Here is a 286,411-nt window from a genome sequence, read left to right as displayed (position 1 = left end):
CCTGTGATGGTCATACCTGCCACTTCTGTGCATCTTGCAGGGCTGCCCTGGGTGAGGGTGAGGACAGGAGGTGGCAGGTTCTGTCGTGGCAGAAACCAGAGGGGAGTTCAAGGTCAGGCCCAAATGAAGGGCATGAGGAGAAGCTCTCCTACATGCTGCTGTACCACTGGGAGCCCAGGACATCCCTTTATGATATGTGCAGCACAGAGGAGGAAAGCTCAAGCTCAAATGTGTGGGTGTCACAGACATAGCTCAAGATGCAGGGCCAATGCAAGGGCAAGAGGCCACCAGAGATTCTCCTGTCACACTCAAGGAAGGATCTTCCCTCTTCTTTTTCAAGGAGGACAGTAAGCAGGACTTTTGCCAGGGGCTGCCAGCCTGTGTATGAGAGAACAGAAGCAAAAGCCAAAACGAACTTGCTAGAAGTGACTTCCACTTTGTCATCTCTTAATGTGGCATTTGAATTTGCCTCGTGAAGGCCACAGTGCTTGAATACTACTGAGGAACCAGGTGGAGGGAGACCAAGCCTAGTTTTTGCCAACATGCCAACAGCATTGCATTACCTGTTGCCTCTGGCACAGAGTAGATGCAAATGTTTCTGTCTGTCCTCCACTTAAAGAGAGTGATCTGGAGCATACAGCATATCCCAGCTATACAGCCTCAGCTTGTCACTTCTGAAGAGTAAGACCATGCTCAGGACCAGCAGAACAGCATAGTTCTCTGCAGTGGCAGCACATTGTCTGGATCTGGGTGTTTTGGTAGTAAAACCTTGAAGACCACAAAAGCCCATGACAGCTATCTTCCAGGACTGTGCTGAGTGCTGTTCCCTATACAAGAAGGACACTGAGCTGCTGGAGCATGTCCAGGGAAAGGCAGTGAAGCTGGTGAAGGGTACAGAGAACAGGTCTGGTGAGATGAAGATGAGGGAACTGGAGTTGTTTGCTTTGGAGAAGGGGAGGCTGAAGGGAAACCTCATTGCTCTATACACCTCCTTGAAAGGAGGTTGGAGTGAGGTGGAGGTTGGTCTTCCTAGGATCAGGTGATAGAACATGAGGAAAGGGCCTCAGTTTGCATCAGGATTGGTTTAGGCTGTATATTAGGAAAAAAGTCTTTATGGAAAGAGTGGTCAGGCATTGGAACAGGCTACCCAGGGAGGAACTGGAGTCACCATTCCTGGAAATGTTCAAAGAGCATTGAGACATGGCATTTTGGGACATGGTTTGGTCACCATGATGGTGTTGAATTGACAGGTGGATGATCCCAGAGGTCTTTTCCAACTGAAGCAACTCTGTGATTCTGTTGGCATGGGAGTAGCTTGCAGGTTGCCTCATGTTGTCCCCATAGTGGAGTGTTAGCTGGAACCACATTTGAAAGGTAGGCACATAAGGAAATACATCCATGTGTTCTGGAGAGTGAGAGGTGCTGTGTCTCCAGGACCCTACATGCTTGTGGCAGGGCCCTCTAGGCCTTGCCCACCAAACCTTGTGCACAGCAGGCCTTGGTCATGGCATCCAAAACTTTGTAGACAGCTCACTATGGGTGGAGATCTCCCACCTCACTGCTGGTCTGAATTGCTCACCCTTCAAGGTAAGGTTTCTTTCCCAGCTCCCAGCCTGAACATCTCATAGTTGCAGCTTGCGCCTGTCGCTTTTTCCTGTCATCTGGCACTACCAAGGAGAGGTAGTGCCCCGCCAGCAGCTGTAGGCTGCTCTCAGATCCCCCCTTAGGCCTCCTCTGCACTAGACTAAACAAGACCAACAGGCCCACATGTGCATTGGGAACAACTGCTAATGCAGTTAAATATTTACTTTAGTTGAGGGATTTCCAAAGTGGAAGAGCAAAAAAACATCAAAGGTTATTGGGCTGTGTAAACTCTGTGAAGAGGGAACATAAAACATGTGCGCAGCCAACTCAGCACACCAGAGGAATAGTTCTACAAGGAGAACCTTGAATTGGCTCCTTCCCCCTTCCCAAAGTCTGTTCACAGCACTGCTATGAGCTGGGCAGAAGGATCTCCCAAGGGCAAGCATGGAACCAGCCTCATGCAGAGCCCATATGCCCCTGGTCACAGGGGATTCTCACCAAGCTGTTCCCTCTTGTCATAGATGGGCCAAATGTGTACCTTTCTAAGCCTCAGGAAAGACTGCAGGTAAGAAATGTCCTGAGCATCATCCTGGTCAGATCCTTAGCATGTGCAAATGTGCATGCTATGGGTGTCTGGAACTCTCTCAGCTTGCTAGTAGCTTCTGTAGGACACCTATTCTCTACCTGCTCCTTGTGCACACAGCACCTCCTACCCACTCCCAGGGTAAGGGAGACCCTCTGTCACTTCTGGCCCAGACTTCATCTCATCAAGTCTATCCGAAAGGAGCTTTTAAGTCAACACAACATCAGCCTTCTGCCCAGTGGTCCTTTTCTCCATACCACACCCTCCACCAGTTGATTTTGATTCACCAAAGCAAAAAGGAGACAGATGTGGAAAATTCAGCTTCTCAGAAAGAGGTGATGAGGATGCTCATGTGGAAAGACTGATTCTGAGCATCCTTGTGGACAAAGCAGCTGAGATCTTCTGTGTGGTGATGCTTGTTGAGAGGCTCTTCACTGAAAATTTGTTATCTTGGTATGGATGACCGCTGTCCTTTCTGTGTCCTCCATGCTATATGTGCCACCTTTGGGTATTAAAACTGGGCATCTATGCATACAGCGCCCTTCCATCACACTCAGCCTTATCAAGAAGATAATTTTGCTCTGTCAGTCTCAGGTGCAACTATTCAACTCAGCAAGCTGGAGGTTAAACCAAGGTATTAAACCACCCATGATGATGAGTAGAGCAGCACAGGCAGAAGATGTAGCTGATGCATCCTACTCACACTCAGCTGACTTTCCCCCCCCCAACCCCTCTGCACCACTCAGCAATGAGATGGGTTTTCCACAGCATGCTGGTAGGCCTCCTGTGTGTTTGATGCCCCTCTTGGGGTCTTGCCCAGTGTTGTCAGGCAAGTATCCACCTGGACATGTCTCATAGAATCACAGAATGGCTCGAGTTCACAGGATCACAGGATGTCAGGGGTTGGAAAAGACTCAAAGAGATCACTGAGTCCAACCCCCCTGCCAGAGCAGGACAATAATCTAGCTCAGGTCACAGAAGAACGCATCCAGATGGACCATGAAAGTCTTCAGAGAAGGAGACTCCACATCCTCTGTGGGGAGCCTGCTCCAGTGCTTTGTAACCCTTATAGTAAAGACATTCCCTCTTGTGTTGAGGTGGAACCTCCTGTGCTGCAGCTTACATACATTGCTCCTTGTCCTATCACAGGAAGCAAGGGAGGAGAGCCTGTCCCCACCCATCCTGACACGCAGCCTTCAGATATTTATAAAAATGTATTAAATCCCTTCTCAATCTTCTCTTCTTCAGACTCAACAGCCCCAGGTCCCTCAGCCTCTCCTCATCAGGCAGTGCTCCAGTCCCCTAACGATCTTTGTAGCCCTCTGCTGGACCCTCTCCAGCAGATCACTGCCCCTCTTAAACTAGAGAGCCCAAAACTGAATGCAGGAAGGGTACTCAAAGATCATCTAGTTCCAACCCCCCTGACATGGGCAGGAATACCTCCTACCAGACCAGGTTGCTCAAAGCCTCATCCAGACTGGTCTTCCAGGGATGAGGCATCCGCATCTTCTCTGGGCAACCTGTTCCAGTGTTTCACCACCCTCACAGTAAAGAATTTCTTCCTAAAGTCCAATCTCAATCTACCCTGTTCTGGTTTAAAACCATTGCCTCTTGTCCTATCATCACAGGCCCTTATAAAAAACACAGAATCACAGAACTACAGATCATCCAGACCAACCTCCCTGCCAGAGCAGGATCACCTATACCAGATAACACAGGAATGCCTTCAGGCAGATTTTTCATATCTCCAGATATTAAAACTGCCCAACCTAGACTACAGTGCACAGGGATTATAAAGCAGCCTCCAGTGTCAGCACCTAGAGCTGGCAAGTGGCACTGATGAGACTTATGAGCTGCATGAGAATGCCCAAGTGATCCCTCAGGGAGCACAGTCCAGCTGTTCCCACCAGGGATCAAAAGCTGCTCAAAATGCTGCTTTTCCCAGCACTGCTGAGATAAGCTGGGGCCCTCCTCCATAAAGCCAGCCACGAGCAGAGCACAGTGCACAAGTGCATGCACCTGACGTGGCCATGCCTGCGAAGGAGCTGCCAATGGTGCTGGTGGCTGCACTAGTGACTCTGGTCGCTGCTTGTGGTAAGCTGATGGGCTGGGAACTATGGAGGGACCAGAAATGGGTGGGAGGGTGGAAGGACACAGAAATTGTGGTTTGGAGAGGAGGTAAGGAAGACAAACAAAAAGTGTGGCAGCACGGTGGAGAAGGGCTGGAGCAAGCATGTCATGTCTTACTAGCAGTTTGGGGCAAGGGTTACAGGCTGGACTCCAGAGAGGGATGGGACACTGGACAGCCCACAATGCAAATGGGAACCAGGATCTAGGAGGACAACACATACAGTGGGATGGCAGCTACTTCCTGCCTCCATGAAGACCTACAAGTCCTTGCAAGAGAACTATGTGCTCAATATGGTCAGCTGTTTGTAGGTTCTGGAAAACCTGTGCCACCTGGGTGTACTTAGTGGTGGTCCTGAAGCAGCCTCCCAGGACATTTGTGCACTGTACAGATGAGCTGTGAACTGTGGCTTCTGCTCTGCCTGACTGCAGAAGTGGAACCTACCCAGTGCGGCTCTCATGAGGGTAGCTTTTGTTTGGCTGTGTACCATCATCCAGCCTCTGAAGATACTACAGATGCCCAAGCAGCAATACATGGGTTCACATTTCTGTCTTGGATGCTCTGTGGAGCTTCTGGTTCAGAGAATGGAAGAAAAGGCTGTCAAAAGAGACTGGGAGGTAGGAACAGGTGTTTCCAGCTTTGTCCTAGCTGGCTCAGCTGTGGATGGAAGGCTGTGCTGCTGAGATGTTTGAGAAGGTAGTGTGCTGCAGACTGATCCTCCCTCACAAAACCCACACAGCTGATCCGGGTCCTGAGTGGAACCTGCACAACCCTGCCTTCCTTTTGGTTTGGATATAACCCTCTGTTGATGCCTCATGTTCCTGCCACCGGTGCCACACTCACAAATCTCTGCTCTGTTTTAGGGACAGAGCTGAATGAAAAGAATGGCCTGAGAAGGGTAAGAGGTTCCTGGGTTTCCTTGTTTATGGCCTGAGACAGGATTAAGTGCCTGGCATGCTTGGGACAAAGGCTACTCCCAGTAACCATACTCAGCCTCACCAGTACTGGTGCTCCACCATCAGATCTTCATCAAAGCCTGGGTTGTGAGTGCTACTTAAAGATGTTGTAGTCTCTGTTTCCTGCTTTCCTGCTCTGTGTGCACCACCTGGGAAACAGGTCACCAGAGGCACTTGTTCCTGCCCAGGTGCTGTGTGAGGAAGAGATGGGTGGTGCTGCTGACACTGAAATACGTCCTGCTGTTTCTGTTTTCCAGCCGGTGTGTGGAGACCTGATCCATCTGCAGGCCTGCCCCCTCCTGTACTTGCCTGTCTGTGGGACTGATGGAAACACCTACACCAATGAATGTCAGCTCTGCGTGGAGCAAATGTAAGCTCATGCCCTTGGCAGAGACCTCCAGGGGTCTAATTTGGGGCATCTGAAGCCAAGCACTTGTTATCCATGCTCATGTGTTTCATTCCTGCTAGCAAAGTGGAATAGGAATTTTTATGTCAGCTGAGCCAGATACACGGCTGTGAAGCCTGTGAGTTTCACCTTTCTGTGCTGGCAGTACCCAGGGATAGGTGCAGGCACGCCCCCAAGCACTTGCCTGCATGTTCCCGTCTGGTACTTGACATCATGTCTAGCGGCTGCGGTGCAGCTGCAGGCTGAGGGATTTAGCTCATTGTGTTGTTGAAGGACTAATCCCTCAGAAGAGCTGAATATTCATCTGTTGGATCAGTTTACTAAACCAGACCACCCCGCGGCTGCAGGATCAGCATATCCAAAAGGTGGGGTCAGGAGTCTGTGGCTGGGACACTCTCCAACATTAGTGCCTGCAAGCTGGCAACAAACCAGATGCCTTGTAGAGGATGTTGCCTGGCACTGGAGAGAGGAGATTTGCACTTAGATGAGCATAAAGGTTGATTAGGCATCTAGTCTGGACAGTCAAATAGCACCACTGAGTTCTTCAAAGAGACTTTTGGGAAATGCAGATGCACAATTATTTGCCTCAGTCCTCTTTTGACAGAGTTTTAAACCAAAGGTAGCATCACAAACCTGAAAATTAGGGCAACAAAGACCTCACGAGAAGCACAAGGGTTGCTTTGGGGCAGTGATTTTTATCCAGGCTGGGAAGTGGCTCTCTGAGCAGAGGCTCCTGCTAGAAAGGGACAAAGGGTGAAGATCAGGTTTGGCAGAGGTCAGTGGTGAAATTGCATGGCAACTGACACCACCTGTGCGCTGGGCTGCAGAAGGAATAGTTTGTCAAGGGAAGCTGTGAGGAAGTGCAGAGCTGTTGCACTCAGCTAATCTGGGAAAGAGAAGGCTTGGAGGATCTCGCAACAGTCTATGGTTACAATGAGATGGAGTCACACCCTCCTCAGTGGTGGCAGGTGATGCAACATGGGGCAACAGACAGAAGCAGCAGACACAGAAAGTACAGGCTGCACGCAGGGGAAGCATCGTCCCCAGGAAGGTGGTGCATCATGGATGTAGTGGGGTGTTGCCATCCTTTTTTGAAGGCAAGTGTGGAGTACAGATAGAACACATGTCTCCTGAGCCAACCTTGCTATTGAGGAAGCTGATTTTTTCTTACTTAATTTTATGATTTTATGTTCAGCACTCAAGAAGATTCTGAATTCTGCTAACACAATGCTGTATTTTTTTGTTTGAGTGAAGAACAGAATTTTTTACTCTGAGGCTGCTAGAGCACTGAACCAGGCTGCCCAGAGAGGTTGTAGAGTCTCCTTCTCTGGAGTCAATCAAAACCCATTCTGTGCAACCCACTCTAGGTGGTCCTGTTCTGGCAAGGGGATCGGACTAGGTGATGCCCGAACCCCTAGCATTCTGTGATTCTGTGGCTTACACAGAGCCATGGCCACCATAACCTCCCTCTGGGGACAGCCCTGCTGTGAGCAAGCTAGGCTGGAGACCCACCATCAGTGTTGTGCACCCAGGGAGAGGATATTTGTGGGCCAAAGTGGCCTACAGCCACCTCAGCTTTTTAGACAGGAAAACGAGCAAGCCAATTTTATAATGATCAGCTCTGTTCCATGAGCTGGACAGGAGCCAAAGTATGACTGGGGAGAATGTTTTGACCTTTTTCCCATTTTATTTCCCTGTGTTATTCTAGGAAATCCAAACAAGATATCCAGATTTTGAGAGATGGGGAATGCCAACACATATGAGCTTTCTGATAGCTTCCCTCAGCCTAGAACCAGGTGATTAATTGATCCTGCGTGCTCCATACTGATGGCACATTTAGGTTAGCCATGGTGAACAATAAAATGATGTGCACAGGCTTATTTCAATAGCAGGATTTGTTGTCTTGGGTTTTTGTGTTGTTGTCGTTGGTTTGGTTTGGTTTAATGCAAGGCTGAGGGAAAAGAGGCATGAACCAATTCCCAGAAAGGGCTATTAAAAGCCTGCAGTCAAAACATTCGTCTCAAATCCATCTCACAAACCAGGGCTCTGCACTGTGACTGTTACTTCACCCACATTCCTGTGAGAAAGGCCACATGGGAGCAGCAAGAAACACAAATATCTTGGTGAAGAAGGTACTGAATATGTACTTTTTTTTCCCTATAGGAGGCTATTTAATGAAGGGAAGGTTTTTTTCAGCATGGGAAAAGACAACTTCCTATGCTCCTAGTAGGCACCACTACTTCCAGAGCTGATGTAACCTGGAAATAGTCACATCCACATTTCTCATATGAGATGTTACTCAGCTTTTTATCCAGGTACCTATCCCAATAGTAATCAGCCCATGTAACACATGAAAAGAGTCCAGGTGGAGACCCTGAATGCAAGGACCCTGGATCTCTGCTCCAGAACTTGAAGACAACCTCCAAACAGAACTGATTACCCAGAATTGCTCTCCAGGAACTGCAGGTTACCAGCTGGTTCCCCAGTTTAAGGTGTAGGTTGCTCCTGGTGTCAGGGCCACCTTTGGGATGGTGGCAGGGCAGACTCCAATCAAGGTAACAGTGTGCATCAGCATTCCTTGAGGGTCCCTTGACTCTTTTGTCTCCCACTTCTACCATGTGGGACACGACTCACCTTTCATGAAATACCTCTGAGGCTACACAACCAAAGCATTCAAAGGTCTCAATTTGCTTGCATTGGCTAACCCAGGACTTGCCTCCTGAATTCAGTTCAGTCCTGCACCACGTGTTGCACTTCTACAGAACGACTGATTGAGGTCTCTGATCAGCTTTGGAAAGCACTTTAGTGTGAATGGAAACTCTCCAAGGACAGCTGCTGTGATCATACACAGGGGATCATGCCGCTCTGACTTGCCGCTCTACACGCAGCCCATGTGCAGGCCTCCGGGTAACAGTCTCGGATGCATCACACAGTTAAGTGAGTCTGAAATCAGTGACTACCCTGTGAGCCTGGGAGCTGTGTCAGTGTCACAGCCAGCTGGTCATGTAATCCATCCCCATACACCTCTTCCAGTTCTGCACTTTCCTGGAACCACCAGGTGGGACACCTCAGTACCATAACACACCACAAACCTATTGCTGGTATACTTAATGCTGCATCTGGACACAGTATTGAACAGCATAAACCAGACAAGCTAGGTTAGATGTGAGGTCTAATCTAACCTGGCATCTACCATTTTCTGCTCCAGAGGCAGTTGCTGTTACTGAAAGCCTTTTCCTCACTAAAAGCTCTTCCCCAGGCTATCCTGGAGCATTGCTCAGAATTGTCCAAGGCTTTGATCATCCCTATTGCTCTCCCCTGGACCCTGCCCAGGGGGTTCAGAGGAGAGGGCACAACCTGCTCACCTGATGCTGCTGCTATGACACCATCTATTCATTTCCCACGGGGCTCTGCAAGGCTGTTTGCTCCCTTTCAGTCATAAGACAGAGATGTAAAGATGGTCTGCTGGCACATTGCTCTCTTCATTGATAGTCCTTCTGTGCAAGACATCCAGATGTTGTCTCCCTTGCACTGCAGGGAAGAGCTTTGGTGAGGTTATCACCTCCAAAACACTTCCATGGTGAACTACACAAATGCCTCACTGCAGCCCATCACTGTGTGTCCCCAGAGAGCCGTGTCTATTTATTTGCAGAGGCCAGGAAAAAACAATACAAACAAATTGGAGGCTCTTCTTAAGAAGGAAAGCACATTCCTGCAGCACAACCAGGAGTGTTTATTCAGAAACTTGAAGGACAGACCCACAAGTCAAACTGTAGGCAGCCTCAGGACAATGTCAGCATTGAGTCTACACACAGCAAATTCAGACACCCACCCTTCCACCCTCCCCTCAGGGGCCAAGGTATTTCTCTTTCTTTTTCACATAGCTCAAGTACAAGTGACAGCCCCAAGGAGTGGTTTAACACCACCACACACCTCAGGGGCTAGAGTGGGATGGCTGGACTCAGCTTGGTGCAAAGAACATGACTCTGAAGTCTGGCAGCTCTGTCTCACAAGGTCAGGTGGGACTCAGGAGGCAGTTGGCAGACAATAAGATGCCTGCAGTGCACAGGCAGGTGGCATGCACATGGTTTTGAACTTTCGCATACAATTTTGCCTATTGGATTTGTCTGATTCCCATATTTTCATGCTTCAGCCAAGGCACCACAGCTGGTCACACAGAGGTACTGGTAGTCCTGCTCCTAGAAGAGTGTGTTGCAACTAGGCAAGTTGACCCCAGACATGACTCAAGTCAGGGAGTGAAGGATGAGCCTGAAAATAGCTTCTCTGTCCTTGTCATGCAGTTTAAAACTGGAAGAAGTGCCCTGACACCTTGCTAGAGTGACAGCAGCATATCTGCTTCAGCTGCCCACGCTGATCCCTCAGATAACTTTGCGATCAGGGATGCATTCCTGACTGCAAGAAGGGATAGGCAGGTCTGCGGATATTGCCTTGCCAGACAGGGGTAAACAGAGATATCATGGAGGCTCATAAAGAGCTTTGACTTAGACAGAGATCCCCAGTCTGGTATTGCTGTGTCTGCAGTGACAGCAGTCCCAAAAGCACCAGGAAACAGATCCCAGGTCCCGCTGTCATTTGGACAACACATTCCCAGGGCTTTTGGGCAGTTAAAGCCATCTGGGCCTACTGAGAAGCTCCTCCAGCAGCTCAATAGTCTGTGACACTGGAGCTGCTCAGCTTGCTGGACACCTGGTTGAGTTCCTCCAGATCACAGAATCACAGAAACATGCAGGTTGGAAAAGAACCTCAGGGTCACCAAGGGCAGACAATATCCCTACTCTACAAGGTGCACCCTAAACCATACCCCCAAGCACCACATCCAAAAGACTTTTAAACACATCCAGGGGTGGTGATTAAATGCTCTCCCTGGGCAACCCATCCCAATGCCTGACCGCTCTTGCTGTGAAGAAATGTTTCCTAATGTCCAGTCCAAACCTAACCACTCACAGTGTGAGATGATTCCCTCTTGTAATTGGTAAAAACCAATTACCTGTGAGAAGAGACTAGCACCAACCTCTCCATAATGTCCTTTCAGGTAGCTGCAGACAGCGATGAGGTCTCCCCTCAGACTCCTCTTTTTCAAACTAAACAGCCCCAGCTCCCTCAGTTGCTCCTCACAAGTTTTATTCCCCAGGCCCTTCGCCAGCTTCCTTGCCCTCCTCTGCATTCGCTCCAGCACCTTAACATCTGTCTTGTAATGAGATGTCCAGAACTGGACACAATACTCGAGGTGTGGCCCCACCAGAGCCAAGTACAAGGGGACAATCACCTCCCCACTCCTGCTGGACACAGCATTTCTAATACAAGCCAAGATGCTATTCGCTTTCTTTGCCACCTGGGCATACTGCTTGCTCATATTGAGTTGTTTGTCTATTACCATCCCCAGGTCCCTTTCTGCCGGACAGCTTTCCAGCCACACTACCCCAATCCTGTAGAACTGCTTGGGGTTGTTGTGTCCCAAGATCCTCACCCAGGAAAACGGATGATGGAAGCAGCAGCTGGCACACTCCAAAATGTCCAGTTGCAACAGCTCATGCAACTGAGGCTGCCCAGAAAGCTCAACCTACTTGCAGGAGTTCATCCACAGCTCTTTCTTAACAAATGTATTCATTTCTACCTAGGTCGAAGATGGTTGGGATGAAGAAACATGCACAGTGTGAACTCTGCAGTGTCATATTGCAATGTTTTGCTGAGTCAAGAGCCATTTATCAGACCTCACCAGGCTTTGGAATGACTGAGTAGATGAAGCTGGGTGTGTGTGTGTGTGAGTTTGTCACAGCCTGAGCATGCACCCAGGTTCCATGGAGCACTGAAACACCCAGGGCCTTCAACCCTTTCTCCCTTGTTTGGTATTATAGACTCATAGAGAGCTTTAATCTGGAAGGGACCTTTATAGATTATCTAGTCCAACACCCTCACAGTGAGCAGGGTCAGCTGCAACTAAAGCAGTTTGTTGAGAGCTCCAGACAACTTGACCTGGAATGTTTCCAAGGACGAGGTATCTACCACCTCTCTGGGCAGCCTGGGCCAGTGTTTCACCAAGCTCATCATAAAACATTTCTTCCTTCTGTCCTGAGTCTCCCTCTTTTAGTTTAACCCACCATTCTCCTTTAAACACTGAAAGGCCACCAGAAAATCTCCCTGGAGCCTTCTCCCAACTCTCTCAGCCTGGCCTCCCAGCAGAGCCCTTCCAGCCCTATCAGCATTACTGAGGCCTCCTCTGGCCCCACTCCAACAGGCCCCTGCCTCTGCTCTGCTGAAGACTTCAGAGCTGGCCCCAGCACTGCATAAGGGTCTCAGCAGAGCATAGCAGAGGTGCAGAATCCTCTCCCTGCCCCTGCTGTCCATGCTGCTGGGGATCAGCCCAGGACACAGCTTTGCCCCCACCAGTACTCCCAGCCCTTCTCCACAGGGCTGCTCTCCAGTTCTTCAATCTCCATCCTGGATTGATGTTGAGGACTGTTCTGACACGTGTGCAGGACCTCAGGACCACTTCTTAAACTTGTCCAGGAGTTCCCTCCGCATGACAGCCTGTACCTCAGCTGCGTTAACCACATCACTCAGCTGCAGACTTGCTGAGGTCTCAGTCCTGCTGCTGTGTCATTGATGAAGATACTAAATAGCACTGGTCCCAGTATGGACTCCTGAGGAACACTACATGTCATCAATCTCCATCTGGACATTAAGCCATTGACCACTACCATCCACCAAGCAGTTCACCCATCAAATCCATCTCTCTCCAGTTTAGGGAAAAGGGTGCTGTGGCTGCCTGAAATCAAATCCTTGTCCACCATGTGCCATCAGCACTTCTAGGAGGGTCTGTTCTATGATTTTACAAGGCACAGACATGAGGCTGAGAGGCTGGCTGTTCCCAGGGTGCACCTCTCCACCCTTTCTAAAAACAGGTGCAATGTTTCCACTCTCCCAGTCACTAAGGGCTTCACCTGGCCACCAGGACTTTTCAAATGTCATGCAGAGTGGCTTGGCAACTCCATCGGTCAATTCCCTCAGGACTATGGGGTACATCGGATCAGGTCCCACAGACTTGTGTATGTTCAGGTTCCCCTGGCAGTCACTAACCTTATCTTCTCTTACAGTGCAAAGGACTTTACTCCTCTGGTGTTTGTCTTAGGCCATTAGCTTAGGAGGTGTAATGAGAGAGGTTGGCAGTGAAGAACAAAGCAAATGGTTTGTTCAGTATCTCAGCCTTCTCCTTGGCTGCTGTCACTGTCTCACTATTCCTGCTCATCAATGGGAGTATGTTTTCATTAACCTTCCTTTTCTGGTTGACATACCAGAAGTAGACAGACCAGAACATGCCAAGCTCTTTTTAAGAATGCTTCTAGATGAGATATTTCCCCCATGGCCAGGCATATAGAACCACAGAACAGAACTATCTAGGTTGGAAAAGACCTTAAGATTATCAAGCCCACCCCTAAACCATGGCCTTAACCACAATGTCTACACATCTTTTAACCCCAGTGAAGGGTGACTCAACCACTGACCTGAGCAGCCTGTTCCAGGACTTGACAATTCTTTCAGTGAAAAATTGTTCCTTGTGTCCAACCTAAATCTCCCCTGATGCAACTTGAGGTTGTTTGCTCTTGCGCAATTGCTTGTTGTGTGGGAGAAGAGACCAAAACCCACCTGGCTCCAACCTCCACTCAGGGAGTTGCAGCCAGTGAGAAGGTCTCCCCTCAGCCTCCTTCTTTCTAAGCTAAACAACCACTCTGCCAGTCCTTGTAAGACTTTTTCTCTAGATCCTTCACCAGCTTTGTAAGTCTTCTCTGGACATTCTCCAGCACTTAATGTCTTTCTGATAACAAAGGGCCCAAAAATGAACCCAGTATTCAAGCTGTCTTTGCCTGGTAGAACATCCTGCAAGATACAGTTTTCAAGATGTCTGCATGAGTCAGGGTGACCCCAGGGGTGTGCAGCATCACACATTGCTGGAACATGGACACCTTGCTTTCATTTGTGAGTGAGCTACAAGAAACTCCACTCTAAATGACTTGCAAGCCTCACATATCTTTATGCCATCCATGCTCCTGGCCCACCATCCCATATCAGAGCCTTGCCACATCTGTTGTGCTGCCACCACCCTGATGCTTCTTTTGGGGCTCTTAAACCTGCCCCACCTCTCTGGAGGTACCATGTAATCTGCAGTGGACACTGGGGAGGAACCCTAGAGCAAAGTCTAACTCAAGGGATAAGCAGAAAAGCAGCAGAGATGACCACAGCCCCCACCCCCCCAGGTTACACATCTTAAGAAATCAACATGCATGAAGTTTCAAACTTTGGAGCTTCCAGGAACTTAAAGATAGAACTTGCAAAGAGCAAAAGCTGCACATTAAAAGAATCAACCAAACAAACCCTAACAACTACTGGATGCAGACCAGATCTGCACAACCCTGAGGAGCTGCTCTGCTCCACTTCAAGTTTTGGGACTGCACAAAGAATCAGCCCTGCCATGAAAGGTAGGTAGTTCTCAGAGGGCCTAGGTGTAACCATGTTGTTGGTTCCTTCTATCAACTTCGGAGCTACCTAGAATTCACTGCAGGAGAAAGGGTTTAGGGGCACAAGCACTTCACCAGAGCATAAGCAGTTGAATGTCTCATGATGAAAAGTGATGGTGGAAGCTGAATCCTGAATACTTTGGTGTTGGGCATGTTAGAAACTAGCCAAAGTAAAGTCCTTGGTCCAGCAGAATTGCTCAGCACATGCATAACCTTAAACTTTTCTGTGCTATCCCAGCATGAGAAACCCTGAAGGCAGTTTGCAGAGGAGGCTAGGGCTGTCACCTCACCTCACATCTCATATGCAGTAAACTGAGGCAGGCTGGCCTGAGGGCCTGACATGCAGACCACAGAGCAGCGACCAAGATCTCAGGATTGAAGCCACTGTATCAACCAGAAGCTTCCTCTGCAGCTGTACTGACCCCAAAGACGGTCCTACAGAGGCTGCATAAGCCTGCATGCTACACAGGTGTGCTGAAATAGGCAACAGGAAGCTAGAAGCAGCCACTAAAGGATATCTTGCTGTGTGGTGGTAAAGAACCAGCTAGGTCTTCCCACCAGTTTAATTGAGGCTGTCCACTGACACCCTGCTTCATGAGGGAAGTGCTTTGCTCATAGCCTTGATCCACTGTGCACTGGACCTACAAGGTGGCAGCTTGATCAATAGATGAGCCAGCATATGCCAGGTGGCTAAGAAGCCAACAGCATCCTGGCCTGCATCAGGAATAGTGTGGCCAGCTGGACCAGAGCAGGAATTGCTTCCCAGTACTCAGCACTGTTAAGGCTACACTTTGAATACTGGGTTCAGTTTTGGTGCCCTCATTCCAAAAAGAAGGGAATGGATTGCACCCAGAGAAGGGCAACAAATCTGGTGAAAGGTCTAGAGCACAAGTTTCATGAGGAGCAGCTGAGGGAACAGGAATTGTTTAGCCTGGGGAATACGTGCCTGAGGGGAGACCTTCTCACTCTCTACAACTCATTGAAAGGAGGTTGGAGCCAGGTAGTCTCTTCTCCCAATTAGCAAGTGACAGGATGAGACACAACAGCCTCAAGTTCCACTAGGGAAGGTTCAGGCTGGACATCAGGAACAATTTCCTGCCTGAAAGGACTGTCAAGCCGTGGAACAGGCTGCCCAGGGAAGTGATTGAATCATCACTCCTGGAGGTATTTAAAGGACATGTGGCAGATGATTTAGCATCAGATTGAGTAGTGTTAGGTTAGTGGTTGGACTCACTGATAGGAAAGGTCTTTTCCACACTAAGTGATTCTATGATTCCATTATGTTGAGTCACTGGAAAGCCTCAACATCCAGAGACCTTTAGCTGGAGTCCTGGAATGGGCCAAATTATTCTCTGAATTTCCCAGAAAGGTGGTGCAGCCCTTGCATGAGTCTTATCAATTTGTCAGTCTCTGTCCTCAGGGATGCTAGAACATGACCTCATACACCAGACAGTTCTGCTGTAAGGTGGGCTGGCATGGACATGGAGGTTCTTTCCCACCAGGACTGCTAGGGTTCTGTGCAAACACTTTTCAAACCGCTTACATCCAATTTGAGACCTCATAAGGGGTCCTCAAGGACTAAGAACACCTCCCTGAATCTCTGGAAGCCATCAGCAGGGTACTGCACATCCTGCCACACCATGGCAGCTTCTCTCTACCATAAAGGAGGGCATTTGAGCCACAGTTTGTCAGCAGTTTCTAAGATGTTAGGTACTGTATAAAAGCACTAACATGTTTTTGGAATCCACACAGTAGATCCTGGGCAGAGACTCGCACACCTTTGCACTCTGATAAGAGGAATATTATAACCCTACTAGTGGCCTGGCCAGATAAGAGGGTTTGGGCGGGCAGTCTGGACTTTTTTTTTTTTTTAACCTTTCATTATGATGCACCAGTACCTCCAGATGCTGTTCCCAAGGAACTAGGCTGCTTGCTATTCAAAACTGCACAGAGCAATGGAGAGTTTAGGCAAAGACCATCCTTACTCAGACTCTTCTCTGCCACCGTCTGCAGCTCGCAAAGAGTATGCTGTGCCAGGTAATGATGAGACCACTCCTAAAAAAAGGGGGAGAAGGGGGAGGAGGGGTAATAATTATCCATTTATGCTTGGGAGATGGAGGATGCAAATTTAGCTGCCAATTTAAATGTTGGTTTTTTTTTTTTCCCATGCATGACCTAAAGAGGCTTTTCAAATCAGGAAAAGTCCCCTGGCAGCATCAGTATGCTATCTGTTTGCAGCCTAGCAATAGTGGCTCACTGTCCTTCTACCTTGAAGGATTTTGTCTTATTTAGTTTCATCTCTGTAGCTCTGTGTCCTCTGCTAAATGATTTTTCATCAGGATGCAGATGTCTTGATGTGACCTTTCCTGCCTAGCACTAGCAGGTGACAGCTCTGCAGCAGATGTGGAAGTGGTCTCTTGGACCAGTTAGACATGAATGAAGGGTGTTTGCTACCTGTGCAAAATTACTTGTTTGGGGTGGTTTGGAAAGGAGGTCGACTGCAAGCATCTAAAAATATTTTTATGGCTCACAGGATGTTTTCGAAGAAAGAGAAAGTGACCTTGCTTGCAAAAGGCTGTGCAAGAGGTTACATAGTTCAGAAAACTGAAGCCCTGGGCAGATCTTGCTACTGCAACTTGTACCCTCATTTTCCCAGGAAGCTTTCTGCCTCTTGCTATGTGGATGGCAGAGTCATCTCCTGATGGTTGTGCCCTGATGCTTCTGATACTGCTTCACACTGGGCAACAGCCTACTGTTTGGGGAGCATCTGCTTGACTGGACGTTGGGTCATCCAAGAGCAGTATCTTTTGTTTCAGAGGCTAACTCCATCTCTGGTCATGCTGAGATGCCTCTGCCAAAGCTGAGACTCTGGCACTGCTGTTGTATGTGGCCTTCACATCTGTACCACATCCTGATGTGCCCTTTCTCTTTGGTCTACTTAGATTGGCACTTTAGAATTTTTTTTGTTTTGTTGGGTTTTTTGTTGTTGTTTTGTGTTATTTTTGAGAGCATCTGTCTTCTCCTGTATGACTGCTGCTCTGAGAACAAAGGAGGTAACTGCCATTCAAAAAAATAACGAAAGAACAGAAAAACAGTAACAGAAAGTAGGACTTTTCGCCTTGTGGTTGTGATAGTAGTTGTTGTTGTCATTAGACAGCACTTGGAATACCATGCCCAGGTTTAGACAATTCAGCACAGGTAAGGCAAAGGCACGCTGGGATGAGCCCAGTGCAGGGCCACCAAGACTGCTAAAGTCTGTAGTAGATGACACTTAAGGACAGGAAGAGGAAAACACTGGCTTGTTCAGCTAGGAGAAGGCTGAGAGGGACACCTCATTGCATCCACCCTTGGCTTAAGAGGGATTCCAGAAAAGGGAGAACCATACTCTTTTTTGGAATGCAAAGAGAAAAGCAGGAGGTCTATGCTGCAAACATGACTGAGTAGAAAGGCAAAGAAAAATACAGTGAGCAGTTGTCTTTGAGGTACTCCCAACCTCTCTGGACAAGATCCTGGACAGATTGATGTAATTTTAAAGTTGGCCCTGTTTTGGTGAGACAGGGATCAACAGAAAACCTTTCTGCAAGACTATTATTAATTATTACAAGTGTCTTGTGAAAGAAAACTACTTTGGGTAAAGGCTAGCTCCTGCTGCTGGTTTTGCTTTTCTTCTGTTATGGAATTTTTTTGTCTTGCTTGTCTGTTACTCAACGGACATCTGGGATAGAGAATCTCTAGTTCCAGCTCAGCCTTTGAAGTCCTTCTCACCTTGCCAACTAGCCCAGCTGGATCAGGGAATGACAAAATGACCACCCTTCACTGATTTGACCCTAATACTTTAGTGTGAGCTGAGGCTCTCCATGGAAGCAGCTGGGTCTGGTTACCTCTGGAAAGAGCAGGTCATGGTTTTGCTTTTTTATTATGAGTTTTCTTGAAACTATGAAAATCAGCACTTTTGTGACCTAGTCTGTGTGTGGGAAGAGCATCCTCCCACTCTAAGCCCTGCGGAAGTGGTGTTGCTCCTCTATGATGACCTTTGTCTCAAGGGCATAATCTTGTGCTACTTGATCTAAACCAGGTCTTTATTATCACAGCTTGGAGCACAAGCTAGAAAACTCAGGGCTGGCTGGGTCAGAACCCAAAAGACCTATTGCCACATCATCAGAGATGTCTGTTAGGACAAAGAGATACTGGAAAAAAAATCAGTGCTGGCTTCAGTGAAGTTCAGGCATGCATTCACCTAGGTGTAGATGTCTGAGATGTCTTTGCCTCAGGAGGTGATTTGTAGACCTTTGGAGCCAGTGAAATGGGCATAACTCACCTCTTCCTAAGAAGTCATTGAACAGAACAAACTGCATCTGGGGAGTGCCCTTTTTTCCTGGTGGCTGTAGGTCACCTGCACAATCTTCTCCTCTGGAGACATTCAAAACATGCCTAGATACATTCCTGTGTGGCCTGCCCTAGGTGATTCTGCTTTGACAGACAAAGTGGACTTGGAGGACCTCTGTGGAGGTCCCCTCCAACGTCGAACATTCTGTGATTCTGAGATTCCTCAAATGGTAAAGTCAGAATTGGAGCTTTTTCACAGAAGCCTGTCTCCAGCCCCACCATGATCTTCTTCACAGCTGCAGACCCATCTCCTCAGACCCAGAAGTACTCACTAGCCCTGTTCTGGTCTCTGATTGGGTCACAATGCCCTAGAGGGTCTCAACCTATTGCACATGAGCATTTTTCTACAGAAAATCCTTTGCCCACTTGACCATTCCCTCATCTCCATGAACCTGTTCCTCCATTGTAGGGCTGGTTGCTCTGCAGGGCTGGGCTTTCTCCTTCATAAGCCAGTTAGATGAGCATCTTAATGTCAGTGGTGACCAGCTGCAGCAGTCTGTGGAAAAGGGTAACAACGGTGCAAACATGAATAATTATCTTGCAGCCCCTAATGACTTCTGGCCAAGGTACTTCACCGTATCCTCACAACACGGGGATCTTGCCCCATGCTTCCATCAGGCCCCAGGACCCCACAGTGGTGAGTAGGTTGGACAAGAGTCACTCCAAGGCTGCAGCAACAGGAAGAAAAGTGCAAAGAGAAACTTGGAGTAACTTTCAGTGCAGAAGCCCAGGAGCTTTGAGTGATGTGTTACCACATCCCTACTCACTGAGGATGAGCTGGGAGAACCCAAGTTCTTTCATAATAAGACCTGTCTCACGACAAAAAGATCATGGCCTCTTGCATCAGTTATTTGTCATCAGGCAGGGAGAGAGCAAACTGTCTCTAGGCTAGGTTGTCACACTGACACTCAGTTTGTCCTTGTAGATGTCATCATCACACACCGCTTGAGAGACCGGGAGCTTCTCCGGAAAAGAAAAGTAGAAGCACACGAGAAAGACTCAGTTCAGTGGGATTTGAGGTAAATCTTGCTGCTGCTGTGGAGTCATCTTGGTGCACTTAACCTGAGTCCAGCCCCTCCATATTCACACAAGGACAGAGCCAAGTTAGGTTTCATCAGTCTTCAGTAAGGAAAAGTGACCTGCACTGGGTAGCTGCTGAAGGTCTAGGCACATGTTGTGGGGCAGAGATGGGCAGGTGATAAGATAACATAGGTGGTGTGTAGGGTGGCAAGCAATCCTCAACCACAGCATGGTTGGAGAAATCACCTACCATACACCAAATTCTTCATTCCTGTGAAAACCCCTGGCAGGGAGCAAGAGAAGAACAAACGACAGAGGAGAGGCAGAGGAGCCAGGAGAGGACGGGGCCACCAGATGGTGGTAGAGCCCAACCTGGAGCCAGAACCAGAGCCAGAACCACAGCCCCACCCACAGAAGGAGGCTGAGGCAGCACCACCTGAGCCAGTGCATCAAGAACAGCTGCCCATGTTGACTATCCACGACCTGGACAGTGGGATGCAACCAAGAGTGGTGGAGGAGAAGCTGGCAGCCAGGAACCAGGATCCTGTGGGTGAGCTGCCAGATACCTCCTGGCCCCGTGAGTACTCAAGCCAGCCTGTGGCACCACTAGGGGAAGGGTACCTACCCCATCAAACATAACTTGGGTAGCTGTGAAAAGGTATGGTAGTTGTTTGGGCTGTGAGGGAAAATACCATTCTCCACATCATGGGGAGTGATAAAAAGCTCACTGCTCTCAGGGTTGTTGCCGTGGCTTCTGTGGTTCCTGTCCTAAATAGCCCCTTGTCCTAAGACATCTCTGCAGATCTGCTGAGAGCCAGGATAGGGCAGACCTGCTATGGAGAGGAGATGTAGTCTCTTGAGACCAGAGGTGGCCAGGGAGTGCCAAAGCCCATAGGTGCTCTGTTCACAACCCACCTGGGTTTGGGGTTGACACCAGGGCAGAGAGAAAGGAATACCAGGCACTAGGGCAAGGCATGGATGCCTGCAGTTGACTACTCCTTTGAAACTTGCCAGGACTGGGGCAAAATGGGCACAAAGCTGGTCTGAACGGCAGTCTGGTATCTGGGCTTAGGAAACTCATTTACAGCTAACACAACTTGGGCCAGTAGGCTTGGGAGGAGGACAGCACATTTATTCTAAGTGGGCTGAGCACGCAGGATGCTTCAAAACCAGGAAAACCCAGGACCTACTTCAGAAGATGTGAGCATCCTCTGACCCCAGATAGTGTATTTCCAGAAATGTCTGTGCCAGGGGAGAAGAAGAGGCTTCTTGCTGCAAGGTGTGCAAAGTCCTCATGCCACGGAAAACAACCATCTTGGATTGGAAACTGATGCTGGTTGAGGCACATTTCAGATCTTGAAATGGGAAAGCATCAGGACTGCACTTATTTGCTTCCTGCCTTTAACCACGTGGGCTTAACCTTCTCCCTTTCCCTCCTACAACCTCTTGAGATTGCTATGTCCTTTGGAAAGCAAGCAGGCCACCATCAGCTACTTAACATCACAACAACCTGGCCATGAGGGCTTTAGCACAGCATGAAGGGTTAACACATGAGACTCCACCAGCATGAAATGATCTCTCTCTTACATAGGTGAAGAGGAGGTGCTGAAACCAGCAGAAGCAGAAATACCAGAAGTTTTGAATACTCCTCTGGAATATGACCACCAGGATAATGAATTCCACAAGCACATTCTATTCTAATTTTCTGATTTCACCACCCCCACCTTCTTTTCCTTTTCTGCTTTGACTCCTGCCTGACAAACTCTGATAAGTATTGCAGAGTGCGTTTGGCCAGCTCCTTCCCTGTGAGTAATAAAGCCCACATTTTCCTGGTCTCTTTGGTTTCTGTGCTTCTTTTGTTACTGAATCATATCACACAATGGCAAGGGGCTGGAAGGGACCTTTGGGGATCATCTAGGTCAATCCCCCTGCTGAAGCAGGTTTGCAGTCTCTCCAGAGAAGGAGACTCCACAACCTCTCTGGACAGCCTGCTTTATTGTTCTGCCACCCTCACAGCAAAGATTTTCCTCATGTTCAGGTGGAACCTCTTGTGTTCTAATTTATGCTTGTTGCACCCTGTCCTATCACTGGCCACCACTGGGAAGAGTGTGGCCCCAACCTCTTGAATCACACCATTTAGATATTCATAAGAATTGACAAGATCCTCTCTCAGTCTTCTCTTTTCCAGGCTAAACAGGCCCAGGTCTCTCAGCCTTTCTGTCAGAGAGATGTCCCAGTCTCCTCATCACCTTCATAGCTTCTACTGGACTTTCTCCAGTAGTTCTTTGTCTCTCTAATGATGAGGGAGAACGCAGCCACTTGTGCAGAGGTAGTCCTCTGGGTGTAGCCTGCTGCCTACAGCTCGTAAGCTCCTCTTCCCTCTTTGTTGGCAGGCTGTTTCACCTGGATGGTGGTCCCATGGTGGGCTGTATGGTGCCCCACCATGCTGCAGTTTAAGCATACAGACCAGTACCCATCTGTCTTTCTGAAAGGCATTTCTGATTTGCCAAAATGTGAGTAGCACTGTAAAGCTGAAACACACCATGATTTTCATCTGTCTGAGGCTGCCCAGCTTGACATTTTGCTGCAACTTGTATTCCTATCTTCAGTTTGAAGGCCTTTATCGCACTCCTCCTGGTAAACATCTTGTTTTCCTAAAGCCCAGAAAGAATTTTGTTTTCCGTTCCTGGGCAACTTCACCCTGACCTTGCTGAGCCACTGTGTTAGGAAAAAAAAAAAAAAAAAAAAAGATGGTTGGAAGCAGCCAAGTGTGACTGCCTGAAAACTTTGCTGAACCTCACAGTTTTGATAAGGAGATGTCACGTGGGGCAAAATAGGAGCCACTTGGCATAGCTGCTGTGTCTCTGACTCCCCAGCTGCGCACCAAGAACTTCTTCCAAAGACAGGAATGAATGGAACATCTTCTCTCTCAACACATTTTGGGTCTGCTGGTCTTCCTGTGTTCTTCTCTCCTGTGGGTGGCAGAAGGCTGGCTCTTCTACGTCTCTGTAAGATCCTCACACAGAGAGCCTTTCTCCTCCTGCGGTGGGGTGGAGGTCCTCTCTTGCCATTATCTGACTTACCAAAGGCCTGTATCCCAGGGCTGGCCAGGCCCCAGTGTCATCCTCAATTTGGGTTAACTTTGGAATTTTTGCCAGTGACACCAGTAACATCATCTTTCCAGTGACAGGATGGACATCACTGACTCCTACCTGTACATTGGCCTGAGGCCATCATATGAGGAGCCAGTACCTACCACAACATCCCAAAATCCTGGATGACCTCTGCAATTACAACACTAGAAGCTCTACATACCTGGTGAACATCAAAGCAGAAAGCATTCATCAGCCCCATAACCATGCAAATATAGCACACTCTGCATGGGCAGCTCTTGGAAGGAACAGTCTCCCTATGCAGAGGTCTTCACACTGTTCTGGTCTCTATAGACCATTTCAGCTGACATAATGTTACACTGTCCCCTCAATGACTGCTACTGGTGGGAGCAGAGCAGGATCTCTTCTGCCATAAGCTACCCAAACCTCATTCAGAACCCCAAATGCTTAAGGCATAACCAAAGAGCCTTGTGGAAGCTCTGCAGCATGGAGGGAGCTGTAGCAAGTAAGGATGCTGACCCCAGACGAAGGCAGTGGGTGAAGGCAGCTGAGGCTATGCTGGCCTGAACAGGAGTCAGAAGCAGGAGACCATGTTACAGTGCAAGACCACCACAAAAGATGTGCTGGGGTTCTCTTGCAAGTGTAGTGTTCACACCATGTGGCAAGAAGTCCGGGTTGAAGAACCTGCTGCTGCCAGGCAGGCCAGGAGGCCTCACACATGCTGTGGTGGAGACCAGCAAAAGCTAGTGGTTCTTTCCAGCTCTCCAAACCTCTGCAATGCTGACAGGGAGCAGCAATCAGCCACACCACCCATCTCCATATCTGCAGACATTTTTAGTGTCCAAGAAAGGAAATTTTCACCCCACAGGGTGACAAGTAGGGTCTGGGTCTGACATGAAGAGGAAGGCTGGAGAAGGTCAAGAAACGTTAAACTGATACTGGCCTTCTTGAGGATGGAGAGTTGGTTAGGGGTGCAGGGAGATGGTTTCCAGGTTATTTCTGATCTACCTAACACAAGGAGCTGCATCAGTGCCTGACACATTGTTCCTCTTCTTGCTGGGCTGTACTGGTGAGAAGGCTGCATGAGGCTTATTCAGGATGCTCTGACCTGCTACCATGCAAATAAAGGCAAGCATGTTGTGGTATGTAGTAGGTACGACCACTAGTACGTATAACCACTATGACTGTCTCCTCACTCATGAGATTCACCTTGGTGTTTACTAATGTAATCTGGGTTGAGATGACCATACTGCTGTGAGCTTATCTCTGGGCCACAGAGCAGGGATGATAGCCATGACAGGACAATAAGATGATGGAAACTGACACCTTATCCAGAAGAATCAAGACTCGCCTCTGTTTGCTGTCAGTTACCTTTCAATATCCTTCCAGGAAACACGTTTTCAGCACTGTGGGAGAAAATAGGTTGTTTGGTTTGTGCATTTTTGCTTCTTGCTTCTTAAATGGCTCCTCTGAAACAAGGTCATCTGCATTTCCAGAAAGTGAGGGGTGATTAATGGCAGGCTACAGCCCAGGGGTGACGTTTTCAACCAGGAAGAGTTTTCTGGTCCTTAGCAGAATTGAATACATATCTAAGTCTCAGCAGAGAGAATCTTAGACTCCACCAGAGGTCAATGAAAAGCTATCCCACCCTGCAAGAGCCTGGTTTTGCAGAGGTAATAAAACTTTCTAATGCATTTACAAATATTGACTTTAATCAGTAAATCCTGGTAGCAGCAAATATCCACTCCCTATCTGGCCACTGTTTCCTGCTTTGTTCCTGTTCTCAGAACATGTTAGCTCTGATCCTTCCTGTCCTGTGTTCATCATTTAAACAAATATCTCTCTAACAGGGCTGTCACAAATTGTGGCAGTGTGTCCAGCTGGGCTCAACAGTGCTCCACTATCTGCTCTGGCTGTCCTGCTCCATCAGGAAATCATGCAAATAGAGAAAAAGTTAAGAGGGATGAGATGTCTAGAGAATGTAAATCCAACCCCTGCTCAAAGTACTGAAAACTCTCACCAGACTACTTAGGGCCTTTTTTCAACCAAGGGTTGTCCATCTCCAGGATCACAGAATCAAGTAATTGTCTGGGTTGGAAGGGATATACAAAGGTCCAATCCCCTCTGCAGTCAACAGGCACATCCTCAATTGGACATCCTCAACTATAACAGGCTGCCCAGAGCCCTGTCAAGCCTTACCTTGACTATCTCCAGGGATAGGGCCTCAATTACCTCTCTGGGCAACGTGTTGCAGTGTTCGACCACCCTCATGGTGAAGAACCTGCTCCTAACATCCAATCTAAATCTGCTCTTCTCTAGTTTGAATCCATTAGCCTTCATCCTATCAATTTCTAAAGATCTCCAACTTTCTTGTAGGCCCCCTTCAGGCCTATTAGGTCTCCCTGGAGCCTTCTCTTCTCCAGGCTGAACAAGTCCAGCTCCCTCAGCCTGTTGTCATAGCAGAGGTACTCCAACCCCCTGATCATTTTCATGGCTTTCCTCTAGACCCTCTCCATCAGGTCCATGTTCTTCCTATATTGAGGGCTCCAGACTGGACACACTATTTCAGGTGAGGTCTTACCAGAGGAAAGAGATATCCTGCTCTCTGGTCACCATCCCAAGGCTGCCTCATTTTCAAGAAAAGAAGACATTGGCTTGTGTGCTCCCAGACTTTCACTCATCACAGCTTTTGCTCCTTGTCTCATGCCCCATCGCAGTGCACTTCAGAGAAGACTCAGTTCTACCTTCTCCCTAAATCCCACCAGACTGCAAGTTAGACTCCAGACTCACCTTCTCCAGCTGAACAAACCTGATTTCCTCTGGCTGTCCTATGCTCAACACACTGTCTTGATGGCCTCACCTGGGTTACAGTATAACAGCATCTTTCTTGGTCCGGGCTACCCTAACTGGGTCAAATATTCCAATGTTGTGTGGTCTCACCTACATCAAGGAGGGGTGAACAATCCCTTGCCTCAGCTCTCTGGCTGAAAGTCAGTTCACCTTGATGAGTATGACTATGCCTTTGTCCTCCCGCTTGAGGGACAATACACAGAGGACACAAAGAAACCAAAACATGGCATGAGTGGCAAACACCAGGATTTGAGCTTTACAGCTTTAACAATGACTCTTCCTCTGTAAACACCACTCTACCCAGTCTGCAAAAGCACTTGAGCACAGTACTGGATGCCCCTGGAGATCACTCCTCATTTGTTTAAAGGTTGAAGTGCCATGGTTTTATAGCCAAATATCACATGCTGTGAAAGAAAGAGCCACCCATTTTCAGGTACCCAAATCAGCAGCTTTGCATTTCCAGCGGGAAATTCTTTGAGCAACAAACAACACTGCAGCTCTCAGCAAGCTGGCACTGAGCATGACCCTCTGAGGAAACCTATGTGGCAAAGAAAGCAGCCACCAGTGTCCTGCCACGGGTTCTATGAGGCTTGCAAAGGGCTGTGAACCCTCGGTAGACCCACCTGTGGCATCGGTAGCCTCTCACCGGCAGTCCCCGTCCCACCCAGCAACCTTTGTCCCCTCCCGCAGTCACGGTGCTCTCCCCCCTCGCCTGTTCAAGACCTCGGTCACATCCTACCCGTGGCTCCAGTGGCCAGTCAAGGACCCTGACCTTGCCCGAGACCTCCGTCCCCTCCTGCTCAGGGCCCCGGTCCGTGACCAAGGCCTCCGTCCCACACTGCCCTCAACCCCGGTTCTCTCCTGCTGATCACGTCCGCGCTCCTGCTCCCGACAGCCCCGCTCTCCTCTCACGCGTGGACACAGCCCCCACCCGCAGCTCGGGCCAAGACCCAGTCGCAGGCCCAGTCCCCAACTGTGGCTCCGGGTCCCTGGCTCTGTGCGCAGCCTCGGCGGCTGCCCCAGCACCGCGATACCGCAGTGCTCTCTAGCGGCAGCAGCAGCCGCCGCCTCCCAGGTGTCGGCCGGGCCCGGCGGTGGTCTGCGTCGCTGTGCCAGGGCAGCCTCGTACCCGAGAGCGAGGCCCGGCAGAGGGAGTCGAGTGTGGGGTCGCCATCCCCGGAGAATCCCTCCGCCCTCACCCCCTTGTCCTGCCACAACAGGCCCTGCTCAGAAGTCTGTCCCCAACTTTCTTCTGACCCCCTTTAAACACTGAAAGGCCACCAGAAAGCCTCCCTGCAGCCTTCTCCCAACTCTCTCAGCCTGGCCTCCCAGCAGAGCCCTTCCAGCCCTATCAGCATTACTGTGGCCTCCTCTGGCCCGACTCCAACAGGCCCCTGCCTGTGCTCTGCTGAAGACTTCAGAGCTGGCCCCAGCACTGCATAAGGGTCTCAGCAGAGCACAGCAGAGGTGCAGAATCCTCTCCCTGCCCCTGCTGTCCATGCTGTTGGGGATCAGCCCAGGACAGCACTGGCTCTGGGCTGGCAGCGCTCAGCGCCAGCTGATGTCCAGCTTTGCACCCACCAGTACTCCCAACCCCTTCTCCACAGGGCTGCTCTCCAGCCCACAGATCTCCAGCCTGGACTGATGTTGAGGACTGCTCTGACCTCACATTTTATCTTGGTGTACCTCATGATACTCAAACAGGACCACTTCTTAAACTCGTCCAGGAGTTCTCTCTGCATGACAGCCTGTACCTCAGCTGCATCAACCACATCACTCAGCTGCAGACTCAATCCAGAGGTCTCAATCCTGCTGCTGCATCACTGATGAAGATATTAAATAGCACTGGTCCCAGTATGGACCCCTGAGGAACACTGCTTGTCACCAGACTCCATCTGGACATCAACCCATTGACCACTATCCACTAGATGCAATTACCTAACCAAACCCTTATCCACTGAGTGGTTCAACCAAAAAATACATATTTGAGGATGTTGTGAGGGATGATGTCAAAGGATTTGAGAAGTACATATAGATGACACCCATAGCTCTTCCCTTGCCCACTGATTTAGTCACTCCATCATAAAAGGCCACTAGGTTGGTCAGGCAGGATTTGCCCTTGAAGGCTTGAAACTGTTAAACCTGTTTTCTTGAAGCAGGACTTTATTTTGTCCTTGTTTTGGAAGGAATGGGAGAAAACTCAGTGAAGACAAAATGTGGATGAAGTGTCCCAGAAGGACACAGAAGGAAAGAGAAGGAAAACTGTCCTTTGCAATATGATTTTTATTTTTTACATTAATGTTCCTTGCATAAAGGCCCAAGCCCTGAATTATTCTTTGCTTCCTCTGTGAGTAAAGTTGCAAACATTAGTAGTAATAGTCCAGACACAGCCCCTCACACCACAACGATTCACTAGGTGTCTCTGGCAAACTTGGACATTTCTGCTCTTGCCTGGATAATGGAGCTATGCTGCAAGGTCAGCCTTCATATGAAGCCATATGAGAACATCTGAAGCACCTGGGATTTCAGCCCATTGACCTTTTGTCCAGCCAAACTCCATCCAGGCTACATACAAGACAAAGGGCCAAACCCTGGAGCACTTCTGTTGCATTTTGGTTTGGTTTAGGATAATTATTTCAATCAATCTGAAGTGCATTTGCTAAAAAGCATTTTTTGCTCAGGCATACAGATCAGACTCTCCTGCACTGACTCTGCTCTAGCAAACCATCTTTGCAACAGCTATAGGCCATGTAGAGAGAGAAAAGACCAGGCTACATATTCTGTGATGAGACCTCAGCAACCTTAGGCTTAGGCAGGTCTTTCATGGTAATTTTCTCTCTCCACTCTGCTTCTCCTTCCCAGAGCACTGGCATTTAGGGCTGCCAGCATCCTACACTGATGGCAGCTCTTGTCTACAGGGCTGCATTCAGATTTCTTCGGCCTAATTCTTTGCACCAGTATGGCTTAGGGATTGACTTGCTGGAAAGCAGCTCCTTGGAGAAGAACTTGTGAATCCTGGTGGATAACAAGTTAACTACAAGCCAACAATGTGCTCTTGTGACCAATAAGACCAGTGGTTCATTAAGAGTGTGACCAGCAGATCAAGGAAGGTTATCTTCTTTTCTCTATATATTCTGCCCTATGAGATCATGTCTAGAGTATTGTGTCCAGCTCTGGGCTCACCAGTTCAAATAAGAGAGCAAACTACTGGAGAGAATCCAGTGGAGGGCTATGAAGATGCCGAGTAGGCTGGAGAATCGCTGTGAGGAGGAAAGGCTGAGACACCTGGGGCATTTAGCCTGGAGAAGAGCAGCTTGGAAGGGGATCTCATCAACACTTCCTATGAGATAAAGGGCAGAGATCATGAAGATGGGGCCAGACTTTTTTAAGTGGTGCCCAGTGACAGGACAAGGGGCAATGGCCACAAACTGGAACCCAGGAGGTTCTGAACATGAGGAAAAAACTTTGCTGTGAGGGTGCTAGAGCCTGGAGCAAGCTGCCAGAAAGGTTGGAGTCTCTACCTCTGAAGACTTTCAAAACCTGCCTGGACATGGCCATCCTGTGCAATTTAGCTAGGTGAACCTTCTTTAGCAGGGTGGTTGGACTAGGCGTTACCCAGGTGCCCCTTCCAACCCCATGCATTCTGTCATTCTGTGATTCTCCCATCTATGTTTTCTTTTGTTTGTCAAAGTCACATATCTCTGACCAGCAGAAAATTCACAATGAGAGCAGAAGTGCTAAGATCTCCACTGTGTCTCTATGTTTCCCCTGGCCTCCAGCCCTGGTCCCAGTCTCCACCCTATAGCAGAGACTCTAGGCTGGTGCCAGTGGACACCATCTCAGCAGAGAAAAACCCCTCCCTGGGCTTCGTCTTTCTCATTCACACCCCCATGACCTGCCCACTGGCAAATACAGTTGCCCTGAAACACAGCTGAAAGAAGAAAAAATTTGTGCATCAAGAGAGAGTTCTCTACCCAGCCCAATGCTGTGAGGTCTCTTGGTTGTGACAGTAAATGGAACCTAGTCTTAAACGCAGCTTGCAAATAATGTTGTTATTTAGGGGCCATGCCTTTGTATCGAGGATTGGGACTTGTCTGGGCTTATCTTAACCAGAGATGATTTTAGCTTGCTTGGCTGTGATAGGAGTCAATGATCAAGCAGCTATCACCTAGATTTATTTTAATTTATACTGCTAATGATTATTTATTCTGTGCCTCTCCATGAAGAGAAGGAAACCTTCACGAGGAACATCATGATCTGCCTATTGAAGACATCAGGATGCTGGTAATTTGTTGTAAGACTCCCTCCTCCCAGCCACTCTAACCACCAACCTGAAGACCCAGGAAAGTTTAACACAACATCAAGAAGTATGGATAGATAACTGGCATACTTGTGCCTACATCCAGCTGGCTACTGCTTAAATAATGATCCATCCCACTATAGCACTCAAACAAGGGGAATATATGTGGAGTCAGAAGTTCTTTTCCAGAGTCCAGCACTGGGCTGTCGCTTACACAACCCAGTTTTTGCATGCTTACAGCTAAATTATGTCCCATTTTGCTGCAGCTCTGGAGGTCTTTGACATGCTCAGATGAGATGGCTGGATCTTGACCTGTACTCTTTAATTGGCCAGTTCTAGGGCCAGCATGGGCACTTTCTCCAAGCAGAAGTGCTCAACATGAGATGCAGATAGTCTCCTGGCAAAAGCCAGCTACAAGTATGATTGACTCAGCTTTATGCACCAATCAAGCTGCACCTCACCCATCAGAGCTCTAGTGTTGGCTCAGGACTGTCTCTGAACAGAAAGCTCAGAAGCTGCTTACTAGTCATATTGTCAATTAAAGTCTTTTTTAGGTAGTTCACATCCATTCACATTCTGCAAATTCCTCATGGGCTAGCAAATCTGAACGTCCTGGCATCAGAGAAAGAGAAGGGATAGCAGTGGCCTCAGAGACCTCCTCTGAGCCAACCCACAGCCACCATTCCTGCTTACTTCAAGGCCACTTTCAGCCAGACATTTGGCCCTGAACATACAACAACCTTAGGGACTTCCCATCAGCAGAAGAGGTTAGAATACCTTTTCTTCTTGACATAAGTAGTATGGCCAGGGCACTTCATGCTTGCTGCATTATTGGGACCCTCTATGCCCTAGGGACCACCAACTGCAATCTGTTTTGGAATACTGATGGAGGTGGTGAGAGTTCAGCATCTGTCACCATCTGCCACCTTGACCTCTTGGCCTCAGATAGGGAGAAGATATAAATTCAAACAGGAGGAGTAAATTAAGAAATGAGCTCTGTTGTCTAGATGGTGTCTCCTGGTGTTTTCCAGTCTCACGGTGTCTCCAGGCCTACACCCAGATGAGTGTGCAAAGCTATTCATTGTGCAAACATGGGCAATGCAGCAGGCTCTGTACAGTCAGTTCCCCAAAGAACCTTGCTTTTCCATAATGAGTTCACGTCCAGGTGCTGCAGGACTGGGAGATCCTTTCTGATCACTAATGCTGGCATCACAGTTCTAGATAGCAGATCCGGTTAAAGTGCATCTCCAGCTGCACAGACTGACCTGTAACGACAACTCACAAAGCTCTGCATGCCCTCCAAGGTTCTCTCCTAGCCAAATGGCAGCTGCCTCCCCTGCCTACTCTTTCATATAAATTTGCTGCACTTCTTGGACTCTTCCAAGGGCAGATTAGTCAGACATGGGAGTTCCAAAGATGTTGAAGATCTTCCTACCTGCTCTTTGATAACTTAGCAGATTAAACTGCCTGTTCCCAGCTCAAGGCAGCCCAGGCTGCTGACAGGGTGTCCTGGAGTCCGCTATACCCCAGAATTCCTCTCCCTCTGTGGTTTGAATGGGAGAGGGAAACGCACAAAAAACCTGTTTCTCTCCCTGCCCTGCAGGCATGAAGGGGGGGAGCAAGGGGCCCTTCTGGCATGAGGGGTGCCCCATGCAATGCCCGCGCTGGAATCAGGCTGGGGATTGGCTGTGGTCTTCGCGCCTAGGCAGTGGTAACTCTGCTCTTTGTCTAGGAAGGGTATAAATATTGGGGGGCTTCCCACCTTGGGGGTCCAGCCTTAGAGTTCTCCCCCGCCTGGATAGTTCCTGCAGAAAGAGTCCCCTGGCACTCTGAAGGACAAGCTCCTGAGGGACAGGACCGTCGGTGCTTTGGATGGCTTCCCACCATAAGCACCCCCTTTATGCAGGCTTGATAGGCCTTACAGAGGCTCGGATGGCTTTTGAAAGAGAGCAGGGGACAAGCATCTGGACTGCTCTTTCTCTCAGCCAGCCTGACTCACCTGTGAGTAAACCTTTGGCTCAGCCTGATTAATAGTGGGAAATGCTATGTTTAGTAGCTTAGCCTTTCCCAAATCCCGACTTCCAAAATAGTCAAATTTACCTAGGTATCCTTGTAAGATCTTCTTAATCTAACTGAATCTGCTAATTAAAACTAAATTGATTTCTGTATATAGTTTTGGGGGGCAGGTTTCAGAAAAATAAAATAACTCTATTTTTCTATATATTCCTGACTCGGCCGCATTAATTCCCTGCCTCCACAACACAGGGCACCACCTGAAAAGCCCACTGTCCTGCAAAACCTCCAAGGAAGTCAGTTGCCACCTTCCCAGCACCAGAAGGGGCATTATCTTAACCATATGCAAGGTAGAGCATCACCCAGAGCTGTGGAATTGCCCCTGAAGGCCTACTACAATTCCCTTATTAGCTGTGGTTGTTGCTTGATAAAATGTTCCTATAGATGTTGCTGTTGGACAAGATGAACACTGTTAGCCCACAGGTGCAGGAAATCCATCTTTGCACCCCAGACTCACTGGCCTGGGGTGCAGGAGGCAAGACCAAGCATTTCTGGTACTGCTGCCACAGGACAGGCAGTATAACATTGTCTCCAGCAGTGAAACCTTCTCCAGCTGGCCCAGTTCCACACTGGAGTAGGGTAGTAACAGCAAGCACAATTCCCTTGTTCATACCTCAGCTTGTGTATGTATCATAGGGAGTAACCCTGGCTTCCCTACCTGCTCCTTTCTAGCAGAGGCACCTGACTGGCATAGATCTTCATGCACTGACATCTGGGGCACATTCATGACCTGACAGGAGACCTTGAAAGCAGACCTGTGACTCAATGTATTGTAGAAATTCATTAAACCACCTCTAGCCTGGACTGACTGTCCCCTCCCTCCCTCTGATGTAATCCCAGCAGACCAAAAAATGCCAAAGTAAGGACAGACACCATGGAATTAAATGAGCAGCATATGGTGGGCATCTTGTTCTATATCATCACTCTCCAGGTCTCAGAGTACAGGGAAGACTTGAAAAACTCAAGAGACACACTTCATTACAAACAAGAAAACAGAGATTTATTTCCATTACAAGTGAAGTAGAAGAGTTAAAAAAAAAAATCTCCCATATACAATGAAAAGTTCTCCTAGGATGTAACAATCCACCTCTTTCTCAAAGTTAATGCTGAACTTGACCCTACCAAACACTCAAGCAGAACAGAAACCAAGAGGCTCCACTTTTTGAGGAATGGGCACTTTCAATGCTCTTTTCTCTTCTCATCATTTGGTGTTTCCTACAGGGTTATAACACAAAATCTATTGGACTCTTCTCTCAGAAATCACAAGACTTAGACTAACTTTGTTCAAAGGAAGGCCCTCAGATATTTACAGTAGAGTCTAGAAATCAAAACTTTCATTTTTCTGGATGGTGCTTGAGAATTGCAAAGGAAGTGTCAGACAAAAAAAAAACCAGAACAAAACAAAACCAAAACCAAACAAACAAAAAAACCCAAACAAACAAAAAAACCTGCCCACACAAAAAAACCCCAAAAGCCCAGATTGAGATCCAAATGTTTAGCATATCCCCTTGGCACAAGCAGAGACTGAAAGCCAATTGTCCAACATATCCCCACAGCATATCCCCATATTGTCCCAGAGAGGCCTAGCCCCAGGGCTCCCCAAGGATGCAACAACCACATCTTCCTCTGTCAGTGATCACACAGTTGCAAGAGACATACAGCCACGTGCACAAGCACAGGGTCAGCACAGGTGGGGCCTGGTCGGACCTGCAACATTCAGTGCACCCTTTGTGTCTGAGCCTGCAGGATAGCTCAGAGATGTTGCAGGAGGCACAAAATCATGGCAGTGCTGGTGGGAAGGCATCTCTGGAGTCTTCAGGCCTGCTGCAAACAGGTGGTTGAAGTATTGCCAGAACCAACACAGGACAGGTGTAGCTTTGTCTATTTGTGTCTCGAAAACCCCAAAGAACAGAGATGCCTCACACAGATGTAGAGTTGCCTTGAAGGGTCCATGTAGCTCTCCACAGAGCACAAAGCTCCTGCCCAGTGCTTCCAGCTGCTTGTGGCTGAAGTTTAAGTAGTATGTGGCCATGTGTCTCAAGTCCTTGGTGCAACAGTCTTGTCACTGAACCTGTTGTGAAACGAATTGTCTCGTTTCCCTGGCTTGTTGGTATAAGAGATCTGGAGAGAGCTAAGGACAAGCATATAGACCTGATCTGCAAGCAATACACAACTGAATCTAACAAACTTGTGCCTTCTGAGTTATCAGGAACTGCCATGCATGACCTCCATTCACTGAGTTTTACTCTCTGGAGCTGCTATGGATTATCTCTGAAGTCAGGAGCACCTCACTGAATTTTAGGCTAGCATTTTAGGCTGGGATAAAATCAGTTTGAAGTACTGGTACTTAAGAGGCAGGACAATTCATCTCCTAGCTACCCCCAAACCAGAAAGAGGTCAGGATGACTTGCTAGCAAACGGGTTGCAGTCTGGTCCTTACAGGAGATGAAAGAGAACCAGCAGGTTTATGTAAAAAAAACTAGGAGCTGGTACAGCAAGGGGTACAGCTCCTTTTCCAGTTGGTGAAGGGAGAAGTTGGGAGAGAAGCTAGCACAGCTTCTGAGGAAACCTATCCCAGACTGAGGCAGACAAGCAGCCAGAGTGGGGCCCTGTTTGCTTCAGGATTTGAAACAACTTCTGGAAACATCAGGACCAGAGAGGGCATCAAAAGAGACAATACAGCTCTTCAGGAGGTAAGGCAAGGAAGGTAAGAATCTGATGCACTTCACCACACTAAAGATCTGAATGATGACTGCACTTGCTCCCTGTGCCTCCCACTGGAGGCAATGCAAACAAACACCCCAGAGGGCATCAGTACCAAGCCAGCCCTAGCCTCTCAGCCCCTAACATGCCATGCTGACAGCTCTGAAAGATGGGTGTCTTGAATACAACACTCACCTGCTACCTTGGAGCCTCATGGAAGGCAGACTCACAATTTCCACCTATCACAAAGGCCCTTAGTGTCCTCCACAATACACTGTGCTGTGTGGACTACCAGCCACCTTCCTGCTCCTCTCTGTTTCCTCCCTCTCCTGTCGTGCTCAGACACCTGGACCTTAGCATCCAGAGCAAGCAAGGAACCTGTCTCTGCACCGCTGAGCACCATACCTGAAAAGTCCTCTAGTGACCAGAAGGTGCAGGTGTCTTTATAAGATGAAAGCTTTTTGCAGCAATGTGTAGCAGCAGGATATCTTACTTCATCTCTGATGGAACACAGAAGGTGAAGAGAGATGAGAGATGCTGAAATGACACAAGGAGAAACTTCTCCCCCATGAGAGGAGTCAAGCTGCCCAAAGAGGCCGTGCTGTTTCCATCCTTGGGTGTTGTAGAACTCAAGTAGATAAGGCCAAGCAACCTTGCCTGACTCATAGCTGACTTTGCTTTGAGCACAAGCTTGGAGTAGAAACTTCCCAAGGTCTCCCCCAACCTGAGTTATGCTACAATCTGTATCCTTCTGTGGTGAGAGATCCTGGTGTAAGTGCACCCTCTCTGCTCTTTCAAATATCCTAGCAAGGCTCTAGCTGCTCTTTTAATCTACCTCTCCTCATTCAAGGCCCCATGACACTGCAGGAGCACTCACCAACCTCCTCCTGGCCACACAGAATTCCACCTCCACAAGAAAAAGGAGCTGGATGAGGAGGTCTGGACAACAGCATGACTATACCTGCTCCCTCCCTGCTTACAGCACCAGGCAGAGCCCTGAGCATTCACCACCTCTCCATGCTCCTTCCAGAAGTGGTGGCATCTGTTGGGACAAATTTGTTTGAGTTTCCCCATGGAAATCTTGAAAATAAATTCCCCATGCAATCTATTTTCAAAATCCTCTCACAATCTCTGACAGCTGTTCCAATCAGTTGCTCTCTATATATGTTTTCCTCCAGCATTTTTTCCATCCCAGCAAAGCTTGAAAGAAGAGCAATGGAAGAATAAAAGACATTGTGTCCTGCCTCACTCATTGGTTCAGGCACTAAAGTTTTTCCCCACAGATGCTGACTTCTCTAGGTTACAGACAGAGCCATGCTGACCTTATGATCAATTTAGGATGTAAAGAGCTACATAGATTCTGGACTTCACTCAAAGAAGGTCCAAATTCAATAGTGGATGCAACTCCAAAGACAGATCAGGTCACTCAGGCTCTGTCCAATCAAGATGAGAAGACTTCCAAAGGCAGAGATCCCATAGTCTTACTGTATCCCTCTTTGAGAGGCTGAGCATGCTCGCGGTACATTTTGCACATCCAATCCCACCATTCACCACCCTTGCAACACAGATCATGACCCCAGAGGTATCTGACTTGCTGTGTTTGCTTACAACCCTATCATCCAAACCTTGCCCAGCCTTGACCCTGATGTTGGTTGTGGAGCCTAACACTAACATGACAGTCACATGTCCTGCTGTAACATTTGTAGCTGTGAGAGGCCAGGGAATGTTTCCTCCTGCTTACCTCCTCCCTTGCCACAGCAGACACTTTGCTTTCTAAATAAAATCATCAACAGTGGAGAGATTTTTCAAAGTGTGGTCTCAGCTGGGTGTGCTGGCATGGCTGGGAGCCTGGCAGGAAGCTTTGAGCACCTGCCCCACGCAAGGCAGAGGAAGAGGAAAGGGTTGTTTCCCTCAAGGCACTTGGAGGCCCCTGGAAATTCACTGGTGGGAGAAGATGGGGCTGGGCAGGACCCCCACCCCTAAGGCTGGCAGCAGAGCTGCTCACTGGGAAGCCTGGGCAGGTGACACGATGCAGAGGCACAGCCCAGGGTGTTCCAGTATATTCCTTGATGACTGCGGGTTCAGCAGCGCCAGTCGGTCCCAGCAACCATCCCCTCTCCCGGGCTCCGGTCCGCGCCGTCGGGCTAAAAGGAGTTAAAGCGCCGAGACAAATCTGTCTGGTCCACCGTGGTAGAAGCCGTGCCGCGGTCCCGACTCGGAGGGCCCCAGCTGCCCGCTGGTGCCGTAGGAGTGGGGCAGCGGCGGGTAGGGCGTGGGAGAGCTGCGGCCGTAGAGCCCGGCGGGAACGGGAGGCGATGCGGGAAGCACTATACGCCCCGACGGCGCGTACAGCTGACCGGCGCCGACTGGGGCGTAGGGCCCGGGTCCGGTGGGAAGCGGGGTGTAGGCGTGCGGCAGGGCAGCAGCAGCGCAGCCCTGAGCGGGAAAGGTAGCGGCGGCGAAGGCGCAGGAGGCGGCGGCGGGGGCCGGGGTCAGGTCGGCGTTGGGAGGCGGTGCGGGCAGCGGAAAGAGGCGGCAGGGAGCGGCGGGACGCTCGGCGAGGAAAGCCGGGTAGGTGGAGAGGTCGCTGCGCTTGAAGCGTTTCCTCCGGCGGAGGAATGAACCGCTCTCGAACATATCGCGGGCATGGGGATCCAGCGTCCAGTAGTTACCCTTGCCGGGACGTCCCGGCTCCCGCGGCACCTTGACGAAGCAGTCGTTGAGGGTGAGGTTGTGTCGGATGCTGTTCTGCCACTTGCGGGGACTGTCGCGATAAAAGGGGAAGCGCTCGGTAATGAAGCGGTAGATGCCGCCTAACGTCAGCCGCCGCTCGGGTGCCTGCCCGATGGCCATAGCGATGAGGGCGATGTAGCTGTAAGGAGGTTTGCCTCGCTCCGCCGGACGTTTGCGCCGTCGCCGCCCTCCCCGTGTCCCCGCCGCCGCCGCCACCACCGCAGCCTCCTCCCCCGGCGGTGCCGCGTCCACCTTCAGCGGCGGAGGTGGCAGCGGGGGGCCCGGCGGCAAGCAGCTCTCGGCAGTCATACGGCCGTTAGGGCGCCCCCGAGCCGGGGCCGGGCCAAAGCGAGGAGACACAGAGCCGTTTCTCCACAGCTTTTATGCTCCGGTGTCCAGAGGCACCGCACCCGGTCTGCCGACACTCCCCCTGCAACGCCCCGTAGCCCGGGAGGAGCGGGCAGGGCCGGGCGTGCCGCCGCCGCTGCAGGCAGGGGCAACGACTTGCCCCGGCATCCCCCCACTCCGCCCGCTCCCCCTCCTTCCCGTGGTCCCCGTCTTCTCGCCCGTGATCCCTGTCTACCCCCACCTCGGGGCGCTGGCGGGTAATGGGGCGACATTAGGACAGCTTTCCGGTCCCAGTGCGAGTGTCGTGTTTTGGAACATGATCGCCAACGCTTCCTCCGCACGGATGGGAGTCCTTCGGGGCTGGTGGGACTGCTGCTACTGCAGAGGATGATGCTGGTCTGTGGCAAAGGGCCCCGCATTCCTTCATGGTAGGGAAATGGTAGTAACTAATTACATGTGCAAAAAACCTCCCCAAGTGACAGATCACTGTGGGGAGAGATGGTAAGTGTGTGCTTCAGCAATGCGGTCTTCCTGCCAAGCTGCTATGCAAATGGATTCAGGTTGGTAGTCTCATCTGTGGTCCCCAGCAGAGATGTGACGTGCAGCTAAGCTTCCATGCACTTGATTTACCTGTGATCTGACTTGCTTGTCCTTGATTTTTGTTCTATAGGACCTCCAGGTACATGATCTTTACAACCAAAAGGGACACCAGACTCTCTGCAGGCTGCTTCTGGGACAGAATCACACAGAATCACAGGAATCACTTTGGTTGGAGAAGACCTTTAAGATCATCAGGTCCACCACTTACCTAACTCTATCAAATCTGATGCTGAACCATGTCCCTCAGCACCGCATCTCAGCATCTTCTAAGCTCCAGAGAAGGGGATTCAACCACCTTCCTGCCAGGTTGCTCAAATACTTGGGCCTGACCCCAGGACTGTGGGGCAGAACAAGTGCCACCAGTGTGCCCAGCTGGTGAAGAACTGTGGTGCCCACCTGCAGGGCTGAGAGCAGCACAAGGCTCCTCATTTGCTGGCATAGTGATCAGCAGCAGCCAGAGGATGAAGAGGACAACAGGAGGTCCTAGATGTGGGATGGAAAGTATAAGTGCGTGGAAGTACATGGGTGTGCAAGGAGACTAGTATGGTGTTAAGAATCTGCATGAGAGATTGGGGGGGGGGTGGTGTGACATGCAACTGCATGTGTGAACATGTGCCCATGTGTGTGGCTGGACCTAATGAATGAGCATCCACAGGTATGTAGGGATAGATGTGGGCAGGACTGTGCATGCAGGAGTCAGAGTGCAGAGGTGAATGTGCAGGTGATCCTGCCCGTGTCTTGGCACCTCCTGCCAGTTCTGCCAAAACTCATGTCACCATTGTGCTGCTGAGTGAGACTGTGGTAAAAGCTATTTCAAATCCCTCTTGGCCATTGCACAAATGGTGTTTAGAGGAGCAAAGGAAGGGTAGGAGATGTTTCATCCTAGTGAAACAGGGCTCCCTCAGAGGTTTCTGATAGTTACTTCTCTTCTTGGAGAAAAATCAGTGCATGTGAGGACACGTTTGCATGCAGCAAACAATCTCTAGCCCTAATTTCTAGCTAAATAAAGGGACTTTACAGTTACGGTATCATAGAATGACTTGGGTTAGAAGGAACTTTCAAGGTCATGTAGTCCAACCCTCCTGCAGTGAGCAGGGACAATTTCAGCTAGAGCAGGTTGCTCAGAGCCCTTTCCACCTTGACCTGGAATGTTTCCAGGCATGGGGTTATCCACCACTTCTCTAGGCAACCTGTGACAGTATCTCACCACCCCCAGTGTTAAACATTTTTTCCTTCTATCTTTAGCCACCTGGTTATTTGTGCAGCTTCCTAGCAATCTGGGAGCTAAATCATGGAGCTAACAGAATAAAACATGGAGATAGCAGGATAAGCCAATGAACTAGTAGGATAAACCATGGACCTAGGACAATAAACCAAGGAGCTAGCAGAAAAAAAATTGTAGGGTTAGCAAGATAAGCCATGGACCTAGCAGGAAAAACTATGGAGGTAGCAGAAAAAAAACGTGGAGCTAGCATGGTAAGTAATGAAGGACCAATATGTGCAGCCCCAGGTAGCTGGATGCAAATGTGTGTCAGTATTTCAAAACACACACTTCAGGGTTTGTGCCAAAAGAAAAGCCAGCCTACTCTACTCACACTCATGTTCTTGAAGCACACCAAACCCTGGAATTGACTCCTTCAGTGTGGAAGGAGAGCTGGAAAGCTGGCTCTCCTGCAGTGTTCACTTGCTTGTGGGAGGCTGTGAATGAAATTTCCCGTCAGATTTTCCATCAGACAGTGCAGTAGTTCAGTCACCTCTGGGGTTGTTTCTCTGCGCCATGCCAAGTCCGTGCCTCCAGAGGGCAAAATCAGGTCATACTTCACTTTGCACTTTGTAGATGGGCGTTGAGGCAGAATGGTGCTCAACAGCTGCTCTTACCCTCCCGACTGGTGATGAAAATCCTCTTCCAAGAAAGCATTTCCTTAGCTGAGCCCAGCAGAGTGAAATGGACATTCAAACAGCATGAGCTGGTGCTCATTCCTTCTCCTTCCACCACTGTGCAGGTTAAACTGCAATAGGAGTGTTTGTGAGCAAAGCGGAAGTTGTATATAATGTGGTGGCCTGGACATCATCCCTAGTCTGACATTATCACCAGCCTATTTAAAAATATTTTCAGCTTTCCACTCTTGTAGCAGGAGTAGGTCCCATTTTAAGCATTGCTCCTGTGGGCCAGGAACTAAGGAGAACATGAAACTCAGAGTTATCTCAGATGCTGGTCTCCTGCATCTATCAGTCAAAGTGGTGCCTGCTGATACAGCTGAAGAGTTAGTGCTTTTTGTGTTTGTGGCCATTTCAGGGATTTCTTTTGTTTCTTCTTTTGGAGGAGGGACAAAGGTGAGTCAAATGGAAAATGCCATGCCTTGCCATTTCAAGTTCATGATACAATGGCAAATGTGCACCGTCTGCAAGATTACAAAAAAGCTATAGCTTGGGATTTCCTTTGGTCTCTGGGACAAAGCTTGTCATTGGTCAGACTTGATAATCATACAAGTCTTTTCCAACAGAAACAGTTCTATGACTTGATCTCCAAGTCAGCATTTCTTTCTTTCTCACTTTCCCAGCTCAGACCCTGGCTACACTGAGGTCTGCAGTTTTTAGCTGAGCAAAGTGTTCCTTGATTTTGAGACTTGGCACTGCAGTATACACTGCACAAGGCCACTGTGCCTTTGTCACTCAAAGCTGGAATCACTGCCAGTAGGCGCCAGAGAATGACCCCAGTCAAAATCCCCTCTGCTTGGATCTCCAAGAGAAATTTCCACCCATCCTTTAGTCTTCATTTCCCTATCTGTTGTCCCTATATGAGAAACCAGGCCATTGGGATCCCTCAAGAGTTAACCGCTGGGAAAGCCTGCTCTCTGTTGACTTTGTGGTTTCTCCCACCCCAACCAAACCAGAGGAAAGTGGACATTACACATGTGTGCAGCCTCTCCAGGTCCAGCACATTCGTAGTTGCAGTACCACCAGCAGAATTCCTCTCCTTTTTGAAGGGAGAAAACATACTGCTTTGCCTTTGTGCCCCAGGAAGAGCAGTACTGTATTCAACGTGCTCCAAGTCAAAAGTTCAGCAGAGTCAAAATCAGATCGGCTGAATGCAGATGAGATGAGAACACAAACACCATGGCACAATTTGTACCCCAACAACAGATGCCCTGTGATGGGATAGCAAGTTTGGGTTTTGTTTTTGTTTTGTTATTTCTTCAGTGTTTGATGCAAGAACTTTGCTGCTGAAAGTGAAGAGCATCACAGACAGATGCTTCTTGATACCTTTTGACAGTGGAGTCCTGCAGCTCATGATTGGGATCTGAGAGGGAGCCACCAGCCTGAGTCTCTTGGAACAAGACAGGTAATGGAGACATCCTTCATGCACTTTCAGAGCATGTGTCCACAAGTATCCAAAGTCAAGGAGCTGAAGATATCATTGCCCTATACAACTCATTGCTAACTACAACTACCTAAAAGGAGGTTGCAATGAGGTGAGGGTTGGTCTCTTCTTCCTAGTATTAGGTGATAGAATGAGAGAAAATGGCCTGAAATTTCACCAAGACAGGTTTAAGTTGGAGATCAGGAAAAGTTTCTTCCCTGCAAGAGTGGTCAGGTATTGGAATAGGCTACCCAGGGAGGTGGTGGAGTCACCATCTCTGGAGGTGTTCAAGAAACCTGTGGACATGGCACTTCAGGACATGGTTTGATGTTCATGTTGGTCAACAGATGGACTTGATGACCTTTAAGGTCTTTTCCAACAAAACAAATTATATGATTCTTTGAGTGTATATTTCCACCTGATTTGGCTTAGCAGGATACAAAAACAGAGTGGTCATGGCAGGGGTTTTGGAAATATTTTAAACCCAGGGTGTGGTGTGGGGACGAAGGTGAAACCTCTGAGGGAGAATTGGTGTGCAGCTGAAACAGAAAACCAATTCACATCCCAGATGAGGGTCTGGAGAGAAACAGACTAGTGGAATGTGTCCATAGCACGTTTGCATTAGATATTCACATGCCTTGTCTTGTGCAAGCAAGATTTCACTCCGCATCAGTGGCCTGGTTGTTTATATCTGTCCTGTTTCTCCAAATTCATTCTGCTTATCATCCCCTGATTTAGTTTACTGTGTGAGTTTGGGGCTGCCATCTCCTGGTAATTTTGAAACAGGCCATGTCTCATGGCTGTGGGAGAGAAAATTTGTCTGAGGTGAGAGGGGTGGGGAGCCACAGTCCAGTCTCCATCCAGCATGTTTCTATCTTGGTTGGTCTGGAAGGCAGCAAGTGAGGCCACCCAGTGCACTTGTCTGACAGTCCAGCATCTTCCCTAACTCAACACTAAACTATGTCACTCAGCAGTGCATCTATACCTCCTTTAAATCTCTCTAGGGGTGGGCATGCCACCACTTCTCTGGGCAGCCTGTTCTAGGACTTGACAACCTATTTGGAGCTATCCCTGCTTACTGCAGAGGCGGTGGGCAAGATGACCTTTGAATGTCTCTTCCAGCCCAATACATTCTGTGATTCTATGATCCTGTGACCTCAGCTGGAAGTAACTGGCAGAGCTGGGGCATGAGGCTGAACATGGGTCAGGAGTGATTCTTGCTGTGAATAAGCACACTCCCCACTGGGTTTCATGAGGAGGGGCACAGCTTGTCATGCAAACCTTGGTCTGTGCCAGCACTGCCGGAATAGCAGGTTAAATATCCAAACTTGATGTGCAAAGTGGCAGTGCCAAACTCAGTTAGCCAAGACCTGAAGCCACAAAGCTAAGCAGAAGAAAACACTGCATGTGGTGTAGGCAACAGGGAGCAGACACCTTGATGGAAGTGGATTTGATCCATTCTGAGGTGGACACATTCATTTGTCCCCCACTAAAGTAGTTTTTAGAGCTGATTTGTAAGAAGCCATCCATTCTTGCCTTTGCACCACCAAGAAGTGACTGATAGTGGCAGATCTGTCAGATCCACAGAGGAGCTGACTTATTGTGAGACATGCAAAGCCAGACATCACTTGCTATGCTTTTTTCTTGCAGGTGCTGTGAGGTTTGCATGGCTCTTGCTCCCCTGAAGTCTGTGCATTTCAGCACCTCATGAAAATGTTCCAGATGGGTGTCTCTGAATATCCACCAAGCTCTGTTGGCATGGAAATAAGTTCTTTCTATTTTGCCTAGCAAATATCCTGTTTGGCCAGTCATCCAGCGGTTTCAAGAGCTGTAATGCCTTCTAAAGGCGGTCTAACTGTTTGGCCTTTGGTCTTCATATTCTCTCTAGCAAGATTCACCTTTTCCCTCAGAGTCTTCCCTGCCACCACTTCATATAGTCTCTCTGCCCAGCATGGTGTCAGATTTGGGTAAATTTCCTTTGTTTGTGTTCCAGAGTGGTAGCAGCAGTAAGGTTGTTGTAGAAGGCAGGAGGGAGGGAAACCAAGCAACCAGAAGAATTTTGCCTGTACATGGGGCTATTGTGTTCCTGTAGTTCATGCCACTAAATTAGGTAGAGCACCTCTGTTGCAAGAAGGGGCCAGGCTCTTTTCAGTGATGTCCTGTGATAGCACAAGGGGCAATGGGCACACATTGCAACAGAGGAAGCTCCACCTCAACATAAGGAAACACTTATTTACTCTAAGACAAACAGAACTCTGGAACAGGCTGCCCAAAGAGGCTGAGGAGCCTCCTTCTCTAGAAACTTTCAAGACCCATCTGGATGTGTTCCTGCATGACCTGCCCCATCAAATCCATGGGGTTGGATTTGATGATCTCCGGACATCCCTTCTAACACCTAACGTTCTGCGAATAAACTTGAATAAATTGTCTTGGGTTCTAATCCAAATTCCCAGAGGCTCTAATAAATTTGATAGAACCAATAACAATCTAGAGAGTGCCCTCCCCTCTTCTCCCTCCTTTCCCAAAGATAGGAATTAGATATATATATATAGAGAGAGATAAGCACACCCGAATAAATCAACCTCACTCGATTTGGAAGTTAAAAAGAAAAGTTTAACAATAACTCAGAGGGGTACCTGAGGTAGGGAGGCTTACAAAAGATAGGGAAGGGAAAAAGCAAAATATGCAAAAGGTATAAATACAACCCGAGTTTTGTGATGGTGGCTTTGTCTGCCTCATGTCTGCCATGTGTATGGTGGTATGAAGGGAGAGATGTGCCGAGAGAAAGAGAAAGAGAGAGAGAGAAAGAGAAAGAGAAAGAGAAAGAGAAAGAGAAAGAGAAAGAGAAAGAGAAAGAGAAAGAGAAAGAGAAAGAGAAAGAGAGAGAGGGAGGACAGGAAGTGCCCCTCATTTTATAGGACAGGAAGGCCCTAACCACCCTTGGGGAGGGGTCAAGACCCCTAGGGTCAGGTTCAGGGCTACTCCCCCTGGAGTGTTAACCCTATACAAAACTTTATTTAGAAAACAAGTTATAAGGTGGGGATAGGTTGAGCTTATGGGAACTGGCAGACCAAAATCTGAATTCTTCTATAAAAAGCTCCTTTTTTCCCTCCTCATCCTCATCTTGTTCTCACCACCACTGTCTGACCTTTTAGCAGCTACCATGGCACTTGGCCAAGTAATGCCCTGTGTACAAGTAGCCACAGAAACTTGCTGGAGTTTTGCTTGAACCTATAGCAAAATGTGAGACCCCAGATGAGGAAAATGGTTATTGCTGAAATTCAAAACATTTCTTTCAAAAGGAAAACAGAGGCTGTGAATAGCTAGAGTCCTGCTGAAGTGAAAACAAACCTGTGGGGATTTACACTAGACAAGCATCTGCGCAGCATTTTCCTAAGGCCACACATGCTTCCAGAAGTCTGTGGATCAGGTTAATCCCGATAGAAAGAAGTGCTTGTAAAGTCGCATGTTGCTATTAAAAATATACACTGCACTGTGGCTGTTCCCAGAGACAGCAAAAAAAGTCTCAGTCTCTTCAATTTGAACATTCTGGTACTAATTTATCTGTATCCAGTTGACATTTCACGTGTGAAATCTCTGCCATGGAACAGGTTTCACAAAGGCATGGTGGAGCTCCTGTCTGCTGAGCTTTTGAAAACTTGGCTGCTTGTAACTCTGAGCAGAATGATCTAACTTGATTGAAGGTCAAGAAGGGCAGTTTCAGGCTGGATGTTAGATATTCTTTACAGTGAGGGTGGTGAGACACAGCAACAGTTTGCCTGGGGAGGCTGTGGATGCCCACTCCCTGGAGGCTAGGTTGGATGAGGCCTTGAGCAACCAAGGAAGTGTCCCTGCCCTTGGCAGGGGGATTGAAACTAGATGATCCTTAAGGTCCCTTCTAACCCAAACCATTCTGTGAATCTATAAACTTTGGGCATAACCCTGTTTTGAGCTTTTGCTGGGCAAGAAACCTTATAATCTCTGCAGTTCTCTTTGCTTCTGTGGGATGAATGTTATTTCCAGGAGTTTCTGTTGAATCAGCTCAAGTCTTGTCAATAATGTAGGAAAATGACCCATAGATACAAAGAAAAAAAATTCTCAAAATGCCAGATGCTCAGATCTTATCCAGCTGGCTCTGAGAGTTTTGCTTATGCAGTTTGGGTCTTCACATGCAAATCATAGATTTGCCACTATTCTGGACCATTACCAGGTCTTCCAGGTTCATATTTTGTACAGGGACACAGAAAAGGAAGGAGAATGGCATCTTTATGAGGCCTTTGAGTTTCCTTCCTCTTTATTCTGCTGTGAAACAATAAAATATTGCTATGTGAGAATGTCTTTATTACTGTAAAAAATAATAAAGAGCAAGGGGAAAATAGAAAATTAAATATGAAAAAATATTTCCCCCCCAATAATGTGCTTATTTAGATGTAAACATAAGAAAAGATCTGTAGGACAGTGACAAGTTAATATCTGCTTCTAGCAAGTTGAGTCCCAGAACAGAAGAATTCCTGGCCTGAGCCACATTGCAAAGACAAGAGGCACAGGATTGATCTTGGCAGTCAGCAGGGAGAAGGGGACATCCAAGAGGTCAGCCCAAAGGCAGGAGAGAAGAGAATCACAGATTGTAGAATTGTTCCATTTGGAAACAGCCCCTTGAGACCACTGAGTCCAACCATCAACCTGACACCATCATGGCTGTTAAACCATATCCTGAAGAGTCACATCCACATACTTCTTGAACACCATCCTTCTTAAACACCTACAGGGAAGGTGTTTAAGAAAGGCTCAACCCAGCTCTCTGATGCTCAAACACTGAAAATCAGGGTGGTGCCCCTCATCCTTCCTGAGGTTCCTCAAGGGCAATCTTCAGGATCTCCTGCTCTGGAGTGAGAAGCAAGCCAACATGCCTGCATGGACCACAGCAATGAGGTGGGGATGACTCACAGGAGCCGGGGGGTATTGACACATCCCCGTGGCTGGAACAGCAAAGAGAGGCTGGGTTACCCTGGGTTACCCTAGTGAGATGGAGTGGTCCTTGCTGTCTGAGTGTAAATAGCTGAAGACTGGAGGTAATTTCTTTCAGTCCATTGTTACACAGCTTTACTAAACGGGGAGTGTCATTATTCTTTTTCTCTCCTCAGAACTAGTCTAGGCAACATTGACAGAGGAGTTGAAAAGTAAAAAGCTAATCCTGCAGGCATGACTCATTCTGGCATCAGATTTGCAGAGCAGGATGAGAAGTTCAGGTAAAACAAAGGGAAGTGGAGGCCATAGTAAAACTCTGTGGTTTGGAGCATGACAGTTTAACTGCAACAAAGTCCAAGCTGGAAACCCCCTCCCAACAAATTGCTGTGCTCAGAACCTTGGCAATGTCAAGAGTAAGTCAACATCCCAGCGGAAAACAGAGACTCTTTCCCATGGGAGCTGTAGATTGGATTGTTAGTTACCATAGGACTGGAAAAGTTGTTGTTGTTGTTATTATTATTATTTTAATTAAACATAAATAAAGCAATGGATGTCCCTTTAAAGTTTGGCTTTGAAATATTTTCTGCATTTTCTTTTTTTTTTTTTTAGTAGAGGTTATGTTGGCCAAGTCCAAACAGAAGAGTTTTAAAAAAGGTTTAAGGGTGATTTGTAGCCAGATCTTAGGGATGTCATGGTACTTGAGGTGAAAGCACAAGCCCAGCTTAAATATCTGGGCAGGGGAAAGGGAAGTTGGATTTCTGAAGCTATAGTAGACAGAAGTAATCTTTCTCTTCAGCTTTTGGCAAGTCTTTTAATGACTAGCTTACTTTCTCCACCTGAAGCTTTTGCAGACACATCCAACTAGTTGCAGAGTAAGCTGCTCAAGAAAGCTCCCCTGCAGAGCATAGATTAGAGGTCAGTTTTCCATTATCAATTTAAACAATTTACTTTGTAAGATAAAGTTGTTGGTTTGATAACAGCAAAAAGTAAGCACATCATGGAGGCACACAGAAGAGGACACTTTTCCATCCCAGCTTTCCCCACATCTGTTTGCTAATCAAGTGTGGCACTTGCAGAAAAGTTGTGCTCAAATGAGGTGCCCACTTAAAAAAAATTATATGAGACAAGGCATGAAACACTAAGAGGTTCTAAAAGAAGTTATTTCCAAGGTGTCCAGAACATCAGCAGAACTCCTGCAGCCTGTCAGTAGATGCAGGTCCTGTACTGTGAGCCAGGAGGGTAGAAAAACTCTTGCCCTTTGTGGATGAGCTGAGACATGGTAGATTTCTTGAAGCCTACAGATGGCAGACAGCATGGCAGAGCTTTGGTAGAGACAACTGGTGTCTCACCACTCTTTAAGCTCTTCTGTGGGCAGGCTTGAGGTGCAAAAGCATCTCTGACAGCAACAAATGGGACAAATGGGCTTTTTGGAGGTGTAAGGCTACCCAGGAACCTGGTGAGGGAAGTCCTCAGGTCTCTCAGGCAAGGTAGGGCTGGAGCAATGTCCTTCCTGTGAGGACCATGGCGCCAGAGAAATATTGTTCTGGTGCAACCTGAAACCCATCATCTGCTACAGTCTGAAAACTTGGGTGGGTTGTGGCAGCACCATGACCTCTAAGACTCCTAGGACCCCTAGGATAAAGCTGGGTGCTTTCCAGGTGTCTAGACTCTGAGGGACCTGAAGTAGAGCAGTGGCTGGAATGGAAGGAGCATCTCTCAAGAGTGAGGGACTTGAGGTGAGGCTTGGATTTGTCTCCTGATGCATGCTGCTCATCCAGACTCATGAAGTTGCAGAGCAAGCTGCACAGCTGGTTGTGGGGATGTGCATTTTCATTTCAACACACTGGAGCTTGAGGATCCTCCTACCCCTCTTGCATTGAGCTGCTTCAGCTGTCAATGTAGATGCTGACCTAGCTGCAGAGCCACCAACACCATTATCACTGTGGCCTCAAGAGTTGTGTGCTTCTGCATACCCTTTCCTACAACACCTCTTCGGCAAAGAGGATGTCAGTGTGGTCAGGACAGCAATATTAGCTAAGCTGCTGTTTTAAGGCCAGCCAGCAAGTCCAAAACAAAACTCAGATAAATATCTGAATCTCCTCCCAACTTCTTCCATCAGCCTCTATCCACAGTACTCATTCAGGAGACTGACCACATCTGGTTTTCTGGTCCCAGCCCTTCACCCTTCCCCAAGTGCCATACAGATTGTCTGGCAGCCAGGTGGTGGTGCCTCACCCCTGTGCCAAGTGATGGGCGTTTTAGCAGCCTGTGAGTCTCCGGGGCTGTGGCTGGGCGTGGAGGGAAGCATATCTCATGGGGCTGCTGTGCACAAAGCTGCTTCCCAATGAGCTCATGGTGGGGTCAGTGCCAAAATGAGGGCAAACAGAGCATGAAGAGGGTTTGCGCCCACATGCTGGCCCGATACAACCCATATTTGGTAACTGAGATTTAGCTCCTAATCAAATTCCTGCTGGATTATTGCTCAACCTCCTTGCAGAGACAGCAGCCACATGTGATAGGGGAAGGCATTTGGCCTTGTCCAGCTACCAGGTGATATCTTCGTAGGTAGCAGCTACTTTGGACTTTTCTCCTGCTCCCTAGCAGCTAGACTCCACTGTGATGACCAGGGATCCTCTCCCCTTTCGGGCATTTCAGCAGATTCACTCCTGGCAGCATCCAGCTTGGCTTGTGGCTAACTCAGCAGACAGTTTGTCCTGCTGCATGAAGCAGAGACATAGGAATTACTCCAGCATTACATCTTCTCGAGCTTACTTGACCTTGTACTTCATGAAGCCAGATGAGATATATCAGCTGCTGAGCTCCTGTCTGGGCTTCTAGGCACCTAGACAGAGTCCAAGCTGATAGTTTGGAGACCCTGTGAGATGGAAAGCTGCAAACCTGGCTCATGATCTGACCGAGACTGTCTCCAGAAAGGTACAAAATGCTACTGGGGAGATTCAGACCGGATGCATTCAGACTGGATGCCAGAAAAAAATGATTCACCATTGAAACTATTAGACATTGGACAACTCCCAAGGATGGTGGTGGACTCCCCTATATTAGACAGCTTTAAGACCCAGCTTGACCAGGGTGCTGGGCCATCTCATTTAAACTATATTCTTACCTGGAGAGGTTGGACTAGATGATCCTTGAGGCCCCTTCCAACCTGGTATACTAGGGATCTATGAATCTTTGTTCATTACAAAGACTTCTTTTGCTCTGCCTTCCTTCCTTTACCATCAGGACATGGTTTTGCATCAAAAGCACAGTGCCACCTATCATTTTTCACCTTCCCTTCCATCTCCTCTGAACCAACAAAGCAGCAATGACTATGGGACTGGGACAAACCATCTTCCACCTCCTGCATCTTATGCCCCAGAGAGCCTGAAACCTGTGCATGAAACCCCAGATCCTCTGCCAGTTCCTGGAATTATCCCAGGCACACATTCCCTCTGTTCACCTTCTGCTTCCTTTCTGTGAACCAGGAATAATAGCATTCCATGTCCTTCACCAGCAAGGTCTGGCATGTCTGGCAGGTATTAGGTAGGAAACTACTGAATCCAACCCTCATCAATGACTCATTACCTCTCAGGCCTTTAAGAAGTTCCTGCACTTTTCTCCCAGCACCTTTCCCTGCATTCTAGGCACTGAGCACAGATGTTGCATTACTGGAGCAAGATGCTGTGACTTTCCTAAATGGTGCCTGAGGTTCTTCTCCATGTTGAGGGGTTTCATCACACACCATTTCTTTGATATTGTGTGTTTGTTTGGGTTTTTTTGTTCCAGAAGCCTGGAAAGCTTTCAGAAGAAGTCACTTAGGGAGAGAGGCATTAGAGGCAGACAGTTGTTCCTGGTTTTGTTCTGAGTCAGAGTAGAAGGCTTGGTACAGAGATTTACAAAAAGGACTTGGGATCTAAGTCTGCTGCCTAAACATCTCTCTTAGCCTAGTGATGGAGGCATCTAAGGGTCACAGGCATGTCAATTATCCTGGGCTGAATCTGTACTATCTTGCAGGGCAGCTCGTGGGCAGACAGCGAGCAAGTTACCACTGGTTGCAGAACTGGAGCTGAACTGAGGAAGACCTTCTGCTCCCAGTCCTCAGAGCAAGTTCACTGGAAGAACTTCAAATTTCTGAGACTTCAGGGACAAGGATTGGAAGACATTTGGGCTTCCAGGGTTCCTGGCCCTGTGGGTAGACTGTAGATAGGATGTCTGGCAGGTCCTGTGGTCCCTGGGCTCCGAGTGGACCTAGGTCACAGGGTATGGACCAAATTAGCAGCCAATGCAGGAAATATGCACTGCCATGTCCAAGGATGAGTCTAGAAACACAATAAGCTCTTCACATTGAGCAGGTGTATAGGACAACAGCTAACTCTGCTCTGTGCACTCGCTGAACATGGTGGCACGAGTGAGAGGTGCCAAGTCCCTTAAGGGGCTTGAAGGGTAGAGTGACTCACCTGGATGGGCCAGCATCATCTTCCTGACCAGCGCAAGTTTCCACTTCAGAGGAGTAAGACTTGGGCCATCCCATCACAGGCTGTGCCCTGTGGTGCTCCAGGACTGGAGGAGCTCCAGTTGCCAAAGGAAATAACACAGGACTCTATGAGGTTCACCTGTCGGCTACAGCTGCCCCTCCCAGAAGGGTTGTATTTGCCTGTCCTGCTCCAAGGACTTCTGGAGTGCTGTTACATGAAACAGACAGTGCATAAAATATGTAGACGCTCCTCTGAGCAGAGCACAAGCAGTGCTCACCCTTGGTCCCTCTTTCTGGCCCACTGACCTTTAAACAGCTCAAGCTTAGCAGAAAGGGTTCAGGCACCTCCTCCCCATGCCCTCCCACTCACAGGGCAGTGTGAAGCCCAGAGAAGCAGGAATTGCTCTGTAGAAGGAAGAGGTGTGACCCCTCAGGGTCTCCCTCAGGCAAAGAAGGGGTCAGTACCGGGAGAGAGAGAGTGCTCTGCATTTAGGAAACAGAGGGAAAAAATAGGAGATTCATAGAACGGCTTGTAAGGAAGCTTAAATATAATCTCATTGCAACCTCGCTGCCATAGGTAGGGATTCCTGCTAGACCAAGTTGCTCAAAGCCTCCTCCAGCCTGGCTTTGCACACCTCCTGGAAGCAGGTATCCACGACCTCCCTGGGCAACCTGTTCCAGTGTCTCTGGATTATTTCTTCCTAGTGTTCAATCTAAATACTAACCCAGTCTAAAATGGTCTCAGGAGACTCAGGAGAGGGGGAAACATGGCGTCCCTGCAGCAGGATGCACTTCCAGTGCAGAAGTGCCCCCATTCCTCCCATTCCTCCCCGTTGTTCAGCAGAGGCTGGATCCACACGCGTCTGCTCACAACGAGAAGGGGTCAAAGGTCCAGCATGCAGCTCAAGCACAGCATGACCTAGCAGCTGCACACACACACACACACAGAAAAAAAAAAAAAAAAAAAAAAAAAAAGTCCATTCTGGGGGCTGGGCAGCACTCTGACAGGAGAATGTATTCACAGAGCCTAGGCAACCTCACTGTGTTTGTGCTCCATTACAAGCAGGCTGCTGAGTAACTTCTTGGTAAGGAGAAACTATATTCCCCAAACACAGCCCTGCAGTGATTCATCAGAAAAAGCCTTATCTTTTAAAAGCTTTAGTCATTTCAATGAAGAAACAACTTCCTGCTGGCTGGATGGGCGGTTACCCAACACAAACTGCCGAGACTGAAAGAGAAGAGCCTGTGATCCATTAGCTGGCTAAGAGCTATTCTTCAGGCTCAGAGCCAGGATAATCCTAGGTGGGAATATCCGCAAAAAGGTCAGCTGTTAGAGCCATTTAAGTGCCTTCGCGTTGGTATCTAGAGACCTGCTGGGAAGCTGAACCCTATAGAAGACCCCCAGTGACCTTTTTCTCAAGTCTTGGGGGTAGATTTCTAAATCACTGAGGCACGTCAGAGGGCTTCTCCTTCTGTTTTCTCCATCACTGAGCATTCAAACAATTGCATCCTTGTCACACATTTAGTCAGAGAGAAAGGGGGAAATGAAGAAAGAAATTTCAATAGTCTCAGAGTTTTCTTACAGCTGTGTTAATGCTGAATAGCACACCGAGGTGGAAGGGATATGCTGGACAATGTCTGGTCTCTGGGCAGAATCTGTTTCCCATGACAGTGCCTTTGGGAAGCAGGAATGCCAACACAAAGCAAAACTTGTTAAAGTAGTAAAAGAAGAGGTCTCCACTGTGTCCCATGTGACAGAATAATCCTCCCTGAAGAACAGACTGCTGTCATTCTCTCCCCCATCTGTGAATTCTGGCCTCAGCCAATTTTGTGATTTTTTCACAAAGTATAAAATTCAGGTCCTAACTCTTAAATGCAACCCAGACAGCCTTGCAGGGTCTTCCTGCAGATGTGCCCACAGCTGCAGATGTAGTTTTCCTGTACAGACTCTAAAATGTCTGACTGCATCAAGCTGAAATACAGTTCCCTGTCAGGAGATATTCTTGCCAAAAAGAAATAAACATTGTTCACATCTCCATCTGTTCCTCTGTTCTCCGTTTTCCATGTTTTACTCACAAGTTAGCATCCTCCTGATTCCTCTTTAAAGCTTTTCTCTCTGAAGCACCTGTGAAAACCTGCAGATAGTAGTTTAGAATTATCAGAGGACCCTTGCTGTCTTGCTGCTGTCTCCTTTTCTCCAGCTCCTCACACCCTGTACCTCTCCCACCTTTCTCTTCTGTGTTTGCACCCTGGACAGAGAAATCTCAGCTTGCAGCTCAGCCTCTCAGGTGCTCTATGAATTAATCACAAGTGTCACCTGTAATGTCATCATCTCTACAGAGAAGCTGAACACACCAACTGAAAGTAGAACAAGGCCGAAGTGGGACAAAGGTGCTGACTTGTCATGTCCTTTCCACTTACCTTGGTCTTGTTAGTTCCAGCAATGCTCAGCAGAGACAAATTGTCCCCAGAAGTCCTAGGAGGGCTCACCACAATGAGAGCAACACTTGAAGCTCAGTGTGGACACCATTCAAGTCCTCTCTGTCCTCTAATCCTAGCCCAGAAGTAGACCATGAATGCAGTTTTGGAAGCCATTGGCTGTAGGCTCCTCACATGCTCCAGCAGCAGGTCAGCTGGAGAACGGGATGGCACCAAGCAAAGCTGAATCACAGCTGAAGTGATGTTCAAGCATCCCAGGGATAGGCAGTCCTAGGGTCAAGGCACAGAGAGCTTCAGATATGAAGCTGTCACTGCTATAGCTGAGGGATACCAACACTGCCAAGTGCAATAGTAAACGATGTCCCTCAGCACCACATCTTGCCCATCTTTTATTCCCTACAGGGATGGTTACTCCACCAGCTCCCTGGGCAACCTGTTCCAATGCTTGACTGTTCTTTCAGGAAATGTTTTTTTCCTAATCTCCAACTTAAACCTCCCCTGGCACATTTTCAGGCCATTTCTTCTTGTTCTATCACCTGATACTAGGGACAAGAGACCAACTCCCACTCCACTACAACCTCCCTTCTGATAGCTCTAGAGAGCAGACATGGCGTGAGAGACAGGCCTGGGACCTGGCCAGGCTGTTGCGTGTGATACCTTTCCAGATGGGTCATCTGGTGTCCTCATGTTTCTGTCTTGTGAGATCAAACAGGGCATCTGGAGAGGTAGCTTGGCAGATTTGGAGGGAAGCTGCCATGTTAAACATCAATTCCAGTGCTGGTGGGACCTTTGTTTTCCTGGAAAATGCTCTCCACATTTGGCTCTGGCACTGGAGGCTTAAGTGATTCTTTATAGCCTCTGCAAACAAGCAAAAGAATTCCCCATAACTTTCAGAGCTACACATCCCCAAACCTGATGACAGCTCTGCACTGTTTACTTAGGGTTTTCTTGCATTTTGAGACAGAAGTCTGTCAGTGAGGAATCAGACCATGGATGACTTGGTTACTAGTTCACCAGTAATTTGATTATGCAGCCTCAAATCACAAAATTGTTGTGGCTGGAAGAGGCCACCAACTCCAGCCACTCACCCAGAGCTCAGATTCCCATCACTACAGCTAAGCTACTACTACTAAACCATGTCCCTCAGCACAGTACCTCCAGGGATGTTGATTACACCACCTTCCCTGGATAACCTGTTCCAATGCTTGACAACCCTTTCAGTAAATATTTTTTTCTTAGTATCCAACCTGAACCTCCCTTGGTACAACTTCAGCCTATTTCCTCTTGTCCTGATACTTACTGAGATTCAGCCTGACTCTTTCTGAAAGATCTGCTCACGCTGAAGTGGTTGGGTTTGGTACGTACTGCTGCTGAAATCTGTCCATACATAGTTTCACACACAATGATGCTCCTAACACAAACCTCTTTGCTGCACACAGGAGCAATGTGATGGTGGTTAGATCAGTCAGAACCACAGCTGGAGTCTCCAGACACAAATGCATTCTCTAGTAAAGGTGCTCTTTGATGGCAAACTAAAATACTTGAATTTGACTCCAAATTGACAAGGAGCTTTAATTACAAGGAAGGGAGCAAAAGTGTCTGAAGGTGGAAACAATGCATTTTGACATTTTCCAAATGAACTCCCTTACATCCTTGTTTCACAAGGAGTTTTCAGTGTGAAATTCACCTTGAACTGCCTTTTTCGGGGTTTTGTTTGTTTGTTTGTTTAAATAAAGTAGTGAAAACCTTGCAAATGGAAGAAAGAGGGAGGTTTTTCTCTGGTGCAAGTGAAGTGGAACAAATGCTCTGGCTTGCCTCCTGCCACACACAGTCAGAAACTTGCCCTGCCTGGATGTTTGCATGGGTAGGATGGAGCTCAGGAGAAGCAGGGTGATGGACACATCACCTCGCAGGCAGACTTTTGTAGAAATCATTCTTTAAAAGCCTTTTCATAGAATTATCATAGAATCAACCAGGTTGGAAGAGACCTCCAAGATCATCCTGTCCAACCTATCCCCCAGCCCTATCCAGTCAACTAGACCATGGCACTAAATGCCTCATGCAGTCTAATCTTGAACACCTCCAAGGACAGAGATTCCACCACCTCCCTGGGCAGCCCATTCCAATGCCAACCACTCTCTCTGGGAAGAACTTCCTCCTAACATCCAGCCTAGACCTCCCCTGGCACTACTTGAGACTCTGTCCCCTTGTTCTGTTGCTGGTTGCCTGGCAGAAGAGACAGACCTCCACCTGGCTACAACCTCTCTTCAGGTAGTTGTAGACAGCAATGAGGTCACCCCTGAGCCTCCTCTTCTCCAAGCTAAACAACCCCAGCTCCCTCAGCCTCTCTTCACAGGGCTGTGCTCCAGGCCTCTCACCAGCTTTTGTCACCTTTCTGTGGACACATTCCAGCACCTCAACATCTCTCTTGAATTGAGGGCCCCAGAATTGGACACAGTACTCAATGTGTGGCCTGACCAGTGCTGAGTACAGGGGAAGAATAACCTCCCTTGTCCTACTGGCCACACTGTTCCTGATGCAGGCCAGGATGCCATTGGCTCTCTTGGCCACCTGGGCACACTGCTGGCTCATCTTCAGCCTACTATCCACCAGTACCCCCAGGTCCCTTTCCTCCTGGCTGCTCTCCAGCCACTCAGTCCCCAGCCTGTAGTGCTGCTTGGGGTTGTTGTGGCGAAAGTGCAGAACCCTGCACTTGGCCTTGTTAAATCTCATCCCATTGGCCTCTGCCCACCCATCCAGCCTGTCCAAGTCCCTCTGCAGGGCTCTCCTACCTTCCAACAGATCAACACCTGCTCCTAGCTTGGTGATATCTGCAAACCTACTGATGCTGGACTCAATCCCCTTGTCCAGATCATCAATAAAGATACTGAACAGGATCAGGCCCAATGTGGATCCTTGGGGGACACCACTAGCGGCAGCTGCCAACTCGATGTGGCACCATTCACCACCACTCTATGGACCCAGCCCTCCAGCTAGTTCTTGACCCAGCACAGAGTGAATCTGTCCAAACCATAAGCTGCCAGCTTGGCCAGGAGCTGCTTGTGGCAGATGGTGTCAAAGGCTTTGCTGAAGTTCAGGTAGACTCCACCCACAGCCTTCCCCACATTCAGCAGGTGGGTAACCTGATCATAAAAGGAGATCAGGTTGGTGAGATAGGACCTGCCCTTCCTAAACCCATGCTGGCTGGGCCTGATCCCTTGGCCATCCTGTAGGTGCTTTGTGATGGCACTCAAGACAACCTGTTCCATGGCCTTGTCTGGCACTGAGGTCAAGCTGACAGGTCTGGAATTTCCCAGTTCCTCTCTTTGGCCCTGCTTGTGGATGGGCATCACATTGGCAGCTTACAGTCTCTGGGGACCTCTCCAGTGAGCCAAGACTGTTGATAAATTATGAGAGTGGCTTGGCCAGCTCAGCTGCCCGCTCTCTCAGCAAGCTAGGATCCATGGACTTGTGAGGATGCAAGTGGATCAGCAGGCCCCTTACTTCTTCCTCCTGGATTATAGGAGGACTATACTGTTCCCTGACTCCATCTGCTAGCTCAGGAGGCCAGGTGTCCTGGAGACAACCTGCCCCTCTACTGACACTTGAAGCAAAGAAGGTATTAAGTACCTCTGCCTTTTCCTCATCCTTTGTTACTATATTCCCCTCTCCATCTAATAAAGAGTTGAGGTTGTCCTTGCCCCTTCACTTGGCCATTAATATACTTATAGAAACGTTTTTTATTCTCCTTAACAGCAGTGGCCAGCCTAAGTTCTAAATGGCCTTTTGCCTCTCTATATTTTTTTTTTCCAGCAAGACCTAGCAACATCCTTGAACTTTTCCTGGGATACCTCCCCTTTTTTCCAAAGGTGATACACCCTCTTCTTTTTTTATTCCTTTAGCAGCTCCTTGCCCATCCAGTCTGGCTGTCTCCCTCATCGGCTCATCGTCCGGCACAATGGCACAGCCTGCTGCTGTGCCTTCAGGAGTTCTTTCTTGAAGTAGGTCCAACCTTCCTGGACCCCTTGGTTTTTAAGGGTTGTTTCCCAAGGAACTTTCCAAGTTAGTTCCTTAAGCCTTAAATAAACTTCAGGTTTTAGTTGCTTATTTCTTGTGGTGGGATGCAATTTCTGATTACAAGCCTGCAACCATTGTAATGCTGTTGCAGTTGGGCTGGTCCATCTGGTCTCGAGATAAACCATGGTCCTCTCTCAATTAGAGCTGCACAGAGAGGGCCACCCACTCCCATGGCTATCTGACACATCACTTCAGGTTCTTGATAACAATGGGAGGGGAAAGGAGAAAGGATACACACAGAGAAGGCCTAGATGGTGGGATCCATGCTTTCTGGTGAACAGACTCCTTAAAATACCCTAGACGCTTCTCTCTGTGAGCTGCTCAGGTGGTCTCAATGAGTCTTTCTGTTTAGCAAGACTTTCTTATTAGCAAGTCTTTCTTTCTTAGCAAGACTCTGCTCTCCAAAAATTGCATACTTCATGTGCAGCAGGTGTGGCACAGCACCATATGTTTGCATAGGTACCACTACATTTGTGCCTCCATCACATGTAATCTTCACCAGAAGAAGTATCTTCTCCTAGATCTTCAGTTACTTTGGAGCCATGTGCCAAGAATAGATGCCTGCAGGTTCTATGTTAGGAATAGTCAGAAAGAGAAATTTCCAAGGAGAAGGTTTTTTTTTTAAATTATTGTTGTTGTTGTCAGTTCCTTACTTTTTGATCCATGTTACAAGTACATCACTAATCTTCAAGGGATACTAATTAGACACCTAAAATGAGACTAAATGGAAAATGCTTGCAAAGCCACCTAGCTGCTGTAATTACTGTCCTTCTTCCTGCCATGCCTTTAGCTGGAGTTTAGGCAGGACTAGTGAGACTCCAGGATCACTCATGGACACAAATTAGCATGACTCACATTTCCTTAGTCTCCTACGTGGCTGCTGCAGATTTCAGAATGAAGGCAGGCCGAAAGGGAAGGAAGTTTAGCATTGTATCCTCCAACACAGGATCTCTTACGCAGTCAAGATGTTTCAGCATTTTTAGGGTGGCTCATGTATCACTGGAGTCGTGGAATTCACAAGTGTTCTGCTGGCCACCTTTGCTGCAGTATGAAAGCTGCAGTTTCTTTTCAAAGGATAGGGAGCCCTTAAGCTTCAGAGCAGTATGATGTGGAAATAACTTGTTTGGCTCAGTCTATGTGGGTAAAATGTCATAGAATCATAGAATCATTAAGGTTGGAAAAGACCTCCAAGACCATTGAGTCCAACCATTAACCCAACCTTACCAAGTCCACCATTAAACCACATCCCTCAGGACCACATCAACCCATCTTTTAAACATGTCCAGGGATGGGGACTCTACCACTTCCCCAAGCAGCCTGTTCCAGTCATTGACAACCTTTCAATGAAGATTTTTTTTCCTATTTCCCAGTCAAACCTGATGCAAATTGAGGCCATTTCCTCTTGTCCTGTCACTTGCTACTTGAGAGAAGAGACTAACACCCACCTACAATAATGTCCCTCCAGGGAGTTGAAAAGAGTGAGAAGATCTCTCCACAGCCTCTTTTAGTTCAGGCTAGAGAAACCACTTTCCTCAGATGCTCCTTGCAAGACTGGCTCTAGACTATCCATTAGTTTCATTTCCCATTTCCAGATACACCCCAGCACCTCAGTGTGTCATGAACCATGAGGTAAGAGTCATCAAACACAACTTCATTAATAGAGTTAGCCCACCCTGACAAAGATGTCAGGTAATATGATGGGATAACCAAAGAAAAATGGGGTACTGAGACTTCATTGTAGCTTCCAACTTCCTTTGTGCTAAGACACAGGTCAGTTTAAAAGGAGACTGAGCTCATGGATATAGTCCCCATCCTACCATCCTAAAGGTACCATGTACATGCACAGAAATGGAATATAGTTTTGGAGGCACCTCTTAAAATCAATGGACTTACAACACTTATGAGAGGAGCACAAGGCTGGTGCCAAGTGCCACCTGGGGTTTGTTAGATCTGAATTTAACAGCTAGGTGTAAAAGTCCTCAAAAACTGTCTGGTAGGGTTTGCAACTGGAAAGAAAGGTCTTGCTTTGAAAAACAGAGATGTCTGATGGCCTTTTCAAGACAGCAAGAGTATGTGAGCAAGCAGAAGGGATGACTGCACATGCATGGGTGTGTGTTTGCATAAATTTTCCATTTACATAAGGGCTTTTGGCAAAGACCCTCTGGGTTTTAAAAGAAGAAAGAAGAGAGACCAGAAAACTCACATGACATACGCTGGAGAGAAAAGAGCTGGTGGGCAAGCCTCAAGTACATGCACTGTATTTAGCTTGTCATCAGGGTGTCTGGGACATTTCTGTTACGAGGAGAGAATTCTTGGGAAGCAGAAGACAGTTTGTGCTAACATACAATAGTGAAAGCCAGCAAGATGTACTGAGGTACTTCTAGGTGGATCACCAAATGTTTTTTTTGGGCACAAAACCTCTGAGTTTAAAGAAAAAAAGCTAGCTGCAACAAGGTACTGCCAGATGACACCTCAGTGAAGCTCAGGGACTGCTCACAGACAGTTCTGTGTGGGAGAAATCCTGCATGAGCCATTCCTCCAGCTTGTTGGTGACTCACAGGCACGGAAGACAGGCATATGGAGAAATACGTGGCCACTAACAGCCCTGTTTACCTTCTGACCATCTCCATAAGCCCCCAGAGCCTACCTATGCCATCCCAGACATGCTTGGAGATCTTTCACTTCCTCTTCTATGCTTGTCTGCATCCTTCCAGAGGTGTGTGGCAATGGTATTGATGGTTTGTCTGCTACTCAAGGCATATCTCTTCCACATAGGGTCGCCATGAGACTTTCCAGGAAAGAAGACACCACACGGTTTCCTCTTCAGGAGGTACAGCAACCCTGGCCTCTCTACAGCCCCTTCTCACACCACATAAGCCCATGACAGAGTTTGTGGGCTCAAGACCTTCTCAAACAGTGGAGGAACATGAGCAGACACCTATCACCCTCAGCCAGTCAGCTCAAACAGCAATATCTATCTGTGCTCTCTGCAGTATAGCCAAAATCTGCTCAGGCTTCCTCATGTTTTCCCTTAGTGCAGCATCTCATTGTAAGCTCAGCAGATCCTTCCCAAGGCTATGAACACTTCCAGCTTATCCATGCTCAACAACTTCACTGCTGCCTTTCCTACTCTGTAAACCCCCTGTCTGTCCCTGGTTTCTGTGTATTCTTCAAGCCTCTTAATGCTGCAGAGGATGGATAAAGCACCTGCAGCTGAGGTCTAAGGCTCTTTTGGCCATGACATGGTTGTTCCTCCAAACATCAATGATCTTCACTCTACAGAAATCAAGCACGACTAGCATTCATGACAGTTTCTTCACAGGCACATGCGCTGAAAGATTGAACTTTGTTTTCTGAAGGCTCTGTGCAATCTTCTCCAAGGTGGCAGTATCTGGGAAAGATGATGAAGGAGAGACTTTTCTTTCAAAACAAAGCTTTGGGCACGTTTCTTCTCAGTATGAGGCATGTGCACACTTAAATCCCTGCATCTGCCCATAGGCCAGGCTCTACCCCATGCAATGTATTGCAGTTGAAGCTCTTGGGATTGAGAGAGGTCTCAGAAGGATCACTGCATAGTCTCTTGAAAGCAGAAAGGTTAACATCTGATGGCCTTCAGAACAATTCCTTGCTCAAAGCAAGGCTCACCAAAGCTGTGTTACGTTGTCCAGGCATTTGTCTGGACAATCTCCAAGGACAGAGATCTCACCCCCTCTCTAGTGCCTGTCCCAGACCTGCACCACTCCTGTGGAAGAATTCTTTTCCCATATGTCTAACCAGAATTTTCTTTGTCTCAATCTCCACCCACTGCATTTTGTCTTTCCTCTGCAGACCTGTGAGAAGAGTCTGTCTCTCTGTTTCATCTCTGCAGCTTTGTGAGGCAGTGGATAAGAACAGATAGGTACCCTCCAACTTCTTTGCCCCAGGCTGAGCAAGCCCAGTACCCTCCTTGTCTACCCTTTACTGTTTACTAAGCTGTGCATATTCTCTGTAACATTAAAGTGGTTTTTTTTGTGTTGTGGGTTGATTTTTTTTCTGTGGACGTTGTTGTTGGGTTTGTTGTTTTTACTGGGTGGTGGTGGTGGTAGTATGTTGGTTTGGTTTATTTGTTTTGCGGTATTTTTTTTTGCCACCACCTCCATGTATATCCTTTTCCACCATGGCCTGCCCAAGATCTGGTCATCCATAAAAAACATTTCTTGTCACCTTCAACAAGAAAATGGATCACGCCACAGAAGCAGCCCAGAGAATGAGGCAACACCCCACCCTCAAGATGTGGCCCAGGAAAACACTAATTCCAAGAGAAAGCCCATTGCTCCTTTCATTCTGCCCTTCCCGCACTCCTCCTGCTTAGATCTGACGAGTTGCACAAGTCTCAGGGCATCAGGCTGTTTTACCTCCTCAAGAGCACTTTGTCCCTGGCAGATCCTCTTTCCAGTCTCCATCTGGGTGAGCTACTGAGTGGTTAACTGTGGATTCAAGTCTCCTTGGCATAGCTCTGATAGGCAGGTGTTTCTCTGGTGACATTGTGTTCATCCTGCTGGAGAGGAGAAGGCCCTTGAGATGGTTGCAGCAGTGGAGTGTGCAGACCTCAGGGACCTCTCTTTTCCACTGTGCTTGACTACAAAAAATGTGGCCTTAAGTACACATTACTAACATCTCTGACACCGTAGAATGCTTCCTCTGAACCAGTAAAGTCAATCACAGAGCAATTGTTGTCCACAGCTTGTTTTCCAGGATGAACCATAAAACACTAACAAGTGATGAGATGAGAAGAAGTGTCCACAAGTTGCACCAAGGAAGTTTTAGCTTGGACATTAAAAGAAACTTCTTCACCAAAAGAGTTCTCAAACACAAGAACAGGCTTCCCAGGGTTGAATGGGTAGAATCGCCATCCATGGAGGTATTTAGAAGATGCAAAGTCATGGTGCTGAGGGGCATGGTTTAGCACTAGGCTTGGTAGACTTAGAGAAAGGTTGGACTCAGTGATCTCAGAGATCCTTACTAACCAAAATTATTCTATGATTCTACAAACATAGTTAGTGAATAGTAGGATTTATCTGGATTTGATGCTGGATGGCAACTCCAGCTGCTGCTGAAATCATTGGAACCCCTGCTGCTTCCTGAATCAGGCCTCAAAGCCCAAGGTACTCCCTGCTAAGATGCTGTAACAAGCTGTCCTGATGCACCCTGGCAGTCTGGATACCTGGCCACTAAAGACTGGATGATAGAATGTTCCAGATACTTGGTGGTGTCATGCTCCTGCTCAAAAGCTGCCAGACACAACAGTGGAAAAACCTGAGCGAGACACATTCATGTAAAAACTTAACCTTTCCCATCACTTTGAGACACATTTTGTGCTGTTTGATTGTAGAAGTTAAAAAATAGCACTGAATGTTCAGTGATTTGATTTCATGTGACGAGGGAATTGGGGGAGGATGCTTAAATTGAATTTTAAGGGGTTTAGAAATCACAGGTACATTGAATGGTTTGGGTTGGAAAGGACTTTAAAGATCATCAAATTCCAACTCCCCTGCCATGAGCAGGGAGACCTTTCACTAGACCAGATGTCATCTTCAGGGTCTGCTTGAAGACCTCCAGAGGAGGGAGCATCCACAGTCTTCCTGGGTGACCTGTTCCAGTGTCTCGCCACCCTCACTGACTGTAAAGAATGTCCTGCAGCATGATGCAGATATCTGAGAGAGAGATGCAGCAGGTTTCTTGCATGCGTTGCAGAGAAGGCAACGCAGGACCACAGCTCATTTCAGAACGACACAGCTTTTCTGATTCCCCTGTGTTTTCTACCCTCTGTCCTCTTTTCTGTGCTTTTGGTTGTTTGTTTTTGGGTTTTTTTGTTGTTTTCTTTTGTTTTGGTTGGTTGGTTTTGTTTTTTTATTTCATGGCTGCAGCAAAGAACTTTCTGAAAAACTCCGAAGTAGGGTCCTTTATAAACTTTCCAGTTAAACATTTACTCTCCCAGTCAGAAAATGCTTCATTCATCAATTGTCTAAATGCCCCCACCTGGAAAAGAAGCAGAAAGCTCCAGAGATCCTTCAGCAAACAAATTCCTTCTCATTACTGACTCCATGGGCATGACTGCTTTCAGGAAACTTGAAAGTTGAGCTGCTCAGCAGTGCTGCCCATACATGTTTACTTTGGACTCCAGCTTCCCTCTTCAGACTACATCAGGTGCTTTTTTTGTTTGCCCAAACAAGTAGACCTGAGGAACGGCTGTGGAGCATTCCTGAGGGCTCAAGCTGTGCTAGCCCCAGGTTGCTGGCACACATTCTTAGTGTGTGTGATTCCTGTAAACTCCAGGCTAACCAACAACACTTGGGTGCTTCTCAGGACTGTACTGTACCTTATCAGAAATGCTGGTTTATTTTCTTTCACACACAGCTCGCTGTGCTCTTACACCCTGCTCCAGGCTTGTCCTCTACCATAAAGCAGAGCTAGCATCTGCAAAAAGCTGCTTTTAACCCAAGATCAGAGTATGGGCTGCTCTGTCTTATTGTAAGCAGCAGGTGTTTAAGGCCATCAAACTTAGCCACTGGGTTAAGCTGGAAGTCACAAAGGTGGCTAATGAAATGCAAACCATTTTCCACATAGCCTGGACTGGTCCTATCAGAGCTGCACAGGAAGGATCAAGACTCCATTATGTTCTGCAGGGCTCAGTTCATGATCCCCTGAGCACAACAAATAAGCTGAAAGGTGTAGCCTTATGCAGGAGTAAATAACTTCAGGATGCTGGGTGGAGAACATGGTCACAGTGTGATCAGCTTATTTAATCCATAATATTGGGTGTGAGAGCTGGAATTAGCATGTTGGGTGACAACAACTCATACCCCCAGCTAGTGAACCTGTGAGCAGTGTACTTCATCCCTCAGATATTAAGTAGTATCGGTGCATTTCAGAGCATCACAAGGATAACTTCTCTGTAGCATGGTGTGCTAGTCTGAAGCAGGCTAGGGGGTGATTTCTAAAGTGGGGGGGTTGGGGGGGTTGGGGAACACCCAAACCATCACATATGGATTCATACAGGGGCAACTGCAGAGTCCTGCACCTGAGGAGGAATAACCCCCTGCACCAGGACATGTGAGAGCCTGATCTGCCACAAAGAAGTTCAGTGGAGAAAGACCTGGGAGTGCTGGTAAACAGCAAGCTTACCATGAGACAGCATATGCCCTTATGACCAAGAAGGCCAGTAGTTTCCTGGGGTACATGAAGAAGAGTGTGACCAGTGGGTCAAGGGAAGTTGTCCTCTCTCTCTTCTCTGCTGTGCCCTGGTGAGGCCACATTTGGAGCGCTGTGTTCTGGGCTCTCCAGTTCAGCATGACAGGGAACTACCGAAGAAGCCATAAGAATGGTAAGGGGACTAGAGCATCTCTCATACGTGGAAAAGCCTGGGGAGACCTGGGACTCTTTACCTTGGAAAAGAGAAGCCTGGGAGGGGATCTTATCAATGCTTGTCAGCATCTAAAAAGTGGAGGTCAAGGGGTCTGGGCTCTTCCCAGTAGTGCCCAGTTGGTGGGACAAGGGGCAATAGGTCCAAAGTAGAATACAGAAGTTTTCTCTTGAACTTAAGGAGAAAATTCTTTGCTATGAGGGTACCAGAGAACTGGACCAGGCTGCTCATGTAGGCTGTGGAGTCTGCTCCTCTGGAGATCTTCAAAACACATCTGGACGCATTTCTGCACAATGTGATCTAAGCATAGCTCCATTAGCAGTGGGATTGGACTGGATGATTTTCAGAGGCCTCTACCTACTCCTGCCTTTCTGCGATTACGTGATTCTGGTATGATGACTGCGATGGTGGCACGGCTGGAAGAGATCCAGCACACAGATTCTGCAGCATTGCTCAATAGTCATCATCTGGGGCTTATATCTATACTGGAAAGCCCCAAACAAGAGCAAATAGCTATTCTTCTGGGACAGACAGGTTCTTGTGTAGCTGAGCAGTACCTAGAGCCATAGCACTAGGACCCTAGTTGTCAACACTCATTAAAGACCACTTGGACAGGAAACAAGAAATGGAAAACTCAAACTAATAGAGAGCAGGGTGCATGTAACAGAAATGCAGCTGAAAGCACTGACCATGTTTGTTCAGTACTCAGTATTTTGGCTTTCAGTCAAAGATGGTGCTCAGGTGCCATAATGGAATCCTGCCTCTTAGCTTCTTCTCACTCAGAGTTCATAGGGCCTTCACTATCTGACCACAAGGTCCCATACTGTCTATGCTTCCCGCTGCTTAACGCCTTGCATGGCAAACTGTGCCTCTTTTCCATGTGGGCTCATGTTGTGCCTTCCTTCAATCTCACACAGGATAGGACACAGACTATGATATCACTACAGGGAACAGCTCTGGCCTCTGTTAACAGAATGCTACAGTCATACCAGTATCTGTCTTCTCATGGCATCTACAATTCCTATGCATATGTCAGAAGTGGAGACAAGTATAGAACTGCAGAATAGAATCATGGAATCATCAAGGTTGGAAGACACCTCTAAGGTCATCAAGTAGACCCATCAACCCAACACCACCATGGCTGCCAAAGCAGGTGCATAATTTATTGGCAGACTGGAAAGAGACTAGTGTGAGGCCATGGAGATGGCTGCAGGGGCTGGAGCACCTGATGTATTGACAAGAGATGGAAGGAACCAGGTGTCGTTACCATGGAGAAGAGATACCTTAGGAAAGATCTAATTGCAGATGTTCACTGCTTCACAGGTGGTTACCAACCTCCTCTCAGAAATGCACAGGTATTTAAAATATCTTGGTCTGTCCCTTGTTGTAAAGGACAAAAGGGACACATTGCAGCATGGGAAATACTGGTTGCACATAAGGAGAAACCCCCATTCCCATGAGAGGTGCAGCCATGGGGCAGAGACAAAAAAAGTGGTGAGATCTCCATAGTTGGGCATATTCAAAACTTAGCTGGACAAGGCCCCGACCAACCTGACCCCACTTTGGAGCCACCTGGGGACTGGAGAGGGATTGGTTGGAGCAAAGACCTCCAGATGTGCCTCCTCATCCATTTCAGTGATACTATGTATGAAGTCTGCTGCTCTCATTCATGTGCTAATCATGCCTTAAAAATTAATTTCTGAGTAATACTGGGGATTGTTTATGTGACCCTGGGGCTTATTCACACAAGTACTAAGTGTAGGACTTGCTCCTAAATGAAGACCTAAACTGTAAGTCAGCAGTCCAAAAGAATTATGCAGCTTTGCAACAGTACCTGTCAGATGGGCATGCATGATTTCCACCCAATTCCTTCTTGGATCTTGCTCTGATGGAGCATTTTCTCCAGCATTTTGTGGCTACATAGGAGAATGGTTCAACCAGGCAGACAATCATTCATGTGTTCCTAGTAGGAAGAAAGATCATTTTCTAGACCCAAACTACGCTTTTTTGTGTCTTTCAGATCTGTTTAGACACTGGTCTGTTAGACATTGGAATGGGCACCCCAGGGAGGCGGTGATGTCACTGTCCATAGAGTTGTTTAAGGAAAGATTGAATGTGGCACTCAGTAATGTGGTCTAGTCACTGTGGTGGTATTAGGTCATAGCCTGAACTTGATGATCTCAGAGTCTATTCCAGCCTCAATAATTCTGTGATTCTGTGATTTGCAGAGCACGTTTCAGTTTGGTTTCACTTCTGCCAGGTTAGAAAAGTGATAGAAAGAATTTTTCACATCCCTGACCCCCTGTTGATCTCCATATTACCAAAATGCATTGAGGCAACCACAGGAACCTCTAGCTCACCTTTACCAAGGACTTGGTGCTTTGCAATTTCTTGGGAGTGGGTCTTCTCAGTACTTCTGTAACCATGTGATTTTCCTCAGCTCTCATGAAGCAGGACAGCCACTTCAGTCTTAAGAAAAGTTTGCTTTACTGTAGAAAATGGCTCTTAATCTTCCTACAGATTTCTCCTACCCCTTCAAACCTGTATGTTCACAGGCATGGAGACATGTACCTAAGCAATTTTGGCCACGATCACTCGGGGTGACACAGTGAATAAGGTATCAAGTTCTCACCCAGCCTCCTGGGTCCCTCTTGATGGGCGATGGTGAGCTGTTTTGGTTGTTGTTTTTTTTTCATAGAATGGGTTGGGTTGGAAAGTGCCTTAAAGGTCATCTAGTTCAAATCCCCCATGCCATGGGAAGGGACACCTTCCACTAGACCAGGTTTCTCATCTAGGCCTCATCCAACTTGGCCTGGAACACCCCCCAGGGAGGGGGCATCGACAATGTCCCCTTAGCAGCCTGTTCCAATATCTCATCACTGGAATGACTTTCTCCAGGGTAGGTCTTGTTTACTCTCTACGATCCGGGGGTTACTACAGCATGACAACATTGCCACAGAACTCTGCTCACTTCATCATCCTTTCTTCCTGGATTGGGATTCTTGATGTATCAGAAAGAGGAAAGGCACCAAGTAGAGTCTTGCTGCCATCTTCTTGTTGTCAGGGCGTATGGTCTCCCCTTGGTCAGTCACCACCTCATTTGAATAAAGACCTCCTAGACATACCATAGGAAGCTGCATTCAGTCAAAACAAAATCTCCATCTCAGCATTACTCCTGCTACAACCAGAAATAGAACAAGGGGACACAGTCTCAAGTTGTGCCAGAGGAATTATAGGCTGGATGTTAGGAGGAAGTTCTTCCCAGAGAGAGTGATTGGCATTGGAATGGGCTGCTCAGGGAGGTGGTGGAGTCACTGTCCTTGGAGGTGTTCAAGAAAAGACTGGATGAGGCACTTAGTGCCATGGTCTAGTTGACTGGATAGGGCTGGGGGATAGGTTGGACAGGATGATCTTGGAGGTCTCTTCCAACCTGGTTGATTCTATGATACTACAAGAGTCAAGAGAAATTAAAAGGGCTCAGAAAAATTTAGATTGGAAGGCATCCCTGGAGGGTCCCAGTCCAACCATCTGCTCCAAGCAGAGATCACCATAGAGACATATTAGGTTATTTCCAAGGATGGAGATCCCACCACCTTTCTGGACCGGCTCTCAGGGCTGCACCACACTTGTCAGGAAGTTTTGTCTCTATTTGCTCAAAATTTCTCTTGAACCAAATGTCCCAAAATGGGCTTAATCCTAAGTCCCACCTGAGGAGTATATACAGCAGTGGAGAAGCGCACTCCTCCACAAACTTGCAAGGACCACACAGTTCCTGGTCAGACACTGAGGCCACAGGACTCCTAACTATTTTCTGTGTCCCTTGCTGTCCACCAGAATGTCAGGTCTGCTCTCCAGACCATAGGTCTGAGACCAATACTGGGCTCCTCCCAGCCAAGGGCAGAACACATCAGTATTTGTTCTGGATGGTTCATGGTAGCTCATTTCTGCAGCCTCCCAAGGACCCTCTGAAGGGCTGTGCTCCCCTCCAGCTGCTCCATGACCATGGTACCATCTTCAGTGCCCTCTTGTAGGCTGTTGGTAAAGATATTGAAAAATATTGGCCTGACCCTGATAAACAGCACTTGTCTGCCAGCTACTCTTGACCATTCTTTTTTAACCTAATGGTCATAGAATCACGGAACTATTCATGTTGGAAAAGGCCTTTGAGATCATCAACTCCAACTACTCACCTAGAGCTCACAATCCCACCATAACTGCTAAGCTGCTACCACCAAACCACAGCCCTCAGCACCACATCCATATGTCTTTCAAATACCGCCAGAGAAGGGGACTCTGACACCTCCCCTGAGCAGCCTGTTCCAATCCCTGATAACCCTTTCTGTGAAAAAATATTCCTAATATCCAACCTGAACCTCCCTTGGTACAACTTGAGGCAGTTACCTGTTGCACTTGAAACTTGTTACCTGTTGCACTTGAAACAAGACCCACCCCCACCTTGTTCCAGTATCCTTTGAGGGAAATGAAGAAAGCAATGAGGTCTCCCCCTCAACCTCCTCTTCTCCAGACTGAAAAAATCCCAATTCCCTCAGCCACTTCTATAAGACCTGTGTTCAAGACCCTTCACCAGCTTGACTGCTCTTCTTTGGACATGGTTCAGCACCTCAATCTCCTTCCTGTTGTGAGGGGCTCAAAACTGAGCCCAGTATTCCAGTTGTGGCCTCGCCAGTTCCAACTAGAGGGAGACAATCATATCCCTGGACTTACTGGCCACAGTATTCTTGATACAAATCAGGATGTCATTGGCATTTTTGGCCACCTTTGCACACTACTGCCTCATCTTCAGACTGCCATGAGTCAATATCCCTTGTCCACCCAGTTCTCCATCCAGTTTGCAGTTCATCTGTGACATCCAGAATTTTGTCAGCCATGAAATTAGTCCTTGAAAAACTTGAAAATAAATCAAACAGAAAGATTTCACTTCCAAAACCACCATCATTTGCAGACAGACTTTTCTTCTATATCAGTTTGATGTTTTGGTGTTGCCTCAACTTGGGAACCAGCACTTTGGTGCTGTGCCCACTGTTCTGAAAACCATCTTATTGTAACAAAGAACACACACTGGTAATTTCATACTGGCACCATCAAAAAGGTTTTCCTGTATGTGAAAGCTAGCAAGGAAATCCACCTTTTGTAAACCTCTGCAGTTAGAAAGTTCACATATTGTTGACCAAACAATAAAACAGATAGCATGAAGGAATTGGGCTGACAATGCCTTGTAAAAACAGCTTCACTAATTAGTTACAAAAAGAGAAGAGAAGAGAAGAGAAGAGAAGAGAAGAGAAGAGAAGAGAAGAGAAGAGAAGAGAAGAGAAGAGAAGAGAAGAGAAAAGAAAAGAAAAGAAAAGAAAAGAAAAGAAAAGAAAAGAAAAGAAAAGAAAAGAAAAGAAAAGAAAAGAAAAGAAAAGAAAAGAAAAGAAAAGAAAAGAAAAGAGAAAAGAAAAGATATCATTGGTGAGTTTTATTCTCTTGGGACAAAAAGTGAACTACTGGAATGGGTTACACACAGCTTTATCTGTACTTTGGGTGTGCTTTAATCTGACGTCCTGACAAAGCTGTGAGGTAATACCTGGAGTATGCCTGCCAAAGCTCTGCAGCCAAAGCCCGACTCTGTCTGTCACTCAAAAAAACAACAAAAAAAACCCCAAAACAACAACAAAAAAAGGGCGATTAGCAGGACATTAATCCCTAGGTGTGGTGGTTTAGGCTGTAACCCACCCACACACACACTTTTAGAAATGCCCCAGCTAACTCAGACGGGCTCCGGGAATATAAATGAAGCTATTTATTTACAGCAGCACAATATACAAGCAGCTATTTACAATATATACAGTTATATACAGAAATATACAAAGGATAAACAATACAGAAGCACAACTCCCGTCCCAGAAACCTGAGTCCCCAGGAGCGGTTCTCAAACCACCGCAGCACTTCCCCCTGCCCCTCTCAACCTTACCCCAATCTTGAGAAAGAATAGAGGTGCAGCCAAGAGGTTAAGGAGCAAGGTTAGTGGCAGTGAGGTTAAGGAGATGTGGCTTGGTCTGAAGGCAAAAGCAAAGTGAGAACAAAATGGAGAATGTTATCTAATGTATACTTCTTGTTCCCAGAGCTCTCAGAGAGACTGATGAGGGAAGGAGACACAACCATTGTTTTCCTTTTTCAGCCAATTATCTAGTTCTCTTCACCAAAACATCCTAGCCTGCTTCAAACTAGCACAATAGGGCACACATCGCCTGCAGCATCTGGCTCCTACAGTATGGAGCAGACGATGCTTCCTTTCAGACTGCTACAGGTGTGGAGCTCACACACAGGCAGATAAATGTGTGGTTGCTCTTTGCCTGGAATTAATTGAAGATCTGGTGTGGAAACTAATTCTCAGGCTCTGTGCTGGTTTGAGGCTAATTTTTACTGAGAGAAATTAAACCCTTAGCTATGAGAAGAAAAAAAACAACATGTGCCCTGTATCATCCTTTCTTCTGCTGACAAATGCAACTAATCAAAATATAGATAAGATGGGCATTTCACTCACACACACAGCTCAGCTCTTCACTTCGAGCTGAGGCTTCTTTCTGGTGGTCTGGTCTCTGGCTGATTATGCCTTTGACTTTTTCCTCTAACCTCCTTGTCATCTCTTGTTGACATCTCACCTCAGATCCCCAGAGATATATGTGGGTTGATCTGTTTATTTCTGAAGGGAGGGAAAGAGGGAGGGAGAAGGTTCGTTGGGTCGGGAGCCTTCCTGGGGACTCTGTTTCTGCGAGGGGTACTGTGTTTCTGTGTTACTTTTCATTTGTACATAACTATGTATTTGTATACATATGCTTGTATATTGTGCTAAGCTGTAGATATAGCTTCATTCCTTCATTTCCACCTGCTGAGTCTAGTCTGGGTGATTGTTCTTAAGTGTGGGGGGGTGGGGTGGGTAACACCCACCATATCACAGGGTCCTAGGGCACTTGCAGTTCACTGCCTGCTGTAGGGTTTCAGCACCAAAAAAATGGACTTATCTTTCTCAGGATGACCCTAAAACTCCAAGCATTTTGAGGTTTGATTTGCTATGATGAAGTGTGAGGTGGGAACTTCAGACATTTTTTCCCAGCCTGTTTCTCTAAAATCTTAGGTTTTGGTGCTTTGTTCTTTCCTTACAAAAAGTCATTATATAGACCAATCCATGACAAGTGAATGACCTAAGTTATTAGATCTGCTCCAAGAAATGCCTTTTCCAAATGAAATATATAGGAAAACTTTGGTTTTACTTCACAAAAAGTGCATCCAGAATTGTTCTTTCAGCACAATAAAGGTTAAAGAGGTTACTTCTATACCTGGTGTTCCCTGGCCCCCCACACTTTAGAAATCACCCAGACTAGACTCGTCTGGCTCTGGAGATATGAATGAAGCTTATGTTTACAGCTAGCAAAATATACAAGCAGATATTTACAGTATATACAGTTATGTACAGAAATACACAAGGTAAAAGGTAATACAGAAACACAACTCCCCTCCCAGAAACCTGAGTCCCCAGGAGGGGCTCTCAACCACCCCTTCACCTTCCCCCTACCCCTCTCAACCTTACCCCAGTCCCAAGGAAGAATGGAGGTTTGGCCAGGGGGTTAGGAAACAAAGTGGATTAGAAAAGAAACGGAGGGTGAGATTGAAGATGCAGCTCAGCAAGTTCCCCAGCAGAAGTGAGAAGAGACTCCCTTATCTAAATTTGGATTTTTATTTTTATACATCTCAGCAAGCCTATGAACGAAGTAGACATCACCACTGTTTTCTTTCCACAGCCTGTAATCTAGTTCTTCTTACCAAAACAATCTAGCTTGCTTCAAAGTAGCACACCTGGTTCTTTCTGCAGGTCACCATCAGGTTCACACCACTGCTCACTGGGCAGATAACCATCTCAAGATGCATTTTAGAGAACCCTTCACAGAAGATCCTGAGATGACCCAGCATCACCTTCCTCCTGCAAAGGTCTTTCAGATGGGGTTTCTCTATCAGTTTCTCAGTTTTGTCACCTTCATTTCCTTAAACATTAAGGAAATCAAGGGCTAAGTGGTTGTTAGCACCATGTGGTCTACATGACTAGCTAGAAATCTCTGCTAATAGCTAAAGGCTGTGGATTTCACCTATATTAAAAGACAAACACATTTAATCATACCTAGAATGACTGCACTGCAAACTAAACAAGAGATATAAGCTCTTGCCCGTGGGAACTTTATGAGTTATGTCACCATGCAGTATTGCTGTTGTACCATTCTCACAGCTGAGAAAAGCAGCACACTTTGATTATCAAAAAGTGTTCCCAGACTGATAAGACTGAAGGATTGGCTCAGCCAGTGCTTGGGTACAACAGATTTCAAATCAACTAGGTGGTGACAGCTGCTGGGAGTTCTCCTGCAATTAGAATTGTTTTCCCAGGAAAACAGTAGTTTTAGTGAGGAGTAGACTTTGGATCTCTGCTTTTTCCATGGCCTGGAATAGCATGACCTGGATTTGTCTGGATCATTTGTTTAGTGTCAGAAGGATAAAGTTGCATTTTGGGAAAGCTCAGGCTCATATTTTAAACTGAGACATGTTCACTACCAAATTAATTATCACCACATGCTACCACAGGGTAAAACATCTCAGGAAGCCTCCCTGACTTGCTGTCCTCCCTGGCCTACCACATATCTCAGGCGTATGACAACTTTGTATCATGCATTTGGGATCACAGGTTTCAGCTGTGCTGGTTGACAGCCCAGAGGTGTGAGATGTGTAAAGTTAAAGGTCAGCTGCAGGACATGGACCTTGAGCAGCGTACCCCCTCCTAAACCAAAAGACGTCTCTGTTGAATAGGTACTTAGCAGACCTGAGACAGCAAGTTACAAAAGCTTTTCTGGTCAGAAGGCACATTTCAAACTCCACCCTGAAACCAGAAGCACGCTATGGTGTCATTTGTATGCAGAAAAATACTCAGCTTAATAAGGAGCTGCCATATCCTGCCCTAACTTCAACTTGATTTAAGGTGGAGCTCATGTGGAGTGAATATGATGTTGAATCTCCAGGTGATAACTGCGCTGAAAAGGAGCGTCAGCATCTCAGAGCTGGGTCTGAAGTCTGCTGGCCAGTAGGAAGGAGAAGAAACTCCCACCAGACTCCCTGCTACTCCAGCAATAACAAGTCCTCCAGCTCCATCACCTGGAGAGCGCTGCAGCTGTAGACATCTCTCAGCTACAAAGCAGATGTGTTTTATCCTCATTCTAGGAGCCAGCCAAGGTCCCTTGTATCTCAGATGGATTAATTTTGGACTTGTTTCTCTCTTTGAGGCCTCAGGCTCACCCCTGTACAGGGCAGAGCACTGAACTGCCCTGCCTCTGTTTGGAAGCCATGGTAGCTTGGCACTGCTGGTAGGACAGCATGTGCCATGCACAGAGAGAATTGAACAAGGGGGCAGAAGAGGTAGCAGCACTGCCTGTGCTAGCAAACTCCCTCTAACAGACATCCCATCAGTTCCTCTGCCCAAGAAGAAAGGTGACAAGTCTCTCAATTATTAGTCTCTTGAAGACTGGTGGGTTGCACACCCTGCTGGTTTCACCTAAACTGTAGGCTGTCCCATATATGTGGTGATCAGGAACAAGGAATCCCATCTTGGGCATTCAAAAGCAGATGACATAAAAGCAGAGTTTGCTTGCCTTAGTCAATCCATGTGTGAGAGCTGCTATGAGGGAAATGTTTTGTGTGAAAGTGGACAGACAGCAGAGGAGTCTAGATCCCATCCAGATCCTGCATTTAGGCTGTGACAACTTGTTGGGGGAATAAAGAATAAAGATACGATATGCAAGAAGTTTAATTGTCATAGTGGAAATACCTCTTATTTTGAAGAATTCCTCTTCCCCCCAACCCTGCATTTTGAAGGCTTGGGTTCCGAGTTCACATTTATCAGAAGAAAAAGCACTAGGACGTGCCTTGTCATGTCCTGGACACTGTAAACCAAAGAAACGAGGGAGCTGCACCCTCTTTCCCTCATCCAGATTCTGTCTCTTATAGACACTTAAAATGTGCAGATAAAGTTTTATCACACCCAAGCCTTTTCCAAATAAATGAGCAGTCACATTAACTATTATAATTTTGCTACTCCCTCTGACAGTCTTTTGTGTTTATGATACTATATATGTCTCACAAACAAAACATCAATCAAACTATCAGCACAGACAGGATTACTTAGGCAGGCACTTAAAAAATTTGCTCTGCACTACTGGCAAGCCCAGGACAGCAGACAGTCCATCTTACACTGTAACAAGCTCCACAAAGATGGAAGAACTGTTAGTATCTCTGCTGTACCTGTAACTTACCTAAATTAAGCTAGAGATGCACAAAACAACAGATATTTAAGTTCATAGAATCATATAATGCTTCAGGTTGGAAGGGACTTCAGTTCCAACCCTCCACCATAGGCAGGGACACCTCCCACTAGAACAGGTCCCTCAAGGTCTTGTCCAGCCTGGCCTTGAACAACTCCAGGGAGGGAGCAGCCACAACCTCCCTGGGCAACCTGTGACAGTGTTTCACCACCCTCTCTGTAAAGAACCCTTTCCTAACATCTAGTTTAAATCTCCCCTCTTCCATTTTAAACCCATTCCTCTACATCCTGTCATTACAAGACCTCGTAAATAGTCCCTCCCCAGCCCCAGCTTTTGTAACCTGTCCTCATAGCAGAGGTGTTCCAGCCCTCTGACCATCTTTGTGGCCCTTCCCTGGACTCACTCCAACAGTTCGATATTATTCTTGTGTTGGGGGCTCCAGAACTGCACACAGTACTCCAGGTGGGCTCTGACAAGAGCAGAGTAAAGGGGGAGAATAACCTCCCTTGCCCTGCTGGCCACACTTCTCTTGCTGCAGCCCAGGACACAACTGCTGTCTGGGCTGCAGGTACACACCACCGGCTCACATTGAGCTTTTCATCAACCCAGACCCCCAGGTACTTTTCCTCAGGGCTGCTCTCAGCAATTTGCCACTCAGCCTGGATTTGTGCCTTTATTGGAGCTGACTTACTAACTGATTGTCCCTTACCCTGATCTCTCGGAACTCTTGGAATCTGTACTCCAATCCTAGGGGCAGATCCCACCTGTCCATGCTCAGGCACTTCTGTAGCTATCACCTATCTCATGTCATCACTACCATGTGATGTTTTCCTGTTGGCAGCAACTACCTGAAGGGGATCTGGCTCATGTCTGCAAGATTTTGACTGCGTTATTTTGACCCCAGCACGCTTCTGGGCAGCAGGTTGACAGCACTTACTAGTCCCCCATTGCTCCCACACTGATGTGTCCTCCCACACCTTGCCACACAGAAGCCTGATGACTTTATCCCCCTCTCCCTTCACATCCCATTTAAAGCCCTCTCAACTAGCCCTTCAATCTCCTTCACACAGACCCTCTCCCCCATTCGAGAGAAGTGTCTCCTGTTTGGTGTCAACAGCCCTGGTGCTGTATAGATCATACCATTGTCAAAGAACCCAAATTTATGGTGGTGACACCATGCATGGAGGCCATGTATTAAAAGACTGTATGCGGCTGCTTAATCCAGTGTCTCTGCCATTGGTTTGAAAAATAGAAGACAAAGTTATTGGTGCCTCACCCCAAGGCCCTGGAGTATTTTTTTATTGTTCTGGGACTAGCAGTCATTACTTCTTCTGGTCCTACATAGAAGATCTGTAATGGGTGTTAGCCTGCAGAGCACCCCAGGCTAGGAATTTTCCTAGCAACATCCCTAACCCAGGCTTCAGGTAGGCAGCACACCTCCCTATGAGAGAGGTCTGCATGACATGTTGGTCCCTCTGTTCCTCTCAGATGTGAATCCCCTACAACTATCACTCTCCTTTTCCGCTTTGTTGCACCAGTCCTAATTCTTGGTGCTGGCTGACATGCACTAGGCAAACTAAGCAAGTAGACTTTCCCCTCCATCCTCCTCTGCCTCTGCCCTATACTCAGTTTCTAGTGTCCCATATCTGTTGTGCAAGGGCAGTGGTAAGGCTGAGAAGACTGGGAGGGGGCTCTCCTGCCCAGGGGTGGGGGAAACCTGTCTCCACTGCCCCTCATCTCCTGAGTCTCCTCCTTTACCCATTTTGTCTGGGTAGCAAGAGGAAATGGAATCCTCTATTGTGCAGCCCTCATCTGCTGCCCCTCCCTTGGGGACGGTAAAGCCTGGCTCCACCAGTCCATCTTCCTTTCACAATCCCACAGACTTGTCTCTCAACTTCCTCCTTTAGCCCAGTCACCATATTGAGCAGATCACCCATCAGCTCACACCTCACACAGGTTTCAAAACCACAACCTTCTGTATCAAATGCTAGGCTCAGGCATTCTCCGCAGCTGTGGGTCTGGACACTCACGTATCTGCATGAGGCACCAGTACGGGTGCTCAGAGTTTTCTTAGCCACAGCATTTTCCCGGGTTACAACCACGGCTAATACTTTGGTGTTTGGGGATTTCTGCTTTGTTTTTCTTGGGTTTTTTGTTTGTTTATGAGTCTTTCTGTTAGTTTGCTTTTAATTCTCTGGGCGCGCTGCTCGGCTGAACGGGGGGGAGCAGCTGCAGCCTCCGACCGGAGCTCGGAGCGAAGCGCAGGGCCCCCCGCGGCGGCCCCGCCCGCCTCGCTAGCGCGCGCGCGTAACCACGGCAACGCCGCCTGCGTCAGCCCTTCGCGCAGGCGCGTGAGGGGCGCGCCCCTGTCGCTCTTCGTCCTTCCCCGGGCGCGGTTGGGTCGGGAGGGCTCCTGCTCGCCTGAGGTAGTGCCGGTGCGCGCCGGATCTGGCCCGGTGCGCGCCGGATCTGGCCTGGTGCCGCTGTCGCTGCCGCTCCGAATGGCGCCCAGACTTAGAGAAGTGCTTTAAGAAAACCACTCTGGGTTAACTGAACTCATTCTAAACTTAAACGCCGCAGTTCAAGCTGAAATGGTGTTTCCCCTTAAGCAGTCTTCAAGGCAGTTTGCTAATACGGTTTGTGAGCCCACAAGTTTTACTCCTCCATGTTTTTTTCTGCCAGAGAAGTGTTTTGGTTTGGTGTACTGTGGAGCATTCCGTAAAATGAACAACAGATTTAGCCCTTTTGGAAGGGCTGTTTTGGGTGGGCGTAGGCTGAAGATCTCAAGCAGCAGGGGATTTTGCAACCACAGTGTCAAAACAGCCAGGTGACCAACTCCAGAAGCTAAATGGTTGCCTGTGTATCTTCTCATGCACGTAGATATGAACAATGTCACGACAAAATTAAGCTGAGGCAAAAAAAACCCACAAAGATCTAGTGATAATTGAGTACTTACAGACACAAGCCAAGCACTACCACCTTCTCTGTCTCAAGACGAGCAAATACAAAAGTCACGGTGAATATTCTCTTAACTATGCCTGTAATGTTCATACCCCAAGCTTCATATCCCAGGGATGCAGGCAAAAGCATGTTCTTGGATTGAGAAATCATCTTCAGGTTCTGAAGAGCTCACAAGACTCTAGTGAGGCCCTTTTCCTATTATCATCACCAGACCACTATGGCAGAAAGACACAAGAAAAGGCATTTCTTGACCTGGTAGCAAACATGATGATCTGCATAAAGCATCATGTGGTTTTGGTGGTGTACTGGGAAGTCCAACCTAAACAGCAGCCAAATTTAGCTGAATATGCAGAGTCCAGCTCAGGAGTAAGTGTCAAAGAATAGTTCATTACTTCTTTCTTCCTTTCACCTTTGTCCTTCTCAGTAAGAGATTGTGGTTGCAAGTCAGCCCCTTTCCTGCTGTACACCTGGGAACTTTGTGGGTCACCAGCAGTGTGTTTGCAGTCTCTTCCCAAGTGGAATTCTGCACCTGGGGCAGGACAGGTGCAAGAGGGATCTTAATGTAACCACTGCCTCACTGCAGGTAGGATCACTTGCAAATTACATATTCTCATATTTTCTCCTTGTGCACTGATGCACCTCCCCTGAGCTGAGTGACTCTCAGTGGGGCTCAGCTCACTTTAGCACTAAACACCACAGTGTGCTGCAGTGTTGTGGCAGCCAGCACATAGTGGGTGTCCTGACACAAGCTCTTGCTGGATTTCTCAGTCTTGCCTTGCTCCACACTTTTATTAAAAGAGTCCTGCTTCCATACGCTGAAGGATTATGTGAGGATCTCTGCTTTCAGCTAGAACAATAGCAGCAACGGTGGTAGGAAAGATGTGTGACACCTGAACCGAAAGACTGGGAGAAAAAGGAATTTAACTTTCATTATTCATTAAAAATTCACTATTATCATGCAACACCTTGCCTTTCATTTGTGGAGTGCTTCATAGAAGGCAATGCTGGGCATGATGCCACCATCAGAAATGGCTGAGCATGTGTTAAATTGCAAAGCAGAGGCACACATATCCCATTCAACTACAAGCAATTACATTATGTATAAATGGACACTCGGCTGAGAAGATGCATAGATCTGAGTTCACTCTGGATGCTTCTGCTGCTTATTTCTGAAGCTACCTAGAAATGAACTACTGCAAACCCACAAGCACAGCTTGACATGACAGTCTTCTGGGCATCTGATCTTCTAGCACTTTTAAAGCCTCTCAGAGATATAGTGAACTGTCAGAGCACAGGGAAGAATTGACTCGTTATCCATTCTTAATACATGAACTCCTGGGACTTCAGGCATTCCTGAAATCTGTTTGGTAAGAACACATGAGTAATCTGCTATTCTGACTAAAAAAGAAAAAAGGCTTTAAAACTACCTAGAAGTCATTAATTTCAACAGGTGAAATAAAGCTGTTCACAATCTTTGTACAATCCTGGGGGGAGGGGAAGCAAAACCCTTGGATGCCAAGAAATGCACATTAGCTTTAATACAGGATTGCTCAGCAAGATAACTTCCAGTCACCTCTGGAGAAATGCAAACTTGCTTTTGCAGTGTACAGATTTTAGTCAGCAAGGAGCAGTTTCTGGGTTTAGAGGACAGCAAGTGATGAGTCAAAGCTCTCAGCTATTTCAGCTGGAAAATAAATGATTTTCTGTGTTTAAAAAAAGAAGTCTTTCTGGTAGGTGGAGGGGAGCATAAAGGCTGTACAAGAGACTTGATCCTCTTTTGTTATTTTATGTTTCTGCTCATGGTAACAATACCTCACTTCTCAGAAGCAGGTGAATCTTCTGGAACCTTGTATCTTCCTTGCCGTGTACTGCTACAGAAGCAGGAGCAAACATGCAGAAAGCTGTAAGAGAAGGCAAAACCGTTCAAAGGCTGTGTTAACCTCTTCCAACAACCTATTTGTCACAGCTATTGAGGCAGGAAAACCATCTCTCTTAGGCACAGGTTAAAGAGGCAGTTGAGGCTGTGTGAAACACATTCCACAAGCAAAACCTCTGATGCTGGTGAGGAATCCATTGCTTTCTTAGAATCACAAACCAGTTTGGGTTGGACTGTACCTTTCAAGGTCATGTAGTCCAACCTCCCTGCACTCTGCAACTAGAACAGGTTGCTCAGAGCCCCAAATAACCTGACCTGGAGTAGTTTCAGGGAAGGGGCATCTACCACCTCTCTGGGCAACTTGAATCAGTGTTTCACCATTCTCAGTATAAAAAATTTCTTCTTTAGATCTAGTATAAATCTCCCTTTTAGTTTAAAACCATCACCCCTGTCCTGTCCTGTCCAACAGGACTAGCTTGAGAGCCACTGCTTCCTGCAGCTCCTTACTGTAACAGAGAGTGGAGTACATAACTGCCTGAGGGGGCTCCACAGCTTCAGGTTGTATTCACAGAATCACAGAATGATGTGGGGTGGAGGTGATCTAGATGACCTGGAGATCATCTAGTCCAATCCTCCACACCTCCAGGCAGAGCAGGTTCACCTAGAGGAGGTTGGACAGGACATCCCCAACTAGATCGGGTTGCTCAGAGTCCCATTAAACCTGACTTTGAATGCTTCCAGGGATGGGATCTTCACCACCCTCAACACAGAGCAGTTTTCCTTCATGTTTATTCCTCCAAGGAAGACCAACCCAGTTTCAATGTTCTGTATCATTGTGCCTGATAGGAGTTGGTCAAACTTGGCTGTGTGGACTAACAAAGCATATCCCACATGAGAGAGAGGCTAAACCCAGCATGAAATGGAAAAATGCAGCTATTTCTCTCCCACAACCTTTCCTAATGAAGTCTGCAAATGTCTTCAAGGCAAGCCCTACCCCATCTTTCTGAAACCAGGCCCTACATGTGCTTGTCAAAAGTACTCCTCGTACTCTGCTCTGCGAATAAAGGCCAGCTAGAAACTGCAGGAACATGGAGTGAAACCATGTAAATACCAAAAAATGCATAGCCTTTATGGAGTGTTTGCAAACGTGGGGACAGTGGAAGTATGTCAGGCATTTGCTACCACCCCAGATGATTTCTAAGAAGACTATTAGTTCATGCATAAGTCTGTAGGATGGCACATGTAACTTGGGCAACACAGGCCTGCACAGGTGGAGGTTTGGTCAGGACTCTCAAAATGCATACCCCACATAGTCACAGAATCACAAAATGCCAATTAGGAAGAGACCCTGAGAATTGTGTGGTCCAGCCTTTCTAGGTGATAGCATAGCTGAAATCAGATGGCCCAGCACCCTGACAAACTGAATCTTACAACTATATAATGCAGGGGAATCCATCACTTCCCTTGGGAAATGATTGTGATGTTCTCATGGTGAAAAATATTCCTTCAGGAGTCCAATAGGTATCTCCCCAGCAGTGACTTGTGCCCATTGCCCCTTTACGGGACCACAGGATGTTAGGGTTTGGAAGGGAGCTCTGAAGATCATTGAGTCCAACCCCCTGCCACATCAGGACCCTAATCTAGTGCAGGTTGCACACTAACACATCCAGAAAGGGCTTGAAAGTCTCCAGAGAAGGAGCTGCCATAACCTGTCGGGGGGGCCTATTCCAGTTCTCCGTAACCCTTACAGTAAAGAAGCCCAAAACTGAACACAAAACTGTTTTCTCCAAGTGACTCTTTGTGAAAAGGAATTCTCCATCCTCCTAGTAGCCATCTTTTATGTACTGGAACATGGTAGTAAGGTCTCCCCCCCACCTCCTCTTCTCAAGACTGAGATGAGAGCTCTGAAACAGTCCTGTTACTGTTTATGAGCATACTTCACTGTCACAAAGTCATCAAGACAATTTGCAGCAGCAGAAAGTAGATGCTATGGAGATCATAGAAACATAGAATGTTAGAGATTGGAAGGGATCTCTGGAGATCATCTAGTCCAATATCCCTGCCAATGCAGGATCACCTAGGGCAGGCCACACAGAAAAACATCCAGTGAGTTTTGAAATTCTCCAGAGAAGGAGACTCCACAATCTCTCTGGGGAGCCTGTTCCAGTGCTCTGTGACCCTTACAGTAAAGAAGTTCTTCCTCATATTGAGGTGGAACTTCCTGTGCTATAGTTTACATCCATTGCTCCCAGTGCACAAGTGAGTAGAGGTTGTCCCTGTTCCTTCCTTCCTGACTGTCAGCCCTCAGATATTAGATCCCTTCTCAATCCTCTCCTCTCCAGACTAAATAGCCCCAGCACTCTCAGCCTTTCCTCTTCAGGTAGTGCTCCAATCCCTTAATCACCCTTTTTGCCTTCCATTGGACTCTGCAGTAGTTCCTTGTCCTTCCTGAACTGAGGAGCCCAGAACTCGACGCAGTATCCCAGGTGGGGCCTCACTAGGGCAGAGTAGAGGGGGAGGAGCATCTCCCTCAATCTGCTGGATACACTCCTCTTAATGCACTCTAGGACCCCAGTGGCCTTCTTGGCCACAAGGGCACATTGCTGTCCCATGGCTAATTTGTTATCCACCAGGACTTCCAGGTCCTTCTCTATGTGGCTGTTCTCTAGCAGATCACCTCCCAGCCTGTTCTTGTGCGAGATGAAGCTGGGCTTTTCTCAGTGCTTACCACTGATAGGACAAGAGGCAGTGGGAACAAACAGGAACCTAGGAAGTTTCACTTGAGCATAAAGAGAAACTCCTTTGCTTGATGGAGCACCAGTCCAGGTAGCTTAGAGAGGTTGTGGGGTCTCCTTCACGAGAGAATTTCAAACCCCACTTGGATATGTTCCTATGCAACCTGATCTCTGTGTACCTATGTATTAGGTGATCTTCAGAGGTCCCTTTCAAACCTCACCATGCTGTGAGTCTGCAGTTCTATGACTCTTCTCTGAGGTGCATAAGGAAATAGGAAGACACACCAGGAATGGGTTGAAACAGGAAAAAAAATATTTGATATAAAAAAAATCCTTCTTGTGAATAATACAGGCAATGTCCTGATGGTGGTGGGACCTCTGCCCTGGGAAATACTTCAGATGTGACAGAACAAAGGAAATCCTACCTGGCTTTGGATAGCCCTGCTTTGATCAATTCATGTATTCGTCTACTGATCTGTATTTTCCCATGTTTTCTATGACCCTTGGGTGTGGATTTACAGTTGTTCAATTTGGGGATGTAGTGAGGCTTTCAGCACATCTGAGCTTCACAGCCTTTGGAGCAGGGAAATAGGGTTTGGTTTACATGTCTGTGAACTCAGCTGAGGTTAGAGCACCCTTGCAAGCCACCTCTCATTCAGCCACCAGGGGCGTTTGCCAGGAGGCTTTCAGAGCCAGGACTTGAAGGACAATTCTGGACATGAGGAGCAAGTTTAAAAGAACTCAGCTCACTCTTTCCACTAGCAGCCCTAAAAACAAACAAACAAACAAAACAAAAAAAAACCCCACCAACCCACAAACAAAGAAAACACAAACTGTTAATACTTTTTTTTTTTTTCAGCTCCAGTCTCCACCTTCTGCAGAGTCCCTCCACATCTCAGTCTGACACTACAGCCTGCCCTGGGCCACCCTGGCAGCAGGCTCAGACGTGACTGGGACACCAACTTTTATGCTGCCTCTCACCCCAGTGCCCCCCCATCCCAGTTGCTCAATGATAGGGCAGGATGGATATGCACCTTTCCAAAGCCCATCTTTGGCCTCCATGTTGTGGGGTGGCCACAAAGAAACTTGGGCTGCTGAGCTGCTTTGGGCTGTCTAGGCAACAGCAGTGTTCAGGAGAGGGGAGATGCTGCTAGAGAAATCACATTTCTCTTGGTCTCCATGGTCCACAGACATAGAATTTTCATAGACTAGCTTAGGTTGGAAGAGACCTTAAAGATCATCTACTCCAACCTCTCCACCATGGGCAAGGACATCTCTCACCTAGACTCAGCTGCTCAAGGCCTCATCCAACCTGGCCTTGAACAACCCAGGGGGGTTCAACCCTGCTTATGCATTTCCATGTTCTGTGCCACAGGCACCCCCCCCATCACTGCTTTCCGGGAAACCAAAGTGACAACCCATCCTTCCCATCTGCAGTACCAATAATGCCCTGATGGTGGTGAGACCTCCATCCTGGGAGATATTTCAGACTTCACAGGACAGGGGTAATCTGCCCTAGCCTTGGAACCACTGAAAGGGGACAGGAAATGAAGGAAAATACCTCCTCCACTCAATAACTGAAATTCTTTCAGCTAAAACATCACACACATGCTGGTATCACTCTGCCTTGTTGAATAAAAAGCAAAGAGGTGGAAGAAGCCATTCCGATGCACTGCAGGAGACTGGGGGGCACAGACACTGAACAGAAGAGTTTGGTTTCGTAGGTGTGTTTCTTAGAATTGAAATATTATTATTATTCCAGATGGGTTGGCAAAGCAAACAAGCACAACTCCTCAGGAGGCCATTGGTAGGGATGCTGAAAGCAGAGTCCCTTTGCCTGTCCCTTCCCTAGCCAGCCAGTGCCTTCCCATAGCATTCCTAGCATGCAGCTCATCCGAAACCTTGTTTTGTGTGAAGAGTTCAGCCAAATGCACCATGAAGCAATGAGACAGGCAGAAATGAAGCAAGTACAAACCATGCCCACAGCAGCAATCAGACAGGTTGAGAACTGTCTGCTTCTCCTTCATGGACGCTATGATGAAGACCCAGCTGCACCAGCATGGCAAGGGGACTCTCATGAATGTTTTTCTCACCAGGAGCAAAGAGTAGAATATCAAATAAATAAATATTCTCCTTGGCCTTTCTCCCTTGCTAGTCCAAGATTCCTCTCTTTGTTTTCCAGCTCCATTTTTTTTCTGGACACAGGTGAAGAGCATCTCTGCCTGACTGAGCAGCCAGCCAGCATCTGCCTTGGGCCAGTGATGAACAGTGACCTTCCTGCCATTCAAACAGGCCTCACAGCAAGACTAGCAAGACAGACAAACCTGATCTCACTCTTGTTACCTTATCCTCAAGTTTCCTGCATATTCCAGAGAGCTGGAGCATGTGGCAGAATAGCTAAAACTGTCTGGGAGATGAATCATTTGCATCATCATCATTTCTACATCTACAGAAAGCACCAAAACTAGAGTGCAGAGAACAGGTCTTATATAATGAGTGGCTGAGGAAACTGCAGTTGTTTAATGTGGAGAAAAGGAAACTAAGGGGAGACCTCATTGCTCTATATAACTCCCTTAAAGGAGGTTGGAGTGAGGTGAGTGCTGGTCTCTTTTCCCATGTAGCAAGTGACAGGACAATAGGAAATGGCTTCAAGTTGTACCAGGTGACATTCAGGCTGGATATTAGGAAAATCTCTTTCCTGAAAGAGTGGTCAGGCCTTGGAACAGGCTGGCCAGGGAGGCGGTGGAGTCACCATCCCTGGAGGTATTCAAGAAACCTGTGGATATGTCACTTTAGGACATGGTTTAGTGGGCATGGTGGTGTTGGATTGATGGTTGAACTTGATGAGGTCCATTAGATTGGAAGAGATCTCATCCAATCTTAGTGATTCTCTGATAAAGCTGCCCTTACCTGGACAAAGGTATGGAGGCTCAGGACTCCCTTTGGTGGTTGCACCTTCTGTGATACACAACAGATTGGGAGGTAGCTAGGATAGAGGCACTCAGCCACCTCCATGGGTTACACCCAGGGGATGCACCACAATAGGCCATGGTGTAGATTCCCAGAGCCCTGTCAGTGGGAATGAGTCCTAACTCCTGCACGATACTGATTGCAGGGCACTGTCCCAGGTGACACATCACCTAAATAGACAGCTTTGTACCGTTTTTGCTGATGTTGCTACTGAGGAGTTTGGGGATGGCTTCAGTCTGTGAGGTTAAGGGTAAAGGAAAAACAATGCCCAAGGGCAGGTAATTTTGTGGGACTTCTGTGCAGTTGTGACCTTAGGTGTTGCTTGAACTTGTCTGTCCAGACTTTGAAGAGAAGCAGGTGAGGATGGTTACAGAAAGTTTTCCGAAGGATCCAGGACCATTTTATATCTTGGAGGCCAACTGGCAGAGCTTTATCCATGTCTGCAAAGTCACTCGCGTTTTCCTTCTACTACACCAGATGGAAACATCAAGGCTGCAGATGAGGAGTGCTTCCAAGTCTGAGCATTACTTGGGAGTGTCTCAGTGGCAAGAACAGGGAGGAACACTGAACAGTGGCAGTGGTGGCAGTATGGTCTTATTTCACTGACAAGTACAGACAAACCTTGATCTGGGCATAGCTGGTGCATCCTCCTGTCCATCTTCTTCAGCAGCACTGAGTGTAAAACATTCATACCCTGAAGAGTGGAGCTTCTTCTCTCATCACAGAAGAATCATAGAATTGTTTCAGTTGGAAAAGACCTTTAAGATCGTCAGGCCAAACCATTCTTCCACCACACAATCTCCAAAGATGGAAAATAGACCTGGCAGAACTGCCACACATAGTCAAAGAGATACCACCACAGATGCTGAGGTTGTATGAATGGTATCTCGCTGCACCAGCAAGCTCTTATCCACCTCTGAGAGTCTGGATGCCCCCTACCCCAGTGTTTCCACTCATGGTGTGTGTTCCCATTCCTGCCAGGAGAAGCAGCTTTATCCTGCCAGAATTTTGGAAGGAGGTTCATCTCCAATGACTCTTTGAACAAGAAAATAACCTGATTCCCCAGGTGTCTGTGCATTTGATCCAAGGAATAACAGAGGAGCACAAAACCTCTATCCATCTTCTGTGTTTGTTAGAACCTGTTCTTGAGTATCCAGCAGATGAGGAAGCTCTTGTACAAAGCTTGCAGGATTTGATGAAGGTTAAAGGAATGCACAGAGATGTTATTTAGCTGAAGATCTGTGTCACAGAGCAGAACTGAGGAATGTGGAAGGACAGATGCCATGGGATTTAAGGTCAAAGCAGTATACATACCATGTCTTACAACAGGTGATGCAGATCTGATGGCATTAGAGAGCTGCCCATTGTGGCATCTGTATGTAAAACATCAACATAACTATTCTGCCTTGAACCATCGGCACAGCTCATGGTCGAGAAGCCCAGGGATGGTGGTCTGAAAGAACTCTTAGCAAAAGTCTTTACTGCTCTCTGGGGTTCTCTTAAAGCAGCATTTTTGCTTTTGAGGAGAAAATATTCCAACAGCAAGAGGGGATAACTTTTCAAAAAGGGCATTCACTATCATTCCTAGCAGAAAATTGCAGACAAAAGCTTCATCTGTTCTTCTGCCCCCCTGACTGGCTGTGGATTACTTTAGGACAACCACATCTGGTCGAAGAGCAGCTGCCACCATCCCTGCACAATAAGCTTCTAAGTTCTGGGCTGTGCCAGCAACACCTAGGATATGGCTCCTAGGCCAGTTCCAGACCCATGTATTCATAAGTATTCAACAAATGCTGAAAGCAGACAGAAAATTCTGCCAGTCTTCCTCTGTCCACAACCCTGAGTGCTTGTCAGCCTAGGCTGAGCTTTAACAAAACTCCCTTGCCCAAACACACCTCCTCCTCCCATAGTTATTTTCTCTGCAGAAGACAACTCCGAAAACAAAACAGCTCCATTTCTTCCAGGCATGTCTGAGGAGCTGTTTTCCAATGGTAAACTAAACAGGTTCAGCTGCCTTAATAACTGCAGTACTAGCTTGACCTGAATTGCTTTCAGGGCTCGCGGGTTCTGCTGTGACCCTCACACACAGACCTACTTGAAGAGAGAATGACTCCAGTGTTAACCTGCTGTGGGGCCTCCAGGGTCCGTTGCAAGTCACTGCAAGAACTCTCTTCTCCTGACAGATGTTTCTCCAGCAGCCTCACTTCATGGGTCACATAATCTCTGAAGAGCCTCTTCTACTTTCCAGTCTACTTAGTCCTGTTGTAAAGTAACCTTGGCAACTGCCTTTGCCTTAGAGGCCATCACTGAAATGCCCTTCCTTGTCTCAACACCTCGACTTGACAAAGCCACTTCCACTTACAGGACTGGCCTGGATTCTGAAACCAGCCTCAAAGCAACGGCTTTGGAAAACATCTCCAGGTTACATCTGTGGGGCAGCCGTGGTACAGTCTGTGTTAACTTCCCAGCGGTAAATGAGTGAGAGTGTTTTCAGGTGTCACCCTGAAACAGTGCATTTTGACCACTTTTGCCCACCACAACAGGAAAGAAACTGCTGAGAGGAATCTTAGTTACAGTCTTCCACTGCCTAAAAGACATTATGGAAAAGTCAGAGACAGACTTGTTCTCAAAGGTGTTCAGGTGACAGGACAGTAGGCTCTGGAGCACAAGTTGCAAGAGGGGTTGGATGTGAGCAGGAAGCTCTCCCCATGAAACCTCTGCAGCCTTGGAACAAGCATCAGAGAGGTTGTGGGATCTTTGTCCTTGAAAATACTAAGCACTCAGACAGATGAGGGTGTAAGCTACCTCACCTAACGTGGTGAGCCCTGCTGGGCACACAGGGCTGGAAACTTCTAGAGATGCATTTTGACATTACTCTCTGCCAGACTTTGGGAACCATATTCCACCCAGTGTGACCAGCCCTTCAAGCCAGGATTAGTGATCCACTTTTAAGCAAACAGAGAAGAGTTTCTGACAGAGGAACAACATCTTCCATACACGACTGAGATGCCAACCCACAGACTTCTTGGGTGGTTTGGTGCTGAGCCCTCAGCTCTCTGACTCAACACAGCACCTCTACACTGCTGCTTAGCCTGCAGTACTGGAAGGGATTTGTGTGAGGGAGGAGCTGTGCCTGGCACACATGCTGAAGCACCTTCAGTTACTTTTCTGTCTGTCTTATTGAAGGATTAACTATAATAGCAATTCTCACAAATCTCACAGATGGCTCCTTGTCCATGCTAAGAGGAAGAAGCTGTCAAGAGTTATCCTTAGGATCCTGCAGCCTTTATGTGGTGCCCTCTGGGGAATATTTGAAGGTTTCAGAGAAAACAGAAGCCATCTCTTTTGTTTCTAATTACTCTTTACACAAAAGTATCACCTACCAGCTCTATCCAAACTCAGTGCCTTGTCGAGGCAGGTACAGGCTCCAAAGCCCAGACTATCCCATGGACCTCAGCTAACTTCATGGGCAGTTTAAAGGGACAGGTTAGGTAAGAAGCCTGAATTTTGCATGTCTGAAAGAGGTGAACAAAGTCGTCATCACTGAGGAAGACACTTGTTGGAGCAGATAAAAGAGATGTGGTATGCACAGGGGACCTCAGATTGCCCCAATGAGACGTTATAGCAGCCTTCTAGTACCTGAAGAGAGCCTGCAAGAAAGCCATGAATGGACTTGTAACAAGGATTTGTAGTGATAGAACATAGGGGAATGGACTGAAGCTTGAGGGGGGCAGATTTAGACTGGAGATTAGGAAGAAATTGAGGATGGTTAGACACTGGAACAGGCTGCCCAGGGTGGTTATGAATGCCCCCTTCCTGGAGGTGTTCAAGGCCAGGATGGATGAGGCCTTGAGTAACCTGGGCTAGAGGAAGGTGTCCCTGCCCATGGAAGGGGGTTGCAAGTGGATGATTTTTAAGGTTCTCTCCCACTCAAACCATTCTATGAATCTATGAATGAAAATCCCCTCTACCATCTCGGTGATAACAACAATATTATTTTTCTCTTTCTCTCCCCCTTCTTGTCTGTAATTTGCTTTTCCTGGTGGAAAGGGAAGGTAGCATAAATTCTGCAGCACTGACAAGACCTGAATAGCATCTTCTGTCATTAGTACCAAACCGTAGGAAGCAGAACACATATCTGACAGCTTTCCAGAATCTGGAAACACTATCCATATGTTTGATAAATGACTGGAATGATCACCATGAAAGCAATTCATAGCATTTTTCTTATTTCTCTCATTTCTGGGACAACTCAGGTGTTTACTAAGCATACTCAAAACTTTTTAGCCATGAATATACTGAGATAGGCCAGACCTTCCTACTCAGGCAGGCAAACTCTAATGCACAATTGCCTTATCCCTTTTGCAACCAAGGAACTCAAATTGCTTGTTCTTTCTGAACAGCTGGAGGGCCCAGAAGGAATAGAAGCTGATAGAGCAGTACACAGACAGCAGTCTTACAGTGGTGGTCAGATGTTGTGGTCTTGTGAAAGAATCTTTTACACATTGTGGCTGAAGCCAAAATGCCTCAAGCAGACATCTGACATGTTGTTTTCTTTCATCCCAAATCAGACTCCCCTATGGGATAGTGACATAATGATCACTTAACACTTTGGTAAAAAGTTCCCACGTTTCCACCAGGTGATGTGTCAAGGTACATGTGTTGCACAGCAGCCCCATAGAGAGCACTAACATGGGCACACAGAGGGTGCTTTTATGAATATGCTTAGGACACCCAGGGTTGGTTGAGCACAAGCAGGTTGATCACAGAAATCATGGATCAAGGTTCTGAAGCTCACAGGTTGTTTTCTATTCACTGGCTGTAAACAGAGAAAATGGGTCTGGATGTGTGTTGTGGTTGCCATTCAGAATGCCTGGATGTCCATCATGCATTTGAAGATACTTATTGCTGCCTTTCTCTATTAATAGTCAACCAGAAACTCAAAAATATTTCAAAAACAGACCAGCTCCTGGGGAATTTCTTGGCCCTGATGAATTTTCTGTAGGTGAAAAAGAAGACTTGCTCAGGAATCTTGAGCTACTCCCCAGATGCTGAGGTCTCTAACATTTAAGAAAGGGTTCAAGCTCATTTTAAGTGTTTTTCCTCTTCTCCTCTGGTAGACTACACACTGCTAATTGACAGAGCTAGCATATGAAGAGAAAAAAAATATGCATGACAACCCACCAGGGTGCCACTCTTTATAGAAGATGATCTAAATATAAGGATTCCAAGTGCTAAGAGATCCTGTGAGCCATCAGGAGGGTACCTGGAAGAGGCTCTGTTAAATTCATTGGTACCTTGCTTCTGCTGTGGTCAGCAGAAGTAGGGCAGTGATAGTCCCCCTCTATTTAGCACTGGTGAAGTTATGCCTCAAATACTGGGTTCAGTTTTGAGAGGCTGAAGTATGTCCAAAGAGGGACAACTGGTGAGAGGTCTGGAGAACATATCTGGTAAGGAGCAGCTGGAGGAACTGGGATTGGTTAGCCTGGAGAAAAAGAGTCTAAGGGGAGACTTTCTAGCTCTCTACAACTCCCTTAAAGGAGCCAGATGGATATTGGCCACTTAACCCAGGTAATAAGCAATGGGATAAGAGGAAATGACCTCAAGTGTCGGGAAGTTCAGATTGGACATTAGGAAGTTGTTCTTCACTGAAAGTGTGGTTAGGTATTGCAACAGGCTGCCCAGGGAAGTGTTGGAGTCACTATCCCTGAAGATGTTTTAAAAACATACAGATGTGGTGCTTAGGAACATGGTTTAGTGGTGGACTTGAAAGTATTGGCTTAACAGTTGGACTTGATGTTCTTGGAGGTCTTTTCCAACCTTAATGATTCTGTGATTCTGTGACAATAGAGGGCTCACTGAAGAGGTATCACTGGGGCCTTAAAGACCTGTATTTTAAATGATTGTTAAGAGCATCTAGGAAATATGCTTCAGTAAACTAGATCTGAAATGGACAAAAAAGTACTGATTTCAGTGAATGGATATTTTGGAGTAGTGTCAGGTCAGTAGGGCCATGTCTAACATGGCAGATCACAGGCATAGCTGCTCCCAGAAGAGACTGAAGGCCACCTTGTAAGGATGGGACAGAGCCTTTGCTGCGCTGCCATGATGGGTGGTAATCTCAGCATGCAGACAAGCCTTGGACTTCTGACTTCAGAGTGACATAGTTGTGGTTTAGTTTAATTCATAGAATCACAGAATCATAGAGGGACATTTAAAGATCATCTAGTCCAACCCCCATGTAGTCAGCAGGGACATCCCCAACTAGGTCAGATTTCTCAGAACCCCATGTCACCTGACCTAGGATGTCTCCAGGGGTGAGGCCTCTGCTATCCCCTAGGCAGCTTGTCTCAGTGCTCCACCACCCTCATAGTAAAGAACTTTTTCCCAATGTTTGAACTAAATCTGCCCTGCTCCAGTTTCAAACTGCTGTCACTTACCCTACTGCTACATGCTCTTGGAAACAGTCCCTTCCCAGCTTTCAGTTCATCAGTACAGCAGCAGTTACTTGTGCCTCTGGGCACTGCCTCCTTTGAGTTTCAGAGGAGAAAGAAGAATCAGACAGAAGTTGCCTGCTCCATTCAAAACTGTACAGTGTGACTTACAGCAGGAGTAAATCCCACCAGCTTCAGCTTCTACAGAGGGAAAATTACCTCCTCCAAGGACTTGATGCTCTTTTGTCAGCAACAAAATCATACAGAAAACTGCATGTTGCTACCATTGTTTGCATCTATTGTTGTACAAAGAACAGACTCAGAGGAACAGGATTTTTAAAAAATAATTATTAAATAAGGAGGAAACAAGTTAAAGGCCTGTTAATTGTGTAAAAAGCATTCCTGCACTGCAGGGTGGGTGGTCCTCTTTGGAAATTGTTCTGGTGTCAGCACAAACCACCCGAGAAAGATTAGTGATGTGTATGCAGACTCACCAGCCTGGTGATGGCCTGTGAAACCAGACTAGCCAAGTGGCTTTACCTGTGTGTTGAACCTCGTTTAACACATTCCTCACCAGCTGGCAGTCAGGTGGGATGTGGGACATGCTAGATGCAACTCTCTGTTAGGAATGTAAAGCGGCATTTTAAAGCCAAAATGCATAGGCTTTCATTTTGCACACAGGGAAACAGACACCTAAAGCTCAGGGGGAAAAAGGAAAAAAAAATAGTATAAATTCAGGGATGTGGGAAATTAAGTGACTTTGGGAAAGAGAAAAAAAAACAGTACGTAATTTGTCCATCTTCATTAACAACATGTAAAGCAAAAGCCAAGTTCTTTTGCAGTAGATCAAAAAAACTTAACTGCATTATTTGCAGTAACAAATACTGACATTCTTGTCTTTTGTCTCTTGTATCAAATACAAAACATTTCAATATCTTCTTTTTAACTGTGATACTTGCAACCGAAGTAATGAAATTTCTTGCTGTTTTACAGCTACATGACTTTAAAAAAAAGAGTACTAAAACAACACCACTGAATGCATTAAAGGTGAAGCTACAAAATTACTGAAGATACTGCTGCCTCTCTTAGCTTAAAGTTAGGAGTATTTAAGTGGGAATTATATAACCAAGCATTAAGCTGATTGCAAATAACTTAGCCAGAGCCCACTAATTAAGAGTTTGCTTAAATTGGCATAACCTTAAAGTTAGTTGCTCTATTCGCGCTGAGGCGGTCGCAGAGCAGTAGCAGGAGCACACTCTAGTGGTTATTAGTGGTTATTAGCAGGGATAATTAAACCTAATGCAAGCCCTTTAATGAAATATTTAAGCATTTTCTGTAGAACCATACAACTGCTTTGGTTGGAAAAGATTTTATCTCCACTAGCTACTTTAGAAGTGACCCAAAATGGTAGTACAAGCTGTGTTACTCTGCATGTCATCAGAATGTGTGGACACAGAAAGGATTTTAGGCTCAAGAATCAAGACTGGCTCAAATGTCATCTAGTTTGTGCTGTGCAAGTGTTGGCATCTCACATATTACCATTACTGTTTTCAATTTCATCAAGATCCAGCTGAAATAACATAATTACCTAATTCTATCAAGCCTGGGGCTAAACCATGTCCCTCAGCACCACATCTTTACATCTTTCTTATCCAAGGGATGGAAACTGAACCACCTCCTATTCCAGTGTTTGAGAACCCTTTCAGTGAAGAATTCTCTTCTAATACCCAACCTAAACCTCACCTGGCTCAAACTTGAGGCCATTTCCTCTTGTCCTGTCACTTGTTAGGGAGATAAGACCAACACTCACCCAATATTAATTCCCTTGGTAATGTGAAACTTGCTATCTTGCAACCTCTTGCCTTTCACAAAGTTACTTCTCAGAATTACACACTGCAGTAAACTTCTTTGCAACATAAAATCATCTTAATTTACACAGAACCCTGGCTGCAAAGTTCCTCAAGCTGAACATCACTTTTCTTTGTAAACATGGCAAATCCCAGAGGACCCCCACCATGACCAGTAGTACACTTTCATAGTAGCAGGTGACAAGAAATTGACTTACTAATTCAGTCATGCTATGTAATAGTTAAATGAAGACCAGTGTGATGTGAATATGACATGGCAAAGTCTTGTGCTGTGGTGTACATCTAGAAGGTGTATTTGGAAATTAAATGCAGGCAGAGCATGCTTGCTGCTCTTCTTAATATTTTGCTCCTGGAAGGACTCAAGCCATCTGTCCCTTACCTTTGGCAGTTTCTGGTGCTGTAGCTCCTGCTTAATATAACTAAAGGTAATTAAAGGTAACTTGACTGAAGCTGCCATAAGTCATTCCTACATAAAGCTAGTGGTGAGTGAACTTAAATGCAGCTGACAGTTGGTCACCTGTAGTGTTGTCCAGGGCTCAGTATTTGGGCCAGTTCTCTTTAACATCTTTATCAATGATCTGGATGAGGGCATGGAGGGCACCCTCAGTAAGCTTGTAGATGACACTAAACTGAGTGGGAGTGACAATCTGTTTGAGGGTAGAAAGGCTCTGTAAAGGGATCTAGACAGGCTGGATGGACAGGTTGAGGTCAATTGTGTGAAGCTTAACAAAGTTATGTACTGGGCCCTGCACTTGGCTCACAGCAACCCCATGGAATGCTCAAGGCATGCATCAGAGTGGCTGCAAAGCTGCCCAGCAGAAAAGGACCTTGGGACGCTGGTTGACAGCTGACTGATGATGACACAGCAGCGTGCCCAGGTGGCCAAGAAGGCCAACAGCATCCTGGCATGGATCAGCAATCGTGTGGCCAGCAGGAGCAGGGAAATGGTCTTTCTTCTCCAAATTAAACAATTCTTTAATTCTGTGGTTCTAACCTAGTACTTACATTCTGTGTCCTGTTTAATGTCTAATGACCATCAGATGCTAATTTCTGTGCTCTCCTATAGTAAACACCTAGGTGTATTTAAAAAGTTATGATTAAATGGGATGTTTGCATACTCTATGACTGCTTCAAAGAGCTGCAACAGATCTGCCAAGATCTGTTAATTATTACTCCCTTTTAGAGTGGCCAAATTGCCTTCTCCTTGAGAAGCGACCTCTAATGTGTAGCTGCATATTTATTCCATTCTCTATCATAGTGTCTACTAAGTTTTCTGGTATGGAGCTCTGCCATTTCTTTGTGTCCTTCCTGAGGGTTTCCCTCACAGTTTTGAAACTTGAAAATAAAGGCATTTTATTGAGATAATTGTTGTACTGCATCAAGTCCAGAGAAGGGCAGTGCAGCTGGTGAAGGCTGTGGAGACAGGTCTGGTGAGAAGTGGCTGAGGGAACTGTGGGTGTTTAGTCTGGAGACAACGAGGCTGAGGGGAGAGCTCATGGCTTTCTACAACTACCTGAAAGGAGGCTGGAGCTAGCTGTGGTTTGGTCTCTTCTCTCAGGTAATAAGCAGTAGAATGAGAGGAAACAACCTAAAGTTGTGTCAGGGGAGGTCTAGGCTGGACTCCTTGAAGATATTCTTCACTGAAAGAGTGGTTAAGTATTGAAGCAGGCTGCCCAGGGGAGTGGTGAGTCTCATCTCTCTGGCAACAAGGGATAGGACAAGAGGAAATGGCCTCAAGTTTCCCCAAGGAAGGTTTAGGTTGAACATCAGAAGAAACTTCTTCACTGAAAGGGTTCTCAAACACTGGAACAGATTTCCCAGGGAGGTGGTTGAATCCTCATCCATGGAAGTGTTTAGAAGAAGCAGAGATGTGGTGCTGAGGCACATGGGTCAGCACCAGCTTGGTAGAGAAGGGTAATGGGTGGACTCAATGAACTTAAAGGTCTTTTCCAAGTCAGACTATTACATTCTATTACTCTGTTCTATCCTATCCTATCTTGCTCTATTCTATTCCATCCTGCTCTCTCATATTCTAATGAAATGAAATTATGAAAGGAAAAAGGAAAGTATATAAATTATCAGGGTATTAGGACAGAAACTGAGGTTGCACATCACAGCACTAAAATGCTCCTGGAGACAACAGGGGGGGATAGAGAGACAGACTCAGAAAACAAAGAAGTTGGGATATAGCAGTCCAGTGCTTTGATTCTATCTTAGAGTCATAGAATGGTTTGGGTTGGAAGGGACCCCCACAAGTCATTTAGTCCAAACCCCGTGCAGTCAACAGTGGAATCCCCCACTAGATCAGGCTGTCCAGAGCCCTGTCAAGCCTTACCTTGAGTATGTCCAGAGATGAGACCTCAAACGCCTCCCTGGGCAACCTGTTCCAATATTCCACCACCGACACAGTAAAGAAGTTCCTCCTAATGTCCAATATAACATCTCCTCTTCTGTAATTTCAAACGACTACCACTCATCCTATCACTGCAGGCCGTTGCAAACCTCTGCAGCCTTTTTGTAGACCCCCTTCAGGTACTGGAAGGCTTGCTATTAGGTGTCTCCTGAGCCTCCTCTTCAGGCTGTCCTCAGCAGAGATGTTCCAGCCCCTTGAATATCTTCATGGCCCTCCTTTGGACCCGCTCCATCAGGTTCATGTCCTTCTTGTAAGAAAGTACATTGCTCAGAGAAGAGATGGAGTGGCTAGTGGAGATGAACAGTCTGAGTCTCTGGATATTTGAGGTCATTTTTAGAACACTTTCAGAGTTGGACAGATATCAAGGTAAAAGTTAAAGAATCCATGAGATACTGTGGAGACTTCACCAACTGTGATTGGGAGAGGAGAGGCAAGGAAAGGCAAGGCAAGGCAAGGCAATGAAAGGCAAGGCAAAGCAAGGCAAGGAAAGGAAAGGCCCCCCAACAAAAACAAACAACCAACCAAAAACCAACCAACAAAAGAGCTGAAATGTTGAAATTGAAAAAAAAACAACTTCAATCATAACCTAGGAAAATGTGCTCTGGCACAATGGCTAGTGCCATTTGGGGTGTATTAGAAGGGCTGTAGTTAGTAGGTTGAGAGAGGTTCTCCTCGCCCTCTACTCTGTCCAGGTGAGGCCACATCTGGAATACTGTGTCTAGTTCTGGACCCCTCCATTCAAAAAAGGTCCTCAGGGAATTGCTTGAGAGAGTCCAGTGCAGAACTACAAAAATGATTAAGGGAATGGAACACCTCTCTTATGAGGAGACACTGAGGAAGCTGGGACTCTTTAGCTTGGAGAAGAAGAGACTGAGAGGTGACTTCATCAATGTGTATAAATATGTAACGGGTGAATGCCAGGGAAATGGAGCCAGGAACGGGACAAGGGGCAATGGGTGGAAGTTGAGGCATAGGAAGCTCCATGGAAATATGAGGGGAATATTTTCACTGAAGGTGGCAAACACTGGAACAGGCTTCTCAGGGGGCTTCTGAAGTCTGCCTTTCTGCAGATACTCAAGACCTGCCTGGATGCATTCCTGTATATGTGATCCTGCGCTGGCAGGGAGGTTGGATTGGATGAGCTTTCAGGACCCTTTCCAGCCCCTAACATTCTGTGATTATGTGTGATCCTGTTAAAATCCAAGCTGATGGAGTTTATCACTAAAGCTCCTGACATACCCCAGAGAGAGAGAGCACATTCAGACTGATGAAGAATTAACATATCCCTCCCACCATGGCAACTCACTCACTAGATCCCGAATTCAGTCAGGAAAAGAAAAAGCTCTTTCCACACACACAAATTGCTTCCTAAGATCTGGGCAATAGCCACATCATGCTGTCAAAGGTTAAGGCTGGGCTGGCCACTAAACCCTTTTCCTTCCTAAAAGGTAAAGAAAGGGAATGAGGGAGAGAAATGGAGGGGTTGGGAATGAAAACTGAAGCTACATTAATGAACATGATAAATAAAATTAAATATATAGAGATATGTACAAAATCAATATGGAACCCAACTCCCTGATGGCAGTTACATGGTTACATCACAGAGACCACTGGGTGACTGGCACTGGGAAAATCACAGACTGGACTCAGCAGCAAATCGGAGCCAGATTCAGAAGCCAGATTCTGGAATCAGATTCAGGAAAGCATCGATGAGGACCAAAGGCAGAAAGGAAAGGGTCCTCCTTGGACACTAGCCATTGAAGAAGAGGCTTATGATAGAATCATAGAATCAACCAGGTTGGAAGAGAACTCCAAGATCATCCAGTCCAACCTAGCACCCAGCCCTAGCCAGTCAACTAGACCATGGCACTAAGTGCCTCATTCAGTCTTTTCTTGAACACCTCCAGGGATGGTGCCTCCACCACCTCCCTGGGCAGCCCATTCCAATGCCAATCACTCTCTCTGGGAAGAACTTCCTCCTAACATCCAGCCTAGACCTACCCCGGCACAACTTGAGACTGTGTCCCCTTGTTCTATTGCTGGTTGCCTGGGAGAAGAGGCCACCCCCCACCTGGCTACAACCTCCCTTCCGGTAGTTGCAGACAGCAATGAGGTGACCTCTGAGCCTCCTCTTCTCCAAGCTAAACAACCCCAGCTCCTTCAGCCTCTCCTCATAGGGTTTGTGTTCTAGGCCCCTCACCAGCTTTGTCGCCCTTCTCTGGACACATTCCAGCACCTCAACATCTCTCTTGAATTGAGGAGCCAGAACTGGCCACAGTACTCAAGGTGTGGCCTGACCAGTGTTGAGCACAGGGGAAGAATAACCTCCCTTGTCCTACTGGCCACACTGTTCCTGATGCAGGCCAGGATGCCATTGGCTCTCTTGGCCACCTGGGCACACTGCTGGCTCATCTTCAGCCTACTATCTACCAGTACCCCCAGGTCCCTTTCCTCCTGGCTGCTCTCCAGCCACTGTGTCCCCAGCCTGTAGTGCTGCTTGGGGTTGTTGTGGCGAAAGTGTAGAACCCTGCACTTGGCCTTGTTAAATCTCACCCCATTGGCCTCTGCACACCCATCCAGCCTGTCTAGATCCCTCTGCAGGCCTCTCCTACCCTCCAACAGGTCAACACCTGCTCCTAGCTTGGTGATATCTGCAAATTTACTGATGCTGGACTCAATCCCTTCATCCAGATCATCAGTAAAGACATTGAACAGGACTGGGCCCAGCACTGATTCTTGGGGAACACCACTAGTGCCTGGCTGCCAACTGGACTCCAGGTAGACTACACCCACAGCCTTCCCCACATTCACCAGGTGGGTAACCTGATCATAAAAGGAGATCAGGTTGGTCAGGCAGGACTTGCCCTTCCTAAACACATGCTGGTTGGACCTGATCCCTTGGCCATCCTGTAGGTGCTTTGTGATGGCACTCAAGACAACCTGTTCCATGGCCTTGCCTGGCACTGAGGTCAGGCTGACAGGTCTGTAGTTTTCTGGTTCCTCCTTCCAGCCCTTCTTGTGGATGGGCATCACATTGGCAGCTTCCAGTCTTTGGGGACCTCTCCAGTGAGCCAGGACTGTTGATAAATGATGGAGAGTGGCTTCTCCTCATCTGCCAGCTCTCTCAGCACCCTAGGGTGGACTTCATCTGGTCCCATGGACTTGTGAGGATCCAAGTGGCTCAGCAGGTCCCTTACTTCTTCTTCCTGGATTACAGAGGGACTATGCTGGTCCCTGACTCCATCTGCCAGCTCAGGAGGCCAGGTGTCCTGGAGACAACCTGTACCTCTACTGACAGTTGAGGCAAAGAAGGTGTTAAGCACTTCTGCCTTTTCCTCATCCTTTGTTACTATATTCCACTCTCCATCTACTAAGCACTGGAGGTTGTCCTTGCGCCTTCTTTTGCCATTAGTATACTTATAGAAACATTTTATATTTTCCTTAACAGCAGTGGCCAGCCTAAGTTCTAAATGGGTTTTACCTCTCTAATTTTTTTCTTATAAGACTTGGCAACATCCTTGAACTCTTCCTGGGATACCTCCCCTTTTTTCCACAGGCCTCTTTTTATCTTTAATTCCTTTAGCAGCTCCTTGCCCATCCAGTTTGGCTACCTCCCTCAGCTCATCTTCCAGTACAATGGCACAGCTGCTCCTGTGCCTTCAGGAGTTCTTTCTTGAAGTAGGTCCAACCTTCCTGGACCCCTGTGTTTTTAAGGGCTCTTTGAAACTGGTGAACTCAAAGCTTTATCCAGAAGATGCTGTCCATAGGATGGAACCCCTTGTTGGTTAGTTTAGGTTCACTGGTCTTATCTGCTTCTCCCCACAGGTCCCACCTCTGACTTCCTGCAGCCCAATGTTAGGGACAAAATTTAGCAGTGACCATGAGCTCTACAGAAGCAAACCTAAGCCTTTCTGCATCCCACTCTGTCACTCTGTGTTATCACTGCTAGAAGCAGCCACCAGCTGTAGAAACATGCCCTGAACTTCAGAAAGTGCCTTCATTGAGCTGAGACGTTGAATCATTTAGATTTATTTAACTCTAGGTAATGACAAAATTAGTTCTGTTCTAACTAAGCTACAAAGAAAACCAATTCTGAAAGAGAGCAAACCCATCTCAAAAATAAATTAGAAGATCTGGCTTTCCTTTGCTGCAGCTATCCAAAGGTCTAATTTGAACAGAGTAAACAGGGAAGTTTGGATGAAGGAGAAATAATGCAGGACTATAGTATATGTCTCAAATATGTAATGAAGGAGTTAGGGGCATCAGGAATTCTTTCAATGGACAGTTTCAACTAAATCAGGAATGTTTGTAACTGTTTTTTACCTGATACAAGAGAGAAACAGATTAATACTGCATGTGAACTGGATTAAAAACTTGTTGGCTGGGCCCATAGAGTGGTGGTGAATGGAGTTAAGACTGGCCATCACCCAGTCACTAATAGTGTCCTCCAGGGATCAGTACTGGGGCCTATCCTCTTTAGTATCTTTATCAATGATCTGGATGAGGGGATTGAGTGCACCCTCAGTAAGTCTGCAGATGACACTGAGCTGGGTGGCTGTGTCATAGAATCATAGAATTAACTAGTTTGGAAGAGACCTCCAACCTATCACCCAGCCCTATCCAATCAACTAGAACTTTTGAATACTTCCAGGGATAGCAACTCCACCACCTCCCTGAGCAGCCAATTCCAATGGCAAATATCTCTGTGAAGAACTTCCTCCTAATATCAAGCCTGTACCTCCACCAGCACAACTTCAGACTGTGTCCTTTGTCAACCTGCTAGAGGGCAGGAAGGCTTTACAGCAGGATCTGGACAGGTTAGAACAATGGGTGAGACAAAGCTAATTGTATGAAGTTCAGCAAGGCCAAGTGTCAGGTCCTTGCACATGGGTCACAGCAACCCCATGGCAAGCTGCAGACCTAGGGATGTGTGGTCACAAAGCTGCAAGTTAGAGAGGGATGTGTGGGTATTGAGTGGTAGTCAACTGACCACGAGTCAGCAGTGCCCAGGTGGCCAAGAAAGCAAATGGCAGCACTGGCAAGGACACATCTGAGTGCTGTGTTCAGTTCTGGGCCACTCACTACAGGAAGGACATTGAGGGGCATGTCCAGATAAGTGCAGGGGGACTGGAGAACGGCTTGGAGCACCTGGGCTACAAGGAGCATCTGAGGGAGCTGGGGGTGTTCAGTCTGGAGAAGAGAAGGCCAAGGGGAGACCTCATGGCTCTTTACAGCTACCTGAAGGGAGGCTGGAGTGAGGAGATAGCAGCCTCTGCTCCTAAGTGACAGGACCAGAGGAAATGGTTTCAAGCTGTGCCAGGGGAGGTTCAGGCTGGATATTAGGAAATACTTCTTCACCAAAGGAGTTCTCAAACACTGAAATGGTCTGCCCAGAGCAGTGCTGGAGTCACCTTCCCTGGAGGTGTTCAAGCAGTGTGCGGACCTAGCACTTAGGAAAGTGCTGACCCTTCAATGCTGGGTTGAAGGTTGGACTGAATGATCTTCGAGGTGTCTGCCAACTGGATGTTTTCTGTGATGCTGTAATTTCTGTGAAATTGCTATGGTCACTGCTTTACGGACAGGCAAAGATAAGTTCTCTCCTAGGGAAAAAAAATACGCAACACAAAACTAAGATAACAAAATCAACTAACTGAATGGATCTAGGTAACAAGTGAAGACCATGATTAGAAACTGTTTTCTAGTCATGCTGAGAGGATGCTTTCAGATCACGTTCAAGACTCAAATGCTGTGGAGGGCACAGTGCTTCAGACTGGGCCTGCATTCTGAGGTGGATTAAGCCTTATGTTGGCTTCATATTTATATCACAGGCAGGAACTGAAGATGCATGGTCCAGTGTTTTAGATCAATTCCACATCCTCCCCATGTGCTTCAACACACCAAACTAGCAGCAGGCTCCTGGTGGACAGAGGCCTAGAGGTGCAAGTGGCCAGCACTGTGAAACAAATGTCCCATCACACATTTGTGGCTAAGATAAGGAAAACAAATTCTGGAGAAAGATCTGAGCAAACCCTTCCAGCCCAAACCATTCTATGGTTCTACAAAAGCTGTGGACAAAAACACCAAAGTATTTTGCTGAAGAAATGCCTATCTTGCTTAAATACTAGCAACTAGGGTGTGATTTTTCTTGCCATGGCAGACTTTGTCAGCTATTCTATTGGGCTTTTTGTCCCAGCTATTCTGCACATGCAAACAAGTCAGGCTGACTGGGAAGTAATCACAAAAAGAGTCTCTTTATGGTATGGCCTAAATATAAACAAACAAAAGTAGTAATACATTGAATTACATAAACCAGAAATCTGATACATTTCTTTTTAAATACTGATGTTCCCTATCTTTTAAAACACTTCAGGAACAATTTCACATCTCTAGTCTTTAGAGTGCTCAGCCTTTCATCATCATCACAACCAGATGTCAAATCTCAGAGCCTAGGATGATTGTCTCTGTTCAGGCAGTTCTTCTGCCACTCAGTGACACCCCACGTACTCCTTACTCACAGGAAGCAGAATCCAGGAAAGGAAAGGAGATCCATGGGTTGAAATGGAAGCACAGTTAAATAAGAAGAAGAAGGAAAAGGAAGAAAGAGAAAGAAAGAGGGTGAAAGAGGAAGAACTACTACTACATTAATACCAATACTAACAGAAAGTAAAGAAGGTTATACTCAGCCCAGGTAGTGGTTGTGAGCTGCACACTCCCAGCAGTGAACGCCAGATGTCAGAGATTGTGAGCACCACAGCTCCAGTGAAAGCACGGTGTTCACTGCCTTGGGAGCAGAACCATGGATTAGACCATCCAGGGAAGATGGCCTTCAGGAGAAGGGAATCAATCCCCAGCAAGCTTTCCAATTTACATGTGATGTCTGTCAGCTTAGAGCAGCTGCCCTGGCTTTCACTTCTCTTTGCTTCAGCACTTGGCTAATTCAAAACTGCTCAAGACCCTGCTCACTTTGGAGACCCACACACCACAGCTGACCAGAAGAAAACCCAAAGTGTTTTATCAGCCTTGTCTCACTGAATCAGGTGCTGCAGTCTTCATGAACATGCAGCTTTCCTGATGAAAAAAATTATTCTATGATTCTATCTCAGTGAAAACAGCACAACAATGTATGGATTTTCTGTCTCAGAAATACCCACAGTCCTGTTAAGAGGAAGAAAAAATGACTAAAGTATTAGGCAAAGTTTCTTTTGTTTCTAAGTTGCCACAAGAAAGATGTTCACATGGACTGAATGCCTGTCCAGGTAGGGTTACTGAGAGGGGAGAAAAATCTACCAATACACACATCCTTTTTATGTGAACATCCTACAGCCTTACACATTCAGATTATTTTTAGGCCCCAAAACCTGAAGAGTTCACTTTCAGAATAGTTGAGATGGGTCTTCAAACCCTTTCTTTAACAACTTCCCTACCAGACATCAGCAGGGCAGGAAAAACCTCTCAATACCTCAGTTCTGGGGAAAAAAAAAAAAAACAAAAACAAAAAAAAAAAAAAAACACACAGAATTAAAGAAACATAGAATGGTCTGGGTTGGAAGGGTCCTCCAAAGGTCATCTAGTCCAAACCTCTCTGCAGTCAGCAGGGACATACTCAACTAAATCAAGTTCCCCAGAGCTCTGTCCAGTCTCATTCTGAATATCTCCAGGGATGGAGCCCCAGACACCTCCTTGGGTAAACTGTTCCAGTGTTCCATCACCCTCGTGATAAAGAACCTGTTCCTAACATCCAGTCTAAATCTGCACTTCTCTAGTTTGAAGCCATTGTCCAGCATCCTGACATTGCAGGCCATTGTAAACAGTCTCTCTCTATCTTTCTTATAGCACACCCCTCAGGTACTGGAAGGCTGCTGTTAGGTCTCCTACAGTGTTTTCACTTTTTGTATTGAAGATTTCAAACAATCTGAGGCTGCCATGCCTGAGTTAGAGAACATGGTTGGTATTTCACCACAGTTTCCCACTCTTCATGATTGTGGAAGAGAAGGATAATGTCCATGCTAAAACAGTGAAAGAAGATCTCACTTTCTGGAGTGTAAATCAACAGCAGAAGTATGCAGTCAGCTTTGTGGTGAACTCTGAAACAGTAAAAAGCATCATTTTTGTATCATGTCTTGACATTTTCGTGTTCACAGGTGTGAAACCTGTGTCTTTGATACAAAAAGCAAACATATCAAAGTCCCATTTAGCACAAGAAATAAAATAGGAAAGTTAAGTACAATGCTAGCGCGTAAAAGATACTAGCATTGTCATTTCAGATTCTGTCATCTCCTGTAATGAGAAAATAATAACAAACTTGCATTAAAATCTCCTGTCAGGGAAGAATGACAAATTTTGTCTTTAAACATTTGCACTTCATTTCTTGCCTACGTGTTCTTTTCAGATCTGTTGCTCAAGCATTCAACACTTTACGTGCTTACTCCATCATCTATCTGTTCAACCCTGATTATATACATCAAATGGGAGATGATAAATGGAGCATGAAGACAGGTCACATTACTATGAAAATTCCTTCCTACAGGTAGTCAGCAAATGAGAAAGTCTCACTGAGAGATGAGAAACTTGATTTCCTCTGCATGTCCCATTCTGTCCAACAAGATGATTCATGGTGTATCTCTGAGCCACAAGGTATGGCATAGGTGAGTTCAGAGAACATGCAAATCCGAAAAGCTCCTCTCATTTTTGATAGATCACATGCTACATGCTGGTTTTTTTTTCACCAAGAAGACAGAAATACTTAGCTATTTATTCATTTATTTATTTATTGGAAGGTGGCCAGGTTTGAGCAAAGACAGAAACAATTATTTGATCAGTGATTTTAAATTTTTAGTTATATCTCTTCTAAATAACTAAACTTTTTGAAGTTAATATCATAGTTTTGCAGACAATGATATTTAGAGTTACTGCCAAGGGCTGCATTGCAGAAAGGCTCTTGCTTTTACCTGCTCCTGTGAAGACCAAGGTCATTGCTAAATCATTCTATCTACCACAGTAAGTGAAAGTCAGGCTGGGCCTGTGACATAAGGGAACATAGAAATGGGTCTATCAAACAAAAAATCTGATAAAAATATAACTGTAAAAGGCATGGAGGTTTTTTCAGTTCATTGGTGGGTTTTGGGTTTTGGATTTTGTTTTGCTTTATTTTGTTTCACTTTGTTCTTTACATCCATAAGAATGTGACTGAACTGTTCTCTTCCATAAACACGGGTGAAATAATTGGATAAAATCCAAATATTTTAGTCATGTTAAGCGGCAGCAGCAAATAGCCTGTGTGTATTAGCTGGTTAGACGCTAAGGGTAAGGGGGGAGAAGGAGGGGGAAGGGGAGAGGGAGAAGGAGAAGGAGAAGGAGAAGGAGAAGGAGAAGGAGAAGGAGAAGGAGAAGGAGAAGGAGAAGGAGAAGGAGAAGGAGAAGGAGAAGGAGAAGGAGAAGGAGAAGGAGAAGGAGAAGGAGAAGGAGAAGGAGAAGGAGATCTGTTAGGGGACGCATCTCTCTTATGCTGAGAAAGCTGGGGCTCCTGAGGCTGGGAAAGAGGATACTAATTTGGGATCTTAAAAATTCATATAAAAATCTAAAAGGTGGAGGTCTTAAAGGTGGGGCTGAGATTTTTCAGTGTGGCCAGTGATAGGACAAGAGGCAATGGGTAGACATTAGAACACAGGAGGCTTCATTTGAACATAAGGAAAAAAATCCTTCCTGTGAGGGCACTGGACCACCGGAGCAGGCTGCCCAGAGAAGCTGTCCAATTTCCTTCTCTGGAGACTTTCAAAACCCACTTGGGCATGCTCCTGTGTAACTGATGTAGGCATACCTGCATAAGTAGAGGGTTTGGACTGGATCTCCATATGTGGATCTCCAGAAGCCTCTTCTAACCTCAACCATGCTGTGATTCTGTGATTCTGTTTCTCATGGAACAAATCTTTTTACTGCAGGAGGACAAAAGATGGTTCAGCTGTAGGTATGCAACTACAATGCAATTGTATGCAGATTGCTGTTAAGACTTTGTAGACATAAGAGAAATGTGGGTATCATAAGGTAAAGCATAAATATACAGCACAGCAGCTGATCTGTAAATAAATCTTCTTAATCCAGATAAACACTAAATCTGGCTTGAAAGACCCCATCATGCAGGCCTACCTACCTGCCATTATATGGCTCCAGCTGTTTAAGTATCATTTACAACATGATCCTCTGTAAATACAGAGGAAGAGGTGTACTGCCTCAGATTAAGAACCTGTTCAGTCCAATGTCCTGTTTCCACTACAGGCAAACATCAAGGGAAAAGAAAAGCAAGGTAAACAGACAATACCTCCTCTGCAAGCTCCCACAGCCTCCAACTGCTCTCAGTTCTGGGGATTTCCTGAGCCCAAGAGAGTGTTTACTCATTAACTCTCAGCACAGCCTTCTTCCAAATAGTTGGCCAAGCTCCCCTGCACCCCAGAGAAACACTCTGTACACAGGGTGCCATGGAGAAAGGCACTGCACACATCCACCCCATATCACTTAGGATGTGACAGTCCTTGGGCGTATCCTCCTCAAGTAACTTCTTTTGAGTAAAAACTGCAAGGCTACTGCGTTGTTCCTTTCAAGGGACATGAAGTCAGACAGCTGTACATCCTTATTATCCTTTTCCAGTACTTCCTTTCTAAGAAGCAGGAAACACAACTGGGCACAATGCTCATGGCATGAGCTCACCACAGATCTACAGAGAGCCATAAATATGTTTTGTTGTCCATCCCTTTCTTTAAAACAAGCCTTGTTGCTCCAAACACACAGCTCATGTTTATGTAGGCCACGGATATTCCAAGCCTCACTCCTGAGGGGGCAGCAACCAATTCAGATTTCACTATCATTTATGTAACATAAATTAGATAGCAAGTATCTACCCTGCATTTAATCTACTTTTTTTTACTGCCCAGTCACACACAGTTCTTTACAGATGATCCTCACCCCTGCCAAAAAAAAAAAAAAAAAAAAAAAAAAAAAAAAGGAAAAGTTTTGTATAGTCAGCAAACATTCCCATCTTGCTGCTTATCCTTTACTCCAAGGGAGAGATAAGCTGCCAAGCACTGCTTAGCTGCCTCCTTGCACTCAGCTGCTCACTGGTGCTGTTCTCTGTGGCTATGGAGTAATGCATGCCACTGCTTGCCAGTTAACAACAGCAACTTTTTAAAACATGGCTACCAGCAGCCAAGTACTATCAAGGTATTACTTGGCATACAGCAACTGAAAAACAAAGATACCATTGGGATTATTAACTTATGTGCACCTATTAACCACGTGCGTTTAACATTAAACATGGGTATTACTGCATGACCAGAGAAGAGCATACGAGATAGTTTGCTAACCCCTTGCATAACTATTAATTTTATTGCCTTTCCCATCATTAAGAAAATTACGAGTATTTGATTAATTCTGTTCGGAAGTTGAGCTAGGGAGAATATTTTGCTGCTTTTGCCCAGTCAGATTGACCCTGAGAAAATAGAAAACAAACAAACAACTCTCTAGTATAAGTTTCCAGACCAGTTTCAATTATTAAAGCACCAGCTGCATTGCTGTGGACAATTGCAGCCCAAAAGCCAATTTTGTCTGAGTGCCTCGCCTCTGAATCTTCTTTTGTTTGTATATTCTGGTTTCCTTTTATACCTAATTTGTTTGGCCACAAAACAACAAAGTCCAGTCCTTAGAACTCTTACACAGGGTTCCAAACTTCGTTTTAATGCAGTTTTGGTTTTGATTTGTGAATGATACTGAAATATTTATTACCCTGAAAAAAGAATCCAAAATTTCACCTTTTCCTCAATGTCTATGCCCTAGAGAAGCAGGGAGAAAAGATAACACAAAACAAGGAATCCAAACATAAATGTGTCTGCTTTTTAAGCAAAGGATTCCACTTCCTAGTTACATAGTAAACACTGCTTCAGACAACTTTTATTTTCCTTACTTCCAAAGTACTTACTTATCTCCCTGCAAGTCCAGCGCCCGTGAGCACAAAGAAGAGGGTAACGAGGTTGGAGAAACATGTGCTCACACAGTTCCACTCCCTAAAATGCTTCCTGCAAGCCAGGGTTACAATTTGTGTTTTCATCTACTTAAACGCCTTGTGTTCTAGGCCCTTCTGTTTGACTGTGAAAGGTGCTTGGATGTGTTCATCGTGGCACTTTTCCAACTTCATGCAAACGCTGAAAAGCAACCTCGCTGAAAGTGGCCGGTTTAGTACGGCTTGGTTATTACTTTTTAAGGAAGAGGGTTCTGTAATGTGCGACAAGCATTTTAATCGATGGGAGGAACTACCTACCACTCATGCAAATATTTGAACCACTTTAAATGTCTTCATCTGCTCTTAGATATACATATATTAAAATTAAATTTCCCAGAAGCAGGATGTGCTTTTTGCAGCGTCCACAGCACACTCTGCTGGCAGCTGTTTAAAGTTAATGCCAAACGCGGTCGACAGGCTAAAAAAAAAATTTTTTTTTGACGCAGCAGAAACCTGCACTTTATGCAGGTAATCACAGTAGTTACTTAGGGCTAGAATAGAGAGGCATTAGGGATATGCTCTGAGGACAGCAGGGAAGTGTTGGCAGGAAACTTAATTTAATTGAAGGGAGGGGGGGTTTGTGGTTTTTTTTTGTGGGTTTTGTTTTTGGTGGTTTTTTTTTTTTTTTTTTTTTTTTTTTTTTTTTTTTTTTTTTTTGGCGGAGGGGGAGGGTGGCAAGATTCCTTTCTGTGCTGTAAGGTCACACTAACTCGGTATGGAGGCAGGGAGCAGGCGTCTGTACCCATGTCTTTATTTCCGTGTCTTCAAGGACAGGGCAGGCACTGCCTAACGGACAAGCAAGGATCACTGGCTGTTCAGTATTAAGCTGGCTTTATATGAAAGTGGCTTAGAGCCACATTTGCATGACAAAGCCATTTATGTGTTGCTCATCAATAAGGAAGGCTCCAGGCTCCATTTATTATTCTTTTGCTCCTGCGGATGGATCACGCACTGCCATTAAGGGTAGAAGTGGCAATTTTAGTTAAGAAAAGCTCTCAGTCCTCACACCGAGCATGTTTTGGACCATCCATGGTTGCCAGAACTCTCTGTACCAGTATAGTCACGGTACCAGTATAGTCACTGTATCGGTACTAGTACGGGCATGGTGCTGGTACAGACATGGTAGTAGCATGGGCACGGTGTTAGTATAGGTAAGGCACTAGCATGGGCACGACGCTAGAACAGGCACGGTACTAATGCAGGCATGGTGTTGGTACAGCCATGATACCACTACAGACATGATGCGAACTACAGCCATGGAGGTAGTGCAGACCCAGTACCATTGAAGTCCTATTTTCTGGGTAGAAAACGTGGCTGAAGCTGCTGTTTTAGCAGAGAACTCCCGTGGCGGGATACGGCAGGCTACCCTCCGCCTCTGGTGACAGAAAGCCGGCTTCCCGCAGAGCAGCACAGCCATTCTGTTTCTCGGGAGAGGCCCCGGCACCCCGGTAGAAACATGGGCTGGTCTGTGGCTGCCGGTTCCCGCGCCGGGCAGAAGCTGCCGGGCCGGCGGGCGTTGCCACATCTCCATATTGCGCGTCTGAAGCCGGAGAGAGTTTGGCAGGGCCGCGGTGGGCCCGCCACACGCCTGCTCTCGGCTGACATAGCCCGCGCTGCGTGGCGGGGACAAAAGGGGCACCGGTTGGGTGACGCTGTGAAGGAATTCCAGCCGTACAGGGGGAGGGGGCAGTGTGCTGTGTGGGGAAGGTTTTTTCTGTGTTTTAATTTAACGAGTTGCTTAACTGCGAGGCGGGAGGTTGCGGCAGAAAGCGCTCGAAACAGTACACGCGGCCCAGGCGGAAATCGCAGGGTCATCGGCTCCCCTCCCCCACACCGCGCCTCACCGAGCTCAAAACGCGGGCCCAAGCCCCCCGCTCTCTGTCCCTTATACAACACGCCGTCCCCACCGAGTACCCTGCACCCTTCGGTGTGCCTAATCCCCCTACCCCGTGGCCAACCGCCACGCAGCCCCAACCCCCGCCCAGATACCCCCCCTCCCCCCCCCCCCGACTTCCCGGCACCCCCCGCGCAGCGGCGGCGGGGCGGAGCCCGTTGTGGCGGTGCGGGGAGGCGAGGCTGTACTTGTGCGCCTGCGCGGGGGGCCTCGCCCCTCTCGCCCCCACCTCCGCCTCCCTCTCTGCGCCGGCGCAGTGCGGCGGCGACTCGGCGAGGGGAAGGGCGAGTCGCCGCTGCCGGAGCAGGGGGGCGATCGGCGGGGCTCCGCGCGGCTCAGCCGCGGCCGCCATGGCGGCTCGAGCCCCAGCGGAGGAGGCAGATGAAGCAGCTCCGATCGAAGCAGGCGATCGTCAGCCCCTCTCGGCGGCGGCGCTAGCGAAGATCGAGCGGAACCGGCAGCGGGCGCTGGCACTGCGGCAGGCGCGGCTGGCGGCTCGGCCCTACCCTGCCGCAGGTCGGATGGCGGCGGCGGTGGAGGCGGCTCCCCGCGCCCTTATTTCTTTTTTCGGTTGTGGGGAGGTGTGGGGGGACATGGGTGGGAAATGGGGATAAGGTGTGTGAGGGGGGAACTTAGTAGCCGCGCCGTTACTGGCGCGTAAGCGGCGGGGGCGGTGGAAAGGGGGAGCGGGAAAGGGCGAAGCCGGGGGGGGGGGGGGGGGGGGGGGGGAGAATAAGGGGGGGGGAAGCCGCCGCCGCGGCGCGCAAGGGGCCCCCTTCCCCCCCCCCACGTGTGGGGGGGGAGGGGGGCCTCGTGCGCGCGCCTCGCGGGGCGAGCGCGGACGCCCTCTGTTGGTGCCGGTGGTAGCAGTGGCGGCAGCAGCGATGGCGGCTCCTCCCGCCGCGGCCTTGTAATGGCGGCGTCTGGGTTTGTCTTTTAACTGCAGGCGGCGTGCGGGTGAGGGCTCCCCCCAAGGTCGTGGATACGGGAGGGGGTTTCTTCCTGGAGGAGGAAGAAGAGGAGAAGGAGGAAGAACTGGGTGCTGAGAAAACTGTTCATCCACCCGGTAAAAAACCAACCAACTGCAGAAACCTCCCTCCCTTTAAAAATCCCCAAAAATGCGGCTGAAAAAAAAACGGCTGAGGAGGGATGGGTGAAGGAAAGAGGTGGTCGGGGCGGCGGGAGGAGGCGGTGCCGTATGCGTGGAGCGGCGGGGGAGGGCAGGAAGGCGCGGGGGCGACAGTGAGCACAGCAGGGCGGGTTGGGCGCCTTTTTTTTTTTCCCGGGCTTTTTTTTCTTTTTTCTCCTCCCTTTCTTCCTCCATCTTTTTTTTTCCCCTCCCTCGTGGTTTTTTCTTTTCCTCCTTCCCTTCTCATCTTCCTCTTCACGCGTTCCTCTGGATGCTTCTCATTTCTATCTCGCGACCGATCCTTCCAGCATTTCAGCAGCCAGCAAAACACCCGGTAATTAAGAACGAAAAAAAAAAAGAAGAATTTTAAGCCGCGGAAGTAGGACACAGCCATTGCCCTTGGGTATAGCAGCTTGGGTTTTTTTTCTTTTTTTACCTTTTTTTTCTAAAAATGGTGGGGTTTGCTCTTCCTTTCGGAATTTAGTGTTTTATTATTTTAAGGCTGATTCAAGATTTAAATTAATGCGGACTCCTTTTTAATGTGGCTTTCGAGCTTTCTGCCCAAATCGAAGCGTCGCGGCGGCGTTCCGAAAAAAACCCAAAACCTTCAGTTGCTGATCGCTTATTTTAAAATATTTTCGGTTGGGAGTTTCGACATTTTAGTTTCTCGATATTTCTTTTGTCCAGCGCCCCACACCCTCCTCCCAAAAAAAGCAAATGGAGGAGTTAAGGCTCCCAAAATAGACTCACTTTATTCTGTGGGGTTGCCTTTGTCTTGCTTTGTTCCGCTCTGAATCAGCAAGCCGGGCTGTTGGTGCAGTGTCTCTTTGTTAGAAATCGCCAGATACCATTAGGAAGAGTAAACAGCGAGCAGCTTTTTTTTCCCTATTTTTCTTTTTTTTTTTTTTCGTCTTCTTTTTTTTTTTTTAATCAAGCAGGATCGGGAATGCCTTTGCTCTATAAAAGGGTGTGTAGCGGCGGGGGGGGGGAGGGGGGAAGTATTTTTTGCTGTGTAATTCATAATGTCATTGTCTTAATAAAACTGCCTCTTGCGTTCGGGAGCGCTGCTTTAAATGATGAAACGTGATGTAAGAGCATGACTCTGAAGTACGGAGCATCCCGCTGTCGCTAGCCGGGACAGAATTGTCATAAAATGTCGCCTTTTTTCTTTTTTTTTTTTTTTTCCCCTCCTTTCCTTGGTCGAAGCTGCCATAAATACACGATTAAAAATGTCTGGTTCTGTATGCAAAATATTCATCTTCCCTTTCAGGTACTGTTAATCATCCGCAGCTTCACCTCCCTTTTTCACCTCCTGAGACTGTATGAAAATGTGTGGGTTTCGGCTTTTCAAAAATTATTTTCTGTGCTAGAACTGCCATGTTAAGTGTTGAAGCCCTTCCTTGTCGCTGTAGTTGCCGCGCTCGCTGTTTCTAGGTGTCCCACGGAGCATAAAACAGATGGTGATGACGCTGGAGGGGATCTACTCGACGAGGATGAGGCCAGGAGTGATGGCCGGCTACTGAGATGAGTCTGGGCTTGGAGCAGTGCTGAGAGGGCTTGGGGAGAGGATTGTAGTGGAGCTCCATCCCCATTCCACTCCTAGCAGCTCTCTGGCCATCCACCTCCATTTCAGCCGGCCAGAAGAGACGAGACCAGCCACCCCAGGCCTCCATCGTGCTCGTCTAGGGAGAGGCAGGTGTGGCTTGAGCTAGGGAGAAAACTGGAGCAGTCCTGAGAAGTTTTTCAGCTGCCAGTGCAGCTCCCGTACTGCTTCCTTCTCAAGCCACCATCATCGGACCTCATCCCCCTCTCTACTTCCTGCTATTCCTGCCTGCAGGACCTCTCTTGAGAGGGCTGGAGTGGAGGAAGTGGGAGGAGGGGATAGGAAGCACTTCATAGGGAAAGGAGAATTTTGTGTACTTCTCGGGGTTTTTAACTGTCTAAATGGAAACAAAATGTTGAATCTTGGAAAAAACTTGAATGTTGAAATTCAATGCAGTGAACCTTTTTCCATCGAGAAGAAAAAAATATAAGACGGGTTTGGATTTGTACTGTATCATCTTGGAAAGCATTATAGGAGATGAACTAGTCTGTAATGAATGCTATAATGTGGATTTTAGTAAAGTTGCCTTTAATACCAATTCCAGATTCTTGTGTTTAACATGGTAGTTCCTTCAGGGAAAAAAAATATATCTGCAATTTTTCTTTCACTAGCACCTGTACTAGAATTTGACTATCTCATCTGTGGAGACTGTGGCAAAGAATTCATGGACTCCTACTTAATGCAGCACTTTGATTGGGCAACATGTGATAATTGCAGGTACTGCAAATAATCAGGATAAGGAAACTTTCTGCAAGGGTTGCTGGTGATTATTTGATTGGCGTCATTCTCTTTAATTAAAAACTCAGCAAAGGGGCGTTTTACTGGGAAAGTAAACTAGTAAACTAGAAGTTGCTAGTCTTGATTTCTCTTGCGGAATGAGAGCCAGCAGCAGTGTCTCACGAACCTGTCTTTGGGTGGGGGACTGGAGTGGATCTTTACGTAATACGGTGGAGACGTCATTGTCTTATAACCAGTTCGTATGTGAGCATGGCAATGTGTGGCTGTAGAACTGTTGCAAAAGCGGGTAGAACACAGAATATCTGCTCTCTGAGGCAGAGCTGGGATTAGCATTTGCTGTCCCGGTAGATTAAGTGAAGTTGGTACTTTGGTCGGCACTAGTGGGCATGGGGGGAGGGGAAGGTGGGGTGGTGTCGGGGCCAGAGGGCAGAGCCCTCCCATGATGGGCAATCACTGGTTGACCTGCAAGGTAAGCAGGACTTTGACCTTGAGCAGGAGGCGATCTCCACTCTTATCTCGAACGCAGAAAAATGTTCCAAAAGCCATCCAGATAACCAGGGCCGTGAAACAGCCACGTGTGTGTGCAGGAATGAATGGGCTGATGGGGAGGGAAGAAAAGCCCAGGATTGGAGCTTGGCGTTTGCTCGGAGCTTCCTCCCTTACTGCAGGGAGCGGTCAGGGGTGAGCACATGGCAGTCCACAGTCATCAAGAGACAAAAGTGCTGCCTGCGGGAGGCGAGATGGGTGGAAAACGGCTAGGAGTGGGTTTTCTTCGGATCGAGCAGCTCTTGCGGGTGAGCGTTAAGCAGATGCCGTGGTGCGTTAGCTTCTGCTGTGGACTTTGAGTTGTAGTTAAGCTGCGTTTGCAGCAAGCGCTTGCTCGATGGCTGCTGTTAGCACGTACTGCTGGGCAGATTGTTCCGGCTCAGGCGATGCCAGTTGTACTTCAGTCAGGATTGCGTAAATGTAGGGCTGATTGGGGTTTGGTTAGGGGGTTTTTTTGGTGTGTTGTTTTGGTTTTTTTTTTTCATTAACTCGTAAATGCTGCTGTGGTTGCACAGTTTTCCCTTGTCTCTCTGGTGAAAAGTCTTTTAAGTATTTCAAGGCCTTGATTTTACATCTGCCTACTGCCTCACACTGAGAAAGGAGTGCTCTGTGTTGCTAATCTCGTTCCGGGATCTGGGAGCATATGGAGTGTATATTCTCAGGTGATCCGACCTGTCTCACATTACACATTCTTTCTCTCTTGACCATGTGTCGAGCTCCCACTTTTGTCCTCTTGAATTGCACCTGGGTTAGGTGGATGCCTAAAAAATTATTCATAGTCAAAGGCCTTTAAATTTTTGGTTACACCCTCATGTAAGAAAGCAGAGTTAAAAAGGCCTTCTAGAAAAACAGGCTCCTCAGGTTGCGTTTTGTTCCAATGGGAGAGTTTTTAAGCTTAAATTCAGAGAGCCTGTCCTGGATTTTGGCTAGACGGTTGGAATCCAAAGTTATTTGCATATGTAAAGAGAGTGAGGGCTGCCTGAATTTCAGGAATGTTGGGAGTGATGGGGGCTTAGATACTGTAAGCGCTTGGTGTTCAGGTGGAGATTTCTCACCATTTTTTTACATCTTCTAGAGATCCCGAAGATAAACATAAGCTTATAACAAGGACAGAAGCAAAGGAAGAGTATCTCCTTAAAGATTGTGACTTAGACAAGAGGGAGCCAGTTCTCAAATTCATTGTCAAGAAAAACCCTCACAATTCACGATGGGGTGACATGAAGCTTTATTTAAAACTGCAGGTATAGAAACCGTTCATGTATGTAAGACTTTCTGTTGATTTTTTGTAGCCAGAATGGTGTCCCTTTGGCTCTGACGTCTGGATGATTTTCTCAAAGCTAAGCAGATTATCTGCAGCTCCTGTAAATTTTCTTTATTGTTCATGTAAAGAGCTGAGATCCAAATTACTGGATATTTCTAATTTCTAAGAGCATTTTAAAAGTATTGGTGTAATTCAGTGGTCTGCAGACTTAGAGATCATAATGTGCCTGGTCATTCAGTGGCAACACTGAAAAGCACAGGGCAGCTGTTGCTGGTTTATGGCCCTTTGTAGCTGTGGCCTCATGAGCCGCAACTGCCATCAGAGGCAGCAGGAAAGGCAAGTCTATTTTCCAGGGCTCTGGCCAATTTTTGCGTGGTGCTTTTGCAGAAATGCTGCTGCTTTAGTGGAACAGGCACAGAACTGGAGCTGGGGTTTCCCTTTTTTACTAAGTTACATCTAGCTGATAATTAAAAATGTTATCTCTAGCTGTGAAAGGAATTCCACAGATGGGAGGCAGAGGCAAGACTGAGCTGGCTCGTGTCTGTGTAGGGGTAAAAACTAAGTTTGTGAGCTAGAATGGTTAACTTTCATAATTTCAGGAAAAAAACACATTTATGTCCATCCTATAGGTAATCAAGCGTTCTCTTGAAGTCTGGGGTAGCGAGGAATCCTTGCAAGAAGCAAAGCAACTGCGCCGTGACAGCAGAGAGAAGATGAAACAGAAGAAGTTTGACAAGAAAGTCAAAGGTAAACAGTTAAACTCACATACTGCAGTACCTACAGCAAAGTGCAGTTCTGTTTGGATTTCTTTCTGCATCTGATTAAGGCGTTTAGAAAACCTTCAGCGTGGCAAAATGGAGTTTTTTTTCAAGACCTGTGTGGAAAAGCTGGGAGCAACCTGGTCTGACCTCATAGCCTGAATGACTCTCTTGTCCTATGAGCATGATGTGACAGAAATCAAGTAGGATGGTTCATTGTGTGTTTTTTCGACCCAAAATGTGCCATAAATTATTCTTTTTACTGACTTGAGGCAAACATGGATTTATGTGGTTTTAATTCTGTCATATATGTGCCTTTTCCCACTGTTCAGACTATTCCCAGCTATTCCTTTACATACCCTGATGTTATCCCGTGCCCTTGTTTCACACGATCCTTGGGTTTTTGTTTTTTTTTTCTTTAATCCTGATAAATTCAGATTTAGGAGAGTGTTCAATGCAGAGTACCAGTTCTGCCTTCATAAGTGGTGCTCAGCGCACAGAAGTGCTGGCAGCAGGCTGTAATCCAAGGTGCCAGGGTTCAGCACGAGTACAGGCCTTAACGTGACACAGTTTGCGGGCTGAATGGCCTGGCTGCAAATGTGACTCTTTTTTGGCCGTTGGGAGTGCTTGCCACCCACTTGCAACATCCGGATAATATCTTAGGCTCGGCTGCCAGCCTGATCTCTCTCGAAAACCCGCTGACTTCACTGCGGCTGCTGCAGAGGCAGCTCACGTTATTGGGCAAAAAGCTCTCAGAATGCCAAGTCATTTGGGAGGCTTACTGTGACCTGAATGAGAAGTATTCCTCCTTGGTCATGTGAAACAATGAGGTGGCTCATAAAATCTCTGCCTTCCACCTATCCCTCTCCCCCTTTTTTTTTTTTTTTTTAATACTGGTGAATGGCGTTGAGTAACTGTGCTGGTTGTAAATATAAGCTTCGTTTCACCATTACCATTGTTCTCCTTTCACAGCCTATAATCTAGTTATTCTCACCAAAACATTCTAGCTAGCTTCAAACTAGCACAGTAATGAAAAAAAAACACCCCACAAGGCAGTGGTCAACCTGCTTTGTCCAGGTCGAAAATCCTCTGCTGTCAGAGTAGCTCTTACCCTTCAGAACATGCAAACAAGGTGAAGATTGCAAGGCAAGTCCAAGCTTGTTCTTGCAGCAGCAAGGTTCTCATCCAGAATTTAGGGAAGACAGGCAACAAAGGCAGATCATCATCTGTAACCTTTGGAAAGGTGGTTAGCATATTTTTTTTCTTTTAAATGCAAATATATATATGAAATTAACCTTTTAAGAATTACTAAAATCTTTATATTTTCTTTTGTTTCTCATCAGAACTCCGCCGTGCTGTGAGAAGTAGCTTGTGGAAGAAACGAACTAGTATCCATGAACATGAGTATGGACCAGAAGAAAACATTGATGAAGATACATATAAAAAGACATGTACTGTATGTGGTCATGAATTAACTTATGAGAAGATGTAATCTTTCTTCATTCCCTCCCCTCTTTTTCTTTTTTTCTTAACTTTAATTATCTTAATGGTATTTTGTATTAAAGCCAAATAAATGCTAATTATAAAGAAGCTGGTGCCAGATTCTAAGAGTGATGTTCCTCGGATGTAAGAAGCACTGCACAGGAGAGGAAGCCTTTGCTTTTAAGCTAGATCTCAGGGTAGAAGATGTCACACAGCAGTTCAATGAAATGATAACTTGTAGGGCAAAAGATAAATTGGTATCACTGTGCTCAATCTGCTGATGAAATTAAAGTTACATTCACACCACTTGTCTGCCAGAGGAGGAAGGCGCCTCCTTTTGTCCTGCTGTCTAGTTTCCAGTTACTGTGACTGGCCAGAGGGCAGAGCTAGCTGATGCAGACCCCGTCATGAAGCAGATTCTGCTTTACTTTGGAGATTCGATTCCATTAAAGGAGAATTTCCCTCAAAAGGGAGGCAACAAGCTCTTGAAGAAAGTCTGACATCTCCACAGGGGAGATTGCCCTGCTGGTTTTTTTAAACCAAGCTTTGGACAGGAGACCAAGCCGATTGTGGTCTTTATCAGAGATTTGTAAACGAAAAGCACAAAGGAGCTGTCCTGAGGGGAGGGGAAGATGCATTCCAAGGTAGATGGCTCTTAAGTGTACCCAAAGGAGGGCGGATTTCCTTTAAAATGCAGATTTCTCCCTATGCAAATCTTCCGGACCTTACAGCTGTTGTGGAATGCTGTTGGAAGTGGCCGAAGTGAAGGAACACGCCGTGAACAGCACCTCTGGTTTTGTTCATCTTTGCAAAAAGGGCTAGATGTCCCTGCAGTCTCTGGGGTCTTCCCAGAACCACCTGGGCCTGGGCTGTGCGGGACTGAAGTTGGACAAGAGGAGGACCCAGGACGGCAAAGGGTTCCACCAACCATAGATTTTCACTTTTTCAGGGCTTTCTTGTGGTCTGCAGCCCTTCCCACCATATGCAATGGACTCGGGGACTTGTCAGGCTTGCGAGACAAGCACGCAGGGCTGGCTGCAGGGCAGGAGGCAGATCCTGGCAGAACTTTTTGAAATAGTCCTCCACGGCATGGTTCCATGATTCAGGGGTGTCTTGGGGTCCTAGAACTCTCAGGGAAACTGGGTGGTGTGCACCGTCTGCTGAGTCACTTCCCTGTGGGCAGGCTGTAGCAAGTGCCACGGACCCACCCTGGCCTCGCCTGCAGTGGCACCGCCCAGAAGACTGGAGGTGGCAAGGGAGAATTTCCACAGCAGCCTCCTGGCACCATGCCTGCTTGCCTCACTTGATTGCGTGGGTGGGGTTCCACAAGCCACTAGCATCAGGTAGTGAAACCTCGTGTGTCTGGCTACCTGCAAACAAGTTAACAGGACCACTCCAAAACTATCCGTCTTACACCAGCAGAGCCCTACCATGCCCACAAGAAAAGAGGGCCCACATCAGCCTTATGAAGCTCACTAGGGTCAAGTGCAAGCCCCTGCACATGGCCCGGTATCAATGCAATGCAGGCCGGAGGATGGAATGTTGGAGAGCAGCATTCAGGAGGACTTGGGGAAGTATTGGTGGGTGCAAAGCTGGACGTGAGTCAGTACCGAGCACTGCTAGCTTATCCCCACCATGGGCAGGCAAGGGATTCTGCCCCACTGCTGCGCTCTGCTGAGGCCTCCCCTCCCCCCACAGTACTGGAGCCAGCTCTGGAGTCCTTAGCACAGGACAGACAGAGACCTGTTGGAGCCGGGCCAGAGGAGGTCACAGCAGTGGTGGGTGGGCTGCAAGGGCTCTGGCTGGCTTGAGAGAGCTGGACCTTTTCACCCTGGAGAAGTAAAGGCTCCAGGGAGACCTTTTTATGGGCTTTCAGTACTGAAAAGGGTCTCTAAAAACGTTTGGGACAGAATTTTGAGCAGGGTCTGTTGTGACAAGGGGAAATGATTTGAACTAAAAGGGCTAAAGAGAAGGAAGGCATTTTTTATACTGCGGGTGAAGAGACCTTGTCCCAGGTTACCCAGATAAGTGGTAGATGCCCCATCTCTGTTAACATTTTGGGTCACATTGTTTTGGGGCTCTAAGAAACTTGCTCTAGTTGCAGATGTCCCTGCTGACTGCAGCAGGCTTGGACCAGATGACCTCCAAAAGGTCTCTTCTTGCTGAAAGCATTCTGTAACTGCTTTGCAACAAAGACCCCCAAAATAGGTAGGACAAACACTCCCAGCAGCAACCTGCTTCACCTTCATTTATTTTTTTCTTTAATTGTGCATTTCTTCTCCAACCACACATTTCTACAGTATCTTTAAACACCTCATGCTTCAGCAGTTCCAAGTTTCTCCAGCTAAGCCACTGGGTATCGCTATGCAACCAATCTCCTTCTTCTCTCTACAGATCTAACCACCTTCATGGTTGAGTTGAGTGTACACTGCTGGACCTACAGAGAGGGGAAGGTGTCCAACAAACTTTAAGAAATGCAATCCAAAGCCCATGCTTACCATGGAAGTCAAATCCATTTTGAAAGACATTGATGCTTTTTTTTATGTTTTGTTTTTGTTTAAAAAAAAATAGCAGGACTAAGCTCAGGCATTTGCAACTGGATCCCCCACACCCGTATTTGTCAAGGCTCAGAGGAAGTTACAGGTTTGCAGGTTTCAGCTGTGTTATCAGTTTTACAGAAGTCACATTTATAGATGAGACACTCCCCCCCCATCACCACCATTAGTTAATAACCAGAACTCTGATATTGAGCCAAGACAGTGAAAAAAAAACACACCACTATTAATTAAAACCTCTACAGTATTAAATGTTCCTTAGAAAACAAACAAACAAAAAAAACCCAAATCAATGAACAACCAAGCCTAAAACACAAACACAACTACTGGATTGCTCAATAGCAAAGATCTGAAGCAGAAGTCTGTGCATGACTGACAAAACCCTTGCATAAAAGCAAATGTACAACAAATAAACAGTATCCCCTGAAAGAGTGGAGGGGGTCAGTCAAATCAGAGAGGCCAAGCAGGGAAAGCAGAAGGAACAGAGCTTAGTCTAGGGAGGATATGTGGCATTATGACAGGGCCATGCGCAAACTTCGGTTTACAAAGCAGGAAGTTCTGGTTTTCACCCTCCTGGCTTGATCAAGAGGTCAACTGGTCAGTGTATGGATGAAATGCATCACCAGGTGTATAGTACTTGGAAAAGGGGAAAAAAATTGGTACAGGAACAGAATTGCTCAAGGCTCATTGTTTTCTAAGCACAAACTGAACAGTGGTGGGCATGAGACCATTTAAACATTCATCTGCAGAGGTGAGGAACTGCAAACAGCTCAGGAATAAACCACACACTGAGTGCCTAAGAACCTGAGCGCCTAAGGCAGTGTGCTTGGCTCTTGTTGCTGCTCACCCTAGCCCAGACCGCTCTGGTTTGTTCTTTCTGTAGGTGTTAATTGCATAACTTAAAACTAAGGCTACTCTCTTTTCAGGTCGTTCTCTCAGCCTACACCTCCTGTGAGACCAAATCTAGTGTTAAAATGCTTACTGAAGTCACCAGAGCCATGAGCTGCTGTTGCATTTTAAAAGAGGACAGCAGATGCAGCCACCACAACGCAGTTGCTATTAAGCCAGATGAGGTGAGGCCACTTGGTTCAATCCACTGTTTCAGAAGCTGTCCATGAAGTTCTTCTACTGATTGTTTATAGCTACTGTAATAAAACGCTAGACAAATACATTAAAAAAAAACCAACAAAAAACCCAAACCAAACTTATTTCAACTGAATTAAAATTGTTAACTTCTCAGCTGTGGAAGTCTAGCTGGCTTGTGTAATAAATCCAAGATGCTTCCACACTGCTCTGAAAGTTTCACTCGAAGTGTTTCACATGCCCAAATTAAAGGTGTTTGTCCTGTACCATACTAGAGAACTCACCACAGGGCTCACTGAGAAGATGCATTCCCCTTCACACTCACAAAAATACTGAGAGCTGCTTCTCGTTTCTGCAGTTCCTATGATTTAAGGGCCAGGCAGAGGTAACAAATTGATATGTTTGGGTTTTGTTTTGCTTGGGGTTTTGGGAATTTTATCTTCTTTTTCCCTTGATTTTTATATAAACAAGATGGGAGAAACAAACACACACACACACAAATTATCGTGAAGTTAAAAGTCAAACCAGATTAAAAAGACAAGAATAATAATTCATATTTTTCACTTCACATCTACCCCCTATCAATTCTATCTCATAAGGCTTATATGAGGCTTACACAGTTTGCTGTAGGTTTGAGAGTACTGTGTTGTTTTATAGAGTAACACATGAAAGCCAGATTTGGTTTTTTTTAAGTCAAAAAAAATCTTCTATCCCCATTTTTGGAAAAAAAAAAGAATTAATTTTTGTTTCAATTCATTAAAAGTCCTGCAGACAAGGCTGTGTCCATCGACAATCCTCAAGCCTGCAGAGCACAGAACTGCTGAAACACAGCCAGTATGTGGTGGTCAAGTTCAGCTGTAAACAGGAGGTTCTCCAGGGTTACCATGTACTGCTGGATTATCTGGTGATGCTGGGGGATAAAAAAAACAGAAAAAAACATAAACTTTCACTACTTTCATTCATACAAGAACAGGAAGAGAAGTCTCAAGACATAAGCATCACAAGTCAAGTACTTTCATGAAAACTGTGGACAAGCACATCCTATGTGCACAGGATAGAAGTATAGTGCAGAGCCATTGCTGACTGTCAGGAAAAGACATGTGCTCTGCAGCTCTTCACTTCCAGGCTCTGAATTGCGTGGGAGTTTATCAAGGACCAGTTATTCCACCCCAGAACCAGAGTTACCACCTAGCCCCACAGCAGCCTTCAGAGAGATGTGCTGCTGCCACCTACTGCTGCTCTCATGGAGTGTTCACTTCTCCAGCCACAAAATTCGTCTTGCCAACACGGCCTTGCCCCGCAATCTTCCCACACCAACATACCTGCAGGAAGATCTGCTGCAACCTTTCTATACAGCTCTTGTACCAAGGTGTGAATACATCAATCCCACCAGTCTCGCAGCGCACTAAGTGCTCAGTTAACAGCATTATGAAACGCTGCAGGAAAGAGAAAAAACACACAATACTTAGTCTCCTCAGAACGCAGGGTCTTAACCTCAGCTAAGAGGATCTGGGGAGGGGACGACAGAAGCTTTAAATTGATTGTAATAACAAGACGAGAGGGAATGGATTGAAGCTTGAGGAGGCAGATTTACACTGTAGATTCTTTACAATGAGGGTAGTGAGATGCTGAAATAGTTGCCCAGGGGGGTTGTGGATGCAGCCTTGTGCAACCTGGGATAGTGGAACGTGTCTCTGCCTATGACACGGTCTTGGAACTAGATGATCTACAAGGCCCCTTCCAATCCAAAGCATTTTATGAATCTATGAATTATTTTGCTTGGCAAACACTGCATTTAGTAAGCAGATAAATTCTGGCTGTTCAGGAACCTGTCTGCTAGTAGAACACTGGTCCTCAGCACTTGAAGCTGAGCAGATCAAGTTCCAGAGCAATCTTTGCAGGGGGAGGACTTAAGACTGGCTCCAATCCATATCAAAGTCATCAACCCCTTCCCATATTCTTACCCTAAGAAGGTGCCTGAGAAACAAGTTACACTGAAAACTCATAAATATACCAACTGTAACACTTTTAAAGTGAGAAGAGACTTGGCCTATCTTTACCTGGAATATAACAAGGAAGAGATTCTTCTGCTCACTCTGGGCTGTCTCCACCTTCTCCTGCAAGCGCTCTATCTGCTCTTCCAGGGGTCCATCCTCCCGATCACTGCTTCGGTCATCATCATCATCATCATCATCACTATCTCGCTGTAAGTGACAACAACACAGGACAAAATAGCAACCTGGATACCTGTGCATACTGGTTCATGTGACTGCAGAGCAAATGAAAAGCAGCAGCTGCAGCTGCTCTGTAGCTTGGTGAGTATTGCATTTTGAAGGAGGTTTGCTCTCACAATAGTGCAGGGAAAGAAAATTTGAAGGGAAAATGCTCAAATGGGAAAGCCTTGGAAAAAAATGCAGATTTCAGAGCAATTGTAAAGATTTACCAGTCCTTTACTTAGTGGAAACACAGTACAAGGTAATGGCTTCATTACCACCAGATAACAAGCAGCGTTTTTAAAAGAAAAAAAAAAAGTAGCATAGATTTTGTACATGGTGTCCTCTGCAGCAGGGCAGGTAATTCATTCCAAGAGCAGTTCTGCAATCTCAGTGCTCCAAGAAATAAAGCAATTTGTGAACTCAGAACTCAGATGTGTCTAGCTAGTTGACAGAAGTGGAAGACTGGAAACTGTAGTCTATGGTGTTGAAGTGGGGACTTCCTGTACTCATGAGCAAAAGGGATGCCAGAAAGGATCTGTATGGACACCAAACCACTAACTAGGAGCATGGAATATTATCAATGCCTCAAAACCAAACAGAACCAATAACCAAACCCACAGAATACACTGAAGTACCAGGCTCAGAAGCTGAGGTAACAAAGTCTTACAGAGGAACACAAGGGATATAGAAGGAAGGATAGAATCTGATGGATGGTGGTACATTCTAAACTGGATACTGCTTCAGTCTCATAAAACTGTTTCTGTGCAAAAACACCCAAAAACTGACAGGTTAAAACTTCAAAGATTTATAAAAGAAGCATGTGTGACTTGTGACCAATATAGGGCCACCTGTGAACTCACCTGCTGCAAAGCAAATGAAGCTCACCATCAGAAATCAAAACGACTTGTCAGAGCAAGTGAGAATTTCATTTTATTCCTGTTACGGGAATTTGATTTCTTCTCCCATCTACAGAGCTTTTCTGATCTCAAAACACTAAAGGACCAACAGGACCTAAGGGAAAGCAAGGAAAACCTCGAACACTTCAGGAGTAAGGCAACACACTTCATGCTAGGGACATCAAAACTCAGCGTCTTAATTCCTCTGAAGGGGATGGTCATGCAGCTGAGCAACAGCCTGCAGAACTACTCACTGTTGCATACAAATGCTTCTGCCTGGCACAACGCTCATTTAAAGCACTCAGTAATAAAGAGCTACAGCAAGAGCTAAGCACAGCAATGAAAACAGTGGTATGTTTGTTTAGGGACTCCAGAGAAGCTCTTTGCTTCACACAGGGATCAATGACGGCATATAGACCTTCAATAACCACAGGCATTTCTTAACTGCTGATCAATGCAGATTGAGGATGCAAGCAACTTGGATGAGTACTGCTGGGAGCAAAGGAAACAAGGGGAAGGGGCTGGGAACAAACCAGACTGGTAAGCTGTGTGTTATTAGTGATCTCTCAAGAGAAATTTCTGAGAAAATGACTGTTTGGTGCAGGTTTCTTCAAGAAACAGCAGCAGCCTTCATGCCATGCACCAAATTTGCTGAGCCACTTGGATCCTCATACTGAGCCACCTGGATCCTCACAAGTCCATGGGACCAGATGAAGTCCATCCACCCTAGGGTGCTGAGAGAGCTGGCAGATGAGCTGGCCAAGCCAATCTCCATCATTTATCAGCAGTCCTGACTCACTGGAGAGGTCCCCAAAGACTGGAAGCTGCCAATGTGATGCTTATCCACAAGAAGGGCCGGAAGGAGGAACCAGAAAACCACAGACCTGTCAGCCTGACCTCAGTGCCAGGCAAGGTGATGGAACAGGTCATCTCGAGTGCCATCACAAAGCACCTACAGGATGGCCAAGGGATCAGGCCCAGCCAGCATGGGTTTAGGAAGGGCAGGTCCTGTCTCACCAACCAGATCTCCTTTTATGATCAGGTTTACCCGCCTGGTGAATGTGGGGAAGGCTGTGGATGTAGTCTACCTGGGTTTCAGCAAAGCCTTTGACACCATCTGCCACAACAAGCTCCTGGCAAAGTGGTAGCTCATGGCTTAGACAGATTCACTCTGATATGGGTCAAGAACTGACTGGAAGGCTGCGCCCAGAGTGGTGGTGAATGGTGCCACATTCAGTCGCCAGCAGGTCACTAGTGGTGTTCCCCAAGGATCAGTGCTGGGCCCAGTCCTGCTCAACATCTTTATTGATGATCTGGAGAAGGGGATTGAGTCCAGCATCAGTAAGTTTGCAGATGACACCAAGGTAGGAGCAGGTGTTGATGTGATGGAAGGTAGGAGAGCCCTGCAGAGGGACCTGGACAGGCTGGATGGGTGTGCAGAGGCCAGTGGGATGACATTTAACAAGCCCAAGTGCAGGGTTCTGCACATTGGCCACAACAACCCCAAGCAGTGCTACAGGCTGGGGACAGAGCGTCTGAGAGCAGCCAGGAGGAAAGGGACCTGGGGGTACTGGTAGACAGTAAGCTGAAGATGAGGCAGCAGTGTGCCCAGGTGGCCAAGAGCCAATTGCATCCTGGCCTGTATCAGGAACAGTGTGGCTAGTAGGATGAGGGAGGTTATTCTTCCCCTGTGCTCAGCACTGGTCAGGCCACACCTTGAGTACTGTGTCCAGTTCTGGGCCCCTCAATTCAAGAGGTTCTGGAATGTGTCCAGTCTAGTTGACTGGATAGGGCTGGGTGATAGGTTGGACTGGATGATCTTGGAGGTGTTTTCCAACCTGGTTGATTCTATGATTCTATGAAATTCTGATACCAACTTTATCAAAAGCTTTGGTGATAGCTAAAGGTTTTATGTAGTAACCACACTCACAGACTGCACAAAGAGAAATCTCTCTTGCTCTATGCAAACCTCTACAAGTTTGTAAACTGATTCCTTTCTATCACAACCAAGTATTGCATTCAGCCAAGCTTCCTTGGGCCTCATCTTTTGCAGCTGCAACAGAAGACACTCTCTTACCTCATTCTACTGTCCCACTTGGGACAACAGAGCACAACATCATCTGCTTGTTCATCAGTTTGTTGTATACAGTTACCTAGATCATGCAAAGATGTTCAGAAAAGTTGGAAGAAGGAAGCGAGACATGCCAATGTCAGAATCCATAAGCATCTATCAGAAGAACTGTAACAGCCAACTCTTCAACAGCACACTGCTGTTTCCATGCACTTCTGCATGGAAGCCGCAAGAGTACTCATTAATAGAATTTATTATTCATGATTTGTAACTGCTCTTATTGTTATCTAATAATGGTAATGGAATCCAGATGAGAAGGCAAGTGGAAGACACGCTTGTTTTGGAAAAGAAGCTTGTGAGAGAGGGCTTGAACAGAGCAAAGATGTTAAGAATTCCTTAATTTTTTACTCAATTCTTAGGTTACAGCTACCACCAAAAGGGTGGACTGAGAACATGCATCCAGTTTTTGACGTTTTGGTGCTACAGATGACCACATATAGAGAGGCATGCTTCCTGATAAATGTAGTTATTCAGTCTTTCCCAAAAACAACTGAGTGACATAATCTGACAGCATGCAGGTTGGTATAACTTTGCTTCAAGTCATAAAAAATTACCAACAAATTACTCACCCTTTTGTGCTGCCTGGCCAGCCTTGCCTTAGTCTCCTCCAGCTCTTTATGAATCTTCAGAACATGCTTATTCATCTTACGAATTGTGGAATGCAAGATTTCCCAGATATAAAACCTGGGAAAGGCACAAAGTTCAAAACGACTGATTACACAGCAACCCAAGATATGAAGTTAGAGGCAGTGTCTGTATCTGGGGGAAATAAAAAAAGCTTAGTATCATCTCAGACATCTACTGGAGTGAACAACACCCAGCATACAGGAAAGCACATCTGTAACATAAGAAAGCTTAACCATCATTTATTTCCTATTTTTTGCAGTAAAATCCCAAATCAGCATTGCATTTCATGTCCATACTGCAAGACCATGAACATCAGACTGAATGCTCACACCAAATGTGTCACCTGTTCTCAATAAGCTATGTGTCAATGGCAGCACAAGTTACACACCTCAGCCAAAGACTTGAAGGCAGCAGCTATGTAACACACTGACTAGAAATGGTTCCAGTCTTGTTCTGCTTTGACTCAGTAGAGGTCACTTTCAAAATTACATGCTAGCAGGGTTCTTGCACTCTCACAGAAACATTCATACCCAAACTAAGACAGAAAAATGCTGAAACACGTATTTTGTACAATGAGAAAAAGCTCAATTTTTTATCCCACTACTAAGTTTTCATAGATTAGAGCTATGCAGTGGCCACTTAAAACACTAATTCAGAGGGGAAAAAAACAATACAAGTCAAGTTCTTGTTACCTAGTAAAATCATGGGCAAGCTCTGAAGAAAAGATCCAGTTTGCTACTGCAGCACAGTCAACAATTTGTGTCCGAATCATCTTGTCCACAAGCACAGCAATCATCTGTATTTTGTGGGAGACATTAAACAGAAGCTGTGTGAAGTATTCCAGCTTCAGATAAAGCAGACATGGTTTGATGCAATTGCACATTAGTGGTATTACTGGGTCATCTCAAATACATTAGGAAGCTGGGCAGTTCTAGCCTAAATCTGCCCTGAGTAAGGGAACTATATCAATTACATAAAGCATTCTGACTCTAACAACTATTTCTAATTCTTGTGATGTATCAGTCTTTAGCACACACATTTCCACACAAAAGCAACAAATACAAGCATCCTGGATCAGCAACAGAGTGGTCACCAGGAGCCGGAATATGACCATGCCTCTGCAGTCAGCACTGGGGATGTGACACCGTAAATACTGGGTTCAGCTTTATGGCCTCACTACAAGAAGGACACTGAGGTGCTGAAGCAGGTTCAGAGAAAGGCAACAGAGCAGGTGAAAGGTCAGAAGTACAGGTCTGCTGAGGAGCAGCTGAGGGAACTGGGATTGATTAGTTTGGAGAAGTGATGGGAGACCTCATCACTGTATACGACTCCCTGAAAAAAGGTTGGAGTGAGGTGAGAATTGATCTCTTCTCTTTAGTGTCAGGTGATTGAACAAGAAGAAATGGCCTGAGATTAGGAAAAATGTCTTTCCTGCAAGAGTGGTCAGGGATTGGAACAGGTAGCCCAGGGAGATGGTGGAGTCAACATCCCTGATGGTATTCAAGAAACCTGTGGACATGGCACTTTGGGATACGGTTTAATGGCTGTGCTGGGGCCATCGTGGAGTTGATGGTAGAACTCAATGGTCTTAGAGGTCTTTTCCAACCAAAACAATTCTGTGATTCTCAAAGTGAGCCCTTAGAGACAAAATTCTAGTGTTTGACAACAAAGCACAAGTCAGCTGATCATAATGAAGGAGATACTGTGAGCCTGCTCTACTTCAGCTGCAAGTTTTCAAACATGACAGTTAGCTCCTCCCTACAGGACCTGAAAGAGGGTAGAGTCAGTGCTGCACAGCCAGTGGAAGTGCTCCACTTGCTGCAGGCATTGCTATGGTTCTCGAGGGGTCTGCAGGCAATTGCAGAGAGGAGTTATTGAGTAAAGCAGTCACAAGCTGCTCAGAAAAAAGGCTTATCTTAGTTACTCATGTGATCAAAAGGCACAGTATTTAAGAACCGCAGCCTGCACCATATTTATCCTTACAACCACTCATTGTCAAATAAGGAAGTGTAACAAGGCTCTTCTTAAGGAAGGAAAATTAAAATAACTGAATGAATCATGCAGGACTTTGAGCAGTCAACTTTGAAGTCCCAGGAGCATCCTATGCTCTATTTGCCCTTCAGTATTGCCAGGAAGAACTTCTGATTACCTAACCTAAGACTTTAAGAAAGGTTGTCATCTCAGTGTTAAAGTTTCTCTTCAAGAAGTCACCACCACAACCTTACTTATAGGTCCAGGGACTTATTGCTAAGTCACTCTCTGCAGCATGTGCCACTCACTAGCACAATATCCTGATAGTCTGAATGAAATCAAAGACATTCCCACAGAGTAGGGTGAGCAGAATAAAAACAAGGCTCTGGACAATTGCCCTGCTCTCCAGGGATCATTTCTTCTGTTTGCCAGGGAGGTTGTGGGCTCAGTAAACAAAAAAAGTGCATGACCAGAAGCAAAAGACTAAACTGTAATAAATGCAGGAGAGAAAATTCTAAGTCCCATGATCAAGTAGGACAGCAGACCTTCATGTCTCCTGCATTTGATATTTCTGAAAGCCACTTTGATCTATTTTTAAAAACCTGGCATGACTTTTTAGGCTGGGTTTGCATCTTCCAGCTCGAGTTTGGTCACTCTGCAATACAAAGGAAGAAAGAGGACGAAGTTCCCTTCAGTATCTTTATTAATTATGTAGATGAGGCAATTGAGTGAAGCCTAAGTTTGCAGCTGACACCAAGCTGGTGGCTGTGTCAACCTGCTAGAGGAAAGAGAAGCTTTACAGCAGGACCTGGACAGCTTAAACTGATGGACTAAGGCTAACGGTATGAGATTCCACAAGGCCAAGTGCCAGGTCCTCCAGCTGGGTCATGACAACCCCATGGTGAGCTACAGACCTGGGGATGTGTGGTTGCAAAGCTGCCACTTGGAGATACATCTGAGTGTATTGGTTGATGGTCAACTGATCAGGAGTCAGCAGTGCCCAGGTGGCCAAGAAAGCCAATGGCATCCTGGCTTCTATTAGAAATGCTGTAGCCAGCAGGGACAAGCAGGTGCTTGGCACTGGTGAGAACACACAAGAGTGTTGTGTTCAGTTCTGGGCCACTCGCTACAGGAATGACATTGAGAGGCTGGAGCATGTCCAGAGAAGAGCAGTGAGGCTGGAGAAGGGCCTGGAGCACCTGGGCTACAAGGAGCATCTGAGGGAGCTGGGGGTGTTCAGCATGGAGAAGAAGAGGCTGAGGGGAGACCTTATGGCTCTCTACAGCTACTTGAAGGGAGGATGGAAGAAGGAGCAGGCTCAGGCTGGATATTAAGAAATATTTCTTCACTGAAAGGGTTGGCATTGTCTGCCCAGGGCAGTGCTGGAGTCACCTTCCCTGGAGGTGTTCAAGCATTGTGTGGACCTGGCGCTTAGGAACATGGTTTAGTGTTAACCCTTCAATGACGGGTTGAAAGTTGGATTGGATGATCTTGGGAGGTCTCTGCCAACCAGATACGTTCTATGATTCTGTAATATTAGGTTGTAGCAATGCAATTTATTCTGATCCATTTAAATGGCAGCAAAAAGTAGGTCAGACTATAACTGTCACATCTTCAAGGTCAGCAATCTAGGAGGCAAGTTTAACATATTAAAAAAAAATCTCTTTTTTTGATGTTTTTACTGTACTTGGGAGAGAAAGAATACCTTGCACAGGTACCTTCTGAGTGCAGGTTTTTGCCATAGAGAATGGATCACAGGTCCTAGAATGGTCAGGGTTGGCTGGAAGTGACCTCTAGAGATCCCAGATAAAGCCGAGTCACCAACAGCAGGTTGCTCAGAATCTCAATGCCCAGGTGGGTTTGGAATGTCTCTGGAGAAGGAGACTCTGCAACCTCTCCAGGCAGCCTGCTCTATGGCTCCAGCACCCTCAGAGCAAATAAGTTTTTCTTTGTGGTCAGATGGAACTTCTCAAGTTTTGGTTTGTGCCTGTTAACCCTTGTCCTGTCACTGGGCACCACTGAAAAGATTCTGGCCCCATCCTCTTGCTGCCACTCTTTAGAAATTTATAAGCATTGATAAAACTCTTTCTCAGTCAACTCTTCTCCAGACTAAACAGCCTCAGGTTTCTCAGCCTCTCCTCACAGACATGCCCCAGGCCTCTCAGTGTCTTTGTAGCCTCTATTGGACTCTTTCCAGTAGTTCCCAGTCTCTCTTGAACTGTGGAGCCCCTTGGTTTCAGTGGCACCACCTCTCAAAGCCTTGCACTCTGCAACTGTTAGGTACAGTCCACTTTCAAGCACAACAAAGTGCAACACAACCACACCAGTAAGTAATAAGTGAAATAATAAATGCAGGCAAATCTTCATTAAGTTCCTTATCAGTTTCTATTTATAGAAGAATGACAGCTGAGAGAGAAAACAACTGCTGTGAGGAAATTGAAAAGCTTTAAACAACTGAGGCATTTTTCACAGGTCTTTTGGAGTGTTATTTCCTCTGGCTCAAGAATGAACATAATGGCACCATCAGATTGATCAGCTCTGTTCTGAATAGCCGCTAACTTGCTCCTTGCTCTGCCCACACACAACTGTGACTCTAGCATGAGCTCAATGGAATAAATGCATGTCTATTACTAGCAATTTAAAAAAACCCGAAAAGAACAAAATCCCTTAAAAAACACAATGGTTTCCACATTTTGAAGAACGTAGCCTGCTTCTGATAGGAGATCTACATTTACATTTCAATTTACACACTTATGGTGTTTTTCAACTTTGGAGAGAAACATAACTTTAGCCACATTATTCTCTTCTATGACAACCAGCATAGTATGCTGAATCAGAATGACAAGCTTTTGCCCTCCCACAATAAACTCTCATGAACACATGGCCTCATATTTTATGGCTAGCCTTCACTATAGGCATTAGTAACAAGAGTAAATGCAGTTCCTTCAAATAAGACGACACTAGATAAGTTACTTTTAAAGGATATAAAGCAAACTGCAATACTTTTTTATTATATATAATCTTTGTGAGTTGAAACTCACAAGGATGCTCAACACTGCAACCTCTTACCTGTGGATGGTTCTTCCAAACCTCATACACAACCCTTAGGACATGGAGCTTCCCCTCGTCACTTTCAGCAAGTGTTTTGAAGACTTCATGAAACCTTTTAATATATGCAAGTACTCAGTGGAGGGGGTGGGGTTGAGTCAAAAGAGCAGCAGTTTAGAATGTACAAAAGAAAAAAATATTGACTATCTGCAGCAATTGTCCAAGGACTATTCCCTGGAAAATATAACCACTCTGAGCTACAATAGGCTACAAAAGCAACTTAAATCTTAGTGGTGAACCTACACCCTGAAGCTGGGACTTAATTTCTCTTAAGAGCTAGAGGCACTTTCACACTTCATGTGCTTATCTATACACAGCCGAAGCTTTCCTTCTGATTTGTGCTTCTGTAACTTTAAACTCTTATCCTGTCCTTATCCTGTCTTCCCCTTTTTGAGTGAAATGCTGCTAAGAGTCCCATTTTCAGCAGAGTTATGCTGACTGCCGCACAACACTCACAACTCAGCTCATTGTAATTTAACTGTAAAGCATAAGGCGCTTTTTTTGATAGCATGGCTGCCTTTTTCGTGTGCAGCAGTGAAAATGCTGCAGCTCTAAGTATTCATGTCACCCTGCCTCCTGTACTCTGTTTTGGTAGACAGAAGTTTTCTGAAGAAAACTTGCTTTGAAGTTTCTTTTTTTTAACCCCTCTATTTAATTTTTACACAAATGTAACTGTCACTGCCAATGAAACTGCTCAGAGTGTTCCCTGGTCTTTACATTAAATTCAAAACTTTTCAGTAGAACTTTCAGAGCTGAGGTCAGGTAATCACTTTCCTGTCTAAAGCTCTGCTTAAGCAGAGAATATGGTGGGAAAAGCTACCCAGCCAGACAAATGTAAGGAGAAACCCTTGCTCCCCACCAAAATCAGGAAATTATTAACTCTGAAATGGAATAGTGTTCCACACCTGTCTCACATGTTTGGATTTACACATTTCTTAATTCTACTCACATATATATACCCAGGATTGACACTGTCATTCCTTCAGTAAGCAGCGTGGTAGTTCTCCTAATCCTACTGCATTTTGGAGCACCTAAGACATTGCTGAAGCTTGCAGTCTGGTTGTTTTATTATGAACTTCACTGCCAGAAGTAAACAGTTCTGTAAGCCCCCAAATAATGCACATGGTTACACTTACTTTGCCAGGGCGCTGAAGGAGTGGCTGAAAGACTTGGCAGCTAGATGGAGCAGAGTTTGAACAAAGACTTCTATTTTCAGAGGGTTGAAGGTAAATCCTTCATCTGCAAGTTGAAGCCGTAAGTACTTCAAGTAAAGCATGTAAGATACGCATAAAACTGCAGAGAGAACTTACAAGTTTAACTCATTTCACACAAAAAAAAAGCTTCATCAACAGGGTTTGGTAAGGATCAGCAGGGAGTTAGTAAAGAACCTCCAAAACATACTGGTCTTCAGGATCAAATTTTGCCAAAGAGAAAATGTGCAGAAACAACTCCAGGTCAGTGAAGAAGCTCTCAGAGACACAGCCTATTGGTGTATAACAGCACTGATGGACAGCAGGAGATGAAGAGCCAAAGGAAATGCACAGTTAGGCATCAAGCTGAAGGCTGGGCAGGCCATAGAGTGAATGAGGAGAGGGGGTGGTAAGGATGATGAAGATAAAGAGATTGGCTACTTATAACACATGAAAAGGGTCCAGAAAGCACGCATAGCAAAAATAGATTCTAGGGGTGAATGAATGGTGCCATGTCCCTCTGCCCCTGACAGGCAGAGAGGCGGGCATTCCTAAGTGGGTGATGCCTAGAAAACATGATAGTGGATAACAGCACCAAAAAAAAAAAAAAAATCCCAGATCATTGCTGCTCTCTGCTTGCGTAACAGAACACCTATAAGTGTTACAGAAACACTCAACCCACTTCTTAATCCACTGTATCTCACACAGTCTGACTCCCTAAATGACACAGGCTTTTAGGAGTGTTTGCAAAGCTGAAAAGAACATGGAGTCCCATTATTGAGTTGATAGAAACTAGATGATCTTGGAGGTCTTCTCCAATGTTAATGATGCTACAAAGACTACAACCAGCAAGCTGGCTATCTCATCTGCCATGGGACTGCACCGAGAGGAGAGAAGCACTCAAGGCAAGGCAAAAGCACTGAGGGGTGCGGTGACAGTAGCATCAACTACCCTCTCCTGCTGAAAGCAAAAGGAGATATTGAATTCTTCTTCCTACTTCTGTCAATACTCACAAAACACAACTCAAGCACCAGGTTACTTCTGTTAAGAATGGCAGGCCTCCTTCTGCATTTACAAAAAACACTCAAAATGATGGATTATTTTGATTTTAGTGTGGCTATTACAACAAAAAACATACATTTTTGTTAACCACCACAACTCATCCAAAGGATGGAAGACAGAAGTACACAGAGAAGAAATATTACCATCATCATCATCCTGGTTTGGATTAGGCACATCTTTTAAAATGCTGAAGATTTCATCGTTACTGGCCTTATTTTTAATTGCAATTGTTAAACAGAGTGCCACAGTATATCCAGGAAGAGACCCTAAACAAAAGCAGAGGTAAAAAATACAGAGAAAACAAGTGAGTTTGTAACACCAGTTTGCCTCTTAAGAGAAACAAGTACACTTCCCAGTTACTCCTAAAACTAGCTGTTTCCAATGTCACTGTCAATATAACAGCTCAGAGTGTTCTCCGGTCTTTGTCTTCACATTAAATTCAAAACTTTCAGAAGAGCTTTTAGAGCTGAGATCAGGTAATCACTTTCCTCTCTAAAACTTTGCTTAAGTCTCCATCACTTTCCTACAAATACAATGCTTCCTTGTTTTTCTTCACTGGATCTCTGATGATGGCATTTTTATGCTTAGGACTGTCTTTACACTGAGTAATAAAAGGAATAACAAAGTATCTCTCCACCTCAGTCTTTACATATTCTGCTGCCTCTGTATGCTTCATTAAACTATTTTTACTGGTAAACTCTTTTTAACTTTGCTTCACAAAGTTAAAAAAATAAACTCACATTATCACTTCATATGCTGACTTGTGCATAATATTGTGCCCAAACAGGGAATCAGTTGAATTTTCCAATTTTAGGCTTCTGGCAAACAATGCTGCACAACACCACAACCACCCAGCATAAGTAACTTCATGTATTTGGATTTTCTCTTTTTCACAAAGTAACAAAAAAGGATTATGTTACAGAGATCCAATCTTAATGTATATTAATTTCTCACAAGGAGCATATGTACCCAAAATGATGAAAATCACGTGTATTAGTTTCAGCTGTGTTCATCTTCATGAAGACAACTGATATTACAGTTAATCTAGTGTACTCCCTTGCTCTGAAACACTACTTTCTTCAGCTTGGCCCTTGAGTAACTGCAATACTTACTGTTACTTTCATCTCCGTATTTGTAAATGCATACTGGATTAGCAGGGCTGAGGACAGAAAAACTTGCAGGAACAATGTCTATTATTCGCTGATGATAGGAAAGTCTGGGAATGACAAGCAGAAGAATTAGAACGGGAATAACACCATTATGTAACTCTTTTCCTGTATTTTGACTTTCAGAGAATCATAGAATGGCTTAGGTTGGAAGAGACCTTAGAGATCATCTACTCCAAGCTCCATGTCACAGGCACAAACACCTTAACTAGAACTCAGCTGCTCAAGGCCTCATCCAACCTGGCCTTAACCACCCCAAAGGAGAAGGCAACCACAACCTTCCTGGGCAACCTGTTCCAGAGTCTCACCACCCTCATATGGAAGAACTTTTTTCCCGAGATCTTACTGTACTTCAGCTTCACATCATTCCCTCTTGTCCCATCCCTCGTAGTGCCCCTTGTGAAAAGTCTCAGCCTCTTCTCATAGAAGTGCTCCAGCACTTGGATCGTCCCTGTGACCTCTCCCCCTGGCTCCCCTCTGGACTCTCTCCAACAGCTCCAAGTCCTTTTCATGCTGGGGACACCAGAACTTGACACTGTATTCAAGGTGGGGTCTCATAACAGCAGAGTAAAAGGGGAGAACGACCTGTTTTCACCTGTAGGCCACACTTTTCTTGATGCAGCCCAGCACATGATTTGCCTTCTGGGCTGCATGAGGGCACAGCTGGCTCATGGCAAGCTTCTCACTAATTGATACACCTGAGACTCTTTCTTAAGAGCTACTTTCAACCCGCTCTGCACCGAGACTTTCACAGAACAAAAATCATTAAATTTATACAAAGAAATAGGTACTTTCTGCTGAGCAGTGAGAGCAAGGTAAACCAAACCTGCTAGTAGATGTTTTCTATTTGAAGTCCATAATGCCAGTTTCATCTTCAAACAATTAGCTTGTGGGCAGATTTAGAAGCTGCCTGTTGTTATGCTTTATGCAAAAGCCAAAGATGAGCTACAGAAAACTATTAACAAGTTGGCATTCAAAGCAGAAAAAAAACATTAAACTGGACATTTTTATTTTCCTTTCTAGCATACTTCACTCCCAAAGAGGCTTAATTTTGCTACAAGTTTTCAGTGAAACGGAAGAATGATGCAGAAAAACTCCATTTCTTTTGTTGCACAATACTTTCACATTTCCTATACTGAATTCACCCAAACCTAGATCAAAGTTTTAATGTAGGATGCTGAATACGAAAAGCTTTTGGAGCATTTTACTTTTTTATTTTCATATATGTCCCCTCTCAACAATTTTATGTCCTGCCCTGATTGTACACTCTTTTTGTTGGGTTTGGCTTTTTTCTTTTTTTGGAGAGCCGCTTGCTTGCTTTCAGTTCAATGAACATGAGGGACACCTAGAATAATCAAGGTGAGATGCTCAGTTTTCAGTATACCTGATAATCAGTTCCCTCCATTTCTCTAAATGCTTCCCAGGAATATTGCCTGAACTTTGTTTCTCTTCATGCTTACAGTGAAGCCTGTCTTATAACTACAAGTGTGCACACCTGAGGTAGTGAGCTTACCACCACCTGCTCCACTTGTTTCTAACTACATGTGTGCATACCTGGGCTAGTTAGCTCACCATCTGCTCCACTTGCTTCTCCCTCTCTCTAGTGTCTTAAGTGTCCTACTGCATGTAAACAGACTAAAACACTAACATACAGACTTGTAATTGAAGATGACTTGTGAGAACAGATGTGCCTAAGAGTCAAGTCAAAAGAAATCTGATGGGATTCAGCAGATCCAGAAGCAAAGACTAAACTTTGCCTGGCATGAAGCTACCAAAAGACATTACTTACCGCATGCACTTCTCCAGAACCTCTCTCACAAATTTGGGTTTGGGCTTTTCAAGGTCCTGAGTAAGACAATCTGACCTATGAAATGACAGAATGTGATAGCTTTCAGCAGGAAGAATTTGTGCCTTAGTCTCTTTTTGGCTGGGTCTAAATAGGTACAAAACAATCACAGTTCAAGGACAGCTGGAGTGTCTGACACTTGGTTTTACATTGTAAGCAATCTTAAGACAATGAGGTAAGTCTATCACCATTTCCTTACTAGGCCATTAGTATTCCTGGAATCTCATCTCTGTCTGACTAATTTTCAAGTAGCTTCCCTTCCCCCCCAGATTATAAATAACTTGTGCTTAGCTAGCTGGCTGTCCCTTTCCTTAGGAAAGGAACCTTGTGTGATTTCATAGTCTGTTTCCCCATCACAGGAAGTTTGGAGCTTCTTGGTGAATTTAAGCACATTTCACATTAAGAAAAGGCTCAAATATAGTTATTTGTGAGTTGTGGGGGAAAAAAAGGCAGCTTCTGAGAGAGACCCAGAGAAGCATTTGCCATCGAGGAACATCCAGGCAAAGGAGAATCAACTCAGTCAAGACTGCTGCCTAGTCAGTCATCTTAGATCTGTATCAGGATAGCCATCAAGCACTTTTAACTCCCTATAAGTACAATACAAGAAACTTAAGTCAAGCCCCAAGAACATATTCAAGAAGGGCTGCACTCCTCTCCATAGAGATGCCTGAGCACATCAGCAGATATGGCTGCAGGCTGTGGAAGTTACTGTAGGGTGCACTTAATTCCAACATGATCCTTCTTGCTACCTGAATGCCTGGCATGGAAACCTCAGGGGAACCTGTGGTTAGACGTTGATAGGGTCCAGATAGCTATAAAGATGAATGTTTCATAATTAACATGGCAAGAATGGATGGGAAGGCCAGCTCTGATGTACCTTCATGTGCTAGGACTTCCTTGTGCTAGGAGGAAAACAGATCTCAAGATCATGATGATAAAAGCTTATAGTGAAGGATTTAGTGTAGGACAGACAAAAAGATCAGAGAATAAATACAGGATAGAAAGAACCAGGGCAAACCATCAAAAGTAAAATGGGGACTCATTTTGGAAACTTGCCTGCAAGTGACTGAGGGTGCAGGACAAATCAAAGAAATCATGTTTCGTCTGTCTAGGGAATGTTGACACTGGCTTGAGATTTATCACAGAGTTCACCAAGGACAATACAGTGACTAAAGAGATTATCAAGATAATCTACCACTGAGTGGTGGTGAACAGATTAAGAAAGATCTCAGAAGGGCCGTTGGAAAGCAATTTACAGGGACACTACATTGTGACACTTCCTGGATTAGTTTGGGATTTCAAGGTTTTTGCAATATCAGGTTCAAATCAAGAGAAAAGAAACTTACCAATCTTCCCAGCTCCAACGGAATTGGAAGTTGCTCAAGTGGTGAGAAAACCAGTTAATAAATCTTTTAATAAAGGGGAAAAGAGAGCTTCATTAAGTATCAGAACATCAGAAAATGAGATTTTATTAAAAATGCATTCTGCTTTTCAAAAAGAAGCTGTTACAGCATTAAACGAGGACTTCTACTGACAGACACAAAAGACTGAATTCAGAGTCATAAAAAAGCTTTTATGGACAAATAGTCTGCCACATTCTGTTGTTTCACAGAAAAGGATGACTCATTAAACTAACAATTAAAATGTAAACTTACTGTGAATATGCAGTTTCCATATTTTTGATGAGTACTTTCAGCTCTCCTGCACAATACTGACTTCACTGGAGGGCAAAAGCACCACCACTCTCCTCCTGTGTGGCACTCATGGTATTAACTCCACCTCCAGGCAGGTGCCAGACCTGCTGGTGCAGCGCAGTACTAGATGAGCAGTGCAGTGCAGTGCAGGGAGCAGGTGCAGTACTAGATACGAGTACTACACAACTACCAACAGCTTTGAATACAAAAAAATCTGACACCAGTATTAACTCTGCTGTACAGACAGCTAGACTTGTGACCTCAGAGCAAGTGTTCCTTTGAAGGAAAGGCAAGCAGTCCACATTCTCAGACTGCTCAAAGCCAGAGCCCAGAAAACAATTTGAATAGCACTACGAAGTTCCAACAAGGATTTCTGACTGCTCTTTTGACAGCCTCTTGAGCATTGAGTGGTGTTTTCCATCATCCCCAAAACAGATTTACCTGTCCACACATGTTGTATTCATTGTATCCAAACGCATGTAGAGCATTTCTGTGGCTTGTGCAAGCTAGAAGTTTCTTATTAAGGTTTACATAAAAGCACTGTCTAAGTCAGATGTCATTCCATTCAGTTTTTTAATAGAATATCATCAACCTTTGATACTGAAAGCTCCCTGGATCTACTCCAAAATCAGGTAAATCACAGTAAATCTACAGTGGAAAAAATAAAAAAAGCATATTGTTGGTTCTGCCCTCTACTCTCAGGCTGGTTTTCTTCCATTATTGCAATGAGATTGCTGGGTTCACACACGGAAAGCCATAGTGTACATTACGTGACAAGACTGATATAAGGAAACACTAAGCTTCTCATGGAGTATTTCTGTAATCTCACCAATCTTGCTTCATGAGCTGCTGTTGATGCTTATCCACAATCAATCTCTGATCATCAATGAAGGCCTGAGAAATCACATGTACACTGATCTTACCCCCTAAGGCCTTTATCCTTCTTACTCTGTCCATATTAACATTGAAAAATTCCTACATGGACATCCATCTAATTTTAGAAACAAAGTTGGCTCTGATCATTGAGATGGTGTGATTTGCAAACAGCACATGGTGTCATGAAGTAGAATGAAAACTCAGGCATGAAACTACCAGAGGATAGCCATCTGTTAACCACCCTACACTCTGTCCTGTAAACTGATCTAAAACAATGATCTAATATGATCTAAAATGGCAGCAAAGTAGAGGTAATGTAACAGCCAGCATTAGCTGGGAGTCATGCCTTCTTTCTCAACATTCAACCATTTTGTCAGAGCTGACAGATTATTGACTTTTTGAATGCTCCTACTGGAAGCACTGTGAGGGAAATCAAGAATTCCTTTATATCATCTGCTACATTTCTTATTGGGAAAAAACAAAACAAAACAAAACCAGTTGAGGCACAATTATTAGAACAAAAAAAATCAAGTAAGTCACTTCTTCTGCTTCTTAGCCTTTAACATGCCTATGACCATGCAACACATAGTCTAGAGCTAAACAGGCCACACTGACTGTCTGTTTTATTTTATCCCCACATCAAAGCAGCACTTCTTGGAAAGCTCAGAGGAAGTACCAGAACACCATCCAGAAAGCTGAAGAGTCTTGTTCACTTGATATATCTAGATTTGTGCTAAGTGGTCTGTTCTACTCTTTCCTGTACAATTTACAGGCAAAGTTTCATGCAGCTGCTGTAGGATATTGCCAGTCAGTACTTACTGCTATCCCATCATCTACAGAATATACAAAAGGAGGACTCCATTGTGTCAATGTTCTTCAGCAATACAGAAAGGATACAACTTGTGGTAATGAGCCAGGCTGAAGTTTGCACAGTTCAATCAGCAGTGTTGTGTACATGACTTCAATGTGTGGTGGAGATGGAAGCTGAAACAGTTCTGCAAATATCACCTGCAGGAGAGGAAGGCACAGAATCAGAGCAGAGTCCACTGTGGCCAACACAACCCTCAGCACCACAAATGGTGGCCACCCATCTGAAACAATTACATATCTAAAAAGGCCCATATTCTGTCAAATGCATGCTCCAGAAAAAACAAAATACTATGAAAGTAGTGGTTACCTTACACTGTATCAACACAGTCCTCTCTAACTTCCCTCACCACTTCACACTGACAGCACCAGTACTATATATCTACTACACCTAACAATGACAGCACATGATGACATTGATGAGGGCACAGAGTGTCTGCTCAGTAAGTTTGCTGACGACACCGAGCTGGGAGGCTTGGCTGATACAGCCGAAGGCTGTGCAGCCATCCAGAGAGACCTGGACAGACTGGAGAGCTGGGCAAAGAGGAACCAGATGAAGTTCAACAAGGACAAGTGCAGAGTCCTGCACCTGAGGAGGAATAATAAACTGCACCAGTACAGGCTGGGAGGTGATCTACTGGAAAGCAGTCCTGTGGAGAGGGACCTGGGAATCCTGGTGGATAACATGGCACAGCAATGTGCCCTTGTAGCCAAGAAGGCCAATCGGATCCTGGGGTATACTCGGAAAGGCACATCCAGCAGATCAAGGGACGTTCTCCTCCCCCTCTACTCTGCTCTGGTGAGACCCCATCTTGAATACTTTGTTCAGCTTTGGGCTCCCCAGTTTAAGAGGGACAGGGATCTGCTGGAGAGGGTTCCGCAGAAGGCTAGGAGGATGATTAAGGGACTGGAGGGCATGGCTTATGAGGAGAGGCTGAGGGACCTGGGGCTTTTTAGTCTGGAAAACATAAGACTTAGAGGAGATTTAATAAATGTTTATAAGCATTTGAAGGCTGGCCTGGAGATGAGGGATAGGCTCTTCTCACTTGCTCCGAGTGATAGGACAAGTAGCAATGGGTGTAAATTGCAGCAAAAGAGGTTCCGCCTCAACACAAGGGGGAACTTCTTTACTGTAAGGATCACAGAGCACTGGAATAGGCTTCCTAGAAAGGTTGTGGGGTCTCCTTCTCTGAAGACTTTCAAGGCCTGTCTGGATGTGTGCCTCTGTGATCTGCGTTAGATAGTATTGTCCTGCTCTAGCAGGGGTGCTGGACTCAATCTCCTTGGGTCCCTTCCAACCCCTAACACCCTGTGATAATTGTCTATCTCTTCTTTTCCCTTATGCAAAAACTTCACATAAAGCCAAAGGTTTCAACCAAAAATTACAACAAAAATAGTACCATTTGGCACAAGATCACTCTAAGAAAACTCAAAACCAGCCCTGCAGTTATGATTTTATTTTCAAGTTTGCCTATAATAACAGCATATCAGCCTGAGAGCTACAAAAACATCATCACTCTACATTCATCTCCTGAGTTTCTGTTTATTTCACATTCCATTCTCAACTTGATTTAAATTACATCAAAGGCAACTTTGGTTCACACCAGCTGGTCAATTTGCTCTTTAAACTTCTGAATGAACAAAGAAGAACTGAATCTTGAATGATTAAGCTTTAGAAAAAACTTACAAGTGTTAGAAATCAACGTCCATTTACAGACTGCACAAAGAGCATATGAAAACACACTGACTAGAACTTATTTTAAGGAAAGATTTAAAAGCATGAAGTGGCTATAAGGAGACGGAGAACCTTTCTGTGACAGAATAATTTGGACATATTGTTTAGGCAAATATGGCAAAAAGGTCAAGGGAATCCTCTCTCGTAAAAAACTGCTCCTCTTCTTGACACAGAAAATCATAATGGAATGATCAGCCATTATCTGAGATACTGTATAAAACTGCATTTGTGATATCTACCACACTTTCATTATCAAATGTTCAGATTAAGTGTTTCAAAACAACAAACCACACTTTGTGAAAATAACCAGGCCACAAGAAAGATAAGGCCACAGATGATCTGAATGCTTGAACTTGTCAAGGTCAAGTTGTGCCAAAAGCTGTGGGAACACAATTTGGAACAGTAGCCTGACAAACAAATCATGCTCCCTGTGACATTCTCGGTTCACAGCTACCAGAAACATCCACACAGACATCTCTGAGAAGCTACTGAAATAAAGGTACCACATTTCAGTGTTTCACACAGATTTCAGGTAGTACGAAATCCGGCTTGACCATCTATGATGTGGAGCCTCAGGGATCCCAGTATGCATGCTTATAGAATCTTAGAATCATTTTGGTTGGAAAAAACATTTAGGATCATTGAGCCCAACCATTATCTAAGTCTACCAAGTTTCATCCTAAACCATGTCCCTCAGCACCACATCTCTACCCCTCTCAAACACTTCCATGGATGAGGATTCAGCCACATCCATGGGGAGCCTGTTCTACTGTTTTGAGAATGCTGTCAGTGAATAAATTCCTCTTCGTGTCCAACCTAAATCTCCCCTAATGCAACTTTAAACCATGTCCTATCACAGGGTCACTTGTTAGTTGGGAGAAGAGACCAATCCACATCATACAAGTTTCTGAATCTAAGAATTTCCAGGGCCTTTACATGACATATTTCATCAGGAATTGCAGTTACTGTTGGCATTAAAGCACACAACCAAGCACAGCACCCGAAGATATTGAACACAAGGCTACTGAAAAGTACTTTGATGTCAAAAGCAGAAAACAATTTTAATATTCTTCTGCTCTGAATTCGGTGTACAAAATGAACAAGGTGATAAAAAAGAATGTGAACTTTCAGCCATTTAGAATATTTGGCATTTTGGTGCCAAGAGAAATTCTCAATCCCACTTTCATTAAGATCTTCTACATAAGATTGTTTCTTGTTATAATTAACCCAGAAATTACTACTTACAGCTACTTCCTCATAAAGCCTTTATATGACAATTTACTGAAATCTCTTAATCCACTTTAAATCTGATGGAAAATAACAAAGTTTTATACAGCTCTGCATCTTGAAAACAGACCTTTGAGAGGAGGCAGTAAAAGAAAACCTAAATTTTTCATTTTAGATATTTACTTGAAATTCTCTGATATGGAGGATGCTCTGGAGGAAATACACTTTTATTCCATTGCAGCCTCCCTTCAGGGCCAGCTGAACAAAATAATTTAGAAGATACAAACACAAATTATGCAGTATGGCTGAGTGTAATTTGAGATCACCCAGATAAAAGCCCCTTGCATAAAAAAAGGGTCACTAGACCAGGTTAATCAGGTGTCTTGTTAAGTTTTGAACTTCCTCAGAGACAGAGAATCCACTTCTCTTGGCAACACTTCCAGTATTTAATAACCACCACACTTTAAAAACCTCAACAATTCAAATAATCCATACGATTATTTTAATGTTTAAATGGAAGTTACAGAATTCCAGTTTGTGTCCATTTCAAGCTTTTTATTTTTAAACTAAAAGTGACTGAAGTATAGCCATCAAAGCATCATATGTAAGACTTTAAGAGTTTGAAAAGTTCCACAACCTGGTTTATTAGTGCACTAAGAAATGCCAATAGTTGACAAAAGCTCCTGTGCACCAGGTCCAAATGACAACACTCATAAAACTTAACATTCAGATGTATATAACCTGCTCATTTAAAACTCACTCGCTGAACTCAACAACGTTCTGGCTGACTCTCAAACCAAACTGTAATTTAAGGGACCTTTGATGGAATTAACTGGGACATGTTACTCATGAAGCTACAAAAGATGTTATCTATAAATTTCATACCTCTACTATGTGGTAGTTCAAAGGGATCTTGTTATTTCCTGGATAGCTCAACAGCTGTGCAGCACTGCAAAACCACAGATTTAATCAGAAGATAATGCAGCAAACGTGATGTAAAGATCAAAAAAAGTTACAGAAAAGTGCTTAATTCTGGACAAGAGTTCACACAAAAGCAGTAGAAACAAATTAACAATCCCTCCAAAGTGTGTCCTTCAAGTCACAGAATACTTAAAATAGAAACAGCACAGGAACACATCAACATTTTCTAAACCATGACTGTAATGATGTATTTCATCTCAGTGTAGTTGTATCACTTGAACACTATAATGGTATAAGAAATAGTTTTGAATAAATAGTCACGGTGATTTGCAATTCTGGCATGCATATATATGAAAAGAAAAAAAAAACCAAACAACTAAAACCAAACAACATGTTCAGAATGATTTGAAAGCACAATTAGGCTAATGGATTAAGAAACTCTCAGGCTTCATCTTTTAATCAGTTCATTACCACTTATCATTATTTCAGAGCAAACAACTGCTATTTCCTTATTTTATTTCTAACTCTCTGGCAAATTTTCGTCTCCCTCTAGTCTTTAGCTTTTCACTAAGCACTAACAAAGAGCACTACCCCAGTAACTTCAACAACTCTTAATTTCTAGTTTCTGCTGATTCAAAGAGCTGCATTGAAAAATATCTTTACCACAAGCCATCACCAAAAACATGCTCCTGCCTGTTCCTTGCTTAGTATACACAGTTTTGTGATTTTCCTTCGGCACAACATAGCAAACCTGTGGTGAACCATCTTGGTTATCAACTACCCACACCAGGTATTGCTGAGGAAGAAATGGAGAGCCTTGTTTACTGGCACAGACGAATTCAAAGTAATGGAACCTGTTGGTCCTGAAAAAACTCCCCAAAGTGAGCTCAATTGTCTCTGTCATGTCATTCCAAAGAGAAGAATGCAACAAGGAGTAAGAAACTGAAGCATGGTTCATGAATACCAGCACGCAAACAGCTGCAGATGAACCAACTCAAGGTTCACCACACTGCAAAAAAAACTTCTCCAAAATTCTAGGACACTCCCAGTGTGTCTGCCGTTTTTTTTGCCTGTACAAACAAGAAATTGCCACTGTCCCTCTGGATCATGCATGATCTCCATTATCTGGATATCAGAGACTCAAACAGTATTCCAGGTGACAGCTTTAAGTTTTGTCAAATGCACTAGAAAATGTTTAATGTTGAGATCATGTCCAAGCAGAGCAGAACTCTGAACGTCCCTGAGGACAACAAAGCCACAGTAGCATATTAAAAAAAAGACACCAAAGCCCCATAGTGCTAAGCTCTTCCTACCAAGTCTTTCTCTCTTTCCAGTGGGATTTGATGATGCAGTGAAGATTCTCTTCTATCACAAATCGTTCAACAGAGTGGCTGCCAGGCATGACAGGTCCCTGGGAAGAAAGAATGAAAACTCATGAAAGATCACTACTCGTGCAGTGGGAGTGCAGGTTATAAGGTACTGTACATAGATTTACAGTTGGAAAAAAACAGTTCTGATTCCACATCAATACAGTAAGGTTTCAGCTGCTCGTTATCCTTCAGAATTGAGAAGCTGCTGTAACACAGTTCCACACAAACCTCAGACTAATGTTTAACACAAAACAAATACCAGACTCATTGAAAAAACACATGGGAACAAAACCAGAGAACATGGTTATACATCTGCCTCTGTGTTCACTCTGTGGAGCCATCACACAGGCTGTCAGCATGTGGCCTGGGAAAAAACACATGGCTGAGATGGAACATGGTAAAGAAGTAAATCCAGAGATGGCCAGTATAGAGTGGAGGGAATATACAGTCATGGTCTTGTCTGCTGCAAAACTCAGAGGCCAATAAACAAAGTGAAAGCAGCAGATTTAAAGGAAAGTGAGGTTAAAAAGCACTTAGGAAATGCAGCATATGTTCTATTCCTCCTCTTCTTCCACTTATACATCTGCTGGTGACCGCTGCTGGAGGTAAACTGTTGAGAACGATAGATCTTTGACAGACACCAATTACGCATTAATTTGTTCCACAATAATTTAACAGCACATTTTAACCAACATTGCCCCAGGAACCTAGATGTGAAATTACATACCTCGGGGTCATCTGTGTAGTCAAACATCCTAAAAATAACTCTTGGCATTGGATACACAGAATCCTCAGTATGAGGTGGTGGAGTGAAGGGAGGCAGATTGTGTTGAAGGGCTTCACAAAGAATGCTGTCAAAAGCCAAGTAAGGCCTCAAGATGTGTCGCTCTTGCCAACGATCCTTCTTCAGCTTCTGAATCTGAGACCAAAGGCAGTCTAAATACTGAAGGGAAAAGGTAAGAAATAGATGAGCTAAATCTTGTAACAAAGCAGGCAGCTCCCTGAACTATCAGAAAAAGCATTTTTAAAGTTCTGAACTCCATTCAGAAAAAAACACAGGTTTTCAAACTGCTGATTCACTAAACCAAGAAATAATTAATGAACCCTAAATGCCAGAGATAGTCCTAATTCCACACATTTTGTCAGCAAAGTTTCACTGCTGGCAGCCATTTAATCATCAACAGGCAGCCCAGGAGTTCAAGCATGATGGCCATCCTTTGCATCTGCCAGTGAATGTTACTTTTGCCACTGTTCATTGGTGGTGTTAAAACAGACATAATACCAATCTTAAAACTGAAAAAACACTCCTCAGAACTGCCATGCTGTGCCCAGAGTAACTGAAACAGCCAGCTACCACATATTTAAAACAGTACATATATAAACACAATGTTATCAACCTTGCCATGGTTTTCAACACCATTGTGAGTCCCAGCACTCTCCCAGTCACCTGTGCAAGGCAGTAGCCTTGCTCTGTTTAATCCCTATCTTGCTAAAAGTCCAACAACTCTGAAGACTGTTGGCCTTACTGAATGCAGTTTCAAGTTATAACTGCTGCAGGAAATGTCTTTACATGGAAGTATTTGCATGTACTGAAACAATCACACTACAAAATGGAAACAGAACTAGCAACAGCAAACACTTGAAGTGAACTTTGGTGGTAGTCTGGGCAATACATGACCTCAAATGCACTCTCCTAATCTCTTCTTTACTGATCTAAATAAGGAAATTCAGGTATTGAGCAGACAGAATACCCACACTGACAAAGCAGTCATAATCAGAGAGTCTATTTCTCCAAATTAAGTTAAACAAGTCAATTGTTAAGACTATGATTTAATTAGAACAGTGAATAAAATATAAGAATGCCCTGTTCCAAAACTTCTAGAAGATTAATTTAGATCTCAATATCCAACTAAGGAACATTTGAAAAGGCAAATTCTACCCCAAACTTGACAGAAGCCACCCCTCCTGGGATCTATGGATTAGTTGTAAAAGACAGTACAGTAACTGCTGCACACAATTTTTATATGATGTTTAGAGCCTAGAATGCAAAGCTGCTACAAAGGTTTCTCTCTTCAGAACAGAAACATTAAGGTGTAAGGAATTACATTCTGCTTCTCACAAATGTCCCTTTATCAAGAAGCCCAAAACAATTTCAAAACAAATACCACAACTTACAATTTCTCACTTCACAGCATTTCCTCAGGAGCTTGTCAGCAGAACACAAAACACTGTCCTACTCGCGCCATGAAATCCTGTATTTATGCCCAGGAATCAAAGGAAGCTTCCTCAACTAGAACTTGCTAGATTGAATCATAAGCAGGAGACAGCTCAAAGCATGAATGTTTTCAGAGGTGCCTCTTCATTTTATGATAACACCTTGATAAAAACTTGTTTTCACACTTTCTGAAAGAATGCAGTGTAAAGTCTACTCACTTCTTCTTGTGGATGTGGTTTATCAGCAGTCCAGACTTGCAGCATGGGGACATGAATTTTCTGGCGGCGCCTGTGTGCAGAAGGGAAAATAAAACAAAAAACCAAAAAAGCCTATCAAAGACTAGTTTAGGGCAGCAGTTTTTCTTAGAATTGGACAATGGAACTTTCCAAATTCAAAAATCTCCCCATCTACTCTATTCAATTTACATTTTTCCCCTCAAAGAATGGTTCAGACCAGACTTCAGAAGAGAGCAATAATCAGTGCTAATAATCCATACCTAAACAGACACCAATAGGAGTATTTTTAATGGGTTACTTACTTCAAATAGCTTTCTGTTTGTGACAAGAGACGATCCATTTCAGCATCCTTCTTCTCATACAGCTCCTTCCCAACCCAAGGCAAAGATGACAGAAATGCAAACACATACCAATCACATCGTACCTAGAGGAAAGAAACATACTGTAACCCAAGCAGACAAGCAAAGTCTAAAAGATCTTGCACATGTCCCCATTTTAATTTAAATTAAAACACTAATATTGTGGGAGGACGTGAACATCAACAGTTGAAGAATGGATTGGCAAGCAATGGGGAAAAAACACAAAATATTCTTGACCAAAATGTATCAGTTTTCACTAGGTTCAATGTGTCTTCACTGGGTTATGAACTGGCTGCATAGCAGAGTCCAAGGAGGTGTGATGAATGGAATTAAGTGCACTTGGCAGCTGGTCACAAGTTGTGCTCCCCAGGGCTCAGTACTGCAGCTAGTTCTGTTTAATGCTGTTTAATTCTGTTTAATAATAATCAATGACATGGACGGGGGGATCGTGAGGCACATTTACTAAGTCTGCAGATGGGACCAAGCTGGGGGGAGCGTTGACCTATTTGAGGGCAGGAAAGCTCTACAGAAGGATCTGGAAAGGCTGGATTCATAAGCCAAGGCCAATGGGATGAGGTTCAAGCAGGTGAAGTGCAGGGTCCTGCACTCGGGTCACAACAATCTCATGCAACACTACGTGCTTGGGGTAGAGTGACTGGAAAGCTTCCTGACAGAAAAGGACCTAGAGGCATTGGTCAACAGCAGCTGAATAAAAGCCAGTAATGTGCCTACATGGCCAAGAAGGCCAAACTGCATCCTGCCTGTACCAGGAATAGCGTGATCAGCAGGACCAGAGAGTACCCCTGTACTCAGCACCGGTGAGGCCACAACTCAAATCCTGGGTTCAGTTTTGGGCCCCTCACTACAAGATGAACATTGAGGTGCTGGAGCATTGTCCAGAGAAAGGCAATAAAGCAGGTGAAAGCTATGGAGAACAGGTCTGTGAAGAGCAGCTGAAAGAACTGGGGTTGTAGAGTCTGGAGAAAAGGAGACTGAGGAGAGACCTTTTCACTATCTACAACTGCCTGAAAGTTGGTTGTAGCAAGGTGGGGGTCAGTTTCTTTTCCCAGGTAGCAAGTGACAGGACAAGAGGAATTGGCTTCAAGTTGCACCAGGGGAGATCTAGGTTGGATATTAGGAGTAATTTCTTCATTGAAAGGATTGTCAAGGTTTTGAGTAGGCTGTCCAGGGAAGTGGTGGAGTCACCGTCTCTGGAGGGATTTAAAAGCTGTGTAGACATAGTGCTGATGGATACGGTTTGGTGGTGACCTAGCATCGCTAGGTTTAATGGTTGGACTCAATGACCTTAAAGTCCTTTTCCAGTCAAATGATTCTATGATTTTTAATCTGAACATCAAGAAGCGGACTCTAAAATGGTGTAATTTTCAGAGTCCTTCTGCAGATTATCAATATGGCAAAAAAAGACAGGCACTATGCATTTGCCAAAGTGAAATAAAATTAATTCACATTAGATATTTCACTATATAGAACCACACTTTCCTGCTGTGTTCATGTATTTTCTAATTGCAACCAGCTCCTTATATTCACGCTGAGGAAACAGCACAGGGCAGTGCATTTAGTTTGTTTTCTCTAATACTTGCTAAGTTCTAAGCACAAGTACCAAAGCAATGGTACAGAAAAACGATGAAAGCAGCACTAGAGGCACCCACAGGTCCTTGGCTTACTTGGGGTACATCTTCCTCCTGTGTCACGCTCACAAAGTTCTCAAACATAGCTACCATTGAAGGTGCAGCTATCACATGACAATTCACAAGGTCAGACAGAAAACGAACCTAAAAGAGACCAAAATAAATTATGCTAAATGAATGCTTTTTCTGTTGACCACACAAGAACAAATAAGCTTCACTTAGTTAGAAATCATCAATGAAAGTCTAATTTTCATTTATTAGCACAAAAGGAGAAATACTGCTCACTGTACAGAACCAGATTTCAACCCTGTCAAACAAGTACTGTGCTGCCTAATATAGCGTTCATCATTCTGTCTGTTTCAGTGCAATAACACTGCAAGGAAGGTTAGGAAACACCAGTATGCATCCAAAGACATGCAAACTGGTGCTACAGGAGGAAAAAACAACTGCTGCTTTTATCTACTGTGGATGGTATCAGATCACTAAAACACAAAAATGAAAGGAGAAAACCTTCAGAAAAGCTGACATGTGTTATCCGCTGCTTCTGAGTTCAGAAATGCATTAGGAAACAGCAGTGCCAAATCTGTGTGCCATTATACACTATTAATTCTATAATTATTTACACATAAATACAGATAATTACACAGAGACAGTCCGTGTAATAACTGCTGCCATTTTCAGGCTTCAGAAACGTGACAGACTGATGGAATGCTGAGAATCAAACAGCCCTGCTTGCCTGGGAAACAAAAAAAAAATCTCCATGTCAGGAACAGATCCCTGATTTGGCTGCACTCCAGGAGGAAATCCACACAGACAGAAATGGGAAATTAAGCAGAAAACACCTCAGGCAGAGGTTCATTTTTCTCTTTCTCACCTCTCCCTTTTGATTTGTATCCTGCCTTTGGACTTAGCAAGACCAGAACTTTCCCAGTATCACCACAATCCTAACACACAATATAAGCTGAAATTCTAGCAATAAAATTTCACCATTTTTTATTTAAAGGCTCATTTTTAAAATAAGACAACAGTCAGAAAAAGAAGAAATCAACACAGGTATTCTGAAGACAGGAAGAACATTGGGAAAGCAATTCAGGCTAGGCAGACACCTCAGTACTCAGTAACTGGAAACAAAGTACATTCTTACTTCCCACTCACAGCTCTGAACAGTCTTTGACAAAGCTGAGGATTTTCACTGTCTGTCCCTTAGACGTTAATCTAAGGTGAAGGAAAGATCAAGCCAAGAGACAGCACATTCAGAGTACTAATGAGGATTTTATTAAGAAGTGTCCCACAGCTAAACAGCAGTCTCTTAACATAGATACACTGAAATATTACAATCTTAATTTCTATCAGAAGGCTTCAAAAGAAGTTGCAGAGCTTAGCTTTTAAATACTGAAAATCTCTAACTGCAAGAGCTGAGAAAGTGGTTTCAAAGGAAGACAGCACTTAAAACTGCCTGCTTGATCTTAGCAGAATGAAAGCACAGACCTGATAACAGCCATCAAACACAGCTTTTGAGAAACAGACTGCTAATTTATTTTTTTTACTATGGAAGCCATGAGATCACACACCTGTGAACACCAAGAAAATGCACAAATTTTGTTCTATTTTTTTTTTCAAAAACACTTTTAAAATGTATTTTAACTTTATTTATTTGTTTATCTATATTCTTTACTGTAATTTATGTTTAATGGCAATTAGTGGTTTTTTGGACTGTAGAATTGTGGTGGGAAGTACTTCTCTTCACTGCAAATTAATTTGTCACTGTTAAAAAATACAGCTGGAAGTCAACTTTGCAACTGTACTATGTTTTTTCAGCCCAGGAGGGAAATACTTCTTACATCACAGACATTTCCTCTTGGTATATTCTACACTGCACTGCACACTGATGCCAGAGAGACTGTAATACACACTGAAAAAAACATCTCTTCTAAATGAAAAAGTGAAAGGAAGAGGAGTGAAAAAGGATGAGGAATAATGTCATAAAACAAACCCAAACTTACTAAATGCACAGCCTCGTTATACATATTGACTTTCAGACATTCTTTAAGCTGGCGAATCATGGCTTCTACAAATTCCCCACCAAAATTGTAGTTCCGGGCATTCAGCAGCCCAACCAGCGTAGTGTAAACCGTAAGCTTCTCTGGTAGCAGACGTGCACTGAGACACAGGAAAAAAAATAACATGATTTTAGTTGTTTATTCATTGTTTGCCAACTGGCAACTGCACACCACCTGAGAATCTGCTTATTGTAACTTAAACCTAGTCACAAGGAAATGAGAAAAAAAAGTGTTAGTGTGATCTTGCAGCTCTATCCATTGGTTAATGTTTTACATACTCTTTTTTTTTTTTAACTACAGATATTCTGAAAGGTAAGTGACACTTCCAGGTATGTTTAAGGTATCTGCTTTTCATCTGTATCTAACTGAGCATTCCAGAAGGTGGATTAAATATTAAGTTCTAGAACTCACACAGGAACATAAAACATAGGGTTAATCACAGTATGTCAGCAGCTGGAAGGAACCTGGAAAGATCATCTAGTCGAACCTCCCCTGCCAGAGCAGGATAACCCCTAACAGATCACACACTGCATAACTTGGAAGTAATTATACAGCATCAGCAAGATTACTCAACAGGTATACACCTTTTACACTATTAATTTTGATTCCAAGTTTCTGAAGTCAAAGTGACTGATTTTAAGCTCAGCTCCTTCTACAAAGTATTTACTTCCCCTCAACCAGTTTTTATAGATGTAAGCTAACCCTATACTTGAAGCATCCTACTGCTGCAGAAAATAATAATGTACTTTGATGTACTTTGTCTTAAACATTAACAGACACTGCTACAACAGATACAAATAGATGCAAACTATCTGCAAAGCTAGAGCATAGACTTCAAAGTAACACTCCTTCCATGATTCTCTCACATAGTACTGCAGACTCTGCACAAGCCTTCCCTCAGACACCACTCAGTGACACAGGACACCTCTGCTTCTGGTCTTTACTAAGGAGAGGAAGGAGAGATGCCAGCCACAACGGAGCTTGCTTCAGGCTCTTTTGTGTTCTCATCTCCTCTCCCTTGGAGGAGAAGAGGCTCATGAAGCCACAGGCATCTCGCTGCCAGAAGCAGAACAAGCAGTAAGAAAACAGTAGTAATAGTACATAAAATAGTAAAAATAAATAAATAGTTTTGTTGGTCTTCAGCATTTCATTGGGAAACAGGGTATTGCTCAGCATCTGTGCACTCACTGCCATTGAAGAAGCAGCCCTGACGTACCTGCTCTGAACCTCTACACACATTTCAAGTCAAAGAGGCATTTTCTTTAATTTACCAGAAAACAAGGTTATCCCTCTATTTTTTTTTCTCCTGTAGTAGAACAAATTCTACCTTATAACAGCACTCAGGAACTAAAACCATTCTTGGCATTTAAAGTACCTTAAAGACTTAAAGCTATGCACAGCACCTCCCAGATTCCCAGACCTCCCACATACGTACACAGTACATAGTATTCTTAGTATCTTGCTTTTATAATTTGGCAGATCAGCTTCCAAAACACCAGCTAGTCCCTCCAAGTTGCTCTCCAAAGATGAATTGCTCTAAAATAAAAGATATTAAACAAAAAGTTTCATCATCAGGCAACACAAACCATCTCCTTTCACATGGAAGCCAAGGAAGTTGGGTGAGAGCATTCTTTTATTGCTCCTCCTTCTTTTAAGCAACATTTCAATTCCCTCAGGCTCTCACTTGCCTGAAAGAAGGGGCAGTTACTCCTTAGAAGAGCTGGACCTGATCATCTACCTCCCCCACCAGCAAACTCCAGTGCTGGGAAGGAAGATCATGGACATCTTGGTAAGGTGACTGAGCCGTGATTACTGGTACAGCATAAAGTATCTTCACTACCTGCTTTTCACCACGCATGGTTTTTGTTCTTGTCCTATTATACCACACTCTCCAGCTATCCTGTCAGCCTCACACCCTGCCAGAAATTGGAATCTGTGTCTCAGGCAGACCAGGTTAACCCCTTTGTATCCCCAGTAGATTGCAACCAATAGCAACATCCACGGGCACACGGAGATAACCAGCTGCTGGCTATTTATCATCACTTAGAAGAAACGCCACCAACGTTTAAGCAACTGCTCATGTAAGCACATGTTTTTATGAAAACTGACAAATTTCCAACTATCATATTAGAAAAAAAAAAGAGGGGGGGCGGCTACTACAGACGAATCTCTAACAGCCAACACACATTAAAGGGGCGGGGGAACAAACAAATCAATTACCCGCTTTAACTTTCCGAGCTGCTGCCCGGGCCTCGGCCTGGCAGCGGCCCACCTACCTTCTCTCCCACCCTGCAGATCAGCGACTCAAGTCTCTCCTCGATCTCCGACGGCTCGGACGTCCTCCGTCTCTTGTGAGGCTGCCCTGCTCCAACACAGCGACCACACTGTTACCTCCAGAGTCACCTGCATCCCCACACACCCCGACAGAGCTCACTCCCACCAATCCGTCCCCCATCCGCGCCCAAAGCCCCTTCCCGCCGCGCTGCGCCCCGGCCCAGCCTGCAGATAACGACTGTGTGCGTGAGGGGGTTGTGCAGCGGGAGGGCCGCAGCGAACACTCACCGTCGCTGTCGTCGCTGTGTCGCCGCCGCGACATGGTGGGAGGCGCTGAGGGACGCTGAGGGGAGCTGAAGGGAGCAGGGACGCCTCGCGCGGGACAGGCAGGCGGCCGCGCGCTCCACTCCCCCGCGGCCGCTTCCGGCCCCGCCGCGCTTCTGCTTCCGGGTGCGAGCTGCGCACGGCGCCGCTCTGCTCCTCCCAGTATGGTCCGCCCGGCGGCCTGGAGGACTTCCGGGGCGTGTGGCCAGGCCGCGGGCACCGGCCGGAAGAGGAAACGTTCTGGGCCCCTGCCTGCTGCTTCCGGGCGCTGGCTGGGCTGTGTGGCCTTGCGTAGCCGCCTGAGGCGGAAGATGGTGCCAGGCGAGGCTCCGCCGCCCTCTCCGGGGTCACCGCGGGGCAGTGCCGCGGCCGAGACCGTCGCTGCCAGGAAGCAGAGCGCCTTCGCCCGGAGGATGGTGGGTCGCTGCTGGGCGCCTAGGTCTGAGGCCCAGATGAGTTTGCTGCCTGAGGCTGGTGTTGCTGGGCGGGATCCGTCGCCCTTGGGTCGAGGGGAGTGGACTATTGGTGTAGCCTCGGGTGGGTTCTCGTGGGAGCTCGGGGAGAATGAGCATAGGGAATCCCATGCAGCAGCGAGAGAGCTGTTAACGAGTAGTGCTTGTATTTTCAGGCTTTTGCCCTGTTTGTCAAGGCAAAGGAGGTGCCGGCCGCTGCTCAGTGTCCCGCCGGCGGAGGCGGGGTGCGTTGGCGGTGCTGCCGGCAAGCCTTCGAAGAGCTCTCCGTCATTCATAGACATGTGGCTCTGCAGCACGCCGCAGAAATCGAGCAGCAGGCAGTAGTGACTGCACCAGAGGCAGCTGCTGAAGAGACCTCCTCCGGCAGCCCTGCTCCTGCAGGCAAGGCAGCTGGGCTTAATGGGCTCTCCCACAGCAGTCCTGAGATCTCCTGTATGCTCCCAGACACGAGCCACACTAGCTATGATGATCTGACATGGTAAGAAAGTCCCTCACTGTTTTAGAAGTGTGATACTGGCCAGGAGTAGGATGTTGGCATGCTGATGCTGCTTAAACTTTATAGAATCATAGAATGGTTTCAGTTGGAAGGCATCATTAAAGGTCATCTAGTCTAAAGTCCCTGCAGTGAGCAGGGACATGTGCAGCTAGAGCAGACTGCTCAGAGCCCCAAACAACTTAACCTATGATGTTTCCAGGGATAGGGCATCTACCACCTGGGCTAGTGTTTCACCACCCTCAGTACAAAAGATGTTTGAATCTTCCATCTTGGCATTTGAAACCATCACCCCTTGTCCTGTGACAACAGACCCTGCTCAAAATACTGCTCCTATCTTTATCATAAACCCTCTGTAACTACTGAAAGGCCACCAGGTCTCTCTGGAGCCTTCTCCAGGCTGAAAAAGCCCAGCTCCCTCAGCTTGGCCTCCCAGCAGAGCCCTTCAAGCCCTGCCAGCATTGCTGTGGCCTCCTCTGGCTCTGCTCCAACAGGTCCCTGTCTGTGCTGTGCTGAGGACTCCAGAGCTGGCCCCAGCACTGCAGGTAGGGTCTCAGTAGAGAGGCAATAGAGAGGCCTCTGGTGCCCACACTGCTGGGAATCAGCCCGGGACACAGCTGGCTGTAGGCTGGGAGCACATGGTGCTAGCTCGAGTTCAGCTTTTCACCCACCAACACAATCTTCTGCCAGTACTTTTCCTGTGACATTTTAAGATGTAGAAGGAGTCTTCCTGCATTCCTTTAGATGCTTTGGATACCTTCCTGGGGCACTTCTTTAGATCAGCCAGGAGTCACATTAGTTAAATGCCTTTCACAGCAGTGCTCACATCTGTATGAAGCATGCAGGTTACCACTGTGTTGATAAAGAAGTAGATGCACTCCAGTTTTTTGATGGTAAAGGTGGGAACTCTGGAGAGTTGGATTTTTAGAGCTCTTTCATCCTGTGTTGTTAAATCAGACCTGTATGGGTGTTACTCCATGGCTCAGCTTTTAAGGAAGGACCATAACAGAGAAGAGGAGCAGGGTATGCTTAGCAGGTCCCTTCTCTCTGCTTGTTCAGTAGCTTAAGGCTCATTAGTAGGTTGCGTTTCTGTCTGTGAGAGAGATCAAGTTGTGCTGCTCAGATTGCTGTCACACAATCTCACTGAAAATTGTAGCTTTTTTAATTCAGCTGTCTTAAGCAGTTGAATTTCCAAGTGCAAGTTAGCCAAATTAAGCATTTAATGGGAACGCTTGTGTGCATAGAAAAATGCAGGTTTTGTTTCCTGCTGTTGAGAGAAACTTGAGTGAAGCACATTGTAGGCAGAGGTGGTTCATGCTGCACAGAGAACTTCATTTTGCAATCAGTCCTAAGAAGTTGGAATATGGGAAGTTTTTCTCGGTTCATATTCTTTCACTTTGAAATACATCAAAACCAGCAGTGCTAATCCCTCCAGGAGTTGTTGTTTTGCTCTTCTCCCTGTGTCTGCCAGAAGAAAATAGTTTGGTTTTTGAAAAGTTACTTCCAGCAGTGGATTTTTGTGTTTTTTAACTCTTGACATCCTTTCCTCTTTGTTCATCTTTGCCGTGCTATGGACAGTAAGGTGGGAGAAGTACTTCTGTATTACTGTTACTGTGAGGTGAAGGACCCAGAGAAACTCTGTGCCTGGCAAAAGGCTCTGTGCCAGCATCTACATCTCACTGGCAAGGTAAGCTTTTTAGCAATGGTTGTATTCTTAACCAAAAAACATATTCTTTGCTTAGTGCAGGATTCTGAGGTGTGTGGAGGACCATGTGTTTTGCATCAGAAGGTGCCAGTCTGTTATAATCCCATTAAGAAAGGCACTCAGACTCTGTGAAGTATCACAGAGCTAACATGATAAAAAAATTATACAGATAATCTTACATTCTTTTTGATGCTGAAAACCTTGAGTTTTGCAGCATTAAGCAAGCCTCTGATCCATTGCATACTGTGCAGACCCTTTCCTTGCAAGGGGTGCCCCATTTTCATCATTCAAACTGTTAGAGTTTTTTTTGGCTTTGGTTTTGTTTTGTTTTTCCAGGAAAATAAGATTTTTTGGAAAATAAGATTTTTCATCTTCATACTGTCAAACAGAAAGGTTATTCACGGTGAGAACTTCTTGGTGCAATTTAAAATAATGTGCACATGGTATAATCATTGGTCCTAACAGGGAGCTGCATGCAGGTGTCTCTGTTAGAATTATCAGACGTGATTTGTTCTGTGGCTGGAGGAGACATGCAGCACAACACAGCTTGAAGGCCAAGCTGGAGGAGCAGCACTGTGTGCTCTGGTTAAATGTGATGTGCATCACTATCTCTTCAGTGCAGTCAGAATCACTACACCAAGCTGTCAGGAATAGGACAAGAACAACAGACATCTTAGACCACACCACCGGACAGCAGTGCTTTTTGCTGCACAGATACTTTGTTCCTTTCATTCCTGGCAGACTAACCCAGGCAGGTGATTTGGCTCGTCTAGCTGGTCTTGAGGCTGTGGGCAAAGGTGAATTCTAGCTTCACAAAGTTGATGTTCCTAAACTGCTATGGGGAGAAAGACTTTTTCATTGGTTGATTAGTTGGTTTTAGTTTTGTTTTCCAAGAGGGCAGCTCAAAGCAGGAGACTTCTTTTATCTCTACCTTGTCTTTCTGAGTGGCTTCTTTTTCTGTGCCAGTGGTAGGTACCCTCCCTGCTCTACATCAGCACAGGTCTGGGAGTGAAATGTCGTGACACATTCAACTTTTTGCTCATTGTCTGGTGGTTGATATTATTTTCCTGTTTCTTTTTATAACTATTTTTTTTTCCATCTCCAAGATGGAACCAAGAGGTTCAGCTCTTCTCAACCAACTCTTTCTTTCCTTGACTCTTAAATTCAGTCTTTTTTTGGGGGGAGGGTTATTTCCACCACTTCAGAGGTTTTATTAATTTGTCAGTGCTGCAGGTAAAAAGACTTACACTGAAGTGTAATATTATGTGCGCTATTACGCAAATTCACATTTTTCTTGTAGCTTCTGTGGGTCATTGGGCACAATCTCATTGTTCTTACTAAGACAAACTTCCAGTGGGGTTTTTAATGCTGACTGCAGGATTTGCTGACTACTGTTCACCAGCTACTGTTTCTCTGTTCCTTGCACAAACTTTTTGACTGTGTTTTGATTGGCTGAAAAGTGATTACTGGGATTTTATTGTTCTTTTATTTACTGTCTTTTATGTTCAACTTCAGTTTGACCCCTCTTTCCCCTCCCCTGCCTCTCCCTTCCTTGAACCCTTGAACTCTCTTTTCACCGCCTCTTCTTTCTTTTCTTTTTGCTGCTTCCATTTTGTTCTTATTTTTGCTCTTCAGAAGCTTTAGCCCCAGGTTGTCCTCTTGCATTCTAGGTACGAGTTGCGTCAGAAGGGATTAATGGGACGGTTGGTGGAAGCAAAGTAGCTACCAAACTCTACACTGAAGTTATGCTTTCCCAGCCTCTATTCAAAGACGTTTTGTGTCGAGAGGATTTCAAGGTATGAAGAGAAATGGTGATGCCTCTGTAGAAATTAATGCAGGACATTTAAATGTAGAGAAATAAGCATGTTGCTTCTTTATAGTATTACTTCTGCTCTAGCACACCCAGCACTGATCTAAGCCAAGGCTTCCTCACCTCTACTTTGTTTAGCTACCTCTGCTGCTTTTCACTAGCCATACCAGTGATCATGAGCAGTTGCAGCAGCTGCATCAAGCTTTGGCAGTAGCAGATGCAGTTGCCAAGGCGTCCATACAGGGGACTGATGAAGTGTACTTCATCCCCACCATTCTTCAACAAGCATTTGTTCCCAAGCAAAGTATTCCCACCCTCTCTGCTTTTTACCCTGGTGATCCTTGCCTATAGGCCTGCTGTTGGAGGTTCACACAGGCTTTAAGATCCATATAGGTTCACTGATACTGTCTTCTAGAGAAAATACTCAGACAGTCAAGAGGCTTCTCCAGCTAGTGAGTGGCCGTAAGGATGATGAGGTGCTAGCTTCTGCTTGAGCCTGAGCCTGTGAGCTGATGATCATCTTCAGATGATGTTTGACATCTTTGTCAGTGATATGAACAGAGGAATCGAGTGCACCCTCAGCAAGTTTGCAGATGACACCAAGCTGTGTGGCAAATGGCTGGAGAGCAGCCCTGAGGAAAAGGACCTGGGGGTCTGGGTTGATGAAAGCTCAACATGAGCCGGCAGTGTGCACATGCAGCCCAGACAGCCAACTGCGTCCTGGGCTGTAGCAAGAGAAGTGTGGCCAGCAGGGTAGGGGAGGTTATTCTCCTCCTCTGCTGGGCTCTTGTCACACCCCACCTGGAGTACTGTGTGCAGTTCTGGAGCCCCTAACACAAGAAGGATATCGAACTGTTGGAGCGAGTCTAGAGGAGTGCCACAAAGATGATCAGAGGACTGGAGCACCTGTACTATGACGACAGGCTACTACAGCTGGGGCTCTTTAGCCTGGAGAAGAGGAGACTTCAAGGAGACCTTTTAGTGGCCTTCCAGTATCTGAAGGGGACCTACAGCAAGGCTGGGGAGGGACTACTTGTGAGGTCTTGTAATGACAGTATGAGGGGTAATGGATTTAAACTGGAAGAGAGGAGATTCAAAGTAGACGTTAGGAAAGATTTTTTTTCAGTGAGGGTGGTGAGACATTGGAACAGCTTGCCCAGGGAGATTGTGGGTACTCCCTTCCTGGAGTTCTTCAAGGTCAGGTAGGATGAGGCCTTGAGGGACCTGTTCTAGTGGAAGGTCTCCCTGCCTATGGTGGGGGGTTGGAACTGGATGATATTTGAGGTCCTTTCCAACCTAAACCACTCTATGATTTCATGTTGGCAGCCCTGGTTGGCAGTGTATGGCATTCTGCTAGGGTTTGGCTACTAGAAGGAAAGATGCTGCTTCTACAGCGTTTCAGTTTTCCACATAGCTTTATTTCTAGAGAGTACTGTTGTTTTTTATGTCACCATAATTAACTAGACTAAGGGAGCTGTGAAGTTCAGGTCTCTTGTAGAGGGATCAGCAGTATTGATTCAGCCTTAGCTTTGAAACTATCTGTTGTGCTTGGCTGAATTTCCAGAGTAGATGTGACCTGTTAGTTACAGCTATGTGTAGGTGCAAAAACAGAACAGGGATGGAATTTCAACTGGAGTTTGTCAAAAACTTGAAGCCCTCCGTGATCAGTCTGGGCATCCACATCCATGTGTGTTGCAGAGGGGAGTTCTCGGTACCTACGCCTATTTTGGTGTAGGGGAGAAATTAATTGGGGTGATATAATTTTATATAAAAATATAGATTTATTAAATTCAATATTCTGAACTCTCGCCACCCCCAACCACTGTATGTTAATATTCAGTTTGGTACACGGTTATGAAAACAATTTAGGATAAAATATGTACAGGGATTTGTTATTTAACTAGCAAACAGTCAAACTGTGAGCAGAGAGAGGAGTTTTCCCTGCGGCTTAATGCCATTTGGGATCTTTATGCTATTTGCCCAGCAGTGCAGGCTGAAACTCTTTCTGCTCTATGGCAGAGACAACAGATATCTACAGAGGTATTGAAGCTTTTACTCACAATTCTTATTAATTATTAATCACCCTCCAGGGCTGCGTCACAGCCTGTGCCTAATGTCCAATTCTCCAGGATCTCTGCCTGTGGACTCTGAGGCTGAAATCTTCACAACTTGAGGGGAAATAGGTGAATCCTCCTGGTTTGTGGGGAAATAGGTTTTCTCTAATCTTTGTCCTCCTGGCGAAGAGGTGATCTCTGCCTTTGGTGCTGCTATCTTCTTCTGGATGCTGTGTCCAGGGCTTATCAGCTGGCAGGATTTGAGGAGAATGTCGTGCTGTCTCTGACACGGTTGTTCATGGCTTCAGGCTGTGTGTGCAGGCAATCCAGGGTCTGCTTCCTGGTTATCTCAGCAGCATCGGCGCTTACCAGGCAATGATAGGCAGTGGGCATGCAATGTGTGCGGCTGCTGGGAGTCTGAGCTCCGTAGGTCAAGGCAATGCAGGATCTGGTCCTGATAGCAATGGTGTGCAGATGTGCACAGCTGTCTTAGGAGGCTATAGGCTCCTTATGTATATGTGCAGGCTTAAATGAGCTCTGCAAGAAAGGTTCACAGGCAGGTGAGCTGTGAATGAGTCAAAGCATGAGGGTCTGAGCCTCTGAGCATCGGAGCTATGCAATGGCGTCCAAGCGTGGGGGTCTGAGCAGCTGAGTGTTGCAAGTGAAGGTCAGAGCACGTGTCTGAGCCGTACAGGTGAGTCAGAGTGGCAGGGCACTGCAATAGGGTCCAAGCACATTGTTTACCTGTGCACCCCTATTTATTGACTGTGGGCCGAGATCAATGGCCTCTTTGGCCACTAGAATGACCAATCAGGTTGGCAGTTAGCCAAACCTTACCATAATGGGCAGAAGGCTCTTGCCTGGACTATCCCAAATATGGGGATCACATGGACTTACCAGGGAGACACGAACTGGGTGTGTGTGGGCTTACACAACTTGTTTACAACCAGGGGTCCTGGCAGAAGAACATGTCCAGGCAAGGCATGGCATAAGCAAGCCTCCTTTTGGGCCTACAGGCCCTCCACGACAATGTGTTAGTACATGATGATGTTTTCTGTCTTATAGAAGAGGCCCTGTGCCATGAAGACACAGGCATAAAGGCGTAAAAACTGTGTTTGGGGCTATGAAAACATTCAATGGCCAGTGTAGGTGCTGCAGACTGTGGTAGTTACAGAGCACTTTTCTTTGAGTGTTTGTATTTCTTGATAGTACCTCAGCCATGTTTGAGACTCAGCCCTACAGAAATCCTTGCTTCCTGTCTCCTGCAGAAGGGCTACATATGAAAAAGAGCTGGGTGAGACCTCATGTGCTTGAGGTTGGAGGGAGCAAGGAGTGTTGGACTCAACTGTTAACAAGTCTTGAGCCTGGCCAGCTTCCTATGTTTTCTCTTTCAAGTGCACAAACCAATGCAGATTTCATTGTGTGTGTCATGACTGATAGAATTAAGAGAATTGTAAGGCTCAGGTGAGTCAACATGACTGGTGTTATAATGTTTCTGTCAGGCTCAGCATGCTCTGTAGAGATCTTCACTTTCTTATGATAGGTGCTAGTGGCATTGTTTCTAAGATCTTTTTTCCTTTCCACTCCTCAGTGGCTGCACCTCACACAAAATGGTGCCTACTCACCTGCTGAGTAGTCACTGGGCATAAGACATTTATCTACCAGGTCCACTACCTAAACTTCATTTATAGTTTAGATTTCAGTAATTTTGGTCTTGACAGCTGACGAGTTTTGGTAGATTGGTTTCTTTTGTGTTTAATTTCCTAGAGCAGTGCAGGAGGATCTCACTGCTTCCCTGACCTTCGAGTTGGAGTATTCAAAGAAATCGTACCTATGGGCATTGATCCAAAGATAGTGTCTTACAAAGAAACTGGTAAGTTGGTTTAATGAAAAATAAAACCTCTCATCCAAGTGAGAACCAAGTGAGGAGTAAAATATCTCCATTAAAAACATTTCTAGGAAAGAGGAGGCTCCAGGGAGACCGAAGAGTAACCTTCCAGTACCTGAAGGAAGCTACAAGAGGGATGGAGAGAGACTGTTTGCAAAGGCCTCTGGTGACAGGACAAGGGGCAGTGGCTTCAAACTAGAAAAGAGCAGATTTAGATTGGATGTTAGGAACAAGCTCTTTACCATGAGAGTAGTGGAACCCTGGCACAGGTTGCCCAGGGAGGTGGTTGTGGCCCCATCCCTGGAGTTATTCAAGGTGAAGCTCAACAGGGCTCTGGGTAACCTGATCAAATGGAGGATGTCCTTGCTGACTGAACTGGGGGTTGGGCTAGATGACTTTTAAAGGTCCCTTCCAACCCAAACCATTCTATGTTTTCCTTCTGTTCAGTCACCATGACATGGGAGAAGTACATACAGAAATGTATTTCTTATTGATGTTAAAAAGTTACTGGGACAGGGAATTTGCTAGCCCAGATGTTAAGCTGATAAGTGCTACCTCAAAAAAGTCTTCAGAATTAATTTGGTTTTTGGGGAGCAGTAATAATTCCAGTGATATCAAGCAGTTATTTCATTTTGCAGTGGGAATGAATTTTGTGCTTTAGTCAGGGAGTAAGGTCCTGGACAGCTGCTAAAGGTGAAGCTGTGTATGATGGTTAGGAAAGACAATGCATTGTTCATATTTATTCCAAACCTTCTGTAGGTGCATGAGACTGCTCAGAAATGATGCTCCAATGGTGCCTTTAAAGCAGAGCCAAGTTCTGCAGTCAGGTTCATAGGGCTGGGGGATAGGTTGGACTGGATGATCTTGGAGGTCTCTTCCAACCTGGTTGATTTTATGATTCTATGTACTGAAAATAATACATTCTTGCAGAAATTGTCCAATTTTATCAATAGAGAAGAGTTTAGTTAAAAAAATTGCACTTTGGTGTGTTCCTGTGCCTCCAAATGTAATGAAGGATGAGCAGAGGAAGGGAAACGTTTTTTCCTCCACTTTATTCTTCAGCCGAAGAGTTGCCAGGGGGACATAACAAAGATCATAGATGCAGATGCGTGCCTGCTGCTGCTTCTGTCATGTGGTGCAGCATTTCATTTGTTAATAGGAAGCCAAACATGGGTAAATTTGACAGGTATAGGTTGTGATGAAAAGTCTGTAAGCCATCACAGAAAATTTTTTCTGTGGAAATCTGAAGAGAATCTGGATGAGCAAGATCATAAAGTATTATTGTTTTGCAGTTCTGCTGCTCACTTTGTCCTTTTCCTTCTTATCTTTTTTTTTTTTTGTATTAAAGGAATCCATTTGTCCCCTCAGGAATTTCATAGAGAAGTAAAGCAGTACTTGTCTCAGGCCAGTCAAGGACAAAGTGATACCATCTTGCTGGACTGTAGGAACTTCTATGAAAGTAAAATAGTAAGTCTTCTTTGTGTGCTTCTTACAATGTGAAGGTGCTGGGGGGAGGAGGCATTTGACACTGTGAGGGTATAACCTTACTGGAGGAACAGATTCCATATTCCACACTGTTAAATGTGTGAAATCCATTTTGGACACACAGGACCTGCCTGGCTAAATGCTTCCTTGGGGCAGGAAGAGGATAGTATTCACATTAGTGAATACGACATAGCTTGAAGTAAAAATATCATGATTTGTAAGGATGTTTTCCAGCATTTTTGCCTTGTCCCATATGACAAAAAGAATATAGGCATCCTACTGCAAGATCCGGCAGTCCTCCTGCACTGTTGTCGCACGTGTTTCTCCATGACAGTTCTTTTCTGTTCATCTGCCTCTTCTGTCTTGGGATGAGACATGCTGTGTAGAATCCTATCACAGTTTTTAACAGGTAATTTGATGCATAAATGCAGCTGAGGAACTGCCAAAAGCAGTTGCAGTAAGCTGCTTCTGGCCCAAAGGTTTGTCACCTGCTCTAGTTTGAGGCACAAACTCTTACCACATAAGGCTGCTGATAACCAGTTGCCTGGCCACCTGTTGTTATTGCAGGGTCATTTCCAGGGTTGCCTGGCTCCAGATATCAGGAAATTCAGCTATTTTCCCAGCTATGTAGATGAAAATCTGGAGCTTTTTAAAGACAAGCGTGTCCTGATGTACTGCACAGGAGGGATTCGCTGTGAAAGAGGCTCTGCTTACCTGCGGAGCAAGGTGAGTTTGCATCTTGAGGTTGCACACATATTGGGGTGTTGGACTGCTCTAAGGGCAGCTGTCTTCTTTTGCTGGTAAACTCTTATTGAGCACAAGCTGCTCAATGAGTAGGTGGGGAGAGAACTCTCTCTGACACACACTTGCCTCATGCTGCCTGTATTGGGCAGTTCAGTGCAGCTCAGGGTGCACAGATACCTATGAGTGCACAGAACACTGATTGGTCTGTGCAAATAATTATGTGACCTGTTTGCTGAGGTAAGGTATTTGTAAGTCTGCCCTGGCCATAGTATTGATGGTTTAGGAGGGCTAGAGAACATTCTGCAATGTTTCCACAAGCTCTGTCTAGATTGGGGTTGGACAAGGTGACCTTTCAGAGTCACTTCCAACCTGATACATTCTGTGATTAGCCAGGTTAAATGGGGCCTGGAGCAGCCTAGTTCAATAGGACATATCCCTGCCCACAGCAGAAAGGGTGAGACTAATTGACCTTTAACTTCTCTTCCAACCCATTCTATGATTCTATGACTATGATTATGCTCTGAAATCTTTACTGCACAGCTTTTGCATCTCAGGGTGGAGAAAATCAGCCAGTCAATGCTTTCCCAGCGTTGTGGCGTTAAACCCAGGACACTGCATTGTTCTAGTTGTGCTTTCCATCTCTCGGGGAACATTCTTCCCTCAAGGAGCAAGGGAACAGCACACATGCTCTCCAGAGATTTAAACCTTTATTTTTATTTTCTCTGCTGCACCACTGCACCAATGTGAACCCTGAGAACTGCTCCTGCTCATGGCTTAGTGCATAAAAAGAGACTAAGCAGCGCTTCAGGTTCCAGAGCATTTGATCTGAAATGCAACAACCCTTTTTTTCCCCTGTAACATTAAGCGGGTTCATGTCAACAAATCAGTACTGTGGATCTGCCCCACAGTCTTTGGTGACACTGCCTGGAGTTGCAAGTGCACGTGGTGCCATCTGATGGTGACTCAGAAGCTGCTGGTTTTCATTGAGCCCTGGCATTTACATTTGCTTTGGGAATTCTGGCACACCACTGCTGCCGTCTCCTTCAGCTTTTCTGCTAATATGCTTTAAACAGGCAGTGTGCAGAGAGGTTTACCAGCTAAAAGGTGGAATTCATAAGTACCTGGAAGAGTTTCCAGATGGATTCTACAGGGGGAAGCTGTTTGTATTTGATGATCGTTACGCCATTTGTTCCAATGAAGATATCATCTCAGGTAGGACTAAATAATGTAAGTGCAGAAGGCTGGGAAGCTGTTGGCAATATTTTCCACAGAGGTGTGCAAGATAGGGGCAAACAAACTGGTCTGTGTAGTTCTTCCTTGTACTCGCTTCAGTCTTCCAATGCTGTCACTTTTCATTATGATTGTCATTGCTACGGCTTGAGCACATAAAATAGAAATGAAAGAAAAGTGGGCCACTAAACAAGAGTTCCCTGAAACTGGAGCAGTAAAACGAAGCATTCCCTGCAGAACAGCTGCTGTTAGGAGCCATCTGTAGCTACAGAGCTGAATGTCAGGCACTACTGTTGATGTTATCCTCTTGTTGCCCACCGTGCTGATTGGACTCTGTCTGGTCAGCTGACCATTAAATAGTTCTGCTGTCAGCTGTTCTCTGCTCCACTAATCTTACAGAGCATCAGTGCAGACTGCCAGGCACTAGGAGAGTGGTGCCACTAAACTCTACAGCACTCTGCTCTTTTCACACATTAAAATCTTCTGTAGCCTGCAGAATTTCAGTGAATTCTGAGTTGAAGTTCTTAAGAACATTGCTTGGCCTCCCGGATGGGGTCTTCTTCTCAGTTGCCAGGTACTAATAGAGGGAGTTTGTTGCATGCTTTAGATAAATCAAATCACAGACACCTCTGCAGAAGTTTCAGGGAGAAGCATTGGGTTAGGCACTTCTTGGTGGCACAGCTAAAAAGGTTAAAACCTGTCTGATGTAGTGGCAGGACTCTACCAAGTAACACTCCATCTACACAAGCTATCGCCTCTGACTGGAAGGAATCCCGTGGCACACCCATCCCCACCAGGACACATTGCTGTCTGCTGGCTTAGTTACCACCAGCATATCTATCTTCTTTGCTTTAAATCTCTCTAACTGGAACTAGAGCACTAATAAGGGCTTTCCTCTTTTCCCAAGAGACAGTTACCCTAAGATTCTTACATCAAAATCAGACATTTAAAATTTAGCTGGATTCTGAATAGCAGGCCAAAGCAGGAATTGAACATGGAAGATGATACATAGCCAATTACATGAGAGAATGCAGCCCTTTGGTGCCACAAAGAATCTTCTGCAAGGGGGACAGATGAGGCAGTGTGAGTGCTAACTTTGTCTTTTCCTCCTCCCTCCAGCATGCAGGTACTGTGGGACACTGTGGGACCAGTACAAACTCTGTTCTAGCCAGCACTGCCGGCAACTTGTTCTGACGTGTCCAAGCTGTCGCAACAAAGGTCTCACAGCTTGTTGTGCTGTTTGTCAAGAGAAGGAGCTCCAGATGACTTCAAGGGCTCCAGGACAGACACTGAAGGAGGAATGTGAATGTACCCAGAGAAGGCCAAGGATACCTATTGAACACGTCTTTCAAAGGATGCCGGAGGAAGGAAAGAAGCTGCTTGATTAACTTATCTGACATCTGCTGATATGAAAGTCTTCTGTCACCAGAGCCCTGTTTTCTTACTCAGGTTTAGAAATCATGAAACTGTCTTGGCTTGGAAAGTCCTGTTCATGTGCTGCCTTGAAGACTAGAGTATGCCCTGAAAACTATTCATTACTGGATGGTACATTACCAGAGTGCCCAACTCACCACCAGCACTACAGAATTCCTCTCCCTGGGCACAGTCTTGTAGTGTGGTGGCCTCTACTATGGGGATTTTTCAAGCAGAGTATGTGCAACAGGACACTGCTGCTTACAACTCAAAAGAAACTGAAGGGACATAAGAACAATTCCATTATTCTCCTCCTGCACAGAGGTGGATCTGTCCAACCTCTCCACTGTTCATGTATTTACCTCAATAGCTAGTGCTGGGATGTGAAAACAGCAGATGGATCAGCTGGGTGTGGGTACATGACCAGATTAGAGCTGAAGGTGTTTTCTTGTACACACCATTCTGCTTGCATCTCTTGCAGTAAGAAGCAAGAGGTGGTGACCTGAAGTCAGTGACTTGGCTCCTCTGTAAAACTGGCTGGGGGCACTGTAAGGATCCTTCTTGTAACTGGAGCAAAGGCCTGTAGGTGTCTGCCCAGGCATACTTGTGTGTGACCTTGTGCTAGGTTGAAGCTGGCTAGAATGTTTTGGTGGGAAGAATTAGATCATAGGCTGTGAAAGGAAAACATTGGTGATGTCTATTTCCCTCGGAGTCTTGCTGAACAAGAAATGAAAACATCAGAAAACACTCTCGCCATTTTCTCTCACTCTCGCTTGGGCTGCTGGCTGAGCAACATCTTACTCCCTAACCTCACCTTCCATTTGGCCTAATCCACTTTGCTTCTTAACCTCTTGGCTGAACCTCTGCTCTTCCTTAGGACTGGGGTAAGATTGAGAGGGGCAGGAGGGATGGTGAAGGGGTGGTTGCGAGCCCCTCCTGGGGACTCAGGTTTCTGGGAGGGGAGTTGTGTTTCTGTATTACCTTTTACCTTGTATATTTCTGTCTATAACTGTATATACTGTAAATATCTGCTTGTATATTGTGCTAGCTGTAAATAAATAGTTTCATTCCTATTTCCAGAGTTAATGAACAGTCACTCAAAATGAATTTGCCTCACGTTGGAGTGCCAAATAAAAATACGTGATGGTTTGGGTGTTTCCTGCCCCCCCACACTTTAGAAATTGCCCAGACTAGACTCAGACGGCTCTGGAAATATGAATGAAGCTTATATTTACAGCTAGCACAGACCTTTAGAATTAAGAGTTCTGGCTCTGGAACAGGCTTTGCAGAGAAGTGGTAGATGCCCTATCCCTGGAAGCATTCCAGGCTAGGTGAGACAGGGCTCTGAGCAACCTGCTGTAGTTGAAGGTCTCCCTGCTTGCTGTAGGAATGTTGGACTAGGTGGGTTTTATGTCCTTTCCAACCCAAACCATTCTGTGATCCTATGATTCACAGCAAAAATAATCCTCATTTCAGTCACAGAATCCTAGGAGTTGGAAGGAACCTCCAGAGATCAAATCCAGCCCCAGTGCTCTGTTAGTTCCGTCTCTCTGGGAGCCATTGTTTCCTCCAACTTGTCCGTGAAATAAACAGGGCTCAGCTCTGCATTAGAAGAAATGGATAGCTTGAAGCATGTCGAAGCCAAGATACACAGAGGGAGGAGCACAGAGACCATCAAAGTACCAGCTTGAGGGCACTAGGAGTGGCGTGTGCATAAATGGCTACAGCAGCTATAAATAGGTTGCAGGATCCTTTATACAAATTAAGGAATTCAAGATTTGTGGAGCATTTGTGCTTGGGCTAAGTTTTCCAAAAGCTATGAGATGTTTATGCGTGCAGTTCCCAGCTCTTGTAGTGGAAAAATTTGCATTTGAAGGAATCCACAGCCTACAAGCTCAGAATACTTCTGCTGCTTCTTTTGTGCCTGTCTTTGGAGCTCACTGTCTTTCTTCGTACTAAGTAGTAGTTAGTCACTCAGAATCACTTACTCTTTTTTTCTGTTGTTTTTTCTTGTTTGTTTTTGTTTTTTTACTGGCAACTGCTTTTAAAAGCAAGAAAACAGATACTCAGGTTTTTGCCGTTTCTTTATGGCAGTTAGGACCATGTTGTTGTCATGCAGATTGTAACTTTTCTCCTCACAATGCTGTGAATTCAGCCCGACTTTGTTGTTGGCTTGGCTAGCAACTTCAAACACATGGGCACTGGTTCCTTCAAAGCTATGGCAATCGTTTCTTCTTCCAGAAATAACAGCAGTTGTCTTCATGACCTTTGTGGCCATTCCTTTCATGAACCAAAGCTTTGAAACTTAGGAAATCTTTCTGGGATGGTATGTAATAGTAAATCTCTGCTCTGCCCTGGTGAGATCACACCTGGAATACTGTGTCAAGTTTGGACTCCCCAGTTCAAGAGAGACAGGGACCTGCTGGAGAGAGTCCACTGGAACAGGCTGCCCAGAGAGATTGTGGAGTCTCCTTCTCTGGAGACTTTCAAAACCTGGATGCATTCCTGTATGGACTACCCTGGGTGATCCTGCTTTTGGCAGGGGCGTTGGACTTGATGATCTCTGGAAGTCCCTTCCAACCTCTAACATTCTGTGATTCTGTGAATTCTGTGCACAACACCTACTGGAGAGGAAATTGGAAAATTCCCATCAGTAGACACCCTCAGCAGAAGTCTACCTGTGGCTCCCTAGCACCTTGCCCCCCAGGCACTGCTGGCCACATAACCTCTGCTTTTGAGGACTGAAATATTTCTTATACTTCCTTCCTTTCCCTCACATGTATTAGACTAAAAAAACCCACAGTTCTATAATTCAGTCTATCGGCAATTCTGGAGCACTGTAATCTCTTTGGAAGGATGTTTCTATGTCACTTACCTATACAGAATGGAAACAACTACATTTTATATGTAAACTTCTGAAAATCCTGTGGCAATACATAAATCGTTAGTGCTTTCACTGCATTTTTTTAATGTACTACTCAAATATACTTCACCTGTTTTTTGGGGGTGCTTGTTTCTGCAGAGATACATGCTGAACTTAACTAAGTTATCTGCCGTGCGGCAGACCTGGCTACAAGGCACAATTCTGAGAACTGTCAGCTGGAGGTTCTACCTCAGAGCCAGAGGCAAGCCACAGGACCTCTTCTGGTCCTTGCTGCACTAAGGAAAGGGAAGAGAAGGGTTTGAGATTTGCAGATGGAGGCACATAAAACCAGGTTCTCTCTGCTGCAAAGAAGAAGAGACGTCCTTAGCCTCTTTTGTGAGTTACTCCACAAGCAGCTTCTGTATCGTGGCTTCTGGATTAGTTTTGCCAAACTAACACAAATAAGGACTTCCCACTGTGAAATGTTTTGTGGTGGGGTCCAGGCACCCCAGTGGTAATGCCTGAGAGAAGGCAAGATACCTCTAGGAGAGGCAAGAGTTAAGCAAGATTGGCTGTGACTGACAGATGCTGCAGTCAACACGTTTTTTTTCTCCTTTTCCTGGGGAGCTGCTGGGACAAACAGCACTCCACTTGCTCTTAAATGCCACCATTTTGGAGCTGCACAGCCTCATACCTCTCAGCACAGCCTGTCTGTGCTTCTATGCCCTCAGCTCTCACAGGTGTCTTTCAGCAAAGCAGCTCCATGAGAGTCAGACAAGCAGCCTAGCATGATCCTGCTGGCTTCATTTGGGCTGCACAGTTAAATTGGATGCTGCTACAGTGGCAAGTTAGAGGAAGTCTTTGTAGTCCACGGTAGTGCTCCTTGCTTGGCAGGTGGATCTCCTTGCCTGTCTGGGTTTCTCAGCACCATCAAGATTTCCCAAGGATGAGATCAATTTGTGTTCTTCCAAGGCCAGTGGAAGAGGTGAGCCCACAGCATGCAAATCTGAGCTCAGCTAAAGAAAATGTGGCTCTGGTCTGATGATTTAGTTGACTGTTTTGAAGTCTTCACAGTGCATGTGGAAGAAAGAGGCTGTCTGCCAGTTTTCTGGGTTTGTTTTTTTTAAATACATTTTCAACTGGTTTTCTTGTGTATTTTTTTTGACAGGGAAGTTGCAGGGTGTTGGGAAGGAAGAAGCTGTAGTGAAGCATTTTATTTGACACCACTGGCTCATTTATTAAGATTTGAAGAGCAACAAACATGTTTCACACATGACTGAAAGTAATGTTTCTCTGCTTTCCTTGGTCTGAGCTAAATTATGGAGTGGCTTTTGTGTACAAGCTCTTAAGAAATCTGTGGGACTTTACCTGGGATATATGTGAAAAGCCTGAAAAATTTCACTCTGAAGAGGATTTTAGCAAGTGAGACCATTATCTGGGCCATGTTGTCATCAGGCCAAGAATCTGGCTTCAGTACAGCAGTGCTGCTAGAATAGTCTTCCTATCCAGCATGATCCCACCAACTGGGTGTTAATACTGGGAATTCTGTATGGAATAGTGCTGGGTCCAATCCACTGCATGTCTGGGAGCTAAACAAGCCTGTGGAGAGTCCCTCTCAGAAGGCTGTCTGACAAAACCCTGTCAGGCTGTGCCAGTTGAGGCTATTTCCCTTCACAGCTTTTCTAGGGCACAACATTTATTGTTGGCTGTTCTGCAGACCTCAGGGACAAGCAGTAAAAGGAACAATCCCCATTTGAACAGGATTTAATTAATGGGCTTGGTTATCTAGACAAAACAGTGAAGAGAGAGAACTTGACTTGCTTCCAGTGAGTATCTGGGCACAAATGCTTTTAACATCAGGAGACTGAAGGGAGTGGGGGGCTAAGAGGTTTCTCTTTTGCCAATGAGTTTGGCCATCTCTGTGGGGTCAGGATTTGCATCACATCTCTGAAGGTCACTATTTTTCCTCCAGCATGCCTCAGGCAGAGGAGATGTTAACCCATCCTAAACCTCTCAACTTTTCAGACTCTGCTTTATAATTGGTGGCCTTAAGTTCCACGTCATCAGGGAGTGGAGATGAGGTTTTTGTTTGCTCTTGTTTTTTTTTTTTTTTTTTTTTTTTAACAGACACAAGGATGCTTCTGAAACAGTATCCCCAACTAAGTGAGTGACTCAGCAAATGTTGGTTTAAACAAGAACAAAAATCGAAACCCACCAAAACCAACCAACAAGCAATAATAATAATGATTGTAATTCACAGTTACTGAAATCACCATGTTTCCAGGTAGTAGAAGTGCTTGTTAAAGTAGGTGTTCCTCTAAGTTAGTTGAGACCAATTTGAAGGAGGAAAAGAAAAAAAAGAAAACCTTTTTTAAAAATTTTTAAACACTTCTCTAATTTATGTGGAACAGTTGCTATTTTTCACTCACTTGTGCAGACCACATCCTAACTGCAGGAAGTGTATAGAAAAAAAGGTCCCAGGTTAATGAAGTCAATTTTACACTGGGATGTATTCTAAAACGGGCAGGTAGTTACTGGCTTGAATAGTTTCCAACTCTACAACTTCTACTGGATAAAATCCTCAGCTACAGCCACTAGTTAATTTAAACAACCCTTAGTGCATCAAACAGAATGGAGGCACCACAAATACTCTTGTCAAGGCACTTACTGCCTCTGGATTTCCACAGTGCAGCACACAGATCACTGGAAATTACCCCAACACACACCATGGCCAGCAGCTAGACTCCAGTTCTGCACTTGGGGAAAATAGGCCCATTCAGTTCTGCAAGTCTCCTCTTCCTCACTGAAAAAGAGAATGAAGAGAAGTCAATTACAGCAGTGGGGAGATGTGGATGACAAAGCTCGGCTGACCTGCTGTGGAAAGGAGCTGAGAGATGAGCTTTCTGCCAGAGAAGAAAGAGGACAGCATTAGCTTCTGGGTCCTGCTGGAAGCAGCAGGCACAGCCTGAGGCATATTCAAATGGAACAAGTTGCACAGGGAGGTTGTGGATGCCCCCTCTTTGGAGGTGTTCAAGGCCTTGAGCAGCCTGGTGTGGCAGGACGTGTCCCTGCCCCTGGCTAGAGAGCTGGGACTAGATAATCCTTAAGGTCTCTTCCAGTCAAAACCATTCTATGATTCCATGAAAAAAAAGGAAATAAAATTCTAGTTTCTATCCCTAACAATTTTTAATCCCAAAAGGAAGCTGCTTTCCTTCAGCCTTAATTCTCTACAGGCAATTATATTTCACACAGTTTATCTAATCCAATTTTGGTGCCAAGTGGTGTCATGATATCAGGAGGTGGATGCAACAGTTTCCTTTGCTAGTTTTTAAAGCACCATTTCAAATAAAGGTGCCATTTCAAATAGTGATTTAAAAAAAAGTACTTAATTAGTAATTAAATAGTAATTTAAAAAAAATCCATTTCAAATAAATTTTTAAACGGTGTAATTTCAAGTATTAACAAGGTGCAATTACAAACAGCAATTGAAAAAATAAAGTGCCATTTCAAATAATATTTTTTTTAAAGGTGCTGTTTCAAATAATAATTTAAAAAAACCAAAGTGCCATCTGATGTAATATGTTTTTTAAAAGGTGCCATTGCAAATAACAATTAAAAATTAAATACCATTTCAAATAATTTCAAATTTCAGGTACTGAAAGTGCAATTTCAAGTAAGAATAAAGAAGTGCAGTTTCTAATAATAATTAAAAAAACCAAAAGTGCTATTTGAAATAATAATTTAAAATCATCCTTTCGAAGAGGTGCGATTTCAAATAATTTTTAAAAGCATGTCAGTTCAAAGAATAATGCTTTTTGTGTGCTATTTCAAATAGCAATTAAACACAAAAGTGTAATTTCAAACAATTAAAGAAAAAGTGCAATTTCAACTATTTTTTTAAAGTGCCATTTCAAATAATATTTTTATTTTTTAATTAAATTTCAAGTAATACTTTTAAAATTAGCTGATGAGGATGTGGAAGCCTTTGCAGTTGTTTCATACAGAGCACCTCAAAGAAAAGAAGCTACAGGGCCAAACCCGAGTGGCAGCAGCATCAGGCGACGGTAGGCAGGAGCACTGGAGTGGAGCAGAAGCAGAGAGCTGTTGCTGACAGGGAGGGAAATAGAAGGGATTTTTTTTCTATACTTATGCATGGTCCAGTTGTGAAGCTGAGGTGCTGTTGCCAGAGACCATCAGATCGATGAGTATGTATTGCAAACAAGAACCAGATCAGACTGAAATGAAGGGTGAGAGAGGCAAAATGCAAAACCATCATCATCATTGCATGGGAGGCAAGCTGTGAACTCCTCCACTTAACCACAGGAACAACTCTGGATCCAACTCTTCCAGATGATTACTTTGTGTGTCAAATGCTGCCTGACCATGAAAACCATGGAAACAGAACTGTCAGGCATGGAAGGGACCTCAAGGCTATGTATTTCCAACCCTCTGCCATGGGCAGGGACACTTACCACTATATCAGGTTGCCCAGAGCGACATCCAGGCTAACCTTAAAAACTTCCAGGGGTGAGGCTTCCACCACCTTCCTGGGCAACCTCTTTCAGTGTCTCATCACCCTCATGGTGAAGGGCTTTTTCCTAACATCTAATGCAAATCTACCCTCCCCTAGCTTGGATCCATTCATAGAGTCATAGATTCATAGAATGGTTTAGGTTGGAAGTTACTTCAAAGCTCATCCAATTCCAACTCCCTGCCATAGGCAGGGACACCTCCCACTAGAACAGGTCCCTCAAGGCCTCATCCAACCTGGCCTTGAACACCTCCAGGGAGGGAGCAGCCTCCCTGGGCAACCTGTTCCAGTGTTTCACCACCCTCACTGTAAAAAGCCCTTTTCTAACATCTACTTTGAATCTCTCCTCTGCCAGTTTAAACCCATTACCCCTCGTACTGTCATTACAAGACCTTGTAAATAGTCCCTCCCCAGCCCTCCTGTAGGCCCCCTTCAGATACCAGAAGGCCACTAAAAGGTCCAGGCTGACGAGCCTCAGCCCTTGTCCTCATAGCAGAGGTGCTCCAGTCCTCTGATCATCTTCATGGCCCTCCTCTGGACTTTCTCCAACAGTTCGATGTCCTTCTTGTACTGGGGACTCCAGAAGAGCACACAGTGTTCCAGGTGGGGTGTGACAAGAGCAGAGTGAAGCAGGAGATTCCCTTGCCCTGCTGACCACACTTCTCTTGCTGCAGCCCAGCACACAGTTGCTATCTGGGCTGCACGTGCATGCTGCTGGCTCATGTTGAGCTTTTCATCAACCCAGATCCTTTTCCTCGGGGCTGCTCTCCAGTCATTCACCACCCAGCCTCCGTTTGTGCTTGGGATTGTGCAGACCCAGGTGCAGGATCTTACACTTGGCCTTGTTGGATTTCATGAGGTTGGCCTGGGCCTGCCTGTCCAGGTCCCTCTGGATGGCATCCCTGCCCACTAGCAAGTTGACTGTGCCACACATCTGCAAACTTGCTGAGGGTGCCATCCAGCCAATTCCTTATACAGCAGTGATCCACCCATCAAGTCCATGTTTTTCCAGTTTAGTGACCAGGATGTCATGTGGGACAGACTCAAGCACCTTACTCAGGTCCAGGTAGATGATATCAGTCGTCCTTCCCTAATCCACTGTTGTTATAACTTCATCATTCCCCCTAGTCCTATCACTACCAGCACCCTTTCCTGTAGGCCCCTTTCAGGTACTGGAAGGCCACAATAAGTCTCCTTGGAGCCTTCTCTTCTCCAAACTGAACAACCCCAATTCTCTCAGCCTGTCTTGCAAAGGACAGGAAAACACCTAAGCCTTTCCTGGTGCAGCTCTCTGGTGACCAGGAATGCAGCTACAGGAAGACCAAATACAGAGCTGTAATACTGAATGTACTGTGTGGTCACTGCAGGCCTGCATGCATGGCTGTGCTTCCTAGGAGCATGGCACTAGTGGAAGCGAGGCTGATTTATTCCTTCTTAAAAGACAAGATAGTTGCAATCTCTCTAAATGTGTCTTCTGACAATGAACAAGAGATAGCAGGAGAGGAAATGGCCTCAAATTGCACCAGAGGAGGTTTTGGTTGGATACAAGAAGAAACTTCTGCCCTGGAAGGATTCTCAAATACTGGAACAGTCTTGCCGGGGAGGTAGCTGAAGACCTATCCCTAGAGGTGTTTCAAAGAGCCAGAGCATTGAGGGACATGAGGGACTATCTAACCCTTACCCAGACAGTTCGGGTAAGGGTTACATAGTGGTTGGACTTGATGATCCTACAGGTCTTTAAAAAAAAAAAAAGTTTCTATGATTAAACGTAACAGCCACTTAAAGCTATGGCTTTTGAACCTGAAGCTGATTCCTGAAGGGACAGAAGACTCTGCCTGTGGTGAACCCTATGCCGATTAGAATACACGGCTCCAGTGTTCTGCCATCTCTTCGTGGCTGCCATTTGCATGTTAGATTTTTTTTCCTAGGCTTGTATGAACCCAGCAGTGCTTGCATGCTCCTGCTAGCAGCAGGGCTCTGCCTGCCTACCGGGTCAGGGCAGACACCGGTTCTGTCCCTCCAAGCTTGCAGATCCCCACCCTCCCAGGGAAAAAATTCTTCCTAAAGTGAAAAAAAAACCCAAAACCTCGGACAATCTGCACACTTTTGCTTATTCCTCCCACATAGTTACCTGCTGCTGGTGGGAAGGAGCTTCTGGCTGTTGTGTGTAACCACTCTTGTCTATGCAGTTCAGAGCCACGGAGTGTGGCTGGCACAGAGGGTGGGTTCAATGTGGCTCTGCTGGACTGATTTCCAGTGCCCTACAGCATCCTGCAGGCAAGCATTAGGAAGCCTCTGCCACTTGCATCAGCTAAAGGGGCCGTTTGAAGACCTGATCACATTTTGCTTCACTGTGCAACCTGGTCTAGGTGAACCTTCTCTGGCAGAAGGGTTAGACTAGATGATAACACATCATCCAACCCGTATCATCTCATGATTCCTTGAGAGTATAAAGACAACACCAAGCCACGTGTCTTCTCACTCTGAAGGGGATGTGCCAAGTCCCTCTGCCATCAAAGGTCAGCTCTACTACTTTTCATCATCTTGTTGAAGTGGAAATGAAGCTGGAGGAGGACAAGGAGCTGGCAGGAGTCTCAAGTGCTGGCAGCTCACAGCCATATGTTGTGTCACGCGCCATGCCAATGCGCATTAGTGGCTCTTTCTCCCTCCCAACAGTACCCACTGACACTGCCAAACATGCTGCCTCTTCTGGGAGTCAGAGCTGCCCACTGTCTCCAGGTCTGGAGCACAATTCATTGCCTGACTAACAGCAGCTGCACTGGGGAAACAGTGAAGGCTGTTTTCCTTTAAAGCAGAGCAGGGTAGACTTAGGCTGGACATCAGGAGGCAGTGGTGGAACACAGGAACAGGTTGCCTGGGGAGGTGGTGGAGGCTCCGTCTCTGGAAACATTCAAGGTCAAACTTCATGGGGCTCTTTGCAACCTGATCTAATTAAAGATTTCTGTGCTTACTGCAGGGGATGTGGTTGGACAAGATGACTTTCAATGTCATCTTCCAATCCAACACATTCTATGATTCTATAATTTCTCCTTGAAGCTCAAAGCATCACCAGGCCCTTCAAGAGGTAGTTTCTAATTCAAGTACACCCACCAGAGCCTTCAAGCAAGCAGTTCTGTCCTTCTGCCACCAGGAGTTGCCCACAGGCTGAGGGAGGGACCTTCCTGTGGTGCCCAGCTTGCAGCCAGCCCCAACTCACCTAGGTCATTGTTATTCATCATGGCATTGGAGGCACGGAGCCGGGGGCCTTGCTGTGTAAAATGGTACCCAAACTTCAGCAGGGTGGTGTTCTTCTCCAACATGTTTGCTATCTCCATTTCCACTTGGTTGCCCAAGGGCTGGCTCTTTTGAAAACAGAAAACAGAAAACCAAGCTGGTCAGGTCAGAGGATGATTTAGAGAGAGCACTGATACCTGCCATCTCCACCCCTTCTCTGCTTCTTTGAACCGCTTGGTGCATTTGATGTGTCTGACTTGAAGCTGGCAAAGCAAACCACTGGCCTGTTCCTGGTACAACAATGTGGCCCCTGCTCCTCCAGCAGACTTTCCCACAAGTCTTCTTGCCTAAGGACTTTATTTTTTGGGTACATGTGCAGCTGAGAGATGTCTGGAGAAACTACAACTTTGAATGAAGTCACAGGGCAGCAAAGCTGGTGAAGGGGCTAGAGAATAAGTATTATGGGAAGAGGCTGAGGGATCTGAGGATGTTTAGTCTGGAGAAAAGGAGGCTGAGAGAAGATCTTCTCATGCATTACAACTCCCTGAAAGAAGGTTGGAGTCAGGCGGGGGCTGGTATCTTCTCCCAGGTAGCAAGTGATAGAACAAGAGGAAATTAGCTCAAGTTGCACCAGGATAGGTTTAGGTTGGGTGTTAGGAAAAGTCTCTTCCCAGGAAAAGGCCTGGGTCAGAGTGGGGTCCCCAACCTTCAAGGATCCCCTCTCATTTTAAAAAACAAGTAAGCATGGCACTTCAGGACATGGTTTATTGGCCATGGTGGTGTTGGGTTGTCATTTGTACTTGATGATCTTAGAAGTCTTTTCCCACCTTAATGGTTCTATGATTCTATGAACTCCTGTCCTTGAGCTTTGCACAGTTCAGATGCTTCCCCGCTTCCCCTTGGGTTTCTTGGGATGCTAAACTTGCTATGGCATCTGTACCACTGCACACTCTGGAGCTCTCTTTCTCTTTCCATGGTATTGTAGCAAAAATAAGAAGTTAGGTAGACGTTTAGTCCTTGCAAGGCATGATACTGGATAGGTGCATCACCACTGTCCTGAGCAGCACCAGGAGTATGGGAGACTGCTTGTGTGCCACAACAGCTGTAGGTCTTAACAGGTGCTGGCCAGGAACTGCATCAGAAACAGGTTGCTGAAACCTCTCCAAATCAGCCTGGCACTGGGAGCAGGCTGCCACACTGGCCACCTTTCTCAGTTTCCCACCATCAGGACAAGTTCACCTGACCTGAGCTCCCACGCTTTACCTGGTTGTCGATGCGCAACTCTACTAGTGACGTGTTGGCCTGGAGAGCTTCAACCACAGCCAGGATCCCCGACCCAGAAATGAAGTTGGACTCCACATTCAGGCTCTTCAATGTATTATTGACCTTCAACATTTCTGCCAGTGCCTGTGGGCAGAGGGAGGCAGCAAGAAATGGCAGTCAGACAGGTAGGAGCAGAGCAACCCAGAGCAGCCAAGAATCGAGCCCCTTCATCTTGAGAAGACTCTGGGAGGACCTTGTGCACCATGTGGTTTCACTGCCATGAGATGGGAGAGCTTCGTGCAGGGTGAAGGGGGTTGGTTGTCCCCTGTTGTAGGAGGATTCTTGAGCATGATCATGCTGGAGGACACAGCAAAACCTCATATGAAGAAACTCTTAGGGTCACCTCACAATGTGACAGTCCACAACTGCCTTGTAAAGCTTCATCTGTCCCTCTTTTAAGGCTATCACGGTGATGTCAGAGATGCTGGCCAGCTTTGGTCCTGTCTCCTGACTGACCAGTTGCCTACCTGCACTGTTTCTTCTGAGTGGATTTTGAGATCCTTGCCACAGAAGCAAGCAGACAGAGGAGCATCTATCTCCTTTATCTCTTTTCCTACATCTGATATATTTTGGACTTTCTACATCCACTGTATTTCAGCGGAGGGAGCTGAATCTCTCTAGTTTGGCAAAGAGGAGCCTGAGGGGTGCCCTCATTTGTGTTTATACAGATGTGCAGGGCAGTGTCAGGAGGACAGAGCCAGGCTCTGCTCAGGCATGTCCAGTGACAGGACAAGGGGCAATGGTGTAAGCTGGAGCAAAGGAGGTGAACATAAGGGAAAACTTTTTCACTGTGAGAGTAACAGAGCCCTGGAGCAGGCTGCCCAAAGAGGTTGTGTAGTCTCCTCTGGAGACATTCAAAGCCATCTGGATGTGTTTCTGTATGACGTGGTCTAGGTGATCCTGCTCTGGCTGGGGTGTTAGACTGGATGAACTTTTGAGGTCCCTTCCAGCCCCTGATACTGTGTGATTTCCAAGTGTCATCAGAACTACATTAATCACTTTTGCTTCCCTCAATGGGTAAGACCAGAAGCAGGTTAACACACTCCTAACCACCCCTCACCTGATCTGAGGAGTTTGTTTCTTAAGTGCCATGTAAGGACTGATCTCAATTATGAAACAGACCAGGAAATGATGCCCAAGTGGCAGGGCTGGCTTGCACCCACTCAGAATGCTTGCACCCACCCAGTCCAGAATGCTTCAAATAATCAAGTCCCTAGAAAGGAGTGGGTTTAGCAGTAAACCAGTGACACGTGTGTCTGGAAGAAGAGCAAAAACTGACTGCAATGGTACTAGAGGAGTGTGGAAGGATGCAGCCTGGAAGGTAGCATGAGGGTCAGGCAGACCACTCAGTACACATCTGCAACCCCACAGAGATCCTGAAGGCCAACTGGGATAAAAGGCTTATGTCCCAAGATCTTCACAGCTGAGAAAGGAAGCAAAGCAATCAAAGGCTGTTCTTTGCTTTCACTAATGCTTCTGAAACTGAAGCATCAGAATCACAGAATATATTTGGTTGGCAGGGACCTCCAAGGTCATTCAGTCCAAACTTCAACCCAGCACTGAAGGGCCAACACTAAACCACGTTCCTAAGTGCCAGGTCCACACAATGCTTGAACATCTCCAGGGATGGTGATTCCATCACTGCTCTGGGCAGACCATTCCCATGTTTGAGAACCCTCTTTGTGAAGAAATATTTCTTAATATCCAGCCTGAACTTCCCCTGGCACAGCTTGAAACCATTTCCTCTGGTCCTGTCACTTGCCACCAAGGAGCAGAGACTGACCGCTCCTTCCTCCATCCTCCCTTCAAGTAGCTGTAGAGAGCCATAAGGTCTCCCCTCAGCCTCTTCTTCTCCATGCTGAACACCCCCAGCTCCCTCAGATGCTCCTTGTAGCCCAGGTGCTCCAGGCCCTTCTCCAGCCTCACTGCTCTTCTCTGGACATGCTCCAGCCTCTCAATGTCATTCCCGTAGTGAGTGGCTCAGAACTGAACACAACATTCAGGTGTGTCCTCACCAGTGCTGGGCACAGGGTGATGATCACCTGCCTGTCCCTGCTGGCCACAGCGTTTCTAATAGAAGCCAGGATGCCATTGGCTTTCTTGGCCACCTGGGCACTGCTGACTCATGGTCAGTTGACCATTAACCAATATGCTCAGATACTTCTCCAAGGGGCAGCTTTGCAACCACACATCCCCAGGTCTGTAGCTCACCACGGGGTTGTCATGACCCAGCTGGAGGACCTGGCACTTGGCCTTGTGGAACCTCATTGGTCCATCGTTGTAAGCTGTCCAGGCCCTGCTGTAAAGCTTCTCTACCCTCTAGCAGGTTGACACAGCTACGAGCTAGGTGTCATCTGCAAACTTACTGAGGCTTCACTTGATCCCTTCCCCTATACACAATGTCAGAGGTGCAGAACCTTGCAAATACACCATAAGGTACAAAAGGCATTGGTCTGTATCTTCTGTCACAGCTTCAGGAGGATGAGCCAACAATACTTACAAAAGCAACAGGGTCATTGCTCCGTGTCCCCACTATACTGAACTTCTTCACATAGGTGTTGTTTTTCAGTGCTTCTGCAAATGCTTTCAAAGTTGGTATGGGAATATTCTGTGGAAAGAAATGCAGAGGACCTGTGTGAAGGCATAAGCAATGCATCTAAAGAATAAACAGCATCTAAAGGGTGCTGCTTATCTGAGTTCCTGCAATGTGTCTTTCACTTTACTGAGCACTTCAGATACTCTTTCATAGAGTCAGTCATACAACTCGAGGTGGGAAGAGACCTTTGAGACCATCAAGTCAAAGCACTCACCTAGATCTCACAATCTCACCACTTTTGATCAGCCACTGCCACAAAACCACATCCCTCATCACCACATCATAAAGTCTTAAATACCTTCAGAGAAGGTGACTCCCCCACCTCCCTGGGCAGCCTGTTTCAATGCCTGAGAACCTTTTCTGTGAAGAAATTGTTCCTAATATCCAACCTGAACCTCCCTTACCACTGCTTGAGCCTGTTTCCTCTTGTTCTGTCACTTGCTGGATGTGAGACCCCCACCTTGCTCCACCTGTCTAAAGTGTTAAGTGGTAGCTTCAACTTGGAGTTCTTGCCACATTGTTTGGATCCTACCATGTGGTATTATCAAGAGTTAAAGCAATCTGCAGAGTCACAATGTAGAGCCCAATAGCTTGCATCTTCCTAGCTCTCCATGTCCCAAAGTCATGAGTCAACACACAGTGACAAAAAATGTTCTTGCCCCTCAGATCCTCACCCTGGGACATTCAAGGTCAGTAGCCAGAATATTAAAGTAAAAATGTTTTCTTATAGAAAGTGCAGGTGCAGGTAGTGTGGGTCAAGTGTCTTCAATGTGTTTGTGCAAAGGATCTCATCCTGGCTATGTGAAGAGGTCATCCTTTAACAGACCTCATGGGATGGGGGTCCTGGAGTCAAGAAGGACAGGTGGAAACTCTATTTTTCTGTATGTCCTATGTGTTTTAGAGGCAACACAAGTAGTGCTGTGTCCTGACTTGATTTAGAGTCATGCAGCAGGGGTGGGTGGGAGATGCAAAGGGCTACCTGCAAGAAAAGAGGTTTCATCATATTTTTATGACAACTGTCATGATTATGTAGCCTCAGGACAAGAGAAAATGGCCTCAAGTTGTACCAGGACAAGTTTGGGTTAGATATTAGAAAAAAAAATATTTCCTGAAAAGGTGGTCAGCCATTAGAACAGGCTGCCCAGGGAGGTGATGGAGTCATCATCCCTGCAGGTGTTCAAAAAACATGTGGATGTGGCACTTCAGGACATGTTTTAATGACTGTGGTGGTGTTGGGCTGACAGCTGGGTTTGATGACCTTAAAGGTCCTTCCAACCTTAGTGGTTCTATGAGTCCATCATTTTATCTTCCATAAAGAGCCCCTCCACCAAATGTGCCACCACTGAAGCAACTTAGAATGCCTTCAACCAGACAGGTCAGAGAGAAGTCTCCCAGGCTACACAGCTCCGCTATTCCAAGCTACCAACCTGACACTGTTGTCCCACAGCAGGTAACAACCCCTGTTGCTCAAAACAGAGTAGAAAAGAGCAGATACCATGATATTATTAAGGAGCAGATACCATGATATTATTAAGGTTGACTTCTTCAAGGTCAGGGTCATTGCTCTGTATTCGTTTCAGAGTTTCCTCCACATCAGTTGAGTTTGGTTCCTCATCTGGAACTGGTTTGTACTGTGTGGGTTTAATCACACCTGCAAGTGAAAAGCAAGATGTGTGAAACTGAAAGCACCTTGAGCAGCAGCATGTTCTCTTTGGGTGTGGTCCTTCTCTTCCAGAAGCAGGTTTAGGAGAGGGAAGCATGACCTGACAACCAGACACAAGCTGAGGGCCACAACAAGCACTGACCAGCTCCACCTGTGCTCAGGTACATGCAGAAATGCTGCCCAGCACCTTGGCCAACCAGCACAAGACAGTTGGTGCCTTCTGAGGCATGCTCTCAAGGTCCAAAACTGGGTGATGGAGAGCACACTGCCTGCCTGGGGCTAGCTTCCAGAAGGTGCAAGGGTGCAAGGCTGACACCCAGCTGTATCACAGGGCAAGGATGCATCAGAGACAGCCCCAGAAATCACAGGCTTGCTCTTCATACCCATAGCTCTAACCCTCAGCCCAGAAATAATTCCCATCTTTCCTCTGCTGCCAGCCTCAAAGCCAAGCTGGCAGTGCTCTAAATGACTCACTGTTGAGCCCTTCTTTGTTGACAATGGTGCTGCTCCCCAGTGCCTCATAGTACTGCTGGTTGCTCATCAAGGTGTGCATACCAAGGATGGCTACAGAAACAGAAAAAGAGAACTTGAATTACTGCAGACTCTTGAATGACAGGCTCCAAACCCAGAGTAACTGTCGCGGACGGGAAAGTTCATTTGGGGGGAGGGGGTTGGGGGAATGATATGCGAGGCCGATTTTTATGAAAAGTTCCAATGATTTATTACTATGAGCACTAGAAATCCCCTTCCCCAAACTTATTTGTAATTATCCCACGTAGATTCTTGATTCGCAGTTGTGATTTAAAATACAGAATGACCAAAATGAGGAGAGTCTATGATATAAGAGAGTTCATTGAAGTCTTGAGAGATCATTCAGTTTCAAATGGAAGTTTATCAATTACTCACTGTCCCAAATGCAGTTCAGGAAAGTTTCAAAGTCTTTATGGATTTTAAGGCGCGTTGTCCGAGGCTCCGTGGGTCCGGTCGAGCTGAATGCTGACTCCCAGGGCTTGTAAGGATCGGGCCCCGCCTGGAACGGTGCCGCCTCGAGCTGGTTGTTGTGGTGCGAATGCCGCGTGTGTGTGCGTGTGTAATCAGCGAGCAGAGTGTCGAGCAAAACAGGTGCAAGTAGAGCAGGGTAGAGAGTGAGGGGCGAGAGGGGCTAGAGGTAGTGCGGCATTTTTATATTATTTCAGCAGAGGTGCATTAAGCCAGCGCAGGCAGACTTGGGTTAGCTTTACAGATTGGTACAAAGTTGTAATCAACTTATACAATTGGCTAATTCTCACCAAAACAACCTATGGGACCACCCAGGGGTCAGCCCCCAGCAGATGTTTGTCGAGTGGTCACCATGTCTGAGAATTCGAGCCTTTTCTCCAAAACTTAGCCATGTTTATGTCTAGAGTCTCTCCGAGGGAGAGACTCTCCCAAGGCCTGGACGTCTGCTGGCACAGCAGCCGCATCACTGCAAGCAGATAGAAAACATTGTTTTGACTCTTTCCATAGAAGGTACTCGTGTGAGCCACAATCCTGTGTACAAATGGGACCTTTGCCAGAGCTCTGCTCCCTTCCATGACAGTAACACACATAAATGCTGTGCTTCCTGGACTGAGGGTCTGTAGCACACTGCCCTATCCATGGACAGGCACAGCAAGGTTCCAATTCAGTCAGGAAAATCTTCTCAAGGATGCTCATCAGCAATATAGTAATTTAGGAAAATTGAGAAAATTTGGAAAAGTTTAGCAACAAAATGGCTTTGCCTCACTTACAAATAGGTAGCCTGGAGCCCTGGGAAAAGTCTGTTCTACTCACTACAATGGGATAGAAATTTCAAGATAGTCTCTGGCTCCTATGTGACAGTGTTGGAACTGCTCAACTGTTGAGAGGCTTCTAGATCTTCCCAGGGTGCTGGGAAAGAGGCAGACAATCTCTGACCTGATCCTGGTTCCTCTCAGCACAGAGGTTTGCAGAGGTGCAGGCAGGATCTCTTGCAGATATGCAGAGGGCACAATCTCAGAGGCACTTCTTGCCACGTCGTGAGGCACCTAAATGCCTTCTCTTGGGAAACTTGAGGCACTTAATTTTCCAGGTAGTTCAAGCTCAAAACATCAGGGCTAGGCTGGTCTGAAGCACAAGGCATAGCAGAACACGCCTTTGCTTCGCCCATCAGCAGAAGGGTGTGGCAAACCAGGACATCTAATAGGCCTATTAACCTTCCAGGACAACTGTGTTCTATCCAGATGAACTCAAGCAAAATGAAGGTACCCCATTTCTACCTTCTCCAACTGACCAAAGCCACAGGAGACATTCCAGAACTTCTTGGGAGCCATCCACAAGATCTTTCGTACTGACAATACACCACAGCTGACACTGAGCCTTGCTAAACAGGCAGGAATAAAACAAGCTCCTGCTAAATGAGCCCTGCTGAGCAGGGACTCATTGTCAATATTGAGATTTCAGCACAGCTTGTACCACATCAGTTTGCCTGCTGCCACTTCAAGGCTGTTCTCCCAACACTAGTAGAAGGAGCTGTCCCAAACAGCTTTTTTCTGCAGCACAGATCTGAGGATTAGAAAGGAAGTTTCATAGAGCAGGGCTTTCTAGTAGCACAGTAAAACAGCTAAACCCAGAGATGCAGTGCTTGGTCAAGGTGCTTATGTTGGAAAGCTTAATGAAAGAACATTCTAAGACAGAATATGGTATTATCACATGCTAAATATCTAGTTGGTGTGGTCATTCTAAAAGCTGCTGGCAAGGAGGGTACTGTATGGAAATCTGAAGGAGACAGATATGGAAGAAGCAGCCAGTAGCACTGAAATATTCACAAGATCACAGAATGGTGGGAGTTGGAAGGGACCTTTGGAGATCATTTAGTCCAACCCCCTTGCTAAAGCAGAGGCACCCACAGCAGCTTGCCCAGGATCACATCCAGGTGGGTTTTGAAAGTCTCCAGAGAAGGAAACTCTACCTGCTCCTGTCTGTTCCAGTGCTCTGCCACCCTCACAGTAAAGAAGCTTCTCCTCATGTTTAGGTGGAGTTTCCTACATTCATTGACTGTTACACTAGCAAGGGACATCTGAGCTCAGAAAAGCACAAAGGGAGTATTCATACAGTTCTTTGGCCATCCATATCTTATCTCGGTCACAAAACCAGTGCTTCAGGGAGATACTGATACTGTAATCTCTGAAGTGGGAGAACAATGAGGCTTGAAAAGGAGCAATGGGACACTACTTGAAGTGTAAGCCCCTCAGACAGGGACCATGCTTGTCTTTTTTGCTTTGGTTGGGGATTGTTTAGCCTATTGAAGAGCAAGCTGCCAGGGCTGGAGCAGTCCCTGCAAACTCCTGCTCCCCCTCTCCAGCTCATTGTGCATTCCAAACTCCTTCTCAATCATCATGAAGGACACCAGAATTCTAGTGTTGGACTCCCCTAATCCTGAACAAACACAAAAAAACCTGACCACAGAAACTGAGAAATCTGAAGCTTTAAAACGTGTTGGAAAAGCTCCTCAATGAGCATCCATTGAAAGACTTCTCCAACCTGACCTCCTTCAACAAGCTGCACAAAAAGTCCACATCCTTCTGGATCTGCTTGATGGTTTCCTAGAGCTTTGGCTTGAAGAAAGCTGTGGTCTTGAAGGTGACAGGGCTCCAACATGCAAGATTTAGTGGCAGAGACAGGAGAAGAGATCAAACAGCATACTCTGTTTACTTGATAAATCCTTCTTGTCTTCTCAGCTTTGTCCCATGCTCCTCATCGCATCACATGGGCTGATAGTGAGTTTAAATAGACACTTTTTGTTCATTTGTTTGTTTTTTTAACTAATAAATAAATCCTGTCAAAACTGACAGCATTCAGATGAACAGCAAAAAGCTCAGTACAGCTCATTACCCACCAAAAAGAAAAAATAAATTTAAAAAATAAATAAAGAGGGAAAAGAAAGCAAACAAAACGACACTAACAGTGACACCTAAACCCCCGATTTCATGTGAAACTCTTTTACCAGCAATGTCACAGAGCTCTGCATCAGAGGCATTAGCAAGGGCTTCCTCCAGTTCCGGCTCCAGAGTCACACTTTCCAAAACAGGATCCATTGGCTTCTGCTTGGGGATCCAAATTTTTCCTGTGAAAGCAAAATTAGGTCACTCCAAGCAGAGCCACAGCACCAGCTTAACAAGCCCTGCAGATGCATTGCTGTAGGGTGAGGTTTGCACAACAAAAAGGACAGAGGAGCACAAGACTTAGAGAAACATCAGGAGACTTCAAATCCCTTCCTTTTAGACAGCTAACTAGAGCAGGGCAGATTTAGACTGGGCACTAGGAAGAAGTTCTTTATTTCTTTACTCTGAGGATGGTGATATGCCGAAACAGATTGTCCAGAGGAGCTGTGGATGCCTCATAGAATTATCACAGAATCAACCAGGTTGGAAGAGACCTCCAAGATCATGCAGTCCAACCTAGCACCCAGCCCTAGCCAGTCAACTAGACCATGACACTCAGTGCCTCATCCAGGCTTTTCTTGAAGACCTCCAGGGACGATGACTCCACCACCTCCCTGGGCAGCCCATTCCAATGCCAATCACACTCTCTGTGAAGAACTTCCTCCTAACATCCAGCCTATACTTCCCCCAGCACGACTTGAGACTGTGTCCCCTTGTTCTGTTTGCTGGTTGCCTGGGAGAAGAGACCAACCCCCACCTGGCTACAGCCTCCCTTCAGGTAGCTGTAGACAGCAATGAGGTGACCCCTGAGCCTCCTCTTCTCCAGGCTAAACAGCCCCAGCTCCCTCAGCCTCTCCTCATAGGGTTTGTGTTCCAGGCCTTTCACCATGTCTGGAAGTGTTTAAGACCAGGCTGGATGAGCCTTTGAGCAACCTCATCTGGTGGGAGGTGTCCTTGCCCATGTCAGGGAGACTGTAACCAGAGGTCCAATTCAACTCAAGCCATTCTATGATTCTAGATGACATCTCCAGCTGTGGAGCTGGACTCTTCTGCCAGTGCAGAGGGCTTTATCCACAAAAGTTCAGCAGTACCCTTGCATAGGATGTTGATAGTTCCAAAGCACAGCACACAGAAAGCCAAGTGCGAACTGATCCCACAGGACTTTACTTCTCTGAAGGCTATGTTAAAGGGATGGAGATATGTCAGCAGTCACGTGGACCACGAGAGACCAGTGGCCTAAGTCCAGCACTGTTCAGGACTGATCCTGCCACTGAGACAGCTCCTGCTGCTAACTCCACATAGCATGCTGGCAGGGCAGATGGCACATTAGTCAAAAGAAGGTGGAAAGGAGGTGGTGGAGGAGGTCTTGCAGTAGGCAGGAATAGCAGTCACTTGTCTAGTAAGCACACAGGATGAAAGGAGGAGCAGGCTTGGGGCACTTGGCCTCTCTCAGTGTTGCTGCAGTGGATACTAGGGCAGTGGGGAATGAACCAGTGGACATGCCAGATGGAGACCTACATGCTCTGTCCCCTGGGACAGCAAGAGGCCAAGGAGGAGGCCTTATGCCTACAAGCCAGAGGTGCAAAGCGATAGGTGGAGCTGGTAATGCAAAGCTGCCTTCTCATTCACTTGCTTGTGGCCTTTTGCTCATGGAGGTTGCCCACATGGACAAGGCATTCATGCAGCAAGTGACACAGCTCCAAGCCCAGCCCTGAATGCCACAGGCTCCCTGCAATCTGAGTAATTAAGGTTGGAAAAGACCTCTAAGATCATCAAGTCCCAGCACCCCCCCAGCACCACCACAGTCATTAAACCATGTTCTGAAGTGTCATGTCTACACATTTTTTGAACACAGGCAGGGATGATAACTCCACCACCTCCAAAGACTGACCACTCTTTCTCTGAAGAAATGTTTCCCAATATCAAACCTAAACCTCCATTGGAGCAACTTGAGGCCACTTCCTCTCATTCTATCACTTGTTACTTTGGAAAGGAGGTTGAGCCCCAGCTGGATCCAACCTACTTTTGTGAAGTTGTAGAAAGTAAGAAGGTCTCCCCTCAGCCTCCTTTCCTCCAGATGAAACAACCCCAGCTCCCTCAGCAGCTCCTTACCAGCCCTGTTATCCAGGCCCTTTGCCAGCTTTGTTGGCCTTCTCTGGACACACTCCAGCCCCTTGATGTAATTCTTTAAGTGATGGGCCCAAAACTGAACCCAGAATTCTAGATGTGGCCTGATCAGTGCCCAGTACAGGAGCATGATCACTTCCCTGCTCCTGCTGGCCACACTATTGCTGATCCATGTCAGGATGCTATTTGCCTTCTTAACCACCTGAATACACTGCTGGCTCATCTTCAGCTGGCTGTCAACCAGCACCTCCAGGTCCTCTTCTGCTAGGCAGCTTTCCATTCACTCTGCCCTATGTTTGGAGCACTGCAGGGAGTTGTGACATTCCCATCTCATTGCCCAGAATGGCCACTGGGCAGGCCAGGACCCTGTTCTTGTTGGAGCCAGCTGTCCTCCAGAAAGGCATGGGGCAGTGGATGGGGCTCATGGCACTGCATGGCAGCTCCCAGCAGCTCTCACCAGCAAGGAGTAGGTAGATATTTTTGTGGAGGCTGAATGAGTCAGGTCTGAGATTTCACACAACCAGGAACAAAGACAGAGGCCCGTGGTGTTTTAACACCCCATGGCAGGGAGTAGTAGATTGGGCAAACCCAGTTCTGCTGCTGGATGGTAGGAGGAGGAGGGATCCCACAGCATTTTCTAACAGTCCCTTCCCCTGACATAGTCCAGGATCACTGCATAGAGAGAGATTGCAAAGCTCTCAGCCTGGCATGCCAGCCAGGAATATTTTTATCCCTGCTCTGAAACCAGAGTCAGTAGCACTTTAGGGAGAAACAAAGATCCTGCTACTTAAAGATGTGCAGAAACAGAAGGGGCTGAATTTAGCCTCAAGGAAGAAGCAACTGTGCTGCAGGCTCTCCCCCTACCCTGGTAAGAAATGGAGACTACTATGAGCAGTCTCTGGCAAAATGGCCCATCTCCTGTCTGTGCGCTGCTGCCCTGACCAAGAGGGCAAGAATCTGCCTCCTGGGACACAGCTGCTCACACAAAAATAGGCAGAGTATCATGTGTGCACCACACACCCTCTGCAGCTCAATGTCCAGAGAGGGCTGGGCCCCTCTGCTCTGGCTTGGTAAGGAGACCCAGAACCATGGTCCCACCAGACAACATGGCTCAACAAACTGTACAGGCCATCAGGTGAGTTCCTCAGGGAATAGTGAATCTAAATCTACCATCACACAGTAATTCCTTTTTGATATCTCAACTTCAAAACTGCGCTTTAACAAACACAGTTAGAACTTCTGCATTTTAGTTTTAGAAAGCTTCACATTCCAGCCATGCTGTACTCAAATGGAACATCAAATGGTGCATGCAAACACAGCATTCCAAACCAAACTACAGCCTCTATGAGCACACCAACTCCTGCCCTGCCCAGCAGCACAGCCAGGGAGAGTTGGCCCATGGCAGAGCAGTAAATCACCCTTCAAACTGCAGACATGGTGATTTATTTCCAGCTCTGCAACAACTGCATGTAATTTACTATCTCTGGCTCATAGCCAGTGTAGCAGTGTCTTCACTCAACAGCATGTTACAAGTGAAAATATGTTTAATGTGTTTGAAGCCACATAACATTGAAACATGAGTAGCTCAGACCAGACTATGAAGACTCAAGATGCTCCGCATACCTCCATCTCCTGCGTGTCACTGGCTGCCTCTTGGGCTAGCCAGGAAAGTAACCAGGGCTGGGCTAGGCTGTGTTGGAAATTGCTAAATCACTCTTCCTGAAAACGCTCAAAATTACCCTTTTCATAGAATAATTCGAGTTGGAAGATCATTTAGTTCCAATCCCCTGCCATGGGCAGGGACAGCTTCCACGAGATCAAATTGCTCAAGGTCCTGTCCAACCTGGGCTTGAGCACCTCCAGGTAGGGGGTATCCATGACCTCCCTGGGCAACCTGTTCCAGTGTCTCACCACTCTCGCTGCAAAGAATTTCCTCCTAATCTCCAATCTAAATCTGCCCTCCTCGAGCTTCAATCCATTCCCTCTCATCCTATCACTACAAGTCTTTGTAAAAAGTTCCTTTCCAGCTCTCCTGTAGGTCCCTGCAGGTATTGGAAGGCTGCTATAAGTTCTCTTTGGAGCCTTCTCTTCTCCAGGCTGAACAACCCCAACTCTCTCAGCCTGCTCCCATTGAGGATGTTCTCCAGCTCTCTGATCATCTTTGTGGCCCTCCTCTGAACCTGCTCCAGCAGTTCCACGCCCTTTATTTATTGGAGTGCCAGAACTGGATGGAATATTCCAGGTGGGGTCTCACCAGAGCAGAGCAGATGTGCAGAATCACCTCCCTCTTCTTGCTGGTCACATTTAATTTACTTCTTTCAGGAATGTTTTTCGGGGTTTTTTTAGCAAAAAATACCCCTCAACTTTTATCAATGGGACAGATTTAACAGACACTCACATCCTCACATTTTCACAAAATCACACAATTGTCAGGGCTGGAAGGGACCTCAAGGATCATCCAACTCTAACCCCCTTGCCATGGGCAGTGGCATCTCGCACTACATGAGGCTGCTCAGAGCTCCATCCAGCCTGGCCTTACAAACTGTTCCAGAGTCTCACCCCCTGCATGGCAAAGAACATTTTCATGCACTTTATTTTATTTTGTTTTATTTTTGACATAGGGCAATCGGTAGTGGAAATAGCATACAGCCAGGACTTCTGCCGCAGAGTGACCATGATACAGAGGGAGACACAATAGCAGGGAAAAAAGCTGCTGAGAACTTCCTGGAACCCAGAAGCAAGAATATAATCTACATCATGGGATCATGTCCCATGTCAGATGATATCTGGAGTGCTAATGGGAGCAGGAAAGTTCTTTGGATAATAGGACATGTCCTGAAGAACAGTAAAAGGCCTCAAAAGGAGAATCAGGGCATAGCCCTTGCTTGTAGGCTCTAGGAAAACACAGAGCAGGAGCACAGCAGCCATCATGCAGTGCAGGAAGACAGAAACATGCAAACGAGAAATGAGGCTGGGGCTGTCAAGAGGTGTTGAAGATGAGACAGGAACTGTCTGAGGGGAGCTGTGCAGTTTCTCCATGCCAACGTGAAGTTCAGAGTGCAGGGTGGAGCATGAATGACAGCAGTAGAAGACACAGAAAACACTGACAAGCTCACAGGAGGCCAGGGCAGAAGAGAAAAGACAGGAAATACAATGTCTTCACCAGAACTTGACATAGCTGCAGTGGGATGGTGATATAAAGGGGCATTTGCAGTAGTACAGCCTCTGTCCGTCATGTAACATCTCAAGTGGTAACCAGATCAGCAAGCTTGTGGACCTCTTGGGCACAGCCTGGTTTATTAGCCAGTCTTGGCTGAGGCCAGGGAGCAGATTGAGCAGACCTGTCATCGCAATGGTGTTGAAAGGAACTCATGCTTAGCACCATGGGTCAGACACCAACCTTTCCACTTTGTACATGCTGTTCCTTCATCCCAACGTGCTTGGCATGCACAAAGGATAACCATACCTCTCTTTTCACCAGTGAAAGGAACCAAGTCTTCTCTGTCTTTAACATCCTTTGCCTGCTTTTCTAGGTGAGCCATGAGTTCCTCTCTCTTGAATGGACCAGTTGGTGGCTTTTGGGTCTGATCCCGCTGCCTGAGGCCAGCTGGCAGCAATGCATTCTAGGCACAGAGAGGAGAAATAGGAGTTATCTCTGCAGGCCACAACAGCCACCCATCAAATGCTGTCCTCTCTCCTCTTTCCTTGATTCTCTGTCCTTTCTCCACATTGCTGGACATTCTGCTTCTCCTTGTGACAAAGGTGATCACCGAACTCGCTGAACCCCACATCATCTAAGACACAGGATATGCGTTTCCCCCTCCAGTTTCAAATGCTGGCTCCACTACAAGGTCTCCATGATGTCAAGTGGATGTCTCTCTGTAACAGCAATGCCAGCCCTTTCTGTGAGGCCTCCTACCCATCACCCTCTGCTCCTCCTAGCCTCTTCCCACACCTTCACCCTTTCTGCAGCCTCTTCACAACAGTCACAGCACCAGAACCAAACTGCTAAACTCAGCCCATCTTCTCCCCAGATGTGTCTGTCCGAGTGCCCACAAGGCCCACATGATCCAACAAGAATCAATTCAGGGAAATCAGAGAATATCAGACAAGCAGGGGTTGGAAAGGACCTCTGGGGATCTTCTAGACCAGCTTCTCTGCTAAAGTAGGATCACCTAGATCAGGCTGCACAAGAACATGTTCTTCTGGGTTTTGAAAGTTTCCAGAGAAGGAGACTCCACAACCTCTCTGGGCAGCCTGCTCCAGTGCTCCATCACCCTCAAAGCAAAGAAGTTTTTCCTTAAGCTGAAGTGAAAATTTCTGTGTTCTGATATGTACCAGGTGCCCCTTGTCTTATCACTGCTCACCACTGAGAAGAGCCCAGCTCCAAATCCTGTGTTCTTTCACAGAGCAGACCAGAGAGCTGCAGTGGTCTCTTCTGCCTTCCACGATCCACCACAAAACTACAGGCAAACTCTGGCAGAGAAGGTCACACTATTACAGAACAAGACCCCTAAGAACCTCAGTACCTCAAACTGCCTCCTTGTTCTTCAGTCCCTTCAGCCACCATGGCAAGTGGTTTTGTGCCTGACACATACGGCACGTAAGCACCTGCTTATATTTAAATATAGAACAGCCTTAATGCAATAAGACTATTGCCAGATTTGGCACTAAGCATCTTCTTTAAAGCTTTGTTGGATGGAAGTCAACATTTACTTTTTAAGGCAGCTAAGGTGATTTTCAACAACATGCTGATGTTTATTTTTTTCTTACCCATGCCCACTTAACGAAGTAATTTATGATCATTTAAATTTAAATTCATTATCATTTAAAGTCCTGCACTCAGGCTACACCTGTTCTGAAGATGTTCACCTTTATTTCACCTTCCTGCATCTTTCACAGGATGCTCCCCTGCTCTGTGTCTTCTGAGGCAGGTATGAGCAGCCCATCAGCCCACATGCCCAGTCCCAGGAGCTATTCTGCCATCTCTTCATTGTTTTCCTGTGTTGCAATCTACACTGTCTATCATTTCCCCCTCCCCGCCCCCCCCTCGAAAAACTAGCTTCATGCTGCAGGAGCAATTTCTCACTTAGCAGTGCCCAGACTCATCAGCTAAGGTTTCCATAATCCAGAGGCCTGCCAGTTGGCTCTGCACATCCCCTGCTAGAGCCACGGAATAATGTTGCCTCCAGGAACTTTTCATTGCTTGTCACCAGGAGATCCAGTATGTGTATATGCACAACTCCAGATGATGTTGTGGGTTGCTAATCACAGAATGTCAGGGGCTAGAAGGGACCTTGAAAGATAATCCAGTCCAAAACGCCTGCAGGGCATGATCACCTGTACCAGATCACACAGGAATGCGTCCAGGCAGGTTTTTAATATCTCCAGAGAGTGAGGCTCCACAACCTCCCTGGGCAGCCTGTTCCAGTGTTCTATAATGCACACAGTGAAAAAAATCCTCCTCTAAGAAGCAATTCTCCTATTTTGCAAAAGTCTGGGATTTGGATTTTCTGCCAACACAGAGGAAAATACAGATCCTAGGAAAAAAAAAATAAACATCACACAAACACCCAAAACTTCTCTTCAAGTTGACCTGATCAGAAGCAGTTCCCACACCAGCACTGGCTTAACACTGGTGCTGCAAATCCTAGTGCTCATCACACCAGGGTACACACTTCAGGGCATAGGCAGAGGAATATCACGGGAACAAAATCATGGAATCACAGAATGCACTGGGTTGGAAGGAACCTCTAGAGATCATCTAGTCAAGCCTTCTGCAGTAAGCAGAAACATCCCCAACTAGATTAGGTCCCTCAAGTAGCTCATGCTTCCAATGGCAAAACTTCTCCTGCTCATTTGTGGGCAGTCTCTTCCATCCTTCCATCCTCACACTGAATGCAAGCTTTGCAAAGGGTCCTCCTTAAGTACAGCTCACTAATGCATCCCTTTCCCCCATGACTACAGAGATTCTTGTGTAAAAACAACTCACATCCGGATCCAGCTCTTCCAGCTCATTCTCTAACTTGGTGAGCTCCTCCTCTGTCAGAGCTGCAAGGATCTCCTCTTCATCCAGGTCTCGGTATTTTTCCAGTTCTTTCCTGTAAGACATCTTAGAGGAGTCTGGTGAATCTCACTCTTATGTCAAACCAGGACCTGAAATGAAAACAAGAGGTCTCAACACTGGACATGTGAGAAATGACACTGCAGCCAGGCTGCTGAGGATATGTTGAGTACCACAGAGTTGCAGGAGATATATGCTTAAAGCATGGTTGACTTCAAAGCCAGGACAGATTGCTCAGGATCCCAAGGTCCATATCCTACATACAAGCAAAGCTCACAAAGGTGGAACAACTTCAGCAGCACATTGCCATGTCATGGACTTCCAGGGCAGCACTGAGGCAGGACTTTGCAGAGAAGTCTGGCTAGAGCTTTCTTCAAGCAATGCTGTATGTTAATGAAGTGCCTTATGCATTTATTTCCTTGGAGGACAGTAAATCACACATCATAAAGTCTGCAGCACTCATGCCCTTACAAGCCCCCAGGGAACACCTCCCCACACATGGCACTCCTAGTAATGTCGTCACCAGGTGGAAAAACAGATTTGTAGCATCACAGAGAGGTCTGAGCCCTGAAAACCTCCACAAAGCACTGCACTCCTTTCCGTACTCTAAAGCCACAAGGAGATCAGGAAGTATTATCCACTGGCCTTCAGGAGGCTGCCAGGAGGCTGTTTGGTGACCCACCTTCCTGAGGCAACACGTGTTTGCACTGCTGCAAGCTAAGCAGCTGACCTGCACATCTAAACCAGCCCTTCAAGAAGTGGGAGCAGCACACCATGTGACCTATCTGGATAATCCCTGCTGACCCAGGGGTTTGTCCCATGTCTCCTAATATAAAATGCCACACACCATCACACACACGTAACTGGACCTCTGCCAGGTCTCTTATTAAGAGACTGTAGTAAGACCTTCTATAAGGTCATCTTGTGCAAGACATGGAGGTAGGTTAAACTACACTCACTACAAGACACAAGAGGTTACCCAACTCTCATATTTCGGGGCTTTTTTTGTTGGAAGTTTCCTTCTGTTATGTGTTTTTACATTTTTGGGCTCAACTTTCATGGAGGACATTGAGCTCCAGATAATGCCAAGCAACTTCTCCTGCAGTTTGGAAAGCAACCAACCAACCAACCAAACAAACAAAACCAAAAAGTTTGCTCTTCTCTCAAGTGGCATCTATGCTACAATAACAGCAAGGCCTGCATGTTACTTCAAGGAGAGAAATATTTTTTTCAGTTTCTATAAATGGCTTTTTCTCAGCTTCTGCAGCATCAGAGCCCCACCCCAGGTCACATCTCCCCAGCTTTTCTCATCCTCCCAGGGCAGATCCTGCTCTTATGATGGCTCTCTGTTAGCACAGAAGTCCTTTTATACCTCCTACAATTGCAGCTGCTGCTCTAGATAGGAACATTATCTTTAGCTTGGTCACAAAAGGGCACATGAACACAGCCATGGCTGGATAGCAAGCCCTTAAATTTAGAGCTGTCATCTGGTCAGATGTTTGGTTTCCCACTAGAGTGATAGCAATTCCTGCATCACTCACATTCCTGACACTCGACACTTCAGAGGTGGAGCACCAGGAGTTGGTCCCTCCATGATGGGAGGAGGAACAGCCACCCAGGCTCCCACAGCCAAGACCTGAGAGGTTGAAAGCTAGCTTTGTGTGACGCTGGTTTGCTCCGTGCAGCAACAGCAGCCTGTAGGCACCAGGGCTGAGCATGTGCTTGGTCATTCTTCTGCAGCACTTAGTGCAAAGGACCTTGTGATGCAAGGCCAATGTGCTTCAGCTGTGCAACCAGGCACCAGTTAGGTGAGGAGCTGCGTTCAGCAGCTTAGCCCCAGCAAGGCTGTGCTTCAAGTCAGCATAGAGAAAAGCAGAACCTTTACCACTATTACTCACAAACACATGCTTCTTGTTACAGCAGTTGTTACTCCTCTGACATGGCAGGTCCTAGAAGGGCAGCCTGGACCTGGATCTGGAGATGTGCTACACCACTGCAACCTTAGATGCACAAACCACGACTGCTCTGTATTTCACATTAAATGTTCAGTTTTGACTACTGTCGTTGTAGAATCACAGAATCGTAGAATTACTTCAGTTGAAGAAGACATCTAAGACCATCAGATCCAACAGTCAACCCACCACCACCACGGCCATTAAACCATGTCCTGAAGTGTCATGTCTCCACATTTCTTGACATCTCCAGGGATGGTGACTCCACCACCTCCTTGGGCAACCTGTTCCAATCCCTGACCACTCTTGTAGCAAAGAAAATTTTCCTAATATCCAGCCCAAACCTCCTTTGGAACAACTTGAGACCATCTCCTCTCATCCTATCACTTGATTCTAGAGAGAAGATACCAACTCCCACCTGCCATATATGGATGGAGCTGGAGCTAAGAGCAGGCAGGAAGGCATCAGATAACCCATCCAAGGCTGCTAAATTCCCTGAAGTGCCTTAAAATTCCCACACGTGCCATGCACATGGAAATCTCCATCACGGCTACATGAGGACAACTACTCCCAGAGACAACCATAGGCTCTTCCCAGCAACCAGGGAGCTTGGCTTGAGCAGCAGCTTGGCTGAAACCAAAGCACAGCCTCTGCAGGACTGACCTTGTCATGTCCTGCTGGAAGGACAGAGATTGTCAGCACTAAGAAGTGAGAGGCAGGACAGACATCGGGTGTCAGCCCGCACGGGCAGTGCTGCTGGGCAACGCTTCAGGTTTCAAAGCTCCTTACAGAGATATGAAGCTGAGGCTGCATATATCAAAGGCCCTGAGGGTTGAGGACAGGTGCAGAGCTTGCTGAAACACAGCTGAAATCCCCACAGCGAGAGCCTGGTTTGCAAAGTCCTCCAAGCAGAGCTGCATGGAAGGGACAGTGTGCTCACAACCTCACTGGTGGAGCCGGATTGTGCCGATGATTTATGCATCTCCCATGGAGAGCACGCTGGGGTCACTGACTGCATCCATGACGATGGGACAGTTTGTACTGATGCCCTGCTCACCCAACATGCTGTGTGGGTCCTCCAGCACAGCCTCCAGGACCAGTACACTCACTAGTTCTCCCTTATCTCTGTGTTCTGGGGCTCTCCTACCCTATCTTGCTAATATGTGCCAGAAGAAAAAGCAAATAGCCCAGCCTATAAATGGGCAAGAGGACTCTCTACTGCAGATAAAATCTGCCTAAGTGTATTTGTTTTCACTTATACAATGCACTGAGGTGCTCACCACCACAAACACTTTCTCTTTGACCTCTACAAAGGTTCAAGGAGGGGTTTAACATAGGTCCTCTCATATCTTCACTCCACAAAACCAACGAAATCCTCCAGCACAATGGCAAGACTGTGTCTAGATTTTAAATCCACATACTTATGGATGTTCAGGGAAGAGTTAAGCCTCATTCATCACAAAGCTGCTCCACCAAGTCTATTCTCAATGTCTTCCTAAGACATCAGCTTTGATTTCTTGCTATTTTCCATTACATTTCCCCATACATTTTTCATTCCATCCATGAAGGAAGCATCACAACAATATATATACTTAATGGACAGAAGGTGCACAGGACTGACACTGTTAGGTGGAGATATTAGGTCTAAAGTAGTCATCAGGCACTTGAGGAGACAGCCCATTGCATTTGTTAAGTCTGAAGAGTACACAAGTTAGTGTGCATCAAGACCAATAAAATATTTCAAGGAGAAAAATGAGATTGGATGAGACATGAATGTACACCAGAAGTCATCTACATGGAACACTGTTTTTATCACGAGTACAGGAAAACAACCACCCCAAAAAGAGACAAAATTTGTGATTATGAAAGGGTGGAACCCTTTCCAAAGGGTCCAAATGCACTGAGCATGCAAATGGATGTTGTACAGAAGTGAATGCAAAAAGCATTCTGTACAACACTAGAAATACTCCTTTGACTGCTCAGCACCAGTACCTCCCTCCTGCAGTGCTGCGCATCAAAACCCAAGAGCAACACCAACATCAGCACAGGAAACCAGTGGAGACATGGGAAGGTCCACATAGGACTGCTGTGTCCTGTGGAGATCAAGCATAGGGACATAGTTATGATCTTCAGGTGGGTGAGCAGAGAGGGCAAGAGCAGGACAGCAATAGCCAGACTGCAACAGGCTGCTTGGGGAGGCTGCAGAGCACCACAGATATCATCAAGATGTTGGATCTGAGTAATCATTCCCCAGTGCTCTGACAACCCCAAGAAGAACAAATAAGAAAGCAGGACTGAGTAAAGCAACACAAACAGCAGCCAGCAAGAGATATACCGCGAAAACGCAAATGTGACATAGTGAAAGAAGAAAGGCTGATTTCCTCTGGGGGCTGTGCAGCACAGAGTTACCTCCTGGAGCTAGGCAGTCCAGCCTCTAACAGCAAAACCTCCCACGTCCATGCCAACAGAAGAAGTTAGGGAAAGTCTTTTTCTTTTCAAACATGCATGGGGAGAAAGAGGAATCAATTCACAGAATCCCAGCATGGTAAGGATTGGAAGGAGGTTCAACTCCACCGCTAAAACAGAGACACCCACAGCAGGTGGCCCAGGATCACAATGTCCAGGTGGGTTTGGGGCCTCTATCAGAAGGAGGCTCCACAACCTCTCCAGGGCTCCAGCACTCTCACAAAGAATTTTTTACTCCTGTTCAGATGGGTTCCAGTTTGTATCTATTGACCTATAATCTCTCACTGGGCACCACTGAAAAGAGTCTGACTCCATCCTCTTGCCCCCTAGCCTTTAGCTGTTGATCAGCATTGACAAGATCCCCTCTGGGGCTGCTCTTCTTCGAGCTAAACAGCCCCAGGGTCTTCAGCATCATTGTAGCCCTCACCAGAACCTCTCCAGTACTTGTCCCTCTTGAACTGGGGAGCCCACAGCAGGACTCAGGACTCCAGAGGTGATGTAACCAGGACCTCCCTTGACCTGATGGCCATGCTCTTCTTAGTGCAACGCAGGACACCACTGACCACAAGGGCACATTGCTAGCTCATGGTGAACTGGTACCCCAGCACTCCCAAGTCTTTCTCTGTGGAGCTGCTTTCCAGCAGGCCACCTCCCCAGCTGCCCTTGGTGCAGGGGGCTATTCCTCCTATGGTGCAGGACCTTACACTTGCTCTTGTTGACTTTCATGATTTTTTTCATGACAGCACACTGACTTCAGCATTTCATGACACCTGGTTGTCACTTCCATGGCCTCAGGCATGGCAGCTGGGATAGTTTGGTGCATCTGGAGACACCAGCCACACTGAGTCACAGCAAAAGGTAGAGGAAGGGAAGGATCTCTCTGTACTCTGACCCTGATGAGAGCTGTGGTTGAATGAACATCCAGATAACCCTCACATCTACTGGGAAACTTCCACGCTTTGAAGTAAGAAAGCTAACCAAGGTCTTGATTTCTGAGGCAAGGAGGTGGCCAACAGGCCTCACCAGCAGAAATAATGATTATTCATGGGAAAAACTACCAAATCTGAAGGCAAAATCTAGAGCAAAAGCTGGCTTATGAACAGCACCATAGGCACCACTCCATGTTGGACAGCCTGGCCTGACAACAGTTCATATTTGGCTCACATAGGGTTTAGACTGATGAGATACTTTCATAGCTTGAGCACAAACCTCAAAGTTCAGAGATATTATTTGGACAGTGTAAAAAGGGCAAACCAATGTCAGCCAGCACCACTGGCATTACCACAGTGTCTTTTTTCTGTCCTTGGACTTCCAGGGCAACTTGAAAGACCAAAGATGAGGGTGGTTTTTGCAGAAACACTACGTACCGCAAGTGGCCAGCTGCTGCAAACTCAAGGGAAGCTCCTTCTGCCACACACTTAGACCTCAGTGAATCACTCAGCTGTGAATCCAAGGTACATGATGTGCAGATGAAAGGACCGTGTGCTCCAGCTTGTCTGGAGCTCTCTGGAGCTTCTCCAGTCTTCTCTTGAGACTTTCAAAAAACACCTGTACTCAATTCTAGGCAATCTGATCTAGGTGATCCTGCTTTAGCAGGGTTGGACTAGGTGATCTCCAAAAGCTCACTCTAATTCCTATCAGGCTGTACCTCTGTTTCCTAAATGAAGACTGTATTTTGATGTGCCCTCTTAGTCTTCTGATAGACCTTAAAGCCATGAGCTAACTCTAAAAAAACCTCACATAGAACTCAAACCCTCATTGCTTGCCAAGTTGCAAGTGTGTGCAAAAGGCCCATCAGCATAGGTGGAAGGAGCCTAGATGTCTCCTTCTGCTGACAGTCAAGGAATGAAGGAGAGAGCTGGGGCAGGGAGCTCCAGTGGAAGGTGGAGTCACTACCAGTGGTAGATCTGGGGCAGATGCAATGGGGATTGTAGGCAGTAGGATATAGGGAGGAGTGAGGATGTACCAAAAACTGACTTTGCTAGTTTTGACTCTTACAGGACAACCTGTGAATCCTGGGCATGTATCTTAGCATGCTCAGGTGCTGGTGTGCAAGAGCCTGACTCCACTTGTTCTGTTGCTGACTCAAGTCACTGAGCACCACCACATCACCAGTACTCAGGATTTTCAAGAAGAGAACAACAAATTATGGTCAAATACAGTAATGACAGAGGAGAAGATGCACATCAGCTCCTTCTGAGAGCACAGCTGAAACCTTGAGTCTGTGCCAGTTTTGCAACACCCAGCAGGAAATCAGAGCAGAACACAGAAGGAGCTGGACCCACCCCCAGTGTCATCACAGACAAAGTCTTGACTGCTGGGTGCTTCCCATCACCTTAGTCATGACAAAAGTAACTGCAGGTGTGCAGCAATGGTCTTCTCAAAGTGCACAGGTACAAATGTCACACATGCAGCCAGCAGTTCCTTCTCTGGCACGCACAAGCAAGAGCTCAGCAGTGGCCTTGCAGGTGACCACGCGCCCCACACCTGTGGTACAGGCATTCAGAAGTGTGCCTATTTCAGATGAACATACTTTGGTCTTGCCCAGAGTCAGGTCTTTGGCTTGGAGAAAGAAAAGGAAGGCGAATATTTAAAGTCAGTCATTTTAAGGTGGGTATTCCTCTTTGCTTAGCACCCCAGAGGCTGCGGTTGGGTGCCTCACCCAGTTCCATGCTCCCCAGTAGAAGACAGGTCTTGACAAGCTGAAGAGACTCAAGTTCAGAGACTCTGGGATGGGCAGGAGGCTGGGACACAGATGTGAGGAGAAACAGGGGATACTGGACTTCTTAATCCTAAAGAAGAGAAGGCTGCAGTGAGATTTGATTGCAGCCAGTCTTCTGCTAACTAAAAAGTGTGGATTTCTGGAGAACCAAGAACCAGGCTGTCCTTAGAGGTGCACAGGGTGGCAATGAAAATATCATTGCTGTAAGAGTGGTGTAGCCCTAGGACAGAGACAAGAGACATAGTAGGATCTCCATCCTTAGATAATTGATGGTCAACTTGGCTAGGTCCTGGGCAACCTGATCTGGCTCTGGGGCTAGGCCTAGTCAGAGGAGAACACTGGACTAGAAACTTCCAGAAGATCCCTCCCATCTACACCTGCTGTGACTTGGTTTCAGAGGAATGCATAGCTCTGTCCATCTGCCCAGTTTCCTTCTCTAAACACTAGGAGATTATGCAGGGTGTGAATGAGGCTCCACACTGATTCCCCACGTTTCACAGGAGCTTGTTTACTGCAGTCCATTTATCCAGCTGTGGCAAAGTCCTCTTTGCTGTGATTCAAGTTTGAAGTCTTATTCTAGTTGCGGTCTCCTCAAACAAACTGTTAAACCACCATGAACTCAGACATGGTTGAAGGTGGCATTCTGGCTAAACCCCTTGCTTCTGCAGTATGAATGCCTCCAGAAGACCATCACGGTACGTTGCTTTGCAGCTTTCTCCTCCTGAAGAGCCCTTATGCAGCTTGTAGAGTAGTCAAGCATCATCTTGAGTGATTCACAATTAAATAGAGCATACAAAGTAGTTGATGTCTCCAGTCCTTGCTCAGGGAGCAGTGCTCATCACAGGTATCTTCACCATTTAGCTTTTCTACAGCAGACTTGAGCAATGTCAGCACATTCATGCCCTGGATGAGAAGAGTGGACAAAGACAGGGGATGCACCAGACAGCGAGAAGCTCTGTCATGTCAGAGCAGAAAGCAGAGGTCAATACCCATCTGTATCACTCTAGACATGCCAGCCATCAACTACCAAGATGGAGGAGCCCCTCTCAGCTTCCCTGCAAGAGACTCATGTCTAATGTAATCCAACTGGCAATGTGCTGTCCCTTCAGGAAACTGATATTCCTCCAAGGAAGATCTAGATTTCCTTCAGTTTGCTAAAATCCTTTCAAGCAGCAGCTGTTAACCTAAGACACATTTAAAGTTGCATCTGAAAATAAACTTCTGGAAGGAGATATTTTTGATCTTTCAAAGCACACTGTGTCTCCTTCTTGTCTAAATGACATGCTGGCCATGCAAAACACCTGATGCTGTCTGCAGTTACGGACACCATCCAGAGCCCTACAGCAATGAAGTTCAATATGCTGTAGACAACACTTACTGATGACGATGCTCCAGTCCCATGGGGATCCTCATGCTGGAGCTGACATTCCCATCCTTTCATTTGACAGTTCCACAGTGAACAGCTTGTAGTTTGAGGTCATGCACACACTGTTGAAAGCTTCCTGTGCTCATCCAAAGTGACCTTTACCTTCCTCCTCTGGTGCTGAAGGGGATTTTATGCTGATTGCACTCTCCCAGATCTTTGGTGCCCAGAGGTACAGCCCACCCAGCTCCTAACTCAACATTCAGAAACTGCCTGCTTCTCCTGGCCCTCTTCTTCTTTGCACTCCTGCAGCCTGAAAGCCACACAACTCAACACTGCCTTTTACCAAGCCTTCTTATCAGGGCCACCCAGGAAATAGCAAGGATGTTTGGTGGCCAGGCAACACATAGCGGGGGCAAACTCTGCCAAAGCCCAAAAGCAGACCATTCCAGATGTACCTCCCCTTTGCATATTTTTCAGGCACACACTTGTAAACAAAGTTATGTGTCTTCCTGCATTTACAGAGAGGTTGTCTCATACACCTGGCATGTCCTTGATTGCTTAATTACTCATCCCTATGAAAAGCGCATGGGCACACTTGCGTCATTAGTGCCACAGTACATTCAGTTCCCGCTCTGCAACTTGAGCCCTTCCACTTGGAAATTTTCACAGTCAATCCAATCCCCCCTGAAAAGGGGTCCTGGGTTTCTTGCCTGAGCTTCTGTCAGTCCTCATATGGGCTCCTGTTTCTCTGACATGCTCTAGATGCAGGGAACAGCTGAACATGATGACTGCCATGTGAGCACAGGAGCAGAAACGTTTGCAGTGAGCAGTGCCTCAGATCCTTCAACAGGTGATATCCTGTAAAACAGAGGCCCTGCCAGATGCCCAGAGCAAGACACACCTGTACCTGCATGTTCTTGATCCCAACCCACTGCTAGTGCAGTTGAAGCAGAGGAAGTGAAAGCGAAATGCTCTATCAAGCTGCATCTGGCAAACCCTAGATTAGAGATGTGGATGATTAATGAACACCAGAGTAAAATGAGTTTTCCAGCAGCAATAAGCATGCAGTGTGAATCAGACCTTCAACTGAGTGGGATCCTCACACAATCCACCAAGGCCTGAAGAAAGAGAGATAGCACCTCCACTAGGGAGAGGCAATGAACTGTGTTCCAACACAATGCTGGAACAGGGCAGAGCTCTGGAGAAGCACTGCTGTAGCCTTGTTTCCATCTTCTCCTGGGGCATCTGATACTGGCTACTGACAGCCAAGTATGCTGAGCTGGACAGATACTGATATGACCCAGAATAGCCTCTGATGTGGATAGATCTGATACACCACGAACAAGCACAATGAACACCCTCCCAGGAGGGTGATGCAAGTCCAGGCTACCAGAGATGTGGGGTCTCCATCTCGTGGGGTTTCTAGACATAAAGCATATGAAGTCACAACCTCTCTGTTTCAGGAGAGATCTAATAGAAGGTGGAGATGGACTAGAGTACTGAGAAGCCATCAGTTCTAGGTCCTGTGACAAAAAAAGATGTGGCTGTTGAGCAGCACAGAGACATGGAACATAATTTTTACCTCCTCCTTCATCCAAGAGTCTGAACTTTACAAATCCTGGCCTGGAATAAAGAAGTGATGACAGGAGTCTCTCCTAGCTCATGATTTACTAATGGCTGTTAATTATAGAGGGAAAGAATCAGAAAGCATATCTCAGCCTGTTACCCATGTGCTATCCTGGGCTTCCACAAAAACTCCACCTGCCTGGAGAAGAGCCACCAAAAAACTCCAAAGCAATTCACCTGCAAACATGACACTCAGTAGCACCTTGCTCTAGCAGATGGAGTTACACATTCAGATGCTTCTCACAAAAAGACCATTCAGCATTTCTTCAGATGACATATCAGACTTGTCCTTTGGGGGAGTCAAAGTAAAACATGGGCAAAGGAGATCAGTAGTGAGACCGACCCAGCTGTCTCCACACCTCTGTGACTTTCCTCAATACACCAAGCAGGAAGGAAGGCAGCGGATTATGCAAAACCCCATATTATCTGGAGAAAAGCAGTAAGCAGAACACCACCGCTGAGAAAATGTGTGGAGAAAGCATGAGTCAGGTTGCAGAACAAAGCAGTGATGGAGAGGGAGAAGAAAAAAACAAACCAAATAAACCCTGACCAGAGCAAAGCAGAAACCTTGAAGAGACAGCTGTGAGAACACCCCATAGAGTACTTGCTGGAGTACCCAAATGCATGTAGATGAGGGCAACAGGTACAGAGGCTGTCCAAGGAGACAACTGTGCAGACTCTTCTACACCACCGCAAAAGGCATTTGGCTCTGGGCACTATGGTGCCAGTAAAGCACCACTGGAATTACTGTTGCAGCCCAGCAACCTCCTTCCAAGGAGAAAAATGGCTTCAGGCTCACCTAAATTAAGGCTTGCATGCTCAAAAGCTTGCCCACTGTTTGCTCCATCAGCTGAAAGTGCCACCTCTCATCACATATCTTGTCTCTTTGATGAGAAATGAGGAATTCCTTCTGTGCTGCTGCCTGAGCTAGCAGGTCACACAGGAGGAAGGGATTTGATGGGCATTTAAAAATAACCTCAGCCGCATGGCCCAGGACCTTCCCTGGCTCAAGGCCAAAAGGCCAAGGAAAGGTGTAAAGCAACTAGAGAGAGGATCCCTGCCTGAGAGTATGACAGCTACTCTAGAACAGGGGGCAGTGGGCAAAAAGCTCTGCCCAACAAACTGTTCTGGGATCATTTTAAAAGCAGAAGCAGACAGATGAGCACAGCAGGGGGGCAAATGAGTGAGGGGCAGAAACTGCGTCCAGCTTGAGGGAAGGAAAGTTATCTTTGAGATAGGCAGTTCCTCTAGAGCCAGGCAGTGACTAATTCAAGCCAGAAATATATGGCCATGGAAAAGACTCTTGCCTCCCTTCCCCCCGGGTAATTTGTGTTTTTCCCTTCGCAAGCAACGGAGCTCTTTCGTGATCCACCCCCCACAGAACATTTCGTAGCAGAACTCCCAGGATCACCAACGCAACAGCAACAAAAAAAGAACTATCAGATCCCTTTTCTACCGGCAGGGCCTCTTCCCACCCAGCACCGCCCAGGTCTCCCGCTTTCCCTGCCTTTGCCTGCGGTGCGGGGCGCAGCCCGAGAGCCCCGAAGGTAGAGACTGGCCCTGCGTGTTCGGGAATGCAGGCAGGGATGGCTGGATGCAGGGACGCAGGCAGGACACCCCAGCGCCCAAGCCGGTCTCCCCAGCTCTCTGATGGGCGCAAGTTGCTCGGGGGCGGCCGCTATTTATGTCGAGACGGTGCCACCCGGTGCCAGCCAAATATTTTGGCCAGATAAGGGCTGTGCCGCGCAGTGCCGTGCCGTGCCGTGTCGCGCCCGCCACCCCACCGCCCGCTTACCGCACCCGTGAGCCAAGCCGTGCCGAGCCGAGCCGAGCCAAGCCCGGGCGGCGCGTCCTGCCCGCGCCGGCTCCGCCGCTACGGGGGGCGGAGGGTCCGGTCTCAGCCCCAGCCCTGGTCCCACTCCCAGCCTCGCCGTCACTCAGCGTGGCCACAGCGCCATGGCTCCTCCCGGCTTGGAACAGCTTGTGCCCAGGTCCCGCGTTTGGGCAGTCCTTGCCCGGAGCTACGCAAACTGGTACCCACCAGGGTGAGAGAGATGCGGAGGGTGGCAGGGGGCTGAGTACGCTTCCAAACCGTTTTTTTTCCTGCTTTCAGTTCATGCTGACTCTGGAGCCTGCCTTTCGTCCTGTGGCAACTTCTTCCGAGCACCGAGACAGCTCGCCACGGAAAACCCAGCGAGACGTGCTCACCTCGGGTCGTGACACAGCCCACCGCCGGGCTGCAGCCGAATTAAGCCCTTCCCCTGGGAGGAGTGGTGTAGGCCAGGGAGAGGGGGCACAGGGCGGGTTTCAAGGTTCAGCCAGACCCAGCCATGGCCACCTTGGCCTCCTGGGTGTAGATGGCTCCACTGCCAGCACTGCTGGAAGCTGCAGCTGCCAAGTGTGGGTGCTTCATGAAATCTGCTTCCCCACAAGTGCCATCTGTGCCCATGCACCTACCAAATTCCTGTCTTATTTTACTGTCAGTTTGCCCTACACGTTTAGGTGACAGCCACCTTCTAGAGAGCTCTAAGGCTGCCACCAGCCCAGAAAGCTGTCTTCCAACCTCATGGTGTCAATGGCTCTCATAACATTGCTGCCAAATCTCTTTTCCCCTGCCTCATCTGTGAGTCACCACAAAGCCCCACAGATCTGCCCTCTAAGATTACTTTTTGAATATATATCCCACCAAGTATCAGCTTTTATCTCTACAGGCTCTACTAACAGTCACAGGCCATGAGTGCACAGGGTCCTGGATTTGTCAGAAGAGGGAAGACCACCTGAACACCTCTTCAGCTTCCCAGACCCAGCTGCTGGGTGGAGTGGAAAGAGCATTTGGAGGCAACCCAGCTCACCCACTGATTGGCTCAAATGCCTGCATTTCTTTAGGCTGGAGCAGCCCAACGGGCATCAGATTGGACAACCCAAGATGCCAGCATCTGTACTCTATGCTCACCAACTCACAAGGGTGTGCAAACTGCAAGTAGCTCACAAATGGATTCACCAGCACCACCAAGCTTCCTGACAATCCCACACTGGCTTTTCACTTTGAGGTACAGGAGATAAATTTTATCCCACCTGGCTGCTGTCAGATCCAGCTTTGTGTGCACCAGAAATTTGTCCAAGATGAATGCTACAGCCCCCCCTAGAATGCACTTGGCCTGTCTTCATCAAGCAACTCTGAGAACAAAGGATGAGCATGGTAAAAACACAAAAAGGTTTTGCAACAAAAGCCTCCCCAAATGGCCAAAGAGTTGTCCAGAGATGGAAACGTCGGAGACAGGAAATAACTTGGGGGATGGAAAAGAGGGTTCACACATTTTTCTGTCAAAAGAGTTCCTCAAAATGACTTGGAGTGAACACACTTGGAGATGAGCTGAACTTTTTGTAAGCTTAACACAATACAGCTGAGGTGGAATAAACAGAAAAGTGGTGGTTTGAGAGTGTCTATTGTTCACAGCTTTAGAAAGTAGGAGATCTGCTTTGGTGTTTTTAATTAATTATCTGGTTTCTCTGGGTAATAAGTATTAATTTTCCAGCTTATAAAATTCACAGTGATACATAAAGCATGTTTAACAATGCTGCATTTCTCTCTTTTATATCTGGAAAGTTCTCTTGAGCGGGATCCCATTCTTCCATCTCAATATCCCAAGATAGGATAAGCTGGGCAAGGCATCCTGCCTGGTTTTGCCATTTACCATGAAATCAGAATTCCACTGGATTTCCAGGCATTCCCCCCTCTTTAGAAATATCACCTAACCTAAACTTATCCTGCTTCAATTCAAGGCCCTTGTGTGTTCCATTTAACCTACATTTAAAATCATATTCTTTACTGGTGAGAACTTTTGAGTGCTCTCCTCCTTAGCCTTCTCCTCTCCAGACTAACTCAAAATCCTTCTGTTTAAGGCAGGTTTCCTAGACTTCCCTTGTTTTTGCTTTTGCCTGGATTCTCTTAATTAATCCACATATTTCTTGTAGGTAAGTGTGCAGACAAACATGTAGCATTTTTGTGGAGGCCGTAAGAATGGAAAGATGACCTGAAACAGTAATCCCACCATCTGCTTGATCCCCAGTGAGGTGTCCTGCATTCATGGAAGCAGAGAAACTACTCATACAAACCTCAGACAGAGACTGTTGGAAGACTGAAGCTAAAACCCAAGTACCATTCATTGTGAATTAACAAAGTACACTGAGTAGGCAGATCTCACATCTCTTAGGGACAGCAAACTAATTACAGGAACTACTTCATGGATCAGGAACTTGTCCAAACTCAAAGTGTTCAATATTGTGCACCAGCCAACACCTTCTGCATGTTTTCTGCAATGCCAGAGAACAAAATGAGTCCTACTCAAACAGCACCATATGATCAGTCAACCAGTCAGTAAATGCATCACAGTACCTTACAGGCTGGTCAGTGGGGTAAAAAAGTGACATTAAAAGGAGATGTAAAAATGCAGTTCTGCAGCTGACATCACAGGCAGCATAAGGCGGCAGTAAGGAGCTAAGTAACTGAAGACTACCTGTAGCATAATGGGCTACTAATAATGGAGCTACTTAGGACTGAGTTGGTACTGTGTAGGAGGTATGAATCATTGGCTCACAGAATTATTTCAGTTGGAAAAGACCTTTAAGATCATCAAATCCAGCCATTAACCTAACTCTATCATGTCTGGTGCTAAACCACATCCTTCACTGCCACATCTCTGTGTCTTCTAAATGCCTTAATGGATGGGGATTCAACCACCTCCTCAGGGACCCTGTTTCAGGGTTTGAGATCCTTTTCAGTGCAGAAGTTTCTTCTGCTGCACAACCTAAACATCTTCTGGCACAACTTGAGACCATTTCCCCTTGGAAAGATTTGATAGCTAATTACAGCAGAAAAAAACTAAAACATTCCTGCTGCTGGTATTCACAGTGTAAAGCTTTAGTGTGGTGTTTAACAATCTGTGGCAAGGAAACTCAAATCTAGGCAGCAGACTATAAAATATAATCATGTCTACATCTCCTCTAAATAATTCTAAGGCCAAAAATAAAGTAGGCCAAAAATAGTGCGTTCAATACAGTGTTTAAGCACCAATCCACATGGTTACAGGACATTGCTTGCTCCTGTTTCCAGGGAGGAGCAGTTCTTGAATGTGTCTCGGAACCAGACATGAAAAAGAGCCATCAGAAGAAAGGGAAAGAAATGCCTCAAATTTAGCAACAGGTCCAGGAAGTGGGGTGAAGTATTTGGAAAAGAGGTATCCCTGCTGAAGGATAACAGGCAGATGGCCAAGCATATGAGGTGCAAACCCTCCTGTGAAAGTGAAATTCTACAAATGTAGTCTCTCAGACTAAGTCCTTTCAATTATTCCATTCTTAAAATGTTAAGGAAAGGCAGAAAAACTCAACAATAGTGCATATCTGACACTAAATTCAGGAATATTGAGGGCTGCTTCCATGTTTCCTAAGGAATAAAAAAGCTGAAAAAGAGAAGTACCCAGTAACAGCTCAGAGTAACAGCTATGAGATAAAAATTCATCCTCCCGATGGTGAGAAGCCTGGAACACAGCCCTATGAGGAGAGGCTGAGGGAGCTGGGGTTGTTTAGCCTGGAGAAGAGAAGGCTCAGGGGTCACCTCATTGCTGTCTACAACTACCTGAAGGGAGGCTGTAGCCAGGTGAGGGTCTGTCTCTTCTCCCAGGCAATCAGTAATAGAACAAGGGGACACAGTCTCAAGTTGTGCTGGGGTAGGTCTAGGCTGGATGTTAGGAGGAAGTTCTTCCCAGAGAGAGTGGTTTGCCATTGGAATGGGCTGCCCAGGGAGGTGGTGGAGGCACTGTCCCTGAAGGTCTTCAAGACTGGTCCCTGACTCCATCCACCACTTCAGGAGTCCAGCTGTCCTGGAGACAACCTGTCCCACTAGTGAAGATTGAGGCAAAGAAGGTGTTAAGCACCTCTGCCTTTTCCTCATCCTTTGTCACTATGTTCCCCTCTCTATCTAACAAGGACTGGAGGTTGTTCTTGGCCCTTCTCTTGCCATTTATATATTTAAAGAAACACTTTTTATTTTCCTTGGCAGCCGTGGCCAGCCTGAGCTCCAAGTGGGCTTTTGCCTCTCTAATTTTTCCTCTACAAGACCTAGCAACTTCCTTGAACTTCTCCTGGGACACCTCCCCTCTCTTCCAAAGGTGATACACTCTCTTTTTAATCTTTAATTCCTTCAGCAGCTCCCTGCCCATCCAACCTGGCTGCCTTCCTCGTCGGCTCATCTTCCGGCTCAGTGGCACTGCCTGCTCCTGTGCCTTCAGGAGTTCTTTCTTGAAGTAGGTCCAACCTTCCTGGACCCCTTTTTTTCTAAGGGCTATTTCCCAAGGAACTTTCTGAATTAGTTGCTTAAATAGGCTGAAGTCTCCAGTGTGGAGGTTCTGTTGATGCCCCGCCTGATTTCTCCATGTATTGAAAACTCTATAATTGCATGGTCACTGGACCCCAGGCAGCCTCCAACCACCACATCCCCTACCAGCCCCTCTCAATTTGTGAGCAGCAGGTCAAGCAGGGCTGCCCCCCGGTAGGCTCACGTAACAGCTGGGATAACCAGACTTAGTGCCATAGTCTGGTTTATTGGACAGGGCTGGCCGATAGACTGGACTGGATGATCTTGGAGGACTCTTCCAACCTGGCTAATTCTATGATTCTAAAAAAGAAAAAGGAAAAGATCACAAGAGCAAACCCCAACACTATTTTACTGATAAATAACTTTTTAATTTTTCAACCCAATGCGCTAGCATTACAATAGTTGAACAAAGTGCAAACCTTAGAAAGCCAACTGAAGTCAACTGAACTCAAACTAGTTAAACTCTTTCCACAGAACACAAATTTTTCAGTATTATCACCATTGTCTCCAAGGCCATGTAGTAGTGTGGTTATATTTATCTCCAAAGCTTGTTACTCATTTTATTGCTAAGGAATCTGAGCTGCTACGTTTCATAAGTGGCGATTAATCATCCTTTGAAAATTCCACAAGACTCTGAGACACGAAATCATGAATCCATATATCTGTTTCTGGAAGAGATGTGTCCACAAGAAAAGTGACTATTTTTCGATCCCAGGAGTTACTGCTTTCATTAATTGCCACTATCTGTGCCACCAAAGGCTTCTTCTCTACGAGATTCCGAAACACTATTGATGCTTCTTCTGACCACTGCTGGTTTTTCACTCCTAGGACAAAATGCAAAGCAAAACAGGAAGTCATTTATAGACCACCGCAACCTGAATGATTAAGTTTGTGTAGAAGCAGGGCACAGTGGGGAGGGGGTAAAACTAATACTTGGGAAAACAGCTACTGAATGCAGCTTAACTCTAGAAATGAAACAAGCTCATTCATCTTCCACACAAGCCTAATTATTACAAACACTAGGATACTTGATTTTTCTTGAAGTCTAAAGATATGGACAAGTTTGCAAAGTGAAAGGCAAATGCACTGACTCACTGAGCAACTCAAAGTGTATCAGCTGCCATGCATGATCAAGCATATTAGGAAACACAACAAAAAGGAAACTGAAGATCCTTTCAAAACAAGCTATTTCTTTGTTTTCTGTCTGAAGGTGCTGAAATTATTTGCCCTCTTGGCCTTGCTTTAGATAAACTTAATTCTTTATCTCAAAGCAGCATCAGCTACTAAAACACTTGCTAAACCTGCAAGTCCCAAACTAGTACTGCAGGGAGCAGAAAGAAGAAATGCTTAAATGCTTCACATCTGCTGCTGTTTTTTTGGAAAGCAGCAAGCCACAAAGCCAAGTCTGTTCAGGGATGTGATACTAGGACTCAGTTTTTTTAATGTGGCTGCAGTCTATCAAGAAAGAAGTGTCTCCTTGCAGATTTGGAATTCAGTCTCCTCAGATCTAGACACAAGGGGCTCAAACATCATGCATGAATACCCAAACAATGACTTATGGATAAAATAAGCAAAGCAGCAAAGTGACATCACTTTGCTTTTACTCTTAGCAGCAGCTTGCTGTTGATAGAACAGGACAACACAGAAACACAGCTCCTTCTCGGTTACAATATAAATGAGATGTCAACAGTCCATCAACACTTAAGAAAGGGTAATTAATGCTACAAAATGCTAGTAGGGAAACAAATACGATTTTACAAGGAAATAGATCAGTGATTGAGAGACAACAGGCACAAAAAAACCCAAACAAAATCAAACAAACCCAAGAGAGAAAAAAAGTGGAAGAATAGCAAGACGATAGTTACCGGTCTTCTGGGCTCAGCTGGCCTGCTTTGACAATATGAAGCAGCTCAGAGGCCAACTTAACTATCTACTTGGGATTCTGTGAAGCAGGAAAATTGGATGATTTGTAGGTGTGCTCAGATGGATCCTGTACTACCCCAGTAGACAGACACAGCTAGAGATCAGCTTCATTTCAGCACTGCAACCCTAGGATCCCAAAGCCTGTTGGTAACACATCCATCATCACTAGTTCAAGCAATCCCTAAGGTCACAGTGAGACTATGAGGGGAAGAAGAACCATAGGGGGCAACCTAGGATATCAGAGCACCAACTCTGTGGACTGCTACTTTACACAAGTGTATTTTGTAACTGAAGCCTAGGCTAGTGCTGACCAAACAGTGGCAAAAAGCAGCAACTGAACAGAATGAAATGTATACATCTGAAAGCAAGGGAGAAATGAAAGAAACATTTGGAAAAGGAAAGACAGCAAAGAGAGATCAAGTTTTATTTTGTTTTAATTTTTAAGAAATTCTATCAGACATTTGCACATTGTCCATGCCCCAAAGTCACACAGAAATCAATTTTACTTAAGTCTGTGGAAAGCCTCCACCCCACTTGTGGATTTTGTTTGAGAACACCAATGTATTTCAAGCAACCTTGGATTCCAAACATGTCCCAGAAAACAGTAAAATTACCAGTAAAGGCAAGAAATGCAAGAAAAACTTCTCCAGGAACTCATCATCTAGGGCCTAAAACTTGATGTAGTTTAGGATAATCAGAACATAAGTTCTCAATCAGTAGATGATGTAAACTCTTCTTAACAGGCACATCAAAACTTTCATACTTTGCAATGAATTCTATTTAAGAATCCCAAAATCATTCAGGTTCGATTTCATGGTGTCTTTTGCATATTAAACATCACACACAATTGCATGATAAATATTTATGACAGTCTGAAAAGCAGCCGTTGGGAAAATCTAACTGACCCTCAGTTCTACAGATCGCAACTAAAAGTGCTGCATTAAAACTGTTCAGTAATAAAAACGAACCAGCACCATCAGCTATGTCAAGAAGAAAAACAGAGCTTTGATGGTTTCCCTTGGCCATGGCAGGGAGGTTTTGAGTAGATTATGTCTGAAGTCCTAGCTCAAGCCATTCTATGACTCTATGACATAAACATGCATGAAGGAAGCATGTTTTAGCATGAAGGTGTGTGATTACTTCAGCAGAAAATGATGGTATCACCAAAGTGGCTTTGTCCACTTTCTGTTCGTTTGGTACCCCTGCTGATATAAGACTTTAACAACAGAAAATAGTAGTAACAGTAAAAAAGGTAAATGCTTACTACCTACCTGCAAGCTGAGCTGTTATAGCTTGGAGAGGAAGCTTTCTAAATATGTCGGTGAGTGGCTGGACTTTCTCTATGCTGACAAACTCATGTTTACCATAGTCCACTTCATATGCTGACAAAAACCCGTTTCTAAGAATTCCTTTTATTATAACCCTATACCATCTAGAAAAAGGGAGGGAAAAAAAAGAATTAACAATTGGAGTTTGTATTCACTCACTGTCCCAAGGCACAAAAGCAATAAGCAAACAAAAGGTCTAAACCAACATGTCTCAGGCTTCCCAGATCTGGTACTGTGTGAACGGAACTCAACTCTTCCAACTACAACCTGGAAACATGAAAGAGACTGCAACCTCATTTACTCCCTTAATCTCTCAGATACTGCTGGACATCTGCCACCTTGTCAACAATGCAGACAAAGCAGAGTAAGGCTTGCCTAGCTTAGCAGAGCTAAGCTTGCCTTCAAAGATTTTGTTTTTAAGTATCTACTTACTGATTTCCAATTTTAGCTGCGTACAGCTTGTTTTTTTCAATGTTCACAGGTTTCTCTTCTGCCCTGCTGTAGTGCAAGATCATTTCTTCCATTAGGGCTTCCAGGTTATGTAGCTCTTTCCAAGGCTGGACAACGAAGTGACCTGGATGGCAGGCGACCGAGACATAGACGTCCATGAGCTCACCAGTCTTTGACAAGGGTAGAGGTGGAGGCATATCACCGGTAGATGCCATACTGCTGGGTTCTCTAGCTGGATCAGAGACACTCTTTTCTGGTTTTCCACTAGCAAGCTGTAGAGCTGAGACAGTGTCACTTGTCCTTTTTGTGGAGCTAGTCCCACTGGGTGTAACGCTCAGGAAAACATCCTTCTGATGCTTCCACAAGTCTGCATTTTTGATCTGTTGGTTGACACTGTGATCTGTATCCGGGGAATTCCCTGGAGTGAACAGGTAAATATGTGCGATCCCCTTTGGCCTGTCCTGCTTGACCACCTTGGGAGGCAAAACACAGTGTGATTCCCAGCTAACAACTGCTAAATGCACAGCTGATTCTGTGTAGGAGTCTAAAGCCTACAACTGCTCACTGCAACTCATATATACAGAGGTTATTTCTCAGGTTCTTTTGGGTGTGCCAATGAAGTTATTGGACAGTAAAGCAGCATAGAGCTGATAAAAAGAGCTCTGGCAGATGTTCTGTTGATACAAGGAAACACAGCCTGGACTGAGTTTCGCTCTGCCTGACAAATTCTGTCTCAGCACTGTTAGTTTTCAGGACAGCAGTAGCCCTTTTCCACACAGATATAAACAACTCAAGTAATGCAATTAACATTTCATCCTTCGGAACTCTCTGCTTGTCATTATGGGAGAGGAGTCTGGCAAATTAAGGTGAGTGCAACACCAAGAAAGGGGTGCAGGGAAACACCAGGATACAGGGAGGGACACATGACACACAAACACTCCAGGAAGTGGGGACAACACACAGACACCAGGAAGGGGGGTGGACACACCCACCCGGAAAGGGGGGCGGGGGAACAACACCAAGAAGAGGTGGGGAAGAACACCAAGAAAGGGGGACACACAGAGAGCACCCGCTTTTGAAGTACCAATCAAAAAATATTTCTCATTTAACATTAGATATGCTACACTGATAGTAAAGCATTGAAATGTTAATAAAGACCACAGCATTTCTTCACAAATTCTTCATTAACTTTCCCAGCCAGGAACAAAAACTTCCTGCAATTACAGCATAGATTTGCTGCCTGTTATTTAATCAAGCAAAAAACAGCACCCAACAGACTATCCAGGAAGAGGATGTTTAGAAAAGCTAGAAGCACCAGCCATAAGCCACAGACTAGAGGAGCTGTGCTCTAACTACATGGTCTCCAGAGCTATAAATCAAGGAAAAAGGCAGAGGGAAGCTACCGAACACTTCTTCAGAGGGCTGCGACAGCACCTGGGATCAGATTTCAAAGAGGTTAGCTTTTAGTTTGTAGCTAGTACAAAGATTTCATTCAGAGGAGCATTTTCAGTCGAATTAAACTGGGTACTCTGCAAAATGGAATAATCTAACCTGGAAGATAACAGTAATACTAAGTGTACAGCAGCATATTTTTGGATTAGAGGGGAAAAAAATAAGAGAGATTAAAAAAAAAAATAAAGCTGCTTTCCAAGAAGAGAGGAACAAAAGGCTATGCCTACAAGAGGCATAAAAATAATCTTAATGGTAGCATTTGTTTTACATGGTGAATAATTAACAACTGTATTTCTGACCATCTAGATTGCAACAGCATGATGTGAAAATTCAGCTAATGTGAATGTAGTTAAAACTCTTGAGGAGAAAATATAAGATTTTAACAGTCCTAGGCACATAAATTTTATACTGAGTGTTGTACGAAGAGGATGTTGTAAAAGAATTTATGTTCAAAAACTGGCTACAAGATTCCAAAATTCTGCAACAAAAATAAATTTCACAGAATTACAGAATGATTTAAATTCACAGAATCAGAATCAACCAGGTTGAAAGACACCTCTAAGATCATCCAGTCCAACCTATCTCCCAGCCCTGTCCAATCAGCTAGACCATGGCACCAAGTGCCTCATCCAGGCTTTTCTTGAACACCTGCAGGGACGGCAACTCCACCACCTCCCTGGGCAGCCCATTCCAATGCCAATCACTCTCTCTGGGAAGAACTTCCTCCTAACATCCAGCCTAGACCTCCCCTGGCACAGCTTGAGACTGTGTCCCCTTGTTCTGTTTGCTGGTTGCCTGGGAGAAGAGACCAAACCCCACCTGGCTACAACCTCCCTTCGGGTAGTTGTAGGCAACAATGAGGTAACCTCTGAGCCTCCTCTTCTCCAGGCTAAACAACCCCAGCTCCCTCAGCCTCTCCTCACAGGGCTGTGCTCCAGGCCTCTCACCAGCTTCATCACCCTTCTCTGGACACATTCCAGTATCTCAACATCCCTCTTGAATTGAGGGGCCCAAAACTGGACTCAGGGTGTGGCCTGACTAGTGTTAGGCGCAGCGGAAGAATAACCTCCCTTATCCTACTGGCCACACTGGTCCTGATACACGCAAGGATGCCACTGGCTCTCTTGGCCACCTGGGCACACTGCTGGCTCTTCTTCAGCCTCCTTTCCACCAGTACCCCCAAGTCTCTTTCGTCCTGGCTGCTCTCCAGCCACTCAGTCCCCAGTCTGTAGCGCTGCTTGGGGTGGTTGTGGCCAAAGTGCAGGACCCTGCACCTGGCCTTGTTAAATCTCATCCTCTTGGTGTCTGCCCACCCATCCAGACTGTCAAGGTCCCTGTGCAGGCCTCTCCTACCCTCAAACAGATCCACATCTGCTCCTAGCTTGGTGTCATCCGCAAACTTAATGATGATGGACTCAATCCCCTCGTCCAGATCATCAGTAAAGATATTGAACAGGACTGGGCCTTGGGGGACACCACTAGTGACCTGCTGCCAACTGGGTGTGGCACCATTCACCACCACTCTCTGGGCCCAGCCCTCCAACCAGTTCTTGACCCGTACCAGAGTGAATCTTTCCAAGACATGAGCTGCCAGCTTGGCCAGGAGCTGCTTGTGGCAGACAGTGTCAAAGGCTTTGCTGAAGTCCAGGTAGACTACACCCCCAGCCTTCCCCACATTCATCAGGTGGGTAACCTGATCGTAAAAGGAGATCAGGTTGGTCAAGCAGGCCCTGTCTGTCCTAAACCCATGCTGGCTGGGCCTGATCCCTTGGCCATCCTGTAGGTGCTTTGTGATGGCACTCAAGATGACCTGTTCCATGACCCTGCCTGGCACTGAGGTCAGGCTGACAGGTCTGGAATTTCCTGGTTCCTCCCTCCAGCCCTTCTGTGGGTGGGCATCACATTGGCAGCTTCCAGTCCCCAGGGACCTCTCCAGTGAGCCAGGACTGTTGATAAATGATGGGGAGCAGCTTGCCAGCTCATGTGCCAGCTCTCTCGGCAAGCTAGGATGGATCCCATCTGGTCCCATGGGCTTGTGAGGATCCAAGTGGCTCAGCAGGTCCCTTACTTCTTCCTCCTGGATTACAGGGGGACTACACTGCTCCCTGACCTCATCTGCCATCTCAGGAGGCCAGGTGTCCTGGAGACAACCTATCCCACTATTGAGGCAAAGAAGGTGTTAAGTACCTCTGCCTTTTCCTCATCCTTTGTTACTATATTCCCTTCTGCATCTAATCAGGACTGGAGGTTGTCCCTGCCCCTTCACTTGGCCATTAATATACTTATAGCAACATTTTTTATTCTCCTTAACAGCAGTGGCCAGCCTAAGTTCTAAATGGGCTCTTGCCTCTCTACTTTTTTTCCTACAAGGCCTAGCAACATCCTTGAACTCTTCCTGGGATACCTCCCCTTTTTTCCAAAGGTGATACACCCTCTTTTTTTTTTTTTTTTTATTCCTTTAGAAACTCCTTGTCTAAAGAAAAAACCTTTGAAGGTCATCTCTTCTCATAGCCTCTCACTGTGAGCATGGGCATCTACTCAGATTGCTCAAAGCCCCATCCAACCTGAACTGGAATGTTTACAGAGAGTATCTTCCACTTCCCTGGGCAACTAGCACCAGTGTTTCACCACCCTCAGTGTCAAACATTTCTTCCTTATCTCTATTCTGAATCTCTATCTTTTAGTTTAAAACAGTCATCTCTTGTCCTGTCACAACAGGCCCTGAGAACAAGTCTTTCTTATCAGCTGCTTTGAAGAAATGAAAGGCCACCAGAAGGTCTCCTTAGAGCCATCTCTAGGCTGAACAACCCCAACTCTCTCAGCCTGACCTCACAGCAGAGGGCTTCGATCCCTCATATCAGTGCTGTAGCCTCCACTCCAACAGGTTAACATCCTTCTTGTGCATGATTTGTGCCAATCTGATGAGTGGTTAACTTTCTAGGGGTGTTCTTTCAAAGCTCTTCCCACACACTTCAGCATTTCAAGTTGTGTTTTGACTATTTACCTTCATGCTGAATTCAGGACAATTCATTACAGTGTCTCTCAGGCACAGCACAGCATCTGGAGTCCACATGCCAGTGTTAGGTGGTAAGTCTGCTAGGCAGCATTTTACAGCCTAAGAACAGAATGAAATATATAAAGTATAATATAGTGACACAGAAACTAGTCCACAAGTTCCTATTCACATAAATTTCATTAATGCTGACAGATTACGTCATGTCTGAGACACATACTAACACAGAGGAATGTGCAAAACCAGTACTGTTACACATAGGAACAGTAGCATCACATCAGTACACAGGACCACATTATTATTATTATTATTTCAGGCAAAGATCCACAATAAAATACTCTCCAGCACTGAATGCCATTGAACAGAATTTCATCACATAAACCTTAAAGCAGTAACACTTCAAACACTGCCAAGAGATCATAGAATCACTGAATTGTTTTGGTTGGAAAAGACCTCTGAGATCATTGAGTTCAAGCATTGACCTAACACCACCATGGCCATTAAACCATATTCTGAAGTGCCACATCCACAGGTTTCTTGAACATCTCCAGTGATGGTGACTCCACCACCTCCCTAGGCAACCTGTTCCAATGCCTGACCATTCTTGCAAGAAGAATATTTTTTCCTAATATCAAACATGAACCTCTCCTGGTGCCATTTCCTCTCATCCCATTGCTTGTTACTTAGAAGAAGAGACCAACCTACACCTCACTATCTTCACAGGATCACAGAATATTAAGGGTTGGAAGGGACCCAAGGAGATCATTGAGTCCAACCTCCCTGCCAGAGCAAGACAATACTACGTAACACAGATCACAGAGGAACACATCCAGACAGGCTATGAAGGTCTCCCTAGAAGGAGACTCCACAACCTCTCTGGAAAGCCTATTCCAGTGCTCTGTGACCTTTACAGTGAGGAAGTTCCCCATTGTGTTGAGGTGGAACCCATTTTGCTGCAATTTACACCCATTGTACCTTGTCCTGTCACAGGGAGAAAGTGAGCAGAGCCTGTCCCCTCGCTCCTGGCCAGCCTTCAGATACTCATAAACATTTATCAAATTCCCTCTAAGTCTTCTCTTCTCCACACTAAAAAGCCCCAGGTCCCTCAACCTCTCCTCATAAGCCATGCCCTCCAGTCCCCTAATCATCCTCGTGGTCCTCTGCTGGACCCTCTCCAGAAGATCCCTGTCTCTCTTAAACTGTGTTCAGTTTTGGAGCCCAAAACTGAACACAGTATGCAAGATGAGGTCTCACCAGGGCAGAGTAAGAGGGGGAGGAGAACGTCCCTTCATCTGCTGGACACACTCTTCCTAATACACAGTAGGATCTGATTTGCCTTCTTGGCCACAAGGGCACATTGCTGTCCCATGGGCATCTTGTTATCCACCAGGACTCCCAGGTCCCTCTCCACAGGACTGCTTTCCAGCAGATCACCTCCCAGCCTCTCCTGGTGCAGTTTATTATTCCTTCCCATATGCAGGACTCTGCACTTGTCCTTGTTGAACTTCATCTGGTGCCCAGCTCTCCAGCCTGCCCAGGTCTCTCTGGATGGCCGCACAGCCTTCAGCTGTATCAGCCAAGCCTCCCAGCTTGGTGTCATCAGCAAACCTGCTGAGCAGACACTCTGTGCCCTCATCAGTGTCACTGATGAAGACGTTTAACAGGACTGGCCCCAGCACTGATCCGAGGACATGACTAGTCACAGCTCTCCAGCTGCACCTGGCACCATTGATCACCACCCTCTGAACTCTATCTTGCAGTCAGTTCCTATCCCTCCTCTCCGTCCGCTCTTCCATCCCACACTTCCTCAGCTTGCTCACTGAGGAAGGGAGTTTTAGAGAGCAATGAGGTCCTCCCTCAGCTTCCTCTTTTCCAGACTAAACAATCCCAGTACTCTCAGCTGCTCCTTAAAAAAAAAAATAGTCTTCCAGACCCTTCACCAGCTTTGTTGCCCTTCTCTGGACACACTCAGCAATCAGCGCCTTGCTAGGCTAAAAGCTAACCTTGCTAGCAGAAGTTAGCTTTAACAAATCTTCATACCTGAGGAGGTATTGCAATTACTTCTCTCAGGAACTGAGGTGGGATTTCTCTAAGTTCTGACACTTTTACAGTTGCAACTGTTCCAGTGTCCATGAACTGCACATCAAGTGCCCGTCTAGTGTGAATAATTCTTATCTGAAAGAAGAAAGAAAGAGCACTATTTTGAGGTTAAAAACCTAACAGTGAATGATACACTGTAATGGGTTCTACAGAAACTATGGAATGGATGTGGAATGCAATCCAAATGGATTTGGATTTATCTGAAAAGACCCATTTATTTATGGGAAAACTGTGTCTGTTCTTTGAATACCTCTTACCTCCACACGTGCCAATTTTCCTTTGGAAGGAAACAAGCAGATTTTGCCACAGAAAGGTAGCGACACATTAAACTCAGATGTTTGCTGAAAAAAAAAAAAAAAAAAAGTTAAAAGCATAGAGCTATTTGGCACTTGCCCATTTCAAAAGCTGTGTGTGAAATAAATAGTTCTGAGAGGTAAAAACCAAAATAATCTCTTTCTAGCCTCAGGAGCATCTCTTACCATGCTGGTTTAAGCTTTCCCAAATGGTAAAACTTTTAATTCCAAGCTGTGTACCTTACAGGGAAGTAAAGAATACAAAATGTTGGATTAAAAAAAAAAAGCCTCAGTTGGAATCACAGAATCTGAAAGCACTGACAATTACTTTCAATGCTCTAAAAAGTGAAAGCAGATTAGAGCTGTTACAACCAAAGAAGCTCCTACCTTATATACTGGAACACATAATTTGTTGATCTTTAACAACCCAAATTTACTACTGACTCAAATGAAAGTGTCATAGAATCAATGAATGGCTTAGGTAATCACTGCGTGGCTTAGGTTGGAAGGGACCTCAGAGACCATCTACTGCAACCTTCCTGTCATGGGCAGGGACACCTCAAATAGACTAGGCTGCTCAAGGCCGCATCCAGGGTACACTCACAACTGGATTGTGCAGCTATCTTCTGCCTTTCTTCTGCAAGGTGGAGAAATGGAATGTAGAATGGAAGTTGGCAGTTAAAGTCAGAAAGTCCTGGAAAGGTTTCACTTCATGACATTAGTATCAAACAGGGCCTCAAAGACTTCCCTCACACAAACTGATCTGAATTAGCACCCTGATTTGATAGAATGACTGAATGGCTTAAGTTGGAAGGGAATTTAGAGATTATCTACTCCAATCCCTCCATCACAGGCAGGGATGCCTCTCAATGAGATCTGGTTGCTCAAGGCCTCAGCCAGCCTAGCCTTGAACACGCTGCCTCTAGGGAGGAGGCTTCTACAGCCTCCCTGAGCAGCCCTTTCCAGAGTCTCACCACCCTTGCACTAAAGAACTCCTTCCTAAGCTCCAGTCTAAACCTACTCTCCTTCAGCTTCAAACCATTCCCCCTTGTCCTGTCTCTAGACACCTTTATGAAAAGTCCCTCTGCAGCCTTCCTGTAGGATCCGTTCAGCTATTGGAAGGCAGCTCTAAGGTCCCTGGAGTCTTCCCTTCTCCAGGCTGAACAACCCCAGCTCCCTCAGCCTGTCCTCTTAGCAGAGTAGCTCCAGCCCTTGGATCATCTTGGTGGCCCTCCTCTGGACTCTTTCCAACAGCTCTGTGTCCTCCTTATGCTGGAGGTCTCACAAGAGGAGAATAAAGGAGAAGAATCACCTCTCCTGACTTGCTGGCCAGTGTCATGGCAGCAACATTCACCATGATGATCCTAAATAACAAGACAACAGTTACACTACAAAAAATATGAAGAAACTCCATTTCCAGATGCAAAAACACCTTGGTTTGTTTAAACACTCAGTGAAACAAAAAAAAACTTCAAGCTGAAAAGTCAAGATTAATTCTTTTACCCTCATACCCATACAGACATTAAAGAAGTCAAGGCCTTGCACTGATAGCAACAAAACTCTAACACACACTCTGTCCAGAAGTGATGAACATTTCAAACACCTGCCTGGCTGCCTGTTTTGTGCTGCTACATATTCCAGGATTTTATACGCCTTCCCTTCAGTGTTTAGCTCACTTGAAAATGAACCTCCGTAATTGAGACATGTTCAATATAAACTATTTACAGATGGTCTGTGTTCCACAACAAGTTTAAAGCTCAACTTCCACACCTAAAAACATTGTGACAGACTAATATCACAAGCAGCATTCTAACAGCACTTTCAAGAGTCTGCATTTCATGGCTGGATTCTCTAAGCCTCAGATGAATGTTGAACAAACTAGATTCTCTTAAGAACTCCTCTCTTTTGTGCAACTTCTGGGATTAGCAAAGGTTGCTACATTATTTGCACATGGCTGGAAGACTATGAGCCTTCTCTGCCACATGCCTTTTTTAAAGCAACTGAAGACTTCTAAAAACACATGTGCATCAATTCCAACTGAAATTAGCCACAACATTCAAAAGCTTTCCCATCTAAACACAAGGGAAAACTTCTTTGGTGTGAGGGTGCTGGACCCCTGCAGCAGGCTGCGCAGAGAGATTGCAGGGTCACCTCTGGTGAGATTCTAAATAGACCTGAGCAATGCGATCCTGGGCCATTTACTCTGGGTGACCCTGCTTTAGCACAGGGGATGGACTGGATGGTCTCCAGACATCCCTTCCAACCTTTACCATTCTCCAGTTCCACAGTTCTAAGGGTACAAGGGCAAACTATGCAGGAGATCAGATCAAAGCTATCAAATATCCAAGGAGGCTAGGCTAAAAATAGCAGAACTTGCTTACAGCATTTTATTGTCAACTTGTGTGGTGCGCTATAAGCCAGGCTGTTTTCATACCTCAACTCCATCATGCAAGTAAAACTTACATTTAAAAAACAAAAAAAACCCAAACCAAAACAAACAAACAAAAAAAAAGCAAAACCAAACAAAAGAAACACAAAAAAACCCTCAAAGACAAAGCAGGCTCTAAACCAATCTGATGCAATTTGCTCAAGAAGCTTTCATTTACAGCGCATACTGTTACAGTTCTAAGCATGGAAGGAAAGCTGCAAGCTGTTACTGAAGCCTTACAGAGAGGGTGGTAAATGAGAAAGAATAAAACACAGTTCTCATGCTGAAGGATGCCCTCTATAAATTGGGAAGAGAAATTATAGCCTGTTTTGAATAGTTTATGGTTGCCTCATTGTGAGAGAGAAGACTTGGTATGCTTTTGATCAGAAGTTACAGCAGGCCGATAGTCACCAGGTTACTAAAAGATAAGACCCAGGGGAAATGGAGCTTGCAATTATGCGCATGAGCAGCAGAGAAAGATGGTAAGTAACAGATTACAAAATAAAGGAGGAGCTTTGTTCTCCTTAATTTGGCATTCTGGGACGTCTTGGGCATACATCACAGAATTCTGAACCCATACATACTGAGAGCCTAGGTAGCTGGGTTGAAACAGCACCAGTCTTACCACCACCATGGCGTGGTTCCCAGTTGGGACGCCTACCTTGAGAAGATAAGTGCCTGCCAGCTCTGCGATCTACACATCTCAGGAGTTTTGCTGGTCTCTTGGATAGGGTAAATACAACCTGCTCTTTGACCAATGGAGTTACTTGGCATTCTTTGTCATATACCTTTCTCTCTACAATTTTAGTATTTGAGCTATAAACATTGTAGTTTCCAGAATACCTGTCTCTTTATGGTTTTAGTATTTGAGCTATAATAAAGTGTTGAAACTGTACCCAGAGGGGGGTACCCATGCGTGCATGCATTCCCTGGTCCCCAAAGAACCCCCTGCAACACTTATAAACTTGAGATTTTGTGCCTGAGTGTGATTGATGAGCTCTGAAGAAAACTGAATGACTTCATCACTTCTCTCACCACAGAACCTACCTTGTAATGGAAGAAGTCTTCTAGTTTCTGCAAGATTTCAGAAAGTCTGGACAAGCCTTTGGAGGGAACTTGGCAATACAGACTTCCATCAGAGAAAACACTGGTAACTCTGACATTTGTGTACAGTGCATCTACCTGCAAAGGTTAAAATTTTGATAAGGTGGAAGAGAACCACACAGACAAACTTAACACATTTCAAAGTCCTGAGTTTTACCAGTCTAAGACCTTAACAATCAATGTTTTTAAGAAGGAAACTGGAAAATGGTACCTTTAAGTGCAGTTCAAGGGACTTATCATACAAGGCCTGCAGACAAGTAGCATTGATGTTGATATCATCTTCCCCTGAAGTGTCATACAGAACAAGAAGAGGAATATCACCTTTCTCCAGTATTTCAACAGCAAATATCTTGGAGCAGGTCTGTGATTCCACAGTCTTTACCAGGACAGGATCATCACAGAAGGCTTCCAGTCCTGTAAGACATGTCAGAGTTTTTATGTTTTACTGCACAGGGACCTTGACAGTCTGGATGGGTGGGCAGACACCAAGAGGATGAGATTTAACAAGGCCAGGTGCAGGGTCCTGCACTTTGGCCACAACCACCCCAAGCAGCGCTACAGACTGGGGACTGAGTGGCTGGAGAGCAGCCAGGACGAAAGAGACTTGGGGGTACTGGTGGAAAGGAGGCTGAAGAAGAGCCAGCAGTGTGCCCAGGTGGCCAAGAGAGCCAGTGGCATCCTTGCGTGTATCAGGACCAGTGTGGCCAGTAGGATAAGGGAGGTTATTCTTCCGCTGCGCCTAACACTAGTCAGGCCACACCCTGAGTCCAGTTTTGGGCCCCTCAATTCAAGAGGGATGTTGAGATACTGGAATGTGTCCAGAGAAGGGTGATGAAGCTGGTGAGAGGCCTGGAGCACAGCCCTGTGAGGAGAGGCTGAGGGAGCTGGGGTTGTTTAGCCTGGAGAAGAGGAGGCTCAGAGGTTACCTCATTGTTGCCTACAACTACCCGAAGGGAGGTTGTAGCCAGGTGGGGTTTGGTCTCTTCTCCCAGGCAACCAGCAAACAGAACAAGGGGACACAGTCTCAAGCTGTGCCAGGGGAGGTCTAGGCTGGATGTTAGGAGGAAGTTCTTCCCAGAGAGAGTGATTGGCATTGGAATGGGCTGCCCAGGGAGGTGGTGGAGTTGCCGTCCCTGCAGGTGTTCAAGAAAAGCCTGGATGAGGCACTTGGTGCCGTGGTCTAGCTGATTGGACAGGGCTGGGAGATAGGTTGGACTGGATGATCTTGAAGGTCTCTTCTAGCCTGGCTGATTCTATGATTCTAAGTACAGAAGCAACTAAGCTCCATTACAGAGACAGCAAGCTTCTCTAAAATCAAAATTCCTTTACAGAACTCTCCTCCACATATTTATTCCTCTTGCTTGTTTCCATGAGACCTGTTTCTTCTGAGACTAATTGTCTTGGACAAAAATTACCATCTATTTTTCTCTTACCTGCCAGTTTACACTTTGCAGCTTGAAATGGAAGTGAAGTGAACTGTTTCCGTAGTTTGTACACATTATTGCTTTCAACAAGCTCACTGAAGCCATGATCAACATAGCACACCTGATAATGAAAAACAGGAAAGTGACAGATCATGACACATTGTTCTTGAGTCTACAGAAAAATGTAATACTCATCACTTTTCATTGATTTAGTACAAAATAATGTCATTAACCTTGTCTGTATTTCACTGCTTCAGAGTTTTCAGGAAAAGCCTCCTTCTCAAGACCTCTGCAAAACCATCCTGTGTCCAGTTTTGGGACCCAGTTCAAAAGACACAGGGGTCTGCTGGAGAGATTCCAGCAGAAAGCTACAAAGATGACTGGGTGGACTTGAACATCTCTGCTGTGAGGAAAGACTGAGAGCCTTGGGGCTGTTTAGTCATGAAATGAGAAGGCTGAGATGGGATCTTATCAACACCTATAAATATCTGAAGGATGGGTGTCAAGATGAAGGTACCAGGCTCGTCTTGGTGCCCAGTGGTAGAATAAGGAAGAATGGGTACCAGCTCGAACACAGGAAGTTCCACTTCAACATGAAGAGGAATTTCTTTATGATAAAGGTGACAGAGCACTGAAGCAGGCTGCCATAGGTTTGTGCAGTCTCCTCTGGGGACTTCCAAAACCTCCCTGCATGCATACCTGTGTGACCTGCCCTAGGTGACCCAGATTTGGCAGGGGAGTTGGACTCAATGACCTCTGAAGGGCTCTTTCAACCCCAAACACTGCAACTCTCTGAGTCTCTACAACTGTTTCAAAGACTCTTAACAGGAGCAGTGCTTGGAAGGACTCAGCAAATGTCACCTTAACCATGTAAGAAAATGTTGGGAAAGAGCTGAAAAGTCAAACACCACCGAGATGCCATTTTGTGTTTTGCCCTTTGATTTAAGAGAATTATTTGGATTTAAGCTTACAGAAATGTTGATAAAAATACCACAGTCTGTGCAGGATACCAGTAAGGAACCTTCTGAATGGCAGCAAATGACTAGAACTGGTGAAAGAAGCCTTTGACAGATTTGATAACTTTCCTAAACTGCTATCCTGCAAAATGCCTGCATACTGAACACAGAAAAGGGAGTCTGAGCACTTTTTCAGAGGATAATCAGCAAATGCTGCAGTAAAGTAGTATCCTTCTTTTGGCTGATAGCTCAAGATAGAAGTTAGAGGTGAGCTTGCTGCCAGTGTTCTTGACACTTCTCTGAAATCTTTCACAAAAACAATTTCTGACACAGCCCTCCAAGCCTCAGGTGAAAAATATAACACTAACTTTGAGGGAAAAAAATACTCAATTCTAATGCGTATTATATTTAAATATTTCTGAAATCGATCAACTTTAGAACTATGTTAAGCAGATCTGGGTAAAAGGTCACCTAGCTGAGGAAAAACAAACAAACAAAAAGTTGTTATTAATGTTTGGCTGGACCAGAAACAAGTGAAAAACTTTTTTTACAGTTCCACCACATCACAGAAGGGTAGGGGTTGGAAGATAATAATCTAGTCTAACCCCTGCCAAGGCAGGTTGACCTAGAGGAGCTTACACAGGAGCACATCCAGGTGGGTTTTGCATATTTTCAAAGATGTAGACTCCACCACCTCTCTGGGCAGACTGCTCTAGTGTTCCCTAAATTTAAGTTCCTCCTCATGTTTAGATGGAACTTCCTATGTTCAATTTGTGCCCACTACTCCATGTCTTGTCATGGGGCACCACTGCACAAAGACTGACCCTATCATCCTGACATCCACCCCCTCAGTCTTCTCTTGTCTAGACTAAAAATACCCAGTCATAAAAGAGATGTTTTAGTCTCCTAATCATCTTTGTAGACCTTTGCTGTACCCTCTCCAGCAAGTCCCTGAACTGGGAAGCTCAGAACTAGATACAGCATTGCAGATGTTAGTAGGTTCATCACAAATGACAAGAAGTGACTGTTTGACCCAGGAAACATTTAACAGAGGACTTTATCTCAAAGGGGCTTAACTAAAATGCTGCTTATGATTCCCAGTATACCAGATCTGCCTGGAAAGGAACACAATTATACTCTCATTGTCTTGCTATTCAGTGCATGAGATAGATACTTCAGTACAAGACTTCAAACAAGGTCTATCAGCAAATGAATTTTGTTCTTTCCCTTCCTTCGCCCCACTCCAAACAGTTTTAGGAGGAATGAATGTAATAGTACTATTCATAGATTCACAGAATGGTTTATGTTGGAAGGGACCTTGAAGATCATCTAGTTCCAGCCCCTCTGCCATGGGCAGGGACACCTTGCACTCACCCAGATTACTCAAGGCCTCATCCAACATGGCCTTGAACACCTCCAAAGAGGCGGCATCCACCGCTTCCCTCGGAAATATGTTCCAGCATCTCACCACCCTCATTGTACAGAATGTCTTCCTAATATCTAGTCCAAATCTACCCCGCTCAAGCATAAAGCCATTCCCTCCCTCTTGTCCTATCACTACAAGCCCTTGTAAAAAGTCACTTCTCTTCCCTATGAAAGGTCCATTTTCAGTACTAAAGTGCTACAGGGCCCAGCTTCACATAAACTCCAAAAAATCTATTCGATGAAAAGAAAACTAAAAGACCATTTAATTTTGTCAACTGCCTAACTTCAAAAAAGTCTATTCTCAGTGATATCAGAAGTTACGAAGTACTTCACAGGAAGAAAGGAGAGAATGCAAGTGCAGTGGCCTTAGGACTGTACATTTGAGGAAAAAAAATTATTATTACAAGTCTTTCTCCAAGTGCCCCAAAATTACTTGCCTTTATTTTGTTGTCTTCTAGAGAAATTATCCGAGCACGCAACCAAGCGTCTTCTTCAGCATGTACTGCAACGAGTTGCCCCACACTCAGAGAATGAGCTCTTGATATTGTGCTATTCTGACTATAGTAAGATTTCATGTCATCTTCCATTTGTTCCTGGGCTGAAGAATAACCTTTGCCTACATACCTAAAGGATTTCACAAACAAACAATAACCATGATAAGAGTTAAGATGCAGCTTCAAAAAAGATTAACAAAAACCTAAGAAAATGTATATGTACATATGAATAAGTATCTTCTAAGCACATACGTGAACCAAACTCATTCCTCATTAACAGAGATATAGAAAAGTAACTGATGGGATTTTTATTGACAGGTAAATGTGGTCCAGTAGTGTACAATCTAACATGTTCAACTAGATTTAAGAGCTCTTTATTACTACAATCGTGTAAAACATATTGACCACATGAGGAAAGTAATCTCTAGGACCAGGTGTGAAAGATAACTACTAGGTCACTTCTGAAGTTACTCTGTCATTAACAAAATACCACCTTCATCAGGTGGTATAAGGATAATTAAAACAAGGTGTTTACAATAGCTTCTCAAATCAGCTGTCAGACCATGTGCTGTTTACGCTCAGCCTTCAGAACTATCCTGATGTTAGGCTGCTGACCTAATGGTGCATACTGAAGCAGATGGTGTGGCACAGATCTTCTTTAATAAGCTCTATAAACTTACTGACAACTCTAAATGGGAAGTTCTGAATGCTTAAGAAACAAGTCAGAAGTCAGATTAGAGCAGAAAAAAGAGAAACTTATTCCCATATACTTATTAGCAGCTTCTCTTTGAATTTGTTCAGTACTGATCATTTCAACCACACAAGCTGGGATTATCACCCTATAAAATTCCAAGTTTATTCAGAGGTCTGTCATACACCTAGGGTTACTGCACTATCATATACTATGCCAGTTTTGTTACAGGGATAAAGTTAAACCAGATCACACTCTAGGGAGCCCTCCTTTTCTTATCCTCAGCACCTGAATGCATACTTCTTTTCAGAATGACAGCCTTTTCATTTCTATGTAAGTATCCATCTACTTGATAATGGAACAGGGTGTCAGTCACAGATGTGCCACTTCAAAGACTATTTCTTAACACTGGTTTCATAAAGATACTTAGCAGCATCTTAGCACCACTTTTCAGTATAAACTCGAACCAATTCACATGACAAGTTTTGATGCTAAACTGTGAAAGGAATGAGTATTCCAACACATTGATAGAGAGGAGGATATCTAAATTGCAGCTTCAAGGCCATTGTGTTGAATACTGATGACCAGCAATGAGGAAGGGGTATTAGTTTCCACAGTGAAAGATCTCTAAGTAGCCTACACACAGACTTATTTCAATCCTAATTAGGACCTCTGAGAATAACTGAAATGATATAATGAAAGCTGAAATTACAGAAACTAGTGGGGAAAAAAACCAGGTCAATGTAGTTTATGACCACATAGTTGCTCAAGTCATCATCTGAAGTGATGTATGAAGCTTTAAGATTAGTCTTGATTATTGAAATTATTTTAAAAATTAAATGTTCTCCTTAAAAAAGGTGTTTGGTGTTTTTTGTTCAGCTGGTTATTTTTTCAAAAAAGTTTTAGATAGGATTTGTGCACTTTATCCCAACAGTGAAAGATTATAATGGTAATTTCCTGGAAGACCACAATAACAGATGTGTTAAGATTCACAGAACGGTTTAGGTTGGAATGGACCTTAAAGATACAATCAACTTCTTCCATTGTGCTCTAAGCACGGATCAGCAACCAAACCAAGCAGCATTAGCATGTTACTGCGGGACAGAAGGAAACTCATCTATCCTGAAAAGTGTTAACTGCATAGCAATCTGAACACAGTGAAGTCAGCCTCTTTAGTAGAAAGTCATTTGGAGGGGCACATGCAATGGAGAGGCACACGGAATGGAGTGGCACACCGTATTTAGTTAGTATGGAGCGCTACTATGTGTTATAGTAGAGCTATTTTAAACAGTGTTCCAATAGCGAGTCAAATCTGCTTTGATTCTCAGCCAACTGATCATGTCAGCACAGGAAAAGTTTAAGGGAATTTCCATTTAAGCACACAAAACGGCTTTTTTTTCTTTTTTTTTTTTAGTTTCGTTTTCAAAATAAGTCAGTAACATGGATGGAACCAAAAATCAGTGCTGTTTGAGAAATCATAGATATGTGAAAACATTCCTGGGATACAAAGCCTATCTGTAAGGTTTAGGACATTTAAAATGCATTTTTAGTGTAGGGAAAGAAATTTGGCTAGGGAAACTTATTCTGAAGCAGTGTCAGATTTACCACCATACAGACCTAACAAGTTTCACATGTAAGCTTATAGCAGAGAATAAACGTTAGAAGACAGCATGTTGAGTTCCCAGATTTTACTGTTATTGTAGACATTCCAGTTCGATACTTTCTGCTAATTTTGCTGTAAAATGTATTTAAATCTTTTTTTGTGTGTGAAAAAATAAATGAAGTCCTGCAGCCTCCTACTGTCCATTCTCTTATGGCAGACGTTCACAATATGGATGTACTTATAAACAAAGCAAACAAGATAGACTCTGAAGCACAAACTTACCTAATGAGAACCTCATTAGTGTTTTTCAGTTCTGACACTATGACAGAGACAGATCCTTCTGATGGAATAATTAGCGGAGGAACAGTTATATTCTCTGGATACTGGTGGTCCTTGCCTTCTTCATGCTGCTGCTCAGCTGTCTTCATACTGCCATGCCTCTCAACCTTTTCAGTGGCATTCTGATTTTCATCAGTGTGTCTCTGGGGTTTAGCATACAGGATGGCCTTCCTGGGGACTTCGGAGACATAGTCGACTACACAGACATCTGAGAGCAACTCCAGGTTATTTAGAATGTCTTCTGGAAATTTGGCTTGGTAAGTGTCTTGGTACAGCTTGGGAAGGGCGTTAGCCCAAAGACCACTAGAATACCTCAGCAAGATATTAACAATTTTCTGCTTCAAGTCACTACTAAGTGATGCAGGTGTGGTCAAAGGGTCTGCTTTTGAAGAAGTAACATTCTGAGATGCCTTTGCTTGCTCTGCATCACTTTTTGCTACTGGTGGTACTTTCTTAGGAGGATAAAGAAGCCCATCCATCTGATCACCTCTGTGTACTTTCTCCACCTTAGAAAACAAAAAGCAGAGTCAATAAACAGATGCACCTTTAAGTCTAAACAATTTTGCCAGTTACATGTTTACAACACACATTTTATACAGACTTTGAAGTGGACACCACAGGGCATGAAGCTTGAGGCAGTTATCACAGGGTAGAACTTCTTGTAATGCTTCCTCCTCCATTTTGAAAGATACTAAACATGCAGGACTACATCAGGGCAGAGCAATAGCTAATCTATGTAATACAACTTGGACTTGCTTCCAAAGAAGTATCTTCATTTTGTCCTAGAAAGACCAGAAGGTGATCTTCTGGTCTCTTCTCACATGCAACAAGTGACAGGATGAGAGGAAACAGGCTGAAGTTGTGCCAAGGGAGGTTCAGGTTGGATATTAGGAACAATTTCTTCACAGAAAGAGTTGTCAGGCATTGGAACAGGCTGCCCAGGCAGTGATGGCATCACCTTCCCTGGAGGTATTTAAAAGATGTGTGGATGTGGTGCCGAGGGATGTGGTTTAGTGGCAGCACTTCAGCAGCAACATGGCAAGAGGTTGAACTTGATCATTTCAGAGGTCTCTTGCAATCTCAACAGTTCTATGATGACACTTTTCACAGACTTAAGTCTTTTGCATACTGACTCCCTGGCATATGATAAACAGAGGTGTCTAAGTTTGCTGAAGGAAAGGGGACTTGGTTGTACACTTCACTAACAAGAGGACACCTGTCAGGCAGTGTTGCAAAGGTTGTCTGCTGTGACATAGATACAATTCTGAAATTAATGATGACATTTCCAGATCATAATAAATTTAATACTGAATTTCATTAGGCCATTTTAAACCATATCCACAGGTTCCTTCCAGATCTAGATGTTTTGCCAAGCCCTTTGATAAGTTCAATAATAGAGATCTCACATGATCTGAAGTCACAACCTTGAAAGCACCATTTGAGAACTGTAGAACAGGACTAACAATAAAATTCCAGCTCCTGGAGCTATGCAGCTATGCAGTTCCAACTTGGATACCCAGCAGAAACATCTATGTAGAACTGAGATACCAAAAGTAAGAACAACTTCTATAATTAAGTTATTAAGGTTTATGTGGGTCCACCTTGGTGTTCCTTTCTTAGAGAAAACAACTCATTAGTTTCCTGGGTGCACATCACATCAAAGATCAATTAAACTTTTTTTTAGAAGCTGATCACTGAATAAAACATTGAGTAGTTTTCCTGCAACTACTCAGACACAGCATTTAGTTTTACAATATTGATGACCATATCCACCAGAACTTTATGAACCTTGCTAAAGTAACTTCAAGGAGTTACGTCATACAACACAAGAATAACAAACAGCCTTATGCAGCAAGAATACAGGTCACCTGTTATAAGATAGTAAGATAAGATCATCTAGTTGCTATAGAGGGGGAAAACTGACAGATATGGCCATTACTGGGCCAAGAACCCTGAATTTTCTCCTGTGTACACCTCTTCCTACTCAGCCCAAACTGCAACAAGACCACCATTTCCATAAACTTGCTGTGCACTACCTTGTCTAGACTGGTGCAAAAGCAAGCTACCAAATGGTTCTTGGGAACAGGTCTTAGTCAACTTCTATGAACATTAGCATGCATGCCATCTAAAACTGATAAAAAGGAAATAGTTTTCATAGATATTAAAAAAGAATTAATCACGTTACACAACTTTCATGCATTTGTGGTAGCACATGTGAATCCTCCTTTATTCGTGATAAAGCAAGAGTAAGGCATGAAAACGCAAAACCTGTACAGCTACCCTCAGCTCCCTGAGTTCATGCAAATGAGTCCATAAGCTTTAAGGTTCCAAATAGACTTAGTAAACCAAGGAGACATTGCCTCTAACTGGCGACAAACGAGAGGTGCTGCCCTATAGACATCCATTTACAGAGGAATACCTATCTACTATAGGATAAAATAAAACCAAACCACATGTACCATTTGTACAAGTTCTTATGCAGATTTGCTAGTCAGCATAATGTAAGAGTTAACAAAACACGCAGCCTAGAAGAACCAAAGATTCATGAGAGGAAAAACCTGTATTTGTACCCTTTGCTACCAGAAATGTTATTGTGCCTCTTGAACCACAGAAGAAGAAAGGAGTGTGGCTAAAAGTCCAAACAAAAACTTATCTAAGGACTTGTAAGGGTTTGATATACCATCAAAAGAGCAAAGTCTACCAAGTGGCCCCAAGAAAAAAAAAAAATCAGGGTATACCATCTTGGCAGATAACATCTTAGATACAGCTGAATTGATAAAGATGTTCCAGGTATCCCCGCACAAGACAGAGGAATTTGTTTCAATGACCAGCCAAAAAAGCTTTGGCTCCAGAAAACACTTTGCCTTATCAGGACAACAATCCGTTTAAGAAGATTGTGTTGGAATGTATGGCCATTCATCCTGAAAGAAACTGGATGCAGAGGTTTACCTTTATGTACTCCTCTTAGCTAGCTCTTTTTAACTGGTGCTGCAACAGAGAGAAGTAAGTTTTAGCTGATGGGGCTATTAAACTGTACACAAAGGCTGGCAGCACACTAAAGAGAGAATATCCTTAGAGATCTTTAAGCCTCTTAACTCCAATAATAGCTCTGAGGTTTTCTACATACTGAAGCTGTTCTGAAGAAACTACAGATGCTGACTGCACAAACCTTGAGACAGGAAAAAAAAAAAGCTATTTCAGTAAATTGTCTCAGATTACTTCAGTAAGCTCAAGTGGACACCAGTAGACTGCTAATTCTTGAATAGAAGTTAATGTTCAACAACCCCACAGAAACTTCTAATTATCAACAAACAGCTTCACTTGTGAGCAGCACCTCAAAATGTCCACCCTTTCTTTAGCACAAATATCTTGGCTTAGCTTCCAGTTGAGTTTACGTATTTGCCTGCAAGGTGGTACTTCATTATTACAGCTGGCAGGCTTGCTTTGCAAGGGTAACATGCCTGCTGTCACCTCTCCCTCAGAGAGCATAAAGCAGAGTCAGAAACTGCCAGAATGTGTTATCGGGGCAACAAAGTCATTCTACACGTTTGTTCTGGGCCCGAGTAACAGAGGGAACTCTTAAAATGAAATTAAAATCCAGAGCAAAAAAAATTAAAGCTTCAAATAAAAAAAGTACTCCTAAGATAAATACTGAGGCTGCAACTGAGTAAGTCAAGTGGAATGCAAAAGGGCAGCAAGTTCTCTCATTCTGACACACAGATATAGGTGGGATGAAGATGGACAACCTCCTGTATGCGTTGCTAGGACAAAGCTTTTTATCTGTGTGCCTGACAACGTGCAATAAACTATAACCCTAATAGATACAAGCAAAAGAAGTGACTTAAGACCAAGTCTTGTTTAATTGTATACATGCAGTGATGATCAAAGAGCAGATGCACTGGCAAACACCTACACCAAAGAAGGGAGGGAAGAAAACAGTTCTTTGAAATGAGAGTTTCTAGTTAGTGTGCTTCACTTCCAAGGGTACACTCACAACTGGAACGTGCAGCTATCTTCTGCAAGGCAGGGAAAGAGAATGCAGAGTGGAAGTTGGCAGTTAATGTCAGAAAGTCTCATCATATGTAGCAAACAGGTAAGGTTTGGCTTCATGACATTTAGTATCAAACAGGGCCTCAAAGACTTCCCTCAAACAAACTGATCTGAATTAGCACCCTGATTTGATAGAATGACTGAATGGCTTAAATTGGAAGGTAATTTAGAGATTATCTACTCCAATCCCTCCATCACAGGCAGGGATGCCTCTCAATGAGATCTGGTTGCTCAAGGCCTCAGCCAACCTAGCCTTGAACACGCCACCTCTAGGGAGGAGGCTTCTACAGCCTCCCTGAGCAGCCCTTTCCAGAGTCTCACCACCCTTGCACTAAAGAACTCCTTCCTAAGCTCCAGTCTAAACCTACTCTCCTTCAGCTTCAAACCATTCCCCCTTGTCCTGTCTCTAGACACCTTTATGAAAAGTCCCTCTGCAGCCTTCCTGTAGGATCCGTTCAGCTATTGGAAGGCAGCTCTAAGGTCCCTGGAGTCTTCCCTTCTCCAGGCTGAACAATCTCAGCTCCCTCAGCCTGTCCTCAAAGCAGACGTGGCCCAGTCCTTGGATCACCTTTGTGGCCTCCTCTGGATTCACTGGAAATGTTGGAAATAACTCATCAGAAGTGTGATGCACAAATTATTTCAGATCTGATTTAAACACACAACTCAGAAGGTAACTACCACGGTACACAGACCACAGGCTGCATACAGATTCTCTTCAGTGTGAAAACATTTCTTATCTGCCTGACTTTCCCCAAGAGTGCAAAAAGTTCACCTTCCAGGAAGGGGAAGATCCCTGATTTGCACTACTTTGCTGTTTGAAGCTAGCTAGAATGTTTTGGTGAGAAGGATTAGATCACAGGCTGTGAAAGAGAAAGAGTGGTGATGTCTACTTTACTCATAGGCTTGCTGAGATGTAGAAGAACAAGAATCCAAACACAGATAAGGCAGTTGCTCTCTGTCTGGGCTCTGGGCTGCATTTTTCTCTCTAACCTCACACTCCACCTCTCTGATTAATGCATTTGCTTCCTAACCCCCCATGTTAACCTTCTATTCTTCCTTGGGGCACAAGGCAACATTTGGGGTAAGGTGGAGGGGTGGCAAAAGGTGGAAAGGTGGTTCGGAGCCCCTCCTGGAGACTCAGGTTTCTGGGAAGGGAGCTGTGTTTCTGTATTACCTTTTACCTCGTATATTTCTGTATATAATTGTATATACTGCAAATATCTGCTTGCATATTCTGCTAAACTGTAAATTTAAGCTTCATTCAAATTTCCAGAGCCGGCTAAGTCTAGTCTGGGTGATTTCCAAAGTGTAGGGAGAGCAGGTAACACCCAAACCACCACATTTGCACCTACACATTTGGCTGACAGCCTATTTTCTCTGCCAGAGGTGGCCACTACAACTCCAAGTCCCACTTTTTTTGCCAAATACTCTACAGCACAGATCTCCACAAACAATGGCGACACTCCACTCCTTCCTGCTCTTCCAAGTAGGCACGTTCTGAAAGCAACATTAAAGCACCAAGCTGAAACCTTTGACCTGCTGGAAAGCAGCTCTATGGAGAAGTACCTTAAGAATCCTGGTGAACAATAAGTTCTACATGGGACAGACATGTGCCTCTGTGGCCAAAAAGGCCAACAGTATCCTAGAGTGCATTAAGAAGAGTGGTGTGAGCATGTCAAGGAAGGTTCTCCTATACACTGCCCCAGTGAGATCATATCTGGAGTACTGTGTCCAGTTCTGGGCTCTCCAGTTCAAGGGACAGAGATATACTAGAAAGTGGCCAATGGAGGGCTAGGGATAATTAAGGGACTGTGGTAGGATGAGGAGCCAGGGTTACAAACTTGAACACGTTGAAGTCCACTTCAAGGTGAGAAGAAACTTCTTTCCTTGTGAGGGCAATAAATCATCGTAGCATGCTGCCCAGAGAGGTTAAGGAGTCTCCTTCTCTAGAGATTTTCAATACTCATGTGGATGTATTCCCGTGTGACCTGCCCTGGGTGGTCCTTTTCTGGCAAAGGGGTAGTCCAATGCCTGACATTCCATGATTCTGTAAGCTGCTGAATATACATGCAAAGTAACTAGCTACAGGGCAAGAAAAGGCCCAGAAATGTGCAATGTTCTTGGAAGGCTGAAGATCCATGCTGCAAAGGGTGACACCAGACACAGTGAAGGGCTTTTCTTTACAAGGCTGTGGAAGCTCCTTATGCCATCTGCTTATAGCCTTGGGATCCACTCTGGCTTTTAACAGCTTCTAGTCCAATATGCAATCAATTGTTTTGCATAGGAAGGTAATTTCTTACACTTTCTTACCCTAAAAATGCCAAAAAGGACAAATTCAATGGCTTATGGGGTTGGAACTCAACAGGAACAGGACTGGAATATGATGCTCAGAAAGGCTGTAGACAGTCTGTTGTTAAATTAAGACTACATACAATCCTGGGCAAACTATTTATGGAGACCCTGCTCAAGGAAGGGGGTTGCATTAGATAACCTCAAGAGGTCCTTTCTAACCTCAGTGATTCCATCATTCTGTGAAGCGTTTCTGCAAAGTTAGAAGAAATGGCTGAGTTTTTCTGAATTTCACTTGAAGTTCAGGTATCAAGACCTAAGAACCACCTCAAAAAAACTGCAGGCCTCCTACAGTACTAGGTAATGGAACAAGCCAGCTGAGCCCCGCTAACTCTATGCTGCTGAAGGCTGTCCTTATTCCTCTCCTCCTTATGCTAGCACTGAAGAACAGAGACATCTTTGTCAGCGGTTCCTTTTTAGATGCTAATTTTCACCTCTTAATGCAGTGATACATTCCTAATGGGTCAGAGAAGTGCAAGATTTAGCATACAATGAGTTACAAAGGTATGTGAAGCAGGACGGAGGAAAGATGCTGCCAAACCACTCATGATTAGCTTCAAGACTACTCAGCTACAGCCGTGCCAGCACTGTGCTTGGACAGCAAAGGTGTTCTGGATCTTGCATTCTTAAGTGGCTCATGTCCGTGAGCACTGTGACACCATCTTCTTAGTGATGACTGAGACCAATTCTATTTTGCCTTGTGCTGTGTTACATATCGACTGCACAGAATGTCACAGCTTGCTGGTAGTGCCAGCACATAGAGCAAAAAAACACATGCATGTGCTGCCAACAGGTGAATGGTCTGCTCTGTGTGGTGGCTTATCTTAAGGAACAGGTAGAAAGGCTAAGGAGAGTTTGGGAAAGTGAAATAGATTGGTGGAGCTACATCCTTCCTGCTCTGAAAGATGCTCATCCGGAGCAGAGGGGCCCCTTGCTTCTCCTTCTCATCAGGCTGAAGGAGTTGATCCAGTAGATGAAGAGGAATGGAAAATGGTTTCTTCTTGGGGAGGTAATAAAATTCCATCCCATCCCTCTCCACCTTTACGGGTGCTGATTCAGAACAGGTATGAGGCCCTACATCCAGAGGGTCAGTCAGATGAGTCCAGAGAGAATAATGTGACTACAGTGCCTCTCATTGTCACTTCATCTGTCAGATGGATGACAACCTCTGGTATTAAAAAGAAAAAGGTAACAGTACTAGGCAACTCCCTCCTGAAGGGAACAGAGGGCCCTGTATATTGTCTGGACTCATCCCACAAGGAGGCTGCCTGAGCTAATTCAGCCCTCTGATTATTATCCACTGCTGGTTTTCCAGGCCAGCAGTGATGAAGTTAACAAGAAGGGCATCAAGGTAACTAAAAAGAGAATTCCAGGCTCTGGGTAGGAGCACAAGTGGTGTTCTGCTCAGTTCCCTCTGTGGCAGGGATGAATACTGAAAGGTACAAGAGGACCCACATTGTCAATAAATGGCTCAAGGGCTGGTGCCAGCAGTGGAATTTTGGGTTCTTTGACCACGGGGCAACCTTTACCACACTTGGCCTGGTAAACTCAGAAAGGGTCCCACTATTTAAAAAGGACAAAAGAATTCTAGCCCATGAGGTGGCAGCCCTCATTGAGAGGGCTTTACACTAGGTTTGAGGGGGGAAGGAGATGAAATCAGGTTCTACAGAGAGAAAACTGAGGTTGGTATGCCAGAGTCAGAGGTGAAATCAGCAGCCAGCTGACGTGCATGTACATTAATGCATGCAGTAAGGGTAACAAACAAGATGAGCTGGAAGCCATGGTACAGCAAGAAAGCTATGATGTAGTCACCAGCACAAAAACATGGTGGGAAAAATTGCATGGCTGGAGCACTGCCATGGACATATACAGGCTTTTCATGAAAGACAGGAGAGGGAAAAGGCACAGAGGGGTGGCCTTGCATATTAGCGAAGCTCTTGATGCCATGGACTTTGTGACTTATGATTGAGTGCTGATGGGTAAAAATCAGAGGGCAGACCAATAAGATCAGTACAATGCTTGGGAGCCTGTTACAGGCCACCCAACCAGGAAGAGAAGATGGATGTATTACACTATAAACAGCTGCAGGATGTCTCAAGATCACCAGCCCTTGGTCTTGTAGGTGACTTTAACCTGCCAGATACCTGCTGGGAACTTAGCAGAGAGGAGGCAGTCTAGAAAGATTTGAGAGAGTAAAAGATAGCTTCTTGACACAGCTGGTGTGCTGGCCTACCAGAGGTGAGGCTCTGCTCAACCTGCTGTTTATGAATAGAGAAAGGCTGGTGGGAGATGTTGTGGTTGGAAACTGTCATGGGTGCAGTGACCACAAAATAATAAAGTTTTCAAAATGCAGCAAAGCCAGGAGGGGCATCAACAAAACATCCATGCTGGACTTCCAGAGGGCAGACTTTGGCTTACTCAAGTAACTAACTTAAGAGTGTACCTTGGGAAAAAAGCCCTTAAAAACAAAGGGGTCCAGGAAGCTTGGACCTACTTCAAGAAAGAAATCTGGAAGGCGCAGGAACAGGCTGTTCCAACGTTCCAGAAGCAGAGCCATCAGGAAGACAACCAGCCTTCATGGGCAAGGGACTTGTGAAGGAATTAATGAAAAAAAAGAGAGCAGATCACCTTTCGGAAGAGAGGGAGTTAACTCAGGAAAAAAATAAGTATGTCGCTAGGTCATCTAAGTTGGGAGCAGGTGTTGGTCTGTTAGAGGGTAGGAGGACTCTGCAGAGGGACCTGGACAGATGGGTACAGTCCAGTGCCATGAGATTTGAGAAGGCTAAGTGCTGAGTTCTGCACTTTGGCCACAACACCCCATGCAGTGCTACAGGGGTAGCTGGGGGCAGGGTGGCTGGAGAGCAGCCAGGCAGAGAGGGATCTGGGGGTACTGGTCGACAGCTGACTGAACATGAGCCAGCAGTGTGCCCAGGTGGCCAAGAAGGCCACCAGCATCCTGGCCTGTAACAGGAATAGCGTGGCCAGCAGGACCACGTTAAGTCATTCTGACCCTGTACTCAGCACTGGTTAGGTCACACCTTGAGTCCTGTGTCCAGCTCTGGGCTCCTCAACTTAAGAAAGATGTTGAGGTGCTTAAATGTGTCCAGAGAAGGGCAAGAAGGCTGGTGTGGGGGCTGGAGCACAGCCCTACAAGGAGAGGCTGAGGGAGCTGGGGTTGTTTAGCCTGGGCTAGAGGAGGCGCAGGGGAGACCTTATTGCTCACGGCAACTACCTGAAGTGAGGTTGTACCCAGGTGGGGTTGGTCTCTTCTCCCAGGCAATCAGTGACAAAACAAGAGGACACAGTCTCAAGTGGTGCCAGGGCAGGTTTAGGCTGGATATTAGGAAGAAGTTCTTCATAGAAAGAATGATTGGCATTGGGATGGGCTGCAGGGAGGTGGTGGAGTTGCCATCCCTGGAGGTGTTTAAAAGGAGACTGGATGAGGCACTTAGTGCCGTGGTTTAGTTAATTAGAAGGTGTTATGTGATAGGTTTTGTTCAATGATCTTGAAGGTCTTTTCCAACCTGGTTAATTCTGATACAACATATCTAGGTACATTTAGACAGAAGATGCCTTCTGTTCACTGAACTCCATTTTAAATGGCTAGTGGCAGTGTGCCTAGTACAGAGACACCTGCTAAGGCATGGCAGAAGGAACCTGCCATAATGCTAAGGATCACCTGCAGGAAACATTTTGTAGGGGTTCTATAAAGCTGTGCAAGCTTTTACTGATATATACTACCAGCCACGAGAGCCTGCTCCATCGTCTCCTCCATGTGCAAAGTACATGTACATTCCAGCTCATAAGAACATACACTGTCTCCTATGTATATTTAGAGACCAAGTCCATTTCTCTGTTAGGAATGAGTAATTTTGGTTCATACAGCTTAATCATGGCACAGAAATTAATTTTCTAAGAATAGGAACACTGTCAGAGTGGAAGCTGCTCAAGGAATACAGCTGATTACTATGGCAATCCTATTCTCTGATCAGACCTGTTTAATCCACACTGAACTTTAAAAACACAGCTGCCAGGTGTATTAGTACATGGTTTCCAGTTCCTTAAGAGAGGAATACTACTCAGGAACAAAGATTGGGTCTGCTCAGCCTGGAGAAGAGAAGTCTCTGGGGAGACTTGATAGCAGCCTTCCAGTACCTCAAGGGGGCTACAAGAAAGCTGGGGAGGGATTTTTTTGTAAGGGCTTGTAGTGACAGGATGAGAGGCAACAGCTTTCAACTGGAGAAAGGGAGATTTAGACTGGACATTAGGGAGAAATTCCTCACAGTGAGGGTGGTAAGACATTGGAACAAGTCACCCAGGGAGGCTGTGGATGTCCACCCTCTGTGGAGGTGTTCAATGCCAGGTTGAATAGGACCTTGATTAACATGGTCTAGCAGAAAGTGTCCCTGTCCATGACAGGGCGGGTAGAACTAGACAATCTTTAAAAGGTCTCTTCCAACCCAAACTATTCTGTGATTCTGTATCTATAGATGTTGCATGTAAACAAATCTGGATGCTTTACTTCAAAATCCTCCTTTTTCCTAGGCAGCTGCCGTTGTCAAGGAGGGTATCAGGCTAGGAACATCTTGGTTCTCACCCAGTACAACTTTTGAGAGGCCATGATTTAACCTGCCTGTAACTAATTACTCCACAGTTGTTCCTGTCCAGCCAGTCTTGAGGCTGGCTTCTTTCCAGTGGTGAGAAAGACTTGTGAGAACAAGGTTTAGAAAGTGAAGAAACGAGACAGTAGTGGGATGGCTAAAGTGAGAATCATTAACTAACAAAGTAATTAATCAATCAAGGGTAGAAAATTTTGCTGAGAAAAAAACCAGAAAGGTGGGAAGAGTCACTGCCAGTCACAACTTTTTCCAAAGCACTAGTCTTGATGGAGACAGATCTGACCAACAGAGCTGGTGAAGCAGAATCCTGACTGAAGCTTGTCAGGACAGCAAAGACTTTCTGGGTATTATATAAGGGTGGTGAGCATATTTGTTCTCAGCCAGTTGCTCATTAAGGCTTGGCTATAATCTGTGAGTGCTAGCCACTACATAATTACTTTGTACTTCTGCATTTAGCTGTGCAGAATATGCTGCTACAAGCAAGATGCTCAAAAAAGTTAACCTAAAGAGAGGAGGTAACAGACTCAGAGAGAACAAGTTCAGCCTTGATGCTCTGCACTAGGTCCTCTTGCCTGAGAAGTGAAGACTCAAAGCAAAGACTGTCAACCTGCAACTTATAGTGATCTTTGGAGACTTCATCTCAGTAGGTAGGAAAAGTTTCCATTACTGGTCATCGTAATCTGAATACAGAAATTATGATTTCCCAGAAGTCTAAAACTAAATTTCTCCCTTTCAGAGAAGTGTTTAGGGATGCGAGTTGCTCAGAAGTGAACACTGTCACCAGCAGAGTTCTCAGGTGATGAGTCTGAAGACGTTAAAAATATGTATCAAGGTTTATTGCTGGTTTACAACTAAGCTACTATTGATCAGTTCACATTCAATACGAGCATGTGCTGCCTCTTCAAAAAGGTACTAAGAGAAACACCACTCATTTTTACCTCTCTGAAGCTGGCAGATACTCCCTTAACACTCAACAAGGCAGAAATAATTCAGAAATTAGTCATAGAAGCATCTCTGCTGATACTGAAGAGTACAGTCAGCTCTCTGGCATTTCAAAGAATCTACAGAGCTGTACACCTGCAGACAAAATGAACCAGGAATAAACACTAATTAAGAGGTATAGCAGCCTTCATGAGAAGACAAGGTCCCAGCTCAAACTCCTCCATGCCAGAGCCATGACTATGGCTTACGTAATCAGTAAACTGAGATGGGCATTACAGCCTCATTAACAGTGGCCCACAAAGACTGACTGTGCCAAGACAACTTGATAGTTCTGACTGCTGTTGTGCTGTGCCTGCCATATGACGTTTCCACAGATTTAATGACTGCTTATTTACACTAAAATGACTTTATTTACTTGCTAAAAAAAAGAAGACAGCAAATAACAAGCAAATTGATAGAGAGCACAGACTGAAGATCCTAGCTGAACAGTAACATTTTGTCTGCAATATTAGCTACCAAAATGACTAAAATTTGCTGTCTGGATTAACTGACTCTGGGTATAAACTCTCATATTTAATAACAACTTGCTCTGTATATATCACAAGAACTGATCACCAACCAACCAAAAATAAATTACTGCTGTCTGCATATTAGTGATCTCTGCAGCAAGATGTCACAAATGCATCTGAGATGTGTTGGAACACCATAAGCACATGAAATGACCATTCATGAAAAGCAACCATTTAATCTCAGTGAACCCTTATTTTTTTGGTTAGTTGGTTCTGGCATTTAAAGTTGTTTCACAAGACAATACTTAGTGGTATGTACATGAAAAGTCACTTCAAGCAGACATTCTCGTAACTTCAGTATCCTTCTAGTACCACAGTTTGATAGATGCTGATGAAGTTGCACATTGATACAAGTCTGGTGAGGAGCAGCTTAGGGACCTGCGGTTGTTCAGCCTGGAGTAAAGGAAGCTGAGGGAAGACCTTCTGGCTCTCTACAACTCTCTGAAAGGAGGTTCAAGTGAGGTGGAATTGGTCTTTTTTCCTAGGTAACAAGTGATAGGACAAGAGAAAATGGCTTCAAGTTGCATCAGAGGAGGTTCAGGTTGAATATGAGGAACAATTTCTTCCCCAAAAGGGTTGTCAAGCCCTGGAAGAGGCTGCCTGGGGCAGTGTGGTGATTTTAGGGGCTCCAGGTTATCCCAGATTTCATAAATAAAACAAAACAAATGACAAAGACCAAGATTCATCCCAGGGCACATGGTTTAGCAGTGGACTTGGCAGTGCTGGGTTAATGGTTTGACTTGTCTTAAAGGTCTTTTCCAGCTTAAGCAGTCATTTTATATGACTGGCCTGTAAAGCTAAACAAAGCCTTGATGCAAAGTGGCACCATACCCTAAATGAACTGCAAATGCAGAAGAAGAGAGAAAAACACAGCAGTTGAAGGCCCTGAATCCAGTGGTGACAGCAGCTGACATGGCCCACCTCTAAGTGGAGGCTCAGCCTGACATTAGATCCTATTATGAAAGACAATCATGCCTCTGGTGAGTAAGAGGTACCAGACATTGGGAGTGGGCCAGAAGGCGTTGAGCTGTAATCTCTCCCTCCAACATTATCATGCTTCACTTTCACCTGTTATTGTATCATCAGCAAAATTCCATAACCTGAACTTAAGATGTGAGAAAGCCCTGTGGAAAAGCCCACAGAAAGATAACAACAGACAGATCTAAGACTGTTCACACAGCTTTTGCTGTTATCTTACAGACTGAAGAAGAGATAAACCCACCAACAAAGAAAAGCATAAAATGCAATGGTGAACAAATCAAAACCACAGCATAAAAAGCAAGCACCATTAGCTGCTGTTTGGGTTAGTGCTGAAGACAGTTAGAGGTGGCATCTCAGCAACCTGGAGCACCTGCTCCAATAGGCCACAGAGGCTGACCTTCTCCAAAACAACTACTAGTTGGAGTGTTGTTTTGAAGGCATTGTTACAATCTAGGGGAAGGGAGAGCGGGAATTTCTCTACTGCTACAGATTGTGTAAGGAAAAGCAGAACTACATAAAATAACATTTGGCAAATGAACACTCAAACCTGCAGGGTACTGGCTTCTTCCACAACAACGACAGTCAATACTTACTGTGCAGACATGAGGCCAGTTCTCAAGCTGATGAAGCACTGCTGTGTTCAGCTCCTCCCAGTACATCTCCCGGTATATCTGTGGAATCTTCGACAACCAGACACCACTGCTGCATTTGCTCAGAATTTCTGTGATGCGACTCTGAACTTCTTCAATACGGGCAGCAGAAGGGCCAGAGGCAGCAGTCTGAGTCTTCACAGGAGAGGTATTCAAGTTTTCTGTTAAATGAAAATGTAGCCTTGAAGTAAACATAGCTTTCTCAGCAAAGAGAAAAGCAGGTTATTAATTACCTACTAAAAAAATCAGACATGGAAACTGCCAGCATAACATCAACTCTACCATGCAGATGTCCTGCCCAGTATGGCCTTTTAGTCACTTTCTGCTGGAGTAAGTGGAAGCCATGGAAACCTCAGACATTTAGTAATTGACCTGAAGATGAATTTTCAATCACCGCAGTTATTTTCATAAGGCACTTCTAAATGTTTCTTCTGAAGGGATTCTGAAAGAGGTTATGGAAGCCTCAGACATGCTATTGCAGACAAGATGCACTGAGGCAGTATCCCAAGAAAGACAGAAGATAATTTCTTTAGGAGTATAAGCACCAAGAAACAGCAATTCAGATGTACAAAACAAACCAATGATTTGCCTTGTGTTCTAAAACATGTGCTGAAGTCTGAATCCAGCACCCAGCCTTTCTGTGCTACTGCATCCAAGGAAGCCCTTCAGCAGAGCCAAGCACACATGGATGGCTAGGTTAGTGTGCTGCTTACTCCTGTAAACCAGGATTTCACTCTCCTGTACCAGATCTCTACCCTGGCAGTGAAGTTAAGGATATTCCTCCTCAACCTACTCACACTAGCTTTGTGCTTGGCTTTAACAGTTAGTACCTGAGGACTTTCCTAGAAAACAGAGGCAGACAAGTAACCACACACATTTCTCCAGCACTATGAAATCAACAGTGAGACAGCTCACTCACAGAACTTGTTTTGAATGAAGGTAATTTTGTGTCAGAAACCCAGTACCAAGATAGATTCTGCTTAGGGTAATACCAAATTTTAGGTAAGTAGTAAAGACAAAAAATGGGCAAACATACCATTTGAATCTAATGAAGAGCTTCTAGACAGATGGACTTGCAACTCCTTCTGAAATCGTGATGGGACAGTTAGTTTCTTCTCAGATCTAAAATTGAAAAGGTAAACTGCTTTAAAGCATTATCCTGGCTCTGGACAGCATCCTGTTTGCTTACAGGACTTACACATAAAACTTATTTCACACATTTCTAGCAGGCCCTATGGACACGATCAGTACTCACAATATCCTGGCTTGGATGACAACCTGATCAGCACTAACAAAATCAGATCAACTGGTGGTTTCAAGCTTTTTCTCACTATCCTGATCATTGTGAGAAACTAAACACATAGTGAAAAGATATTAGCATTGGCCTTCTATGACAGGGCTACATAGAAGAGGAGCAACTGATGTAACCCATTTGGACTTGTGCAAAGTATTTGACACTGTCCTACATAACAACCTTGACTGGAAGTTGGAAACACAAAGACTACTCAGTGCGTAAAGGATTGGTTGAGTGGTCACACCTACAGAGTTGTGGTCAATAGCTTAATGTCAAAGTGGAGACCAGTGACAAGGGTGCTCCTCAAGGGCTGGCACTGGGACCACCACAATTTAACACCTTTGTCAGTGACAAAGATTGTGGTATCAACTGCACCCTCACAAGTTTGCCAACAACACCAAGCTGTGCAGTGAGGTTGAGTTTGAAGGACAGGATGCTCTCCAGAGGAACCCTGACAGGTTTGAGAGGTGGGCCCATGCAAACTTTATGAGACCTGACAAGGTTCTGTGACTGGGTCAGTGCAATCACTAATATCAACAGAGATTATGGAGTAAAGGGCTGTAAAGCAGCCCTCTAGAAAAGGACTGAAGTGCTGTCCCACAGAATGGGCACAGATGTCACACTTGCAAGTGTTCTGAGGTTCTTCAGGCAGCAGAAGTTTATGCTGGAAGCATTTGCAGCAGAATGAGTTCTTGACAATGAAGAGGTCACAGCAAGGTGTAGCTTGCCAAGAATGCTTTGGAAAGTTAGACATGAAATACCTACATAAGATGCAAGCAAGAGGGAACAATAGTTGGAGAATAGAGCTCAAAAGACCAGGACCAAGCACCTCCTAAAGACATGTACCCAAGAAAGTCCTGCAGGGGAGAAGTCAGAACGGAAATTCATCAAACCAGTTCTCCATAGCAGGTTGTTGTCAACACCAGGCACCTCCAGACCACAGCCTCCACTGTGGAGTAATGAGCAGGCTCTGCAGATAATCACTGTTCAAAGGGCCAGTAAAGAGACTGGCCAGGGACACCTTGAGTACTGTGTCCAGTTCTGGGCCCCTCAATTCAAGAAAGATGTTGAGGTGCTGGAACATGTCCAGAGCAGGGCAACAAAGCTGGTGAGGGGCCTGGAGCACAAATCCTATGAGGAGAGGTTGAGGGAGCTGGGCCTGTTTAGCCTGGAGAAGAGGAGGCTCAGGGGTGATCTTATTACTGTCTACAACTACCTGAAGGGGCATTGTAGCCAGGTGGGGGGTGGCCTCTTCTCCCAGGCAACCAGCAATAGAACAAGGGGACACAGTCTCAAGTTGTGCCAGGGTAGGTATAAGCTGGATATTAGGAAGAAGTTCTTCACAGAGAGAGTGATTGGCATTGGAATGGGCTGCCCAGGGAGGTGGTGGAGGCACCGTCCCTGGGGGTCTTCAAGAAAAGCCTGGATGAGGCACTTAGTGCCATGGTCTAGTTGATTGGTTAGGGCTGGGTGATAGGTTGGACTGGATGATCTTGGAGGTCTCTTCCAACCTGGTTGATTCTGTGATTCTATGAAGAAACCCACAAGCTTCACTAGCCACAGCAACACCATGAAGGACTTCTTCCAGTTTCACTGGGAGTCTCAGATGCTGAAGATAGTGGCAACAGGAAGTCCAGACTTGCACAGTATCAAGCCAGCTCTATGTGCCCCAACAACGACCTTGACATGAGAGTAGATCCACACCTTTTCTATATAACATCTTAAATAATTTAACATTAATTTGTCTCCCTCACCTTTTCTGTTCCTCTAAGGTGAAACCATTGCTCCTCTATCAGCTGTGGGGTGTTACTTGAACCAAACATGCTACTATTTACCCAGAAGTGCTGAGTAGTGGATCAACTACAAGGGTATTTGTGAAACACCATTGGGTCGAGTTTCAAAAACAATGAAGGCAAAGTTACCCACACAAAACTTAAGCATACATTCACATCTTGCATTTGTTTGGTATATGAAAATGCTCTTCCAACACTCCACCTGCATCACAGAAAAACCCCACACAAAGCAGCAGCAGTCTCCTCTTAGAGGGTGCGCTGTGTCTGGTCATGTACACCCTACCAGAAATAATCCAAAATCCCACCTGAGACATGTATTTCTGAGCATGGAGAACTCCAAGCTCAATGGATAACCAAGGAAAAAGAGTCCCTTTAAGAGAAGCAGACTCAAAAGATACTGCCACCATTGCTCATCAGCAAGCAAAAGAAATCCATGAGCTAATCATGTGGGTGACGGCTGTCCTGCAACTGCTGCCTCCCAGTAGAAATCTGTATCTGTGCTGCAGTGCTCAGTGCCATGCTACATTTCTAAGACATTAAGCCACACATTAAACGACACATGAGTGCATGGTAAGCCAGCAGCACATTTCCAGTGAGGAAGAGGGTGGATGTTTCTCTCTTGACCTATGTCACCTGGAACATCTTGGAAAGGTACCTGGAACAGAGGACTGATGATCATCTTGTATGTTCAGACATAAACTGGATTTAGGTTACTCTCAAGACACTTCACAGAATCACACAGAATTAACCAGGTTGGAAAAGACCTTCAAGATCATTGAACAAAACCTATCACATAACACCTTCTAATTAACTAAACCACGGCACTAAGTGCCTCATCCAGTCTCCTTTTAAACACCTCCAGGGATGGCAACTCCACCACCTCCCTGCAGCCCATCCCAATGCCAATCATTCTTTCTATGAAGAACTTCTTCCTAATATCCAGCCTAAACCTGCCCTGGCACCACTTGAGACTGTGTCCTCTTGTTTTGTCACTGATTGCCTGGGAGAAGAGACCAACCCCACCTGGGTACAACCTCACTTCAGGTAGTTGCCGTGAGCAATAAGGTCTCCCCTGCGCCTCCTCTAGCCCAGGCTAAACAACCCCAGCTCCCTCAGCCTCTCCTTGTAGGGCTGTGCTCCAGCCCCCACACCAGCCTTCTTGCCCTTCTCTGGACACATTTAAGCACCTCAACATCTTTCTTAAGTTGAGGAGCCCAGAGCTGGACACAGGACTCAAGGTGTGACCTAACCAGTGCTGAGTACAGGGTCAGAATGACTTAACGTGGTCCTGCTGGCCACACTATTCCTGTTACAGGCCAGGATGCTGGTGGCCTTCTTGGCCACCTGGGCACACTGCTGGCTCATGTTCAGTCAGCTGTCGACCAGTACCCCCAGATCCCTCTCTGCCTGGCTGCTCTCCAGCCACCCTGCCCCCAGCTACCCCTGTAGCACTGCATGGGGTGTTGTGGCCAAAGTGCAGAACTCAGCACTTAGCCTTCTCAAATCTCATGGCACTGGACTGTGCCCATCTGTCCAGGTCCCTCTGTAGAGTCCTCCTACCCTCTAACAGACCAACAACTGCACCCAACTGTTGGGAATGGTAGGGCTTTTAGTGCTGTACAGCTGCTTGATCTTGACACACTGGAACATAAGCTGTGAGTTCATAACTTATAAGTGGAAAAGTACCGAGTTAAGTAAAATAGAAGGCCAAAATGACCCTAGAGGATGTTGCAACAGATGAAACAATGTAAAGCATGAACTTTTGGTTTTGTTAATCCTTGCTTATCTAGTTTCCAATGTTTGAGGTCTGTCTTGATGTCTGTACTGAGGTCTGTCTTGATGACCAGTTAGGATTTGGCACAATCTTTGGCTTGTATGCTAAGAGTATATAGCCAAGTGCTGAAAGTATAATAAACGTAACTTAGCTTGCATCAAGCTGCTCCCTGTGTCTTAATTGCGGCACCCAACTTCACATGGTACCTTCCTGTGTCTCCTGCTGGGTTCAACAGTTTTCTGTGGAACAGTAGTGCTAACACTTGCCACGACCCCTCTTAGAATTTTTGAGCTCTGAAATCTCTACAGGATCCTGTGATGTATTGCTTGCTCACACAGACCATGGTGGTTTTATCTCTCCAAAGATGGAATGGAACACAACTAGACCACAGCAAAGCCAACACACTCCTCTCCAGGATGCAAGTATGGACATCTCAGAGAAATCACAGAATGTCAGGGGCTGTAAGGCACCTCAAAAGATCATCCAGTCCAATCCCCCTGCCACATCAGGATCACCTATCACACAGGATCACACAGGAATGCATCCAAAGGGGTTTTAAATATCTCCACAACCCCACTGGGCAGCCTGTTCCAGTCTTCTGCTACCCTCACAGGGAAGAAAAAAAAAAAATCTTCCTTGTGTTTACATAAAACTTCCTACACCTCAATTTCCACCTGCTGCCCCTGGTCCTGTTATTGGGCATCACCCAGCAGAGCCTGGCTCCATGCTCTGACCTTTTACATTCACGAGGTCACCTCTCAGTCTCCTCCTCTACAAGCTAAAGAGCTCCAGTTCCCTCAGGCTCTCCTTGCAAGAGAGATGTTCCTTAATCATCTTTGTGGCTCTGCACTCGACTCTCCCAAGCAGTTCTATGTCCCTCTTGAACTAGAGGGCCCAGAACTGGACATAGTACTCCAGATGCAGCCTCACTAGTGCAGAGCAGAGGGGCAGGAGACTTCTCATGACCTACTAGCCGCACCCCTTTTAATACACCCCAGAATGGCATAGCCACAAGAGCACACTGCTTGCTCATGGTCAACCTCCCACCAAGTAGGGCTCACATATCCCTCTCCCCTTCACTGCCTTCCAAAAGGTCAGTCCTCAGTCTATACTGATACCTGGGGTTGTACTTTCCCAGGTACAAGACTCTATACTTACCCTTGCTGAATTTCATTAAAATATCTCAGCTGTTTGCAAAGCCTCATGCTCCTCAGCTGCTAGAAACTGCTCCCAGAAGTAGGCCTCCAAGCCAAAGTAGCAACAAAAGAACAAAAGAGCAGCCTGGCCTTTCTCAAATGCCTGACCAGCCAAACAGTCTTGCCAAGCCCCCATGGGGAGCTGTAGCCAAGCAGACAGCTAACATTTCACTCCCACACAACTGTCCTGAAGCAAAGGGGGAAGACATACTCTTTGGTGTGGCCCACTGAACTCTGCTGTCTGGCCCTTGGACAGTACTACCTCAGCAGTGGAACCAGGTGCTGGCCAGCTGTGGATGCTGTCTGCTCATCAAAACAAGGGAGTCATCAAGAGTCAAAACTTCTCAGCCATGCCATTGCTTTCCAGCTTCAAGGATCTCTGCACTTAGCCTTACAAGCAAGGTCTCTCCTTGCTTATCCTATGCAGTGAGATAAGTGTCAGCAACTGCGGTCATGAAAACCTCTTAGCCAAACATCATACAGAAGTAAAGACGTGGGACACAGACTATGGCGGTCACACATGAACTGCTGTTTGCAGCCTTCCTGTGGGACTTCACTGCAAAATGCTGAGTGAAGCACTAAGTCAAGTCAGCAACCAGACAAAGTCTGTCACTGGGAGGACATCTTGCCAAGACAAATAACACAGATCTGCCACAGCAGGCCAGAGCCTCACCTCAGACTGGAAAATGGGGCAGAAACAAGCTGTGTCACCTTCAGGACTTCTCCAGTCAACCCGGACAGAATCACAGGGACATGCTGGCACTGCTGCTGGAACTGCTCCTCTGAGTCTGTGCCAGCTGCCTATGAGCCTGGTGGGAGCCCAGGACTTTATGGGTTTGCTGTTGACACCTTCACCCCTTTGCACACTGGTTTAGGGTCAGGAACTCCTAGCTCAAAGCAGCTTTCCCTCTTGCAGTTCCCAAAGCAAAAGCAACTACAGCAGTGCTAGGGGCACAAAACATCCTCAGCAGCAAGGATGTTAGCCATGGATCTCATCAGTTCTGCTTTAGACTGGCCAAGTTGAAACAAATCAATCTAGTCACATGAGCCACTAGACAACATTGCATTCAAAGAGAATATGATCCTCTTCTTCACAAACTCTCCCTCTAATAAGTCCTCAAGCTAACAGGACACCATTTGGACCCTTGGCAACAGCACAAGATGACTTCTTCACAACTACTTCATCCAAAGCACATTTCGCCTACAGATTCTCCTCTTGATTAAGGCAGCTATAGCTAACAGAAAGGCAGAAGAACATTATTACCTGAAAAGAGCCCAAGGGGACATAGGTGACAATACAGGATGAAGTATTCTCCTTTAGAAGAGCCAGAATATGGCTGATACCTACCTAATTTTATTTCAAGTCCTATAAAGCTTCAAATACAACAAAAAAAAAGTGGGACTAGAAGGAGAATTGGGAGAAAAAACTGAATGCCTAGGTCTGTCTAGCCAAAAGCCTTCTCTGCTGTCAGGGCCACGCCTCTCATTACTTATGGGACATGATGTAAGCATGAGACTGAATATCCTACTATCTTGTTAGGTTAGCTATCCTCAGTGTGGCCTCTTTCAGCTTGTGAAAAATGAATACTCCCCCAATCAAACTCAGGACAAGAGGACCTAACTTGTCAAGAACTGCTCTGCCTTTTTGCAAGTGGCACTTAAAAAAACCCAACCCATCTGCAAACACGGAAAAGAGATGATGTGTGGACACATCTCCCACCTTTCTTTGTGCAGCAGCCTTCTCAATAAAACAGAGCTGGTGACACATTTCTCCACTGTAGCTCCAGCCAGCTGGCTCAGGAGCAGGAGAAGAGGGGTTAGCGCAGTCCACACTCACAGCATTAGGAACTGTGCTGCAGCACAGAGGCCAGTCTTCAGGCCCCTCACTTCCCTCACCTGCTGCTCACCACACATCTCCCTTTGCTGGCCTTTAACCACTCCTCACATGGCCACTGCCAGCTCCTCCAGCTTCCTCACTGCTTCTGCCACCACCTTCCTCTCCCCACGATGCCCACCATCAGCCTCCCTACTACCACCTCCACCTGCCTCCCCACTCCTCCACAGTTCTGACTGAGTACATCCACAAGCTGCTGCTACAGCCACAGCCTGACTTGCCCACAGACACAAGGAGCATCTTCCACTCTTCAGAGGAGCCCTGCCCATCCCAGCATATCCACCTGGAGCCAGCACGACAGGGAACTTCCCAAACAGAATCCCCAGCAGAGCACTGCCATAGCCAGAGGCCCCTGGTGGAGGAGCTGGAAGGTTCCCAGGCAGTGCCACCAGTCCCAGGAAAGCTCCTGGCTCTCCGCCACAAAAGCTGAGGTGGCTGCTGCTCTCACCAGTGCTCTGAGCCCATCCTCACCTCCCCCTCTGGCACACCCACGGGGCTCACACAGGACACTGGGGCAGGATGCACCTGCTTTCTGCAGGTCTTCCAGAAACACCAAGCACCAGGGCAGGATGAAACTGACACTCTGCTGTGGAAGCAGCACCCACTGCCACCTCCATTCAGGGCAAGGCTGACTTCTGACCCAGCCCGATGACCTGCAGAGGATTAGCACCACAATCACAGCTCCAGGGATTTAGCCCAGCCACAAAGAGGGACCAGCAAACACTTGCTCACCACCATCAGCTGATAGCCCTGGCAGCTGAAAACAACTCAGAAAGAGAAATGATGGGGCAGCAGCTGGGTAAAGCCACCGGGATTAGGGAAGCTCAAAGGGGGATCAAAACCAGCACGTCCCAGCAAACCAGCCAACCCAGCAAAAGCCCAGCTCCAGCCCTCAGCCCAGCTCACCAAACATGGGCAGCCAGCTGCTGGGTCCAGCACGCCAGGAAGGGCCACAAACACTGAAGCTGCAAGGGAGAGGTTGGGCAAGGGGCAGAGAGCAGCCAGCTGCACACAGCCATGGTCTTGGGCAAGTATCATCACCTCTCTCCTACACACAGACCTCCTCCTGCTTTCCATTGCCCTGGTAATATCACTTCCCTCTTGGGACTGGGAAACAGTGACACCACAGTTCCCTTGGCTACATTTCTCCCCAGTAGATGCAGGAGCAGGCCAAGGTCACAGATTAGCTACAGAAGTATTCAAAGCAAAGGGTCACCTACCTCCATCTTAAGCACCCAAGCTACATTCAAACTTCAACTTTTACAAGGATAGGAGCCTAGATTTCCATGTCCCAGAATACAGGCACAGGATGGCAGCATCCAAGGGTCCACCACATCTCAGCTGTCCTCACTCACGTACGCACACGCTTTCGCACACTGACCTGTTCACCACAGTGACGTGTCTCTGCATGGGAATTTCTTTAGATGATCCACTCCCAGCAGCTGGGGGTAAGGCAGACCGTGCACTTTCCACACTGGGTTTGCCCATTCCACATGCCAAACCTCTGCCCCGTGGCTGACGAGGGACAGGCCTCCTGCTGCCTTCTTCTGAGATGCTCAAAGGCCTGGGCTGTCGCAAAGTTCCTTTGGGCTTTCCTAAAGAGTTTGCAGATTTAACTGTGAGTAGTGTCCTTCTCCAGCCAAGCCAAAGAGACCTCAGGCTCAGCAGGTAGCTCCCTCCTGGGAGTCCACACCTCACTAAAAGACAGCTAAGAAAGATGATCTGAGCCATAGCCGTCTCTGACACAGCACTGTGACCCACACCCAAGGATTCACAAACCTCAATCTCCACCACTGTGTTGTACCAGGCAAAGAGACAGAAGACTTATCTGCCGTTACACTCTCGGAAAAGCCATGCACCTGTGAGGTCCCATAACAGGTCACGTCCCAGGTGGAATTCATGGTCAGGCTGCCCTTTACCTCCCAATGTTAGCAACAGTACCCACAAGAGATGCAGCACACGCAGCCCAATTATATCTCTTTGGTCACCTCATTCACCACTATCCAAAGGGTTTCTTCTTCTCTACCCTGGCCTGCAAGCAGCCTCCTCCCAAACTCCCACTACAGAGCAGAGGTCACTAAGTAAGCACATGCAGAGGAACAGAGGTGACCTTATTGTGGCCTTCCAGTATCTGAAGGGGGCCTACAAAAAAAGCTGGGGAGGGACTTTTTAGGCTATGAGGTAGTGACAGGATTAGGAGGAATGGAGCAAAGCTGGAGGTGGGTAGGTTCAGACTGGACATGAGGAGGAAGTTCTTGAGCATGAAAGCGGTGAGAGCCTGGAATGGGTTGCCCAGGGAGGCTCCATCCCTGGAAGTATCACAGTATCACAGTATCATCAGGGTTGGAAGAGACCTCACAGATCATCAAGTCCAACCCTTACCACAGAGCTCAAGGCTAGACCATGGCACCAAGTGCCACGTCCAACCTTGCCTTGAACTGCCCCAGGGACGCCCAGGCTGGATGAGGCTCTGGCCAGCCTGATCTAGGGTATGGTGTCCCTGCCTATGGCAAGGAGGTTGGAACTGGATGATCCTTGTGGTCCCTTCTAACCCTGAGCGATTCTGTGATTCTAACACATAACATGGCCTTCAGGCTGCAATGGGAGAACCAAGCTCTTGGTCACTTCCCTGTACTACACCAATCCTGGTGGGCTCAAATAATTCTGAGGGCTGACAGTGAACCAAATTGCCTTTAACTGGAATATGAGTCATCAGTTCAGCTTCCCAACAAGGCAGATTGTTGGGCTGGTCACAGGATACCAAGAAGCAAACCCTTTGTTACAGACAAGAACGGGGGGATACAAACAGCAAGACTCACTGTTGCTCAACCTGCAAACTTACAAGCAGTAGGCCTTGCCTGGACCTGATCCTGAGGTGTCCCACTGACAGCAATGCAACAAAAAAGGAAATGACACAACACAAAGGAAGGATGACCCCATGGGCTCTGGGAAAATGCTGCTGTGGCAGTCTACACAAAAACACACAGGAGTACAAAAAGCAGTCCCTAGATATTATTGTGGCACTGTTGCACATGCATCAGCCACAGGAGCTGCTGCAACATCCACAGATGATGCTGCAGAAGCTTCTTACTGCAAGGGCATGACTCATCCCTGTGCTGAGCTCAGTCTCAGAGAATGAGCAGGCTCACTGCCACACTTCTCACCCACAGCTCAAACAAGTTTCTCACAGCAGCATAGGTAGTGAAGCCAAGTGTCCACCAGGAGCTCTTCATTCAAGATCATTCACATCTCGTGTATATGCTTGGGAAGGGGTTCCTCACTGTCCATAGCATGCAAGCATAAGCACTGTTGTCAAGAGCACTCCCTGTTTCCAGGAACTCCTCACATAACTTGTGGCCAGCAGTGACAGCCTCATGGCCAAGACTTCTGCTCCAGCAGCTGTTGGTCTGCTCACAGGAGAGCAAAGGCAGACCCTCCTGCTGCCTGGGGGCTTACCTGCTAAGGCAACTGGAGATGTGTTCTTCAGCCTCATCTGGCAGTTCACTTGCCGTCCCATTTTCCTCTTGGAACTCCTCTGCCGGGCCACCAGTTGAGCAATATGCATAGTCTCGCTGCAAGCAACAGCATGGCAGATGACCTTGTTGGAGGAAGAGGAGAGAGGGAAAAGGAGTCTGTGAGGCCCATGCTCATCCACAGCTCTCAGAAGGACTTCCAACCATTTCCATGTATGTAACTGCTGGGTCATGCAACAGACATGGACCCTGGAGACCTCCCTCTCCTTCTGCAGAGTATCTCCAAAACCAGTAAAGCAGACAGTCCAACAGAGCCTCTGCTCTTTCAGTCCCTCTATCGGTTATCTATAAACCTGCTGAGGATGATCTCTGTCCCATCATACAGGCCACTCACAAACATGTTAGATAGCATTTCCCCAGCATTGCCAGCCTCTGGGAACACACTACTGGTGACTGACAGTCTCCTGATGACACCTTTTATGGGGCAGACTGTCAGAAGCCTTATCAGAATTCAGATACACTAGACCAAGTGCTCTCCTCCCACTCACCTCATCATTCATCTCATTTTGCAGTGGTATCATTTTGGCCACATATGATTTTCTCTTGATGAATCCACAATGACTCCTCCTACTTGCCTTTTTGTCTTTCACATGTCTGAAATAGCTTTCCAGAGTCAGCTGACTAATACACACCCAAAGAAGGTGCTTTTAATGATGAAATTCAGCAGGCAACTTGTTCAACCATATGGGCCTCCTGCAGCCTTACTTTCAAAACAGTCACTTAAATAAGAGATAAATTCTGTCACATACTGGACTGCATCAGACTGACTCTTAACTCATCTTAAGTGAAAGGTGAACCTGAAATCCCTGACTCTTCACCCTTTCAGAGGGATCTGAGCAACAACCTGTGATGCATGGTTTGAGCACAGATTTGAGAAGGCTTCAGTGGAATGATGCACACCAAAGAGCCTTAGCTCTCCAGCTGCTCTACAGTCTTTCTTCTAAGCTTTTCTGTTGTTCCTGTATTTTCTCCCATTGGCTGTACAGTTAACAAGATGCTTTAATGACTCTCTTCAGAAGCACGCTCTCAGAACTGGCAGTGCTCTGGAGGTGGTGGCACTCTGTCTGTCTTGGCTTTCATGCTGTTGAACTCACCAACAACAAATGTGATTTTTTTCTTAAGCCTATGCATACTTGTTTGAATAGTGCCTTTATACCCCTCCTAGGTTGCTTCAACCTGCCCCCACCTCATGCATACTTGTTTTTTATGGTTGAATTTTGACAGGAGCTACCTGTTCATCCATGTGTGCCTCCTGACAGCTTTGGGGATTTTTGCCACTGGTTGTTGGGATGAACCATTCTTGAGAATGGAGGAGGAAGTCCTTGAAAATCCACTATCTCTCCTGGACCACTCTTCTCTCCAGGATTGTATTCCACAAGAGTTTTCCAAGCACATTCCAGAACAGGCCACAGTCTGCTCTCCCGAAGTTCTGGCCTCTTGATCTTACTGATTGCTTTATTCCCCTCCTGTCAGTCTCCTCAACACCATCTCACAGCCACTGCAGCCAGGGCTACTCCCAGCCTTTAAATCCCCAACCAGTTCTTCCTTATTTCAGTCAGGTCCACCAATCAGCTCCTCTGTCAGCTCATACTTGTGTCAAAAAGTTGTCATCAACCCAGTAATGTTCTGGAGTACCCATTCTTGGCTGTCATGTCACTGCAGCAGATAAGGCAAAGGCTCAAGTCTTTTGTTACGACCAGGGCCTGCAAATGTGAGGTTTCTTGCAGTTGCAGGAAGAAGAGATCTCCTGCTTTATCCACCCCTTCTTTCCAACAGAGCCACCCTAACCCTTCCCACATGCTGGTTTCTATGCTACCCATAAGCTCCTGCTGTCATCTTAGCCATCCAAGGCCCCGCTGCTCTCACATTCAGAGAAGCTCACAGAAACTCCTCCTCCTCACTCCCGCTGCTCTCACATTCAGAGAGGCTCACAGAAACTCCTCCTCCTCCTCACTATCCCACCCCAACATTCCTCAGCAGCCTGTGTCCATCTGTGGCAGCACAACAGTTGTCCATGACCCCAGTGAGATCACAGCCCTGCATGGCATGCAGACCTCCAGCTTCTCCTGGCTGTGCCACATGCTGTGGGTGGTTGAGTACAGGCACTTTCAGAGATATGCCCAGCTCTGCCAGCTGCCAGTGAAGGATGCAGGAGCTCCTCCTGCTCCTGGCTTACAGACATTTCCCATCATGTAACATATATGCATGAGGGAATGACCAGGCTCAGTCCTGCTCTGTTCTCAAGATCTCAATATAAAGGATCTTTTTTTGTTCCTATGCACTTTATCACAGTTTCAAAAAAGCACATTTTCACATCTATGGTACACTTCAGGTTGTTCCTGCCACTGATGTAATTTTTCTCTTCTTGCTTTACCACCATGGTGACTCTAGTATAAATGGTGATAAAATTAGAATGAATTTAGATGTAAAGAAGTGTGCTTTTTAGTGGATGAGTTCACTTGATGCAGAACAAAGCAATCCTCATAATCCTCCGTTTTGGAGTGGTCTAGCTATTTGAGTAGACATCAAAGTTTCCTGGGAGGAAGGTGCAACCATATGCTGCTTGTAACTGAACACAAAGCAAAGAAGTGCTCCTCAAAATGATACAAGCACCTACTGCAGGTTCACAGTATTTCAGAGTCTGAGTACCCTTGCTGCATTTTCTGTAATTTCATCCTCCTCCTGCTGAAAACTGAAGACACACCTATCACATGAAAGGATAATTGTCAGCATTCATCTTGTCTACATTCAAGGAGGTGAAATTGGCATTTAGCAGCGGGAGGAACAGGTGAGAATTTTTATCATTGCTTTCTCAACACAACCAGTCTGTTGTGCTTCAGTTCGGCATCAGTTACCCAGACAGTTATTCACCTCACACAAATCCTTTGATTTAAGGAGCATGGAACATGTTAAAGGTTGGAGTTGGTGATCTTAGAGGTCTTTTCCAACCTTAATGACTCTGTGATTCTCTGTAGCACTTTAAGATCAATTTGTGTTATTCAGTGCCCACTTTATAGGATTGCTTGTTGAATACACGTTTTGTGGTGCATTCTGGACAGCTGCCCTAGCACTAAGCGAAGTCCTTTCAAGACTACCTAGCCTGCAGCCAGATCCCTGCTAGCAGATCCCTGTGTGAGTGCATCATGCTTTTCTGCCCCACCATACCACAAAGGAATTAAAGGGAGAGGCAAGGGTCTTGGCAGCCTTTTTGGAGGACAGAGCATTCCCACAGCCAAGGTGAGAGACTGTTGGATTGCTTGCTCTTACAGCAGGCTTGTTATGGACTGTCTGACCTTATAACGGAGCTCAATGAACAAAACTCAAAACATTATTCTGAAGCAATGACCAGGTTCTGCACGAGGAAAGCATGTAGAAGTCCCAGGTAGTTACTAGCCCATGCCAGTGTGTAACCACACTTGCCACCCTCTGCTTAATGCCTGCCCAAGGAACACTCTGCACAGCAGCAATATGAGAATCACGAAAGTGCATTGTGGGCTCAATTCTTGCATTTCTCCTGCCTCCCAGGTTTTTGCAGGGTGTTTCTCTCACTTCAGTCCTGCAGAGCATAGTTGGCACTCCTAAACCAAAGTCAGTCTTGTTCAAGTATCTGAAGAGTCCTGTTTAGTAGCTTTCTCCTTTTCCACCTCTCAAAGTCACATTTTACTCTTTCCTAACAGCTGTCACAGAGAAGGCACCACCTCCAGTGCCATCCAGGAGTCCTTGAGGTTCTCAGCACACTTCGTATTAGAGTTATTAAGTGAGGCTCTCAAGGGAATGGGAGGATACCAGATTATACCCTGCAAGGCCCTAGTTAGAAACACACGGCTATCAGCCGGAGACACCATGAGGAAACATCCAACTGCAGCATCATAGATGTTCCCAGAACCACCTGCATTCATGTAAATGATGTAGCTGAAGCTGATGCAGGCTTCGAGCAAGTGAAAAAGAGCCTCAAACTTTAGTATCTGCTGCAACAGTACAAATAATTTAGTCTTAAAATGAAGCAAGGGAACCTCTTGCTTAAAACCAGCCACATTTCCAGACAGCAGCACAAGACTCTCCCATCACACGCTTCACAGCCAACCTGGAAGACCTAGTTCTGAGTTCCCAGATGCCAAACCAATGCAGCTGAGCCAACCGCACAGCTTAGCCTTAACTGTTGTCCCTTTAAATCTGCTGCAACAGCCATACATAGTGACAAAAATCTGCCAGCTTTTCCTCTCCTATAATCTAGGCTTCAGGAACCAAGATATGCCTTCAACAAGGAAGATGCTTCAAGCACTCAAACACATAATCTACAAGTCATACAACTACAATAACTATCAAAATAACACCTTCTGCCTCAAAACCAGGAACTTCACAGAGGTATGTGGCAAGCTGCTTCCACACTGGCAGCCAGCAGGAGGGAGGTGGCTAGTGACCAGACACCAGGCTAGTGCAGCAAGGCTAAGGAACACCAGAAACCTCTCAAACCACACAAATATTCTCTGCTGAGCTCACGGTCCACTTTCTCCTTGACTTCTGTACCAACTCCTTGCAGACTTGCTAAGCTGAGGTGTTCTTGCAACAGACTCCTGACTTGTTTGGACTCTTGCCCATCTTACCAGGCCTTCACAGTCTTGCAGCAGTGCAGCTCATGACAGGTAAGTGTTAAGCCTGAATCAACCATTGTCAGCTTACAAGCAACAGCACCCACAACAGTTCTGCAGTAGGAAGATGATGCTGCTAAACCCCACTCTGAAGCACACAATTCAAGCTTCTTTAAAGTCCAAGGATAACCCATCAATACTCCTACCTCCAAGAATCAGAACTGCTGAGACAGGGGCAGAGGTCTACAGCCACACAAACAGTCTTTCCACACAGAATCCAGGCTTCTGGAGAAATATTCCAGAACATTTTGCCTTTTGCAAACACTGCTTCCTGGTCCACTGACAAGAGGCAGGAAAAGAAGGGACACCTAGTCTATGCCACAGCTTCACTTCCCCCAGCACTAGTGCACCACTGTGCTACAGTACTCTTCTCAGAAATCTATGGCACAGACAAAGGTAAAGTCATGAACCACACAGGCTTGGCAAACACAAAAGTCACTGCTGAACTGTGACTAATTCTTACCTCTCCCATTTTGTTCCCTTCCATTCTGACCACTCCTGGGATGCTTGCCAAGTAGGCTTCCAGTGTGCCATATCCTAGATGCCTGAAGGGAATCCACTCACCGGTCAGGGATTTGTATTCACTCTGAAGCTCTGACAAAGGTACACCATTTTTGAAGGGATGGAGAACAGCACGCAGTGTTTTTGCAGTAAGTTCTGGGTTCTGCATTTTGACCTGATTAAAAAATAAAAAGAAAAAAGCCCACATTTTTACATACACAGGCTAAAAATATTTGCCTTACCTATTCTACCTCCCACCTCCAACAAGCAAGGATGCACTGCTTCATCTTTGGAGACTTTGATATTTCTGGGTTCTAAGGGCCTGACAAGCAGAGGGTGACATGACATATAAGAGGTATTACGTCAAAAAAAAAACAGCTGAAGAAGCACAGCAGCCCCTGTACATGGGCTGTGCCTGCCAGCTGGCCACATGGTTAGAAGAGAGATGGGCTTGCCAACAGACTGGCTCATGTCACTATCCACAGGGCCAGGACTTCCAATGGGAGCAAAGCAGGGACCTGCTACCCCTCACTTTGGCATCCAGTAGACACTCCTCTTATGTCCACAGAGACACTGGGAAGTTCACAGCTGCTCCTCCCTCATGCAAACCTGCAACCCCACACCAATACCCATGAGATGCGTGTCAGCTCCACCATGGAAGCCCCATGCAACCAGGTCATGCCATGCCATGTCTTACCCACAGGCACATGATGCCTTGAAGCAACAGATGACTCTTCAGAGAGAAAAGCCAACAGAAGCAAAACCCATTTGCTGCAAGCCAGGGTTTGCAGACAGCAGTAGCAGCACACAGACAGGGCTTGTGTCACTCCATCTCATCCAAGGGTTACAGCCCCATTCAGAGAAAAACGTGCCCACCACTGTGGCACATGCAGCCTGTTGCTTCATCTCCAACAGCACCTTCCTCTCAGCTACAGGCAAATGCGGAGGACAGACACATCTGCCAAGAAGAGCTCCCACCTGGCAAGGCTGAGCAGTACAGAAGGTGGTTTCAAAGCAGGTGCCAGAGCTACCTAAAGCCTCCCACTCCCCCTCACCTCACAGCTCTGCACACACTCAGGGCTTCTCCAGGGCTGGACAGGCACACTTTTGAAACACTAGGAGCTTCAGGCACAGAACTATCTGGCAGGCTCTGTGCTCCCGAGCAGGTGTTTTGCTCCCGGGCACTCACTGCAGGAACAGACTCTCCAGAGAAGCCTCCCCACTACGATTGCTGACCAAAGCCAGACATCTCTCACAAAACACAAGAAATCTGCTCTTTTCAAGGCATGGGCTGCATGCAGAGGTGAGTCTTGACAAGCTCATCTGCTTGAAATGCTTCACCTTCACCTCACAGCAACTAATAGACAGCACTAGCAGAGTCAGTGGTGTGGGAGAGCCTCCGCTCTCCTGAAGTCTCTCTAGCTCAGGACACAGCAGGACAGTCCCTCAATGCCAACCCCACCAAGATAGGTAGTGGCTGCTTGCATACCTGCACGGTACGCTCTCTTAATGGATGCAGCATCGGGCAGCTGCCTGCAAAGCAGCGCTATGTGGGACGCCCAGCAAGGCTGCTCTCTGCACAATCAAACCTCTCCTCATTGGTTACATTTTCTTAGAGGAAAGCACTTAAGCAACACAAAAAGTCCAAAAGGAAGACAAATCCCAAGTCTCTGCACATTTCTGAAACTGACATATTTCAGTTTACACAGTGATTCTAACCCTGTCTCCACCTTCCGGCACTCAAGTTTACCACAGCTCCCCACACGTGCACAAGGAAGCACATCAAGTCCCGTTTCTCTGCCACTCCTCGAACAGTGTCACTTTACTAACCTGACCACGTCTCTGTGTCTAAACGTGTTTTACACACAGGCACACCCACGCACCTACACCTATACAAGCAGTCCTGCCCAACACGTGTTTACACAGGCATAGTTCTCTCATCCAGCAACTCCCGTCCTTGATGGTCTATGATGCTTCACTGACCACAACACCTTCTACCACAGCTTTCTTCACAGCAGCTCATGCTCAACCAGGGGCTGCAGAGGTCATGCATCCAGGAGTAGTACACATTGAAAACACACACACACTTGCACATCTCCGGTTGGCAATGGGTGGTGGCCACATTGAGTTTTTGGATCCTTCTCTCATCAGAGACTTAGCAGCTGGTGAACAGATCCTTGCAGGATTCCTCCCCCAGAGAGGAGGTGGTGGCTAACCTGCTAGAAGGAAAAGATTCAGGAAGTTCACATCTCCTTTGGAGCCACTTAGCATCACAAGGATGTCCTGTGCTGGACAAACGTGTAAGTGGTTTAAAGTTTTAATTACATAAAAGAAACAAACATGCAGTCATTCATTAAGAAGTACATTTTAAAAATGAAGTAATGAAGTTTTGCCTGCAATTATCTCCCAAGTTACATGTGCACCAGAAGCATGAAAAAGTCAATGAGAAGCATTCTGGGGCCTTTTTCTCTCCTCTTTCTTTCAAATAATATACCCAAATTTTAACTTTCTTAATATGACTCTTAAAAGAATTCTTACCTCACACACCTGCATTTGACCTCTGCTCAGAAGAAATTAATGGAAGATTCATATACAGCTGGGCAAAGAGTGACAATGAAGAAAACTCACAATAAACCTGGGCAGGCAGTTTCAAATTCGAAAGAGGAAACCTCGATGGAAAAAGAAAGGGGGCAGGGACTCGGGAGGACAAGGACAACATCAAGCCACCTTCAGATAGATAGCTCTGCAGTACACCAATACTAAAGGACTGAGTTAGACAAGAAACAGTAAACAAAGATATCATAAAATATATCCTCCTATACGATGGGGAGCAGTCATGAGGACAATTCGCTTAGTTTAACAAGATGAGAGATATCAGGGTACAGAGGTTAAACTGGATGCAGCCTTCAGCTCACACCTGCACGACATTCCCACTCCTACAGCTGGCAATAAAGCGAAAGACTTGCAGCGCAGCAGCGGCTATGGCAAGTAATGCACTGAAAGCAGAAAGCGATACAGCTCCGGAATAGCTTTTGAAGGTTTTCTAAAGTTCTTTTCCTGGCCAGATGCTGTAAAGTTGGGTCACTCAACAGTGATGACATTCACCCAGCGGCTCATTGCCTGCAGATGGGCAGGGGGCCACCTCATCAGAAACGCAGCCCGAGGAACCTCTAAAAGCGCACACGTCCTTAAAGCAGTTTCCTCCGGCACGGGAATCGAAACTGTTTTCTCTATCAGTAAGAGATGACCAACCGCCGCTCGCAGCACGGTCTCCAGGCTACGGACTACTACTCAGGCTACTAAATAAAAACGGAAGCGAGGGCAGTTTTCCTACTGAAAAAGGACAAGCTCCCTTAACATCTACACTTCTAAAAGGCACACAAACACCACCCTTCCCATCGCACGTTTCCTCTGAAGACACAGTAACTAACCCGCTGAAGCCGGGACACTTGGTCACAACGGAGAAACGGGGGAGAAGCAGCGTTCCGCCGACCCGCAGCGCCTGGCCCTTGACACTGCCTCTCCTCTACAAGCCCGGCGAGAGGCTCCGAACTTTCCTTACCACCACCTCAACCTCGGCTCTTTCAGACACCAGCCAAAGCCTCCTCCCCTGCCGCCGCCATGAGCCAGGCCGGACCCGATCGGACGGGGCCAGGCCGAGCAGCTCCGCGCCGCTACAAAGCAACGGCGCAGCAGCTCGGCCCGTGCTCCAACTGAGCGGCCGCGCAGCCCCGCCCGCGCCCAACGGACTCCAACTGCCCGCTCCGCCCGGCGGCGCCCGTTGCGCATGTGCGCAGTCACCCGCGCCGTGGCCCGCCTGAGGGGGGCGCTGCGCTGAGGCAGTGTTAGCCATCTTGGGGGTGTTGCCGCCGTTGCCTGTGGTGAAGGGGAGTGTCTGCCGGTGTGGCCTCACTTCACTGTCTGTCCTTCCTGTGGGGCCAAGGACACCTCAGTCATAGAGTGGTTTGGGTTGGAAGGGATCTCCAACGGTCAACTAATCGAACTACCCTACAGTGAGCAGAGACATCCTCCATTAGATCAGGCTGCCCAGAGTGCTGTAGAGCCTGGCCTTGAATCTCCACTACCTCCCTGGCAACCTGTTCTAGTGTTCCACCACCCCCGTGATGCAGAACTGCCTTCTGATGTCCAACCTAAATGTACTGTCTCTAATTTCAACCTGTTGCCCATCATCCTGTCACTATAGGCCTTTGTGACCAGCCCTCTTTCCAACCTTCGTGTAGCGTCATAGAATCATTTTGATTGGAAAAGTCCTTTAAGACCATCCAGTCCAAGCATTAACCTAATGGTTGGACTTGATGAACTTAAGAGGTTCTTTTCAACCAAAGCAATTATATTATTCTAATTCCACAAAGTCTGGTGCTGAACCATGTTCCTCAGTGCTATGTCTCTACATTTTTTAACACCTCCAGCACTGGTGATTCAGCCATCTCCCTGAGCAACCCATTCCAGTGTTTGAGAGCCCCTTCAGTCAAGAAGTTTCTTCTAAATATCCAATCTAAACCTTACCTGGTGCAGCTTGAGGTCATTTCCTCTCATCCTGTCACTTGGATCGATCCCCACCTGGCTCCAGCTTCCTTTCAGGGAGCTGTCAAATGGCAGAATTTGCCCTCAGCCTCCTCCACATCGAACAACCCCAGCTCCCTCAGCCCCACCTCACACAGCCCACTGTGGAGCCAGACTCAGTGGTGGCCAGTGATAGGACAAGGAATATGTTTTTGTTTGAGATTCCAGGGCAAAATCATCCTGGATAGGTTTGGATTACTGCCACTCCCCCTCCTCCTGCACTGGGAAAGTAGGCAGGGGAGGGTAGAGAAAGGACTTAGTCAGAATGTAGAACTTAAAAAGCAATTTTAACAAGTAAAAAGGTATTTAGAGAAGAGAAAGAGTACAGAGCCATAAGGGAAGGGGATAAATATGAATATTTACAAATCCAAATAACCAGTGAAAATGGATTCCTGAGGTAGGCCTGAACCACATGGAGCAGGCACCACCACGTGGACCACCAACCGCAAAGCAGCAGCTGACATATGGGGAGGAGAAGAGAGAGAAGAGACCAGTTCTTTCCCTCGTATAGAGCAGGGAAGAGGGGAATGGCCTGGGGGTCAGGTGAACATCCACCTGAGGGCAGACACCTCCCCCGAGGGTCGGGTGACCTCCTCCTGCTCTCCGGTTTAGCTCTCAACCCAGAACAGGGTAACAGATACAAATTGTGACACAGGAGGTACCACAAAAAGGAGGAAATTCTTCACGTTGAGGGTGCCAGAGCAGTGAACAGGCTGCGCGGAGAGTTTCTGGAGTCTCCATCTCTGGAGGAATTCACAGTATCACAGTATCAACAAGGTTGGAAAAGACCTCACAGATCATCAAGTCCAACCCTTTACCACAATTCTCAAGGCTAGAGTATGGCACCAAGTGCCACGTCCAATCTTGCCTTGAACAGCCCCAGGGACGGCGACTCCACCACCTCCCCGGGCAGCCCATTCCAGTGTCCAATGACTCTCTCAGTGAAGAACTTTCTCCTCACCTCAAGCCTAAATTTCCCCTGACGCAGCCTGAGGCTGTGTCCTCTCGTTCTGGCGCTGGCCACCTGAGAGAAGAGAGCAACCTCCTCCTGGCCACAACCACCCCTCAGGTAGTTGTAGACAGCAATAAGGTCACCCCTGAGCCTCCTCTTCTCCAGGCTAAACAATCCCAGCTCCCTCAGCCTCTCCTCGTAGGGCTTGTGCTCAAGGCTTCTCAGCAGCCTCATTGCCCTTCTCTGGACACGCTCAAGCATCTCAACGTCCCTTTTAAACTGGGGGGCCCAGAACTGAACACAGTACTCAAGGTGTGGTCTAACCAGTGCAGAGTACAGGGGCAGAATGACCTCCCTGCTCCTGCTGACCACACCATTCCAGATGCAGGCCAGGATGCCACTGGCTCTCTTGGCCACCTGGGCACACTGCTGGCTCATGTTCAGGCGGGTATCAATCAGCAGCCCCAGATCCCTCTCTGTCTGGCTGCTCTCCAGCCACTCCGACCCCAGCCTGTATCTCTGCATGGGGTTGTTGTGGCCAAAGTGCAGCACCCTGCACTTGGAGCTATTGAATGCCATCCCATTGGCCTCTGCCCATCAGTCCAGGCGGTCAAGGTCCTGCTGCAGAGCCCTTCTGCCCTCCAACCCAGCCACATCTGCCCCCAGCTTGGTGTCATCTGCCTGACTCCATGCCCTCATCCAGATCATCTATGAAGATGTTAAAGAGGATGGGGCCCAGCACTGATCCCCGAGGGACACCACTAGTGACTGGCCGCCAGCTGGATGTGGCACCATTCACCACCACTCTCCGGGTCTGGCCCTCCAGCCAGTTCCTAACCCAGCACAGAGTGTTGCCATCCAAGCCACGGGCTGACAGCTTAGCCAGCAGTTTGCTGTGGGGGACAGTGTCAGAGGCCTTGCTGAAGTCCAGATAGACCACATCCACAGGCCTCCCCCCATCCACCAAGTGGGTCACCTGATCATAGAAGGAGATCAGGTTGGAGAGGCAGGATCTGCCCTTCCTAAATCCATGTTGGCTGGACCTGAGCCCTTTGCCATCCCTCAGGTGCGCAGTTATTGCCTCCAATATAACCTGCTCCATCAGTTTCCCTGGCACTGAGGTCAGGCTGACAGGTCTGTAGTTCCCAGGTTCCTCCATCTGACCCTTCTTGTGGATGGGGATCACGTTGGCAGTTTCCAGTCTCCTGGGACCTCTCTGGTGAGCCAGGACTGCTGGAAAATGATGGAGAGCGGCTTGGCCAGCTCAGCTGCCAGCTCTCTCAGCACCCTGGGATGGATTTCATCTGGTCCCATGGACTTGTGGGTGTCCAGATGGCTCAACAGGTCCTGAACTAATTCCTCATGAATTTCCAGGGCAGCATACCGCTCCCCGACCCCATCCCCCAGTTCAAGAGGCCACTTGCCCTGAACTCCTCCCTCCTTACTGTTGAAAACTGAGGCGAAGAAGGCATTCAGGACCTCTGCCTTTTCCTTGTCGTCAGTTCTGATGTTCCCCTCCTGGTCCAGTAAGGAGTGGAGGCTCTTCTTGCTCTTCTTTTTAGCATTGATAAATTTATAAAAGTGCTTTTTATTATCCTTCACAGAGGTGGCAGCCTAAGTTCTAGCTGGGCCTTAGCCTCTCTAATTTTTCTCCTACATAATCTGGCTACATCCTTAAACACGTCAGGAGAAGCCTTCCTCTCCTTCCAAAGGTGATACACCTTTGGAATTCAAAGCCTAAATAGGTATGTTCTTGTGTGGTTTACTCTGGGTGATCCTGCCTTGGCAGAGGGATTGGACTAAATGATCTTCAGAGGTCTCTTCCAACCCTTACCATTCCATGTTTCTGTGATTATGTTCTCCAGGTCATTCATCAGCTTTGTTACCTTTCTCTGGACCTGCTGCAGCACCTCAATGACTTTCTTGTAGTGAGGGACCCAAAACTAAAGCCAGCAGGAATTGTGGCCTTGACCAGAGGGACATGATCACTTCTCTACCCCTGGTGGCCACACCGTTGCTATCCAGGCCAGGGTGCTGTCTGCCTTCTTGGCCATCTGAGCACATTGCTGGCTCATGTTTAACTGGCTGCCAACCAACAACCCCAGGTCTTTCTCTGTTACTCCTTTCTTTGGCAGTACTGTTACAAGGCAGCAGCTGAAGCCACCCTCTTGAGGGAGAGACCAAAGAATGACCAATTAATGCATCTCCTCTACAGGGAGTGCAGGTCTTAAATGAACTCAATCACTTCAATTTCTTCGTACTGGAAACTTCACTGAATTTAGTTATACAGTTGCATCTCTCTATTAACACCTGTACAAAACCGTTACCTGGGTGCACATCTCCTGGGGGCTGGGATGTGTTTGGGTGTCACCTGGGCTTTGTCTTCACTGCCTTGGGCCTCAGCAGGGCTCTACCAAGCTCCAGAAGCTGCATGCCTGCATGGGTCCCTAAACAACGCACACTTGAAACCTTTAGATCTGTCAGGCTGGGCTTTGGTTGTGCCATCCAGCGTTCCAAACACGTGGTAGAACTCTCTATACCTAAGTGGGCTTTCTGATTGGTGCCCACACAGAGGGTCAGAAGCTGGTCGCCAGCTGTGTGCCATCAGGACTCATGAAGCTGGCTTCATTGCCTGCTGCCAGCAGCCTCTCACCATCCTGACGTCAGGGAGTCTGCCACCCAGCAGCTCACCTGCAGCAGCATTCCCTTCTCTGCAGATGTCATCCAAATTGAAGGCAATGTGAGGTCAAGCTGCATGATGGCAGGTGGATGAAGGGCTGCTAAAGCCAAGTCAGAGGTTGGCCCCACAGGGAGATGCTGAACCTCACCTGTGAGGGGTGCACAATGTTGACTACCACCAAGACTTGATGACAACCTTCTTCTGGTACAACCATGACAGCCTCCAGACACTGCTTCCTGTCAGAGGCCAGTATACCTATACCAGGCTCCTTTAGATGGTCTACACATGGAGGGGCAAATGTTTAACATAAAGTTAATTCATCTGCATCTGTTTGCACTTCTTCCTGTTCAGCAGGGTGATGCAGCAATCACAGTATAAATAAATGCACGTTACATTTTGCAGACTGCTGTGTTTCCAATGTTATTGTGAATCTCATTGCTGATCTCTAGAACATACTTATTGTCACAACATGGGCTGTGCCTAATTGCTGGGAAGGGTTCTGTGGGTTGCAGCCAGCTCAAGCCTGAAACTCTCTCTTTAAAGTTCTTTTGTTTGTTGTTTTTGACCTTTTTGGACTTAGTGTTAGGATGAGCCACATATACATTCCCTGGCTTGGATTTATTGCTATGGAGTCTGCAATGTGAAGTCTGTGGCCTATGTCTTTCCCGCTCCATGCCTGCACTCCCCTAATGCTTCTTCTGTAACTTCTCAAGAACTTGAGTATTGTACCAGACCTGTAATTATCTCACTGCCTCACTGTGCTAGTGGTGCAGCTATCTTACTCACAGATTTCATAGAAGTGTTTAGGTTAGATCATCCAGTTCCAACCCCATGGACTGGGACACCTTCCACTAGACCAGGTTGCTCAAGGCCTCATCCAGCCTGGCCTTGAACACCCTCAGGAAAGGACTATCCACAACCTCCCTGGGCAACTCGTTCCAGTGTCTCAACACCTTCACTATAAAGAATTTCTTCCTCATCTCCAGTCCAAATCTCCTCTCGTGAAGCTTCAGTCTATTCCCTCTCATCCTGTCACTGCAAACCTTTGTGAAGTCCCTCCCCAGTTCTCTTGTAGCCCCTTTCAGGTACTGGAAGGCTGCTGTAAGATCTCCCCACTGCCTTGTCTTCTCCAGGCTGAACAGCCTCAGCTCTCACAACCTGTCCCCACAGGGGAGGTTCTCCAGCTCTCTGATCATCTTTGTGGCCCTCCTCTGGACCTACTTCAGCAGTTCCATGTCCCTCTTATGCTGAGAGGCACCAGAATTGGACACAGGGCCCCAGAACAAGCAATTCCAGCTATCCTCTTTACTGGACCAGATAAGAACAAATAAAACAAATTAGCCACATCAACCCCATAAATGTAGCTCTCATGACTAAAACAAGTAAAATAAAGTTGCGGGCAGGCCAAGGCACACAGCAAGCTTCATAGCCCTTAGCCTGAGGCTTTGTCAGTTCAATGAAGAGTTGAAACATTACTTGTTGTTAAGTGCTTCACATAACTCATTTAAAACCCAAAACTATTATACTTGCTAAATCGCTGTGGTAAGGTAAAGAGACAGGCTGAGAACTCATGCAGGTGGAGATATGTCCAATAGCACCATGGTGGGTAGCATATTTCTTCCCTCCTCACACTCTGGATCTGGGACATTTTCCCTCCTCCAGCTTGAATCGCTGTAGGCAAAGTCCCCTGTTGAAAGAATGAGAAGGTTCTATGCAAAAACCCCAAACAGTAAGCTAAATATTCACAGACCTGTGACTGCAGCAGACACTGGGATCTTCTTGAAGCCCACCGTATTAGCATAAGGAGATATAACCAGGACAGCCAGGCCGCTGCTGAGGACATGCAGAATGGTCTGGGTTGGAAGGATTTCCAAAGTCATCTAGTTAACCCCTCTGCAATCAGCAGGGTCACACTCAACTAGATCAGGTTGCTCAGAGCCCTGTCAAGCCTTACCTTGAGTATCTCCAGGGACAAGGCCCCAGCCACCTCCCCTGGGCAATATAATCCAGGGTTCCACTACCCTCATAGATTGAATGTTCCTAACATTCAATCTAAATCTGTTCTTCTCTAGTTTGAAGCTGTTGTCCCTGTTCCTGTCACTGCAGGACTCTGTAAACAATCTCTCTCCAGCCTTCTTGTAACCCTCTTCAGGTACCAGCAGGCTGCTATTAGGTCTCCTCAGAGCCTCCCTTCTCCAAGCTGAACAACCCCAGCTCCTCAGCCGGTTCTCACAGCAGAGGTGCTCCAACCCCCATGATCATTTCCTTGGCCCTTGTCTGGATCTGCTCCATCATGTCCATGTACTTCCTATAAAGAGGGCTTCAGAGCTGGACACAACACTCCAGGTGAGGTCTCTCTCAGAGCAAAATGGCAGAATCATCTCTCTGGATGTGCTGGCAACACATCTTTTGATGCACCCAGGATGTGATTTGCCTTCTAGGCTGCAAGCTCACACTGTCTGTTCATGTCCAGCTTCTTTGCCAAGCAGCACCCCCAAGTCCTTTTCCACAGGGCTGCTTTCTACCACCTCCTCCCCCAGTCTGTATTGATAGTGAGGATTATTCCAGCCCAGCTGCAGAACCCTGCACTTGTTGAACCTCATGAGGGTCACCTGGCCTCACTTCTCCTGCTTGTCCAGGTTCCACTGGATGCCATCCTTTCCCTCTGGCATATCGACAGCACCACTCAGCTTGGTGCCTTGCTGATGGTGCCCTTGATCCCATTTAATAAAAACACTAAAGAGCACAGGTCCCAGTATAGACCCCTGAAGGGCACCACTTGTCACTGCTCTCCATCTGGACTTCAAGCTATTGAGCACTACCATCTAGATGTGACCATCCAACCAATTCCTTATCCACTGAACAGTCCACTCATCAGATTTGTATCTCTCCAACTTGGTAAGTAGGATGTTGTAGGGGGACCATGTCAAAGGCCTTGCAGAAGTCCAGATAGACTACAGGACACAGAGCTGTTGGAGTGAGTCCAGAGAACACCACAAAGATAAGCCAAGGACTGGAGCACCTCTGCCATGAGGATAGGCTGAGGGAGCCGGGGTTGTTCAGCCTGAAGGCTCTGGGGGGACCTTATAGCTGCCTTTAAATAGCTGAAGAGATCCTCCAGAAAGGCTGCAGAGGGACTTTTCATGAGGGTGTGTAGCAGTAGAGCAAAGGAGAACGATTTGGAGCTGAGGGAGAGCAGGGTTAGACTGGAGCTTAGGAAGAAGTTCTTCAATACGAGGGTGGTGAGACTCTAGAATAGGCTGCCCAGGGAGGTCGTGAATGCCCTCTCCCCGGGTATGTTCAGGGCCAGGTTGGCTGAGGCCTTGAGCAACCAAATGTAATTAAGAGGTGTCGCTGCCCATAGTGTGGAAATCAGAATAGATATTCTCTAAGGTCACTTTCAATGTAAGCCATTCTATGATTAAAAAAACCCACCAACCTCAACCAAAAACCAAACCAACAACTTTGAAAGTTATGGGAGATGCCAGCAAATCCCAGTGCTGCAGAAGGACTACAGCAAGAACATCTGTACACATCTGGAAGAAACAGTGCCCAGAGCAAGGACAGAAGGTGGGAATGAGGGAACACGTTGATGGGTATCAGATATTCAGTGCACAATCAGGGACAGAAGACATAAGGAGTCCCATGTGCAGGAAAGACTGAAGAACCAGACATTGTCTTGTTTCCTCACACAGTGAGAACTCTGTGTCTTGCACCCCAAAACCTTCCTTCTGATGTGCTTCTCAAAATTTCTGTGGATGGGAATTGGCCTGGACTGTGTTTGCAGGGTGCAGCTCAACTCTTACCTTTTTAGTCATGATTTCCTTTCTCTCTTTTCAAGACAACCTGGTCCTAGAGTCCAAACAAAACCTGAGGGAGCAATGCAAAAGGGTGTGTGTTTCTGAGATATGAAACAATTGCTTTCTGTTTTTCCTAGGCATGCCTACACATTTATGACAGTGAAGGCCTGAGTATGGAGCAGTTCAACACTTTTATCACCTGTTCCCAAAGCTCTCCTGTGAGATGACCACAAGGTGGAGATAATGTGAGCAGACTGCTGAGAATGCTTGCAGTATGCAAACCTGAACAGCTGAGAGGCAGTTTGAGAAGATGCTCCTGGACCTTTCTTAGCTGTTGGTGAGTGAGCCACAGAGCTGTAAAGGCTTGCCTTCCACCTGGTCTCATCCATTATCTGGCAGCTGCCATAGTGAGGAGTGGGCAGAGGCAGCTTCATGAGCTGTTTTGATCTACTGAACTTTCAGAAGTTGAACAAGTCTACAGCAGTTAACTCCAGCTGCAGGCCAAGCCAAACACAAGGTGCAGTGCAGAGTTCCCATCATTTGGTTATGGTCAGTGTGTTCTGTAACCCTGTGCAGGCAGCTGAAGAGCAGTGGAAACTTAGATGATATCTCACCATGTTGGGAAATAACAAGCAGTTATTGACAGCTGTGGGTGTGTTTGCCCACAACTTTAAAAGGCTTAGCACGCTGTCAATAAAGACACTAAAAAATCACTGAGTGCAGGAAGGTTATGGTAGAGTCTGGTCTGCAAAGGCTGCTGCTGACTCCTTGACAGGCTTTCTTTCCAAGGACTGCAAGACAGACACTCAGGCCAAATAACTTTCACAACACTGACCTCATCTACCTTGGTTATCAGGTACACCACCAGTACTGGCTCTGATAGGAAGCTTCTGTTGTGGGAAAGGCACTCAAAACAGTGCTGGGAGCAGTTTTTAATCCCAGCTCTCTGTGTTCACTGTGGTGCTGTTCATTGCACAGGACTAAAACCTGCAACTGCAGCAGAGCAGGCATTCAAAACTGCTGTCAGTGACAGGGCAGTGCTACCTGCCTCGTTTCATAGGATCATAGAACGACTTGAGTTGGAAGGACTTTAATAGTCATCCACGCCCTTGTCATGAGCAGGGACACCTCCCACTAGACCACATTGCTCAAAACCTCATCCAGCCTGATCCTAAACACTTCCAGGAAATGAGCTATCCACAGCTTCTCTGGACAACCTGTTCCAGTGCCTCACCACTCTCAACATAAAGAAATTCTTCCTAAACATCTACTCCAAATCTACCTTATTTTTGTTAAATTCCCTCATTGCTTCAGTGTTCATGGGATCCCTTGACTATCTCATCATGGGACAATGGGTAGGTGGATGCAAGACAAAAATATACTAAATGCTTTTTGCCATCAAAGCTTTAATAACCCATTGAGACTTATGTCTGTGTCCAGAATATGACATCCTAACAGCAATTGGGCCTGATATACATGGACTTCTTGGGTCTTAGCCTTCTCTCAAGTGACTGCCACTTTCTCTTATTCTTTCAAGGTCTATTCATCAGCTCCTAAATATAAGAAAAACACAAGTACCCAGTGTGGCCAGCACCCACTGTCCTCTAGAGGTGTGCAAGGGCATGTGTGCAACGTGCTTCTCCTTCAGGGCACAGAAAGTTTGGTCCTGGACAATGGAAAGCAGGAGGAGGTCTGTGTGTAGGTGAGAGGTGATGATACCTGCCCAGGACCATGGCTGTGTGCAGCTGGCTGCTCTCTGCCCCTTGCCCAACCTCTCCCTTGCAGCTTCAGTGTTTGTGGCCCTTCCTGGCGTGCTGGACCCAGCAGCTGGCTGCCCATGTTTGGTGAGCTGGGCTGAGGGCTGGAGCTGGGCTTTTGCTGGGTTGGCTGGTTTGCTGGGACGTGCTGGTTTTGATCCCCCTTTGAGCTTCCCTAATCCCGGTGGCTTTACCCAGCTGCTGCCCCATCATTTCTCTTTCTGAGTTGTTTTCAGCTGCCAGGGCTATCAGCTGATGGTGGTGAGCAAGTGTTTGCTGGTCCCTCTTTGTGGCTGGGCTAAATCCCTGGAGCTGTGATTGTGGTGCTAATCCTCTGCAGGTCATCGGGCTGGGTCAGAAGTCAGCCTTGCCCTGAATGGAGGTGGCAGTGGGTGCTGCTTCCACAGCAGAGTGTCAGTTTCATCCTGCCCTGGTGCTTGGTGTTTCTGGAAGACCTGCAGAAAGCAGGTGCATCCTGCCCCAGTGTCCTGTGTGAGCCCCGTGGGTGTGCCAGAGGGGGAGGTGAGGATGGGCTCAGAGCACTGGTGAGAGCAGCAGCCACCTCAGCTTTTGTGGCGGAGAGCCAGGAGCTTTCCTGGGACTGGTGGCACTGCCTGGGAACCTTCCAGCTCCTCCACCAGGGGCCTCTGGCTATGGCAGTGCTCTGCTGGGGATTCTGTTTGGGAAGTTCCCTGTCATGCTGGCTCCAGGTGGATATGCTGGGATGGGCAGGGCTCCTCTGAAGAGTGGAAGATGCTCCTTGTGTCCGTGGGCAAGTCAGGCTGTGGCTGTAGCAGCAGCTTGTGGATGTACTCAGTCAGAACTGTGGAGGAGTGGGGAGGCAGGTGGAGGTGGTAGTAGGGAGGCTGATGGTGGGCATCGTGGGGAGAGGAAGGTGGTGGCAGAAGCAGTGAGGAAGCTGGAGGAGCTGGCAGTGGCCATGTGAGGAGTGGTTAAAGGCCAGCAAAGGGAGATGTGTGGTGAGCAGCAGGTGAGGGAAGTGAGGGGCCTGAAGACTGGCCTCTGTGCTGCAGCACAGTTCCTAATGCTGTGAGTGTGGACTGCGCTAACCCCTCTTCTCCTGCTCCTGAGCCAGCTGGCTGGAGCTACAGTGGAGAAATGTGTCACCAGCTCTGCTCCCTGCTCTACTGAGGAATCTGCTTCACAGAGGAGTGGAGGTCTAAGATATCCTGCTGTGTATGAGGGCTTTGTTCTGCAGAAGCTTCCACCTCAGTTCTCCCTTGAGCCAAGCACTGTGGGACTAAGTTCTCGGGCCACACAGACCCTGCTCTACCAACTTCTCTATGCCTGTGTACACCGCAGCCTGATGTTGAGGCTTTTGAGGTTTTGACCCCACCACTCTCCAAGTCAAGTTCTCTGATGTCTGGCTAGGGGTCATGACGTCATTGTCCACTACTGTGCTTCTGTGCAGAGTAATGTGGGGTCTGACCTAGAACCATGCTGGGTTCTGAATTTCAGGCTTGAACTTTAGTAGGACAGCTATGAGTCCTGCAAACCTTTGCCACCAAGGCTGCTCTCACTCCTGGCACCCTAGGACCTGGCCTTGGAGCAGTGCTGGCCTTTGTTGCCCACCAGTGAGTTCTGGGGCTTGATATGCTGTGAAAGGTCAGAAGGTCGCTCTGTTGGGTGCTGTAGGGCGTGGCCCCCACTGGCTTGGGGAGATAACTGTTCACCCAGCTAACCCCAAGCCTAGCTTTCTGTCTCCACCACGGTGCAGATGTAATACCCACTGTCTTCATGGAGTGGGCTCAGAGGAAGCCAGCTGGCCTTTGCTTTCCATCAGTGTGGCATAGTTCCACCATTGCTCCCAGCAGGCATGGTGGGTGTCTGGGTTCCATGCCATGTCCTAGTGTAGTCAAACATTCCAGGGCAGGGGTGGAGGCAGCAGTGTGCAGAAGACAGTGTGAAGGACCATTAAAGAAAGCTCTGCAGCCTCATGAACCTATTCCCTTGGCATCCCACTTTTTTTCTCCTCAAAGTGATGATAATTTTGGAGAAAGATGGCTGTAAAAGAATGGAACGTGCTTTTTTTTGTCTGTTTGTTTTGCCCATGAACCAAACAGCTATAGGCTCAGCATCTCTGCATAACTCCAGAACACCACTTCCCCTACAATAATTTTTAACCGTCAGCAGCCACAGGTAGAGTGGTCTGGAAGAGGTCTGGAAGCCTGTCCTCGTTCATTGGAGGATTTTACTATCCTCATTCACAAAGCTAGAGGGCAGCAGCCTCCAGTTTAACAGCAAGGGCAGCAAAACCCATACAGCTCTGCCCAGCAGAAAACGTCCTTGTTTGGGAATAAAAAACTGCCAGAACCAAGGTCCCGGCTTTAGTAGTTTGGTACTTCAGTGACACTGGTTCATTTTGTGCCAATGCTCAGCACAGACCTTGGCAAACACCTGGGAGGATATTTATCATTAACAGAAACTAGAGCAGCTCCCTCTAACAGGCAGATATCACTGAGACTTTGGACAGGTTTCAGCAGTCTGAAGTTTAAAGTTTATGAGCAGAGCTGCTGACACACCACAATGACAGAAGGTTGGGAAAAAACCCTCCACACAATGTTCACTTCTAACGCAAAGAAGCCTGAAAACCCTGTTAGATGTTTCTGGAGGAGAAGATATATGGCAAACCATTGTACAGAGCAGTGACAAGTGCTGGGAAGCAAACGAGTGATAAGGAGTTAGGAGGCAGATGGAGGTACTAGCTGGAGTCCAAGGCTGGAAAACTGATGCAAAAGGAATATCTGTCTCCTGCTGAAGCAGTGTCTTCTCCTGTAACAGAACTGATGAAGGCTCTTTGTTTCTGGCATCTCTTAAGTGAGATCTGTTTCCACACCTTTGTTGCAGATGTGCTGAGACTGTCAGCCCATGTAGCAACCACAAGTTTTGTCTGGGCAGGAGATGTCACAGAACAGCTGTGGGGAATGTAGCTTATCAGGTTGAGAGTCATAGGAGACTTGCTACCAGCTCTCTCCATGTGCCATAGAGGAGGCTGCTGCAGCAGAGGAACCCAAGGCATCCTGTTGTGACAGAGATGTTGGGGCAAGACTTTTGATGGTAAGTTTTATCTAGTGGCCCATGGGAGTAGATTGATTTGTTTCCACTTGGCTAATCCAAAGCAGGACTGACAAGATCCACAGCTGATGTCCTTGCTGCTGAGGATGTTTTGTGTCCCCAGACCTGCTGTAGTTGCTTGTGTTTTGGACACTGCAGGAGGGAAAGTGCTTTTGTGCAAAGGGGTGGAGGTGTCAGCAGCATCCCCACAGAGTCCTGGGCTCCCACTAGCCTCATAGGCAGCTGGCACAGACTCAGAGGAGTGGTTCCAGCAGCAGTGCCAGTATGTGACTGATTGTGTCTGGGTGATCTCAGCACAATGTTGACTAGAGAAGTCCTGAAGGTGACACAGCTTATCAGCCCCATTTCCCAGTCTGGGTTGAGGTGCTGCCTGTGTGCAGTTTTTCTGGGTGTGTTTTCTGAGACACCAGTTCCCCTTCATGAGATTGTGGCATAAGGGTATCCTCTCATTTTGCTCTGCTCCAGTGAGGCTACATCTGGAGTATTGTGTCCAGTTCTGGGCTCCCTTGAAACCTTATGATGAGTCCAAGGGAGGGCTACAAAGATACTGAAGGGACTGCAGCATCTCTCTTAGAAAAGGCTGTATGAGATCTGGGGTTGTTCAGTCTGGAGAAGACTGAGAGAGGATCTTCTCAGTGCTTATCAATATGTAAAGGGTTGGGGTCAAGATGATGGGGCCAGACTCTTCAGTGGTGCTCAACAACAGGACCAATAGGTACAAACTGGAACCCAGAAAGTTTACCTGAACAGGAGGAAAAACTTCTCGTCATCTACCCTAGATCAGGCTGGCCAGAGCCTCATCCAGCCTGGCCTTAAACACCTCCAGGGATAGGTCCTCAACCACCTCCCTGGGCAACCCATTCCAGGCTCTCACCACTCTCATGATCAAGAACTTCCTCCTCACATCCAGGCTGAACCTACCTACCTCCAGCTTTGCTCCATTCCCTCTAGTCCTGTCACTACCTGATAGACTAAAAAGTCCCTCCCCAGCTTTTTTGTATGCCCCCTTCAGATACTGGAAGGCCACGAGAAGATCACCTCAGAGCCTCCTCTTCTGCAGCCTGCACAGCCCCGGCTCTTTCAGTCTGTCCTCATAGGAGGGGTGCTCCAGCCCTCTGATCATACTTGTGGCCCTTCTCTGGACATGATCCAGCACCTCCACATCCCTCTTGCAATGGGGGCTCCAGAACTGGATGCAGTACTCCAGGTGTGGTCTCACTAGAGCAGAGGGAGAGAATCACCTCCCTCACTCTGCTGGCCACACTTCTCCTGATGCAGCCCAGGATCTGGTTGGCCTTCTGGGCTGCAAGTGCACATTGCTGGCTCATGTTGAGCTTTTCGCCCACCAGCACCCCTAAGTTCCTCTCCTCAGGGCTGCTCTCCAGCCAGGCACTGCCCAGCCTGTATTTGTGCTTGGGATTGCCTCAACCCAGGTGCAGGACCTTGCACTTGGTCTTGTTGAACCTCATGAGGTTGGCTTGTGCCCACCTCTCCAGTCTGTCCAGGTCCCTCTGGATGGCAACCCTTCCCTCCAGCATGTCTGCTGCACCACACAGCTTGCTGTCGTCAGCAAACCTGCTGAGAGTGCACTCAGTGCCTCTGTCCATGTCACCAAAAAAGTTATTGAACAGGATTGGTCCGAGGACTGATCCCTGAGGGACTCTACTTGGATATGCAGCCATTGACAACCACTCTTTGGGTGTGGCCATCAAGCCAGTTCTTTGTCTATCTCGTGGTCCACCCATTAAACCCATGTGTCACCAGCTTGGAGACCGGAATGTGGTGTGGGACAGTGTCAGAGGCCTTGCTCAGGTCCAGGTAAATGACATCAGTTGCTTGCCTCTCATTTATGAATGTTGTGACCTGTTCATAGAAGGCCACCAGGTTTGTCAGGCAGGATTTGCCCTTGGTGAAGCCATGCTGATTGTAACCCATCACCTCTTCACTATTCTCCTGTCTCAGTAGTGCCTCCAGGAAGATCTGCTCCATGATCTTAACAGGCACAGAGGTGAGACTGCCGGGCCTGGAGTTCCCCAGCTCCTCTTTCCTACCATTTTTTAAAATGGGAGTTATGTTTCCCTTTTCCAGTCATTGAGGACTTCACCAGACTGCCATGACTTTTGGAATAGAATAGAGAGGGGTTTAGCAAACTCATCCACCAGCTCTGAGTACCTGTGGGTGCATCTCATTCGGTCCCGTAGACTTGAACATTTTCACATTCTTCAGGTGATCATGAACCTGATCTTCACTTATGATGGGCAGTTCCTCCTTCCAGTCCCTGCCATTGTCTCCCATGACTCCAGGAGCATGGCTGGAGGCCTTTGTGGTGAAGACTGAGGTAAAGAAGTCATTGAGAACCTCAGCCTTTTCCATGTCACTTGTGACCATTTCACTTGTTTCCTTTCTGAGGGAGCCTACACCTTCCCTAGTTTTCTTTTTACCATTAATATACCTGTAGAAATTCTTGGTGTTCCCTTTGACCTCCCTGGCTGGATTCAATTAAAACTGTGCCTTGGCTTCCCTAACCAGATTTCTAGCTGCTTGGGCAGCTTCCTTATATACCCCCTATTCTAGCTGTCCTTTCTTCCACTCCTTTTTCTTTTTGTGTGACTGCGTGTCCAGGAGCTACTTGCTCAGCCAGGCAGGCCTCTTAGTATTCTTCCCTGCTTTCCTCTTTGTTGGTATACATTGTTCCTGGACACAGAGGAGGTGATCCTTGAATACTGACCAGCTGTCCTGGGACACTCTTCTCTCTAGGACTTTGTCCCATGATACTCTGGCCAGCAGATCCCTGAAGTGATCAAAGTCTGCACACCTAAAATCTAGGGTTGTAAGCTTAGAATACATCCTCCTGGTTGCCAGGAAGATCTTTAATTCAGCTGCTTCATGGTCACTGCAGCCAAGGCTGTCCCTGAGCCTCACACTGGTCACCAGCCCTTCCCTGTTGGTGAGAACAAGGTCCAGCATAGCACCTTTTCTTGTTGGTTCCTCTACCATTTGGAGAAGGAAGTTGTCATCTATGCAATCCAGGAACATCCTGGATTGGTGATGCCTTGCTGTGTTGTCCCTCCAGCAGATGTCAGGGTGGTTGAAATACCCCATGAGGACTAGGGCTTGTGATCTGGAAGCTGCTTCTATTTGCCTGTGAATAGCCTCATCTGCTTGGTTCTGCTGGCCAGGTGGCCTGTAGCAGACTTCTACAGTAACATCACCCAGAACATCATGGCACGTTGGAAGCATCTGAGTTTCTGGATGAACTGTGTGACTATGAACCCTCCACTGATGCCTGTGTTGTCTCACCCTGAGATGGCACTTTACTTTGAGTAAGCCCTTTGATGGCACCCTTGAGATGGCCCATCCTAGCAGTTCTCTGCTAAGAAAGACGTCCATAGTTTCATCCCTGCTGCCTTCTTCCCAGTTACCGGAGAATGAGGTCATACTTCTTTTCTTTTACAGGACTCTGTGTGAGGAGGAAATTTTTTAGCTGTCTTCAGAAAAATGAAAGTTCACCTAGCTAAACACATGCTGTTGTCTTGTAAGTGTGTACCACAAGTCCACCTGCAGCACCTGCAAGGACTTCACCACATGTACCACCCATGGAGATGTCCCAAGTCCTCCAGGTACGTCTTTTACACAGCAGACAGCCAGGCTGGCTCCTGTAATTGCAAATTTGGAAGAGGTGCTGCGTTGCAAGGTGTGGAAGTTGAGTAAAACGTGAAGAGCAGTATGTCCTAATGTGCTTCAATGCTCCTAGCAGCTGAAGAAGTAGGTGGAAAATGCCGCTTTGCTTCCCCTTGTTAACACAGAAAGGGCAT

The 286,411-nt window shown here is 46.2% G+C and overlaps 8 protein-coding genes and 1 long non-coding RNA gene across 12 annotated transcripts; 5 read left to right on the top strand and 4 right to left on the bottom strand.

Annotated features, from left to right (window-relative positions):
• Positions 1-4,197: 4,197 nt before the first annotated feature.
• Positions 4,198-7,454, top strand: SPINK4 (serine peptidase inhibitor Kazal type 4). Its single transcript, XM_064140742.1, has 4 exons — positions 4,198-4,261; positions 5,159-5,193; positions 5,509-5,621; positions 7,366-7,454. The coding sequence occupies exons 1-4, from the start codon at positions 4,198-4,200 to the stop codon at positions 7,418-7,420; spliced, it is 267 nt and encodes an 88-aa protein (XP_063996812.1). The 3' UTR covers positions 7,421-7,454.
• Positions 7,455-16,103: 8,649 nt separating this feature from the next.
• On the top strand, positions 16,104-21,432 carry HEMGN (hemogen). 2 transcript variants are annotated; one of them, XM_064139943.1, is made up of 4 exons: positions 16,104-16,228; positions 19,503-19,596; positions 19,888-20,147; positions 21,189-21,432. In XM_064139943.1, the coding sequence occupies exons 1-4, from the start codon at positions 16,147-16,149 to the stop codon at positions 21,296-21,298; spliced, it is 546 nt and encodes a 181-aa protein (XP_063996013.1). In that variant the 5' UTR covers positions 16,104-16,146; the 3' UTR covers positions 21,299-21,432. The 2 variants fall into 2 exon arrangements, with proteins under 2 accessions (XP_063996013.1, XP_063996012.1); XM_064139942.1 differs by having other exon boundaries at positions 19,888-20,174.
• A 15,082-nt stretch (positions 21,433-36,514) lies between these two features.
• Positions 36,515-37,678, bottom strand: FOXE1 (forkhead box E1). Its single transcript, XM_064176598.1, has one exon. The coding sequence runs from the start codon at positions 37,676-37,678 to the stop codon at positions 36,791-36,793; it is 888 nt and encodes a 295-aa protein (XP_064032668.1). The 3' UTR covers positions 36,515-36,790.
• A 3,345-nt stretch (positions 37,679-41,023) lies between these two features.
• Positions 41,024-47,209, top strand: LOC135193108 (uncharacterized). Its single transcript, XR_010309103.1, has 2 exons — positions 41,024-41,660; positions 46,823-47,209. It is a non-coding gene; the product is annotated as an uncharacterized LOC135193108 (long non-coding RNA).
• Positions 47,210-110,837: 63,628 nt separating this feature from the next.
• XPA (XPA, DNA damage recognition and repair factor) lies at positions 110,838-118,416 on the top strand. Its single transcript, XM_064176840.1, has 6 exons — positions 110,838-111,109; positions 111,540-111,659; positions 113,937-114,042; positions 115,685-115,850; positions 116,500-116,617; positions 117,972-118,416. Exons 1-6 carry the CDS (start codon positions 110,944-110,946, stop codon positions 118,118-118,120), a joined length of 825 nt encoding a protein of 274 aa, XP_064032910.1. The 5' UTR covers positions 110,838-110,943; the 3' UTR covers positions 118,121-118,416.
• Positions 118,417-120,339: 1,923 nt separating this feature from the next.
• NCBP1 (nuclear cap binding protein subunit 1) lies at positions 120,340-156,043 on the bottom strand. Its single transcript, XM_064140603.1, has 23 exons — positions 155,733-156,043; positions 155,447-155,532; positions 154,606-154,706; positions 153,114-153,270; positions 151,147-151,254; positions 149,405-149,526; positions 149,085-149,154; positions 147,379-147,594; positions 146,595-146,692; positions 145,246-145,309; positions 141,429-141,539; positions 140,097-140,161; positions 139,308-139,370; positions 137,905-137,979; positions 136,062-136,165; positions 135,093-135,215; positions 133,834-133,936; positions 132,659-132,752; positions 128,311-128,414; positions 127,561-127,675; positions 123,809-123,952; positions 123,071-123,184; positions 120,340-122,658 (listed from the first exon to the last, which is right to left on the bottom strand). Exons 1-23 carry the CDS (start codon positions 155,764-155,766, stop codon positions 122,545-122,547), a joined length of 2,385 nt encoding a protein of 794 aa, XP_063996673.1. The 5' UTR covers positions 155,767-156,043; the 3' UTR covers positions 120,340-122,544.
• An 11-nt stretch (positions 156,044-156,054) lies between these two features.
• On the top strand, positions 156,055-173,070 carry TSTD2 (thiosulfate sulfurtransferase like domain containing 2). The gene is made up of 9 exons (XM_064140604.1): positions 156,055-156,184; positions 156,397-156,719; positions 158,313-158,421; positions 160,110-160,235; positions 164,071-164,176; positions 165,540-165,658; positions 166,244-166,402; positions 167,494-167,632; positions 168,770-173,070. The coding sequence occupies exons 1-9, from the start codon at positions 156,080-156,082 to the stop codon at positions 169,036-169,038; spliced, it is 1,455 nt and encodes a 484-aa protein (XP_063996674.1). The 5' UTR covers positions 156,055-156,079; the 3' UTR covers positions 169,039-173,070.
• Positions 173,071-173,137: 67 nt separating this feature from the next.
• On the bottom strand, positions 173,138-209,769 carry TMOD1 (tropomodulin 1). 3 transcript variants are annotated; one of them, XM_064140606.1, is made up of 10 exons: positions 209,579-209,769; positions 197,334-197,497; positions 194,808-194,964; positions 189,277-189,396; positions 185,748-185,837; positions 185,131-185,261; positions 183,515-183,622; positions 180,955-181,098; positions 179,675-179,819; positions 173,138-174,729 (listed from the first exon to the last, which is right to left on the bottom strand). In XM_064140606.1, exons 2-10 carry the CDS (start codon positions 197,451-197,453, stop codon positions 174,665-174,667), a joined length of 1,080 nt encoding a protein of 359 aa, XP_063996676.1. In that variant the 5' UTR covers positions 197,454-197,497; positions 209,579-209,769; the 3' UTR covers positions 173,138-174,664. The 3 variants fall into 3 exon arrangements, with proteins under 3 accessions (XP_063996676.1, XP_063996675.1, XP_063996677.1); XM_064140605.1 differs by lacking the exon at positions 209,579-209,769 and adding an exon at positions 209,333-209,513; XM_064140607.1 differs by lacking the exon at positions 209,579-209,769 and adding an exon at positions 209,338-209,513.
• Positions 209,770-214,256: 4,487 nt separating this feature from the next.
• On the bottom strand, positions 214,257-269,447 carry TDRD7 (tudor domain containing 7). Its single transcript, XM_064140009.1, has 17 exons — positions 269,159-269,447; positions 265,690-265,902; positions 260,501-260,642; positions 258,426-258,639; positions 250,130-250,215; positions 249,037-249,254; positions 234,877-235,439; positions 232,244-232,430; positions 229,435-229,546; positions 228,213-228,415; positions 227,945-228,079; positions 224,434-224,517; positions 224,117-224,251; positions 222,068-222,178; positions 217,594-218,084; positions 217,105-217,265; positions 214,257-214,734 (listed from the first exon to the last, which is right to left on the bottom strand). Exons 2-17 carry the CDS (start codon positions 265,894-265,896, stop codon positions 214,514-214,516), a joined length of 3,270 nt encoding a protein of 1,089 aa, XP_063996079.1. The 5' UTR covers positions 265,897-265,902; positions 269,159-269,447; the 3' UTR covers positions 214,257-214,513.
• Between the last annotated feature and the right edge of the window lie 16,964 nt (positions 269,448-286,411).

The sequence above is a fragment of the Pogoniulus pusillus genome, chromosome Z (genome assembly GCF_015220805.1).
Source record: "Pogoniulus pusillus isolate bPogPus1 chromosome Z, bPogPus1.pri, whole genome shotgun sequence".
In the NCBI taxonomy this organism is placed as follows: domain Eukaryota; kingdom Metazoa; phylum Chordata; class Aves; order Piciformes; family Lybiidae; genus Pogoniulus; species Pogoniulus pusillus.
Note: the sequence above shows the minus strand (reverse complement) of the source record. Positions and strands in the feature narration are given on the sequence as shown.

Bases quoted from the DNA above. Each gene is read 5' to 3' on its own strand.
- XPA (XM_064176840.1), top strand. From the start codon at position 110,944: ATGGCGGCTCGAGCCCCAGCGGAGGAGGCAGATGAAGCAGCTCCGATC. The intron at 111,110-111,539 runs GTCGGATGGCGG...TTTTAACTGCAG, and splicing joins TCGGCCCTACCCTGCCGCAG to GCGGCGTGCGGGTGAGGGCT. The intron at 115,851-116,499 runs GTATAGAAACCG...TCCATCCTATAG, and splicing joins AGCTTTATTTAAAACTGCAG to GTAATCAAGCGTTCTCTTGA.
- TSTD2 (XM_064140604.1), top strand. From the start codon at position 156,080: ATGGTGCCAGGCGAGGCTCCGCCGCCCTCTCCGGGGTCACCGCGGGGC. The intron at 164,177-165,539 runs GTAAGTTGGTTT...TTTGTATTAAAG, and splicing joins AGTGTCTTACAAAGAAACTG to GAATCCATTTGTCCCCTCAG. The intron at 167,633-168,769 runs GTAGGACTAAAT...TCCTCCCTCCAG, and splicing joins CAATGAAGATATCATCTCAG to CATGCAGGTACTGTGGGACA.
- NCBP1 (XM_064140603.1), bottom strand. From the start codon at position 155,766: ATGTCGCGGCGGCGACACAGCGACGACAGCGACG. The intron at 149,527-151,146 runs GTAAGCCAAGGA...TCTTTCCTCTAG, and splicing joins AGGAGGAAGATGTACCCCAA to GTACGATGTGATTGGTATGT. The intron at 141,540-145,245 runs GTATGAAATTTA...CCTCTCCTGCAG, and splicing joins TGAACTACCACATAGTAGAG to GTGATATTTGCAGAACTGTT.
- TMOD1 (XM_064140606.1), bottom strand. From the start codon at position 197,453: ATGTCTTACAGGAAAGAACTGGAAAAATACCGAGACCTGGATGAAGAG. The intron at 194,965-197,333 runs GTGAGTTGTTTT...CTCTGTGCCTAG, and splicing joins TGGAAGAGCTGGATCCGGAT to AATGCATTGCTGCCAGCTGG. The intron at 189,397-194,807 runs GTATGGTTATCC...TTGCTTTCACAG, and splicing joins TTTCACTGGTGAAAAGAGAG to GAAAAATTTGGATCCCCAAG.
- SPINK4 (XM_064140742.1), top strand. From the start codon at position 4,198: ATGCCTGCGAAGGAGCTGCCAATGGTGCTGGTGGCTGCACTAGTGACT. The intron at 5,194-5,508 runs GTAAGAGGTTCC...TCTGTTTTCCAG, and splicing joins AAAAGAATGGCCTGAGAAGG to CCGGTGTGTGGAGACCTGAT. The intron at 5,622-7,365 runs GTAAGCTCATGC...GTGTTATTCTAG, and splicing joins CAGCTCTGCGTGGAGCAAAT to GAAATCCAAACAAGATATCC.
- HEMGN (XM_064139942.1), top strand. From the start codon at position 16,147: ATGGAGAGTTTAGGCAAAGACCATCCTTACTCAGACTCTTCTCTGCCA. The intron at 16,229-19,502 runs GTAATGATGAGA...TTGTCCTTGTAG, and splicing joins CAAAGAGTATGCTGTGCCAG to ATGTCATCATCACACACCGC. The intron at 19,597-19,887 runs GTAAATCTTGCT...AACCCCTGGCAG, and splicing joins TCAGTTCAGTGGGATTTGAG to GGAGCAAGAGAAGAACAAAC.
- FOXE1 (XM_064176598.1), bottom strand. From the start codon at position 37,678: ATGACTGCCGAGAGCTGCTTGCCGCCGGGCCCCCCGCTGCCACCTCCG.
- TDRD7 (XM_064140009.1), bottom strand. From the start codon at position 265,896: ATGCAGAACCCAGAACTTACTGCAAAAACACTGCGTGCTGTTCTCCAT. The intron at 232,431-234,876 runs GTAAGTTTGTGC...GAAATCCTTTAG, and splicing joins ACTAATGAGGTTCTCATTAG to GTATGTAGGCAAAGGTTATT. The intron at 224,518-227,944 runs GTAGGTTCTGTG...TTTTTTTTTCAG, and splicing joins AAGACTTCTTCCATTACAAG to CAAACATCTGAGTTTAATGT.